Genomic DNA, 288358 nt, shown 5'->3' on the forward strand with positions numbered 1-288358 from the left:
TGTACCTTTCATTTGAGATCAAGTTTATAAAAATCGGTAAAGTTTCGCTGAGAAATAGGTATGGCATTAACGTAGGGACTTGGTAAGTTCCCCGGGGCATTAAGAACCATAATAGATGGCCAATGTTGTTAAAATGACTTCGGTGGGTCATCAATGATCTAGATACGCAAATCCTAGCAATGTTGCACACATTTTAATATATATTGTATTGTATATGTATCATTTGGACATCATGGTGGTACCAGTGTATATATGAATTTGCAGTGTTATCGTACTCTTCAATCTGTAATTCCGGAACCGGAAATCGGATCAATGAAAAAATCAATAGCGACCGATGGAAAGGTAGTACCTTTCATTTGAGACTAAGTTTGTACAAATCGGTCCAACCATCTCTGAGAAAAGCCGGTGAGATTGTTTGACACATTGTACATACATACATATACACACATACACACACATACAGTCATTTTACGATCTCGACGAACTTAGTTGAATGGTATAAGATATTCGGCCCTGCGGGTCTCGGTTGAAAAGTCGAAATACCGAGCGATTGCATAACCTTTCTCTATGAGAAAGGCAAAACTCTGAAAAACAAACTTATTCTATGTTTTACAAAAATACTCTATATTTTTATTTATTTATTTTATTTTTATTTAGATTCCATTGAACAAGCGCTCATTATTTTCGTAATTGATCATATTTCAATACCCACGAATAAAAAATATTTAATAAATCGTTCTTCTTTGAGTAATTTACCGTCAAATAAAAAAAATTCCAAAATTTTGCAAGAAATGGCAATTATTTTTTAATTAATTACTGAATAGAGATCTAATTGTAATAGCGATCGGAAATGTTCTAGGAATAATTAATAGGTCTTGCAATTGTCGATCAAATGATATTAAAATCATTAAAATCGGTAGAGTACAACTGGAGATATTTGTGATGAAGTGAAGGGACAATTTATTAAAATACAAAAACCGATTTTTTCGCAATATCTCAAAATCTGTTCCATACATAATTTTTTCAATCGCATTTTCGTTTTCAGCGGGCCATTTTACTATGGAAATGATAAAAATATTGTGAGGATACAAATCACTGTAAACTAGTGTAATAGCCAGGCTAGCCTAAAAATATTCACAAAAGCTATCCAACTTATTAAGAACGACATAATTAGCAGAGATAGCCATAAATTACTTCAAACGAGTATACCTCGAACGACGACAAAGACGTTTCCACCACCATCCGCCAAAAAATCGGCTTCATTTAACCAACTACTTCTCACTACACTCTGCAACATTTGGCGAGAGCGGAAATAGAAAATGCCAACGCACGTTTTCAATATCGCTCCGAAAGGTGCATAACCTGTTAACCGCTACCGGCTGCCAGCTGCTGGCTGCTACTGATTGGTAGTTGGTTGGAGCACAATTGTGATATACTGTGAACTGAAAAGAACTACCACCACCCGCGCCATCGTCGTCACACCGGATAACATGTGTGACGGTAGTGTAGCACGTCCCATCAAATCGAATCTCTGTCGATTCCGCCACCCGTTGCGCTGGTCTGGCTCGGCGACCACCATCAGGTACGGTGCGTGGAGCGTGAACTTCCGCACGACCGGCAAACTATTTGCGCATTCATAGGACGATGATGGAAGTCAAGATCCGATCGGGATGGCAATCCGTTCGCCATCCATCCATCCATCCAGCTGCTACGAGCGGCGGTGTAAATGGGTCCTAGCCAGCAGTTTCCTGGTGCTGGAATGGGGGGTGGGGTTTGGATTCTGCTCGAAATTTTTCAATTTGCATTTTACATTGACCGCGCCAGCCAGTCAACCGACCGCACAGAGCACATGTTGCACCTATATGTCATAACGGGAGAAGGCGCAACGATTAGAATAGCTGTCGCGTCCTATGTCTTGTGAAGGCAGAAATCGATTTCAGGGATGGGTGTTTTCTCGGCATCACGTATTGCGGAGATGGTTCGGTCGGAATACAGATGAAGTTTTACATCCGGTAAAATGCGTGTCAATGTGGTGTAGTATGTTGGAAAGGATATTAATCGAGCTTGATATCCTGATAGGTAGATAGAGGGGCGTTCTTTGGGGAATAGTCGATTTCAGTAATATCTGTGTTGACCAGTTATGGTGGTCAAAGTGGCAGAAATGGATTATTTAATTTTAGTAAATATATGATTTTGAGCACATATATAAATATAATCAGAAGTGAATTATTAAAATTTAGCGAGCGTATGCGGATTTTGTTGATAGGGCGGCGATAGGTTGAGTCATCGACGAACACATCGACCGATCTCACTAGCCCGTCTTCGCCTAGATTTTTTTTGTTAGGGGAAACTTTGCAACTGCGACCACTACTCAGGTTATCTCTTGTGGCTGCCCCTATTTGCTCTACATGTTACAAATTGTCCGAATCCAATGTAGTTGGAAGAGAGTTGTTTGTTTGTCCACATGTGTCGTCCCAACCGGGTAGTACATTATTAATGTAGCTAAGGATCCGTTTGGGACAGGTAATACCTCGTGAGGCGTCATAAGATGCCTTCCGAAGTATCGCTCCCTTCGAAGAAATAGTACACTGCACAATGGAGGAGAATATGTTCCGAGCTCTCGGGCTCGTAGTTACAGAATCGACAAATGTCATCTTGACTTTTGCCAATTTTTTTAGATGATACTTAGCAGGACAATGTTCCGTAAATAAATTTGTGATTATACGTAAATCTTAACGTTTAAGTTCCATTAGTTTTGTGGCTCTCGTTGTACCTGGCTGTATGAATTTCTTAGTTTGTCGAGCGCCTTCTACGTTACGCCAGTCGTTTAGTAGTTGGTCTCTTGCCCAAGCCGAAAGTTCTAGTTTGATAGCACAGCTAGATATACCTAGAAATGGTCCGACAAACATGTTTGATGAACAACGTCTGGCTAATTCGTCGGCCACTTCCTTACCCTCGGTTCTTTGGTAGCCAGGTACCCAGAATATCAGTCTGGCTCCAGGCATGGAATGGAGGGTAGACGAAGGCTATACCCATAGCGATCATTTAGCAATCCGCTTCAAGATCAACTATGGTGTGCAGCATCCGAGGGCGGGAGATCCCTGTCAGGTACGCGGGTGGAAGTCCAATCACTTCGACAGCGAAGCTTTCACCGCGGCCCTGGGACTGGAGGCCAACACCGACAGTCTAAGCGGGGATGCGCTGGTAGCCGTCCTGTCACGCGCGTGCGACGCCACTATGCCGAGAAAAACACTGCCAAGAAACGGTAGATGCCCGGTATACTGGTGGAGTGCCGAGATTGCAGCTCTACGGTCAGCCTGCCTCAGAGCTAGACGTAGGATGCAAAGAGCTCGCACCGAGGATGCAAGAGAGAACCGCCGTGAAGTGTTTAGAGCTGCGAAATTAGCCCTTAACAAGGCTATTAAAAGCAGCAAGAGAGCGTGTTTCGACAACCTGTGTGAGAGTGCCAACGCGAATCCGTGGGGTGACGCCTTCCGGATTGTGATGGCCAAGACCAAAGGGGGCTCCTCACCCCCAGAACGGTCTCCGGACCGGTTGGCAACGATTATCGAAGTACTCTTCCCGTCTCGAGCCACAAGCCCCTGGCCACCTGCACTACGAGACAGTGCAGGCACGGTCGAAATGGTGGCTCCAGTGACGAATGAAGAACTACTCGCAGTGGCTAAATCCCTAGCAATGAACAAAGCTCCAGGGCCGGATGGAGTTCCAAACAACGCTCTCAAGGCAGCGATCATAGCGAACCCGAACATGTTCAGGCTAGCTATGCAGAGATGCCTTGACGAGTGCCGTTTCCCCGACAGATGGAAAAGGCAGAAATTGGAGCTGTTGCCGAAGCCCGGGAAGCCGCCAGGCGACCCATCGGCGTACAGACCAATCTGTCTGATAGACACGACTGGCAAACTGCTTGAGAGGATCATCCTCAACAGGTTCACCCCGTACGCGGAAGGTACGGACGGTCTGTCAAGCAACCAGTTTGGCTTTCGGAAGGGTAAGTCCACAGTGGACGCTCTCAACTCAGTGATAAATACTGCCGAGATAACGATCCAACGAAAAAGGCGAGGTATTCGATACTGTGCGTTAGTGACACTTGACGTGAAGAACGCATTCAACAGCGCAAGCCATCGCGCTCTCGTTACACCGGCTTAGCCTACCGGTGGGTCTGTACCGGATCCTGGAAAGTTACTTCCAAAACCGCGTACTGCTATACGAGACCGATGCCGGTCAGAAAAGGGTTCCGATTACCGCCGGAGTCCCGCAGGGCTCGATCCTAGGCCCGGTGCTATGGAACCTCATGTATGACGGGGTTCTGAGACTGAAGTTCCCTCCTGGGGTCAAGATCGTCGGCTTTGCCGACGACGTAACCTTGGAGGTCTACGGGGAGTCAATTCCTGAGGTAGAACTAACCGCAGAACACGCGATTAGCACGGTGGAGGAATGGATGAGCGCGAGAGGCCTGGAGCTCGCTCATCATAAGACGGAGGTAGTTATCGTCAACAACCGCAAGTCGGCACAACATGCAGTTATCCATGTGGGAGAAGTCGCGATCACTTCACAGCGAAGTCTGAAGTCTCTCGGAGTCATTATAGACGACAAGCTGACCTTCGGCAGCCATGTCGACTATACGTGCAAGAGAGCGTCGACTGCTGTTGCGGCTCTATCGAGAATGATGTCCAACAGCTCAAAGGTGTGCGCCAGTAGACGTAGGTTACTGGCAAGCGTTGCCGTATCTATCCTCAGGTACGGCGGCCCGTCATGGTCAAGAGCACTGAGGGTAACCAGTTACCTACAGAAACTGGAGAGCACCTACCGCGTGATGTGCCTCAGAGTGATATCTGCCTACCGCACGGTATCACACGATGCATCCTGCGTGATAGCGAGCATGATGCCAGTCGGGTTGGTCATTCGGGAAGATGAGGAGTGCTTTGAGCTACGTGGAAATAGGGGAGCCCGCGAGCGCACCAGGGTGACCTCGGTCGCCAGATGGCAGCGTGAGTGGGACAACTCTTCGAAAGGTAGGTGGACCTACCGGCTGATACCTAGCATATCGAGCTGGGTGGGAAGACCCCATGGGGAAGTTCACTTCCACCTGACACAATTCCTGTCAGGCCATGGTTGTTTCCGTCAGTACCTCCACAGGTTCGGGCACGCGGAGGTCCCAGTCTGCCCGGACTGCCCAGGTGTAGATGAAACTGCCGAACACATACTGTTCGTATGTCATCGGTTCGACGTCGAAAGAAGAGCAATGCTTGACGTCTGTGGCTGGGACACAACCCCTGATACCCTTATTCAGCGGATGTGTCAAACGGTGGAGAAGTGGAACGCAGTCTCGGCTGCTACCATCCAGATTGCCAGTAGGCTACAGGTAATCTGGCGAACCGAGCAACAGACGATGGGCACGGCTAACTAGTGATTGGTTAGCTGGAGCAAAAAAAGGCCAAGCGCAAAAAAGGGAGTGACTGGTCTGTTCATGCCGAGGCAGGTTTGGTGCAGCGAATGGCAACCGCGTAAGGGGTAAACCCAGCCACCCCGAAGCAAGACAGAAGAGTGAGTGTATAGGCGTATAAGTGGACTGCCTCATGCCAAGACGGGAGGGTCGTAGCGTAGTATGTTGGAACTTAGCTATCGATGCCTCATGGCGTGGCAGAGGAGTGAAAGGGTGAGCATCCAAGTCAGTCTCACAGGTTGGTAGAGGCTAGCACAAAAGTCAGCCTAGCAAGGAATGAAAAAGGTGAGCACACAAGTCAGCCTCGCATGGTATGTCAGAAGTGGGGCCTACGAAAAATGTCCCACATGGGATGCCAGGGGAAGTGACAAAGGTACAATAGAGTGGCACGATTGAGAGTGAATCAGGTGATCTGGTGAGCACCCAAGTCAGCCTCACATGGTATGTGTGGAGCGAGCACAAAAGTAAGCCTAGCAAGGAACGAGTAAGGTGAGCACACAAGTCAGCCTCGCATGGAACGTAAAAGGTGAGCACAAAAGTCAGCCTCATGTGGGAGTGTTTGAGAGTGAATCAAAGTGCGATTGAGAGAGCACCCAAGTAAGCCTCATACAGGATGTATGAACGCGTGAGTGAGAGTGAATGAGTACATTTAGTACAGCCATCCCCCCAGAAGTAAAACCGAGAGGTAGTTCCTGGGAGGAACGATGGCGGAGCCAAATGGAGTTTAGTCGATATTAATGGCTGGTCACCATTCGTGTCCGACACGCCCCCAGTGCACCCCGTGTGGTAGATTGGACCCTACCAATAGCACGTGTACTGGGCTAGGACATAAAGGTCTTCTCCATTGTAAAAAACCTGTTTTAATCCACCTAGCGGTGCAATTGTGCCTTTCTCATTACTCTAAACTATGGCACGGAGGCTTTTTATGTTCAACATAATTGTGGAAATGTCCATTACATTCTTAGTACACTTTGCACTTATACACAATGGCATGCCAGCCACGAACTTGATGAGCTACGTGTCGACGGTGAAACACTTGAAACAAAAAAATATCATACTCCATTAGCCTAATCATCATTAGATCAATGTTATCTGCTTGCTAACTCATTTTGTCATGCGGGGCTGGGTATGTGAAGAGGGCGAAAGTCCCATGAACGAACGACTCCCCAGCTTAAATTGGTATGCTTTGTGATACAGTGGTGGTTTAAAGATGATGGGGTTGAAAGGGAGGGGTATGAGGGCTGGATGGGGTGGTGGTCTGAGGGGTGATTTAAGGAGATTTTTAAAGGAGGGGCGCGAACAGTATAGGGGGGCGGGGGTGTAACCCCTCTCCGTAAACCATCAACTACGCCCCTGTTAAAATCCAGAAACCCTAAACGAGTCGAAAAAAAAATTTGGCCGGGATTAGGTTGACGTTTTTCAGAGTGATTGCATAACCTTTCTATATGAGAAAGGCAAAAATGTACCAAAATCCAAAAAAGTGAATCGTAGTCAAATTTTTTTTTTCGAGTTTGCATCAAATCTCGACGTTTCATGCACCTTGAACACATTTAGCATCAAAAATAAAAATTCTATTTTTAATTTTTCCTATAGTTTATATGAGAAATTTCTGTGTGGCCGCACTCTGAAACCCGTAATTCCGGAACCAGAATTCCGATCGATCCAAAATTCAATAGCAGCCGATGGGAAGGTTGCACCTTTCATTTGAGACTAAGTTTGGGCAAATCGGTCCAGCCATCTCTGAGAAAAATGAGTGACATTATTTGACACATACGCACATACATACACACACACACATACACACACATACACACACATACACACACATACACACACACATACACACACACATACATACATACACACACACATACAGACTTTTTCCGATCTCGACGAACTGAGTCGAATGGGATATGACACTCGGCCCTCCGGGCCGGGATTAGGTTGACGTTTTTCAGAGTGATTGCATAACCTTTCTATATGAGAAAAGCAAAAATGGTAAAAAAAGTTTGGCCCTCATCAAAAGACAGTCTAGATCATTTTTGGAAAAAACAAAGTATGCAAAGTAGCTTTTTGTCACAAAGTCTTCATGAACAGAAAGTTTCATTAAAATCTGAGAGGGTGCTGCCAACATTTGTTCGAGTTGGCGCGAAATTCGCCAGTGAGGTTTAAAAAGCTTCAATAGCTTGGTATTTATAGTGTCTGCAATGTGTGGGACTTACTTTCGTGCCCATCTATTAAACACACTCCTTACTCCTCTTCCGCCTTTTCCCCCAAGGGAACTACATCAAAGTTTGCTTCGTGAGAGGGGGGGGGGGGAGATCTCTTTCATCGCACCTCTTTCGTTTGCTTACGAGTTTTCCGCAGTTAACTCGGAGCCTCGCTTGATCTATGAAATGAAATGAGCTACCACCTGACTTTCCACTTCCTTTCCGTTATTCTCTCCATTTATTACGCTATTTAGATCATACTGCATACTTTAGCAATTTAGCTCCGAATATCACTCGAATATTCCTCGGAGCTAAATTTGCTCCGGTTCCCGTGAGTCATTTGGCTCCCAGCTTATCGCGATCTACTCGAATAATCCCCGGCGGTGAATATATTCTACTCCGATTGTGAATTCCTCGGTGGTTGATTTCTCCCGATAATGCTTGATTTCATGAGCCGTTTAGCTCCCGGCTTCGTCAGTGCCGCCTCAGATCAGATCAGAAGAACAGATGTAAATATTAATAAAAAACCTGTTTTAATCCACCTAGCGGTGCAATTGTGCCTTTCTCATTTCTCTAAACTATGGCACGGAGGCTTTTTATGTTCAACATAATTGTGGAAATGTCCATTACATTCTTAGTACACTTTGCACTTATACACAATGGCATGCCAGCCACGAACTTGAGTTGACGGTGAAACACTTGAAATAAAAAAATATAATACTCCATTAGCCTAATCAGCATTAGATCAATGTTATCTGCTTGCTAACTCATTTTGTCATGCGGGGGTGGGTATGTGAGGAGGGCGAAAGTCCCATGAACGAACGACTCCCGAGCTTAAATTGGTATGCTTTGTGATATAGTGGTGGTTTAAAGATGACGGGGTTGAAAGGGAGGGGTATGAGGGCTGGATGGGGTGGTGGTCTGAGGGGTGATTTAAGGAGATTTTTAAAGGAGGGGCGCGAACAGTATAGGGGGGCGGGGGTGTAACCCCTCTCCGTAAACCATCAACTACGCCCCTGTTAAAATCCAGAAACCCTAAACGAGTCGAAAAAAAAATTTGGCCGGGATTAGGTTGACGTTTTTCAGAGTGATTGCATAACCTTTCTATATGAGAAAGGCAAAAATGTGCCAAAATCCAAAAAAGTGAATCGTGGTCAATTTTTTTTTCGAGTTTGCATCAAATCTCGACGTTTCATGCACCTTGAACACATTTAACATCAAAAATAAAAATTCTATTTTTAATTTTTCCTATAGTTTATATGAGAAATTTCTGTGTGGCCGCACTCTGAAACCCGTAATTCCGGAACCAGTATTCCGATCGATCCAAAATTCAATAGCAGCCGATGGGAAGGTTGCACCTTTCATTTGAGACTAAGTTTGGGCAAATCGGTCCAGCCATCTCTGAGAAAAATGAGTGACATTATTTGACACATACGCACATACATACACACACACACACATACACACACACATACACACACACATACACACACACACATACACACACACATACACACACACATACATACATACACACACACATACAGACTTTTTCCGATCTCGACGAACTGAGTCGAATGGGATATGACACTCGGCCCTCCGGGCCGGGATTAGGTTGACGTTTTTCAGAGTGATTGCATAACCTTTCTATATGAGAAAGGCAAAAATGTGCCAAAATCCAAAAAAGTGAATCGTGGTCAATTTTTTTTTCGAGTTTGCATCAAATCTCGACGTTTCATGCACCTTGAACACATTTAACATCAAAAATAAAAATTCTATTTTTAATTTTTCCTATAGTTTATATGAGAAATTTCTGTGTGGCCGCACTCTGAAACCCGTAATTCCGGAACCAGTATTCCGATCGATCCAAAATTCAATAGCAGCCGATGGGAAGGTTGCACCTTTCATTTGAGACTAAGTTTGGGCAAATCGGTCCAGCCATCTCTGAGAAAAATGAGTGACATTATTTGACACATACGCACATACATACACACACACACATACACACACACATACACACACACATACACACACACATACACACACATACACACACACATACATACATACACACACACATACAGACTTTTTCCGATCTCGACGAACTGAGTCGAATGGGATATGACACTCGGCCCTCCGGGCCGGGATTAGGTTGACGTTTTTCAGAGTGATTGCATAACCTTTCTATATGAGAAAGGCAAAAATGTGCCAAAATCCAAAAAAGTGAATCGTGGTCAATTTTTTTTTCGAGTTTGCATCAAATCTCGACGTTTCATGCACCTTGAACACATTTAACATCAAAAATAAAAATTCTATTTTTAATTTTTCCTATAGTTTATATGAGAAATTTCTGTGTGGCCGCACTCTGAAACCCGTAATTCCGGAACCAGTATTCCGATCGATCCAAAATTCAATAGCAGCCGATGGGAAGGTTGCACCTTTCATTTGAGACTAAGTTTGGGCAAATCGGTCCAGCCATCTCTGAGAAAAATGAGTGACATTATTTGACACATACGCACATACATACACACACACACATACACACACACACATACACACACACATACACACACACATACACACACACATACACACACACATACATACATACACACACACATACAGACTTTTTCCGATCTCGACGAACTGAGTCGAATGGGATATGACACTCGGCCCTCCGGGCCGGGATTAGGTTAACGTTTTTCAGAGTGATTGCATAACCTTTCTATATGAGAAAGGCAAAAAGAGAGAGCCAAGTCTCGCCTGCCTCATAACATGTTTGTGCAATGAAGGTAGATGAAGCATGGCTTCCATAGCTGTAGTGGGTGTTGATTTCATAGCGCCTGTGATAGAGAGGCAGACTAGCCTCTGAACTTTAGTTAGTTTAGTTTGGGCGGTCTTTTGCTTAACTTTGAGTCACCACACAATGGAGGAATAAGTTAGTCGTGGTCTGGCGATGGACGTGTAGGACCAGTAAGCCAACTTGATTTTAGTTCCACTGAGAGCTGGGGGAACACCTAGATAAACAGCTGTTATTTTCCCCAACTTCCAATGGGGTGGTGGCTGGATGCGATCATGAAGCAGAACTATCATGCCGATGCAGATATTTGGCATGGTTATTTTTCCGAGGCTGTAGCGTGTTAAGATGATCTCTTAACTTGAAATTGAGCTTGACGCTCCCTACGATACGTTTGAGGTGCGACTTGACTGCCGCTTCCCAAAGTCCGCCAAACTCGGGGGCATCCGGCGGGATAAAGTGCCACTCGATTTCTCGTGTGTGACAAAATTGCTCGATGCGTTGAACCTCTTTCCGATCACGAAACTGATTGTAGATCTCGCGCATATCGTGGTTTCCTCCCTTAAAATTTGTGGCGTTGTCGGAATGCAATTCTTGAATGCATCCTCTGCGACTGATGAACCTTCTCAAGGATTCCACAAAAGGCGTCGGTGCTGAGGTCGGATACTGCCATACCATACAGACATATACGGTTTATATGCCTTTACGAGAGCGGGGCGTCGCGATCCTAGTTTAACCCAGAATGGACCGGCCAAGTCAACGCCGGTGAATGCGAAGGACGGTGACAGAAAAACTCTCGCGGAGGGCCCAGTTGCCCATCAATTGAGTCGTGTCGGTTGGATTGCATCGAAAGCATCTCACACAACGCCACGTGATTTGCCTGATAGTGGATCGAGCCTTTAGTAGCCAGTATCGCTGCCGCGTGCCGTTCATCAACCCACTTTGACCGATGTGAAGTAGCTCAACGTGCATTTCATGGATCATCATATGCACCAGAGGGTCCTTGTCCGGCAGTATGATAGGATGTCGGCTTTCGAAAGGGAGTTGTGAGTGGTCTAAGCTAAGTAGTCCGTCTTGGAAGATAGGTCGGAGGTTGCCAACCAGTTTGCAGGGTTGTTTGTTTATAACTCGATGAATTTTATCCCCCAGGTGGATGATCTGGATCATTTTGATTGTAGCCTCCTTTGATTTGCGCATTTCACGAACGGTCAAATTTCGACGAGTTTCACGTTCGACAGACTTCTTACGGAAGTTGTCGACAAACCACAGGATGTAATCGATGACTCGTTGCAGTTTTCGAAAGCTATTGTATCGAGAAAAAATTGGAAGTGGTTCGATTTTCACGGTGGGTGCGGCTAGGACTACTTCCATTTCTTGCAAATCTGTATCTGGAACGTCTGCAGCCGGTTGAATCTGATAGACGACGTACGCGAGGATTCTTTCAACGGCACTTGGGGCTCACGTTCTTCGGGTGGCACGTTTTGGAGGAACTCTAAGGAATTGGAACACCATTTGTGAATGGGAAAGCCACCGCGTGCCAACAGCTGTTTCAGTTGCCGTTGTGCTTCGATAGCTTCCGACACCGATTCAGCACCTGATAGCATATCGTCCACGTAGATCTCGTTTTTCATTATTTCGGCTAGAATCGGGTAATCATCCTTCTCTTCCGCAGCCAATTGTGCCAGGCACCGCGTTGCTTGGTATGGCGCCGATGCTGTGCCATAAGTAACGGTGTCCAACGGTGTGCAACAGTTGCGACATTCGTTCACGCTAGAAGATTCGTCAATAGTGTTTATGTTCAGGTGCCATCGGAATCTGACGATACGTTTTGGAAATGCCTGCTGTGTAAGCTACTTTATGGGTGCGAAATCGAAGCATGATGGAGTACAGCTCGCTTTGCACTACCGGACCGCACAGTGGTCGCAATGGTACCAAAACGTGCGTTTAATTAATGGTGCTCTAGGAGTTGATTTTAGCGCTTTGGTGTGTTAGAAACACTTTTTCAGAATGGAAGCCCCCTTCTTTTGATGTAAACTGAATTGTGATTAATCCACCTAAAAGTGAGATAGAAAATTTATTTCCACTAACTTTTAAGATAGAGGCACGATGTCAATGACAAAGTTATAGTAAATTTTACTGCGAGAAAACTTGTTGAATATGCAAACTCTCCCAAATGTAATGGTGTTGAGATAAAGCACGTTGTTTGTGGGAGGCACCCAAAAAATCATTTTTTCATTATAACTTTTTTCTGAGATTTTTGCAATTCTTCAGATGTTCTATGAAGTTGTTAAAATTAAGAAATTGCAGATATTTGTCGAAGACATCAACATTTTTTATTTCAAAATTTAAGAGTTATTAAATAAAGTGGGTTAAAAATACCGCCATTTTGAATGACAATTACTAAGAGATGTGGAAATATGTGGAAGACATTTCGATTCTATGAGAAAGACAGTGACAAGTACTATAAGAAAAAATACTACTTACAACGGGCATCCACCGGCCTGTATACAAAAAATACTTTCCGGCAATGCATGTTTTTCATTTTGTAACAAAATAAGTATGATTTTTTCAGCATAAATTTTTTAGCGATTTTTTTCTATGTGTCGAATATTCTAAAAAATCATTGAGAGTAATAAATACACATATAAATCGTGAACTTTGAATTTCTGTTATCTGAAACTATTCATAAATTAACAGGATTTGGAAAGTGAACACTAGAGACGTCTAAAAAGGTTTACTGCATTTTTATGAGTATGAACCATAGCAAAGAGTATTAGATATCATTTTCACGAAACGACTGTGTAGTCAGAGTTGCTACTTAGGATTCTTATGAGGGGTCTCAGAAGCTCGGCTAGTTACAGTTCCCTAGTTTCAATGAATTTGTAATTCGAAATACAAATGATCGAGCGTTTTCGGGCTTTTGATTCTCTCACTGGTAAAACGACAAAAAAGAGGCTCTTGGTTTCATTGGGTCTTAGAAGCGATGCTTTATGAAGTCACAATTTTCGCTTGCCTTTTTGAGGTTTAATTTCAAATATTTAAGCATTCAATCGTGCTTGTAAAAGAATTATTGACAATTCCGGCCACGTAATCGTTTCATGAAAACGGCATATAGGGTAGACGAGCCCTTATCCATCTCATTAGTCGGGATGTCACAATATTTCGTTGATAACTCGACTTAGAGTGACTGGATTGCGCTTAAGTATCACCAACTTTCCTTCGTTCCTAAGAAGCAGTACAGTTAGACTTTTTGAGCTAATGCGTTGAATAGAGATAGCAAATACTTCTCTAACTAATGAGTTCCAATGTGTGGGATGAATAGAGGAGCTAAGATGAATTAGGGCGCAGTAACCCTAATACTGTTTGTAATGGTTTTTATTCTTGTAAAGACAGCCAAAAATTTTTGCGCATTTTTAGTTGATCACTTTTGTTGTTGTGCTAGTTTAGGAATAATTCGTAAGTTGGAGACTACAGAGCTGAGAGTTTTGGATTCATATGTGTACTTTGACATTTCCAAAGATTTTTTTAGAATATTCGTAGAATAAAATAATACATAGAATTAATTGCTATAAAAAGTTATGCTTAAAATGTCGTAATTATTTTGTTACAAAATGAAAAACATGCATTGCCGGAAAGTATTTTTTATATACAGGCCGGTGGATGCTCGTTGTGAGTAGTATTTTTGCTTATAGTACTTATCACTGTCTTTCTCATAGAATCGAAATGTCTTCCACATATTTCCACATCTCTTAGTAACTGTCATTCAAAATGGCGGTATTTTTAACCCACTTTATTTAATAACTCTTAAGTTTTGAAATAAAAAATGTTGACGTCTTCGACAAATATCTGCAATTTCTTAATTTCAACAACTTCATAGAACATTTGAAAAATTACAAAAATCTCAGAAAAAAGTTTTAATAAAAAAATGATTTTTTGGTGCCTCCCACAAACAACGTGCTTTATCTCAACACCATTACATTTTGGAGAGTTTGCATATTCAACAAGTTTTCTCGCAGTAGAATTTACTATAACTTTGTCATTGACATTGTGCCTCTATCTTAAAAGTTAGTGGAAATAAATTTTCTATCTCACTTTTAGGTGGATTAATCACAATTCAGTTTACATCAAAAGAAGGAGGCTTCCATTCTGAAAAAGTGTTTCTAACACACCAAATCGCTAAAATCAACTCCTAGAGCACCATTAATTAAACGCACGTTTTGGTACCATTGCGACCACTATGCCCTGCGCTGAAGCCTCAAAAGCAGAGATGGATTTTACGGCCCACTACAGTTTTCACGTGTGTCTGTGTTCCGAGCGAAGTCGCGCAGAACTACATGGTGCGATTAAGGCCTACTTCTCACTGGACAGCATTTCAGTAATGAACTCTCCCACTTCTGTCGAAAGACGATGAGCGAGTAAAGAAACTGCTAGGCTCTCTAACACACGTGAAGGAAATGGATTCGAATCAGGACTACTTTGACGGTACGACGATGCTCGACTGCCAGACATTAATTCAATGGACATGCGATGATTGATATTGTTGGAGAAGCGAATGAAGAGCGACCCGGATTTGGCTGAATTGTTGAACCAGAAAATACTAGACTATGAGAGAAACGGATATATTGACAAGCTAAATAAAAGCCAACTATCGGAAGAATTTCCACGAGTCTGTTATCTTCCCATATTACCCGTTGTGAACACTAACATGTCTAGAAAACTACGAATAGTAAGGGACGCACCTGCCAAGGTTACAGGAGCATCTCTGAATACCTTCCTGCTAACCGGTCCGGACCAGCTCAATTCTCTTTGCTCTGTCCTACATTATTTTCGAGAGTTTCGAATTGCCATTACAGGTGTTACTCGAAAAATATTCCACCAAGTCTTGGTGGACAGGAACGATCAACAATGTCAGAGGTTCCTGTGGCGTGATGGCGGTCGTAGTCCAGACGTCTACGTAATGAAGGTTATGACATTCAGGGCTAACTGTTAGCCGAGTTCCGCTAAGTATGTGAAGAATCACAATGCGCAACGATTCCAGAAACAAGGCGGCTGAGACAATTGTCAAAGAAGATTTGTCGACGAAATGCTGCCCAGTGAGGATTCTGAAGAAGAAGCGGTGAAGCTCGCGAAGAATGTTCGCTACGTTTATGCGGAGGCTAGGTTTGAAATACACAACAGGTTATCATACTCACAAAGAGTACCGGAAGAGCTTAAATCCAGACCGGATGAAAAGGGCTTAAACCCATCGGAAGAGATGGGACGACCAGATTAAATCCGAATAGTACGATAAGAGTTCTCCCACACGTGGAAAAGGTCAGGGTGCCGAGGTGTTATCGAATAAAGACCGGCGTAGAAGCGCAGGATGTGATGCAACTTCATGTGTTCGTGGGTGCCTCGAAGAACAGATTAGCTGCAGTTGCGTATCTGCGGTTTGACGAGAATAGTAAAGTGGAGTGTGCGCTTATCGGAGCGAAGACACGGGTAGACCTATTGCGTTTGTGTCGATTTCAACACTAGAACTTCAGCGATATTTGGAACCCGTTTGGCGAACGATGTCATGGAGACACACAAGCTCGAACCCACGCAAAGATTCTTCTCGTCGGACTCACGCGATATTCTCTGCTCGATTAACTTCGATCACCGTAAATGCAGCCAGTTCGTAGCAGTGCGAGTCAGTGATTTATTGGAGATGACTTAACCGAACGAGTGGAACTGGATTCCGTCAAAATCAAACGTATCGGATAACACCACGAAGTGGCCGAAGCTTCCAGATTTATCACCAGAAAGCCGATGGTTCCGTGATCTGGAATTTTTGTGGAAGTCAAGAGCGCAGTGGCCTGTCACAATATCGCCATTCGGTCAAACTGCGGAAGAGAAGCGTCTGCATGTGCTCCACCACTCTGCACAGTGTTCTCTGTTTCGGTGGGAAGATTTCTCGAAGTGGAAAAGGTTGAATCGTCTCGTAGCGTTCGTTAAAAGATATCCAGAAAATCTTCTAAGGAAACCGTTAGGAAAGCCCATTGCAAACGGTCCACTGACTCAAGTGGAGCTTAAGGAGGCAGAGCTGTTAATTCAGAAGCAAGTGCAAGATGCTGAGTTTGCTGTAGACATAGAGCGATTGAAGAAAGCGAACCCTGTGCCGTGGAAAAGAGTGCCTACCGAAGAATAACTCTCTATACGGTCTCAGTCCCACACTGGACGAAGATGGACTGCTGCAAATGAATGGTTGTATAGACACTTGCAAATTTGCAGAGGAGTGTATAAATCACCCGATACTGTTGCCGAAACGTCATTCAGTAAAAGATCTCATCTTCGCGACCATCCACCAGCATTACTGCCACATGAATCACCAGATCATGCTCAACGAAGTTCCCAGTAGTTTCTACGTGCCTCAGCTCCATTCTGCAATGCCAACTGCACCACAAATGTCTGCTCTTCTGCCTATGCGATTGAAAACATTCTGTCCTCCGTTCTCATATGTCGGCATCGATTATTTTGTGAATATGTATGTAGTTGTCGGGCGGGACCCCTTACCATCAGAAACTTCAATGCAAGAAGAGGTACCCCAGTAGAAATAATCAGCGATCGTGGAACCAGTTTTATCGGTGCTAGCAGAGAACTAAAAGAAGAGCTGACTAGTCAGCTAAGACTAAATCGCTGAATCTTCTTCAGATTTCTAAAGGCTTCACTGATAATATAAATTCGTAAATATAATGAAATCGATCATACACGAATTCATTCGTCGTTTTCTGCAACGAAGTATTTTCGTGCATTCTAAATAGTATGTTTCGTTCATTTCATGAACAAGAATGGCCGCTTAGTGAACGAAATCTTTCGTAAATTTTACACGTTTAATGTATACTGCACGAATATTATCGTTGATAACGACATCATTTTTCGTGAATGAAACGAAATGTTTTGTTTATTTTAATAAACGTGCGTGTATATTACGAACGATTTCGTTGGTCGCACGAATTCATTTCGTTTGTCTTAGAAAAGTGTTCGTATTTATTATCCTCTTATTGTTTTCAGTCGATCTTTTGGGATCGATGTTTGACAACATAGATTTTTTTATTTAAGAAAATCGATGTGGCCAAATCGATTTTATTGTGGTACGAAGAAATGGCCGCTTCATGAACGAAATTTTTCGTAAATTACTAAATTGCACGAATGTAATCGTTGATAACGACATTATTTTTCGTGAACGAAACGAAATGTTTCGTGTATTTTAATAAATGTTTATGTATATGATGAACGATTTCGTTGGTCGCACGATTTCGTTTCGTTCATCTTAGGAAAGTTTTCGTATTCATTAGCATATTATTTTTTCAATCGATATTTTAGGATCGATGTTTGATAGCAACGATTTTTTCAATTAAGTAAAAGGATCGATCTGGCAAAATCAATTTTAATTCAACCTGCTCCCTTCTATTGAGGACTAAAAAGATTGTGATATGAAGAAATGGTCGCTTGATGAACGAAAGTTTTCGTGAATTTTACTTATTTAGTGTACATTGCACGAATGCTGTCGTTGAAAACGACATTAATTTTCGTGAATGAAACGAAATGTTTTGTTTATTTTAATAAACGTCTATGTATATTACGAACAATCTCGTTGGTCGCACGAATTCATTTCGTTCATCTAAGAGAAGTTTTCGTATTTAATAGCATATTCCTTTACACTGCTCCGGCAGAGAAAAACTCAAAATTATTCATACAAAACCATCGAGCATCGAGTTTGCGATGGCTCAACTGAATCCGTACTGCCCCAGATTCTGGATCAACTAGAAGCGGAAGAGGTTTAGAAAATCTTCCTGAAACCGGCGGACACGGAGACGGCTACTAAATAGCCAGATCGAGACCGTCGTGAACATCAACAATTATCTGACGTATAGCAACAATGACTCCATATTCTACCTCTATTGAAGCTCTGTTGACGTTGATGGTTCGACGAATGGTGCTCGTAAATATTATAAAGATATTCATATATAGCAGCGAACAATTCGTTTCCCGAACGAAGCTGTGTCGTAATAAGCCAACGAAAGTCGTTTCGTGGTTTTCACGAAAAACTCGTAATAAAGAATAAATGTGTTTCAATAGAACTACGAACGATTCATTATATGTACGAAAAATTCGTATATTTTATGAAAATTATCTGTACGAAACTAATGCATAGCGATTTACAAATATATTCTATCAGTGTTGACGGAACGGTTCTCGGCTGTTACCGTAAGCTCGAAAGGTTCGCTCGGACAAGATAAGGGTTTTGCTAGCCAACTTAAAGCATGTAAACGATATTGCTTGCTGTGATAATGTTTATATTCCAGCGGTAAGGGTAGAGATGGAAGGCGTCGTCAACGATGAGAGTTTGACAAGTGATGATCTGCTGCAGTACGGGGTTGGCTGTTTTAGCTACCGCTTATTTCAACCGCCGAGAACGCACTCAGCAGTAGTTGCGGAGGATGGTTAAAAAATAAATCCTTAATCAAACTCTTATCGGGTCTAGAAAAGTTAAAAAATGAAAAAAAAATAATTAAATAAGTATTGACTATATGTATATAACAACATGCTCAATATCTCCTTAATTTGTTCGAATAATCTACAACCTTGTAAAATTTGCACTTTAATGTTAAGCTACTCCTACTACCAAAAATATTTGCAAGTTAATCCGTTTGGTTTCGAAATGTTTGACAATCAACTGCCAAGCGAAATCCTACCCGGAGGTCTGCCTGGAAAAAAAACACACAACCGCTTGGCTGTATGCAACGGGGCCGAAGCGTAACCCGGTAGCAAAACGGTGGTAGCCCGTGAACAATCCCACGATGAATTTTTTATCCCATTTCCATAATCTGATTCGCCTGTTATTGCCAATTCTTTTCGCTGACTTATTTGTGCCCAATCTCGACCGGAATACGATCAGAACCGACCAGCAAGCTGACCTGCACGTCAGTACAAACCCATTCAAGACCAGCGATATTTCCCTGGTGTACAGCGAAAGGTGTTTAAAATACGTTCAAACCAATCTGCTGTCAATGTTCCAACTCCCACCGTTAACAGGTTAAAATTCTGCTTGCTGCTGCCTTCCGAGAGCTACTGTGCATTTACATTTTCTTACACTTCTTAGTGCATTAATTTATATATTATTGACACCTTTCGCGATTCTGTTTACCCCCCGCCCCATTCGATCCCCCGCAGAACCGCTCCAATTTACGTCCACGGAATGACAACGCCTTCGGTGCCGGATTAAGTGCACCTCGGTGAGCAGCAAAACTTCGAATGCTTATGACATTCAGCGCTTTGCATTCTGCTTCGGATATTTCTTAATCCTGTTCTTATTAAATCGTTTGTGGTTCACTAGCGCAAGCTGCAGCACTGAGTGTGGCGAAAAAAACAAACCACAATGATGCAGCGTGAAAAACAGTAATAAGATCTTGTTGAGAGAAAAACAACAAAACGAAAATAAAAGCGACTGAAAAAAACTGCGAAATTAAGATTGAAACAATGAAGGACCCGATGCTGGTCCTATTGTTGTTGTTCTACGTTTTGCTCCCGAATGCGTTGACCGGAATCTGGACTGCAGCAGTCTGCTGAACTAATCTGCATTTTAATCAATATTTAAATCATTTTGCTTCGTTCACTTGCCTCGTTTCCGCTGTGGCTGCGCTTCCACTTATTAATTGACGTTTAAATTGGAATAAATTAAAAGTTATGTTTTCATTAGGAAAACGAAAAGCCAACTTGTCCGGTTTAACTTGCGCTCTAGTGCCGGCGTCTGTGATTTGTGTAGATTGGGTGGTTTATTGGACCAGGACTGGCTGTTTCTTTTCTATGGGCAATTGAATATGTCATGTTTTTGTATCGGTGATCATTTGAAACGAACCGTATCAATGAGATCTGTAGGAAGTAATTTGTGATGTAATTTTTTATAGGTACCGTTTCATTTAGTTCTTTTAACCCTCTGCTGCCCAACCCTGTCGTTTGGAGGGGTTAAGCAAAATCGTTGTAGAATATTTAATACACTCATTGATGTTGTCAATCTCACTAAAAGCACTCCACAACATTTGGTTTACAGTATTACGGCACTATAAATTAATATGAATTAACTTGAAATATATTTGTTTCAGATAAGCTAAAAATGGTTCTGGAAGACTTTGTCGAAGACCTATATCCACACAACGCCGCGCGACTTATCACACTTCACAGTTTCTTGTATAGTATACATGAGGATACTGAATCATTTTCCAGATTCTATGCCAAGCCGTCTTCGTGAATTTACGGGACATGCTGGGACCGATTACGGAGGACATTGCAGAGGAAACTCAATTACCTCAACTTTGTTATATAACCTTCGGTAATCGGTAGTTTTATGTCAGAAAGGGAGTGTATGCACACCAAAAAATTATGAATTTTATCATTGACGTAATTGTAAATATGACACAATTTAACAACCCGTAATTCTCGAAATGACGAAACATTACCGTGTTCCGTTTAATTTTACATGAAACATATGCTTTACATGCGCAATGACATAAAATTACACTTACTGCCATTGAAAACAAACGCCATATGTTGAGTAAAATTACACGATTTACAAAAATCAACGTCATGTAAAACTAAAACCAAACGTAAAACTAAGTCATTTTTGATGCTCGTATATGTCAGGGTCAGGAGACGTAAATTTACACGATTTTTTCTAGGTGTGTGAAACAAGCGGTCAACTATTTTCGTCCGCGTCCTTTATCACCTATTTTTATTAGATTAGATTAGATTAGATTTGCAGTCAAACATACAATAGTAGTAGTTTGGATAATAATAAAGTAAGGTTTTTAGTTCAGTTAATTTTGCACCGCTCATATACTTGTAGAGGAAATAATCGAATTCGCATGATTTTCAGATGAACTTCTTAAAAACCAGAGATGGTGTTTATGTGATGGACGAAAAAGATGTTCTTAATTGTCTCTTCGACACACACTTTCCAGGTTGTAACGATCCGGAGCTGAACAATGTTCACAGATCTCATTTGGATTGATGATTCGGACTCGTGGGCGTTAGCACGCATATTGGTTTCCTCTGAATCGGTCAAGTGGGCAGTTGACAGCTTGGCTCCGTACAAATCATCCGGAAAAGAAGGAATACTTCCCGTGCTACTGCAAAAGGAATTTGATATTCTTAAACATACCTTGAAAAAGTTTATGCTTTCCAGTCTTGCTACCGTATATATCCCGAAAGCATGGCGAGAAATAACTGTTAGATTTATTCCCAAAGGGGGGCGCTCAAGCTATGAAGAAGCCAAGAGTTTTAGGCCTATCAGCTTAAGTTCTTTTCTTCTGAAAGCTTTGGAACGGATAATCGATCGTCACATCAGGAACGTTAGTTTAGTTGAATATCCACTGCACAAAATGCAACGTGCATATCATTGTGGGAAATCCACGATCACTCTGCTTCACGATGTTGTTTACAACATACTAGCATACTAGCTTGGGTGTATTCCTAGATATTGAGGGTGCTTTTGACAATGTGTCCTTCCAGTCTATTCTGGCGGCGACGCGCGATCAAGGGATATCTGCATGTATCCCGGGTTGGATAAACGCAATGCTTAGTAACCGCATACTTTGCTCGTCACTGCGACAGGCTGAGATACGGAAGTTGAGTATTTGCAGTCGTCCTCAGGGCGGCATTCTATCACCTTTGTTATGGAACTTGGTAGCCGACGGCTTGTTGAAGAAACTCAATGAGCTTGGATTTCCAACCTACGGGCTTGCTGACGATTACCGAATACTAATTACTGGATTTTGCAACGGAACAATCTTTGACTTAATGCAACAGGCATTAAGAGCTGTCGAACAGTGGTGTCGACAAGTTAAATTATCAATTAACCCAAACAAAACTTCCATGGTTATTTTCACGAAGAAGCGAATAACAACCGGGGTTCGTCCCTTGCAGTTCTTTGATTCTGAGCTGCTGTGTGCAGATCAAGTCAAATACGTTGGAGTCATATTGGATTCCAAACTGAATTGGTCTGCTCACATTGAGTTCAGAGTCAAGAAAGCGTGCATGGCCTTCGGGCAGTGCAGACGAACTTTTGGAAAGACCTGGGGTCTCAAACCTAAATACATCTATTGGATTTACACGACGATTGTACGTCCAATACTGTCATACGGATGCCTTGTGTGGTGGCAGAGGGGAGAGGTGGTGACAGTCCAGTCAAAGCTAAACCATCTGCAAAGAATGGCGCTCATGGCGTTGACTGGTGCTTTCACCACAATTCCGACTGCTGCTCTTAAGGCACTTCTAAATATCAAACCATTACACATACACCTCAAATAAGAATCACCATCATGTGCATACAGACTGCAGGTTACTGGGATTTGGAACAGTAATCATGTTGATCTTGCTACCAGTCATACACAATTGTGGTCGCAAATGGTTACATGGGGTGAAGATATTGTTGCTTCCAGCGATATTACACTCACATGTAGTTTTCCTTAAAGGAAATTTCATGTGAAGATTCTCTCTCGAGAGGAGTGTTTGTTTGGCTATATGGAAAGACAACAACAAACGCAAGTGGTCTGTTACACTGACTGTTCCCTGATGGAGGGACGTGCTGATGCTGGTGTCTACTGTCGTGAAATGAGATTGGAACAATCTCACTCACTAGGTGGATACTGTACTGTATTCCAAGCAGAAATCTTTGCGATTATGTGCGGGGTACAATCAGCCCTTCAACTGAGTTTGTCCGGCAGTGTTATAAACTTCTGCTCCGATAGTCAGGTGGCAATCAAGGCCCTTAGCTCAGACAAATCACGGCCCAAGCTAGTGATCGCGTGCCGAACCCAAATCGAAGAACTAAGCATCGTCAACACTATCTACCTTGTCTGGGTACCCGGACATTCCGGTATTACTGGAAATGATTGGGCTGACGAATTGGCCAGGGTAGGTTCATCGATTGACTTCGTTGGTCCTGAGCCCGCGCTGCCAATTTCGACAAATTGGATAATGGAAAAAATACGGTCCTGGGTTTTGTCCGAGCACCGCAATTATTGGAAAAATCTACAAACGTGTCAAGGCGTTTCTAGAACAACCGTGCCCAGTGATTTCGAAAAATCTCCTACATTTTTCGTAGCTCCGGCATGCTGACCAGGGCTTTAACCGGCCACTGCAAACTCAATTATCACATGGCAACTATTCAGCGCGCTGAGTTCTTTTCATGTGATCTTTGTGAATCCGACTACGGAACCTCATATCGTCTGATATGCAACTGTCCAGCGGTAGCGCAGTTTTCGGCCGTCCTTATATAGACGAAACCATGTTTGGACGACTGAAACTCAGAGACATACTAAAGTTTCTTATCCAATGTGGTAAAGAGCTTTAGGCTTACTCGCAGGCAAGTTGAACTACTTGTGAGTTTAATTTACCTGTTGTTTATTTTTGTTTTTGTGCTGTTATTTATTCCACCCTTCCAATTCTACTTCCTCACACCTGTTTGTCCTTTCCTTTCGCTCAGGAACTGATGAAAATACACGGCAAGGCACAAATCCCCGACTACATACGGGAAACGTGCCATTTAAGCCAATATAGTCTGGTTCCTGATGTACATTTCATGCAAGTAATTAATTTGATACAATTTTATTTATTTTATATTTTTATAACTTTTTAAATATCGTTTATTTTTTATTTTAATGATTTAATTCTGTATATTTGCTTTATTCATTAAATTTATTTTGTTTATTTTATTCATTCTATTCAGTACATTGATTTTATTAACTTTATTCATATAATTAATTGTATTCGTTTCATTTTATTTATTTAGTTTTATTTATTTTCTTCATTTCTCGTTTCATATATTTTTTATTTCATTCAATTCTTTCATTTCATTTAATTTATTTATTTTATTGATTTTATAATTTTTTCCCAGTTCATTACTCAGTTTCTTCATTTTATTAGTTCTTTTAGTCATTCCTTTTATTTATTTCAACCCATTTGATAGTTTGAAACAATTTTTTCTATTGATTTTTTAACTTTTTTTTATTTTTGTAAAATTTTGCACTTAGTGAGTTGAATTAATTTGATTTATTTGTGTTTTAAATTTTATTTGAATTATTCATTTTACTTATTATATGAATTTGACAACTTTTTTCATTTTTTTGGCTTATAAATTTTTGCCTTTCTCATATAAAGAAAGGCCATGCAATCACTCCAAAAATCAATTTTCCAACCGAGGCCCGGAGGGCCGAGTGTCATATCCCATTCGATTCAGTTCGTAGAGATCACTAAATGTCTGTGTGTATGTATGTGTGTGTCAAATAATGTCACTCAATTTTCTCAGAGATGGCTGAACCGATTTGTACAAACTCAGTTTCAAATGAACGGTAGAACGCGCCCATAAGACGCTATTGAATTTTTAGTTGATCGGACTTCTGGTTCAGGAGTTACGGGTCACACAGCAAATTTCCATATAAACTGGTAACCCTATGATGTCCGAATGATGTAATACATATTCAAATAGTTCGACATTACTTGGATTTGTGGGTCTAGATAATTAGGGACCAATTAAAGTAGTTTTGACCACATTGGTCACCTATGAAGGATCTGGATGCCTCCTGGGAACTCGCCATGTTCCAGTGCTAATGTCACACCTATTTTCCAATAAACTCTTAACCGATGTTTACAAACTTGATTTCAAATGAAAGATATAATACTCCCATTGACTGCTATTGAATTTCATTCAGTTCTGACTTTTGGTTCCGGAGTTAAAGGTTGGTTATTGCGGTCACATAGGAATTTCTCATATAAAACGGGAACAATCATAATACCGCATAGATTTAAAATCTATTGAAATGAACATAAAATTACTTCGATTCGCAGGCCTAGATCACTGATCGCGAATCAAAAATTATTAGAATGTATTGTTCACTATCGATAATTCCGGAAGTCTCGGGGTTCCGGGAAAATTCCAGTTTTAAAGCCACTTCGGTGATGACTGAACCAAATTTCATTAACCTAGTCTCAAATTGAAGGTATAATATGAAGTTCTGTGTTGAACACTCCATCTACACCACCACCTCTTTCCTCTCAACCCCCGCCCCCTCTCTCATCCGCCACCCACTCAGACCGACCTTCATTCACCCGTATACCAAAATAAGTTAGATGATTCCCGACGCATCCTTCCCCTCCAACTAATTATATTTCTTCCCTTCTCCACCATGAAGTTAACATGAAGACAGCATGAAACTCATGCTGATTCAGCTAGGTATATAAATATTATATTTTTGTTTGTTTCAAGTGTGTCAGTATCGACATGTTGCTTTCAATAAAAAGTTTTCCTAACAACAACTTTTGACATTTTTTTATAATTCTTACTATTTGCAGTCAAAAATACAATTTTCTTTTTGAATATGATTCTAAACGCCATTTTAAATCGAAATGCTCTTAACAAAAATTTTCCAACATGTAGTAGTTCTCGAGATATTTTAACTTTTGTTTTAACAACGCCATTATTTTGTTTTATTACGACCTTTTCATAAGTTAGTCGCGTTTCTCCATCAACAATAATAGGTTTTACAAAAGGCCCGTAACCTTTCGTGCAACTTTCTCTTTGACATCAAGGCGATATTGTGAAACATTTTAAAGTTACATGAAAACAACCAACATATGATTCAGCTATATAGTTTAATCAACAGACCCTATGGTTGAAATATATTTTGGTTGCTTTCATGTAACTTTCAAATGGTTTACAATATCGCCTTGATGTCAAAGAGAAAGTTGCACGAAAGTTTACGGGCCTTTTGAAAAACCTATTATTGTTGATGGAGAAATGCGACTAACTTATGAAAAAGTCGTAATAAAACAAAATAATTGTGTTGTTAAAACAAAAGTTAAAATATCTCGAGAACTACTACATGTTGGAAAATTTTTGTTAAGAGCATTTCGATTTAAAATGGCGTTTAGAATCATATTCAAAAAGAAAATTGTATTTTTGACTGCAAATAGTAAGAATTATAAAAAAATGTCAAAAGTTGTTGTTAGCAAAACTTTTTTATTGAAAGCTTCTCCATGATCCAAATACACTAAAAAGGTTGCTTTTACGTCTTTAAAACGATAAACGTTAAATTTTTGACATTTTTCGATGGGGTAACGCGAATAACTTTTAAAAAGAGCATCATTACACGAATTAATTGTTTTTGAAGTAACAAAATTTCAAATATCTCGAAAACTATCGCATTTTGGAAGATTTTTGTTAAATGCATTTTGATTTTAAATGGTGCTTAGAATTATATTCTGTAATAAAATTACAATTTTGTATGTCAATTAGTATGAAATTTAAAAACATGTGCGAAGTTATTGTTAGAAAAACTTTTTTACCGATTTTTTCTCCATCATGCAATCACAATCAAAATGTTTCTTTTCTATTTCGGTTTTCGGTAACAAAATATAAAAAATTTAAAAAAATGGGTTTTTTCGCAATTTAAATTTTTATCATAAATTTTTGTTTTTTTGAAAAATGACACATTTTTTTCAGTGTATATTTTTTCAGACAGAAGTATTCATTCCCTGTAACTTGTTCTCAGATAGTTTTGCTGTATAAAATACAGTAATCGAACAAAATTTTTTTAAAGTTCTTACACGTAGAAACGTTTACGCCCTTTTGAAAAATTACTCGTGTATCAAAATATTCCAATTGCCAGAGAATATCATGGAGATTCATACAGCGAACACACCTGCAAAGTTTCGTTCGAATCGACGATGGTCATATTTTGCGGTCGGCCGGTTTCTCGTGGAATCCCTCCATATTATTCGTATTACAGGGTGTTTACTTTCTACCGAATTAAGTAGGCAGTTACTAAATTTTGAGTGAATACCTATCTAATTTCGTTAAAAGTGTAATAACCCATAGAATGAGTAACATGTAAGATAAAAGCTGGTTGAACATCACACGACTAAATGAACGACCGAAAATAACAGTCGCAAGAACACACGCTTCGTCAAACCTGTTTTAAATATATTAGAATGTAAAATTCGACTATAAATTTCAAGCGTAAAAATCGGACGGATCTCTTCGAAAAAAACCTTTAGTAAAAAATATATCCCTTTCTTTCAAAAAACTTTTTTTATTCGATTTTTAAACATGGATGTTGCGCTATACGCATTTTCCTGCGAGCGAATTATTGATACTGGAGGTTCATCCTTGCCGACTTTTTCGGGTGAGCCTTTTTCTAGCGATTCTTTTGCTGAATGATTTTGGTCCGATTTTTACGCTAGCTTTTTATATCCGCTTTTTACATCCTAAGATATAAAAAAGTGGATTTTACAAAGCATTATCTATCCATCCGACTTTTATTTCTGGCTGCTCAAATGAACCCAGTCAAAAAAGACAGACGAACATTGTATGGCGAGTTTAACATTTTGACGTTTGACTCTACTCGTCTGTGCTAATTGCCTCTAGTAATACACGCGATTTGCGAATGCGTTTTTGGGGCGATTTAAATACTTAAACAAATTTTCTGGCAGCCTCAATTCACTTGGTTATTTTTCGTTGCTCATGTTTGGTTCTAGCTTACGCCTTCTCGTGGATCAAAGCACAACACGGATTTAAACGAATGTAATATTACAACAACATTTACCTCCGTGCCACTAACTGTATGTGATATTTCAACCGAAGTGGTTGTGGGAATATCTACCGTTCTGGGCGAAGGATATGTGGCCAACATCCAGTCCCATTCTTCATCCTTTGGATTATTCGGTATAAGCGCCGTGAAGGCCACCTGACTTCTTATAAACACCACTCTAGTACAACAAGCCTCAGTAAAACATTGAGTCCTACCTGGAAAAATATAAACACGACTACATTATTAGAACCTGCCGTGCGTCCCGGAAGCGTCTTGAGGCCGTAATTGCGACAAGAATGGGATCTCGATCGATGATAAACGTAGTTTAAAATTTTAAGTAACATATTTCTTTTAAATACATGAAATAGAAATCCAAGCTGAAATTTTCTAGAATTTTTATTTTTGCATTGACAAATAGTTAATACTATACCTATACCAACATTCGTCTACATGAGTAAATCTTCTCTGATTTTTTTGTACACGTTTCTACCATGTTCCATCGTATATTCCGCTAATTTGCATTTCACTACATGATTTATGGTTATTGTTTTTATTTCCATTGGAAAGAAAAACTTTCCATTTAGCGGGCTGCAGTTTATTGAAAACTTGAGCTGGGTAGAGAACGGATTTCGAAATCAATTTTCATCCGCATGCCCTACGGATATCACCAATTACTGGCATCACGTGTAAATTTGCATCATCGCATCCGTCAACGGAGACCGTCCCGATCAGTGAAAAGTACTAAATTAACATACAGGGTGGTTCTAGGTTGTAACTGAAAAATCTCATAGCGAAATTCATTTTTCAATCATGATAGGAACGACTAGAACTATACTCATAATTATTCCCTCCACAATTGTTAAAGTGCTGACACAGCGTAGTTAGTAAATCGATTGTCTTGTACGCAGCTTACTTGGATTCGATTCTCAACCCCGCACATAGAGTTCGAGATTTATCGAAAGAGATTTTTCTAACCCAAAAAAGAAGCGAATGACTCTAAGTTTAAAACCTCTATAAGCTGTGTTTATTCGAGGTAACATTCCCACCTGTGGTTCACTATCAAAACTTACTAGCTCTCGGGTTCCAACTGCAACAGTTAAATCATCGCAAAAGCGTGCAATTGAAATCGGATACCGCCGAGAGTGAGTGCATGAAAACGTTGTTCTGCCTGACGATGATGGTGCAAGATAGCTTTAGGCAAAGTGTCTCGTGTGATCTGTCGTCGCTCAGGGTCGGCTGGAACCGCCTTTATCCCGTGCCCTTCCGCAATGTCGGCATTCCGACTCTGCAGTACCGGTATCTTTGTCGAACCCGGTTTCACCTCATCGGAACCGGAGGGATTTATGTAGCCAATTGTTATTCGGTGCCATAATGACAGCTGTGAGAGCGCTATTTTCTCATATCAACTGCCAGCCAGTCAGCATGCCGATACTTACGGGCCAGGTCATCATCGTTCGCGCGGGAGTAGGTACCGGTACCTAAGCAAAGGTGTTGGCGACTCCCGAATCGAAGAGTCAAATACAAGGCACGAATAACTTGAGTACTTTAGTGCTGCGGGATAAATTTCATTCAAGAACTGCCAGCTGACGGATCGTGATGATGGCTGTGCAGTTTCATTTTCGCTTTCGGCAATTTTCGGTGCAAACATTTCCTCACATCTCGTTACAGTTGGAGCGCTGGGATTTCAAGGGTTGAAATGCAATTGATTCTATGAAATTGTTAGTATCTCGCTATAAATTGCTCCAGGATTGTATCTTGCCGAACTGAACTTTCGAAACACGTAACGAATGTTTACCGGAAACTGTAAAATTTTCAGGGTTCAGATTTCAGGAATCCATTACACACCGACAGCGCTACTTCCCCTTCGACAAGCCGCATTCGACTGCCGTAAAAAGATTGAATCAATTTTCAGTCATCCTTACCGCGCCGGTTAATTTACCAAACCGTGTGCAATATGCAGCACAGTGAAACACCCAGCAAAACCGAAAACAACCCCTCGAGGGTCTCGAAATTACAAGCACAAATAACACACTTCTTCCCAGTACCACTGTGCTCTAGGGGTTAGAGCGCAACGAGAGGATGTTAATTTGGTGGCAACGTGGTTTTATTAGGCAATCATTTGTTTGGCATCGTCCGTCGTTTCGCAATCGTCTAGCTGGCTGGATAGCTCAGGGTCTTACGGAATGATAGTTTGCAGCGGCTTCGGCTGACTGGCTGACTGACTGCATCAACCGTAATGGTGCTAAGTCGTGAATCTCGTAGAACCAGTTGATTTGGCTTTCGGGGAAGATGATTACACGGCTCTCGACACGATTCACACCTTCTAATTATCCTTCGTCGGGGTCCGAAATAACACACGCACACCCCTCACTCGATGACTGTGCACTGTACGATGATTGATTTGATTTGGCAAACTGTCCCACTGACCTATAGTACGCCATTACTGTGCGGATTAAGGTTATTGCTATTCGTGGGATTAGGTTTCGGCTCCAATTACACAATCAATCGCGACCTCCGGATGAGTCCGCTTCCATTGTTAATTTGGCAAATATATGTAGTAATCATACCCAATTTTATTGTTTGTCTCATTTGCAGTGAATGGCGGCTGGAGTCAGTGGAGTGCTTGGTTGGAGTGTCGCTGCCCTGGGAAACCGGTGCAGGGACGGAAACGGACGAGAACGTGCAGCGATCCGATTCCACTGTATGGTGGAGCACCCTGCGATGGACCGAACCAACAGAAGACGGCGGACTGTGTCACGTGTCCCGGTATGTGTGATTGGTTGAACATAATTTCTCATTATCGATCAATTCCGCCTATTAGTTATGATCAATGGTTTCAATGAGGATTTTCTTTCTCTCCTGCAGAGGACACACAAATCATTACACCGAATGGGTTCGAGGATAACACCTTTGGTAAGTTGATATATGGTGCTATGATTATGCAATTAGTGGCGGTTCGCACCTAAATCTGGGCAAACAAATCGATTATGGACAAATAACTTCTTACAGATGGTTCCATGAGATCATGAGAAATTTATTTCAATTCCTATTATATTTCTTAACACAGATACGTTACCAATTTCCATCGCAGCAATAAACTACAGATCATTTGAGAGTTACAAGAAAGCAATAAAAATATGATTCATCTATACTGCTTTATTGAAGGAATGACCTTGGATATGCAGCTATTTATAAACAGAAAATCCACCGATTATTCCGAAATAATATTACCAAAAAGTTTGCCAGAACTGGGTTATTGCTCAAGACGCGCTCGCGGGCTCCTCTAGTTCCACGTAGCTCGAAGCAATCCTCGTCTTTCCGGATGACCAGCCCGACTGGCATCATGCTCGCTATCACGCAGGATGCATCGTGTGATACCGTGCGGTAAGCAGATATCACTCTGAGGCACATCACGCGGTAGGTGCTCTCCAGTTTCCGTAGGTAACTGGTTACCCTCAGTGCTCTTGACCATGACGGGCCGTCATACCTAAGGATAGATACTGCAACGCCTGCCAGTAGCCTACGTCTACTGGCGCACACCTTTGAGCTGTTGGACATCATCCTCGATAATGCCGCAACAGCAGTCGAAGCTCTCTTGCTCGTATAGTCGACATGGCTACCGAAGGTCAGCTTGTCGTCTATAATAACTCCGAGAGACATCAGACTCCGTTGTGAGGTGATCACGACTTCTCCCACATGGATAACTGTATATTGTGCCGACTTGCGGTTGTTGACGATAACTACCTCCGTCTAATGCTGAGCGAGCTCCAGGCCTCTCGCGCTCATCCATTCCTCCACCGTGTTGATCGCGTGTTCTGCAGTTAGTTCTACCTCAGGGATTGACTCCTCATAGACCTCCAAGGTACGTCATCGACAAAGCCGACGATCTTGACCCCAGGAGGGAACTTCAGCCTCAGAACCCCGTCATACATGAGGTTCCATAGCACCGGGCCTAAGATCGAGCCCTGCGGGGCTCCGGCGGTAATCGGAACCCTTTTCTGACCGGCATTAGTCTCGTATAGCAGTACGCGGTTCTGGAAGTAGCTTTCCAGGATCCGGTACAGACCCACCGGTAGGCTAAGCCAGTGTAACGAGAGCGCGATGGCATCCCAGCTTGCGCTGTTGAATGCGTTCTTCACGTCAAGTGTCACTAACGCAGAGTATCGAATGCCTCGCCTTTTTCGTTGGATCGCTATCTCGGCAGTTTTTATCACTGAGTTGATAGCGTCCACCGTGGACTTACCCTTCCAAAAGTCGAACTGGTTGCCGTCCGTATCTGATGCGTACGGGGTTAGCCTGTTGAGGATGATCCTCTCAAGCAATTTACCAGTCGTGTCGATCAGACAGATTGGTCTGTACGCCGATGGGTCGCCTGGCGGCTTCCCCGGCTTCGACAACAACACCTTTTCCATCTATCGGGGACGCTGCACTCGTCAAGGCATCTCGGCATAGCTAGCCTGAACATGTTCGGGTTCGTTATGATCACTGCCTTGAGAGCGCAGTTTGGAACTCCATCCGGCCCTGGAGCTTTGTTTGTTGCTAGGGAATTAGCCACTGCGAGTAGTTCTTCGTTCGTCACCGGAGCAACTGTCACGTAGTGCAGGTGGACGGGGGATTGTGGCTCGAGACGGGAAGAGTACTTCGATAATCTTCGCCAACCGGTCCGGAGACCGTTCTGGGGATGAAGAGCCCCCTTTGGTCTTGGCCATCACGATTCTGTAGGCGTCACCCCACGGATTCGCGTTGGCACTCTCACACAGGTTGTCGAAACACGTTCTCTTGCTGCTTTTAATGGTCTTGTTAAGGGCCGCAGCTCGAAACACTTCACGGCGGTTCTCTCTTGCATCCTCGGTGCGAGCTCTTTGCATCCTACGTCTAGCTCTGAGGCAGGCTGACCGTAGAGCTGCAATCTCGGCACTCCACCAGTATACCGGGCATCTGCCGTTTCTTGGCAGTGTTTTTCTCGGCATAGTGGCGTCGCACGCGCGTGATAGAACAGCTACCAGCGCATCCCCGCTTAGACTGTCGGTGTTGGCCTCCAGTCCCAGGGCCGCGGTGAAAGCTTCGCTGTCGAAGTGATTGGACTTCCACCCGCGTACCTGACAGGGATCTCCCGCCCTCGGATGCCGCACACCATAGTTGATCTTAAAGCGGATTGCTAAATGATCGCTATGGGTGTAGCTTTCGTCTACCCTCCATTCCATGCCTGGAGCCAGACTCGGGCTGGCAAATGTTACGCCGATCCACGCCTCCACCCCGTTTCTACGGAATGTACTAGCGGAGCCATTATTAGCTAGCACAGTATCGAGTTTCGCAAGCGCCTCCATTAGCGCTTGACCCCTGCTATTTGTACAGCGGCTGCCCCACTCCACTGCCCAAGCGTTAAAGTCTCCCGCTATGACAACCGGTTTCCGGCCCACTAGGTCTGACGAGAGCCTGAAGCGTAGCAGCTGCAATAGAACACCCCATTGATCTTGGCAATCGCCACACCCTCGGCGGAGGAGTGTATTACCTCTTGAACCGGGAACCGCCCCGTTGTACGGATTGCCACCATTCCAGACCCGTCCGACACCCAATTGCCGTTGCCGGCAGGGATGTTGTACGGGTCTGATAGAAGGGCGACATCTGTCCTCGACTCCGAGACCGACTGCCACAGCAGCGGTTGGGCTGCTGCACAATGGTTAAGATTTAGCTGTGTGACGTTCACGGCTTCTTCTTATTTGCCTCACCGAAGGGACACGAAAGTCCGCCCATAGCATGTTTATGGGCTTGCTTCTTAGTGGTGCAGATAAGGCACTTGTGCGCCTTAGTGCAACCCCGCTCCTTATGCCCCTCCTCGCCGCAGCGACGACATAGTTTGCTCCTGTCTAAGCCCTTGCACTCGTAGGATTTCTGACCGGACTCAAGGCACCGATAGCACCTATCCACTGAAGGCGGCTGGGGTATGCTAATAGGGCATACCGACCAGCCGATCTTCAGCTTACCTTTCTCGGTTACCTTTTTGGCATCCGCCTTTAATAGCCTGAGGTAGGCTACTTGGGTGCCAGAGGGTCCATCTCTAAATCGCACAGAGGCCCGCTCGATTGTGACGTCGCACTGCTACTGAACGGCTGCGACGACATCTTCTACGGTCGTGAACTCGTCCAGATGCTTGCACTGGAGAGTCATTTCCGCCTCTAGCGACCTAACCTGGGCGCCTTCACCAAGGACCTCTTGGGCCAAGGCCTTGTACACCGCACTAGATTGTGCGCCTCGCTTCAGCACCAGAAGCATTTCTCCCGTATTGGTGCGTCTCACGCTACGCACATCTTTCCCAAGGGCCGAAAGGCTTTCGGCCGCCTTCATCGACTTTAGGACGTCGGCGTATTTGTCATTGTCGGTTTTTAACCACAAGGCCTCGCCTCTGTCCTTGGCCTTCTTCGCGGGCCACGGTACCTCCGGTGTCGGTGCCGGCTTCTTCTTGGTGACCAGCGTCCAGGGGTTTGCACCCCCCCTGCCCCCCGGTCGCGCCGTGTTGCTGGTACCATCGCTCTGCCCAGCGAGGTCACTCTCGCCCTCGCTTACCTCGACCAAACGACGTCTGGCCTTAACGGTTGCACGCCGTGTGGTGTCGGTTTTAGCACCCTCGCCTGGCGACTTCCTAGGGCGCTTCGCGTTCGGCGCCGTCTTACGATTGCCCTTGCCTTTTCCCTTCGAGGGGAACTCGGCCGCCGCTCCGAGCGACATGGCTGCTCCATAGAAGGTGAAGGCCACTGTCTGAGTGCCTGTATCGACCTTCTCTCTTCCCTCCCTCTTGGAGGCCACTGTTTGGGTTTCTCTGTCGGACTTCTCCCGACATTCCACCCTCTTGGCATAAGCCTGCTGTTCCTGTCTTGCGACACGAATAGTTTTCCGGAGCACCAGGAGGCTCTGCTTCAACTCCTTACTTATGTTTTGCTTTGCGCTAGTGAACTCGATTATTGAATCGAGCTGCTCCACCACTTTGCGCATCGCGGATAGTGGCCCGTCCAGTGCGTTGGTTGGGCTATTTCCTACCACTACTGGGGGGTCACTGGTGCTATCAGATGCAGCACTCGCCGCTTCACTACTCTTCCCACGGGGGGGAGATCTCGCCAAACTACCTCTAGCAAAGGGGTTTGGCACCTCCGTTTGTTTATTGTTATTTTTATTTTTGTTCTCCATTTTAGTACCCACGAGTAGTGCGAGAATAAATGTCCGCCACGCCAGAGCTCCGCATTAACGTGGTAAGGGACGCTTACTGTGGGGGTTGTCCAGGTACCCCACAGGCTCCGTTAACGATCGAGCATCTTTTTCACCCCCTCGATCACTCATCCCTCGGCACGGGTCGCTTCACGCCTTGGAATTGGGCTTATGACCTATTTTGCTTTATGTGGTGACCGCGGCCCAGATCATCACAACCATCCTCCTTTACCAGGGCTTTGGACCTGTAGCTCTGGTTCTCAATAGTTCCATGTACGTATATTATTACAGACATGCTACTATTGAGATCCGTCATTCGCTAGCGGAGTTAGATCGTTGACGTATGGGTGAGCGGATGATCCTTATTGTATGTCCGCGTACTTGGCTAGATTCATATTGTCGTGAAAGGCACAAGCGTTCCTATGTTAACGTATTTGATTGCGTAGCTGTTTTTATGTCGTGTATGGTAGCATGTGTATTACTTCACGTGTTTGAATTCGTTTATATAACCGTTTGCAAATTCGCGTAAGTTTTTTAATGTTCGCGTAATTTTAATTTCGATGTTTTATTTTGAGTGTATGGTTCAGATTAAGCACCGGTATACTTGTTGTCTAGTGTACATAAACTCCGTATTTTAGAGTAGGAGATCTCGGAGGAGTATGATTCATTGTCGTGCAAGAGTGGGCATTTATTGTTAGCACATGAGACCGCGTTTATAAATTCATAAGGAAATACAGTGATAAAATTACCATACGATGACAAACAGATGGTGGTTACAAATATGACCATATTTAGTTATATGAATGTCTCATGATTTTTCAGAGCACATGATCATGAAATGATCACGAAAATTCTATTAAGTGATAAATTAAATAGCATTCAAAATTCATGAAAAAATCTTGCTTAACTAATAGAACCTGACAAACCTTCATGCTACGACATAAATTTACGAATAGCGGCACAATAAACAGATCGTGTAATACATCGACTGCAGTGGTGAAATTGACCGGCAGTACGATGAAATCTACTGTGCGATCGGTAAGAACTGAGTGAAAAAAATGGTTGAATGGGCTCATATACCGCGTTAATAACTCGAGTGTAATAACTATCGAGCCCAACGATCCTTAATGCCTGCGTTCTGTTTGCAGAGTGAGCTCGTGTGTTTTAATACTTTGTCGGCGAATACCAACGCTAATTTCGAGTGGAACGATCAATGACGGGCCACATGTTTGCTCTGGGACAAATCGTGGGTAAATTTCGGGAATATAACTAGTGGACTCACCATCTGATTATGGATTTCAAAGCGGCGTACAAATCTGTGAAACGAAACTAACTGTGGCAAATAATGTTTGAAAATAGAATTCCTGCATAACTAATTAAGCTCGTTTGTATGACACTGAAGGTGTTAAATCAAGCCTAAAAATAGCTGGAGTAGTAGCGTAGTAACGAGGAGGGGACTTGGGCACAAAACTCCGCCAGAAATATTTTAATGAAATTTAACGATGTTTATTAATTCTGGGGGTACGATAGGTCGCTATATTCGAGGTTAAATAAAACAATGTGCACGCCTAGAAAATCAGCAGTTAAACTTTAATTTGAAGAATATGAATACCGCAGATTATTTAAAAATTAATAACACAAATAATTCAATAATGTCATTCAGGTAGGAAAATGAGGAGGTTGCAAGTTATGTGAAAAATCACGAAACCCTGGAAATGTTGAAAAAACGTTTTTTCAGCGCCTGCGTCTGTCTTTGTACTTGTGAATGACTTCTTCGGTGTCCCTGTCGTCGCCAGAGTGTGGAATGGAAGTAGTGTATTCCGGCTCACCTCGTTTGCGCTTCGGAGCATTTTTTGGATTCCTTTAACTTGATTGAATGTACTGTACTGAGGACGAAAGACATTGCATACGCCGTAACTAATACAGCTGATCCACGGTAACAGAGAAGTGTCAATGCGATTAAAATTAAAGAAAGCCCCCGGTCCGAATGGAATACCAAACGTAGCGCTGAAAGCTGTGGTCCTGGCATATTCAAACATGTACAGGATAGAGATGCAGAAATGTTTAGATGATGGCAACTTCCCCGAAATGTGGAAGGTACAGAAGCTCGTATAGGCTTATATGTCCGCTAAACACACTGCGAAAACTCCTGGAATGAATCATCCTTAACAGGTTGACGAATTGCACGGAAAGTTTATGGACTGTCCAAGATGCAGGAGATCGATACTGCGCTGAAGTTACGATAAATGTGAAGAATCCGTCCAACAGCTTGCCAGCCATCGCTGCACCTATGCTAGATACTGAAGAGCTGCTGCCAGAGTAGAATGCTGCTGTACGAGATGAACGAAGGGCAGAAGTCAATGCGAGTCATAGCGGGCGTTCCTCAGAGCTTCATACTCGGTCCAATTCTTTGGATGGTGTCATGATACTGTGGCTGCCCAGAAAATCATAGGCTTCGCGGACGACGTGGCACTAACGGTGATGGGTGAGATACTAGAAGAAGTGAAGGTGTCGGTGATTGAAGCAATAGGCGCGATCGCGATCTAGATGAACAGGGTTAAGGTGCAGATAGCTCACCACAGGACGCAGATGTTGTTAGAAAATTGCAAAGCAGTTCAGCGGATGCAGATCACCGTTGGAGGGCGCGTGATCGCATCAAAGCGTGCACTAAAGCAATCGCGAGTGACCTGTTGAGCTTCAACAACCACGTTTGCTACCTGTCGGCCTACAAAAAGTCGGCGAATGCATCGCATGCATTAGCGAGGATCATGCCAAACGTTGGCGGCCCGAGAAGCAGCACGAGACATCTGCTGTCTAGTGTTTCGTCTTCGATACTGCGATATGGAGATCCTGCGGGATGCGGCTCTGAAAACCAACCGGAACCGCAAAAAGCTGAACAGTACGTTCCGGCTGTTGGCCGTACGAGTCGCGAGTGTGTACAAAACAATATTGTCGGAGGTAGTGTGCGTTATCGCCTGGATGATCCCCATCTGCATTCTTAAAAAACACCAAGAAAAGTGAGGAAGACGGTGAGTAATCGACTCGATGGCGATGTGGCAGCAGGAATGGGACAATACGGAGAAAGGAAGGTGGACCTGCCGGCTTATCCCGAACCTGTCGACGTAAGTCAGTAGAAAGCACGGAGAGTTGATCTTTCACCTGACACCGCTCCTGTCGGGCCACGGCTGCCACAGAAAGTATCTTAATCAGTTTGGACACGCAAAGTCACCATTGCGTCCGGAGTATGAGAGCCTCAAGGAGACATCGGAGCATGTGGTCTTTGAACGTCCCAGATTAGAAGCGACCTACAGGTAGCTACTTGAACAGTGTGGTAATGCAGATCATGCCCACCTTACAGCGGAAATGGCGTGATGAACAGCGAGCAACGGTTTCGGGAGAGCAAGCACCACCAGGAAACTCATCACAAGAGCAGGCTGGATCCACCGTCGAAGACTAGTCGAATAGACTTCGACAGAGCGCCGGGTAGTCGAATAGACTTCGACAGAGCGCCGGGTACAACTCCGCTAGCGAATGACGGATCCCAATAGTAGCATGTCTGTAATAACATACGTACATGGAACTATTGAGATCCAGAGCTACAGGTCCAAAGCCCTGGTAAAGGAGGATGGTTGTGATGATCCGGGCCGAGATCACCACGTAAAGCAAGGTAGAGCATAACCCCAATTCCAAGGCGTGACGCGACCCGTGCCGAGGGATGAGTGATCGAGGGGGTGAAAAAGATGCTCGATCGTTAACGGAGCCTGTGGGGTACCTGGGCAACCCCCACAGTAAGCGTCCCTTACCACGCTAATGCGGAGCTCTGGCGTGGCGGACATATATTTCTCGCGCTACTCGTGGGACTTTTCATGGAGTAAAATAAAAATAAAAATAAACAGACGGAGGTGCCAAACCCCTTCGCAAGAGGTGGTTTGGCGAGGTCTCCCCCCCGTGGGGAGAGTAGTGGAACGATGAGTGCTGCACTCGAAAGCACCAATGACCCCCCAGCAGCGGTAGGCAATACCCCTACCAATGCATCGGAGGGGCCAATAGCTGCGATGCGCAAAGTAGCGAAGCAACTCGATGCTATAATCGACTTCGCTAGCGCAAAGCAGAACATTGCCAAGGAGTTGAAGTTGAGCCTTCTGGAGCTCCGGAAAGCTGTTCGTGTCGCAAGACAGGAACAGCAGGCATATGTTGAGAGGGTGGAATGTCGGGAGAGGCCCGACAGAGAAACCCAGACAGTGGCCTCCAATAGGGAGGAAAGAGAGAAGGTCAATAGAGGTTCACAGACAGTGGCCTTTACCTTCTACGGAGCAGCCACGTCGATCGGAGCGGCGACCGAGTTCCCCTCGAAGGGAAAGGGAAAGGGCAATCGCAAGACGGCATCGAATGCGAAGCGCCCTAGGAAGTCGCCAGGAGAGGGTGCCAAAACCGACACCACTCGGCGTGCAACCGTCAAGGTCAAACGCCGCCTGGGTGAGGTAAGCGAGGGCGAGAGTGACCTCGCTGTGGAGAGCGACGGTACCAGTAACCCGGCACGACCGGGGCAGGGGGGCTCAAACCCCTGGACGCTGGTTACCAAGAAAAAGCCGGCACCGAAACCGGAGGTACCGCGGCCTGCGAGGAAGGCCAAGGACAGAGGCGAAGCCTTGTGGTTAAAAACCGACAAGGACAAATACGCCGATGTCCTTAAATCGATGAAGGCGGCCGAAAGCCTCTCGGCCCTTGGGCAGGATGTGCGTAGCGTAAGACGCACCAACACGGGAGAGATGCTCCTGGTGCTGAAGCGAGGCGCACAATCAAGTGCAATATACAAGGCCTTGGCCCAAGAGGTCCTTGGTGAGGGCGCCCAAATCAGGTCGCTAGGTGCGGAAACAACTCTCCAGTGCAAGCACTTGGACGAGTTCACGACCGCAGAAGACGTCGTCGCAGCCGTCAAGGAGCAATGCGACGTCACAATCGAGCGGGCCTCTGTGCGATTGAGAGACGGACCCTCTGGCACCCAAGTAGCCTACCTCAGGCTACTGAATGCGGATGCCAAAAAGGTAACCGAGAAAGGGAAGCTGAAGATCGGCTGGTCGGTATGCCCTATTAGTATACCCCAGCCGCCTTCAGTGGACAGGTGCTATCGGTGCCTAGAATCCGGCCATAAAGCTTACGAATGCAAAGGCTTAGACAGGAGCAAGCTATGTCGTCGATGCGGCGAGGAGGGGCATAAAGAGCGGGGGTGCACTAAGGCATATAAGTGCCTTATCTGCACCTCTAAGAAGCAAGCCCATAAACATGCTATGGGCGGACCTTCGTGTCCCTTCGGCGAGTTAAATAAGAAGAAGCCGTGAGAGTCACACAGCTAAATCTTAACCATTGTGCAGCAGCCCAACAGCTGCTGTGGCAGTCGGTCTCGGAGTCGAGGACAGATGTCGCCCTCTTATCAGACCCGTACAACATCCCTGCCGGCAACGGCAATTGGGTGTCGGATGGGTCTGGAATGGTGGCAATCTGTACAACGGGAAGGTTCCCGGTTCAAGAGGTAATACACCCCTCCGCCGAGGGTGTGGCGATTGCCAAGATCAATGGTGTGTTCTATTGCAGCTGCTACGCCCCACCAAGGTGGCCAATAGAACAGTTCTACCAGATGATCGACAGGCTCTCGTCGGACCTCGTGGGCCGGAAACCGGTAGTAATAGCGGGAGACTTCAACGCTTGGGCAGTGGAGTGGGGCAGCCGCTGTACAAATAGCATGGGTCAAGCGCTAATGGAAGCGTTTGCGAAACTCGATACTGTGCTAGCTAATGATGGCTCCGCTAGTACATTCCGTAGAAACGGAGTGGAGGCGTGGATTGATTTGACCTTTGCCAGCCCGAGTCTGGCTCCAGGCATGGAATGGAGGGTAGACGAAGGCTACACCCATAGTGATCATTTAGCAATCCGCTTTAAGATCAACTATGGTGTGCAGCATCCGAGGGCGGGAGATCCCTGTCAGGTACGCGAGTGGAAGTCCAGTCAATTCGACAGCGAAGCTTTCACCGCGGCCCTGGGACTGGAGGCCAACACCGACAGTCTAAGCGGGGATGCGCTGGTAGCTGTTCTATCACGCGCGTGCGACGCCACTATGCCGAGAAAAACACTGCCAAGAAACGGTAGATGCCCGGTATACTGGTGGAGTGCCGAGATTGCAGCTCTACGGTCAGCCTGTCTCAGAGCTAGACGTAGGATGCAAAGAGCTCGCACCGAGGATGCAAGAGAGAACCGCCGTGAAGTGTTTCGAGCTGCGAAATTAGCCCTTAACAAGGCTATTAAAAGCAGCAAGAGAGCGTGTTTCGACAACCTGTGTGAGAGTGCCAACGCGAATCCGTGGGGTGACGCCTACCGGATTGTGATGGCCAAGACCAAAGGGGGCTCCTCACCCCCAGAACGGTCTCCGGACCGGTTGGCAACGATTATCGAAGTACTCTTCCCGTCTCGAGCCACAAGCCCCTGGCCACCTGCACTACGAGACAGTGCGGGCACGGTCGAAATGGTGGTTCCAGTGACGAACGAAGAACTACTCGCAGTGGCTAAATCCCTAGCAATGAACAAAGCTCCAGGGCCGGATGGAGTTCCGAACAACGCTCTCAAGGCAGCGATCATAGCGAACCCGAACATGCAGTTATCCATGTGGGAGAAGTCGCGATCACTTCACAGCGAAGTCTGAAGTCTCTCGGAGTCATTATAGACGACAAGCTGACCTTCGGCAGCCATGTCGACTATACGTGCAAGAGAGCGTCGACTGCTGTTGCGGCACTATCGAGAATGATGTCCAACAGCTCAAAGGTGTGCGCCAGTAGACGTAGGTTACTGGCAGACGTTGCCGTATCTATCCTCAGGTACGGCGGCCCGTCATGGTCAAGAGCACTGAGGGTAACCAGTTACCTACGGAAACTGGAGAGCACCTACCGCGTGATGTGCCTCAGAGTGATATCTGCCTACCGCACGGTATCACACGATGCATCCTGCGTGATAGCGAGCATGATGCCAGTCGGGCTGGTCATTCGGGAAGATGAGGAGTGCTTTGAGCTACGTGGAAATAGGGGAGCCCGCGAGCGCACCAGGGTGACCTCGGTCGCCAGATGGCAGCGTGAGTGGGACAACTCCTCGAAAGGTAGGTGGACCCACCGGCTGATACCTAGCATATCGAGCTGGGTGGGAAGACCCCATGGGGAAGTTCACTTCCACTTGACACAATTCCTGTCAGGCCATGGCTGTTTCCGTCAGTACCTCCACAGGTTCGGACACGCGGAGGTCCCAGTCTGCCCGGACTGCCCAGGTGTAGATGAAACTGCCGAACACATACTGTTCGTATGTCATCGGTTCGACGTCGAAAGAAGAGCAATGCTTGACGTCTGTGGCTGGGACACAACCTCGGATACCCTTGTTCAGCGGATGTGTCAAACGGTGGAGAAGTGGAACGCAGTCTCGGCTGCTACCATCCAGATTGCCAGTAGGCTACAGGTAATCTGGCGAACCGAGCAACAGACGGCGGGCACGGCTAACTAGTGATTGGTTAGCTGGAGCGAAAAAGGCCAAGCGCAAAATAAGAGAGTGAATGGTCTGTTCATGCCGAGGTAGGTTGGCGCAGCGAATGGCAACCGCGTAAGGGGTAAACCCAGCCACCCCGAAGCAAGACAGAAGAGTGAGTGTATAGGCGTATAAGTGGACTGCCTCATGCCAAGACGGGAGGGTCGTAGCGTAGTATGTTGGAACTAAGCTATCGATGCCTCATGGCGTGGCAGAGGAGTGAAAGGATGAGCATCCAAGTCAGTCTCACATTGCATGTTAAGGGTGAGCATAAAAGTCAGCCTCACAGGTTGGTAGAGGCTAGCACAAAAGTCAGCCTAGCAAGGAATGAAAAAGGTGAGCACAAAAGTCAGCCTCGCATGGTATGTCAGAAGTGGGGCCTAAGAAAAATGTTCCACATGGGATGCCAGAGGGAGTGACAAAGGTACAATAGAGTGGCACGATTGAGAGTGAATCAGGTGATAGGGTGAGCACCCAAGTCAGCCTCACATGGATGGGTAGGGCGAGCACAAAAGTAAGCCTAGCAAGGAATGAGTAAGGTGAGCACACAAGTCAGCCTCGCATGGAACGTAAAAGGTGAGCACAAAAGTCAGCCTCATGTGGGAGTGTTTGAGAGTGAATCAAAGTGTGATTGAGAGAGCACCCAAGTAAGCCTCATACAGGATGTATGATCGCGCGAGTGAGAGTGAATGAGTACATTGAGTACAGCCATCCCCCCAGAAGTAATACCGAGAGGTAGTTCCTGGGAGGAATGATGGCGGAGCCCAATGGAGTTTAGTCGGTATTAATGGCTGGTCACCATTCGAGTCCGACACGCCCCCAGTGCACCCCGTGTGGTAGATTGGACCCTACCGTTAGCACGTGTAAAGGTCTTCCCCATTGTAAAAAAAAAAAAAAAAAAAAAAGAGCGCCGGGTACGGGTCGTGGGAGCGCCAGCGAACGGGACACCACACTCCATCCGGAATCGCCGGACCGACCACGGCACCCTACCGGCCAGGTATCTCTCCGTCAGCGTAAGCTAGATTCACCACCGGGAACTAGACTGAGTGAGAAAGTTTTACGCGACGGCGCCGGTGGTTGAGAGGTAAGCGTGACCCTCACGCACTCCAGTTGGTCTGGTCTCAATCTCAGCCGAGGTCGTTGAGAATTTGCTGAGGTGAAAAAGATGGTCACGTCTTGCTTCGGAAGGGAAGTAAAGCCGTTGGTCTCCGGTCTATGTGTTTGGTGGATCGATATCTAGTCCAGATAGTGACGTAACCTCTCTGGCGTAGGTAAAGAAGAATTAGATCCAACTTCAATACTTACTAATAAATATCCTCGCCTCTAGAAAAAGCAAGTATCGGACTAACATTCCTACCCTTTCCTTTCGCGATCTACGTTCGGGCCTGGCCTGGCATCGGTATTGATCCAATAAAAAACAGTTTAGGATCACCAGGAGCTGCACATTGAAAGATGTTTCGATACTCCAAGCATGATTATCTACTGATTCCCAGTTCAACTTCAGCTAATCCAGATCGATAACGGAGTAGCAATCAGGGGTGGTCGCACAAGCTCAAGCTCAATTTTCTCTTCTGCTTAGAGAGTTTTACGGTCACCGCTGTAGATTTCCTCGCAGATCATCAGCTTATCGGCAAACTTGTCCGCAAAAACTAATTTATATATCGTGAGAACATCATCGTGATCGCTGGTGACATAAAACTTCTGTTGCTTAAACCGTTTTAATTCGAATTTAACATACGGTTTTATCGTCCATAAGGATGCTTCTGTTGGATTTGTTCAATTCCTGGTCATATAACGTTCAGGCCTGCGTTTTGTAATGTTTTCCTTAATAGCCCGATAGCAACCTTTCCACATAAATTACAACCTCAGTTTTTGTTGGCCACATTTACGCCCTAAAGATGGTTTTGAAAGTTTTCATGAGGACCGGGTGTAGTTTCCGGACCACTGCAGCGCTTCAATGCCTTGGTGACACCTCACGGGAACAACCAAGCATTCCTGGAAACTTTTGCACACTACATATACAGTGATTTTGAAAATTGTTAGTTCCTCTGCGATCCTCATACACGCCTTTGCGAGGTTTTTATTACGTTTGTGTAGAATTAAAACCATCGCAAGGCTTTATTTACCGAAGTGAGAAAAGTTTCACAGTCGGGCAATCCCACAATCCTCAAAATAATCTCCAGTTTCTACCAAAAAGTACTTCTAACCATATGAATGTGTCTAGTTCACATCATCCACAGGACTTATGAGATAGGAATTACAACTAGCGGTAAAACTCTCGTAATCACTTTATAGAGAAAGGCGTCTAAATCAACCAGTTTGTGTACCAGCGCCATCTGAATGACATTATTGGACCTTGGGCACGTGCAGATTTCTGTAAAGCCAAATATGTATTTCAACAGGGTTGGGTACCGCCTGATGGAGCGAAAGAGACTTTGGAACTCTATAGCATACTTTTTCCGAGATATGAAGAGATATGGCTAAGGATGAATGCCCATCGAATTCTTTTGATTTTAATCAGATGGACTACTTCGTCTGGTTCATTTTTTGAGTCCATGATCTGAACTAAGCCAAATTATCTGAAGGTAAGCCGAAAAACAACTTGGCGTTCCTGGAAATGACGTCCATCGTTGACATTTCCCAAAACGGTTGAAGGCCTGTGTACAAGTCAATGGAGGACATTTCGAGACTTTAATATAAACATTCAAAAATATGTTACTTACAATCCTCATAAATATATTGATATTCCTTACACAAGCAATAAAGTTGTGACAAACATTAATAACAGATAATTTTTCCTCATCCTGTATTGTACCACATTGTTAAATTTCAACATAATGTGCTGGAGCAAATGGAAAAAATTTCACATCATTCCACCATATTAAAATCTCATTCCTGCCCATGAACTAGTTGAAATGTACTTCATTTCCATCAACTTGAATAATGACAGAGGTGACAAACCCATCATTATTTAGCTGAAGACGCATTTTGATAGATAAGACTCTTCACAATTTCGCTATTTACGCTTTTTTTTTCGCTACCCCCTCACGTACCATCTGCTCGTTCTGTCATGAAATCCTTATTCCACACGAACACGCTGCTAAATCTTCGCCAGTGTGGTGCATAAATTCTTCATCGTGATTCTTTCGCCCCGCAACACATTGTTGGAGAAAATCCACAACCCTTCGAGTACCAGCCGAAGCCCGATGCACAACGGTTAGCGGCAGCTGCTATTCGCCTACCGACAGAATCTTGAATACCAGAGTGAGTAGCACTGAAAACTTCAAGTATCCGAAGCCACTTGTCTAGCCACTTGTTGGTTACGTGCGGGTAAAGTGCAGCCTCATACCGCGCACAGTGGGAAAGTTGGTTTGTTAAGTGTTCAGAACTTGTTTCTCGTATCCTTCAGAGCTAACTTTGTCCATTCTTCGCCTACCGTAGTGCATTTTTAACCCCTGAAAAACTTCCTGTCGTGTCAAACGAACGAATTTCGTAGCAAATAGATAATCCTCTCCACACCCGCCCTCGCCAGACGTACCAAAGGAGTTCAAGTCAACCACATTCTTTGACGAATTCCGTCACGAAGCTCCAAAGCGGAGGGCAAGCAAAAATGTCTATTAGATTGCAAATCAGGTTAAGAATTGCATTCATATGCAAACTCTGGTTCCTAGTTTCCCGACCCAAACACTCGCACCCCATCCCGTAAGCCTACGTGGATAGTGCAAAATGGAAGCCCACTCAATCATCTTCCAGCGCGCTGACTATGTTGGGCGCCAAAAGATTTTCCTACTCAACTTCCCCGGAAAGTGATTTCTTTTTCACAACCTAGCAGTGCAGGTTAAATTTATTATACTTTTTCTTTTGTTGTTGCAGAACCGATTCTTCTCGCTTGTTAGCCGTTGAATCTCTAAATTGGATTTTGAAAAGACGAGAAGAATTGGTTTTTCCTTCTTTGTCAATGGAGTAGGAGGATATTGCTAGGCGTGAAAATGTGATGGAATTCAAGTTATTTTCATTAGTGAAAAGTCGTTTTTTGGAATGTGTTGTGACTATCAAATGAGGGGGCAACTTTAATCATCACTGTACAGTGACTCGCCAAAACCTAACCATTTTAAACGAGTGTAAGTAACTATAATTAATGTGTAGAAGAATAGAATTGAAAGATGTCTCCCAGACTGATTAAAATGGCAATCAATTGAAATTATCACGGTTGGTTACAAAAAAATATCCACATTCTGTAATTAAAACATAATGACAGGAAAAATCAGTGTCGCTCGATTGGATCAGTCAGCGGAACACCTGCCGCCATTAAATGCTAATAGTGTGATTACAGGCTTTACGAATAGGCATCTGCAGCCAAACCACGATTGTACCTTTCAGCATGAAAGACCTCCCATCAAATGGTTTTGTTTGGCCATGCATAAAAATTCGTGCTGCCCAGTTGGATTCTCCCTTTAAAGCGTATATCATTTTCTCTTTCCTGTAATTGACCAAATGTAGACAAAGGCCTCACCCCTTCACCACCCGCCTGGTGCATATTCACATTCACGATCGTTTAAATGGCTATGGTTTGAAAGCCCCTTCAAAAATGCCGATTCGAAACTCATTAATTAAACGCAAAGCATTCAAATTATCGTCCGATTTCGCTTCATTCGTTTAAATTTCTGTACGAATGAATAAATCATTCAGTGTAATATTCGTGGCGATGCGTGTGTGTGGTCTCGCTTTTTATGCCTTCAAGCGGTGTGCGACGTTTCTTCATATTATACTGAGACGCCCGAAACGGCGATGGGGCGGGTTTTCAGCTGTTTTCGATATTAGCAAATTTTGTAAAACCACTTATAAAAAATTTAGGATGGCGGCTGCAACAATTCGATTTCTGTGCTGATTCCGAACTAAAATTCTATTGACCGCTCGTGAGTTTCCCGTGATTGATCAAAGCCTGTTGAAATTACATATTGATCCAATTGTATGATATTTAGGAGTAGTACATCACACTCAACGTGCAACCTAAAGAGACTAAGATTATAGTATGACTAAGCTGACCAACTCTGATGAACAAATCCGTCCACTGTGGGTACTGTTTGCCAGAGCGTGGTGAACGATTTCGCTTCGTTGCGGTATGGTGTACGGATTTTTTCGCCAGAGTTGGTCAGCTTAAGTATAATCAATAACGTAGATGGCTACGCCCATTCAGGACAATTTTGGGATGGAAAGGAATGTTAGTTCAACACGTGTGACTATTATGACTGAGGAATTCTCTGCATCGTCCACAAGCGTTGCAGGATATGATTGGTGTTAGTAGATGGGGAAATGAATCAGGATATATCCTGGCAGATATTGTGATTTAGCTGAGTAGTCACGCGCTTTGTCTTTTCATTTTAGATCAACGTTTTCAGGTGTGCGACCTCCAGTAGAAATATGAATGCTGAGTAGGCATTTTAAGAATTATTATTCCGCGGGGCGTTACAAAACAGGATAAAGCCGCGGGGAATATAATAGAGGTCTAACCAAAAAACAAACAAAAAACTTTTTGTGCAATTCGACAGCTTCATCTTAGGCCAATTCAATAAATTTTCTACTTGAAAGTTTACTTTTTGTTAAATATGGTTTTTAAACGAAAGCTGTGAAAGTTATACCTTGGCGTGGAAGAGCCGGTATAATAATATATGCTGTTACTTAGTATAGAAATAGATTTCATCCTTTACGGCTATTGAACAACCGCCAGAAGAAACCTAGAACGTTGGTACACAATCGGGAATAGCAAATCAGAAAAGGTGACTATATGTCAGTGATTCACTAAATACAGAATGGATAAAGGCTATGGTGCAAAACCTTGAGGTCCGTCCAGGTTAAGTCTACTGTACTGAGCAATACCTTGACCTAAGAACTCCTAATATGTTGTTAGTCGCCTCTCACGACATGGGAGCAGGTTCCCAGTGGTTCTATTCTTGGCTGAAATAGTGATTGTAGCCCGTCGGACACCACACGCCTTTAGAAACTCAATATTATTTTGAAGGAAAAGACCCTGTTCAACAAAGAAAATGGAGAGTTTTCAGAGAATTTGATCTGGGATAATATTCGACCTCGTTTATCCGAATGTTTCAGGACATCCAACAATAATCACAGGCTCAGTGAAGTGGGGAGCCATCGAATGATTGGTACGCAATGCTGCTTGTAACATGTATACGTGTCATACAGAGTATAACACTCTCACCAGGGGCGGATAAAACAAATTCGGGGGGTGATTTTGAAATGAACATTGTATAATATATAATACGTAATATGGAACCTAAATTAATGCAAATCGGTTTTAATGATCAAATATAATGTTATAAGTTAAAAATTTCCGGGAACGTCCCCCTGGATCCGTCACTGACTCTCATGATTCAACATTCGTTGCCAACTAAACCCTCCACAAATCAAAGTTCATGTCTTGAACCGCTCAACTATTTTTTATAACCGGTTCGTTTATTTGATAGGCACGAATACGTTGGCTTCACGGTGCTAAATTTTGTTTTTTGCACTTTAAATATCTTAAAACTTGGAAATTAAAATTAGGAATATTTTTTTAATAGTAGTCAAAGAAGAAAAAACTAACAACTATCACAAAACTATGCACTTAAAAATATTTACATCTCGCAACATGCACATAAAAGGAGCGTCACAATTCACTTGAATTTAGATTCAAGACCTTGTCAAAATGCGCTTTGTTCACAAGTTTCCATCTCCATTGAATCGAGTTCTACATCAATAGAGACACACTATTTTTTTCACTTGTCAAAACATGTAAAATTCCATTATGATACAGCAAAATACGTCGCAATGTTGTTTACGTCAAATGTAACTTTAATTTTTCTAAGTGTGTAGGCATAGGGTCGACTACAAACACTTTATACACAGTCTTGCGGAGACAAAAACAGTAAAACTACCAACCATGAATGTAAACTGGCATCACGGCGGATCCCATAAGCCTTTCTATTCCCGTTAAACGGTGCCGAATTATTTCGTGAGTAAAGCAAAATATTTTGCACTGCAATAACCGGATAAGGTTAGGTATCTCGTAAGGCAAACAAACCAAAACCCTTTGGCGATACATTGCATCTGTGGTTGTAAATCAGCTGTCAGAAATCTTAACCTTCCGGCAGTCGTGCTAGTGCACTGAGTGCACGCTACTCGTTCAGTGGGCCAAGAGCGCGACTTCCGGAGGGTTAATATGCTTTGCATGGCGCAGTGGATCCACTCCATACAAAAGCTGGACAAAACCTCAAAAGTAGTTTAAAATGTTTGAAAATATCATCTAAGGTTAATTTTGGTGCGCTGAACTCGATTTTGATTTTGATTAAATTAGGACGCTAAAATCAAAATTAGACAGCCCAGGGTGGTTCTAATTTTTTTTAATTTCGCAAAAGTGAAACTTCTCAAAACAGATACTTCGTAAGTGAACAGAAACATTATGATTCCCTAGGGTAGGCCTTAGTAACGAGTTAGCTAGGGTGGTTCCAATTTATTGAAATCTTGAGAATAAAAAATGATGTAATTTTATACATTTTTTGTAGATCTTCAGTCCAATCTGAATACCATCGTAGAAAAAATCCTTCCTTCATAGCTCTTTAAGAGAAAATCCTCATGTACTAATTTAAGAACGTATGCGTTTAGAAAAGTTATAAAAGATAGCATATCTAAATGTGATTGATAGAATGCCTTACATTTTTGTTTATGGTTTTATTTATTTATAGTTATCGCCAAAACTATTAAAAGATGACAGGTTTATTTGATTTTGATCTCAAATGATATCCAACTATGCTCTATTCACAGTTGCTCATACGATGCATACTGCAGCTAAGCCGCTCAATACTTTTCCATTGATTTTCAATTCCAATGATGATATGAATAGCTCTCCTTGTGGGTACTGACTTGGTGTTTCGTTCGAAAATATCCTGAGCATACTTTGCACTGTATGTGTATGCTTTGAAATATAGGCGTGAACGTTTTTGCATGAGACTCTCGGAAATTTGGAAGTGAATTTTTGTGGGAGATTTTGAATTTGACTGTTAATTGTGATAGGTTCAATAGGGAGTTTGCACTTAAAAATAAATATTGCAATACTGGCCAATAACTAAAAATCGGGTAAAAAAGAATACTTCTCACACTCACGTTTTTACCGTACATCGGTCACCAGTAAAGCTAACGACCAATACCTACCAAAGAGATAGGATTCATGGAAAGATATAATAATAGTTGCAGTTAGTTTGCCTCGTTGGCTTCTATTTATTTGATTTTTTCTACACTGCAGATAACTGTGAAAATGTAGAAACACGAGTCATAGCTGCAAGACGGTTAAGGCATACTTATATTTGTATCAAAGAAATCGTCCCAAACCCTAAATTTACAAGCAGCGTTCAGAAAAAGAAATCCACTGGTGAATAATAATGCAAAACTTCATGAAATTAAAAAATACCATGCGTCTCCACGAAAAAACTAATTTTTCAAATGTTCAAATATCAACTTTTGGCGCAAAACGGCGCAAGATGACACTATAATTTTTGAAAACTTGATGAAATTCTACGTCAGTTGTACTAGATGAGATCATTCAACACGCTTTTACCGATAAAGGGATGACACTCTGAATGTAAATAAGTCCGCGTTAAACAACTTAGTTATATCGATTTTATTTGTAACTTTTTAAATACTCATTATTTCTCAAATCGAAATACACCATTGAATTTCTGAGATTATTTTCTATTAGAAACGCCTATACGTGTTGTTAAATTATCATTGTAGTGCCTATTAAAGCGAGATGAATTAGAATGAACGAACACTTTTTGTCTCTCAAATTCATGCAGATTTTCAAGACCTTGTACGGTTCAAAAAATGTAGCACTTATATTTTTCAATCGATTGACTCAAAAATTTGGCGAACATAGCTTTAGGTAATGTACATTCAGGAAAAAAATAAAAGGTATGAAATCGACAATAAATTTTGGAGGTTTTTACCGGCCCGGCCCCACTGTGAATGGGCTTGCTCCTATACTTCCCCTCACGAAACCATCATGCTTGCTTGGCTGCACTTTTTGACAGTCCGTTTAGCTGCAATTTTTGACACTTCGCTAGTCTGTGTATAAAGTGTCTGTAGGGTAGACGAAACGTATTCATCTCAATAGTTAGGATGTCACACTATTTCCTTGATAACTCTGCTAACTGTCACTAGATTATGCTTAACCCTTTCATGCCCAACTTTTTTCTAGTGCTTGTAGGGTTTCAAAAGTATTTTTTCGTGAAAGCGGTGGGGTCAAGAAACTCGTAAAAAAAATTTCATAAAGGAAGGTAGGCTTCCCTTGCAGTGCTAGAAGATACTCAATTTTTACCTTCCAATGCCCAATACAATTCTGCTTGAATATTTACAATAGTTCAATTGCGTGGAAAACGTACCCAAAAATAGTCTAAATTAATAAGTTTTATCAGTTTTCACTAATATTGAATCATAACGAAGTTATATGAAAAATTCATTTTCCGTCGTCAACTTAAACTGTCCCTGGCAGCACTGCTCCATCGAAATTCAATCAGACTAATTGCAATAACTTCAGTTCTAGAGCTGATACTTGTAACTGTTAATGCTCAAATGAAAGCCAATAATCACATTTAATAGCCTTACTTGTTTTTGTGAGAAAATCTTGTCTCAATCAAAAGTTATAACTGTTTAAATACGTTGTTGTCCACAAACAACATAAGCATGAATGGGTTAAATAGCTGCAACATCTTTGCTTCGTTCCTAAGAATCAACGAAAAACAATCAGCAATCTGACCCGGTAATGCAAAATACTCGTTTAAGGTAGATGAGAAACGAAGTCAAATACATCTTTATTCATACTACTAACCTAATGCGTTGACTAGAGATAGCAGACAGTGCTCTAACTAATGTATTTAAATGGGTGGGATGAATAGCTAAGATGAATGAAGGCAGAATTACCCTACAATTCGTTATACAAGAACAATAGTTCTTTATGAAAGATTTTCCAGTTAATTTAATACAGTTCGATATATACAAAGAGGACAATTGATTTTAACACACACAGAAAAAAAATATTGGTGAAAGTAAGAGTGTTCCGCTCTTAACAAAAAACAACCAACGCCAACTATTAAGTTGAAAGTAAAACTTTTAAATTAACCAAGAATAATAATCAAAGTAAAAGTTTTCTTTTTAAGCAAATGAAGAATAGTACTCAAAACAAAAGTTTTTTTTTTAAACTAAGAGTATGCAATGGTTGTTTTTGCTAAGAGTGAAAAACTCTTATTTTTACCAACATTTTTTTTTCTGTGTGCAAGAGGAGGGTCGTTTATAAAAGACATGATATTTAGGACCGGTACTTCAGGGTATAAATAAGAAATTGCGCAAATAGGTCTGGAAAAATATATACAAATTTGAGTATTGTGTCTGAGGACCATGCTTGAGCAAGATAATCAAAGGGTGGCTTATTTCCAGCCTTTGGGTAACATCAGCTTTATTAGAGACAGGGGTGTGAGGCGGTGATGACTACAGGGAAAGAATAACAAAACTTGCAACTTTCAGATAAACTGGAGATCAACGACATCAATTGGAGTCTCAGGCTACTAAAACTTCAAGAACCGGATTGACGGGTATTCGTTCTTTAAAGGTGGATAGGCCATCACGTTGCTCTAGCTTCATATTACAGTTTTGCAGGCGTAGTGGTAAGAGCGGTCATATAGTGGCACTCTGGTACTGGTTGGCTCCACAAGGCAACGCATGGTGCTTCTAAAAACGAGAAATAAATAAAGAGGGGGTTTAAGTGGGATATTTATCGCTTTTGCAAAAATGTACATGAAGGACATATGAGCGACCGAAAATAAAAGTAGCAAGGATAGAGCATGCTTCGCAAAACCCGTTTCAAACATATTAAAATATTCAAATCGGAAATAAACTTCAAGCAAAAAAATCGAAAAAAAATCCTTCAGCATTAGAATCGCTTAAAAAGTTCTCACCAATAAAACTCGGCAAGGATGAACCTGCAGTATAAAAATCGTTTAAAAATAAATAAATCGTTCGTAGGAGCATGCGTATATCTTGATGTTCAAGATTAAAAGTCGGCTATCAAGAACTACTTTGTATGAATCGGATATATTTTTTCCGGTTTTTTTGCTTAAGGTTTTTTTATCCGACTCTTACAAAGGAATGTCCCAGTCCGATTTTTATGCTTGAAGTTTATATCCGTTTTTTATGTTCTAATATATTTGAAATGGATTTTAAGAAGCATGTTCTGTTCTTGTGACTTTTATTTTCGGTCGCTCATATAGGAGAGATCACGATTTGCCAGGATACCCCGAACTGGGACATTGGGTGCTCAACTTAGGGCCCGAAAGGAATCCTTTAACTAAGACCTGGCGTCACAATACCAGGCGCATTCCCCGACAAAGTGCTCGATGTCGTGGTAGCCCTCTTCACAAGTGCACATACTACTCACTGCAAGCCCATGAGCTTTGCCGACAGTTGAGTGTTATCTGACGACAAATACTGAACAATTCATTGAAAAAACTTGGATTTTCGTAAAAGTCACCTTATAATGTGCCCACCTTTGCGAAGGGCCTTTTCATTACTGGAGTTGTAGCAATGAGAAGGGACCCAAACAAAAGTAGTATAATAAGATTTGCCAGATAATTTACGCATGAGCTCTCGCCGCTTCTCCAGTATATACGGTAATTGCTTTTTAGCTTCATCACATGAAAGACCTCGATAGAGCTGAGGCTGTCCGAAATGATGAAGTAGTGATCTATGGGCAAAGTATCAATAATCCCAAGGGAATATTGAATAGCAGCTAATTCTGAGACGCAAACTGAAGCAGGATCATTGAGCTTGAATGAAGTGGTGATGTTACCATTGAAGTACATACATATACAGACATTATTTCAACTGTTCTCAACTCCTATTCAACAGTTTGACAACGCCACCCGCGAGACGGCTTGTTAAGCTCTAACTGCTGTCCAAGTGGGTAAATTGTAGTTGTTTGTGGTATTCTTGATAGGAACATCATTAGCATTTCGACCAAAAGTCGGCAGACAATCGCAATTGATTATTAGAATTGAATATTCATATACAATGAGGAACTAGTCTCCCTTCACAACTCGAACTGAGCAGAAGCACTCTAAATCGCTCCTCTATAGGCACCAATAAAACAAGCAAACAATTTACCTATTGCTTGTTCTTTATTCAGTGCACAAACACGTTGCGTCTATCTATCGTTTGAAATAGTGACCCCACTGCGAACTAGCTGTGTTGCTACTGACTTCTCAAAATGTCCCGTAAAACCAGCAATTAGGGGAGTGGGTAAATTTTTGAAAGTGCAGATGGTGCTCAATCTGGCAGAAGTTAACACCCTTCAACTGCATCATATTCCACATCATGTGCTAGCTATGTTCAAGGACATTACCCAAGCAACGGCATATCCGTATATATTGACAATGACTCTATAGAAGTTCGTTTACATGACTTATCCCCGCGCACCCCTGACAATATGACCGGGAGCTCTAGTGATATGGGGAAACTCACTCTCTTCTGGCATCTGAATCATACTCAAAAATTAATGAGATTCACGACCCGTGCGCGATCATCCAAGAATACACGCGAATATGCGAATGGTTATAAAATATAAATTATACAGTCGAAGTTACATACACACTAGCTCACACGAAAAAAATGTTAACATACAAACGCTTCAATCTTTCGCAATCATCTACGCACACCTACATTCAATTGGACCAATTTGAAAAATAAAGCTCTCATATCCACCAGCTAACAAGTTCCACGGCTATATGACCGGGAACTCTAGTGATTTTTCTTTTCACCGAAAAGGAACTATCAGATTCACTGTCCGCACGCGATTATTCAAGAACACACGCGAATATACCAAAGATCCCACTGGTATAAATAAGAATTTATACATACGAAGTTTCTTACCATTTAGCATACGCTAACGTACAAACTCTCGAGCCTTAGCGATGATACACGCGAACGCGAAGTTCTTGCGCCAGCACATATCTGAACCGTACAATGGATATCACATTCAGAATCACGGATCGCTAAATTTGGCCTTAAGCAGTGTTCTAGTCGGTGACAGTTCATGTCTCATCTGCAATTGTAGTGAGTGATTCTGACGGGGAACCTTTACGAGAATGTAGGTCTACAGTTCCAGTAGTACAACTTTCGAAAAAAAGGAAAAAATGCGGCGCTTAACCGACAATTTCGCAAAGTAATTTCAATCGTCTATTCGTACTTAAGAGGGTCCTCTATTCTGGAAGCTCGAAATTGAACTGGTTTTTGGGAAATAAATTGCAAAGCATCCACTGATTTTAGATCAGATTTAGATTTAGATTTTAAATTTTTAGTTACATGATGCCAAGTAAGACTTTTTATAAATGTATTGAACCGATTTCTATAAAAAATATTGTTCAGTATTAACATACCGCTATGTTTTACCTTGCACGATTCGCAAAATAAAAAAATAACTGTCACAGAAAAACATTGCAATATGTTTACTTAAAATTTTGAAAAAATGTTGAAATTGGACCAATACTTGGGTTGCTATGATTAATAATAAATTCCATTTGTTTTGAAGTCATGTTGCATTTTTAGTTAATTACTTTTCTCAGCGAATTTTCATAAACTTTTAATGTTCCACGAATGTGTTCAGTAGAAGATTACCTTTAGAAATATATAGTGTTCTGATTAATTGATTGATAAGGTGATTTTTTAAGATTTTTTTTCAATGTTAACCGATTTTCCATACAAACTTCCATATAAACTTTGAAATTTTCAGAGGGTCCGTAGACACAACCAATCGGTACCAAAATTTGCACAATTACTAGGGACCATGAAAGGAATCAGAAAAGCCTGGTGGAGCTAAAAGTCAAAAATTGAACCAGTCTAAAAGATTGTTTCCATTCAAGAGCATTTTTTTAAAAGGGCGTAAAAGTTTCTACATGCAGCATTTTCGAAATAAAAAATTGCTTGGTTACCGTATTTTATACAACAAAAGTATCTGAGAACGAGATACAGGAAATGAATACTACTGAACGAAAAAAATATACACTTAAAAAATGCTCAATTTTCACACAAACAACAATTTATGTTAAAAAAATATTATTTCAAAAAACCTCTTTTTATTTTTTTTATTTCATGAACAAAAACCTAATGAGAAAAGAAATATTTTCAATGTGACTGCATGTTGGAGAACTTATCGTAAAAAGTTTTTTCTAACAATATATATCAATGTTTTTAAATTTCATGGTAATTGACATACAAAACTGTGTTTTTAAAGAGAATAATTCTAAGTGTAATTTTAAATCAAAATGCATTTATCAAAAAACTTCCAAAATGCGATAGTTGTCAAGATATTTGGAATTTAGCTCCAACAAAAACCATTAATTCGTGTAATTTCGCCCTTTTTTAAAATTATTCGCTTTACCCCGTCATAAAATGTCAACAATCTAATGTTGACATTTTAATGTTTTAAAGACGAAAAAGAAACTTTTTCTGTGTATTTGGATCATGGTGAACTTTTTTTTCTTAACAACAACTTTTGACGTAAATTCATGCTTTTTGCAGTCAAAAAATGCAATTTTCTTTTTGAGTATGGTTCTAAACGCGATTTTAGATAAAAACGCTCTTAACAAAAAATTTCTGAAATGTAGTAGTCGTCGAAATATTTTAATTTTTTTTCTAATCGTGTTTCATTTCACCCTTTTCATATGTTATTCGCGTTTCTCTAACAATAAAAAAAATGTTTTTCAAAAGGTCCATAAAATTTCCTGTAACTTTCTCTTTGGCATGAAGGCGAAATTGTAAACCATTGGAAAGCTACATAAAGCAATCAAAATAATATTCAACCATGGGGTCTCTTGATAAAACCATATAACTATAATCACAGAACATTTTTTCAGTGTATATTTGTTGTTTACAGAAATATTTATTCGCTGTAACTCGCTCTTGGATAGTTTTGTTGTATAAAATACAGCAATCGATTTTTTTTATCTTAACCGTTATGTATCCGACGCGGTACCCGGGACCTTTTTAGGTTTCAATTCATGAAACTTTGTGACATCTTAAAACTTCACTAAGTCAAGCTTTTGGGTTAATAATATTGTTGATATAGTAAGGGGGAGTTAGGAGGGGCTCCTGAATTTTTTTACTACGTAACAGGCCGACGTGGGTACCCGGGTACCCACAAAACTGAAATACCAATAACTAACTTCCAACCGATTTTTTTGGTTTTGGGTGTTTTGGATTCAGGAACTCATCCGCTTTGGGACTTGGTAAAAAATAATCGGGTTATTTCATTCGGTTTTCGGGAATCCGGATTTCCGGAAGCAGGTTCCAGTACTGAGATACTGTTTGTGAACTTCAATGGAATACTAGCAATATGGGTATCAAAATTCTTGGAATTGCACCGGTAGGCTGTATCTCGTGGTTTTGGAACCATTTGGTGATTTGACCCAGGAACGGACATTCCGGAGCAAGTTCCCGTGGGGCCGTGAGTGGCCACTCCATTCCAATTCAATTTTTTAAACTGCCATTGGGTCCCGTAACAATAAATAACAGACTTCCGAGACAATTTGAAGAGGTTTGATACTAATATTGCTAGGACATTATTAAAATTTACAAATCATACTCTAGTACTGGAACATTACCCCGGAAAATCCGGATTACCAAGCACCAGATCCATTCATCCGGTTCAATTTTATAAATCAAAAAGTGGACGAGTTCCTGAATGCAAAAAATCTAAAAGTGTCCAAATCGGATAAAGGAATCCATCGTTATGAGCATTTCAAGTTGTGGGTACCCGGGTACCCTCGTTGGCCTGATAAAGGTGTTTTTTTTGTTGGACACATAACAGTTAATGCTTGTAGAAACGTCTACGCCCTTTTGAAAAATTGCTCTTGTATCGAAATATTGCAATCGCCAGCGAAAATCATGGAGATTCATAAACTGAATACAACTGCAAATTTCGTTCGAATCGACGATGGTCATATTTTGCGGTCGGCCGGTTTCTCACGTTTCTTATATATAATCCCATGACAATTTTACTGATATTTTAGCGCTAGCATGAACCCAGTTCTGGTAAACGTTTTTCGAAAACTTTTACCAGAGTCTCGATATTTTCCCGCCCATATTTGAATCCACGATAGCATTCTAACCGTTTCCCCCGTCGAATGTTCCTTCCAGTGCGCCGCTGGTCGACGTGGTCTACCTGGAGCAGCTGTTCGGCCAAGTGCGTCCAGGTTCGGCGTCGCGTTTGCCGCACTCAGAGTTTAGACTACTACGACAAAGCCCTGGTGAAGCACCATCAACAGTTGGCCGCTCTGATGGACGACCAGGAGGAGCAGGGCAGTAGTACGTTCGGTTGCCACGGCAAGGACAGCCAATCGATCGTCTGCCGCGGTGGGGATTGCAGAATTGACGATACAGGTAGGTTCTCTTATTTTGCTGATTAACTTTTCCCGCACCCCCCTGAACAGGGTTGATTTTTTTATCCTAACAGTTTCGTTCGGTTTCTTATCATACTTAAATAACTCATTCCGATCGACAATGGTTGGAGGAACTGTTGATTCCGTTAATTTGACGGAACTTTTTACTGCAGGGATTTTCATTTTGCTCGCATGCATTGATGTCCCGCTGGCCGTTGTAAATTGATATTCATGAAGCGTAAAAATGTCAATATTCATCCATTGAGTAAGGTTTCAATGATATCTGTTTGAAATTATACTGCTCACCACCACCAGTTGTAATGATGTTGGTGCGTGAAAATGTCCGTTTGAGGTTTTACTGTTGTCCATTTCGCAATTTGGTTAGTCGTCTGGTAATTTGAATATAAAACATTTTTGTTCTACAAATTTCTCTATAAACGACACTACAATCTATTGCAATAGTGTATCGAAGTTATTGATACAAGGTCAAAAATTTTTTTCCATAACTGCATTACCGTTGGATTCAATACTTCAAAAAATGAGACATTACATTTGAACGCCATGCGCTCCTTCCGATGGTCTGCTAGGTGATCGATCACTTTATTAACGAATCAATTAATATTTCATACAATATCACGTAAATTAAATTGTATTCTACGCGTTTCTCCCCGCACCGGGTGAGGAAAAAAAAGGCACATCCGAAGCGAACCGTATCACGCTCTCGCGGCTAATTTGAATTGAATGAAATTGAAAAGGAATTGATTGTATCCGATCGCATTGGTGCGCGATGCATGTATACACATTAAACTAGCCAAAGTGCGCTGAAAGGTGCACTGCAAGAACCGAACCGAACCGAACGCATTTGCCACTACAGTTGCTGGTACCTGCATATAGGTACCTACCTACGTGTTTGCATCGATGCGGTGTGATGTTGGGCAAAAAATGCAAACCGTACTGGAATTGAATTTGATATGCGGTTGGGCGGAAAAAATATGAACTCGTGCGGCTTCGCAGTGTTTCATTCTGATTCTGTAGTCCCATCTCCGAGACTGAATAGATTCGCAATTGGAAAATGGATGCGTCTATAATAGTAATCAGAACATCAATTTTTAAAATTTTCTTTTTGCTTTGCTGTTGTCGACCCTGATGAGAAGGGTAATTCAATACAATTCGCAGTGTTGAAACAAAAATTTCAAGAAATCTGTATATATTTTTATATACTCAATAAACTACTGATTTCAATCGCAGACAGACTGCTCATCGCAAAATTTAATTAATATCTTATTTTATCTATCCTGGAGATGCTTTGCTTCGTGTGTACGAAGTATTGCTATAAACAGTGTGCACCGCGAAGCGTTTAACGTAACGTTTAGTAATTAAGTAGTTAAGTAAATTTTCTCATATCATTGAATATTGAAATACATGATAAATTTCGTTTTGATATCAGTAGATATTCTGTTGCAGCTCATTAACCTCGCGATTCATTAGCATTCTAGCATGTTCAAGTAAGTATTTGAATCTGCATGCAAATGGTCTAATTGAATGATTCAATGCATTTATGAAAAAATCAAAGAATAATCGTTAGCAACTTGACTTTTTCGTATGTTTATCTTTTGTGGTATCATTTAATTCACATGACCATTATTTGATACTTTCTTGTGCATTAATTTCATGATGTTTATTTATTCTATTATTTGGGCAGGGAGGGTGCATCAGGGCATCATACAAACTGTGTCACGGATTACACAAACCACCGGGCCGTGCCTTAACGAGTATTGCAAATGCTGCTTTTCAAACTTCTGGGTTTTATTATTGGAAGGAGATTCTTTGTCCATGTGGAGAGCGCATAAGAACTTCTGCATATGGATCCAACCCTTTTTGGCCCTTAATACAACGATAAATTGAAAGTCGTTTGATAGCAAATTTTGCGGTTAAAAGCAACTGTAGCCACTGGCGTAACCCTTGTACTGATGGTGGGTTCACTACATCATCATCATGACCATTATTTGATACTTTCTTCTATTAGTTTTTCAGGAAATTTCTTTAAGAGTTTTTGACTAACTAAAACTAGTTTGCAGTAGTGCGGAGAAATAACTTCTCTGACAAAATAAAGCATAACGATATACTAACAGTCTTTGTACATTGCACATTCTAATGTTATTGAATAGCATATCCTTTCGTCTATTTCGAGTAAGACTGGTGTAGCATGTAGCTCGAGCCATTTGTAACCGAAGTTTGAATCAATATTTATCGTATGGTCTCCGCGGCTCTCCCGAAGGAGACCACACGCTTTGTTTGGTTCGTCCATTTATTGAGATCTCCTCCACGAGTGAGTACAATTTGTTTTTAAGATGTGGCTTGAGAATGGTTCAATAGTACTCAGGTCCCTTGACATTTCGTCAGTGTTCTAGAATTTTCAAAATATTAGTTATTAAATATTAGAATATTGAAAATTAAATTCAGTTCAGAAAATGAACCTCAAATCGATTAAGTAGAATTTTATACACGGTACGCCAAATTAAATTTCTCAACCACTCGGTACTTCGTCACGATCGAGAAGGAAGTCGACGAGGGAAAGAGTATTCTGTGATTGCTATAATCTGATATGCGTAGAAACCGGATGCTTTATTTGTTGTGTAGCAGTGCCTATAGTTGTCGGATTTGATATGTTTTGACAGCGATTTGTTTAAAGTACACGCGTTTCAGTGGTGAAAGTTTTGTCTCGACACCGTGCTTCCAAGCAAAGGAATGGGAAGATGAAGCTGAATCTCGTTCTCAGAACATGCACCGGAAGTTCTACGACTGGGCTTGACGAAGTGCAAAGGATGTCTCGTATGGATGGCGAAACCTAAATCAAGATTGATTTCAGGCAGACTTTCGAGCAAAGGATTTATCTGGCAATCGCTCCGGATGTTATTCCCAGTAAGTTCAAATTTTTATTTCATATTAATTTGACCATAAACTGATGATCTGGCAAGGACTCTGCAACAGCGGACATGAAATCAAGCTTTTCAAAATCAAGAATATGATGGATGGGAAACTTCAATGCCAGCTTCCTTCTCCGAACAGCCTAGATAAGCCGTGTAGTGTCGGTAGTGGTTGTTTCAACCGGCTAAGAATTACACTAAGTGTATAATTATTCTCTGGAAAAACAGCCTATAGGCCGTGTGTCATCTGGCGGGTTTACGTATCTCAGCCAAGAATGGATCTACTGGGCTTCTGCTCCCAGGTCGTAAGAGGCGACTGAAAGTAGAAATCCCTAAGTCAAGATGTATCTCCGTGTCGAGGACTGAATGGCTGGCTGTGAAAAATATGCCAGTCGCGAACGGAGTATCATGGGCCTTGCCCCTACTGTGTTAAGCGAATCTCTGACACAGTGGACGTTTTGTTTCTTCACAAGTCGTGGGACTCAAATGATGAGTGACAAAACCAAAAAAAAATATCCGTGCATTATGCGAAAGGAGCAACTGGAATCCTTTGTCGCAGATTCACAAAAGAAAATATAGACGTGGCTTTAATCCAAGGTGAATATGCCACGTGCGGCGATTCTGGTAAGTGCAAATGTTAACTTTACACCAATAACCGAATTTATAAAAAGAGACATAGTGGCAATACAGTTAAATATACCAACAACGAGAGGGTGGACTGATATTATAGTCGCTTCTGCTTACTTCCCAGGGGAATCAGATGAAGCCCCTCCACAGGAAGTAACTGAGTTTGTTGGCTACTGTAGGAAAAGAAATAAGCAGTTCATTATTGGTTGCGATGCAAACGCCCATCATACAGTATGGGGAAGTAGTGATATCAACAAAAGGGGTAAGTGCCTTATAGAATATATATTATCCAACAATATTGATATATGTAATAGAGGCAACAAACCTACTTTCATAAATGCGATACGCGAGGAAGTGCTGGATCTGACAATGTCAAGTACAAAACTCTCTGAAAACATCATAAACTGGCATGTGTCTGATGAAATTTCTCTATCAGAACACACGCATATACTCTTCGAATATAAAGCAGGAGAAACACTAACAGAAGTTTACAGAAATCCCAAAAACACAAACTGGTATTCATTCTGCTCTCAACTGTTGAGCGCAAAAGCATGTTTTGAAGCGGAAATCCAAACCGACGAAGAATTGGAGATCTCCACAAATATTGTAACATCTAAACTGATGGATGCTTATAATAGAAGCTGTCCAGCTAAAACGCGTACATCTAATAAGGACGCACCATGGTAGAACAAAACCCTAGAAACGCTCAGGAAAGCTTCTAGGAAACTGTTCAAACGGGCTAAACGGACTGGACAGTGGGATGAGTATAAAAAGTCTCTTTCGGCATATAACCTAGAAATTAGGAAATTGCGAAGAAAGAGTTGAAGGTTGATGTGAGAGCGGGTTGAACAAACTCCCGTCGTTGCAAGACTACAAAAAACTCTCTCAAAAGATCATACAAACGGGTTAGGTAGTGTGAAGAAGGACGACGGAACCTTCACCATTGATTCCCAAGAAACACTTAGTATCATGATGGAGAAACATTTTCCCGGTTCGTTACCCATATATAATATACAAACACAGAATCAAATCATATGAAGCTAGTGCCGAAGCTCACGAAATAGTCAGTGCTATAATTGCAGACGCAAAGGTGGAATGGGTGATCGACTCCTGTGAACCATTCAAATCGCCAGGGATGGACGGAATACTGCCAATAATGCTACAGAAAAGCAAACAGCACATCATTCCATACCTGACGAAAATGTTTAGGGCAAGTCTAATACTAAACTATATACCTACAAGCTGGAGACAAATAAGGGTAATATTTATACCAAAATCGGGGAAGCGCGATACATCACTTCCAAAATCGTTTTAGGCCAATCAGCTAACCTCCATACTTCTGAAAATAATGAAGAAAATGATTGACTTACACATTAAAGCTGAGTACTTCAAAGACTCTCCACAGAGCGAATTTCGATTCGCATATCAAAGCAACAAATCAACAATAGATGCATTACACATGTTGGTTGGAAAACTGGAGAACTCTATTGTAACAAAAGAAATCTCACTTACTATAGGACTGAATTTTCCTAAAGGGGTTATTTATTTATCATTCGCATGTATGAAAAAAGCCTTATGTTTACATTTGTGAATATCGCCCTTTTCACAAAAAAAGCGTTGAAATGAAATCGCAGCTCCTGATATCACGTTATCTCTGAAGTGCCTGCGTGCATAGTTCCAAATTTTACTTCGACATCGACTATTTCTAAAGGTGACTTCCCAGTAGTATCCTTGATTTGAATTATTACCGCTAATCCTAATGTCAAAGAACAAATAAAAACCTCTCGAAAACGAACCGTTTGGGGAAATCATCATCATTACTGGAATTTTCATTTTCACGAAACTTTTCGATAGCCTTCCGTCACATGCGTTAATGCACTGGGTGCACAGTGCTCCGAAAATCTAGCGAAATCGTCTTAGGGCACCAGCGGGTCTAATTCAGAGCTATCTGCGCGGCGAGTTAAATCTGTAAAAAACACTAAAAATTATTTTCCATTCCATAATTTTCAGTTCAGCAATTCGAGAGATCGTACTCACCGCAAGCCATGAAAAATAGACTACGTTGTGAAGCGATGGTAACTCTTTATTAAAAAATCACGGTTAAATAAAAAATTAAACTATTAAAAAATTTCAAATAGTTTATAATTTTCACAAACTTATTAGGAAAAATTGTTTAATAAGCTTTCGTAATATTGTGTAGGACAAAAGCTGAAAATTTCAGTATTTTCTGTATCTGCAACATATAAACCCTTAAGTATACCAATTAATTGGTATACGAATTGGAATAGGTTCGCCAAATTTTGGAAGAAGTCTATAAAATAACCTCTTGAAAGCTACCTAAAAATTGTTGTAGTTCGATGCAATAAAAAAAATCATATTTGGCAATACATATTTGGCTGATACAATTGGGGTGTCAATGTATTATAATAGATATTCAGCATTCGAAGAAGTTTCTTGTGAACGAGTGTAGAACGACTTTGTTTCTACTTACTTGAAGTCAGCGGCGTAGCCAGAAATTCGGTTTGGCGGGGGTTTGGTGAAAATCGATCTTACTGTCTAAACGGCATAATTCCGAAACCATAATTTTTGAAGTTTTAAAATTATGCAGAATTATTTTCCAGAAAACAGTAACAAGGTTCGTGTCTTTAGCGAATTTGTTGCGACTTTATTGTAGTCCTGAATATTAACCTGAGAAAATTCACCATAAATACTTCTTGGACAATATACCGCCAAAATTGTTTTATCAAATGATGCGCTGTTTAACGTTTGTAAAACTCATCGAAGATACTAAACCTCCGGCGGCGTTTCAAAATGATGTTATCTTGACCTTAAATTACTGTTTTTAAACATTTGACCTATACATACAATTGGTCATACAACAAAAATCAAATGCTCATCAAAATCGATCAGAACCTGCTAGAGTCGAATGGAAATCGTCATTTTTCATAAATTTCTCTCTACATTCGGAAAGTGTTATCCTCGTTATTAATCATATTACGTTTTCGTCTCAACTCGACGCATTCCTAAAATAAAAACCTGTTTTAATCCATCTAGTGGTGCAATTGTGCTTGTCTCATTTGTCCAGACTACGATTCCATGGCTGGTTATGTTCAATACAATGGTGGGAATGAATATTACATGTTCAGTACGATTTGCACATACATACAATGGATCGACAGCCACAATCTTGAGATACTATGTGATACTGAAACATCGCTTGAAACCAGCGGCGGATCATGGAGAAAGATCCGAGAGGTCCAGGTCCAGCCGAAAATTTTCAACTTGTTAAGAAATTTTTAATTAGTTTTAATTTTAAAGTAGCAACCCCTCACTGCATACTCCCTCCGGGCCGGTATGATTGACGATTTTTAGAGTGATTGCATAACCTTTCTATATGAGAAAGGCAAAAATGTACCAAAGTCCAAAGAAGTCATTTTTTGTCAAACATCTCAATGTTTCATGCATTTTAAAGTCATTTGGCATCAAAAATACAAATTTGATGTTGAAAATTTTTCATTTCAGTTTATATGAGAATTTGCTGTGTGATTGCACTCTTCAACTCGTAACTCCGGAACCGGAAGTCGAATCAATAAAAAATTCAATAACAGCCGATGGGAAGGTTGTACCTTTCATTTGAGACTAACTTTGTGTAAATCGGTCCTGCCATCTCTGAGAAACTGAGGTCACATTTTTTTCCACATACACACATACATATACACACAGACATTTTCCGATCTCGACAAACTCAGTCGATTGGCATATGACACTCGGTCCTCCGGGTCGGGATTAGATTGACGAATTTTAGAGTGAATGAGAAAGACAAAAACATTTTTGGCAAATGTTGAAAGTTATGCATTTTTTTGGTGAGCAGTTCTATGTTTCATAGACATTAAATCAATTTTAATTTCGCTTCCTATTAAATAAAGAACCTTATTACAATACATTTCTACAAAAACGAGATCAATTTGAATATAAATCTGAGGATTATGATTGATTACAGAACTCTGGAATTTTCTATTGGAATGTTTTCAGGCAGGAATTTGATATTGATGCAATTAGACAACTGTGAAATCAAAACCAATAGATCAGTTACATATCAGGACCCCATTCCGACAATTTATCAAAAGTCCTAATGATGTTAACAACAACAGGTTATCAATCCACGGATCAGATAATTGTTATTGTAATATTGAATTAAATCAGTCTGCATCAATAAATTTTCAACTTCAATCCAATATTTTTTTTGGATGTTGTGGGGGGGAGGGGTGTTGTACGGTGTTAAACCCCAAAACCTTCTCTTGGCTACGCCGTTGCTTGGAGTTATTTTTTTCGCTTTTCATTTTCCGATATGTTTCAGATCGATCCGATGGTTATAAGTTTGAAAAATTGCAGTGAGAAGGTTCGCACAAATGAACATTTTTGTACTGATAAGGTATCAAGTTCCTTCCAGACAACTTGGAAGTGTTCGGTGATTATTTGTAGCGGTTGGAGATAGTAAAATGAAATACAAAAGTCGTTTTATCGAAATAATGTTTAGCTTATTTCAATGGATTATTACTATATTGAACAATAAATGGGCGACAAAGAGTAATCAACAAACAACAAGCCATAACTTTTAAAGTATTCAAAATAGATATTTAAAGTCTTTAGTAAAGTTATTCGCAAAAGTAAGAGCTACAAATTTGCCGAAGACATCATTTCGATATAATCACTTTCAAGAAAATTTGTGAAAATGTCTCACTCATAGGGGGATTAATCACCAAAAGCACAATTCCAGAAGAAAGGCCATATTACCTCCATTAAATTCTCCGAAGATACTATTGACCTAAAATAAGCCGTTTTGGCGTTAATAATAGATTATATGTTTTTGGTCATATTTCTGGCTATGGGAAATGATAAAAATCTTTCGTCCGCATTCAATGTTAAATATCTCTTTTGATAATAGTCCGATTTCTACAATCTATAGCTTGTTCGAAAGGTATTCGTTAAAGCTGTCCAAAAACATATAAATTGTTAATCTATATTGTCAATTTCGGCAGATAATTTCAAAAAACTGCAAAAAACGCCATTTTTACGCATTCAAACATTCATATCTTGGAAACTAAACATCAGAATCAAAAACAAATTAATAGCGTTCATACTGTTTTTAAGTTCTTTCATTTAAAATTGGTTTGGATAAGATCGGTTCAGCCATTGCTGAGAAACACGAATGAGAATTTGTCCGTTACATACACACACACAGACACACACACACAGACATTGTCCCAAATCGTCGAGCTAAGTCGATTGGTATATAAGACTCGGCCTTCCGGGCCTCGGAAAAAATCTTGAAAGTTTGAGCGAATTCTATACATTTCTTTTATAAGAAATGTAAAAAGTAATATTGATGAAGAAAATATGTATCCTATCTCTAAAAAATATCTAGATGATAAATTTCATGTTACATCACTAAGAATTCGTTCTTCCGGTTTCAGTTTATACTAAACTGAATTTCAGAGATTGAAATATCGATAAAAACACGATAGTGGGCGAAAATCACTGTATTAAAGAGCGCAAATATTGACAGTCGAGGTCATCCACTGATAAATTCAATTTCTAGGTAAACATTTTCCGTATTTAAAACAATCAACCTAACCTCAAAAATACAAAAATAATTCCGGATCTCAATAACTCGCAATAAAATATCGAATTTGACTGAATGTTTTGGCGTCAAACGAAAGAACGAGTCTTTTCTTATCACCTGTAATTAAACTTTTAGTGAAACTAAGCAATGTTGATCTTAAAACAATTAAAATCGAACAACCATCCTATATCATCAATGCAAGAAAATACTTCCGTCATCATTTGACTGATACCAATAATGAAACCTAGTTGGCGCGTCGAGCGGATAAGTTTCACGTTTGAGGGCCAATATGTCGCTCAAAACTAGTACGGGAGTGTATTCTTGCACTCCGAAAATTGGCAGTGAAAAATCATGTCAATTTATACTGGGTTCCAGGGCATTGGGGAGTTGCAGGGAATGAAAAAGCCGATGAGTTAGCAAGAAGAGGGTTTTCTACTAATTTTATCGGCCCAGAACCATTCTGTGGAGTCTCATCGAGTGCCCTCATAATGGAATTGAAAAAGTGGGAAATCACAGCTATAAAGAACAATTGGAGTACCACACCTGGACTGCGACAATCAAAGAAATTTATCTCACCCAACGAGAAAAAAAGCCTGGAGTTGATTAGACTAAACAAAAAAGAGCTAAGCATCATGACAGGACTACTTACCGGACACGGTCCGAGTAAATATCATCTTAAAAAATGGTAAGCTTACAAACGATACATGCCGCGTCTGCCGGATTTGAATTGAAACATCAGAGCATCTGCTCTGCGAATGCAGTGCATTGATACAACGCAGACTAAGAGTCGTCGATAAAGGAACATTGGAGCCTTTTGATATTTGGACTGCAAATCCCAAGCAGGTGTTTTTATAAACTTGCTATAAAATACATTTAGACTAAATTATATTTTCTTAAGTAAATTTACTTGGTTCGGGTTCTAAGTACAAAATGGAACTACAACTTTGAAAATACCGGGTAATTAGTTTCTCCGTGTATTTCCTGTTGCGAATTCTTCATATTCGTTTCATTGTTGACGACGGTAATTTTGGCTGGTATCATGAATTAGCTGTATTAGTGTCGCCGTCGTTTTTGTTTTCGTGTGTTGTTCTGCAAAATTTTATTTCATCCTTTGTACAGTACATTTATCTACAGTACATTTAATATATGTAAAAAAGGTCAAGTGAGTTTTTTCTTACGAAAAAATTAATGATGAAAACGAGTTTTGTGTTAGTTTATGGATATTTTTATTTAAAAAAAAACGGACATCAATATGAAACATATACTTGGGGGCACGATAGGTCAGTCGTTTGGAGGCACTATAGGTCATTACTATTTTGTAAATTTGAATTATTTTGACAGGAAAATTGTGCATAATTTCGAGCGAAAAACGCCAAAACGAAGTGAAGAGCATAGCTGGATAATGTCATGGCTATGACCAGTCATCTGGTGACTGGTCGCATGTTTGCTCGTGACATGTACAAGTTGCGGATTCTTGCGACATATTGACACAAGCGCGTGTACTATGACACGATACATTTTCCCCGTGACATGTCATAAAATTTGTACATGTTTCAAAACAAAACTGGTTTGTCAAGCGGCTGTACATTTACTGAACTGTGACATGTATGTTCGTTTGCGAACGGTCGCGACAATAGAAAAACAGGTTTGCTTGTTATGTGACATGTCGACAATGAACCGGTATTGAAAAGGGGTAAAATATTGGATACCGTACTTTGGCGGATAATTGGAAATATAGAAAATGAGATAATTGTATTTCTTTCAACATTTCACAAATAAATATTATTTGTTATTGCGGTTTAGAGGTGTTGAAAATCAATAGTTTTAGACATTTTAAACGCACACTGGGAAGTAAATGCGTCAAAATCGAAAAATTTTCAGCTTTTCACAGATAAACATTGCTTGTTATTGCGAGTTAAAAGGTGTTTAAAATCAATTGTTTTAGGCATTTTAAACGCACACTAGGAAGTAAATGCGTCAAAATCGAAAAAAAATCAACTTTTCACAGATAAACATTGTTTGTTATTGCGAGTTAAGAGGTGTTGAAAATCAATAGTTTTAGACATTTTAAACGCACATTAGGAAGTAAATGCGTCAAAATCGAAAAAAATCAACTTTTCACAGATAAACATTGTTTGTTATTGCGTTTGTTAAATGCGCCAAAATTGAAAAATTTTCGACTTTTCACAGATCAATATTTTTTTGTTATTGCAAGTTACGAGGTTTTGAAAATCAATAGTTTTAGACATTTTCAACGCACACTGGGAAGTAAATGCGTCAAAATCGAAAAAAAATCATCTTTTCACAGATAAACATTGTTTGTTATTGCGAGTTAAGAGGTGTTGAAAATCAATAGTTTTAGACATTTTAAACGCACACTGGGAAGTAAATGCGTCAAAATCTAAAATTTTTCAACTTTTCACAGATAAACATTGTTTGTTATTGCGAGTTAAGAGGTGTTGAAAATCAATAGTTTTAGACATTTTAAACGCACATTAGGAAGTAAATGTGCAAACTCGAAAAAAATCAACTTTTCACAGATAAACATTGTTTGTTATTGCGTTTGTTAAATGCGCCAAAATTGAAAAATTTTCGACTTTTCACAGATCAATATTTTTTTGTTATTGCAAGTTACGAGGTTTTGAAAATCAATAGTTTTAGACATTTTCAACGCACACTGGGAAGTAAATGCGTCAAAATCGAAAAAAAATCATCTTTTCACAGATAAACATTGTTTGTTATTGCGAGTTAAGAGTAGAGGTGTGCGCCGATGCATTTTTAATCGGCGGCGGCGTAAGGGACATTTTTGACCGGCGGCGGCGGCGTTGCCGGCGTCACGCCGTTGGACCCTATCGGCGGCGGCGCGCCGGCGTGACGAATATTGACGCCTATGTAACCACAAAAAATTCTTGGCAGTACAATTCCTTTCCAAATTTTCGGTTTCTCTTCTAACAGACTTCGCAGCACTTACAAACAGACGTTACAGCTTGAAGGAAATTCTTAAAAAAAAAAATCATTGCCTACGATGTACTACCGACATCTGTTGAACACATTGCACAAAATGTAATTCTTGCAACCAGATCAATTTTTTTTTTTTTTCAATTGAAGCTCCAATAGTGCTTACCCTGCATGCCAAAACAATATAATAAATGAAAGGTGGAACTATTTTACAGTTGTAAAATTTGAAGAACGAAATAGAATAATTTCCGATGTCGAATACTACGACTTCGCATGAAATAATGATTGCAATGGACAAATTTGAAGAATGCAGAGTTACGACTGTATTTCAATGACCCATTATAATTATTTATTGTTCTATATTTGGGAATTTAAGCAACGGTAAAACATTTTTTGTTTTGTTTGAGGAAATTAATTCTTGTTGTCGCTTCATTGTTTTTTTGTTTCTATTTAGTCTTTTTTGCCGTCGCTCTTTTAGAATCCCGCAGCTATCAGGTACCCTAACATGAGGCGTTATTAATGGCATTACTGCGCAGAAATGTCACATTTAATGATCGTGTAAGGACACCTTTCAAGGTAGACACATTACTTTATTTTCCAGGCTGACGTTTACTTTTATTTCTTGTAAGTATCAAATCGCCGCGATGATAAGGCATACGATTCCATGGCCTTACATTTTCTTTCAATGTAAGATTTGCTTCTATCTTGAGTGCAAAATATGCTCGATGTGATGGAATCATACAGATCTACACCCTAACGAACCCTAAATATACAGCTACTATCATTCATAATAATCCCACAACTTGATGTTTTAGCTCCTGTTGGGTTGAAACTGATCACTAAACAAGCCTGATTGAAAATGGTCTGAGCGTGTTTCTAGTTTTCGTAGCACCTGCACCCCGCCAATTTCTCCAGCAGTTCCGGGGACCAAAAAATTCTAATCCATTGCATACATTTAGTTAGATTCGATACACCGAATCAATTAAATTACTAACAACCTATTATGGGCTTAGTCACCGATCGGCATCTAACTTAAAAAATGATTGTGAACAACTCCCGCCTTGGGTACTTCGACAAGAATGAATTTCACATTTCCGGCCCATTTTGTTTGTTTTGAGATTAAAAAAAGGTAACGTTTTCGGGTGGGTGCGGAATTGTCTGTGTCGAATTCTCTTCGTGGCGGTACACGCTTGCTAATATGGGGGATTTTTATAATTCAAATCGACCGTTTTTTCTACGAGTGATGAAAATTCATTTCGTGTTATGTCTTATTTGTTTGTGATGCCGGGCTGATGCAACTGACACTGAAACTCTTTCCTGAGTGGGACTAGATCACACGATGAATAATTTATTGCCCGTTTCATCTGTAGGTAGACTTTCGTGCACATTTTTAAAGCAGCAAAATAAATATTCGCACGTTAAACTGCATGGGGGACAGCAAACAGGGATGCATGAAGCACAGCACGAGAGCCTAACACGAGCTGAGCGGCCGCTTTGAACGAACTAAAAGCAATAAGCACTGACACCGCTCGTGCTAGGTAACCTTCGTGCTCGAGCTATACGATTCGAAGAGCTAGCACAACGAGTTAGCACTATTAGCTAGCACCATGAGCCAGCTCGGTAAGCTGGCACGAGCAAGTTCGGTGAGCTAGCTCAGTGAGCTAGCACGAGTTAACGCAATGAGCTGGCACGGTAAGCTTGTTCGATGAGCTAGAACGGTGCAGTAGTGTAAGCTATGGAACGAAAGAATAGGACAAAACAAAAAATATGCGTTGGTGAAAGAGCGACAGGTTCTGAAAAAACGATGCGGGCATCATTACTCACACTAACGCGTTGTTTTTTTTATTCTGCTTTGCTATAGCTGAGCTATAGCTCCGTGCAGCGTGCTAGCTATCACCGTGCTAGCGAGGGCTCTCGCTCATCGGTGCTCGTGCTACTTGCTAACTCTAGCTCATCGGAAACCAGCGCAAGCACTAGCTCAATGAATTTAACGCTGACACATTACGAGTCAGTGCGCAGCAGTAGGACACGGAGCAGCACCGTTCTTGTGCATGCCTGACAGCAAATAAACATACCACATATCTTATGCACAATCCTAGAGAAGGCGTTAAATATAGTTTTTGTTAGCTACCGCAACAACCAAACTATGGTAGATGCGGTGTGAGCATATTTTCGTGTGACAAAATTATTTTGCTGTTAGTATTTGGGGGTAAACTTCTTACCCTCTTTTTTTTCTTTTTTTACAATGGAGCATACATTTACGTACTAGCCCAGTACACGTGCTATTAGTAGATGCCAAGCTACCACACGGGGTGTACTAGGGGTGTGTTGGGCTCGAATGGTGACGCTGCCATTAATACCGACTAAACTCCATTGGGCTCCGCTATCGTTCCCCCTAGGGACTACCTCTCGGTATTACTTCTGGGAGCATGGCTGTACTTGATGTACTCATTCACTCTCGCTCACGCGTTCATACGTCCTGTATGAGGCTTACTTGGGTGCTCTCTCTCTCTCTCTGTCGCACCTTGATTTACTCTCTAACATTCCACATGAGGCTCACTTTTGTGCTCACCTTTTTCGTTCCTTGCGAGGCTGACTTGTGTGCTCACCTTTTTTATTCCTTGCTAGGCTTACTTTTGTGCTAGCCTCTAACGTACCATGTAAGGCTGACTTGGATGCTTACCCTTTCACCTGGTTCACTCTCGATCGTACCACTCTATTATACCCCTGTCGCTCCCCCTGGCATCCCATGTGGCACATTTTTCTTAGGCCCCACTTCTGACATACCATGCGAGGCTTACTTGGGTGCTCACCGTTTTCATACCTTGTGAGGCTGACTTTTTTGCTCACCTCTACCATACCATGTGAGGCTGACTTTTGAGCTCACCCTTAACATACCGTGTGAGACTGCCACGAGGCATCGATAGCTAAGTCCCAACATACTACGCTACGACCCTCCCATCTTGGCATGAGGCAGTCCACATATACGCCAATACACTCGCTCTTCTGCCTTGCTGCAGGGTGGCTGGGTTTACCCCTTACACGGTTGCCAGTCGCTGCGCCAAACCTGCCTCAGCATGTGTTCACTTCATTCACTCACTTTTCTGCGCTTGGCCTTTTTCGCTCCAACTAACCAATCACTAGTTAGCCGTGCCCGTTGTCTGTTGCTCGGTTCGCCAGATTACCTGTAGCCTACAGGCAATCTGGATGGTAGCAGCCGAGACTGCGTTCCACATCTCCACCGATTGACACATCCGCTGAATAAGGGTATCAGGGGTTGTGTCCCGGCCACAGACGTCAAGCATTGCTCTTCTTTCGACGAACAGTATGTGCTCGGCAGTTTCGTCTACACCTGGGCAGTCAGGGCAGGCTGGGACCTCCGCGTGCCCGAACCTGTAGAGGTACTGTCGGAAGCAGCCATGGCCTGACAGGAATCTGTGTCTTCCCACCCAGCTCGATATGTTAGGTATCAACCGGTGGGTCCACCTACATTTCGAGGAGTTATCCCACTCACGCTGCCATCTGGCGACCGAGGTCACCCTGGTGCGCTCGCGGGTTCCTCTATTTCCACGTAGCTCGAAGCACTCCTCATCTTCCCGAATGACCAGCCCGACTGGCTTCATGCCAGGCATGCACAAGAACGGTGCAGCTCCGTGTCCTACTGCTGCGCACTGACTCGTAATGTGTCAGCGTTAAATTCATTGAGCTAGTGCTTGCGCTGGTTTCCGATGAGCTAGAGTTAGCAAGTAGCACGAGCACCGATGAGCGAGAGCCCTCGCTAGCACGGTGATAGCTAGCACGCTGCACGGAGCTATAGCTCAGCTATAGCAAAGCAGAATAAAAAAACAACGCGTTAGTGTGAGTAATGATGCCCGCATCGTTTTTTCAGAACCTGTCGCTCTTTCACCAACGCATATTTTTTGTTTTGTCCTATTCTTTCGTTCCATAGCTTACACTACTGCACCGTTCTAGCTCATCGAACAAGCTTACCGTGCCAGCTCATTGCGTTAACTCGTGCTAGCTCACTGAGCTAGCTCACCGAACTTGCTCGTGCCAGCTTACCGAGCTGGCTCATGGTGCTAGCTAATAGTGCTAACTCGTTGTGCTAGCTCTTCGAATCGTATAGCTCGAGCACGAAGGTTACCTAGCACGAGCGGTGTCAGTGCTTATTGCTTTTAGTTCGTTCAAAGCGGCCGCTCAGCTCGTGTTAGGCTCTCGTGCTGTGCTTCATGCATCCCTGCTTCATGCTCGCTATCACGCAGGATGTATAGTGTGATACCGTGCGGTAAGCAGATATCACTCTGAGGCACATCACGCGGTAGGTGCGCTCCAGTTTCTGTAGGTAACTGGTTACCCTCAGTGCTCTTGACCATGACGGGCCGCCGTACCTGGGGGTAGATACGGCAACGCCTGCCAGTAACCTACGTCTACTGGCGCACACCTTTGAGCTGTTGGACATCATCCTCGATAGTGCCGCAACAGCGGTCGACGCTCTCTTGCATGTACAGTCGACGTGGCTGCGCGAAGGTCAGCTTGTCGTCTATAATGACTACGAGAGACTGCAGACTCCGCTGTGAGGTGATCACGACTTCTCCCACATGGATAACAGCATGTTGTGCCGACTTGCGGTTGTTGACGATAACTACCTCCGTCTTATGCTGAGCGAGCTCCAGGTCTCTCGCGCTCATCCATTCCTCCACCGTGTTGATCGCGTATTCTGCAGTTAGTTCTACCTCAGGGATTGACTCCCCGTAGACCTCCAAGGTTACGTCGTCGGTAAAGCCGACGATCTTGATCCCAGGAGGGAACTTCAGTCTCAGAACCCCTTCATACATGGCATCCCAGCTTGCGCTGTTGAATGCGTTTTTCACGTCAAGTGTCACTAACGCACAGTATCGAATTCTTACCCTCTGCATCGCCACATCAGTACACTAGCATCGCGAAAAGTCAAGATCACTCTGCTCAACTATTCTTCGAGAAACATGATAAATGAACCTCATATTGAGAATAATTTTTGTGTTTTTACAAAACTAGTTCTCGCAAAAAAGATGACATTATTCTCAAATGTTTAGTAGGTGGTTATGTCTGAATATGTTTAATATTTTTATGATTCTAGTTCATAACTTGATGATACATCTATTTGTATTAACTTTATTGACTAAAAAAGTCAAGAATTGAACGATGTGCAACGATTTTCGTAAATTCTCCTCGTTATATTTTAGTCTTGAGCTTACCGTCGGATTTTTACTCAGAGTCTCGTGTCTTATAGTTTTCTTAGTTATTTCACGGACATGAATTTTGGCTAGGTAATGTATTTTTGGTGCTCAGCGCAATTTCATTTAATTCCGAACATTACACTGAATCTTAACAAAAGAATAGCATGGTTACAGGCCCTAGTAGTTTCCTTGTATCTAATGCTCGCGCCTTTGAGACTGGTTGCTAGCAGTTGTACACAATAGCTCACATAGAAATTTCAAAACCAAAGAGCAGAACGAATAATCCATGAATAATAGTTTGTGTTCCTTGTAATTGTTTACGTAAGTATATTAAGATTATGTGGAAAATTAATTACGTCATGAACAGTTTCACGAGCTCGACTAGTGAATCGTGTCTAGTATATTAGTAATCAAGAATCGGTTAAAAAATCGATGAATAATACACTACGTTCTAGCGAAATTGACTACGTGCAAAGATTAAGATCAGACACATAATCGTAAATTTCATTAACTATATCTTGAATGTGGAAGTGTTTTTTTTTTGAATTTGTGGACCATTCCACGCGCACGAATGGTGAATTGTAACTTATATGCTTGCAATCATGACCAGTTGACGAAGCAAGAATGGATCCATCAATTATATTCCGATTGTCGTGTAATGATTTTCGAGAAAATATCAAGACTTTGTTAATTTTGTGATCTAATTCACAACCACTAATACCAAATAAAGATCAATATGTGATAAATCATGAATCAGTTAATGTCGTATATTCGGACCATAGACAATGTTCCTAGATTTGTGGATAAAATTATGAGTCAAAGATTTTCGAGTTCGCGACTTATCGGCGTGAGAAAAAGGCGTCGGCGGCGCGCCGCTGGTCAACCTTTCGGCGTCGGCGCTCGTTAAAATTTACCGGCGGCGGCGGCGGCGTGGCGTGGCGGCGCACAGGTCTAGTTAAGAGGTGTTGAAAATCAATAGTTTTAGACATTTTCAACGCACACTGGGAAGTAAATGCGTCAAAATCGAAAAAAATTCATCTTTTCACAGATAAACATTGTTTGTTATTGCGAGTTAAGAGGTGTTGAAAATCAATAGCTTTAGACATTTTAAACGCACACTGGGAAGTAAATGCGTCAAAATCGAAAAATTTTCAACTTTTCACAGATAAACATTGCTTGTTATTGCGAGTTAAAAGGTGTTTAAAATCAATGGTTTTGGGCATTTTAAACGCACACTAGGAAGTAAATGCGTCAAAATCGAAAAAAAATCAACTTTTCACAGATAAACATTGTTTGTTATTGCGAGTTAAGAGGTGTTGAAAATCAATAGTTTTAGACATTTTAAACGCACATTAGGAAGTAAATGCGTCAAAATCGAAAAAAATTCAACTTTTCACAGATAAACATTGTTTTTTGTTGCGTTTGTTAAATGCGTCAAAATTGAAAAATTTTCAACTTTTCACAGATCAATATTTTTTTGTTATTGCGAGTTACGAGGTTTTGAAAATCAATAGTTTTAGACATTTTAAACGCACATTAGGAAGTAAATGCGTCAAAATCTAAAAAAAATTCAACTTTTCACAGATAAACATTGTTTGTTATTGCGAGTTAAGAGGTGTTGAAAATCAATAGTTTTAGACATTTTAAACGCACATTAGGAAGTAAATGCGTTAAAATCGAAAAAAAAATCAACTTTTCACAGATAAACATTGTTTGTTATTGCGAGTTAAGAGGTGTTGAAAATCAATAGTTTTAGACATTTTTTTTAAAAAAGTTCTTAAACTATCGTTTTTCAACTTCACGTAACTAGCAATAATAAAAAAAATTGTGTGAAAGTAGATTTTTTTCCATTATGACGCATTTACTTTCAAGTGTGCGTTTATAATGTCTAAAACTATTGATTTTCAAATCCTTGTAACTCGCAATAACAAACAATATTTATCCGTGAAAAGTTGAAATTTTTTCGATTTTGACGCATTTACTTTCAAGTGTACGTTTAAAATGTCTAAAACTATTGATTTTCTACTCCTCGTAACTCGCAATAACAAGCAATATTTATCTGTGAATAGTTGAAAAATTTTCGATTTTGACGCATTTATTTCCCAGTGTGCGTTTAAAATGTCTAAAACAATTGATTTTCAACTCCTCGTAGCTTGCACTAACGAACAATATTTATCTGTGAAAAGATGAAAAATTTTCAATTTTGACGCATTTACTTCCCCTTGTTCGTTTAAAATGTCTAAAACGACTGATTTTCAACACCTCACTCGCAATAACAAACAATATTTATCTGTGAAGAGATGAAAATTTTCAAATTTTGACGCATTTACTTCCCAGTGTGCGTTTAAAATGTCTAAAACTATTGATTTTCAAGACCTCTTAACTCGCAATAGCAAACCATGTTTATCTGTGAAAAGTTGAAAATTTTACGATTTTGACGCATTTACTTCCAAGTGTACGTTTAAAATGTCTAAAACTATTGATTTTCAACACCTCGTAACTCGCAATAACAAAAAATATTGACCTGTGAAAAGTTGAAAAATTTTCGATTTTGATGCATTTAATTCCCAGTGTGCGTTTAAAATGTCTAAAACAATTGATTTTCAACTCCTCGTAGCTTGCAATAACGAACAATATTTATCTGTGAAAAGATGAAAAATTTTCAATATTGACGCATTTACTTCCCCTTGTGCGTTGAAAATGTCTAAAACTATTGATTTTCAAAACCTCGTAACTCGCAATAACAAAAAAATATTGATCTGTGAAAAGTTGAATTTTTTTCAATTTTGACGCATTTACTTCCCAGTGTGCGTTTAAAATGTCTAAAACTATTGATTTTTAACTCCTCGTAACTCGCTACATTTACTATCAAAAAGTTGAAAAAGTTCAAAATAATTCAATTTATATAGCGTCTACCATTCCGTTTATCTGCCATTGCACGGTACTTAAACGATCAAGAATAAGACACAGGTCAAACAAGCAAACCATAACAAAATGTTCATCTTTGTACAGGTTCGTAAACTGTGTGACTGGTATCGCCTTACGCGCGACAGGTAAATTATCTCCATGACCAGTCTCAAGACCGATGACGCATTTAAATTCCATGACATGTCACGAGACCAACCATCGAGGCTTGGAAGCTAACCTGTTTGAGACATGAGACATTTTCAGCAGAGCGTGAATGTACGGGTGGCTTGACATGTCGCGAAAAATGTACACAGGTTCCAACTATGGTCATGAGGGACAATGTTACACTCAAGAAAGTTCAACAAGCGCCTTTTTGCAGTGTCAGGCAGATTCTCCAGCAAGTTGAATTTGATTCTGTGTAACCCTGGGGCGTTATTGTTGCATGACAAGAGAACAAGTGAGAATTCCACTATCGAAAACGGTGTTTTGTTCGCGGTATCGTGAGGAGACGCGGCGCGGTACGTTTTCTGTACCGGGACAGAGTCCGGACAGATCTTCTTGGCGAAAGCGAATATCCAACGGTTTGAATATTCCATGTTCTCGTTGGTACTGTTTCGGTTACGCATACGTCGAGCCGTACCCCAAAGAGTGCTCATCGCTGTTTCTCTCTTCTCCGCGTACAGCTCTGAGCACTCTTTGTCCCACCACAGTGTGGGAGACCGTCCTTGGGTGTTCGCGTTGGGTACTGTTTTAGTCTGAGTTTGATTCACGCTGTCGAGAATCAAACCAGCCAAAAACCGGTGCCGGTAAGAATTCCGTGATATTACAAAGCGTTTGGTGCCCTACCGAAACTTTAGGAAGAATGTAGATGGAAGCAATGCAAAGGTCTTTGCCTTTGACAAAAACTTGACAAGCGACAATTTCAATGCCTGGTGTCGAAAGGAGATTAATTTTAATCTCCAAAAGTACCCTTCCATTGGGGTTTTCTCGATCCAGACGAACTATATTAAAGTCGTGGAAGTTGAGATTTATATCGGAAGTTAACCAAGTTTCATATAATGCGAAAACATCACATTTGAAACTGTTTAGTAAAAATTTGAAGGAATCGATTTTCGGGAGGATACTTCAGTTGTTCCACTGCAGCGTAGTGGAAAATAATTTATTTATCCGGAGCAATAGGTAGCGGACTGATTTACTTTTATCAAGTATACTATACCCAAAATAAATATACTGTTTTCCTCTAAAAACAAACGAAAGCGTTTCAGAAAATAATGTAGAATTAGTTTCCTTAAGTAAGTATTTCTGTGGCAAACAATTTCGATAATTTATTACTTTATCAAAGCACTAATAAAGCCCACATTTTCTACCGAAACTACAGTTATAGACGGGTCCCCCTCTATTCCAATTTTCTAGAGATTGCACAGCATTTCCCATAAAACAGAATCAGAAGCACCGAAGAAAAAATTACACATCAAGAATCGAAAAACATTTACCACTTGCCGTATCATTTCGCGTGTACATCATGATGGTAATAAAAAGATGCCAGCAACGGATAGTGGCTATCTGGCGTGCAGGAAAAAAGAAACCTCCGATCGCAAAAGGAAAGGCGGAAAACTTTAGCCTGATCCTGAAACTGTATACGGCAATTATCCACCCTCACTCACCCCAGAAACCGTCCGGCCGACCGACCGACTGAATCCGGAAGACGCAGAACCCCCATTCATTCAATCCCATTCGAGCGTCGTTCTATTTGTTGCAATGTACCCGCACTGAGTGAAAGAAAATCTAGCTCTTTTTTCCTTCCTCCATCCTGCTGCTGGTTTTCCCGTCTTTGTGTTGATCGTAGCGGCACATCAAAATCAGCCATTGAATTGAATGCTCTGCCGCTGTTGAATTGATAGCTGCAATCGAATAATAGCGCAGTGGAAAGCAAGCCAATCGGACTGGAAGGAGCATGGGAAACAGCTAAGGAGTGTTTTCTTCGGCGACGGCGACGCCGTCCAAGAAACGCAGCGATGCTACACTAACCGAAGCGGATGGTAAATTAAGTCGTTCAAACGTAACGAAATGTGCAAAGATCAATGCCGCTAATGGCACTGTCGGTTGTGATGGATGAATCATCCGTCTGTCTCCTGGTCGGAGCCTGGAAGATGTCGGACGGTTGTCGGGAGCGTAAAACGGATTTGAACAGCCGTTAATCGAGCGGATCGTCTCAGGTTAATGCAATGGTTACGATTTAGTAGCTAATGTCGGATATGTTACTTACTTGTGTTGTGAAATGAGTTGTAATAATAATTTGAGTATGAACAAATTTTTAAACCTTTTCGGCGAAATAAATCGATTAATACAACATGAACCTTTGTTCAAAACCAATCTACAATCGTTACAAACCGATTCTAAAATAAGTCGATAAATCATCCTTCAACGTCCAATTTATCTCCAAAATTGGCCATTCAACAGCACAAAGGACACGCACTCGAATGTAATCCCCCTCAATTAAACACATCACTACAATACATCGTTTGTTGTTCGCTAAACGATCAAATTCAGCCGATTGACTTGAATTGATCCAAACACACACAAAAAAATTAGAAGCGGATAAAAATCAAAGTCCACTTCAGAGAGCGTAAATTGCCCAAATCGAGTGTGAAATTAATTTTAAAATGCCTATTAATCAACACTCGTGTCACGCTTCACCGTACCCTATATGGTTCGGCTTTGTACGATTGAACTTTTGTCCGATCTTTTCAGCGCAAACCGGCCAACACACGATTAGATACATGCTTGATGGTAATTTCGATTGGATGCAAAAAAAATGGCTCAGAAGCACACGGAACTGAACGGGGGGAAAATGGGAAAAACTCAATTGTACCAGTTCAATCTCTGCTTCACCGACCCAGCTGGCATCGTTTGGCGATGATGACGATGAGCTGGTACAATTTACACTGAACGAGATGCTTTTTTTCCCTTGAAAGGATCCACTTCCCTCTATTTATTGGTCCGTTCTGTATACGAAATGACTGAAAAAATTACAAGAGAAATTCCTTTCAATTGAACTAAGGACCTGCTTCTTCTTCTTCACTGGCATCTTGTTAGTGACTGCTGGCAGTGGACAATTTTAACCTTCCGGTTCCTGTATGTGATCGGTCTCGCTTTCGTTACGGATGTTGGGTGGATAGGGGGGGGGGGGGGCGCTTGCTTGCTTTTTTTTCGAAACAAACGTCACCATTGGAAGGAAATACTTCCTGCTGCCTGGCCGTCCGATGACTGCGCCAATTTTGGACTTTCTTTTTGTCCCTTTTCTCTGCTGTTGGCATGAATGGTTTTCCACGCCAAATGATGAACGGCTGCAAGCGAACAGAGCAAAAGGGGGTTCCATAGAAAAACGGTGGGTTGCCGTCAGAAGCGTATAGAACGGGCTATTTGTGCGCAGTGTGTTCGTTCGTTGATCGGTTGGTGGAAAATAATTATACGATTTCCTGCTGAATGAGAAAAGATGCTCAAACGAGCATTTTTTGAGAACCGTAGTCGGAAGTACGGAACGACGGGTAGGATGCTAACTTTTTTAGAGTTTTGTTACCGGAAGGTTTTGTATTTTTATTGAAAGCTGACCGAGTGAAACGGTTTTCTTTTTTTCGAAGTGGTTCAACTGGAAGGTCATAAGAAATCCGTTTAAAGCTAGCAATAGATATAAACTAGGGGTGAAACCCCAAATTACTCGTATTGTGATCATATTGGTCGGTTTGCACTGTGAGGTTTTTCTAATCCTGGAAAATCCTTTGGAGTACTTTGACTTGATTATGAGGGTGCTGGAGACGAAATCGTACAATGGCGTTCGCAGCGTCAATACCCGATCAGATGGCTATATAAATATAAACAAATACATGACAATAGCATTGAGGAATTAGATGTAGGAAAACAAATAAGAAAAATGGTGGTGTTCCATCAGCAGCCAGAGAGTGCCTATGTTCCTACACTTAACCTTTCGGTTCCTGTATGTGATCGGTACGGTCCTGTTAGTCCAGAATATACAACGAACAAGACAAAGTATTCAAATTTCAACAAAAATAGCGAAAATTATTGCAAACTTTTTTCGTTCGTTTTCTTAGTTTTACAGGAACAAGGGGAACGGAAATGTGGTCATGGACAGTAAAACAGGCCACCTTTATAAGACTGTAGCAAAGATTGTTGAGTAAGCTAGATCAATTATCATCGAGAAGATAAACCTATGCCGTACCATGAAAATTTAAGTCTCCCGTTATATCACAACGTTGCTAGCTCCCAACCTATTGGACCAATCCTGCAGTAAGTTGAATCTCTGGTTAAAATATCACATGAGATTTTTGGTGTTTCTGGAAGCGATGGAAACTCTTTGTTTCTTCTAAATTGTCACAAAATTGTCAAAAAATCAATAAAAATAACATCCTACCTACGTCACTGGAGAAATCAATTTTGAATATGCTGTGCAAATTCTAAAATGATCAAAAATTATTTATTCGAGTTACATTTCCAGCTAGCTCAAAAAACGAGCAAAACGCGGTTAAAGTTCGCGGTACGCTCATGGTATACATAAGAGGCGTTTCGGCTGAATTGAGGATTTGAGCATTTAGATTACAGTTGTCTTCCATTTTGGGCATATCATTTTCAATATCCTAAAACACATTTTAGATAAATAAAAAAGATCGATCTTTAAAAAACCCTTTTTAATCGCTTTTCATTTTCCTATTAGTCATAAAATGTCGTGTGTTATGGCCGGGTTACGGAAACAACGAATAATAAAATCGTCCACATTCCGTTTGATTCAATTAAATATAGGCAAAATTCCTGACGGTCGGCTGTCAGGCTGAATTTGCATTTTTTACAAACTCGGTTTTACCGAAATAATTCAACAAACGATGAATATATGATAAGTTACCGGCAGCCGGCTGCCCAGAGCAATATCCACATGAAAACACTTTTGAGAATTGCATAGATTGTATCACTTATCAAGGTGAATCCAGATTCGTGTAACTCTTCACCCCATCACAATAACAAAAGCTCCTTCCTGTGATAAACGTGGAGATGCAGAGGTATACACGCTCTCCATAACTTTCCTTTGACTGAGGACGCGGCGCTGTTATTGCAATTTCAAAGCATAGACTCTCGAAACGTGCACATTGAGAATGGATAGCTACTCCCTGGCTCCATTCGTTTAGAGAATCAACTGCAATTTCGCTTATTCAGGTCAATCACGGATTAGCAACTACGAATTGTACGGTCCTTTTTGTACTTTTACCATTTCTGTTTTTTTTTAATTGCTCCCCTTTTTTGTATTTGTTCCATTTGTTTCAATTCGTTTCATATTTTCATGATTTTTCATTTTATCTATCGTTTTATTTGTTTCTTTTCATCCGTTTACTCAGTTTGTTTGATTGAATTTGCTGTATTTATTTCACTGAACTTTTATTTTCTGTTATTTTTTTGCATTTTTTCATATTTTCTATTAAACTTATTTTAGTGCTTTCTCTATCTAGTTTTTTCCTAATTTTTCCATTTTAGGTATCGCACCTTCTTAAAATTATTTATTCTTTTTTTTCTTAATTTTTTATGTTGTGAATTTTACTGTTCTCCATATATGCAAAAAATGTATGGTTTGAAAATGTTTTTCCTTTGCACGAATTTTTTTCAATATTATTCAATTTTTCTTTAATGTTATTACCTTCAGCATTTGCTTAAATTATTTCACAAAACTTATTTTCTGTTCTTTTTTGTATTTTTCATATCTTCTAATTCTTCTTTTAACATTTCTCTATCTGCTCTTTTTCCTCAAGTTTCAATTTTAGGTATCCTACCTTTTTTTAAAATTTCTTCTTTTTTTCGTTTTAATTTTGTGTGTTGTGAGTTTTACTGTTCTCCATATATAGGTTTTGAAATGTTTTTTTCTTTTATATCGATTTTTCTCAATATTCTTCCATTTTTCTTTATTGTTATTTTCCATTCTCTTTAGCACTTTTATTCTGCCCATTTAAACAATTTCATGTTTTCTATTTTATTCATTGCATTTGAATATTTTTTCCATGATTTTTTTTATCTAGTTTAGTTTTGTGCATGTTTTCTGTTTTCCATTTCAAATTTTTTAAATTTTTTTCACTTTTACTTCATAGGGTGATGAGCCCATTATCGCTATGTTTCTAATATCACGCTACCCATTTGAAGCCGTTGGTTAGAGCAGTGTCTGCCATCTTTGTTTAACGCATTGAATCAAATGGTAGCGCAACGATAGGGGCACTCGGTTCGTGTTTTCGTTGCGCTCAAACACGAGAATTTCACTGTTTTCAACGCATGTATGTTATTATCTTGGTACTTAACAACAAAGCAAAGCTGTTGATGCCAATTTGTACGCATTCCATTGTTTGTAGGCCGAGTAATTAATGAATCAGTGCGGCGCCCTCCTTAGTATGGTGAAAATAGGCACTTCACCCTATGTACTTATTTATTATTTTTTAATTTTTTTGTTTGTGTTGTAAATTCCTGTTTTGCCATTCCTTCTAGTATTTTCATTATTGTCCGTTTTGATTTTACGTGTTTTCTGTAATTTGCGTTTTGTCCGTTTTTGAGCTATTTTTAAATTTCTATTTTTTTCCTCAATGCACAGTGATCCAGAAAGTGAATTTAGCAGGAATTTAAACTTTATGCTAAAATTAAATGACTTAGCCTTACAATATTTTTGGCAAAGTTGTTGTACTTTGCAAGACCCTTCTTTTTGTTTAAACAGATGCTAGGGTGGTTCTAACTAGCAATATTTAAAATTGAACTTTGAATGGTTCGAGATAGAGCTTTACTGTTTTCGATTAAGTTGTAAAACAATGCATTTTAGACAAATTTGCTGAAGACATACAAGCTCTAGCTTTTATACTTTCCATTACACGAGAAATCCAAATGTAAGCTTTAGGTTGTCTTTCAAAAAAAAACGGTTTTATTTCTATAACTTTTGCAGTTTTTATTTTTCCCTAAACTGCCCTTTAGAAAATTTGAAGGTTACTTTAGGGCGCATAATTTTCTTTAAAACACCAACTACTAAACTCTTTTCGTATCAAAGTTATGAGAACTTTTATATAAAATATATAACTTTTTTCAAATAGCATTATCTTCGATTAGGGAACTTAACATTAAATACCGTTGCTGCCATATGAAATAGCATGTTTTGTAGTTTAGATCACCAAAAAATGGAAAATACGATATTTTTTCATATCTTGTAATATTTACTCAATACAGTGGCGTAGCCAGAAATTTGGTTTGGAGGGGGTTTTGATGAAAATCGCAATTTAATATAATATAATAATCCTTGACTTTGAAGGTTTGACAACTTCGGGAAGTTATCAACATAAAACAGCGCCTGCTTTGATATAGAAATTTTAGTGATTAACTCTCATAGAGGTAATTATGGTGAATTAATTTTTCAAAAATATTAAGAGACGGCACCATGTCTCTTAATATTTTTGAAAAATTAATTCACCATCAGCAAAGTTTTTGATAATGTCATTTCAAACAATTTTGTTGAAAATATGAAGGCTACATGAATTCAACATATAGGGATTTAAATGGACTGGGCCTGCTATATTTCTTCTTAGTGAAGAAACATTTAGGTGAAAACTATTTTTTTCTGCGCTACGGATAAAATTGTTTGAAACAATCATTGCAAGTTGAGAACACAAAACCTATAACTAAATTATGAATGGATGGAACTGAAACTTGCGTTTCGACTTCATCTCATCAGAATCCGACACTAACTTGGTGGGCGGACTAAGCTGGCGCCGAATTGATGCTAGCTCCTGAAAATGGAATCACTCTTTGTGCTTTTGAGTCCTTTTAATATCTGGAAATTATTTGTTTTAAATCCAGTTCCCTTATTTTTCTTGTAAGCTTCAAAGGCATCTTGAACGCAATGTGAATTTATTATTTAATTACCGCAGAAGAGATTTATCAAATACAGTAATTTCAGAATAGCTTGTTGTAAAGGTTTTCTACTACTATATTTCGATACTCTGAATATGTGGGATATTTATGTCTTTGACAAAGTTGTTTGAAATAGCACTTTCGAAAACTTTGCTGGAGACATTAAGTCTCGACCCAAATTTGGTTGAAGAGTAATTCTTGTCTATAATTACTTCTAGGAGGATTAACCGTCAAAATTATTCTATCAGCAGATGAAAAGTTTTACGTTTTGAAATTCTTCAATGTTACTTAACATCGAAATTTGGCAGTTTCGAATGAATGTGATCGTGATCGTTAAAATTTATCGAGCATTAATTTTACTTTTCTTCAATAGTCAACCTCACAACTTGCAGTACTAGTACGTAGCACACAAAATTTTAGTACGCCATTCATTGCATCCTGCTAAGAGGCTATTCATATAGTTGATAATACAACAAAAATCCAATGCTCATAAAACCGATCCTGACCTGCTAGAGACAAAATTACATCAGCTTTCAACTAGTTTCTGAAATGTTATTCTTGTTGTTAACCATATTGAATTGTTATCTAAACTCTACACAATCTAAAAAAATACATTTTCAGCAAATGTTGAAATGTATGTAAGTTTTCGGTAAACAAGCTTATGTTTTATATGCAATCAACCTATTCAAATTTAGATACCCATTCGAAAAATTGTCTCTAATCCATACTTTGAAGCATCTTTCCAAAAATGAGCTCATAATAATTCAGACAGTTATTTTATTTTACATTGAAGTAATTTGACAACTATGGGATTTTGGCTAAGAGATAAGTTACAAGATCCCCTTCCCACAATTTTCCAAAAGTTCTCATGACGCTTTAAACATAGTTCTCAATGTAGTGATCAGAGAATATTTTTCCAAAAATATTTTGTGGAATTTTAAATTAAATTCGTCAGCATCAATTTTTTTTTTCAATCCAATTAATTTTGGATTGGTGGGGGTTTAACCCCCAAAACCCCCCTGGCTACGCCACTGACTCAATAAATAGTTTATTTTTAGTAAAAAGTAGGTATAACTTTCTAACGAGAGAAGCTAGAGGTTCGGTATATTAAGACAAATTTTTCTCCTTCAAAATATCTGAAAGTATTTCTAAAGTGATCTTAATGAAAAACCAAAACTGCAAAAGTTATACAAAGAAAACCATTTTTGAAGAAACATTATAATTTTTTTAGTAAAGTTGCTATAAAATGAAAAGTACACGACATCTCTATGTCTATCTCTATTTCGGGGTCTTCGACAAAGTTTTTAAAATTTAATTTTGATCATTTTTCTGGAAGACAGCGAAACTCTATCTTGAACCATTAAAGAGTTAATTTTCTGATTTTAATGAATTTTGAACCACCCTACCCGCTATTTAAAATAATAGAAAAGTATTGTAAAGTGCAATGTTTTATCATGAAAATTAAACTGAAAGTAATTTAAACATATTTCAAAGGGTCAATTCATGAAAAACCACTGTTTTAATATAACTTTTTTAGTTTTCATTTTTTTCCAACGTATCTTGTGATGTTTTTTTAAGTTTCTATGGTTCAAAAGATATAGGCACTTAATATATCAAAATTAGATTATGGTAACTAAATTTTATGAAATTTAAAAAACTAACGTTTTCGCCATTTTTTGCTAAATTATAACTCTAATTATGACCTTATTCATAGATGAAAAATAATTATATTTTGTTTGCCCCAATTAATTATGTTGTTGTTCCCAAAAAATCCAATTTTTTGCGAAAAAGTGCTCATAACTTTTCAACGATAATAGTTAGATATATGTTGTGCCACGAAACAAATTATTCGCCTTAAAACAATCTCAAAGTTGTCTGAAGACTACTTCTGTTTTAAATCAATACCGCAAAAGTTATTTGTATGAAACAGTTTTTCTAAGAAACACCCCAACCTTCGATTTTAAATTTGTTGTAAAATGAAAAGTATGACAGCTAGAGTATACATGTCTTCAGCAAACTTTTCCAAAATTTTTCGTTCTACAATTTCGCTGAAGGTCGGTTGGCTCTAGCTGGAATGATTAAAAAGTTAATTTTTGGATCTTGTTAAAATTAGAACCACCCTGACTGATGTTTCAACAAAAAGACATAAACACTTATTCACAGTTATTTTATTATTATCTTTTTATTCCATTCTTTTTCTTTTTCATTTCTTCTATTTCGAAATTTTTTTAACATTTTTCTCATTTTTCAAATTTTTTCTTTCCATTCTTGTATTTTGTTTCCAATTTTTATATGTCAAACATTATGTATTATTATTATTTCCACGTCAAACTCAGTGGATCCTTTTCGCCTTTCTCATATAGAAAAGTTATGCAATCACTCTGAAAAACGTCAACCTAATCCCGGCCCGGAGGGCCGAGTGTCATATCCCATTCGACTCAGTTCGTCGAGATCGGAAAAAGTCTGTATGTGTGTGTATGTGTGTATGTATGTGTGTGTATGTGTGTGTATGTGTGTGTGTATGTGTGTGTAAGTGTGTGTGTATGTATGTGCATATGTGTCAAATAATGTCACTCATTTTTCTCAGAGATGGCTGGACCGATTTCCCCAACCTTAGTCTCAAATGAAAGGTGCAACCTTCCCATCGGCTGCTATTGAATTTTGGATCGATCGGAATTCTGGTTCCGGAATTACGGGTTTCAGAGTGCGGCCACACAGAAATTTCTCATAAAAACTATAGGAAAAATTAAAAATAGAATTTTTATTTTTGATGCTAAATGTATTCAAGGTGCATAAAACGTCGAGATTTGATGCAAACACGAGAAAAATTTGACGAAGATTCACTTTTTTGGATTTTGCACATTTTTGCCTTTCTCATATAGAAAGGTTATGCAATCACTCTGAAAAACGTCAACCTAATCCTAATTTTGTTTTCGACTCGCATAAGGTTTCTGGATTCTAACAGGGGCGTAGTTGATGGTTTACGGAGAGGGGTTACACCCCCCCCCCTCTACTGTTCACTTCCCTCCTTTAAAAATCTCCTTAAATCACCCCTCAGACCACCACCTCATACCCCTCCCTTTCAACCCCATCATCTTTAAACCACCACTATATTACAAAGCATACCAATTTAAGCTGGGGAGTCGTTCGTTCATGGGACTTTCGCCCTCCTCACATACCCATCCCCGCATGACAAAATGAGTTAGCAAGCAGATAACATTGATCTAATGCTGATTAGGCTAATGGAGTATGATATTTTTTTGTTTCAAGTGTTTCACCGTCGACACGTAGCTCGTCAAGTTCGTGGCTGGCATGCCATTGTGTATAAGTGCAAAGTGTACTAAGAATGTAATAGACATTTCCACAATTATGTTGAACATAAAAAGCCTCCGTGCCATAGTTTAGAGAAATGAGAAAGGCACAATTGCACCGCTAGGTGGATTAAAACAGGTTTTTTATTTCTATTTTAGTTTACCTTTTTGCAGCTTTGTTTTTATATTTTTCGTTGCAATTTTTTCTTCCTGTTGTTAATTTTCCTGTTTTCCATGGTTATGATATTTGATTTTTAATTTTGCCGCAAATGCACATTTTGAATTCTATTTCTTCGATTTACGTCTAGTTTCCTTTTTCAGTTTCTTCATTTAATTAGAGTGTTTCAATTATTCAATCTGTTTCATTTTGCTATTTCTTTAAATTTTTCCACACTTTCAAATTTTAACTTTTCCGTTGTCCTAAATCTGTCATTTCCTTATTTCTTTGTTATTCTATTTGTATATTGTATTTGTAGGTTTTTGACTATTTGCGAGATATTTTTGTCCATTATTTTAAATGTATTTTTCAGGTTTCTTGTTTTGTTCTATTTTATGCATTTATTATTTTTCTTCGTTTGTTCCTATTTTATTTTTCTATCTTTCAATCATACATGCATTGAAAGCTTTTTTTGTTTTGCCTTTCTCATATAGAAAGGTTATGCAATCACTCTGAAAAACGTCAACCTAATCCCGGCCCGGAGGGCCGAGTGTCATATCCCATTCGACTCAGTTCGTCGAGATCGGAAAAAGTCTGTATGTGTGTGTGTATGTATGTATGTGTGTGTATGTGTGTGTGTGTATGTATGTGCGAATGTGTCAAATAATGTCACTCATTTTTCTCAGAGATGGCTAGACCGATTTGCCCAAACTTAGTCTCAAATGAAAGGTGCAACCTTCCCATCGGCTGCTATTGAATTTTGGATCGATCGGAATACTGGTTCCGGAATTACGGGTTTCAGAGTGCGGCCACACAGAAATTTCTCATATAAACTATAGGAAAAATTAAAAATAGAATTTTTATTTTTGATGTTAAATGTGCTCAAGGTGCATGAAACGTCGAGATTTGATGCAAACTCGAAAAAAAATTTGACGACGATTCACTTTTTTGGATTTTGGCACATTTTTGCCTTTCTCATATAGAAAGGTTATGCAATCACTCTGAAAAACGTCAACCTAATCCAAAATTTTTTTTCGACTCTCATAAGGTTTCTGGATTTTAACAGGGGCGTAGTTGATTGTTTACGGAGAGGGGTTACACCCCCCCCCCTCTACTGTTCACTTCCCTCCTTTAAAAATCTCCTTAAATCACCCCTCAGACCACCACCCCATCCAGCCCTCATACCCCTCCCTTTCAACCCCATCATCTTTAAACCACCACTATATCACAAAGCATACCAATTTAAGTATGCAAATTCCCAAATGGGAAAATTTTGAACGATACCAATTTTTTTGTGCATAAGGATTCATACCTTACATAACGTACGGTTTTTATTTTAGTGTTTCGGATTCTCCTCGTCAGTAACTAGCACCAACTGGGTGTCTAGTTAGACGATGTATCTAAGCTAGTACCCAAATAATTTGGGTACTAGCTTAGATACATCGTCTAACTAGACACCCGGTTGGTGCTAGTTACTGACGAGGAGAATCCGAAACACTAAAACAAAAACCGTACGTTATATAAGGTATGTGTCCTTATGCACAAAAAATTTGGTATCGTCCAAAATTTTCCCATTTGGGAATTTGCATAATTTCAGGCGTTTGGGTCTTCAAACCATAAGACAGTTTCGGTTCATATTCTTCGTCGGCAAACAGAACTTCTGTGCTTACTATCGAGACATCACTCGGTATAAGCCAGTTGTTTAGTGTTCACGCAAGACGTGTGACTTTTTGGATTTTAGTGTCTAACTAGTGCTAATTTGGGTACTAGCTTAGATACATCGTCTAACTAGACACCCAGTTGGTGCTAGTTACTGACGAGCAGAATCCGAAACACTAAAACAAAAACCGTACGATACCAATTTAAGCTCGGGAGTCGTTCGTTCATGGGACTTTCGCCCTCCTCACATACCCACCCCCGCATGACAAAATGAGTTAGCAAGCAGATAACATTGATCTAATGTTGATTAGGCTAATGGAGTATTATATTTTTTTTTTTAAGTGTTTCACCGTCAACTCAAGTTCGTGGCTGGCGTGCCATTGTGTATAAGTGCAAAGTGTACTAAGAATGTAATGGACATTTCCACAATTATGTTGAACATAAAAAGCCTCCGTGCCATAGTTTAGAGAAATGAGAAAGGCACAATTGCACCGCTAGGTGGATTAAAACAGGTTTTTTTTTTAATTTATTACACACTTAATCTGCTACTATTTTTATAATTTGAACAAGGTTTGAATAATGATATTTTCAATCACATTGTACCAAAAATAGTCCACGCAAAATTCACCTGCATCTGTTTCCCCAAAACTTAAGAATGTCAACTACACTATCGAATAAATGAGAGGTTGTGTTTTCATATGTCTTTTCTTTAACGAATTTTGGGTAAACTTAGACAAAGATCAGAAAAAATCCACGCAATACCGACAACTGGATAAACATTAATTATTATTGATAAGTCGGTTTCTTTCAAAGCCACTAAAAATTTCGAAGAGATATGTAAAAAGTTTTACAATCAAAATTTGATCGACTTTAAATGAACGCATTTCTATGCACGATATAGACAACACAGGAGTAACACAGCAAAATTTTCTTCACGTTTCGCCTGAATCCGAATTACTTGCACGCCGAGTTAGCGAAATCGTACAAAATGTTCAAATCAACTGACACCAGCGGGATGGCAAAAGAAAGGGAAAAGTGGCCGCATATGAAGTTCTTCCAGAAATATCTGGTTTGGCAAGCTTTCTGTGCCTGTGGTTAGAAAAGTGACATTTTCATTGCAACCGAGACCGTCAACCAGAAAATTTACGTAAGAGAGTGCATTAAAAAAACCATTACGGAAAAGAGGACATGTATTGACGAACCGATATCTGATTGCGGAGTCACCTCTCTGGCGTCAGTGATAGTCACTCAGTGCGGACAGATCGACGGAAAATGAAAGAAAACACGAATTGACCGTAACATGAAAAAAAACCATTTGAATTAACAGCACTCTCCACAAAAGTGTCTAAGCACAATATACAATACAGAAGAATTTTTTTCCAATAGATTTCGAGCTTAACCGTTTCTGTGTTCGAAATCCTACAATAATGAAGGGGGCCCTTATCCTGGACCACCGGGGTCTATTTTGATAATTCAAATCTTTTTCCGAAACATAACGAACATGTTGATATGATATTTAAAAAATTCTAAGAATGAATATTATTTAAAGGGATCAACAACTAGCAACAATATTGAAGATATTAAAGATAAAGATTTTGTGTCTTTAGCAAACTTGTTGTCAAAAGCTTGCTCTACATCTTTGCCGAAGATATAATTTTTTGTAGGTACTTGCAAGCAAATTTGTAAATATATCTCACTTTTAGGGAGATTAATTTCTAAAATCACCATATGAAGGGGGGGAAATGTCAACAAATTCCTCCGAAGACGTCGAATTTAACAATTTAGGCTAATTAATGTCTCGCACGATTTTGGCAAAAAAAACCACTGTGATCGGCGACAAGCTTCCATAGAAGTGGTGACAGCACACCACCTTGAGGACATCCGCAGACATTCGGTTTTCTTACCTCTACTTGTCGTAACAATGAGCACAGATGTCGATTGCTGAGCATTACGTGAATCCAGTTTGTGAAATATGAAGGTACTCTATGATCTCGTACTGCTTTCAAAATAGATTCGAAAGACACGTTAAAGCAGCTTCACTATCAAAATATACTCCTAAGCTTTATTGTTTTACGAAAAAGCTTTTTCGATGTTGTAAACAACATTTTGTAACAGAGTGGTAGTAGACTTCATCCACTGATATGTTGCATCGTATGCAGTGGGTGTTCGCCCAGATTAACATCCCGAATGCAGTGGTCGATGAATCGTTCCGCTTATTTGAGAAGGCAGAAAGTCAAACTGATTGGTCTAATGCTCATTGTCTTCTGATAAGTAACGCGACCATCTTTAGGAGAAATTTCACAATTTTTTCTCGCCATGCCAATGGCATAAATCGTGTCATATCCTCTTAGAAATAGAACCTCTTAGAAGTATAACTGGAATGACTGCATTTTTTCCCGGATACTTAAACGGAGCAAAACTTTCAAACACCCGTTTAATTGAATCAGTTTGCACAATTCTACGAGCTAATGTCACTTGGAGATTCAACCGTTGGAACATACTTATGAAACCTAGTCGTCAAGCTCTCTTCGTAGAAATTCCAGTTCGCCGATTCGAGATTACGATAAGTAACGGTATCTAGCGAGACGTTTAAATGATCAAAGACAATGTACTTACGATCAGATAATAACGGTTTGAGCTCGGTTTGAGCCCCAACTCATGCGAAATACCGTCAGAGCAAAGAGTTACGTCTAACACCTCTTCTCTGCCAGATCGTGCAGATGTTGGGTGATTTCCCACATTAAGTAAATGCGGATTTGTGCTACTTAAGTCTTCCATCAATTCGGTGCATCCCAAATTTATGTCTGAGCTGTCCCAAAATATGTGGTGGACATAGTTATTGTTCATTTATACTGAAAATTAATTTGTGCCACTCGATTATAGCACTCTATATTTCATCATTAGCACCTATTGTACAGTACCTGGAAGATACCAAACACTTAGACTTATAACCACCTATAGCGAACCCCGAAATGAATTTTAGTGACATGACCATTATTTGAATCTCACGACTTGTGAAGAAACAAACTCCACTGTATCAGATGAACGAGCAGCCGCTAGTGCGCTAAGACGATTTCGGTAGATTTTCAGAGCAACTTCAGTGCGACTTCTGAAAGGTTAACACAGGAAGACTCACGAAACTCCGTGTGCAAGAGGCATACTGCCATTCGGCTCTCGCCGCGAAGAAACACCTTAACTTGAGGACTGCTTTCAGTCGCCTCTTACGACATGGAACCAGGAACCCGGTCGATCCATTTTTGGCTGAGATACTTCAAACCCGCTGGACGTCGCACGGCCTCTAGGCTGCTTCTGTCTGGAGAAAGATAACTGTTATCGACCTCCTAGTGGACCATAGCCAAAGCTTACCGCGCAGTGAAATTTGCTGTGATATTTTACACGTGGCTTCTGTAATTCCCGCGTAACGACCTGAACCAATAGGTCAAAATACTGCGATGTGCCAACACTACAACAATAAATGGAGCATTAGATACCGAGTTTCCCAATAAAAAATATCATCTATCCAAATCATCAGGTCATTGCCCCCGTTTTGTCACCCACACATGTTCGGCCCTTCTCGAGGCTGTGCTAAACGCAAGAAGCGGACAATTAATTTCCCAAATCGTTCAATAAACCAAACTGTAGTCAATAAATAACGAAACTCAGCTTATCAAATCAGCACACAATCAGATTCCGCACCACCCCGACGCGACAGAAGAACCCTCAGAACAGCAACATTCGCGTCGATATGCCACGTGTCGCTATTAAAAGTCGGGATAAAAATCAATTCATTCAGCTATACACCATATATGCTCATCCTTCCGTTGTCCGCAAGCATAGATTTCCACCCTTCACGCTAACGAACGCTCTCTTCAGTCTCTATCGCCAAATTATACACGCAGTCACCCATGTTGGAACAGCGAATGTATGCATTGTAACGCTTGCCCTCGCCGCTGCACAGTTCAATTCATTGCGTACAAATAAACGTATCAAATTTCATTCACTAATGCATTGCCGGACTCGCCTCGCACAGTCCCGTGGAGGTGGACCCAGCCCTTGACTAAACAAGACATCATTGCGATTAGATATATGGAGACAGCCGGCAGCAGCAGCAGCATCGGTATGCTGCCTGTAACCCGGGTTGGCTGGGTTGGGGATAGGCTGTGTGCCTTGGGTGGCGCAGATTTTCACCCCTTCTTCCGCTTGTCGCTTGCAAGATGACGGAGGGTTCTGTTTTGTTTGACTGATGATGGCGAAGACCATGCTGACAGATATCGGAAGTCGTACACGACGACAGCTGGGGGATCTTTGGCAGAAGATGTCAATTTGTTATTATGATGAACGGAGTAGATGGATTACCGCAGGAGACAGAGACATCCTTGATCACAGGCTAATGGAAATAGATAATAGTGCTTGTGCTTTGCTTGTTTGCAGTTTTGAGATTCATATTTCATCGGATTCGAACATTTTTATAAAGCCTTGAAGTGTTTATGAAAATATGAATTAATTGATACAAATTGATGGCATAAATCTCGGAAAGTCAGCATTGCGAAAGCAGCTTAATTTTTGCCCTCGTTTTGGCGCTTTATTCTGTCACCCTTGTTATTTCTGGCCGAACACGGAGTGCTACCTTCTTCTCGACAATATGCATGCATTGTTTACAATGCGACGAGGGTTGTTTGTTGATGTAAATTGGATGAGCAAAATTTATGGGTAAATTAGAACAAAATAAATATTTATCTTTTCAATTTTACTAAATTGTCCGTTTCTGTTTGAAAAGGAGTGGATCTTTTAGATTCGTTTCTGCAAAGCAACCTTCACCTCGACTTCGGTTTATTTAGTACTTTTAACCAAATTAAATTCTGTTGTCAGAATATATTCCAGAATATTGAACAATTTATTATAGAATGGATCCATGGCCATGAGGTACAGTCCGTTGTGGTCGTAGCTTTATTTTGAATCCTTCTAGAATTCAAATTAAAAAAATTAGCTTCCGTCATACCTCTGTTAACTGTGCAACGGACCAGAAACCGACAGTCTTTATTAGCTGTCACCCACCGAAGTACGATGAGTAATGGGTTAAAATTTGACACCAGACGATAATAAAATTTCGGGCCTTGGTATCTAGCGGGGAAATTAAATAGATCAAATGTGTTAAATGACAGTCGCTAATGCGATAATAATTTGTTATTTCTAGCACGTCACCATATCCCAGGAATAGCATAAGGATTTGTGCATTGGGCCTGAGTCCCAAGGGTTGCAGGTTCGAGTCCTGTCCTGGGGACTTTTTTCACATAATGGCTTTCGTTTAACTCACTATTTCGATCTGTTTACTCTATTGGATACCACTAAAAAGTCTCAAAATCGGATTTTTTTCATTTTTTTTACTAATATGTGGTCACATTTCATATTTTACTTTTTAACGATATTCAATTAGCTAGTAATTACTAAGTATATACAGATCGGAAATTCAGATGTGACAAAGTCACTAGAAACAGGCATAAAAACTTACGGACTAATCTTTTGTCTTCTGCTGACACGAGTCGAACTTAGGTAGAGTTACTATGAATCGCTCAAGTCTACCAACATGTCTCACTGCAAAAACAGATTTGTACTACTCTACCATGAGAATCGAAAAAAGAGAAGTCACGTAAGATCTCTTGATTTTCATTAGAGATGAACAGCAAGATTCAAGAATTGGAATGGCACATTATCCTGACTTATTTAACGACTTACCCTCACTTAGTTTATGTAGCAGATCAAGGATACAGCGATCTCCTTATTTGCTTGGCGGAGCCAAGTCAACAGCATACTACGAGCATGTCAAGGAAAAATAAAATTCTCCAAACATACTGATGGAAAATTGAGAAGAATCAACACACCAGTCAGACTTTTTTTACCAAGTATTGTTAAATTTCGAAGTAGATATGTACAGGGCCGTCGAGAGCCGCGCCGGGCCCCGGGGTTTGAAGTACTGACGGGCCCTACCATATATGACTTCTTATTTCAATATCGATTAGAGAAACTATACGGATGCAACCGTTTCAATTAAACTATTTGTTATGAAAATTGTTTATCTGACACGATTCAACACGTTAGCTTAACAGAGTCGTCAGTATTTTAAACATGTAATAGATGGAAAAAATAAAAATTAATAAAGGAATATTTGTGTCTGGCCATTAGAATGACTTGCGTCCGATTTACCATTCCAATTGGAAACCTTTTTTGTGGCATTGCCATACAGTCCATATCGGCATTGTTCATGCTCCCTTGACGCACAATAATGCTGCCCAGAATCAGAGCTTAGAAAAATTGACATCCCTTCGTGAGCTTGAAAGAGAAACAAAATTCAATTCATGCCCGCCGCGATGAATCGAATGTTTGGTTTGTTTCCCTCGTCCTTTGCTTTTCGGTACAACGTATTCATGTTCGCATATGTTCGGTTTCAGGAGCAAACTGAATCTTGTTTCTAAGCTAGCTCGTCGCTGTTGTGCTATCTTATGATAAGCGCCATTTAGCACATTTCGAGAAAAACGATTTTTAAAGTTTGAGATTGAATATCTTGAAACTTAGAAATTGCACAAACAATTCAAAGAAGGCAATTGATGCTTCTATCTATTCTGTATTAATCTCTCAAATATTTCGAAGATCGGTTGACTATGTTGCGAGTTTTCACTATAAATGTGAACAAAAGTCACACTTACACGTGCCATAGGCGTGTATTGATGACAAAATTTGTAGGGTGTCATAATCGTGCATGGAAAATTTTCCATAGAGAAAAATCAGCAATTATTAACTTTTATTCATATCTTTGGCTTCTTTGGTCTATGAACAATCGATGAGATGCATTTTGAAGGAAATGAGTGAGGGAATTTAGAAAAAATAGTTATTTTTGGTTACAGTGTTGCCAAATATGCTACATTTCCAGTTTAAAACTTAACTTGAATTTTTCTCACAATTCGTGCATTTTTGTTTTGAAATGATCATAGTAGGCTATAGAAAATTTAACTTTTGAACCGAAAGGGATAGCGCTTGGCTGTCTTCGACAAAGTTGTAGAGGAGAGTATTTTTATAAATTTTGCAGAAGACATTTTGTCTCTGTCACTCATAGTAATCGAGTTATGAGAAGTTCTCTATGGTTAACTCCCTCATTTCCTATTTTTACTCATAACTTTTTTATTTCTAATTTTTCGCATTAACAATGTTCTAAGGTATTTTTTATCATCATAAAACACACAACTTTTCCGAAGAGATCAGATAGCTGTGAATGCTGTGTAAAGACTTATAACTGATTTTGATTTAATTTTGGCCTGTTTTTGAACCCGTGTGACTTCACTATCGGCAAAAATTGTAATTATACTATCAATTATTCTAATAGGACTAGGTTTCACCTACAAAACAAAGGTAAAATTGTTTGTCCATAAGCATCCGTTCAAAAGTTATACACTTTATATCTGGCCTTCCTTTATGTCTGGCCTTCCAGAAGTCGCGTGCATGGCTCACTGAACGAGTAAGCGCTGGTGTTCAAAGACGCTTTCGCTTGATTTCCTGAGTGACGCGCACTCTGTGTACTAGTGCGTCTACCGAAAGGTTAACACTGATATTGATTGATTTTCCAATGGGTGCATTAACCTGCTGGATATTTTCAAATATTTCAGACTGTGGTGAAGGCAGCAATTTTATGCATAATCTTTTTTGCCCTGAAGCTAACTTTCATACGATAATCTGGACTGAGATGAAATTGTATGTCACCCATTGGAAATCGGTTTTGGAATCAGTTGTTACATTTGCGCTGACATTCAGAGAGAAAACATTCCGAATGCGATGACTGGGATCCAACAGCGAAATCTGCTGTTAAAAGACTGAGACAGAGAGTTGTGAGAGAAAGAATTTCAACTTTTGGTGGAAACTAATGGGTAGAATAAGTATCTAATTAAATTCCCATATTTTCTGCATCAAATGTATACACTGCAACCTCCATTTACGAATCAAGCCAAGGGTTCGTAAATTAAATTAGTTCGTTTTTTGGGATTTAGATCGTAAAAAAAGTTCGCTTCACATTCTTATTAAAATTCGTTGGTTGAGCAATATTATCGATAACCCTAACAATATGGGTATTTCCGGAACGGGCTTGACAAGTACATGATGAAAATGGATATTTGGTACCTTTTTGAAATCGAGGATGGAGACTTCCGATTGAACAATAATCTCGATAACCCTAACAATTTGGGAATTTTTGAAAAGGGCTTGACGAGTAGATGATAGAAACGGTAGCTTGGAGCTATTTCGAACACTATCTGTATAAACTATGAGGGTATTTTTAAGCGGGTTTGATGAGTAGATGAGCGATGCCCGTTTGAAGGCCAATATAGCGTCTTCTGGTTGAGAAAAGTTTTCTATAATCATATCATTCGCATCACAAATCACTATACCTATATCGATTATATGATTATCTTATTTCGAAAACGTCAATATTTTAGGTTATAATGATGTCTTAACTGGAATTCGCCATCTTGATTTTCAAAATACATTGATTTTCGTCATCTACTCATCAATCCTATTCCGAGAATATCCAACTTTTATTAGTGACAGTTAGCTAGGAATATGATAAATTGTATACCACTTCATACTGCACACTTTGAAAAACACTTGCGATAAATGAAACCAGAATGGTTCAATTGCACTGTTAAATGAATCTGATTGGGTTACGTTCACCTACTTCAGAAAACCATTGGAACGTATTTGATTGTAATATATTTGCAGTGTCAACAGAAACAATAAACTTCAACAATTAAATTAAAATACATTTAATTCGGTTAAAAATGCGGGCCCCCACAACAGACCCGGGTCCCCGGGTTGTTGCCCCCCCTGACCCCCCCTCTCGACGGGCTTGGATATGTATCATTTTTATACAAAAAATCCGGAAACTAATTTTCAGAACATCTTTCGAACGCGACACAGAAAACCAAAGTGATTCATGTGCAAACAAACAAATCATTGTGAAACTTTTAAAATTAGTTCACCGGCGACGGACGGAGGATTTTTCCGGCAGACCGCACGCGCAGATCGGTTTCTGAGCAGGCGATTTATTAGGGAAATCTACCCGCCGCCTCTATCATACAACCAGCGTTGCCATTATTTATTTTGGGAAATCCGCAAATTTGATATCACTGGCTGACGTAAAAATCCGCAAAAAATCCGCAAGCAATAAAAGTCCTATTTTTTATTTTTTTCTACCATTAAGGGCTTTTCAAGCTTTTTTACAATCTATTATCATTATGTATGAATAACTTTTATTTTTCAATTTTCAAATGTTTGGCTGAAAACTTTTTCCACACTCGCCGCTGAATGTTGGAGAAAATCCACTTTCTCAATGAACTAAAGGAGCTGCGGAAATCCGATCAGACGTATATTTAGTTCTGCGCACCAGATATTTTCAAAAAGGTACATTTTAAAAAAATCATGAATTGGAAATATAAAAATTTAAAATTAAATGATGGAAAAATCACTTAGATTCAATTATCAATCTCGCACATAGAGTTAGAGAGTTTTCTAAAGTTATTTTTCTATCCTGAAAGAGGAGGCTAATGACCCTAAGGCTAAAACGTCAATAATCGAAATAAAAACAATCTAACTCAGAAACTCACGAATTTAAAAATTAAAATGCTTCAAAATTTCAAGTTAAGTGATTTAAAATTTTAGAATTTAAATACATTAAAAATCTAAAAACTATGAAATTAAAAAAAAAGTTATTTAAGATTTAAAAAAAATATTAAAAATTTAAAAGGTTCAAAATTTAGAACCCAAAAATTAAAAAAATTGGAGATTTAAAAATCTAATAAACAATTAATATAATAATTTTTTTTCTAGGTTCAATTGGAAGTTTGAAAATTTACAGGCCTAAACATTTAATTTGAAATTTTTGATTTTTTTATTTTAAAAATTTAAATGCATAAAAATTTAAAAATATAATTGTTAAAAAATTTAAAAATTCGAGAATTTAAAAATTTATAGATTTTAAAATTTGAAGATATGTTAATTGAAAATTTTGTGATATAAAAATTATATCAAAATTTGGGAATTAAAAAGTTTAAAAACATAAGGTTTAAAGAATTAAACATTCAAAACTTCAAAATCCAAAGATTTTAAAGTTCCATTTCTTCTCAAAATTTGAAAATTGGAAATATAAAAATTTGAGAATCCAAGAATTTTGAAATTTAGTTAATTGAAAATCAATAAGAAAAATATTCATAAATTCCAAACAAAAAAATTAAATATTCATAAACTTGATTTTAAAGCATTATACTTTCAAAATTATAGACTTTGAAATCTGTAAAGTTTTAAAACTTTAGCGTTTTTAAATTTTGCTGCTTAAAAATTTAAAGTAATACTTAGCGAATAGTTGAAACAACGAGAAAAGCGGGATCGAAGAAACAATCTCAGTTTATAGTATTATTTGTAGAGCTTTTACACTTGTATTGTATTGTCGTCGATTAAAAAAAGTTACATCACACACTAACTTAAACCTATTTTTAATTTGAACGATTCTGTACTAATATTAAAATCAAACAAATGATAGACACTGTTGAAGAGTTGACAGCAAACATCCAATGGATTATTCTGGCCGTACTGCGTGCAATGTGTTGAGCGTAGGAAAAAAAACAATTCTTCGGAAAGATCTTCCAGGAACGTTGAGGTCAAGTTTTGCTAGAAGCGCAGGAGAGTCTGCGTTGTCTGTCAGAAGGTCGAAAATGAAAAGTCGTTGCAGAAAGATCCGTCTGTTTCGCAACGCAGGAAGATTGATGAAGGTACAGCGATCTTCATATGGAGGAAGCTGGAAAAGATTTTGCCAGGGTAACCGACGAAGTTCAAACGTGATAAAGTTCTTCTGTACCCGTTCGATACGATTAATGTGTATGGTGTGATACGGAGCCCAAATAGTAACGCCATATTATAGAATACTGCGTACCAGTGTAATGCATAGTGTTGCGTTTGATGAGTCCAACTCGTGTAAAAGTGATTGTGCTGCATTTTTGAATATTCACACTCATTCCGTTTCTGTCACTTCATTCAATGATCCTATCTAAGTCATTTTGCAATGCACAACAGTCTACCATAGTTGTTATGACACGGTAAATTTTCAGATCATCAGCATACATGACTTTAGAAGACGATAATTCACTGCAGAGGTCGTTCATGAAGAGCACAAATATAAGAGGTCCGAGATGACTCCCTTGAGGAACGCCAGATGAAATGTGGAAAGGATCCGAGAGTGTAGTTCCAAGTTGCACCGAGGCGCTACGGTTCCCAAGATACGAGAAGATCCAATTAGTCAGCCAGCCCGGCAGTCCAGTCCGCCTTAGCTTTTCCACAGCAAGCTGATGAGGAACACGGTCGAAAATAATCAACACTTATTGTATTTTTATTGAGTTCTCAATGGTTGCTGAAACTATTTCGCTGAAATTCAGCAACCAAAATTTACTTTGCCGTTTCGAAATCAATTGTTTACTCGCTCCGGAAATTTCCTAGCGGAGTTAAGTGAGTAGGGGAACATGGGAGACTTGACCAAGCGCAGAATTCTATAATTGGCTATGAAGAATTCTATTAGGTTCCAAAAAAAAATTCATGCTTTGTAATTTTAAAAGTTTGGAATGAAAGGTAATTTTAAAAGTTTGGAATGAAAAATACCTTTCCTTATAGAAAATATTCCGTAATTAATAAATTTAAGTTAAATTATTTAAGTATTTCTTTTTTCAAACTTTGTATAGACATATCTACTCGACTAGGGTTGTGGTACCGGTAATACCGGTACCGAAAATCCCGGGAATACCGACCCATTTTTGGTACCGTAATACCGGTACTGGCCTTTGGTATTTTCGGTACTATGCAATTTTTTATGACAAATATGTTAACTCTGCAGGGGGATTTGCTTCAAAATATTGGTCTGCAAGATAGCGTTTAATTATATTAATTTGCCTTCTAAATAAATCGTTGAGATAACACCTTTGTGGGGGAATGAGGTGGGGCTATCATCATAGTAATTCTAGAAGTTAAAGTTTTATTAGCGATATTCTGATTGGTTTCCATTATTCACTGGGTGGCGCGTAATAAGACTATGGTCTAAGTCATGTCTGTATTTGGTTTGCTCTTAAACCTTTACCTATAATAGAACGAACAGAGATTTAGTAGCTAACAGTTTTAGACTTGGTGAACTGCTTCAAATGGGGCGATTGGTAATTATTGGTGATCGGAAAATTCAGCAAAACTCCATAATTTAACAGCAAAGCAAAGAGCCTGGATATGCGTTAGAGAATAGTAGGCAAACGACATAAAGTTCGAAACCAATTTTCAGATAAAGCAAGAGAGGAAATCCGATTAACCTGCTCGGATTTACTGCCATTCTCTCTTTGATTTACTGTTGTTAATATGGTTTCATACAGTTAGCAATTCTGTTCAAGTCGACGAAAGTCGCACCACTTAGCAGTTATTGATTACAAAGTGGCCTAGATTTCGAAATAAAAGAAGGTGCCCTATACGAAAAATATCTTCTGTGAAATGAGTCCATTCCGAAGCAATTAAAAACAATAAACATATTTTTTGATCAGCAAAAATCAGGGCCGCAGAGAGAAAATACGGGCCCGGGGGGTCCAACGTACGGGCCTCCACCACTGTGTATTGCGTGAGTACAAAAAAGTCAATGAAATCTATTGGAGTTCACTGATATTATATATAGTATACTGAAATTTTATATTTATGTACTATTTTGTTGCTCTAGTTATTTGTAGTGCCAATGAAGGAAAAAAACGCATAGTTTTTTATACTTTGGGAGTTTTTATTACCTCTTCGACAGTTTTGGTGACTTTGAAAAGCACCATTTTTGGAATAGTATTTATAAAAGTAGGAAAATGACAAGATTAAAAAAGATAAAAAAACAATAGGAAAACTAAATATTAAAAGAATGTACAAAAAAGCTAAAATCAACCACATAAACAAATGTCAATTGTCAAAAAATGTTTAATCGAGAAAAACCAAAACAAAACCTATAAAAACTTGGTAAAAGAAAACAGGAAACTAGAAAAACATATTGCGAAGATTAAAAAAGTCGAACATTATTGAATAGATGGTGAAAATAATGAAAAATCGATAGGAAATTAGGAAAAAAATTAGAATAAAAAAAAATGAAACAAAAAGAATACAAACATTAATATAAAAACTGCATAAAACTGAAAAACTCGATAAATCAAGAATAATAAAATTTATTTAACATTATAAACAAGAAATATTTCAAGCAATAGAAAAAATAAATAAAACATTAAAAATGCATAAAACTAGAGGAGTATATATAAAAGACAAGAATAAAATAACCATAGACATTTTAAAAAAATGGACGAGCCACAAAATTTTGAAAAAACTGGAAAAGTTTAAATGATGAAAAGACGAAAAAGTAAAGAAAATTGGAAGTATTGAACAAAAACGGAGCAAACAGACAAAATAGAAAAAATAGTAGAAAAAAGCCATACTAGAGAAACACAAAAATGAAGATATTAACACGAAAAAAAATAATAAAATGGATATTATTTAAAGAATAGAAAAAAGCACTAGAAATGAAATTTGAAATAAATTCAAACAACGAACTAAATGTAAAATTAAGAAAAAATGCGCATAGTGTCAAGAAAAGATAAATTAAATGTTTTTTAGGAAAATAAAAAATTAATGTTAACGTATAGGAAAAGTATTTTCAAAACAGGTTAAATGGAAAACATGAAGAAATAACAATAACAAATTAAATCTTAAGAAAAAGGTATAAAAAAAGTTTTATATTTAATGAACAATTGGAAAAAATAAAACTACGATAAACTAAAAACTAGAAAATGAGGAAGAAAATAGGAGAAAGGTAAAAAATTAAACAATAAGACAAATTGGAATGAATTTGAATAAGTAAAATGGCTTTTAGAAATGCACAGAAATATTAAAAAAAAAACAAATAGAAAAAAGTTATGACAAGTATAAATGTAGTAAATAAGCAAATTCTAAAAAATAGATGGAATGACAAAAGGAACAAATAAAAAAGCAGGGTATTAAAATAGAAACAATAAGAAAAAAAATAAAGAAAGCAAAATTTTCTCGAAAAATTGCGAATAAAATTAAATAACAGAGAAAAAACTATAAATTAAAGTAAGTGATAGTGATAGCAATAGAAAAAAGCAAAAGTAAGGAACGTAAAAAGATGGATAAAATAAAAGTATGCAAACTGATAAAAACGCAGAATCTTACAATTGTAGAATCCACAACTTGAAAAAATAGATCAATGGAATTTTAACAAAATAAAAAAAAAATCCACGTAGAAATAAAAAAATGGAAAAAATATGAGAAACATGGATCAAATTTCAAATAAGGCTTTTGGTTGGATTTTACGCTACGCTGGTTTCGAAAACATTCATAATCCTATAAAAACATGAATTATTCTTCTATTTGTGTTGGTGTGTTAGCACACCTGAAAATATTTTACAAGAATGTTGTAACTGATTTCTAGAAAATAGTTCAAAAATAAAAATAAAATCGTTACGTTCAGGAAGCGACTTTCAAAATCTCACGCTCACTCCTCCAAAACGAAAAGATTTTGTATGCGGATTTAACTTGCTACATTAGTTAACTAATCTTGCTAACTAGTTGGTTTAGTTTGGAAGCAGAGTTAAATTTTCTCTTCGAAATCAATCAAACACAATTTAGCAATTTAGTTTGATTCTTAGAATCATTGGCAGCAGCAGGATTGTGAACTGAGAGATCTTTTCTTCATTCTCCATGACATATAAAATTTAAAACAAAACTATTAACTCTATACTTGTCACGAAATAGGCTTGTTGTGTACGCAATTTGCTGTTATAATAAAAATGTTGACAAAAGGCCGTATTTGAAAGAATTGTAAAACGTATTTATTTTTTTCCATCCCTGGCCTCTTTGCTAGGGGGAATTGGTAGTCGAAAATCGCCGAAAAAGCTGCGTCATTTGAGTATGACCCCTTTACAAAAATGTTTCGGTATCATCTCGTATCTGAATATGAATTTTTGAATTTTTGGATTAATTTCTTTTTTGAATTTTTGGTATATCAAGAGTTTTTGATGACTCATTTGACCAATTGAGCTCTCAAATGGAAAAATGCTGGTCAAAGTACCGCCTCTAGTGGTACTTTGACCAGCAGAATTTTATTGAGCAGGGGATAGACTTCAAGAGACACATGGGTATGCGTTGGAATCAATTAGAATTTCGAATTAAAGTGATCACTTGGCAGAATTTTGGAGCGCTGCCATTGCTTTTTATTGTATGAAACGCTTAAAAACAAATAAATATGCACTGTTTTATTTCTTATGTAGCACTATGAGGAAAAATATCTTATTTTTTTCACATTCACCGTAGAGTGTAATGTTTTGGTAAAGCACTCCACCTTTCTGTGCCGTTGTATGTTTTTGTATTTGTTAACAGTTTTGTTGATTTAGGTGGATGTAGTGATTCACTTTCTCGGATATTCACAAAGAATCCAAAAGCACCAACCACTCTCGCTGTGAAGGATAACCCGAGCGAACTTTGCTCTGCTCCTCAGTAAACAAACACGGGGTGTGAAATCATACTTCAGTTTCTTTCGAGAATCTTTGTGAGGAACATTAATCCATTGAAGCGAAGGTTCAAAGGGGTAAAGTAAGCCCAAATGGCACTTTTAAAATAATATTTGTCAACGCCAAGAGGGACCTCCTTAACAATTAGGGCCTGCAACCCGAGGATGATGTTTATGAGGACTGGGTGCTGGGCGATTCCTGGTAAAGAAAAGGGCAACGCAAAATTGCAAAATAATCCAATGGATTCTTCCGGGTGAATTCGGATTTACCTGAACGACGACACGGAATTCGTCTCCAAAAACCGGTGTGGCAACCCTAAGCAAGGTTTTTTTCTTTCAATAATTACATTCGATACTAATCCAGCACTTTCGAAGATTGGAAATTCTATAAATCAAAAAAATCGATTTCAAATTGGCAAACTTTGAAGACAACCTCATGACTTCTAATCAAACCATTTAATTATTTAACCCTTACAAGTCTGATCATATTTTTGTTTCGATTATAGACATTTTAACCTTAAGGTCATTCGCTTCTTCATTCAGGTTAGGAATTTTCCTATAACAAATCTATTTTCCTTTGTGCGGGGTTGGGATTCGAACCCAGGTGAGCTGCGTACATGACATTCAATGTACAAATTCCTCCATGCCCGCTTGAGCCTGATCTTGTTTCGGTGCGAGAATTAGGTTGGTATAAACAAATACCAAATATGCAGTAGTTTAGAAATTTCGCTATTCTAGTTATCTGATACACAAGATATTGACTTTTTAATTGTATTCTAAAATAAATTTTTGTCGTAAAAGTATTTGTCAAAATTTTAGTTTCTGTTAAAAATCCGGGCCCCCTTCAAAACTCCGGGCCCGGGGGGGAAACACCCCAGTCCCCCCCCCCCCTCTCGGCGGCCCTGGCAAAAATCAATCATCTAAAAATAAGATCATCAGTTTGGGCATTCAATTTCAGTTTGAAGCTTTTTTCGAATTTTTTAAAAAAATATTCGAGTACCGGTACTTTACCGGTACTACCGGTACTGAGGGCTTCAGTACCGTAGTACCGGTTCTCGCCAAAAAGGGTCGGTACTGCGAACCCTATACTCGACTAATAATTACATTTTACATTCAAAGTACTTATATCACATCTTATTCCTTATAGTGAAACGATTTTACATTAATCGGAACATTGGAATTATTATTAAAATTTACACGACATTGAACGTAAGAACCAATGTTGGGGAGACTAGACTAAGTGACAATAATCTGAAGAAGGATACCAAATTTCTGATATTTACTACGCTGTGGTATCTACTGTTAATGTTAATTACGTCACACAAAAATCTCACCTAAAATACCAGTCTATATATTTTAGTATTAGTAGTCAAAGTTAGCAGTAATATGGATAATTTCGTAAGTGTGAACATGCAATGTAAGCAGTACAGATAATCCTTAAAAGGAAATACATTTAAAAATCGAAATTTTTGAAACCCCACCCTTTTTATATTTTTTACTGTTACCTAAGAATCTGGACAATATGGAAAAAGGATTACAGTATGTTTTATGTCTTTATTTCAATTTTTCTTGGACAAGTTTCCCCAGGCCTCGGTCAAGTCTCCCCGCAGTTGACCAGGGAAAACGTTCACAGAAAAACTTTTATATCTTTTGCAAAAATAATTTAAAAATTCTGCAAAAAATCATGAACACGTACATTATCTTTCTACGTCATATCTCAATGAGTTTTGAACGATTGAAAACTTTTTAGAGAGTTATGCAGGTTTAGCTGAAAAGTCTCCCCATGTTCCCCTATAAGTCAAAGTCGTTTACATCCTTGTACGTCAATTATTGCATAATTTAATTTATTAAAATGATATAATGTACGTATTGTGATTAAACATACAATTCAAAAATTCAAAAATTAGGGCCATTTGATTCATTCATGAAAAATCCGCAAAAAATCCGCAAATTCAGAAAATCCGCAGAAAAATCCGCCACTCTATTTCAAGTTGCGGAAAATCCGCAGGATTGCGGAAAAATCCGCAACTATGGCAACGCTGCATACAACAAACCAAAGAGTTTATTGGAATATTCTTCCTTCACCTTCACAAACCGCTATATTTTTTTCCAGTATTTTTGTAAAAAAAAATCAGAAAACTCGTCTATGTATTAATACTAGTATGCAGAAGAGAGATTTTTTCTACTTTTTTATTCGGAAATGATAAATAGAAAATATTTTTAAAAATTAATTTCCATAAAACCATCCTGGCCCCTAACCTTTTACTTAACTGTCAAAAATTCTAACCCGTGTGGCTAAAACAATTATCAAATATGACCGATAGTGTCAAACAAGAACATGTTTACATTTTCGTAGAAAATCAATTAAAAGGCATTTAAATTTTTAAATATTTGACATATACACTGCTGCATTCAGAAAGTTGTGCTTTGTCGATTTATAAATTTCATACTTCATTTGATGACCATATTTCTTATTAATCCAATTAATCAAGTTTTCACTTTCTGCTGTGCTCCAGACTCGTGCATAAATGAATTCTCCTGAAAAAGATCCAGCTGATGACAAAATGGATGTCGAAGAAGATTCGTCATCAAAAATTCCGACTTCCGGTATAAAATCATAACTTGATTTGACCATACCTTATCTTCTTTCGAATCAAAGATAATCGGCTTCGTACTCTAAAAGTTTCAAATGAACTGACAAATAAATATTCTGCCAGGACAGATATCTCCAATGTTCGCACAGATAAGCCTAGAGCTGTGACATACTGTCTAAAACAAGCAAATGACATACCAGTGACAAGTATTTTATGAAGGGTTACCGCGTCGATATGCCTGGTTATATAGTGGAGATCGACAGTGTGATCACTTATTCGAATTGATGAGGTGTGGATCTAGTGAATCAAGGAGGTGACTTTCGAGGACCCAGTAGAGTCAGTGAAGATTTTAAATATCAATCGCACAGGACGGGACAAAATTGTATGTCCTTTCCAACTCCAATCGGGTGTACTGTACTGCTTCGCTTAATTACGTCTTTTTTGAACCGGTTCGTCTGCTTGTTTGTACTATATTCTGCACGATAAAATGGACCATTGTAGCCATAAAGCCCGGTATGGCAAGTGTACAGAGAATCGTGAAGTGGACTCCTCCATTGGGAATGCTGAAAAGTGTATCTAATGTGGGAAGAATCCACGTGAGAAATAATCACAGCCCGCGTACAAAACAGCACTCAGATAATTTAAAGCGCCGCTTCAAAAGACGCTTTAAGCACTCATTTGCTGAAATACTAAAGAGCGCTTCATGTGGGGATATCTGTAAGTGCTCCTAAAACTATTACCAAATAAGATTCCTTGTAAAAGCTACATCTTTTTTTTTAAGAGGCCGCCAAATAAAACAGGTCGTACAAGTACTGACACCAAGCCGTAGATACCAGGGTTCCCAGTGCTTCCCAAAAATCTCAAGTGGCTCAACATTTCAGTTAGAGATTTAACTCTATGCAGGGTTGGTTGGACACCATAAAATTTATGATATTACGGAACTCCTCCCAATATTTTTCACGGTACGGCATGGGGCTGTCTTCTCGATGATAATCGACCTATCTTACTCCATGATCTTTATCCCTCCACTTTAGATTTGAGAATAAGGCAATTTATTGCGAATAAATCTGAATGGAAATGATGAGACCTGGCTCACTTATCCTGACTTATTTCATGCGTTTCGTTTCGTAAGCACAGTATACTTCGTAGATTGCAGACTGATGACTGGCCACGACCATCTTTACCGTAACTTGGGATATGAGAAAGGAAGTGTTGATATGGTACTTACTCCCATAAGTACCACGGATTGGGTAGTGGGTGGGTTGTTAGTCAGGATTCGCCTCAAGCAAGCGATGCGACTGAGAATATATTTTCGTGCAGTTTGAATACTTTATTGACTGTAGGATCCGTAAATGTTCTAGATGCGAAAGCGTTTAGCTCTGGATAACCGTTTATCGAGTTCATTAAAAACAACTTGAACTCCGGACAGCCGGCTGTCGGGAGTGTTGTCGGCTATATAAAATTGTCCATAAATAAAGAGTTTAAAGAGATGCGTTAATCTACATAAATTTCAGCAAATTGGAAAAGGGGTATTGTGGGCCATTCATAAATTTTGTCACGCAAAGATTGCCCAATACTAACTAACTCTCTTATATTACCGCGTTCTATATCCCCTTTGTCTAATACGAACCAAATGATGTTTTTTGGAGTACAATACTTTCGTTTTCATTTCATTTTCATTTTCCAGCCTTTGGTGGGACAATGAGAGCGCAAGTCAGGCCGATGATAGGAGAGGTAATGGCAGAATGGTCCATGCAGACCACAAAAACGCCATGGGAGAGGAACAGGGTGTGGGTTGGGGTAGGGTTAATGGATTGATGTATACTTGACGAATAATTGCGTTGCAGAATGTGATGAAAAGGTACATTGAACAGTACTACTGTTGACTGTTCAGAAATAAATATAATATATTTCTGCATAAGGTTTGATAGCTAATGTATGTATTTTGTGATTATGTGATGCCAATTTATAGGTGTTAAAAAGTTCATTTTATCCCGTGGTTTTATCAAGTTTGTGAGACCGCAACCGTAGATGTGCGTGGAAGATCGCGAAAAGCTCAAGCGTTTGTATGTTCACGTGTTTGTCGCGTATGCCAGAACGTATGTGATTTCGCGTGTATAAATTCGATTTTGTAACTGTGTGGCCATATGCATATTCGCGTGTGTTCTTGAATGATCGCGCGGACACAACTAAGGTCGCAATCAAACAGTGGACTTTTATTCAAAGCAATTGGATAGCCTAGCCGGCCGAAGTCTGCCTTAGCTTGTTCACTAAATTTCACATATTGCTCGTTTCAGGAAATGCAAATTTTCATTAATATTAAAAATATTTAAGTTAATCTAATGACACGGCTTCATATTCCATGTTAGAGTCAATATTTTTCATACTACTCCGGAACTTGGGCTTCCGGTCACCTACATCCAGTTTCATCATACAAGGAATACAGCACTGATATTCTTCAAGTGTTTAGTGAAGACAGAAGATAAGACTTCATCATGTGTATTTTAGTCACATCGCCGGGTATATTAACGACAAAGATCTCGGGTACAGAAATGGTGACAAATCTATCTCAATCTATTACTTTCAGCTAACCCCGCGTATCCAAGTCTAATTCCGTATTATTGCTTGAACCTAACCAAGCACGCATATGTGCTAGATTACCATGTACCAGTACTTACTTTAAAAGACGTCATATAGAAGAATATCCAGTCTTCGCTAAAAATCATCTAGTACTATAACTATCAACGTTGCCCACTCCCATGAGACAGCTCGATTTGCGGAAAAGTAAGCACCAAAGTCAGCAAATTCATTCTAATTCGCATGTGCAAAAATCAAACACAAATGTCTGACTGTTGGCTACCGTTTCAGTCTACCTTCTCATCTTGCTTAGAACAGAAACTGAAATAGCTCCATCGCTACCAGCAAGGCAAGCATAGGCTTAGTTTACTCTTCAAAAACAGAATATCGTTGCTGATATCCACTGTGCCGAACGTGTATGTGAACGTATACACTACATAGAATCCTTAGTGGATTCAGCATTCCCGTATATAAAGATGATGGCATAATCTAGGCACGACTATACGATCTGGCGCTGCGTGCCCTTGATAGCAATATAAGAAATGATTTAGTTATGGATTTTCCGTTCCTACTTCGTCTCATCAGAATCCGACACTAATTTAGTAGGACTCGAACCCAGGTGAGTTGCATACAAGGCAATCGATTTACCAACTACGCTATACCCACTTCCAACCTCAAGGGCAATTCACCTATTTTTTGAAAATGATGTACATTTCAAAGATACGACAAATTACAATTCATGAAAGATGGAAAAGTATAAATTCTGCTTTCCGCTCCTTGTGTTAATTATTTTTCTCGGTGGTGATTGATCAGGTTTAGCCTCTGCTGCTTGCTGATCGTTCTCTCTGCCTCTTTCCTCACTCGTGTTTGCGACCATGTCGTCGTCGCTAGAGCTTTGATTTTCGCTGTGAGAAGCTGGGTGCTTTTCGTGTTTCCCAATGACACTGTCATAACCGTCTTCTTCTATTTATTATTTCCCTAGCTGTGTTAGATTTTGGTTTGGGAATATATTGTAATATTGTTTGTCCGGTATTTTTTTAGTCTGGCTCACTGTGGCGTATCGGCAGATGTTTGTTTGTGTTGGTTGTAAGAGATGAATTTTCTTTAGTTGTTTCGGCGTATGACTTACCGTAGACGACACTCTGGTTAAAGAATTGAGACTTGGGTGTCCCGAATAACATACATAATTTGGGAACCTGAAGTTTCTGAAAAAATATAATGTTTTGCAAACCCCAAAAAGTTATATTAACCAACTCATAGACCTCAGTTTACTCTGAAATTCATTCATTCAAACCTACCATCATCTAGGTTGTAGCAAAGAGCACATGCAAAAAGTATCAGTAACAAAGTTGGTATATATTCATTACAAACTTGAATGAGGACAATGATAAGCCATTTAACATCATTGATATATTCGAGATTTAACTAAATACCACTTGACCTGTACGAATAAGTATCTTGTCTATGTACCCGCCCGGGAAGTAAAGATTAATGGTGTAGTCTTCAAAAGGGACATTAATGGCGAAGTATGAGGTTCGCTCCTTCAAGAACCCTTTGCTTCGGCCAGTGAAAATTCTGGTTCGCAATCAATTGCGTTCAGGAAAAATCAAGAAGTATATGAAAACAACTTATTTACATCAGCTTCATTTCGAACCTTTCACCGAATCTGCTCTTCCAAACTTGGGCCTACATCGACTTATTGTAGAAACAAGGCACGCTGTGGAAAATGCCAAGAGAATCATGAAAAGTTTTCCTACTGTGGAGAGACTTCGCATGATCTCTCGACCTATCCCGCATATATATTATATGGTGACAAAATGAAATAAGGAAGGAACGCTCCGATAAGAAATACAAAAAAACGCTGCGCCACCGACAACGACTAATTTCTACGTTTTTTTGTACACTAAAAAGCGAGAGTCTGACCATCCTATTGTGGGAACATCTTCTAATGTGCCTGTAAATTTCCGAAAGAAGATACTCAGTTTTCTCTCCTTAGCTTACTCTTAAAGATCTGAGAGTATCCCTTGAAGGGTGCTGTTACAAAACTGAAGTAAGTGGTTCCTGGTTTCGGGAATCTTAGAAACTAGTAGAAATTTCCACATGGGATATCAAAAACCCCAAGTGTCTCTATATTTCAGTTCCTAAATTTTCCCCCAGGTTTCACCCAATGCATTTGCACTACGATTAAAGGTCAGACGAAACGAGTACCCGACGCGAACAACCGTGAACAGTCTCCTACTTCGTGGTGGGTAGAGATTGCTTAGAATTGTACGCGAAAGGGACTTTTGAACGTCGGATCGCCCGAATTTTTGCCAATATACGCGATGCTACAAATGCAAATGAAAAACTTGATGAAAGCTGAAAAACGCGACTATTGGTACCAGTCCGTCGACTGATTAACGGACAGATCATCAGAAGAATAATTTCTCGTCTGGTGGCTAGGACCTACGTTGTGTATTCGATTCATCCTGTGATTGGAGTACACGGAACGTTCGTCATATGATGACAGCTATGCATCACTTTTATGCTAATTATTTTGACAGTAGTGGTGAGTGCAATCATAAAGGAGGCTGTGCTGCCAACATTCCCTCCACAAAACTGATGATTTTATACTAACCTATCAACATGCACATATCGGTACAGGCTCTCCGTTTGGCGGAGCATGGAAATCACTCTTTGTATTTCCTGGAGAAAACATGGGAGTTTTTGAGTACGTTATCTGAAAAATCATAGCAGATTACCACGGATACTTGGATTAGAATGATAATGAGAAGGTGAACATTTAGGCATTAGAAGGTGATGTTTATGAAAGATTGTGTAGCTTCATCAAGTTTTTAAATATTTCTTCTCAGACGACGCTCGAAAATTGGCAATTTCGTGGAGCGATGCAAGTTCAGGAATCGCAAAGGTATCAACAAACCTTGGTCCAAGAAAGTGGATAAGGGTTATGACTTCATTCGGGTGATATCTCGGGTCATGTACAATCATTATAAGTAGAATGCCTATCTCCGGCGTATTGGGGTCATGGAGAGCGGTCTCTGCGCTTGTGTGGGCGGTTATCGCGATATTAAACATGTTGTCTGGTCGTGCGCTAGATGTTCTAGTACCAGATCTCTGGTAAATCCCTTCGGTCTCGTTCCAGTTCAGTCCGAGATGCTATACAAAATTCGTTACTGATACTTTTTGCATGTATCAGGCAACTAACAGTTGGGAAGTTGGATTCTGAGATGATTATTACTTTCATTAGTTTAGTTTTCGATAAAAATACACTGAAAAAAATTCAGTTTGGATAAGGAAAAGTTTTTTTCAAATAACTTTTTTTCTTTGATAGTGCCTAACTTGAATTTTTGACGGTAGATAGAGAACATAATTACCTATCTTCCTATCTTGGAACAAAATTTCATCCACATGACAGAGGGGGGCGGGGGGGGGGGGGTTCGTAAATCGAATTTAAATTTTTAAATTGATTTCTTCAGTGTAGGAGTCAATGAAGATTTTTTTCAATATTTTTATTCAAAAATTTAACTTATTTTGTGAAAATCATTCCTATTATATATTTTTGTAGGATTTGTCATTTTTAGACTCTAGCTATTTGAAAAGAAAATGGTAAAAAAAAGTTTGACCCATTTCAAAAGACAATCTAGATCATTTTTGGAAAAACAAAATATGCAAAGTGGCCTTTTGTGACAAAGTTCTCATGTACAGAAAGTTTCATTAAAATTTGAGAGGGTGCTGCCAACATTTGTTCGAGTTGGAGCGAAATTCGTCTATTACTATATGCCTCGTATGAGGTAGATGTATATGTGACTCTTGTGTGCGCACATGTTCTATTTTAGCGTTCAGCAACTGTTCCACTTTGCGATGTGTGGGTCTAAGACGGCTTTGCGAAAAATCAATCACGATTCTATCCTCTCGTAATGAGCACAATTTATTTTGTAAATCACTCATTTTACTCGCAGTTTGGGACAACGGAAAATTGCAGTTTAGTTTACACGTACACGCTAGGGACCATTCATAAATTACATAGCGCAAAAATGCTCAAAATAACATACCCCCTCGGGCCTCCTGTAACAAATTCTCACAAAATAATTTATTCCGCTTCCCCCGGTATGTATCAAATTCACATTTCTTCAGTAAAACATGAGACGTAGCGCTCTGGCTTACTTCTCCTCCCCCATATGTCACAACACGTCACATTTTGTTAAATCACCTAAAAGTGTTACGTAGCGGCGCGAGTAGTATATTTTGTTTACTGTTCGCATGCTCTTTGGCATCTGATCGGTATGAAAATCTTTGCGCCGTTCCTATGAACCAGTAGGAACAAGAAAAATGCCTGGAAATGAAGAAATACTATTTTTTGAACGAACGTAGCCAAAACTCGACATGAGTGTCCCGTTTTTCGCCCTGTCATTTGAGGCAATACGTTGAACAAATACGACTTCAAATGAGTTGTATCATAATAGGAATATGGTGAAAATATACTCATAAACCTAAATGATTGTTGTTTTCGAACAAATCAATATTTCCTAGCGTAATTGGTTCCATTGCCAACTACACCGAAATCCACTTTTATTAAAGAGTCATCAGTTTAACAGTGCTGCTGGATCCCAATTAATTACACCGATCATAAAGCGTCCAACACCATTTCACGTCCCTGACCAAGTAGGTGTAAGTAACATCAATGATCGGTTTGAACTTGAGCCTTCAGCATCAGATTGGTATTTTATGCGAAACACGAATCCACTTTAATGTGCCATCATTTCATCAACCCATAGCATAACGATGCGATAATGAATAAAAACTTCATGAAGTCACTAAAACGAATCGCCTGCGTTAGTTTTATGACCGCTTGTAACCCAGGGAGACTACGAGGATGATCGAACACAATTGCAATGGTTCGATTGTATGACGTCGTAAAATTTGCGTTTGCTAGGGCGAGATAATTAAATTTGGAAGGAAAAAAATGTTCGCTTTCCTCTGATACACGAAAAAAACCAGTATCGTCGTCGATGCATAATGGATTTTGACTTTTTCTTGTTTCTAACGATCAAACTTTCTGCATAGAAAGACTTCATAATTAGATGGGAAACCACACCATTTCCAAAGTGTTGTAAATATCGAAAGAAAAAAAATGAACGCAATGCCATAAAAATAAAAACGAAAATAAACTCATAAAAAGTATCTGCTCCCTTCATCTCCCTACCCGAGAGTCCGGCGGGGGTGATTGGATTTTTCCGCCACGGAATGGCACAATTTTGGCCGGATAACAATACACACTTCAAACCGATCGGCTGTGATGGAATGAGAGAGGGAGTTTAGTGGTTTCTGGTTCGGGCAGGAAGCAGCGTACATCCATGAAATTATAAAACACAACTTTAATAGGTTGTATCGTTTAAGTTATGACGCTGAAAGATTTACTGATTAGGATTTTCAGCCGTTGGCTTTATAGTTGCTTGATTCGGGTCCGGATTAGATGAAGGGGAATGAAACCATTTAGAATGTGCTGCTAGGGTCCGGTATGCGAGCAGGGAACACAGCAAGGTTGATTGAGGTTTTGGTTTATCACTTCTCTCCGAAGATTAGTGCGGGAGTATGGGATTTCTGGTGGCCAGAAGGGGACTAAAGTCAACTCCATATCGACCAGTTGGGTTCATATTGATGGTGTGTTCGTGTTGGGATGGGTGATGAATCGGGTCAGAAATAGCTTTCCGTCAACTTTTCCAATTAAAATATAAACTTTTCCTTGTTTGGATTTCATCCAATTAAATAGTGAGAGGAAAACTGCTTGGATGAACGAGAAATCGTGTTGAATAGGTTGGGAGAAGTTTGAAAGCACACCATGTTTAGTTAAGTGATTAACTCTTATTTAAACGGTTTTTACTACCCTTTGTGGGACGATACTGATGATGATGATGATGATATAAAACCGGCCATCGGCGCAAGGACTGGGTAGCGGGGATGCTACATTCAAATCTGTGCTTCAATCAAATTCATCTTTTTACCATCTGTGATGCGTAGAACAAAAAAAAATGGGAAACATTGGAATATTTGCCTTATGCATTTCTACAAAAATAACAAAACGATCCATGAACAGAACTATTTATGCAGAATCCGACATAGGCAGGGAATGTCCTTCCAACTAAAAGTTTTAGCTATTTAAATAATGCAACTTCCAGTATCTTTTCCGTCAGGATTCCGTGATTAACTTATAGAGGCCCCTTTTCAAAATATGGGATAAAAAAGAAATATAAGATATTGAACGTTAATTACTGTTAATTCAGTAACGTATCCATTTTAAAAATCAACTGATTCTAGTGATTTTTTATGCGGTGCATCATCCTATGCATCGCCAAATATAGCAACCCTGTTATTTTTAGGGGGAAAAATTAACAGCATTGATTTGCAGCAGTCATGGCGAATACAGTGAAACAACTACGCTCGAAGGTTTGTTCGTACTGCCAGCAGGGATGCCATATTGAAATCTGTGTTTCGGTAAAAAATGACTAAATCAGAAAAAAATCTATGAAAATATCTTAAAACACTTTTATCGCTTTTTATTACATACTAGCTAATACCCATCGCCATTGCTGCGACTTTCAACGAAAACGAAAACACTTTTCCGAAGCGCCATCTGGCGGGCATACGATTCCCAACCAATAGCACACAAACATAACTCCATAACAAATGCCTACTATGTACATTTTTACGGCAATCGGTTAAGTCGTTTGGGAGTCTATAAATTATACACATACAAAGATTGGATACACAGTCTACTTTCTACTTCTGCCCAAGTCAGACGTACAATCGATCCAAGTGAACATCAACTAGCAACCTCTTGATCCAGTGTGCATTGTCTCCAGAATAAAGGAAACTTTTAATTTATTTTTGCCATCATGAGTAAAGTTGACGAAAAATCTCTTCTCCGACCCAATACAGCGGTCGTTGACTTTAAATTCTGTTCAATAAGATTGAGTTTTCGTGAAGTGGAATACCTGCTGAAGGTGAAGATGCAGCTTAAGCTCAAGGAGGTTATGTATCCACAGTATCATCATCTTCGCAATATGGTACTCATATAATTCAACACGTTGGCCCAAGCCGAACGTTTCGTTTTGCAGAACAACTTGAAGCACGTGGCTCAAAGTGATAAAGTTGAAATTAAGATTCCCGTGTATATTGAAAAAAGACTATGTAGCTGTAAAGTTACATGACCTATCACCACGTACCCCTCCTGATCTAATCACAAAATACATGTCGCAATACGGCGAAGTAGAATCAGTTACACGAGATACGTGGAGAAATTTCTTCCCGGGTACACCTAACGGTGTTCTTGTGGTGAGGATGCGGATCGAAAAACCTATCCCCTCCCACTTGACTATAAAACTCAAAACCCACGAAGCTACTATTAATCAAGCTACGTTATGCACTCATGAGGGGCAAACTCCCACGTGCAAGTATTGTAATCAAACAGCACACCACGGACAACCTTGCGCGGAAGATACAGAGGAGAATGCATCTCTACCGATTGCCAACGAATCCACGGTAAAACAACCCAAAAAAGAGTTTTCAATACCAATACCTGAACCACAAACGGTTGCCAAATTTGTGGCAGCTGTTCAGTCCATATTGACAACTGCCAAAGCAGCATCCAGCACCCCAAAAACCACTGTAAGCAATATCGGTGAAGAAGATAAAAACAATGACGACGGATTTACATTGGTCACCCGTAAGTGTAAGAACCAGGAGAGAACATCTGGTCGCGGGCATCAAGGCACTTTCAACGATGATGACCTTGATGTGGAGGACAGGAGAGAATTAAATGGTCCCCATGACGCAGTAGACGAGCCGCGAAAGAAGGTCTCTGCTCGCAATAAAAAGTTGCGCGCAAGAGATCCAACGGACATTCAATAATATTTGTTTATATTTTTATTCTTTACATATTGTAAACACATAAAAGATTATAGCACTGCAGAGTGATCCAGAATGCATATTTAGCATGAATTTTGAAATTTTGCTTAAATTAATCACCTTAGGATTAATATGTCTTTAAAAAAAATTTCGTAGCTTGCGTGACCCTTTTTTGTTAAAACAACCTTTTAACTTTTATATTAACGACTAAGAGTGAGCCTATTTTCCTTTTTTATGTTTTTAACGACATAATTGAATGTCACAAGTTACTTTACGCTCGTCCGGACATGCCGCCAACTCAGGTGGTTCGCATTTCTAATGCCAAAAGATCCTGACTCCTGCGGTAAACTCTAAACTTGCTCATATGACCCTTTCCCACGCTTTTTTAAACTTTCTTCCTTCAACTGCTTGCTCTCCCTTGAGTACCATGGCTCTTAATATTGAAAAATAAATTTCATTTTCACTTGCTAATTGAATGTAGTAAAAACAACTTTTTAACTTTTTAATCATTCCAGGTAGAACTAAACGACTTTGAGTGAAGTTCTAGAACAACTAGTTTTAGAAAAGTTTGCTGAAAACATGTATGTTCTATCGGTCATAATTTTAATTTTACAATAAATTTAAAATCAAAAGTTAGGGTGTTTATTAGTGTTTCTTAGAAAAATTGTTTTATTCGATTTTTTTCGATATTGGTTTAAAACTAAAGTAGTCTTCAGACAACTTTAAAATTGCTTTAAGGCGAATAATTTATTTCATGGCACCACATAGTTAACTATTATCGTTGCAAGGTTATGAGAACTTTTTCGCTAAACATGTGTTTTTGTAATATTAATATAACTCATAGGGGCAAACAAAAAATAATTTTTCTTCAACTATCTATGAGGTCATCATTCGAGGTATAATTGAGCAAAAGGCGCGAATGATATTTTTTTTTAATTTTACAAAATTTATTTCAAAAAATCTATTTTTGATATTATAAGTACTTATATCTTTTGAATAATAGATGCTAGAGTTTTGATGTAGTATAAGAATGTTTGTCTTCAAAAACTGTGAAAAACATCTAAAGGATGTGTTAGCAAAAAATGATAACTGAAGAAGTTATATTAAATATTTGGGTTTTCATGAATTGACCTTTTGTAGTATGTTTAAATTACTTTTACGATAATAATTTAAAATAATATAATATAAAAGATATAGCTTCGTTTTCACGATAAAATTTTGCAATTTACAAGACTTTTCTATTATTTTAAATATTTTGTAATGTGAATCTAAATTTATAAAAATCAAAAAATAACTTTCCAATAGCTCGAGATAGAGTTTCGCAGAGTTCCAGAAAATTGAAGAAAATTAAATTTGAAGTAATTTTGCCGAAGATACTGGAATTCTATGTCTTGTTATTTTTATTTTACAAGAAATTTACCGAACAAAAGAAACCATAAAAAAGATTTTGTTGCTTTAACTTTTGCCGTTTGGTTTTTCATTAAGATGACTTTAGAAATACTTTCAGATATCTTGAAGGAGAACAGTTTGTCTCAACATAATGAACCTCTAGCTTCTTTCGTTAGACAGTTATATATACTTTTATTGAAAATAAACAATTTTTAGAGTAAATGTTGCAACTTATAAAAAAATATTGTGCTCGCCTTTTTTGTGATCTCTACTATAAAGTATAACATTTCATATGACAGTAACGGTATTTAATGTTGAATATTTGAACAAGATTTTTTTTTGTATATGTGCTCATAACTTCGAAACGAAAAAAGTTAAGCAGTTGATGTAAAAAAAACAAATTATGTGCCTTACAATAATAATCTTCAAATTATCTAAAGCGTATTTTGGTGTAGAAAGGAATACTACAAAAGTTATAGAAATAAAACCGTTTCTTAAGAAACACTCTAAAGCCTATATTTGGATTTCACGTGCTAAGGAAGTGTAAAAGATAGAGCTTGCATGTTTTCAGCAAATTTATCTACATCTTCTTCGAAGACAGTCAAGCTCACTCTTGCACCTTTAAAAAGATCAATTTAAAATTTTGCTAAACTTAGAACCACCCTAGCTTCTGTTTAAACGAAAATAAGGGCCCAGCAAAATACAACAACAGTTCTAAACATATTGTAAGTCTAAGTTGTTGAGTTTTAGAAAAAAAAAAAAGATGAAATTCCTGCTAAATTTACATTCTGGACTACTGTGCACTGGTTGATTAGAAAATTACCAAAATTATCTCACAATCATCGTAGAGTGTTATGTCTACGCCGAGCTAGTGCTATGCACCGCTATTCCATGGCGTTAAACGAAAGCTATAAATTTTTCACATTTGAAAACGGTTTTGTCAGTTTTTTTAGGGGTAGTATTCCACTTCCCCAGCTAGGTGCCAAAAATACAAAAGCACCAGCTACTCTCGCTGTGGTGGATAAATCAAACGAGCATTGCTCTCCTCCACAACTAACAAGAAAAGGAGACCAAAGGAAGCAGGGCGGCGGCATCATATGGGAAGCACTGGCGTGACTAATATAGTAGGGATCATGCACTAGTTCACGAATACCTGAAAATTATTTCATAGTTTTGTGAACTATTTCACGAGCACGAATGCTGCATGCAGCAATCCCATGAACTGCTTAGTGCAACAAATGTTTCCAAATGTGAAATATTTTTAAATTGCAAACTGCCGCGTAAAAAGATTTACAAGTGCAATGACAAGTTGCGCGTAGGGGAACTGGTGGTAAAATGAACACGTTAAGCAAAGTCATTATTCATTATTCATTCTAACTAATAAGTGATTGAGATACTACAATCACCTTATACGTTTCTTGTTAGACATGTTTTGTACATATTTGGTGAAAATATTTCGATATAAACACAAGTTTTCAAACATTATTCTTGATTTCAAAACATGTCCAAAAAAGAGACATGTTTATAGCGTGTGGGTAAAATGAACATGTGCTGGTGGTAAAATGAACACCTTCTAGTGACCTGCAAAATGTTCTGTATGTATGCAATGCTTAGCGTTGAAAAGCAATTTCCGAGCAATGCTGATGTCCCAGCGGCTCATGAGCATTGCATACACACAGGGCATTTTGTAGGCAAAAAACTTGTCACGGAAAAATTAAATTTTCATGTAAAACTAACCAATTTACAATTCTGTGACATGCAAACACATTCACAAACTTGGGGTTATCCATAGGTGTTTAAACTTTAAGAATCTGTTGGAGAACAGTGAAGATATAGCAACTTGAACTTAGCGATTAATTTTGAGGCTTGGTACTTGGAGCAGCAAGATGGTTCATATTACCCCCACTACAACTTGTTCATTTTACCCCCTAAGACATTTTATTTTCAAACAGCCGTTCTGATTGAGCCGATTTGTCCTGATCCCTACTTATTGCTGTGAAATATCTGCAAGAGGTTCAACTACTGTCATGTAACACCATTTTCACATTAAAATTAAAATTTCACCACAAAAAACCTTATATTCTACATGCCGAATTTAACATCAGCGACAAACATGAATGCCGATTTTGGTTTTCATTATATTTATTTCACATTCTACAGCTTTTTATCAAAAGAAATTATTTCAATATCCTTTGAATGCTTGGCAAGTCACGTTTCTTTGAAATTTTTTCTAAATTTAACTAACATTGACTTAATTTGGCTACCTGTTCATTTAACCTCCAGCCCCCCGGTTCATTTTACCCACAAGTCCCCTACGTGATCTGACAGACAACAGCTAACATTTTTGTTTTTATTTTTGCATGTTTTAACTAAATAAAAGACCCACGGCTGGGGGTTAACCCACATTTTGAATTTTTAAAGGAAATGGAAATTTTTTTCGCATTTGCAAATTTGCATTGTTTTTATTGTAAAAATACACGTTTTTATTAACAGTTCATTGACTCATGTTGTTTAGAAAAAATAAGATCATTACATGTACTACTTTCCAATTCACGAGCATTTTCGTAGTTTTAGGGGGTAACCCCGGGGGTACCTAGCATCCAAAAGGGGTTAACCCACAATTCACCTTTCCTTATCTATCGTTTTGGAGTTATAGTGTCTTTGGCAAAGTTTTTGCATGGCATCTAGCACTTTTTGATCATTTCATATTAGAAGATATGTTTAAAATGATAGGACCTACAACTTTCTCGAAGACACTACATTTCTATCTAACTTTATTAAAAAGTTGATAACAACGCCGTCCTAGCGACTGAATTCCGAACTAGTATGATTCAACCAAATCAAGCGCTAAGTGTCATACAGCAATTTTTCCGAAGACACCATAATTATATAACGTTTCATTCCTTCCACGTTGTTTATTTAACTTTCCGACCACAATGTACCGTTTTTCTCTTAATTCCTTATTGCTCTATCAACTTTCAATATAGAGACATGACACTTTCACTAAAATTTTTGAAAAGATGCGCTCAATAATATACATTTGTGCATGAAATATATATAGATAGAAAATAGCCATACATATCAAGTGTATTGGCGGTCCTCATCTTCAGGATCGACTGTTTGGGCCGAAACGTCAACATATAATGCAATCCAACTAAAAACAGTATTACAGTAAAGCCCTGTTTTTATCAGCCTGTTGGTGAATTTTAGGCTGATAAAATGGAAGCATTCGTTAAATCGGGACATATATTTTTCTTTCTTTTTAAGAAACCAAAGCTCTTAAAATATTCTTCTTTAGTCCCTGGATATATCCTCATAACCTTTCATGATTATTTAGCTTAAACTTCCCTTAATGTAGTCTGACAGCGCAAAATTAAAAAAAAATAATAATTTTTTTGCATATTTATTTCCAAGATAAGAAAAATATGCTAAAGAAAGGATTTACTCGAATTCAATTTGGTTCGTCTGCTAGAGCCCATCAAACTACCAACTATCAATTTTCATATTTGGCTGATAAAATCGAGTAAAAATGCTGATAAAATCGGGGTAGATAAAATCGGGTGCTGATAAAATCGGGTCTTCACTGTCCAGTGACACAATCTCATTTTCGTACACCGCTATGCGGAATGCTTATATGCATTTTACAAGTAAAGCATTAGTTTACGAGACATTTTATTTATGTAGAAATAGTTTTCTAGATACCATAGGGAAGATGCAATAATTATCTTTGTACTACAAATGCAGATTTTTTCAAAATAATCATAATTCTAAAGAAAGTCAAATATACACGCAATTTCATGTTCGTACAGTACACATATTTTTCCAAAAATCAATTGAAATTTCTATAATAAATATTCAATGTGGTAGCTTTTGTTTGTAATTACAGTTTTCAATCGTATTGGAATGCTGACCACTAATTTTTGTGTGTATTCAACTTAAATTTTATCCCATTCTTCTAAATAGTAGTTTCTAAGATCATTCTCATTATAATACGGAGAGTTTTGCACTTTTTATCCAAATATTCCTAATTATTTTTCTAATCAGTTAATAAACGGGGTCCGCAGTGGACAATCCATAACATTTAAACAATTATAAGTTTACTCTGAACGTTTTTTGGGCTCCTTATGCTTTAAGTTCTTCTCCTGATCGAATTTCCAATATCCACCATTTATTAGTAACAATACCATTTTACGGAAGCTTTGCTTTAAAATTTATTTTAAGATTTTCATATTAAAATACGCATTCTGATCTATCATTCCATGAATGGAGACCAAATTTCTAGCACTTCTAGTGAACGTATAATACATAACTCCACTGTGCCTGCGCTTAGCTGCTGTTATAAGGCTTTTACGTCCAGGTCTGAGTTCGATTTTCTCCACTCGAAACAACAGCCATTTGAGTCAAAGATGTTGAATTTGGACTCGTAGACAAAGTTTACAATCTTTCCAATATTCCAATAAAATGTTTCAATGTTGTTTAGTAAATAAAAAATCCATTCTTTGTTTTTCTCATTGATGAACAGCTTTTTGCTCAGAACACAAGCATTGTAATTGTCCGTTCTCCATACATTTCGAGCCGTACCAGAGCAGACTTATACTTAAATGCTATGACTCAATTTATTTACCATGCATATAACCTTAATTACTCGATTTTCCCAAATTTTTCTAATTAAATATCGTTTATCCCTCATCGTAAATTTTTACGGTTCAAGTTTTTCGTAATATCTGCTCTACGTTTCGCCACATCAAAGTTTTTAACGACATGTTAAATAGTTGGACACAACCTTTGAACAATTTCAAAGATTTCATGAAGTGATTTAGCTTCATTTTGGTAAGTAATAGTTAGTTTCCCTCCCATAATGGCAGTTAGTTTACTTTTTTTGAACCATTACGTCAATTTGAGGGAATTTCTTAAACCAGTGTAGAGCAAACTGTGCAAATGAACTTTTTTTTTGTAGTCATAAAATCTATTTTTCTAAGTAAAACAAAAAAATAAAGAAATAACAGGTCTTAAATTACAAATTAATTGACTTTTCAAAAGTGTACGAATATGAAATTGTGCAATTTTTACACCAAGTAATGATTTTTTATGTGTAGTGTACGGAAACTTGCACATTTTTGATTACAAATGATAAGAAAATGACAGATGATGATTCTACTACCACATTTACAAAACAGTACCTATATTAAATAGCGCAAACATTTATGAAACAATATTAAACATATACACTAGAGGTGTACGAATATGAGATTGTGTCACTGTATATCGAGTTCACCGATATATGTGAGCTACAACATAGAATTTACTGATTGGGAATCGATAGACTACATTTTCTTAAAACCTCGAAAAACGAACGAGAAAACTTGAATTTCCATAAGACTCAATGTGAGGTTAGTCTCTTTTGGTCACCAGCTAGTACTGGGGTTACCTCCACGATCAACTTTTACTGCTAATAGCAAAAAATCTAAAAATTATTTTCAAATTTCTTGAATGGTAGTACACGTAGATTACTTAGAACAATCAAAAAATGCAAAAATGTCGATTTCGGAACGCCAGACATTTATTTGTTAGAAATGTAGTTTTAAAGTTATTCTTGAAACGTTGTTGATCTACATAGATGACTGAATACTAATATGTACAACTCAATTTTGTAATATTTCTACGTGCGATATTAAATTCTATGCACTGAAGTGAAACGTCGACATTCCATCCTTACGTTTTCAAACGAGATGTACAAACAGTAGGGTCCCTTACTACGCGGACTCGTACTACGCGGATTCCTACTGCATCGTAGTAAAAACCCGCGTAGTACGAGTCCCAATGGTGGGTGACCCAACTGAAGAATAATAAACAACAGTCAACAAATTAACATATGACGACATAAGAAAACATTCGTTCAGTGGTGGTCAAAAATTTTCGCGCCGGAATAAGTACGCACGTACACTGCACAGCAAAATTATGGAATCGCTTCAAAAGTATTGCAACACCCTACGGAAAGTTTAGCGTTTCGTAAAGCTGGATAAATTAATGCACAAATTACTCTAAGACTAACTGGGCACATGCGAAATCCGGCCAAAAAGTGCCGAAACTTCTTTTCTAGAACTCATGAAGTCACTTTTGGGCGCTTCCACGTAGATTTGTACATTGGCAGACCTAGATGTAATGAAGAAATGTATATTTTGTCATCATCGACAGATCGCTTGCCAAACGAGTTTTTCTGGTTAGTTGGCTAAGGTCTGGTGCCTTCCATACTTTGTATACGTGGTCTACTTGTATACGTGTTCTACCAAACGTTACATTTTGTTGATAAAAATGAATTAAATCTTGAATCGAAATGTTAGATTGACGTTTCGATCGGTTCAAAAGCCATACAGTTCCTCGTTTCCTGCCGCTCTGATGCTCTTTATTCATTTTGATCAGATTGGTTACGGTTCCTGTACCGATCTATTCTATCGCTAAAAAGTTATGACCAATTGCGTGCAACTATTTTTTGAAATAGTGAGTGATTTTATATTTATCCTAAGTTTGGGGCCTCCAAAATCCAGGGGTCGCTGGCCCAGTGAGCTCATGCGTAAAGACGGTACTGTGGGGCAGCTTCCCTTCATGCTGCTACTGCTCTGTTGCTTCCTGCAGCTGCTATCGGGAACGGGTAAACGAATGATGAAAAATTCAAGCAAGCCATGTCTTATCATCGTTACATGGTTAGACGTCATAAAAAGGCGGGGCTAACAAAGAAATGAAATGCAAGCTGCGACTAGTGCTGACCAATCATGCACAGAAAATAATTAATTCCTGAAAATTATTTTTGCTTCTTTTATGTAAGTTATACTGATATAGAAATCTAATAGAAGATTCGTGAACATTTTGCTGACTGATTAGTGCAAACATTGTGAAATTTCGTTTAGTACAATGAAAATTGCCAACTTTCAAAAGCACTACCTTCTGTTTCATCCGAAATTTTGAAAGAATTTTTTCCTATAGTGAAACGTTAGTAGTCGCGACGAAAAAGGGTCCAGCTGAAGACATGGTTGCTGGACCCATGAGTGGGGGTTCCAGAAGTGACAGATTCAGGGTCGTGCGGAATATGTGCTTGTATAATTGCACTGGAAACCGCTTTTATAAATTCGTAATTATTAAAACGAAGTGGTATTGTATTTTTCGATATCGTGAGCATAGGTTTGCGTGAATGATCGCAATTGCATGTTCGCGGTATTATCGCGCAGAGCTCGAACGATTGTATGTTGATGGGTTTGATTAATCGCGACGGCATGTGTGTGTGTATTGAGTGTATATAACTTCGCGTGTATAAAATCGTTTGTATAACCATGTAATCACTTGCACATTTGTATGGGCCTTTGCATTTCCACGTGAATCGCGGTTTTGACAGTACGGTTCAGATCTGGAAGGGAGTGATTTACCCCACATCATTTGAGTACCCGGCCATGGCTCGCTTACCCTCATAATTTATATGAGTTTGATTTTCTTTAGTGTTACTTTAAGATGCCTACCATACCGTCGATCTAAACAGCCGATTGAAGGGATTGTATTTTTTTTATTCAAAAAGATTGTAATTAAAAATGCGTTGCGTTTCGTTGTGACGATGATTTTGGCGGATTGCACACTGACTTCATGGTTCTTTTTAAACTCTGAGTAGCCGGCTACCGAGAGTATCCTGTATTTCCTGCAACAATTTGAACTCCACACAGCCGACCGTGGGAGTATTTCCTAGAAAAGCTAGTCATATCCGCGTAATTATCCGAATCATTATTCGTTACAGTACTACTTAGACAGATTTCGCTATCTCTTCTCTACGATATATTTAATGGATTGAAAACTACCGAGTAATAACACGTTATACAAACAGTCGAGAAGCTATAAATCAAGGAAAATTTGTTTGTAAAATACACGTATAGGAGCGATATTAATTTTTACGGTAGTTTTTTCTCGACCAGATCTGTTTGTACCCTCTCATTCTGCTACTATCGGCAAAACGCTGATAGCACCCAGTCATCGTCGGTCTAAGGACCAAATGTCATCAAAAGACTTAGACTGGCGTGGAGGCATGAGATAGGAGACTTGTTAGAACTATGTTATCTCACCGCATGACGACTTCAAAAAGAGTGTTATTCAAAAATAAAGAAAAGTTTAATTTCAAAGATATTAAAACCATACCTCGTTACTTTTTGTGACGAATATATATTGTGCAAAAACGCTGCAGGCACCCTGTATTATAGTTACTTTTATTTGCTGTCGAAGGAAATAAAGCGTTATTTTCCAAGCAGTTGATTCCCTTCAAATCACACGCTACCCAAGTTCCCTTGTTGAAGGACGGAGGTAAATATATTGATGAAAGACGCCGCAATTGGAGCTCCGCACCACTGATAATCGTCACGCGGCTTCGGTAGACATCCCATAACAACTTCCGCAACCTGTGCAATCCTCTATATTATACGTATACCCAGGCACGTAGCCAGAGGGGGGGCTAGGGGGCTAAAGCCCCTCCCGAAATTTTTCAAAAATAAATTTAAAAAATCGGCGGCTTTTAACACTATTTGTTGCTCATTTGGTTTGAACAAACTATTGAGAAAAAGTTGAAAAAGGCTATTTCTAACCACCAAAGGCAATGGTCACGAAATTCAGTGTACTTTATGCTTTTGCTCGAGCCAGTGCGAAGCTAACGACAAACATAATAACTTTTATATTGTGTGCCTTGTCTGAAGAATAAAATAAACTATTACTATAAGGGATCATCCATAAATGACGTAGCATTATATGGGGAAGGGGGGTGTTTTGTATTTTGATGATGTGTGACGACAGGGGGGTAGGGGGTCATGTCATACTACGTAGCTTTTTTAAAGGGGAATAGGGGTTGACCTGATGTCACGACAATCTTCCCCGTTTCATCTAACATCGTTTTTTTATTTTTTACGGGGACAAGAGGGGGGGGGGAGAGTTACCGTCAAGCTACGTAATTACCAGGGGGTATTTGGAGGTTTGTATCGAAATGCTACGATGGGGGAGCGGGGTGTAAAAAATCACTCAAAAAATGCTACGTCATTCATGGATGGTCCCTAATTGTAGTAATCTGTCGAGATCAGTGAGTAGCAGAAGTAAGAAGTGGTGCTCCAGCCAAATGCGGTGATTATAAAATTATTAATGATTCGCATAGGACCGAGAATTCATAATGTGGAGCATTTCCTGATGGTGTAAATGGAGGTTAGACTTTTGGAAGTCGCCTTTATCGAGTTCTACCATGTCAGGCATTTAGCGCTCACCAAATTAGCCCAGACGCAACCATTCATTTCGATCAACTTAAAACACATGATTGTGTTTGACAATGCTATAATTAAGATCCTCCTATATATGGACGATAAGAAAATCAATGTTCCGCTACAAGATCGGATACCGCTTACTCGGAGATTAATGTCCTATTTGGGAGAACTGTAATCCATTCGGAAGTGTAATTATTGAGTGCGAGAAGCAAGGAAGAAATCAGATATTCGCGAACATAAGGGCAGCAACTACGATGATGACACGGAAAATAGCGAGATATAAATGAACAACTCCCCCCCCCCCCACCAAGACATAGGTGAGGAAAAAAATATTTCCTCTCCTCGTAAACAGGTTTTCACGTGCAATGACTAAGCGCTTGAGCGAGTTCCTGCGGACAACTATTTAAACTCTTTATATTATTTTTATTGTTTACATAAGGAAATATATAAAAGACCCACGACCCCGTTTGTTACACACCTAGAAAAAATCGTGTAAATTTACGTCTCCCGATCCTGACATATACGAGCATCAAAAATGACTTACTTTTACGTTTGATTTTAATTTTACATGACGTTGAATTTCGTAAATCACGTAATTTTACTCCACATATAGCGTTTGTTATGAATGGCAGTAAGTGTAATTTTATGTCATTGAGGATGTAAAATATATGTTTCATGTAAAATTAAACGGAGCACGGCTATATTTCGTCGTTTCGTGAATTACAGTTTGTTAAATTATGTCATGCTTGCAATTACGACAACGATAAAATTCATATTTTTTTGGTGTGTATATTTAAACGATAAGTTTTTGAATTGCACACAATTTTGAATTTCTGTATTAGGTCAGTGCACACTGTGCACTCTATACTCTGTACTGTGCTACACAAAAAGTATTTTAATTTATCTGAGAACGATTTAGCCGAGAAGACAGTTTTTTTTCGCGCCATTTTAACGCAATGCTATTTTTTTAGACACTTCATTTCATTTTTACGAGGAATTCGTTCCGTACTATCTGCAACAAACGTGTAAAAGAAAATTCTTTTAAAAGTGAACGGGTCAAAAAGTGGTAAAACAATAGGCAATCACGAAGAGCGACTAAAATGTTGGGACTGATTGAATCTATAAGCCAAAAAGTTTGAAAAAATGTTTCGATTTCATGTCTTCAGTATGTGACAGTCTTTCGTTCTGTTTTTGATCGTTATGGAATAAAATGAGAAAGATAATCTTAAATAAGAGAGAAAAGAGAGGAAAAAAATCAACCAATCGAAATCGATTCAAGATCACTCTTCAATCTTTTACATACACTCAACACGAGTGCTTTCGGAATTGCGCTCTTATCTTCTCATTTCGTCTTCGTTATCCGTACAACTTCGATGCGTTAGGTGCAACAACTTTAATTGCACCTTTTTCCCAAATAGTGGTAAAACAAACCTGTAATCAGACAAACATTACAACTTTCTTCAAGAAGTCATACATCTCTTCCAATCTTGTTTATGATTGTAAAAAATCAAGAGATAATTATTTTTATTCAAAAACAAACCAATTACTGAGCAGATATGCGTCCAAATATTTGTTTAACGAATTGACAAAAAGTTTCGCTAAAGTTTCACAGGAAACGGATAATTTGCTTTAAAAGAAAGCCTTTTCGGCGAATTAGATGTAAGTGCGATGTGCTCTTTCATGTGTCGGAAGCAAGTAATGCTGGAATTATTAAGCTTATAAGTTTATAGTTTCTAGGTATTTTGGTCATCAATGTTATATTTACCAAATTTTACGTAAATTAGAAGCATTCACTAATCAGTGCTAACTAATTTTCTTTCGATTAGTGAACAAGTTCTGAACAGTTTCGCTCAGTAGATTAAATTCTGAGTAGTTTCCATTAGTAGATTAAATCATTGAAATATATATTTTACATTGTCCAAAAACCCTTGAATTCCGAAATAAAACCTTCAAATGTTCAATAATATTAACAATTAATATTTACTTAATCTAGGTAATCTTCACAAGTTCCAACGGTTTTGCAAGATCGCTGAAAATCAATAGAACTAAGGTTCTTATTCTTGCTTTGTAGTGAAATCAGTAGTTCTTTGGACTCACTTTACATTTTTACTAGTTTCAGGGACCTACGAAAATCAGTCTACGATATTTTTAATTCGTAAGTCCAATTATATAAAAAGTATCTAAAAAGAATCTATTTAAATAGATAACTAAAAAGATAGTTATTCTCACTTTCCTGAAAATATTGTCGAAGACAGTCTTTAACCCATTCCCCACGAGAGTAAAAGAAAAAAAACATGTGTTTTTCTCAGGATTGTTATGATTACGACATAATCAGTATCATTTAAATTAAAAATTTCATAAAGTTGAGTTAATGCAAACTTCGGATGATGTCACAGAACTAGTAATAGTAGCAAGACGCCTGATCTTGAAAATAGGAGTTAAACCTATTATCCAAATCCAGATCAGAAGGTTTGAAGCAAATTTCGACATTCACTTTGCTCGGACATTCTTTGCAACCGTAAACTTTGATTTCACACTGATATATTCCTATCCATGGAGACAACATTGACGTTGGTTTCGTTCTCCTGATTAGCAAATGCGTGTAAAGTTTCGTGAGACGGGTTTTTAAATATTTTTCTACTCATTCCAATTTAGCATCTTCTACACCTTGTACACGTGTAATTTAGAATGCGTAGCATTTTCAAGCAGCCCTAAATACTTTGAACTCTTGAATATTCATTTTGGTAACTAGAGAAATTTCTAAATTAATAATAATCAAATTTAATTCGTCGATGCACTATAGCCTGTCTTGTAACAGTCAACATACTTTTAGGGTTTTTTAGTGTCTATTGTCTTAGTTTTGGAATAGTTTTCACTAAGAACTTTTCATAATTACGTTCAGTTTTCATTCACTATCTCAAGTCATCAGAATTAATACATTTATGCAATAACTTTTAAGCCCCTCCCGAAACAAAATCCTGGCTACGGGCTTGCGTATACCCTTCCGTCACGCAGCGACCATTATTGTCCCATTGATTGCTGAGCCTTATAGGACAGTGCAGTAGGTACTCCATCAACTGCTGCGGCTTTGGAACTCTTGTACATCTGTCAGACAGCAGCGCAGCGTTGAGTGCATCCTATGGAGAACGGCGGCACAGTCTAATGCCGTATAATACTATCAGATATAAACCGTACGATTCGAAGTTAGGGTTATGACATTCAATGCTGCTAATGAAACCATACATAGTGAGTCATGGCGTCCCTTCATATGTATGGACATCATCACCATTCTCATCATCATCATCAACCACCGAGATTCCTAGTCCGACGGAGGAAGTAGGAAGCAACATACAAGGCAAAAGCGGATAGGAATCATACTCCAAGGACCATGCCACATAATAGCTAGATAAATATTCCCCTGGCGAGTAATCAGTTCGGTTATTATGATTTCTATTACAAAACTCACTCCACACCCCTCGGTGGGGCTGTCCTTATTCTCCCTGCATTTGAACCATCCAACTGTGATCGCGTTGCGGCTGCCTTCCTCCTGCTGTACTGCGAAAGATGAATGATTATGTTTATTGTTGATGTGCCACAACCTGGCACACGGAAGATGCCACCCGAGGGGAAGCCTTCTTCCCTTCTCCAAAAACCCAGCAGCAGACCGACGCGCGGCGTTGCTGTAAATTGCCGTTTGATAAAGCCTTTCCTCGTTCGGTCCATCGACGGATGGTGATACAGAGTCAATGACGGGAACGACATCTGTTTGGCGAAACTCCCCGGAGATAGCTTCATTTTTTATCTGTTCTTTATCCTGAATTGATAATGGAAGTAGAGAAAAACCGCACCGCTAGCTGCATTGCTGCAGTGTTCGGAATAAGTTGCAGGCTGATCTGCAGATTTATTAGCATCTCTATTGACTGACTGACTGAGTGACTGATGACCGGGTTGTTCGCTCGTCTGCTACACTGAGTATTGCTTGACTGATTGGGTCCTAGGGAGTAGTATTGCGGCAGGAGCACGATGAAATGGTTGTATTGATCGGTAAACACTAGATAACCAGCCGTAGTAGAACCGCGAGACATATGGTGATGATTTTAGTTCATTCAGAAGGTTCCTAGCAACTAGAAAAAAGGTAAACATTAAAGATTATATTAAATTATTTTAATTTTAGGAAAAACGTTTACCTTATATGTACATGATAACATTTCTGCACTGTTCTTACTACACCCAAAATTAGGGCTTCATAAATCAGCTGCAAGACGGTTAAGATTTTTTATTTCGATTATAGAGGTTTCAACTTTAGTATCATTCACCTCATTCTTGGATTAGAAAAATCTCTAACCTTATGTGCGGGGATGCGAATCGAACCCAGGTGAGTTGCGTACAAGGGCAATCGATTTACTAACTAATATTAAAAAGATGCACTAAGAAATAAATAAATCCTGGAATGATACTATCACTTCAAATTCTCACTGCATCTCAACAATGTAAAATATGAAACTTTTGATCGACAACTGAGCTAGGATTACATGCCATGTTGAGCTTAGACCACTTTTCTATCCCGGACCTTAAAAGCAAGGTATCGACTGCAGGATGTTCATGCAGTCTTGTCATGTACGGGAATCAGTACCTATGGATTCGGTCCACGCATCCAAATCGAGGTTCCGAATCTAAACGCGTGGGACTGGTTCAAACCTCGACCTGATTTGGATAAAATAAATATGGTTTGGATCCGGAGACAATAGGGAGTTTGAGTCAGATCAGAACCACAAATCTGAAATTTAAAGCGAGAGAGCTGTACAAGGTATTGTAATGAACCATACATTTCATTGGGTTTCGTGTACCTTTGTGCAGTGCAAAACCGTTGCATCATCAGACTGATTTTGTTACTTCATGCCTATCTACTCCAATTTTATTACGTCAAATACGATAAGTTGCACAGTATGGGTCCCGCATCTAATACTGTTTAGGATTTCGAAGTGGCCAATACTATCCAATAATTAGGACATTGGCTGCGCCATCTTGCTCGTTTTCAAAATTATCAGTTTTCCGATGCTATCGGCGTCAGCTTAGTTGTCACTCTCTGTTTCCCGATTGTTCCTTACGATCGTATTTATTGAATAAAGGGCGAACACGAAATTATTGTGACACATTCAACAGGGCATAACTTTTTTACCATTGGGTATAAATCAACCAAATTTTGCACACTTTCTCATTGATGTGTATTGTTTACATGCTGTCAAACTCGAAGTCGTGTTTTACGATTCAACGAAAATGGAGGTGAACCAACGCGAGTCGAGAGAACAAATTCTTTCCAAACACCTGGAATTTCCTGACCTGTCGCACCGGCAGTTGGGAAAAATGTTGAACATTCACCATTCAACCGTCTCCAGAGTGTTGAAGCGGTTCCAAGAGCGGTTGACGTTGGACCACGGCAAAGAAGCTGGAAGAAAACCGAGACCGGAGAACAAAAAGACGGAGGGAAAGGTGAAGCGGATGATTAAAGCAAATCCCAACGTCCCAAGCCGTGATTTGGCTAAAAAGATCGGCATGTCGCAGAGCTATGTCCAGAATGCAAAGAAGAGAGCTGAACTACATACATACAAGGTACAGAACTTCCAAAACCGCGATGAGCGGCAACAATCGACGGCTAAAACTCGGGCACGGAAGCTCTACGAGAAGATGCTGACAAAATATGGCTGCTGTGTGATGGACGACGAAACGTATATAACAGCCGATTTTAAGCAAATTCCGGGGTTGGAATTTTTCACCGAGCAAGGGCAAGTTCTATGTGGACGACCAATTTAAGAAGAAGAAAATGTCGAAGTTCGCCTCCAAATATCTCATATGGCAGGCCATCTGCTCTTGCGGACTGAGGAGTGAGCCTTTCGTGACAAAGGGTACAGTAAATGGCGATATATACAAATCTGAGTGCCTCGAGAAGCGTCTTTTGCCGTTCTTGCAGCAGCATCACGAAGCTCCGCTATTTTGGCCAGATTTGGCATCATGCCACTATTCTAAAAGTGTACTGGAGTGGTATGAGGCCAATTCTGTCCATTTTGTTCCAAAGGACATGAATCCGCCAAACTGTCCGGAGCTGCGCCTGGTGGAGCAATGATGAAGCGGGAACTTCGGAAGAGCAAGAAGACAGGCAAAGACGAGAAGGACATGTTAAGAAAATGGAAAAAAAAACTGAGAAACTGGTACCGGATTGCACTGTAAAGACTTTGATGGAGGGCATCAAGCGAAAACGAGTTCAATTTTACACTCAAGGCTCCATCGATTAACTTTTCTTTTGATTTTTGAAGTAAATATAGGTATACAACTACCCTAAAATTTTGGCTTGATTTTAAACATTATAAGAAAATTGGCATGACATTTTCGGTATCACAATAATTTCGTGTTCGCCCTTTAAATCGTCACATAGAACAAAATTATACGGCTCGGACAAAATTTTTAGCAAAACCTGCAAAAACATTTAATTGGAAATACGTTAAAATCACCATCGCACACTGATTCGCGTGCGTTAAACACCATTGTGTGCAAGTTTGCACGCAAGACCCGTATAGCGGTTGCTGGCAGATCGTAGCGCCGGCTAATGGCAAGTTGCTACTTACTGATGGCATTTCAAAACGACAGTTTTATTTCTTACGCACACACACGTGCAGTGCATTGAGATGGTTGCTTTAAAAATGTTGAAAGTTACCCGTTATTTTTTTACTCGTTCGACCAACAAATTGTGTGTCGATATGACCCAGTTAGTAGGTGTACTGAGTGAGTAAATGCCTGATAGCTCGAGCCTCGGTATTGGCGGCTGTAATTTTTTTTCCATTGACGCTAATAGTCATCTTATTTTCAAATCGCACGTAAAGTAAAAATATGATATACTGCTAGGATATGGACCTTGTTTGGGGTGAAAACCTATGATGGTTCTTGACACTGCGAGAACAGTTGCCCATCTTCTAAAATAATGTCATACCGATTTATGGAGAATTCATGAAAGATTTTCTTCAATGAGAGTTCAAATGAAACGCACATTACAAGGTTAAAGCAGACTGCCCATGAACATCGATAAGTTTGTACCTGTATATTAAATTTTGTGCACGCGTTCATCCTCTAACTTGCTTCGTCTCGATGTACAGGTTCGCCTCGAACATCGAATCCAAACGAACGATGCGTAAACTTTAGTTCAAAGATCCGCGTACGTACACCGGGTGTGTACATGAGAACGATTGACACAAGGCAAAAAGCGTCGCCACTGCTTAAGGGTGAGAGAGAGAGAGCAAACTGGTGCCATGAACCTATGTATAGGCACACCGTGTACGTGCATAGGGTTTGGTTGTGCAGGCGAACATGTACACGTGTTTTGGTACGAAATACCGTGGTCGAGCGCTTTTACCACATTAGCCACCTACGAAGGTAGAATTGCGAACTAAGGGAATTTTCCAAGCTCCTGACTTAATGTAACGATTTGTCATAGAATTGCTGAACGGTTTTCACAAACTTGATGCTAAATGAGAGTAACAACAGAACTATTGATTATTATTATATTGAATTACATTCAGATTTTCAATTTCGTTGTCACATATAATTTTTCCGTATAAACCGATTTCATTCCAATATCTAAAATGTTGGAATCCTTTCAAAAATTAAATTAAGTTTGATTTTTTGTGTTTTAAATTCATGTCAACTGCTTCCCGAAGCATCACTCAGGACAAGTCAGTTGTTTTAGACGCTTTGCTTTTTTGTGTCGAACTTGTGCCAATTTGGGTACTAGTTTAGATGCATCGTCTAAATAGATACTCAATTGGTTACTGACAAGATGAATTCGAAGCACAAAAAATCAAACCTAATTAAAGTAAGGCTTTGTGCTCCTAATGCGCAAATTGGTTTAATCCAATTTTCACTTTTGGGAATTCAAATTGCATAACTTATCGAAATAAACACGGAATGGTCAAGATTCACAGGCTTAGATCACTGATTGCCATAAAAATCGATTCGTTACTTTGTATACAATGTCAATCAGCAACAATTCCGGAAGGCATTAGGTATATTGGTATATTCTAGAATTAAAGTAAAATAAGTTCCTAGGAGGTAACTGAACCGGATTTCACAAATTTAGTCACTAATGAAAAATACGATACCTCCATTGACTATTGTTGAATATCTACCACATATGAAATTCACATATAAGCCGGATCTGAGCCAGCATTTTCCAAAACTATTACCTCAACAAAGTGACAAGTGTTTATTGATTTTCAGCGAAGTTTATTCCTATTCTCAGCTATCACTCACTTTTAGTGAGATATGAACAAAACAATTATTCGATGAGATTTGGCAAAAGATTCAAAGAAATGGTTAGATTTGGTGGAAAAAATGTGCATATTTCATGAATTATTAGGAATCGCCATTGGGATTTTTGATGCCAAATGCTATACTACCCATGTAACGATGAGCAGGAAATGTTAAATGATTATTTTTCTTTTAAACTGTTACTAATGAGTTTACACAATACATTTTTCTATTCTTTAATTTTTCATTTTCAAACCAAATTTTTCACTTTCATTAAATTTACTCATTAACCCTTTCATGCCCAACTTTTTTCTAGTGCATGTAGGGTTTCAAAACTATTTTTCCTTTAAAACGGCCGGGTCAAGAAACTCGAAAAACCTTTCCTTGCAGTGCCAGAAGCTGCTCAATTTTTACCTTCCTATGGTCACTACAATTCTCCTAGAATATTTACAATAGTCCAACTGCGTGGAAAACCTAGCCAAAAATAGTCTAAATTGATAAGTTTTATCAGTTTTCACTAATATCGCAACATAACGAAGTTCTATGAAAAATTCATTTTCCGTCGTCAACGTAAACGGTCTCTGGCAGCACTGCTCCATCGGAGTTCAATCAGACTAATTGCAATAACTTCAGTTCTAGAGCTGATCCTTGTAACTGTTAATACTCAAATGAATGCCAATAGTCACATTTATTAGCCTTACTGGTGGTTTTTGTGAGCAAATCTTGCCTCAATCAAAAGTTATACCTGTTTAAAAACGTTGTTGTCCACAAACAACATGGGCATGAATGGGTTAATTCTCACTAAATTCTGAACCGAATTTTTTTTCTGGATCCACCTCTGGCAAGCCAGCGCACAATATTGGCAAAACATTTGCACTAATGCTATATTGAAGCTCCATTATAGCTTTTACAATGCAATCAAGCTTTATATTGGCATTATAAATGCATACATGCGCAGCCGTACTATAACATTATCGCTTGCTTAATATATGTATAGTAAGCTGACTTAACGAATACATACTCCAAAGATCTTTAAAACAGCTTTAAATCATACTTAGTGCTATTATATAGCGAATATAAAGCCGGTATAATAATATTGTAATGGGTTTTTCGTTAAGCAACTTCTCTTGAAAATTTTATTCGGCATATTTTATTTCATAGCCCAGGCAGCAAAAGCAGCGCACTTGCCATGAAGACGCGAGGCTAGGCATCCCTGTTCGAGATTTACTGAAGGTATTTTTCGTGAAACATTATTCATGTCATGTGAGAACAAAATTCCGTTACGGATATTCATTCAATTCATTACAGTTCTATACAGTATTTTAATATTTTTTATCATACCGAAAGTGAAAGACAATAAAGCGCTGCAAAATTGTGGAAAATGATAGTCATTTGAAGCATTCTAATAGCATGAGTAGTGCCAATATCAGGCTTTTAAGTGCATCACTTATTCATTGATGCTATATAATAGCATTAGTAATGCAAAAAACAGGCTGTCAATCTCTGCACAATAATGGCACAATATATTGCCTTTTTGGCATAATGGTAGAATTTTATCAGAATATACGGCTTAACGGCTCTTTAAGGCTGCCCTATATGCAGGTTTAAAGCTGATATTAGGCTTCGTTATAATGTTTATTGGTTACTTGGGCAGGATAGAAGCACTATCCTTCACCCTCTCTCTAGTTTTCGCATCCCTAGTGGACCATTTGATAGTTATTTTTCATAGTTCATATAGTAAATTATGATCTCGCCGTTTTGGAAAGAACTAACTCACACAAAACGAAAAAAAGTATTGCACAATTTATCTATGATCAAAAATAAACTCATGCCTGTTTTTTTTAGTTTAGGGCAAACTATTTCAATGCCCAATCTTTTAGATAACCTCTGAAATCGTCTGTAATTATGCAGGTATACTGAAACATGCATTTACGTACTCTTTTTTACGTAATATTCGATTAACGTAGCTTTTTTACGAACTAAATTCGAAATAACGAACTCTTTTTTACGAACCAAGTTCGTAGTAAAAGTTTGTGTGCTATATGAGTATTGCCGGAATGGGAAAATTATGTGATAAATGTATAGATATAGATATATTTAAAATTGATTATAATCATTTCTTCTATAATTATAGAAAATATATGCGCCAATCAGAAATTGCTATCTTGATCTTAAAAATGACGTCACTTAACGATTCCCATCATCTACTTGTGAAGTTAATTTAAAAAATATCCTTATGGGTACATTATGTTAGTGGAAAACAATTTTGTTAATAACTATTTTTTCTTCATTAAGGAGAAAATTGTTTAAAACCATCTTTGCGCGCGAGGAGCACAAAACCTATAAATGCCCGCTATGAGCCGTGTCAAATAAACGAATCATAAAAAAAACCTATAAATAAATTAGTTATGGAATTTGCGTTTCGACTTCGTCTCATCAGAATACGAGTTAACGTAGTCTTGCGGGACATCACGCTTAATTAGGGGTTTGCTCAGGAACAGAAATTGTGTCTCTATTTTTGTAGCTAGCGTCAATTCGGCACTGACCTTTAACTAAGTTAGTGTCGGATTCTGATGAAACGAAGTCGAAACGCAAATTCCATAACTAATTTACGACTGGAATCTTGGTTTCGAAAATGGTGCCAAACTGCCGTTTCCGTCATCTACCCGTCAAGCCCGTTCCGAAAATGTCCATATTGTTTATAGGTTGATCGAGAATATTGCTTAACCACGTCGCCATTTTGGATTTCAAATTGGTGCCAAGCATCCATTTCCAGCATCTACCTGTCAAGTTCATTCCAAAATACCAATACATATAGTAAAAGATATCGAGAATGCTGTTGAAGCTGAGATTATCATATTTGATCTCAAAATTCATTTTCATTAAATGCTTATCAAGTCCGTTCCAAAAATACCCATATTGTTAAGTTATTTTCATTAAATTTTGTGAACTGCTTTGACGAAGCGAATACAAATAAGAATGCGAAGTGAACTTTTTTTATGAACTAAATTGCAAATATACGAACTAATTCAATCTATGAACTCCTGCTTTAGTTCGTAAATGGAGGTTCCAGTGTACCATGTCTTCGGAACGTTCTTATGCTCTTTGTAACGGGGTGAATTTGTAGAGCAAAAGGGAAGCGAAGATTATATTTAAGAGGATGAAATTTACAAAACACTTGGATTCAGAATAAACCAACTTTTGGTGAAAAAAGCATTTGAAACAACATAGGATCTTTGTCATTACAGATTGAAGGATGCTTTACTAAAATATGCAGGAACGTAGCGTGGTTTTCTGGATCGCTTGGCGAAGTCTCAGTTTTGCACCCCTTTGTTCTTTACTTTGACTTTCTTTTTCAATTAGACAAAATTTTGAATAATTATTTTATGTGTACACGGAAATTGCACTACTTCCGGATCAAAGATGAGTCACTATGTCAGTTCCTTCGAAATCTTTAGAATGATTTCGAAAAAACTGGAGCAGTAATATGCGGCCGTGAAAGAGATATCTCGAAAATTGGCCCAAATGAGTTCAGAATAATTACATTCTGTCTAAAGCAAGCAAACTGCATTGCTGGCGACAAGTTTTTTATGAAGGACTACTACGTCTACACGCCAGCTCATAAAGTTGAGAGCTACGGCGTCCAGTTTGTCATGCGTAGATCTAGCGAAGCAGGTAGTTGCGCAATGACCTTTTGCTGCAGTGAGGGAATACTTTGAATGGAAACAAACTGGACGTTTCTTGCTCCTGAAAACTATAGGTAGATGCAGGCTTGTTATTTTCTCACACAATGTGCCACAAACAGCGAAATACACTGATGAAAAAAAGCATCACAAAAATACTGCGATGTGCAGAACGACCGCACAAAGAGAAACTTGAAAACGAATAAGAGAAAGATCTGTGAACCAAGAGCTGCACAATTTCGCTCAAAGAGTCACCTTGAAGAGCGACTTTTTTAGTGCCTCCTCTCACTGGCAAGCAGATAAGAAGGCGAGTTAAACTACAATTCAGATAAAGTTAGATCGGAAGCACGTTTTAAAAATGTTTTTTGGTTGCTTTCTCTGCTTCCGTGCGCGTGGGACTAAGATTCACACTAAAGAGCCTCTTTATTTCCACTCTTAGAGGTGTGCAGCCATGGAGTAGAATACACCTATGGGAGCAACACACCGGAGTGAAGAGGTTTATTGTGAAAGAGAAGAGCGGTGTTTCGCATGAAGTGGAAAGAGCATTTTTTATTCTTCTCTTGATTTGCTCTGAGGTACATTACATCCCTGGGTAGATGAGATTTCTTATAAAGGATTAAATATTTCCATTGAGAGCTCGCCAAATATAACAGCTCAAGTAAAGTCTGACACAAAGCCGAAACAAGCTGCTTCTAGTCTTCGAAATTCGACATCAAACATGGAGTTTCCAGCTTTTCCAGAAACGCCGACAATATAATGTGACAACTTAGTGCAGGACTAGTGGTGGCTAGGTTTGGCAACCGTCATTTTGTGGTACAGGTCGCACTCGATTATCCGGGGATTTGAAAAAAATCTCACCCCGGATAATCGAATCACCCGGATAATCGAATCAAACTTTTTTTTGCGTTATTTCATGAATTTAAGCTTCATTCGTGGAGAAATTGGAAATAAAATAACCAGGGCAAATTTTCCTATTATAGTAAATGTACCTATTTTGGCCCTAGTCGATTTTTCAGACTTTCAGGGTGTGATTTGCATTTTCAGTTGGTTTTCATTTATTATTCATATTGGTAACGACTTAACGATATGTATCAGTTGTTTATAGCTATTTGTACAAGAATTCTAAGATAAATAAGGTGTGTCTTTTGCAATACAAGTCAAACTCGATTACCCAGGACTTAGATTTTCCGAGGTAACTGATTCGATTACTCGAATACCAGAAAAAATAAAGTCGAATACCAGAAAAAATAATAAACTGGGGGTCGACTGTTTCTTGGCTCCAGTTTAATTTACGTGGAGTGTCACATAGCACAGCTAACATGTCTAGTCATTCTAATTAGAAGAGTGCGTGTTTCGCACCCACAAAGAGATTCTTTTCCTTGTCCTTGTAGCATCATTTAGTTGACCAATACTGGATTGTCAAGTAATAACTACGCGTGTAGTCTTCGCAAACTGTCCCATTCATACTTGTCACTAGCGAACCAGGTTCCCGGGCGTCTCAGTGACAAGTACTGCTGGCGCCCTCTTTACAAAGCCTATCATCCATCTTTGCTTGAGCTACCCTAGAGTTGAAATCACCGGCCGGGTCTCTTTTCAGAATCTCGTTAACCGTTTCTTGACCAACTTGTTCTACCGCGTATAGGGTCCCCAAATTATTTTTCATTAAAACTGTTGGCGTCAAGAAACACGAAAAACCTGGTTTAAGAAAGATAGGTGCTTCTTTTGCAGCTGCTCAGTATTTACCTTCCGATCTAGTGCAATTGCATAAAAAAGATAATTGAGGGCAATCTAAATTAAAAAGTTTTAGCAGTTTTCAATAATATTCCCAGGCTAAGAAAATATTCCAAAATGTCATTTTAGCCATTAACAGAAACTATTCCTGGCAGCACTGCTTCAGCGGAACCCAATCAGATTAATTGTAATAACTTCTGTTCTAATGCTAATATTTATAACTTTTAGTGCTCAAATGAAAGATCTTAGTCGCAGTTATTAGCCTTACTTGACGTCGTGTAAACCAAAAGTTATAGTCATATAGAAACATGGTTGTTCATCAACCAGAAGGGCACGAACGGGTTAAAGATTTTATTGGAATTCTGAGCAGAAATCACTTATTGAAGGGGATAATGGGAGAAGAGCAATATTGTTTGTGTCAAAGTCCACTGGAACTCAAAGCAGGATATTCATCAGAACATTACACCGGATTCCAATGATAATAGGACCACGATTCTGTCAGTATCTGGAATAAAGCATAATCTTCAGCGGAATTCTATCTTGAGAAAGATTCCACTAGACATTTAAGAAGCTTTTCTCTAGAACCCTGCATCAAAATTTAGAGAAAAAATCGTAGAAATACGGATAAATATTGAATCGAAGTTCTGAAATAGATTCCATTGGGATGCTAAGAAAACTTCGATCAGAATCTTGAAAAGAATCCCAAACAGAATCCTGAGAAGCATGTCATCATTATCCCAAGAGATAGCCAGAAACCGACCGAGCAATGTAGGTATAATGACGTTTTATGTGGCCTACAGTAACCGATGTATTACGAGAAAAATGTACTTTTAGTGCAAAATTAAAAAGTTGCATATTTGGCAATATTGGCATTAATAACTTTTCATTTTTTTTGGAATCCCTAAACAAATCTTAAAAAAAATATCTCGCTGATTGATTCTAGTGCAAACAGTACCAGAGATATAATCCGAAGAAAAACATTTTTTTAAACAATTCGTTGAAATTAACCGTTATGTGTCCGACAAAAAAACACCTATAACAGGCCAACGAGGGTACCAGGGTATCCACAAATTAAAATGCTCATAACTATGGCTTCCTTTAACCGATTTTGACACTTTTAGATGTTTTAGATTCAGGAACTCCACTTTTGGATTCTGTAACATTGAACTCAATGAATGAATCTGGTTCTTGGTAATCCGGATTTTCCGGAGTAATGTTCCAGTACCTAGTACCTAGTATGATTTGTAAATTTAAATAATGCCCTAGCAAAATGAGTATCAACTCTTCAAATTGTCTCGGAAGTCTGTTATTTATTGTTGCGGGATCCTATGGTAGTTTGAAAAATGGAATTGGAATGGACATTGCTAGTATTCCATTGAAATTCACAAATAGTATCCAAGCACTGGAACATGCTTCCGGATATCCGGATTCCCGGGAACCGGTTGGAATAACCCGATTCATTTTTACGAAGTCTAAAAGTGGATGAGTTCTTGAATCCAAAACACCCAAAAGCATCAAAATCGGTTGGAAATTATCTTTGTTATTGGCATTTCAGTTTTGGGGGTATCCGGGTATCCACGTCGGCCTGTGACATAGTAAAAAATTCAGGAGCCCCTCCTCACTTCCTTCTTACTGTATCAAAAACATTATTATCCCCAAAAGCTTGACTTAGTGAAGTTCTAAGATGTCGCAAAGTTTCAATTTCCAGCTACGGATAAAACATCGGAATACCATTATTTGTAACCTAAAAAGGTATCCGGGTACCGCGTCGGACACATAACGGTTAAGAGTGTTTCCATGGACTGAGGAGCTGTTTAAATTTAGGTTATTATATATTATCTCTAAACGAACAATTTCTTCAAAACTGGTTTCAATCCATGATGGTCGATTCCAAGTTTTGTTTTTTTAGGTCACTTTGCGCGGAATAACTCATATATAAGCTATTTTTGAGGTAGGTTAAAGTTTGAGAGGAGGTTAACCCTAGACCCCCCAATTGCCCGAAAAAACGTTCTATTGACTGCAATGATCGAATTAGCACTATAATAAGACATAATAGTTGAAATTAGATTTTTTTCAAAACACCCGGATAATCGAACCATTTTCCCCGGATAATCGAATCACGGATAATCGAATCCCCGGATAATCGAATCCCCGGATAATCGAGTCCGACCTGTATTGCAAAAAGCTTTCCGGCACCGAAAAGGCTTCAATGCTCGTCACTGTATGGCAACGATAAGCTGTATATCTACCAGAATGAAAAAAAATCTCAGTTTTGCCAACAACGCTTAGCTTTTAAACCAGGTTTAACGCATCGGTAAACCTGGCTTTAAAAGTTTAGCAAGGGCATAAAAATCAGCTTAATGTTTCGAAAAACGTGTCGCAGAAATATTCAGGCGTGACTGCTATCTCGCAAAGTTTGACCAAATAAACTCAGAATTACGATATCTTGTCCAAAGCAAGCAATTGGCATTATTGGTGACAAGTCTTTTTTTGAAGGACTACTGCGTCTACATCCCCGTTTTTATAGTTGAAATCAACCGAGTGATAATTGTTCATCTACTGAAGTTTACTGTTTGCCTCGAAAAGGTTCCTCGGCCTGTTTGGCTGTTTGAACCGCGTGTTCCTTTACTAAAATTTTAATACTTCGATATTCATTTTGATTCTCGTGTGTAGATGTCATTAGTAAGAAGGATGAAATGAACTTTCCTAAAATTCAAGTTAACTAGTTTTTCAAAACTGAGTTACATGATCAAACAATACTCTTTTATTCGCCAAGAGGAATAAATTGACCTACCTTGATTTCCTTTTTTTTCTATTTTGCAAGAATACGCAAAAGTGAAAACTTTCCACCGCGAGTAATCACAAAAGACGCTGTTTCTAAACAAGTGAAGCGCCCATTTCAAAGACTCGAACTCGAAAAAAGACATCTTTTGTGAAAGATAATGAAAGTAAGCCTCTTTGCGATCGCCTTTTTTCTCCCTTTACCTCCTTACCCGAGTAGATCTCACACGAGCTTATGTACCGAGTGTAGTCCGCTACTGTACGTATAGAATGAATGGTTGTAATGCCGCTCCCCGGTTCAGTTCCTTCCACCTTGCTCGCATACACAATACAATATTTACCGCCCTGATCCTGACTTTATTCTTTCGGTAAACAAAAAGCAAACCAAGAGGCAACGCGAAACAATGACGGAAAAGCGGTGAAATCTTCGCTCATGCCACTATTTTCTTTCGAACGAGTGCGGTGGGTAAAATTATAACTTTTATTGGTATTCAGCGTGAAAGTGACAAGCACGTGTGGGAAGACGTTGAACGGAATGGAAAACAGGTGGGTGGCTTTTGCACCCACACGTTTACTAAGAGACTGGATCACGAAGACGATAAATATTAAATTGAATGCCTCATTGGTGTGCAACCTCCGGAATTCACCGCCGTAGCAGCAGCAGCAGCAGAAACACCGACAAAAGCAGAGTTGTTTAGAAATGCGAATTTAATGCGCAGCGAAACAAAAGGAGAATCTCGGGGAAAACCCTCCACCGACTTCGCATCTGCCTGCGGGGTAAAAAAAATGAGCAGCTCCACGGCTCGGTTGCGCCGGATTTTCCACCAGCAGCGGCAACGGCGAGCGGTGAGGAGAAAGTGAGTCATTACAATTCGGCTTAAAATTTATGACAAAATTACACATTCCGATGGCCGACCAACCGCAACGAAAGCATAGAAAGGCAGCCCAGGTTCTGCTGCGTAGAAATGGGGGGCGGACTTGCATAGAAATGGTACTTCAATGAGCGAGAGCGGATCAGGAAGGTACTTCTAGGGGATGCTATTGAGCGAAAACCGGTGAATTCTGCTGGTGGCAGGCACGAGGTGGGTAAAGGTATCCGCATACAATGGCATCCATTGTGTGAAGGAGCCACTCGAGCGGGTAAGTGCCGTGTGGAGCTTTGTGGCTGGTTATGGATTTGAAATGGTAAATAAAATGGATGGTGACGACCGACGGTACAAGAAGTAGATCTGTGGAAAGTTTTTTTCTTGTTCAGTGTAGATACTGTGGAAGGGTCGAATTTTGACGTCGATGTTCACCAACCTAAATGTGAGCGTAGAATATACTCTTTGATATCAATCTTGTAAATTCCAAATATTACATACAAAACAAAAACTCTTACATTAATTGCAAAAGCATTTTCTCTTACTACAGGCAACTTCTTCGTGAATCAGGCGACAGATTTACAGAGAAATTTACTTTCTGTTCATCAGCATGAAGGTTTTCGACGAACCTCGTACTGTATCGCATCCCATTGTAGCCTATGGCAATATAATTTTTCTGAGTAGTGCTATATCATCGCATCTTCTTTCTTAAAGGCAATAAAGCTCTTCCATTGATCTACGGTCAACGCAATGCACAGTTTTTTTATTGCCAAAAACGTGTGATAAACCATTCTTTTGGAAGGATGTCGACTGTACTAACTTTAAGGTTATGTGTTAGGCGGTTTTGTCTTCATCCGACGTTTCGGTCCGTTTGGGAACTTTGTCAAGGCCTATAAAAATAGGTTTATTGTGCTTTTCAAGTGGCTGCTATATTGATTTTTAACGTTTTTACCGAAAATATGTTCTGTTGTCTGGTTTCTTATATTGCACCAAGCTATTGTCATTTGTCTATCCAGCTGTTAAAATCAAAACTACCCTGTAAGAAAATTATTTTTCACAGAACACCTCTTTCCGTGTACTTAAATATTGTTTTCGTGAATTTATTTACTGAAAAACAATATTTTTGAAAATACCTGATTAAATGTGCCGTTATGAAAGTTGCGCATTTTGACCATTGGAACAAATTCATTAAACTTATCAAACTCACAGGAATGATACTGGAAAAGATCAAACTTCTAAGAAAGCATATGTTTTTGAAAATAGGTCGACAAACTTCGACGTTATAGCTCATCACTCCCTTTTTTGGTTCGATTTTCACCAGCTTCTACTCTATATTTATTTATTTATCATAAAATTTCACATATTTTACAATAGAAAATTAGATGATACATAAATAGGTTTTTTTTGTATTCTCTACAATAAAGATCAATATATATGATATGCATGGTCCAAATGGAACATGGGGTAATTCGGACTATTGTTGTACTTTTGCGCGGAAGCTAGAACCAAGATGCGCCATTCTCGAAATTTTCAGGATTTTTTGAACAACGAAGCAAGACTCCAATTTACATTGTTATTCAGAATGAATTCAGATAAGTATATAGAACTCATTGAAAATGCCCTGATGGATTTTGGAAATGGTAGAATCATATTCAAAAAGAAAATTGTATTCTTGACTGCAAATAGTAGGTATGAATTTTAAAAATACGTTTAAAGTTGTTAGGAAAACTTTTTTTTGTTGAAAGCTTCTCCATGATCCATATACGCTAAAAAAGCTGTTTAAAATGATAAGCATTAGAATGTTGACATTTTTTTATTTCGATTATAGAGTTTTTAACCTCAAGGACATTCGCCTCTTCGTATTTGAAAAATAAGGACATAATTACACAAATTAATTGTTTTTGTTGGAGCGAAATTCCCAACATTTAGACAACTATCGCATTTTGGAAAATTTTTGTTAAATGCATTTTGATTTAAAATGATACTTAGAATCATATTTTGTAATAAAATTACAGTTTTGTATGCAAATTAATAAGAAATTGAAAAACATGTATAAAGTTATCGTTAGAAAAAACTTTTTACTGATAACCGATTCTAAATCGTGATAAACATATGATTACGGCTTAAAAGCCAACTGTCAAAATTCTTTTTGAAAGGAAATTCCGGACAAACCGTTACTGGTTAAACACAGTTCATAACAGTTAATGAAAGAGAAAACTTTTCTATTTCGTTTACTTTTTTAAGCCGTAATCACATGTTTATCGAGAAATGTATTATTCTTAGGTTTTTGTTGACAAAATATAAAAAATCAAAAAATGGGTTTTTTACAATTTAAATTTTTAACATAAATTTTTATTTTTGTGTCACTACAGTTTTTCAGTGTATATGTTTTTCGTGCTGAAGTATTCATTCCGTGTAACTCGTTTTCAGATAGTTTTGTTGTATAAAATATGATAATCGCGCTCTTTTAAAAAATTGGTCTTGAGTTAAAATTATCCTATTCGTTGCAACTAAAACGTATACACGCAGAAAAATTTAGCATATTTAAACCAAAAATATGTGTTATTGAATTCAATCAATTATTGTTTATCACTTTAACCAACAAAATTATTAATTTCACAATATTTTTTTATTAGAAAAACAATGTATTTTTGCTTTTAATAAAAACATTTTTAATTTCAATAATTTTCTTTCATTTTCAATAAAAAAAATTATTGGAAAGCAAAACAATAAACTTTTTTATTGAAACAATAAATAAATTTTATTGAATTCAATAAATAAATTTATTGTCTCCCGACCAATAATTTTATTTATTGAATTTAATCCATATTTTTATTGAACCTACAAATCTTTTTTCTGCTTGTACGTATATGTTACTTTATACGGACGCAAAATCTATTTTCGGATAAAACAAATGATTTTTTTAAAAATATTGTGCCAGGTGCACATTAAGGAGCTTTTTTCTTAATAAACCTTTTTTTCAATGCTATAATTTTCCGTCAATGGAGAAAAATTTCATGAAATGATAAACAAAAATTGATTGAATTCAATAACACATATTTTTGGTTTAAATATGCTAAAGTTTTCTGCGTGAAAGACAATTTTTTCTCCACTGTTTTTTATAACCGCAAAACCTATAACTAAATAAGTTATGGAGTTTGCGCATCGACTCATCGGAACACGGCACTAACAGAGTGACAGGACTATGCTAGCGTCGGATTGACGCTGGCTACAAAAACGGTAACACTATTTGTATTTCTGAGCAAACCCCTAGTCCTGTGTGATGTTCCGCAAGATATAAATAACTTTGATAGAGCCGTTTTTGTCTGCATACAAATCTTACTTAAACATTATACTCGTTTTTTCGAAACCATATCTTCGAAGTCGGTATCATGAATATCTTTTGTGTTTATTGAGCTCTTCACGTTTTTCGTTTGAAAATAGCTTTTTTCCAAGGTCAACAATTATTGAACGGACTAAAACGGGTAAACTATTCGGTAACGGATGTAATCGCGATATTCATCATTCCCTTCTAAATATAAATCGTACAATCAAAATCGCGGTTCGCGTGAACATTCAAAAGTCCACGCGAATATGCAAGCGGTAACACTACTATACAAACTAATTTATACAAGCGACACATTTACGTCCACGCTATCAAACCCGTTAGCATACCAACATTCAAGGCCTGCGCGATAATACAGCCCTGGTCACAAATACGAATATGTAATTGCGATCATCTACGTAAAGCTAGGCCTGCGAACTCACAAACATAAAAACTCTTCTGTGATTACGTGATTACTTTTAACTTGAAAAAAGTCCTATCAGTAGTAGATTAGACAGCGAAAACAACAATAGAGAGCGATTTTGCAAACACGCGTTCCCATGCGATAATAAATCGGTCAGGTCCAAAAAGTCCTACCCTGAATCCTGAAAAACTAGCCTTCAGTTTTACCATTCTCAAAAAAATTACACTTATTTACAGTAGAGCTGTGATTCTCAACCTGGGGGTCCGAGAAGAAAAATATATTTTCCTAGTCATGTTTACTAACTAACCGAAAATAACATATTGATAGCATACAAAATCGATGTTTATCCGCGGGGGTCCGCAGCAACCCAGGGTGATTTCTAAGTGGTCCGTGGAACGAAAAAGGTTAAGAACCGCTGCACTAGACAAAAAGTTTCAGGTGACACTACCTGGAATGGGTGAACTCACTTTCTTCTAGCATCCGAACTGCATGTTCAACATAAAATATAAGATTCGTGCCCTGCTCACGCGAATATTCAAATAACCACATGGTCTTAACGAACGATCTTTAACACGCCAACGCGATCGAATACGTTAACATAACAATGCTTTCGTAAACATGAAAATATCTCGGTAATTAAGTGAACATTTTATAAACGCGATCTTAAGCGCGACCATATAAACGTTCATTGCCGCGCGATCATGAAATCCATGTTCGTACATCTGGACCTTCCAGTTATCTATTTTTTGCAGTCGCAACTTCCAGGAGCTGACGGGAAGCGATAAAAGAATTTTCGCATGTCGCTAAAATATGTTATTTCCAGACTAAAGTACTGTGTATTGCAATATGTAAGAAATTTCAACATATTTGGGGTTCCTGATAACGATCAAAAATATATTCGAAAAAGAGTCGAAAAATTATGCTACTATCCTTCCCTAGCTAGCGCTACGCCCTTTAAATGATAAAAACGAATAAAATGAACAAAATGAATAAAACTATTAGGATAAAAAGTGCATGAAATCAATACAAAACAATAAAATAAATAAAATCAATGCAATAAACAAAATGGACGAAATTACAAAATAAATAAATAAATGAATAAAATAAATTCAATATTGTTAAGGAGGTTCCGAAATATGGTAAGTTATTTTTCTAAAGAAATGTTTCTAATTCGAAAGAGGAGGTTATTGAACTTACAAGTTTAACTATAAAAGAAAGAAACATAAATAACATACAAAAAATGAATCATATTAATTAAATGAATAAAATTCATAAAATGCATAAAACAAATGAAATCGAATAAAAAATTAAAATATGGATATAATAGAATTAATGATTCAATTAAAGTAACAAATAAAAGTAAGAAAATACCAGGTGAGTATTTTGAAAAGCCTCAGGCTCCTATTTTATGGAATGATTTTTGTTCGGGTAAAACCACAGATATTTTCAGGACGATCACCATTTTCGTGAGAAATGAGCGTAGAAGGGCTACTCCGACCAACTATTCCATCAACCACCGTTCAGCGGCTTGCGTCAGCGCACACGATTGCACACGCCACAGCCAAGAATATACAAGATGCGCCAATTGACAGCTGTGACTACCCGGATTAATTTTTGTTAAACCCATTTTTTTTGCTTCTTAAGGAGTTTGTCCATTGCAAAAAAAAATATAAAAAAAATTGACTGTCTCCGTAATACCCCTACATTGTTAAAGGATGTAAAAAAGTAGAGTTTAGCAAATCGTCGCCTAGTGGAAAATGTTTAGTCCTCCATGCCGGAGAAACGTGTAATGTTTCATCGGAATCTAAAATGGTCGGTCGCGATTTTCGGACGAAATTTTGTGGAATTCCTCACCATTTTGATTTTTCTACTATTTTTTGTTTTCCATTTTGTTCGTCTGCTTTTTGTAATTTTTTTGTCTTTTCATTCTTCCTATTTGCCATTCTTATTCTATAATTTTCCACAATTTTCCAGTTTTTTTTATTTTCCATGTTAATTTTTTTTAATTTTTCATATTAATTTTATTTTTATTGTTTATATCTATTTCTCTTATTTTATGCAATTCTTCATTCGTTCACTCACTTTTTCTAATGTTTTGAACATTTCTTGGTTTTAATGTTAATGTTTCTTGTTTTCGATTCATTAAAGTTTTCAGTTTTATGTAACTTTTCATTAAAAATAGCGAAGATTGTTGCAAACTTTTTCCGCTTGACTTCTCAGTTTCATAGAAGCGAGGGGAACGGAAATGTGGCCGATGTACTGTCCATGGCAAGTCACCTGTTTAAAGCTGTAGCAAAGATCTTAGAGTAAGCTAGATTAATTATCATCGACAGAATAACCTCATGGCGTACCCTGAAAATTGAAGTTTTCTCGATGCCGGGAGGAATTCCGTAATATCATAAAGCTGCCGTTTCCCAACCTATGTCCAATCAATCCTGCACTCTCTGTTGGGAATATTACATGAAATTTCCGATGTTCCTGGAGACGTTAGACACTTCTTCTTCTTCTCAAAGGTCTAAGGCCAGGTGCTCTTTGCTTCGGATTTGTGGCAGAGTTTCCTCTTCCTGGTATATTGACGGCCTCCCAAGAAAGAAAAAAAGTTATTGCAACAAAGACCCATTTACTTGCGATTAGTTCAATACTGCACACTGATAAAATAAAGTACCCACTAATGCGTAGAAAACTACGCATTTTCAATAAAAGTTGAATAACCCAATCAATGGGTAAAGAGTTTGCACCCATAAATGAATACAGACCATGTACGTCAACCTGGGTATGTTTTACCCATTATTTCTCGCAGAACTGTTACAACAAAATGCGTAAATATACCCATTCACGAAAATCGCGCCAGAATGAAAATACTGGGAATAGAATTATTTCTGAATCAAAAAAAAAAAATAAAATAACATTCATTTCACATTATTGTCTCCTTATAAAAGTATAGGAATCTAGATAGAGATCCTATTCCAAAACTCCTTAACAAAATAAAACCGCCAACTGGTATTTTCGATGGCTGGATCTTTTGCCTGCTCTAAAAATGCCGAACTGGTGCATATTTGCAACATCCTCAGTACTCTAAACAGCAGTTGTTGTCGGAGCATTGCCGAAATGTTCCGTTTCCGCTACGGACTCCGACGCAGGCCGATAACTTTCAGGTTCCGCTACGATCCTTAGTTTGCAGGTTAACTCGCTTGAAATAATTCTTAAGGATTTTTCACCCATTGTTAAGATCAACATACCCATTGAAATTACCTTATCGAGTAGTTGTGAAATGGATAAAAATTACTCATTGTTAGAAACAACAAAATACCCATTTTTTTGACTGCTCGAATAACTTCCGAAAATGGGCAATTTGAATACATAAAATGGGTAAAGTTTTTTTACCGTACATGCATGATGCGCGGCACACACAACAGATCATGCAGACGATACTTGTCGAAGAAGACGCAAAGCAGTCTCACCAAAGGTCACTCGACACTAATTTGAAGGTACACACAATTTTGTCGCGACCGGTGGCATTGTCGTTTAAAATCTTCGTTCACTGGAGCAAGAGGTATTTGAAACAGCGAATCAGAGGTGGGAAAATACCGGTTGAGTACCGGTACGGTAAACCAAATTTTCACAAGTGTTTATGTTTCCTTTACATTGTGTGCGGTCTTATCGCTGGTTGTGTCTATACGAGACACGAAAACCAAACCGAGTTTCGTTTACACAGCACCGCGGTTTGGTTTTGATTTTCATTTACCAGTGCATGAGTATGGGAAGGAAACATGAGAATAACGAAACCAAACTTCGGTTGTGTATTCGGGTTGATGTTTATCGGCTGTGCTAGTGCTGCTAGTATTTTTATTAAGAATTTTAAACAAATTTCTTTATAATATAAGGTATATTTTCAGTAACTGAAAAAATGTCTTCAGACATATTTCTGTTCATTTAAAATCTGAAATGGCGAGCTATATTCAATACTACTGGTATTCAATAACGTTTTAATGGTAAAAAATATCATGAAACAAGGGTATTTTTGATATCGAAAAGTTGTGTAGAGATTAAAAATTGTTATTCGTCGTCATTTTGCATCCCAATATGGTGTTATTTTCACGACGATTTAGCATTTAAAAGCATGCACATTTAAATAGGCAGATATTTCCAAGGAAACGAAACTTGAATTGCGTCGTAAATTAGAAATTCAAAATGGCGGCCTATTCATGATGATTTAACAACTAGCATGGTTACATTGTGGACCAATATCCACATTAATGATTGAAGGTCGTTTCACATGTTTTGTTGTAATGAGACAGACAACTTCGTGATTGGACACAATGTGAACAATTTTTTTTTATTCAAATTATTGCGCAACATTTTTTAAAAATTTAATTGTTCTGCAGTAGATTTACATACACACATCGACTGGTATCGCCGGAAATATTATATTCCAACTTTGCCAAATCAACCATATCTACATTTCATGGTTCAGCTTTGAAACAAACATCAATTGTTGAACTTTTAACAACTGCTCAGATCCAGCCATTTTGATATTATCCCATTGACTCTCAACAACTAATTGAACTCAATTCAATGGTCTATTCGGCAGCACTGCAGACGAATTTACTGCTTCTTCTTTCAACCGAAGCACCGTGTACAGAAAAAACCAGGCTCGGTTTTCTAAAGCCAAACCGAAACCGCTGCTGAGAATACATCAACACAAGTTGAAATTCGTACACACATGTAAACGGTGCTGCGTGGCTCAGTTTGGTTTAATAAACTGAGACTCGGTGGAGGTTTTTCTTTCGTTTACCGTGTGAACGAAATCCAAACCGAATAGGATGTGCATCACTCGTTTACACGTGTTGAGATTTTGGGAACAATACCAGTGTATGTACGTACCGTTTGGTTTTCTTACCCACCTCTGCAGCGAATCCTGTCCTTCAGTAGATCCACGCATCGATAACTACACCATCGATCTCAACTTTGTGAGTGGGTATGTAAACGCGAGTATGTTTGTTATTCATAAAATTCTTGTCGTCAGTAACGTCATTTGTTTGCTTTAGACAAAATAGCCTATTTTGACCTTACGTAAGCGAACTTTCGCGATATCTGACCCAGCTGAATATGTCAGCGTCTCGCGGAATATCAGAATAGTTAGTGGACTACCTTTGATTCAAAAGAAGATCAGATACGGTCGAACCCAGTTCAATGTGTTTGATTTTAATTGGAAACTCGGAGTCTTAGAAGAAAAATCTTGTTCGACATCCATTTTAGAATAATTTGGGTCATTCCAGGTGAATTCATTTATGCACGGGCCTAGAGCCAGACGCAAACTGAAAACTGTAGAATATGAAGGAAGAAAAAGGAATCATGGGGGATATAATTTGAAAGAGATGTCTAAATACAAGAATAATGCGGTCATCTGTCTTCACTCGTTACATGACTTATATTCTCAGAAATTGGATCAAAGAATATGTGAATAACTTAACCAGAAATAGATCATAAAGGCATTTTTGGTACACTTGCTTGTGGATGGGTGCTGTCTGGAATATAACCGGAATGCCGTGACGGCCCCTTGCCTAGTAATTCAATTCTAATGATATGCACCCTAATCAACAAGTCATCAAACAGTCCAAATATCCTAAAATTATCTCCTCAGTATACTTGATATACGGTAGTGTGCCAATATTTATTTTCATCTTGAATTTTCACTTCTCAAAAGTATTGAACTTCGAAAAAAATCCTCATGCAAAATTTGAGCACAATCGAAAAACAATGTCATAAAGCGTCGAGATCTGGTGTTATGTTGAAAAAAATGCCTTTATGACACAAGGAAAATTTTTGAATTGGTATGGAACCTGAATTTGGAAAAGCAGTTTATTTGCTTTCATGTCAATGTTGTAAAAATCCAAGAAATGTCGAATGGCACCCTAATATACAGTCTTCCGAACAGATGCTCCCTCTGTCGTCTTCAAACACCGACGGTAATGATTTCATAAATATACAGTAAATGAAGTAGGGGGTAGGTGTGCTATTTACATGGACACAAATTATTGTTTGAAGGTCGAACTGAAAAAGAAAGCCAAAGTAAACACCAAAGAGGGCGCAAAACTGTGACTCCGCCAAGGGCACCAGAAGACCACGCTACGGCTCTGCGTATACGTTACTTTGATTTTCATGTTTTAAAAGGCCATTTGCACTAGATCAGCGGTTCTCAACCTTTTTTGTCCCGCAGACCCCTTCGTAATCACCCAGGGTTGTTGCGACCCTTACGACTTAACATCCATTGTACTATCCAATTATTTTGTTATCAGTCTGTTACAAAAAGTGAAATAAATAATCTTCTTCGTGGGCCCCTGGTAACTACTTCAAGGGGCCCCTAGGGGTCCGTGGAGCCCAGGTTGACAATCGCTGCAGTATGTGATGCGGATTGTTGAAGCGAACGTATAAATAGGAAGAAATGAAGTCCGACCGAAGTTTTTTTAATTCGTTTATTTGGCACGGCTCAAGGTGTTAGCTTCACGGAGCCGTGGGTTTTTTATATATTTATTTTTGTTTACATCAGTAAACAATAAAAATAAACAATTAATGCTAAGATCGATCCCGTGCGCGCGACTTGCCATTTCGCGCGGAGATCCGTTTTCGTGTCGGGGAAATCCTTGCATTCACGTCAACTATATCATGAGGGTCATTTGTATCTTTGTCGTCTTCGCACATGTCCGGGTCATCATCGGGGTTACTGCCTTGATGTTCGCGATCAGGTGTTGTTCCTAACTTCTTTCCCTTTCGGGTCACGACCGTGAACCCTCCGTCATTGCTAGTAGCTCCCTCGTTGCTAGAATTAGCTGTTGAGGTTGTGGTACTTGACGCGGCTTTCGCAGTTGTCATTATTGCTTGAACAGCAGCCACAAATTTGACAACCGTTTGTGGCTCAGGGAATGATATTGGAGACTGAGTGTTGGTATTTGTTTCTGTAGATGAGCTTTTCTTAGCGGTTTCTGGGCAGGGTTGTCCGTAATGTGCCGTTTGTTCACAGAACTCGCACGTGTTAGTTTGTCCTTGATATGTACATAGAGTTCGCTGTATAATGGTATCACCCCCTTCTGTTGTGTACTGCAGGGTAAGGTAGGAGGGAATGGGTTGGTCTACCCACATTCTCACCACAAAAACACCATTAGAAATACCTGGAAAGTGGTTCCTCCACGTATCCTCAGTGATTGATTCCACTTTTCCGAAATACGACATTAATCTTTTAATGGCCACTTTGCAAGTACATGGTGCCAAATCATGTAATTTAACTTCCACGTTTCCGTTATCCATATACACAGGGATCTTGATTTTTGCGGTGTCACAATCCGGAACGTGTTTCAAGTTGTTTTGCGTAATGAATCTTTTTGCCTGAGCGAATTTGTTGAACGTTATCAGCACCGCGTGTCTGACGTGCTCCAACTGAATGAAACTGAAGTCTGAAAACCGAAGCTGCATTTTCTCCTTCAGCAAATGTTCCACATCACCAATACTCGGTCTTATGCGGAAAGACCGGAAGTCAATGGCAACCGTGTTGGCCCGAAGAATCACATTTTGTTGTCGAGACTCAGTCATCTTGATTGAATAATAGTAACGGTTCCCTTTGTTCTTCAGACTAGGGTTCGTCGCGGTGCGGATGTGGGCGGTAAATGGATAGTCCGCACCGCAACCGCAAAAAAAAATAATAAAGCCGCACCGCTTACCGCAACCGCATTGCATTTACCGCTCCGCACCGCGCGGTAATGCGGTAAATGCGGTAAAAATCATGTATTTTAAAAATTGTGCTGAAAAATTAGTCATTTGTTTTGTATAGCCATATATAGTAAAATATTATTCTTATTTACACGAAAATTATCTTTGACGGACTCCTCAGAATGTAACATTTACGAAAATATTCAACTTTGCAAGTTTAATTAAGATGGGTAAGGGGTTTGGCGCGAAAAAAAAACGCTTTTTCACGATTTTTTTTAAAACCTTGCGTGAAGCGAACTGATCAAAACTTTTGTACATTATAGCGTATCATTTCAATAACATGCTGTAATTTTTCCATGCAAAAATATCCACAAACGACTCTCTGGAAAAATATGATTTGCTGTGTTACCTGCCATTCAAAAACTACTTAACCAATTTCTTTCAAACTTTGTATACAGATTCTATGTAAAAATACCTAACCCCTACGTTGAAGTTTCGAGATAAATTTTCAATTAAGGCAAAAACTGTCCAAACTATGCAAAATTTGGCATCTGGGCTAACTTTGACACTTGTCACAATATGAAGGAAGACCTTAAGGGAGACTTTAAGAAACACAAAAAAACGCAATGCCCTACACTAACTTCGAAAGTTTTACTTTCAAAAAGTTACAAAATTCTCCTAACTGAAAAATATTATTTGTTAATTTGATAGAAAATTCCCAGTTGGACGAACAATAGACGCACGCGAAAAGAAATTCTTCCAAATTCGTTTGGTTTGATTGATTAATTACATTCTTTGGATTGTTTTTAAGTCGTATCATTAGTTCATCTCTAAGTTCTCCAAATTAATCAAAATTCACAGTTGAGAATGTCATCGAAAACGATTCATAATTCCTCGATTGCCAAGACGAATCAGGAGAAATGAAACATTTTGTAATTGGATTTGACAGTAAAATTCAATTGTTTTTCAATGATTCAAATTAAATTTTTTCCTTCGATGTATAAAATGAATAGTTTTTAAAATATGTCGTAAAATAATGGTGCTAAATTATATTGGACACAGCTTATAGATTTTATTTCTTAGTACATTTTCAAATCATTGTAAGTCTATGGAAATTAGAGCAATTAAATGTTTATCATGTTTCTCTATTGTAGAGTAATAAATAAAACTCGAACGTTCTGACAGAGAGATGTTCCTAATAATGACATTGCTAAGCATTCGTTCAGAAAATAAATCTAGTTGCGTCCTACTCAAATGGTAAAAGTCATAGTTTTAATTCACTTTTTAATGCAGACTGCACACTTTATCAATTATTTTTTGAAGTGCGGTTGCGGTAATACCGCGCGGTAAAAGCTCATTTCCCGCACCGCATCCGCGAGAAAAAGTACCCCACAGCACCACAGCTTTGCGGTGCGGGTGCGGCAAAAAACCGCGCGGTTGCGGTAATTACCGCAACCGCGACGAACCCTACTTCAGACAAAGCACACCAGAAAAAAGCAACTGCTTGCGCTGGCTTGGGTAGCAGCAGAGAGCACACTAGTATTGTGACTGATGCTTTAGGTGGTTGAGAATAGACTGACCGAAGTTGTTGTTGTTTATTAACGACACTTTACACCAAGAAGAGAAGCATCGCTTTGGAAGGAAAATATTTTTGGTTAACAATGCAGTTATCGTTACAAATCGAAATTTCAAATAATATCATTTTAAACAGGTTAGTTTCGAGGAATTTTGTCATACTCTACTCATTTTTCCTGCCGTTGCGCAGAGCCGCTCGCAGACTAGTCGTTTCGATATCGTGCTTCCTTCAAACGTCGTCGTATTTTCTGCAGTGGACGATCACATAGTGGACATCTACAATGATCCCACAGCAGTCACACACTGGTGGTGAAGTTTTCTTCAGCAGAAAGTCGTGGGTTAACTGGATATTCGAAGAAGCACTCGCTGTTGGGTCGAATTCTCGCGGTCATTCTGCTTCCTTGTGTCGACTTTAACTTTGCGATGCTTTACTTCAGTAGTGTTTACGTCACTTGGCAGCTGATTGACTACTGAGTATAATTCGATAGCGTAAGAATAGCAATCTTCTCGCCACTACCGTTGAATTCCCATCAATTTCTTTTTATTTTTTCCATACCATGTCATAATTAGGAAAACAGGAGCTCTGTTTCTTAGCATTGTAATACATATGACCCGATAATGCAGAAGATCGTAACTGCGCAACTGGATTATAGTATTGACGGTTTGCTTTATTTTACATATCATACCAATGTAGTAAGAAAATCCTTTATACGCACTTTCTCACGGTTTACAATTCTAAATTCTACCCTAAGCAAATCACGAACCTCTGCAGCAGCCAATTCAATGCAGACAATGTCCCCACTAAAATCTCACATCTCTCGCTTTTATTGTTCATATCTGGTTTCTCAGCAACTTTCAGATGGAAGCATTCTGAACGACAATCCAAAGTTATTATAATAACTCAATTACACACAAAAAGTGCAGAATTAATCAAAATCATGCTGGTATCTGCATACTAAGCCTATACACTTGAGCAGCCCTTTTTCAAATCTGTACCGAGAACAATGTGGATCTTTTTTCTTGACATCCGAGTCGAGTTGATCAATTTAGTACCAACTACCGCCAAATGACGAATAATGATGTAAACAATAATAATTTCATCAATTTACAACAAACATATCAAGCGGGCGCGTCGGTCGTCGCGGTCGGTAGCAGCTGGTTGATCAACCTCGGAAATTGGATCGTGTCGCATCGCAAGCCCATTTTGGGTCACTTGGGAAAGGGTCGTTCCGATTCTTTTCTTCCATCTCTCTTTAGCCTAGAACGCCAAAAGGGTTCAATGCTTTGTTTAATTTTCGTTATTGCTGGGAAAAAGGAGCAACGAAGCCAAAAATTGTGCCTCGATTCAATATTACGTAATTTGATACCTTCTTGTGAATGGTACATGTTGAGAACAAGCACGAGAACGATGACGACTCCCCCATGATTCTAGCGTTATAGCTTATAGCGTTTGTCTTGCGAAGCGTTGATGCTAGGATGCTGGTAGCACTCACACGTGTGGTTTGCTGGTTGAACCCACTCCCAAAGCGGTCCTAGAATGGAAAATGTAAGAAGTTTGGTTTTGGGATAGCGAAGAGTAAAAAACTACGGGATAATGATGCCCATTATTACCACTAGCGTTATTACCAGTGAGGGAAGTAGGAAAACGACCTAAGGGGCGATGCCGGGTGGAAAACCGTCTGTTTATTTTTAATTGGTGTGTACCTCGATTATGTTACACTTTATAGTGCGCTTAATTGCTGTTACTTTATGCGTCATTTCAACATTTCGGATTTTTTTTTGTCTGGCTCGACAAGGGACTGGCTAAGAATTGTTCGGTGTGTTTGGCTGTGGGAATTCAGAGGCAAATTGAGCTAAGTCTAAATGTGTTGCGTTATGCAGTTCGCAGACACTATAATTGCATTTACCTTTCGGAGACTGCGAAAAAATATTAGCTTTGAACGTAATTCACAAAGTGAGTTGACTATGTTCTCTGAAGCAATCGATTATTTATCAGTTTCTGTCAGAATAAATCATTCGGAAAAAATATAATAATTTTGTCTCCAACCGTAAAACTTTCCGTCAATCGCATTATGACTCTATACCAAATCCTGCTGCGGAATTCAGAAAAACATGCAAATGCATACACTACCGGCTCCCTGCAACAATGATCGGCATTATTAAAGTGACTCTCGAAGGATGAATAAAAATTCACATATCAGAAGTCATTCTTTTGGCTGGAACGGTACAATGGGGGATTCCAATGGAGGGCCTTGCATCGGCGGTGGTGACGACGGCAGTGTCAGCATCTACAACTTGTCAGCCTGACAAGCCCGTGTTATGTATCTGGTTGAGCGGGAAACGTTTATGTTTTCCCCCCGGAGATGCACCTAGGCTAGGCATTCTGTAAGAGGGAGCCGTTGGGTGATATATTCAGAACAGCCCCCGACCGACGTGACGCTCTCAAGGGTGGACACATGCACGCAATCCTGTGGGGAACTGAAGCAGTTTCTACCCTGCGTTTTATGGAAATTTGTAGTCAGTGAGAGAGAGGGGTATTCATCAAGGCCTCTTTATGGATTTTTGTGAAGGAATCCTGTTGAGAGGGAGAGAGTGAGTACTTCGCAGCGGAGGGGACTTTTAAATTATGCTGTATTTATGCAAAGAGACCTATTGAAGTGAACAGCCAGTTTAGATGAAAGAGTGATTCGTTCCAGTGTTGAGAGATTGCCAAAGGGGATGCAGTACAGCAAGTAAGGTTGGGGAATGTGCTGCGAATGGTGATGGTGATGATGATGAAAATGCCTTTGGTTTTTTTTTCTACTTGATTTCAAACACATGCGTTTATATCACTTCGCCCACTTTGTCTAGTGGATGACTTGTTTGAAGGTTCTCCAGCCACGTGGATGCCACTGAATTAATATCTTCTCGAATCTCTTTTACTGCGAAAGTCGCAGCTGTGAAGCGATTCTATTTCGGCTTTATGCAAATTTTCCGAAACAATCGTTCATCTTCACGGTTAAGTTGAAAGTAATGAACGAAAAGTGTGAAAACAATTTTAACGATCTGTAATAATATTTTAATTAGAACTGCTTTGAAAATCATAAAACTTGCGCCCCTTATCAACGTGGAATAATTCATAATCGAGCGGCTGAAATTCGGAAAGACAGATCATGTTTTATAAGACCCCTTTGATCCGTAAGAGTGTAAAAGTCCGCTAGTAAAGTTCGGGTTGACAATCTTGGGCATAGGAATTGCAAAAAATTGCTTCCAAAGATATAGCCGAAATATATTATAAGGGTAAAACGGAATAAATATGACTGACTTTTGCTAACATACGTCTGTTACACTCCACAGTAACAATATGTTAAATTTCTTTAGAAAAACGCGTTGGTGATATGGGAGATGTCAAACCAAAGGATCAACAATTTTTTCAATTTCATTTTTTTAAATTGTAACTCATGTGTTATGTTCAAACTAGGCAAGATATTTTTGACGGTTAGGGCAGTTTTGCTTTCCAATATAGGGTGCCTAAGAGGCCCAATCGAAGACAGCGAGGTTTTAAATATAGGACCCGCGTGTTCGTTTTCTACCATTCGTTGCATGGGTTTTGAACGAGCAACATATAGATTGGAATGCTCCCGTTTGCTAACTGTGTGCAAAGTTTATTGAGTTCTCTTCACTCTGCTGTGTGTGGTTAAACTTTACACACACGAACGAGTGGGGAAGTACAGCGAGTTAAGGGAATATATAGAAGTTCCTCATGTTCGTTTTCTACTATTCGTTGCTTTGGTAACATATAGGGGAACTGTGTCTAAGACAAATAGTTAAATAGCAAATTCGACTCATCCATTGATGCATTGCTCATAAATTACACGCAAATCATGATTTGAGATCATATTTCATCAATTTAGTAACTTACGCTAATTAAAGTTTTGGGTTGTGAAAAAGAGGCACAAAATCATTTCAAAAGTGGCAACAATAGGGGCAATCGATTCGTGTTTTCGTTGCGCTCACACACGAGAATTTCACTGTTTTCAGCGCATGAATGTTCTTATCTTGGTACTTAACAATGAAGCAAAGCTGTTGATGCCAATTTGTACGCATTCCATTGTTTGTAGGCCGATTAATTAATGAATCACTGAGGCGCCCTCCTTAGTATGGTCAAAATAGTCACTTCACCCTAGAACAATGACAGAGTGAGAAGCTTCTGGACCAATAAATGTTAACCAATGTTAAACGGAATTCTTTCCATACCCTAGAGTGTCCGTCATACCCAACATTGAATCATTAAAGAGTTTGAAGAACTTATACGAAATGAGCACCCAACTAGAGCTAGGATGAATACTGTTTCCACTCCTACACTAATAAAACCTCGAACAAACTGAATAAATTATAGAAAATCTTTAAAGCAAAGAGAATTAAAGCATTAACACAAATGCAAAAAAAAAGTTATCAGCAGAAATATTAATTATTAGCAGAAATATTAATAGAAAACAAATTATGAAAATAATTTCATTATATAAGTTCAGCTCACTAAACGTTAAATTGGCTAATATTATAAAAGCTATAAAGTGAATAGAATAAATTGAGTTTAGGGAAATTAACAAATTGGATGGAATGAATGAAAAGAAGGATAAATAAAATAAAGAAATTGAATAAAAATATGAACTGGAAGAAATCAACAAATGGAACAAAATAACATAATACATTAGATGATTAAAACGAAAAAAATGAATATTATGAATAAAATTAATTAAACGAATGAAATGAATAAACTAAACAAAATTAATTAAACGAATATAATGAATAATGTCTACAAAATTTATAAAATAAGCGACGTGAATAATATCAATAAAACAAGTGAACCAATTCAAACGAAAAAAAAATGCATAAGATGAGTGGGTTGAAAGAGAAATAAAATGAAGAAACTGAATAAAAGTATGAACTGGAAGAAATTATTGGAATGAACAAAATGAACAAAATCCATTGAATGAATGAAACGAATAAAAAGAATATTATTATAAAAACGAATCAAACTAAAATGAATAAAATAAAGGAAATGAACAAGTGAATAAAACAAATGAAATAAATATAATTAAGGAAATGAAAAATATAAAAAATAATAAAAAAAAGGAATAAATAAAACGAAAAAAACCGAAACAAACGGAAAAAAGCATAGGATGAGCGAATTAAAAAAAAATAATAAAACGAATAATACGAATAAAATAATATTATCTCGCAATAGTTGAACACCTCACGTGAGTGAGTAAAAATTACAATGCCTGAAACATGAAAGACTACGATGAATAAAATGCATAAAACGAATAAAAAACTAAAATGAAAAAAGAATGAAATTTATAAAATGCATAAAATAAACAAAAAATAGAATGAATAAAATGAAAAAAATAATAAAATCAATAAAAGAAATGTAACGAATATAATGAAAATAAATAATACAATGAATATAATTAATAAAGTTAAAAAAATGAATAAAATGATTGAAATGAATAAAATTAATGAAATCAATAAAATAATTAAATTAATAAAGTTAATTAAATTGATAATATTAATAAAATTATTAAAATGAACAAAAAAATAAAATTAATGATATTAAAAAAAAATAAAATAAACGAAATTAATAAAATTAATGAAACAAATAGAATTAAGAAAATTAATAGAATTATTAAAATAAAAAAAACAATGAAGCCAATAAAATCAATAAAATTAAAAATTACTAAAGCAAATAAAATTTAAAAATTTAATAAAATTAATTAAAATAAATAAACGTAATAAAATGAATGAAATCAATAAAATCAATGAAATCATTAATGTCAATAAAATCAAAGAAATTAATAGAATCTATAAAATCAATTAATTCAATAGAATCAATAAATTCAATAAAATCAATGAAAAAACCCGTTTTAAACCACCTGGTGGTGCAATTGTGCCTTTCTCATTTATCCAAACTACGATTCCATGGCTGTGTATGTTTAATATAATGGTGGAAATGTCAATTACATATTCAGTGCGATTTACACATACGTACGATGAATCGACAGGTTCGAACTTGAGTTGCTATGTGTCGATGCTGAAATGCTTGAAATCAGCGGCGGATCCAGGAGGAGGGTTCGGGAGTTTGGACCCACCAAAAATTTGAAAAATTCGGTGCATCCATTCCTGAGTAACCGATGTGCTTATTTTTGGCCACATACATACATACACACGCACACACACAAGTACGCATGCACGCACAGACATTCGACGAACTGAGTCGAACGGTATATGAAAGACGGCCCACAGTGGCGGGTCTTCAAACAAAAGTCGGACAAAACCTCAAATGTTACCTAATTTGACTAAAAATCACAATTTAAGCTAATTTTGAGGTGCTAAGCTCATTTTTGATGTCAAAAGTCGTAAAATATTAAATTCATTTTTCCATACAGTGTCATTGAACCTTTCTTATAACTATGATCCCGTTTTCATGATAGATTTTCCGTTACTGTTCACCAATGTCAGCAATATCATAAAAAATGAAGAACACTACTTTAAATCAATTGTATAACGTGTTGGTTTACTGTAAATTGTCTAACTATTTTACACAAAACACCATGCGCCTCCATATCAGCAACAAAGCTTTAAAATCTCCTTAAACCTTTTTGCGCACCTAGGCGCAGAACGGGACCATGATATTCGAAAAGTAGAAATTATTTCCCATAGAATGTATACTATGTGACCGTTCCGAAATGATTCCGAAATTTGTACAGAATACATTAGTGAGAAACGTATTTTTGATCTGACCACCTCAATCATATTTAAACTAAAAAGTCATAGTTCCAAGCAAATTTACCAAATGTATTTTATTCACTAACCAAGTTCTTTCGTTCCTCTACACAACGAAACTAGTTGTGTTAAAATCGGACCAAAATCAAAAGACCAACATGCATTTGAAGTGAACAGAGCAATGGTGGTTTCGGAAATGAAAATCATCAAAAAGTCCAGACTTTGCTTTAACTTATGTTAAAAATCGTGTTCTTATCCAATAATCATAAAATTTTGAATATACATCATTTAATACATGAGAAATTCAGGAAAAATATAAAATATCAATATTTCAAAAATAAATTTTTGAGGTTTTGGCCAGCCTCCAGCCACTGTGCGGCCCTCCGGGCCGGGATTAGGTTGACGATGGTCGGAGTGATTGCATAACCTTTCTATAGGAGAAAGACAAAAGAAATCAAAATCAATAAAATCGTTAAAATCAAAAGAATCAAAGAAATAAAAAATCAATAAAATCAATGCAATCAATAAAACGAAGAAAACAAAGTAAAATGAAGAAAACAAAGAACACAAAGGAAACAAAGGAAACAAAGAAAACAAAGAAAACAAAGAAAACAAATGAAACAAAGTAAACAAAGAAAATGAAGAAAACAAAGAAAACAAAGAAAACAAAGAAAACAAAGAAAACAAAGAAAACAAAGAAAACAAAGAAAACAAAGAAAACAAAGAAAACAAAGAAAACAAAGAAAACAAAGAAAACAAAGAAAACAAAGAAAACAAAGAAAACAAAGAAAACAAAGAAAACAAAGAAAACAAAGAAAACAAAGAAAACAAAGAAAACAAAGAAAACAAAGAAAACAAAGAAAACAAAGAAAACAAAGAAAACAAAGAAAACAAAGAAAACAAAGAATACAAAGAAAACAACGAAAACAACGAAAACAAAGAAAACAAAGAAAACAAAGAAAACAAAGAAAACAACGAAAACAACGAAAACAAAGAAAACAAAGAAAACAAAGAAAACAAAGAAAACAAAGAAAACAAAGAAAACAAAGAAAACAAAGAAAACAAAGAAAACAAAGAAAACAAAGAAAACAAAGAAAACAAAGAAAACAAAGAAAACAAAGAAAACAAATAAAGCAAAGAAAACAAAGAAAACAAAGAAAACAGAAAACAAATAAAACGAAAAAAAAACAAAGAAAACAGAAAACAAATAAAACGAAGAAGACGAAGAAAACAAAGAGAGCGAAGAAAAATCAAAGAAAACGACGAAAACTTAAATAACGAAGGAAACAAAGAAATCGAAGAAAATAAAAAATACGAAGAAAAAGAAGAAGATGAATAAAACAAAGACATTGTAAATAAAAAAATGAAATAAAACGAATAAAATGAAAAGGACGAATAAACCGAATGACACGAATAAAACAAATGTTACGAATAAAACAAATAAAATGAATGAAGCGAATGAAACGAATTAAATGAGTAAAATTTATACAATGAGTAAAACGAACAGAACGAATAAAATCAGAAAAACGCATAAAGCGAATAAAACGATCAAAATGTATGAAAGTTGAATCAATCAATAAAATGACTAAAATAAATTGAATAAACAAAATGAATAAACGAATAAAGGAATGAAATGTAGAAAACTATTACAACGAATAAAACATATAAAATAAATTAATGAAACAAAACTGAACAAATGAATAAACGGATAACACGTAGAAAACGAAAACGACGAATAAAACGAATGAAATGAATGAAATTAATTAAATGGATTCGATGAACAAAATAAATATAATCAATAAAATGAATAAAATAAGTGAAGTGAATAAAATTGATGAAATGGATAAAATAAATAAAATGAATAGAATTGACAAAATGAATAAAAAGAAGAAGAAAATATGCAGAATAAAATTAATAAAAAATTAAAATGAAAAAAAAACAAGTTGAGGGAAGCTCTAAAATAATACAATAAATAAAATTTTGGCAGTTGTTCAAAATGAGTGACTGAAAATAGTAAGATTGTTAGAATGAAGAAACTGAATAAATTGTATGAACTAGAAAAAACAAATAGAAGTCATAAAATGAGAACAGTGAATAAATCAAGTTAAATGAACGATATGAATGAAACGTATGAAATAAACAAACCGATCAGAATGAAACTAAAAAATGGATCGAACAAAATATGTAAAATGCAAGTGATTTGATTTCAAGTGAATAAAATAAATAGAAGAAATACTGAATGTAACGATCATACATTTAAAACCAGTCAAATATTCAAAATGAACAAAATGACCAAAACAATTAAATTTATTGACCTACGAAAATAAGAATAAAGAATGAAATTGAAACAAAATGATGCAAATAAAGTAAATGAGTAAAACGAATTGTACGAATTTGAGAACCATTGATTGAATGATTAATTGATATGCAGTCCACTTTCTAGTGCTTCCATTCTTTTCTATTTCCACATTTTTGTTGTAATTCTTGACGGAGTCGTTTTACCCTCAAACGCTATAACCCCAAAACTGTTGCCGCTATAATGGATCATTTTCGACTCGGCGTAAAATTCAATGTCAAATATCTCTAGTTTAAATTAATCAATTTTAATAAAACAATTTTACATTGTAGTTCAATGTTGGACTCAAACAAACATATATTCATTTAGCATTTTTATTTAAAAAACCAAAATCTGCGAAATATAAAACTTTTTTTTGTTGAAAAACACTTTTTTATTAACATCGATATTATACACTTATTTAGAACAAATCATCAGCACTAGTACAAAAATGTTAGTTCAAGGATTGTTCTTCAAGATTCCAATGGTGGTTTTTGATGCATTGAAAAAAGTATATTTTCTCAGCAGATCGATAGTTGGAAAAAATAGACATTTTCAGAAGATTATGACAAATATAATTTTTGATGTTTATAAACCGTATTGACAGGAATAAAAACTAAGAACATGTTTTTACGAAATTGACATTTAATATTGTCATTGAAAGTACAAATCAGTAGTAGTTCACTTTGCTCGCTGTCTGTAGCAATATTAGAATCAACTTCGGATTCATTTTATTCGTAGTCGGTAGCCGTTTCTACTCCCTTTTCTGCTTCGACGAGCTCCGTTGCCTGGCGGACTAAAGACATAGCCTTGAAAACAAAAGGAAAATAAAGATTACTCCTAAAAATACTTATCCACCTTAATATAGTTAAAAATTAATGCGATTATGGGCAGTATACAAAATTAGTACCATGAAAAGGAGTTCTTGGCGTAGATTCGCTAGCTCAAAACAAAATTTTCGCTTTCGCTATCTCACAATCAAACAAGAGCTTCTACACTTCCCGGGTCATCAGTTGTTTAGTCCCAATATTTTACTTTGTCTTTTGGAACTGTTCGGAAAGATGGCTTATAGTGTATGATACATGAAAATCATTACAGTTTTCGGAAGTAAACGCCTTATCTCCCCAAGGTACTTAAATGTGACTTTCCTTGAAAGGCTCAAAGTAGACGCATGGCAGTTTGTAATTCAACAAGATTTCGCATTGTGTTTTCTTGATAGTTCACCATTCTCTATAATGTCTATAATTCACACTAGCGTATACATCACCTAAATGAAAACCTGTTTTAATCCACCTAGCGGTGCAATTGTGCCTTTCTCATTTCTCTAAACTATGGCACGGAGGCTTTTTATGTTCAACATAATTGTGGAAATGTCCATTACATTCTTAGTACACTTTGCACTTATACACAACGGCATGCCAGCCACGAACTTGATGAGCTACGTGTCGACGGTGAAACACTTGAAACAAAAAAATATCATACTTCATTAGCCTAATCAGCATTAGATCAATGTTATCTGCTTGCTAACTCATTTTGTCATGCGGGGTGGGTATGTGAGGAGGGCGAAAGTCCCATGAACGAACGACTCCCCAGCTTAAATTGGTATGCTTTGTGATATAGTGGTGGTTTAAAGATGATGGGGTTGAAAGGGAGGGGTATGAGGGCTGGATGGGGTGGTGGTCTGAGGGGTGATTTAAGGAGATTTTTAAAGGAGGGGCGCGAACAGTAGAGGGGGGGTGTAACCCCTCTCCGTAAAGCATCAACTACGCCACTGTTAAAATCCAGAAAACTTATGCGAGTTGAAAATTAGGTTGACGTTTTTCAGAGTGATTGCATAACCTTTCTATATGAGAAAGGCAAAAACGAAATATTTATACTCATATATGAATATTTGTTATTATTATACACCTTTTTTTATTCACTGTCAGGATTGTCGTCTCTCTCATCTCTGGTATCGAATTTAGCGTTACTATCACTATCGTCTTCGGAAATCAATTATTGTTTAACCTCTTCTGGCCAACCTTTCGATTTTTCATGTCTGAAACAAGTGGTAATCAGATCGCATACCACCAGCAACCCGCAAAATACATCACGTAGCGTCCTTTCTCGCAGTCCTTTCCATACCAACCCTCCCCCTTCTGAATAACGCATTGCTATATCCTAAAAGCCAATTTTCTTATTCAAATCCATGATCAGCTGAATTCAGAAAATCTATCTAGTCCATGCTCATAACAGTACATAATAAATGAAAATCACTATTACTGGTAAAACTTTTTTTTTCATTATCATTTTACACACCGTTCCCCGTTTTCTGTTGTTCATGCAAACCATCCTGATTATGATGGATTAAAAAGCATCCATCGTTCGCTCGCTGGGGATAGATATTTATCATACATTCCCAGACTGATCAATAATTTTCAATCGGCCTGATTTGCTTTTCCTGATGCTGAGCAATCATAATAATCATCATAATGGTGCATCCACACAATGTACAGCGCACAAACTGGTCGGGGCCTCGGGATTTCCACCGGATATGGCAGACCCCTAAGTGCTACCCCAAATCATCGAGCAACTAGGCTTCAATGCAAAACTAGTAAGTTGGAATCGTTTGGGGAAAAAAGTACGAACAGTGGTTCAATATCGAAATTGAACATCAGGCTGTCATGTATTTTTTTTCTCGTGGCCATGGGAGTTTACTGTACCTTTGCTGTGTCAGATGACAAGAGGCATATTTTTTGCTGACGATGACACAGACAGTTTTGTGTAGCACCACCACTCGGCTGACAAGCGAGCGTGCATAGTTTTGTGGTTTGAGGTGCTTCATAATAGGAAAAAAAGCGACTGATGAATTATAGGAAACCATAACTGTTTCCTACCCTGATTTGATGTTTCGTCTGTACCACCGATTTATTATGGCGATGTCCAGCAAAAACAAATATCATTTGCCTATTTTGACTTTAAGACTAAAAATTTCAAAATTATTTAAAGAGTTCTTTTATTTATTTATTTTCTTTTAAGCTTCGGACTGGATATTCTACTTAGGTCTCGGGTTCATCGTAACGCTGTGCATCACATTCTTCGTTTTCCTGATCCACATTCGCCGGCATCGTCAGAAGATTCCTGCATACAGCATCACCAGAACGGCACCGGATCAGCATACCTTCACGCACGAGTTTCAAAAGAAGCTTACCTACAATTCCAACACTCCGGACATAAACATTCGAGTCAACAACTTTGAGTACTCCAACGGGAGTACTATGGAAGCACCTAAAATCCCCGGCCAAACTGTACCCCTGCTGTTGCCCCGATCGATCTCCACCGAGCATCACTACGACGAACCGCAATTTGCTTCGAGGTAAGTTTATCTGTCAATAACCAATCAAGCCACACTGATTGACCGAGTCCGAAATGACCCACCTTAAATTTTCACCGCTGTAACGCAATTAACTACACCTCCCCCCCATTACTTTATCATTAATCCGGCAATTGGCAATCCGGCCTCGCTTCCACCCGACAGGAACGTAACTAATCAAGATAAATTGATCGCTCTCATCTCTTGCAGTTATTCAACGCCCATCGACAGCAAAAGCCGCGAGAACACTAATCACTATCACCAGCAGAAGCAGCAGCAGCAACAACAGCACTACCATCAGCATTTGTATCACCAGAATCACCCACAAACGCCCCCACTGATCAGCCTGAAGGGACAACAGCAGCTTCTGTTGCCGCTGCAGCCGCAACAACAACAACAACAACTACAGCAACAGCAGACGCAAACGCTTCAGAGTCAACCATCGCAAAAGGGTGGCCAGTACATGAGCAAGGAGTCCTTGGCGACCAATAGTGATACCAACACTTGTGAGTGATTTGGATTTGTAAAATTTATTGCCTGTGTTTGTCTCGTTTGGGGGAGTCGGAGTTTCTGAGTGATGATGGTGGGATTGAAATGTGTGCTAATTCATTTTAGTACCAGCGTAGCAAATCAGTTTCATTGCCAGAGGTGGGCTGGAAATTGATTGTTTCTACGCCTACATAAAATGATGAGCAATTCCAAAAGGTTTTGCCGTAGAAACTAATTTGTGTAAAACTTTTTTCAAATGTATTGGCTACTTTTCTTGGTTACATTTTTCATAAAATCACGTTTTTCAAAACTAAGCTCTTACTCGCGTCTAGGAACGTCCTTTTAGCCTTTCTCATATAGAGAGGCTTTGTCGTCACTTTAAAAACGGCAACGCAATCCCGACCAATTTTTGAATAAGAATACCTCCAACGTTTCAAAAATTTCGGCCGAGCTTTAACCCGATTTTTTAAACGTGAATATCTGCCGTTGCAATTAATGAAAAAATGCGCTATCTAATTGGAAATATGCACAACAATTTAGTAACTAATTCCGAAGAATGTACAACTCGTACAAAAAACGAAAACAATGAATTTTGTGAAAGCACGAATTATCGGCACTACCATTGGTCCGTACCGTAAAATGGGGTATCTTTGATCACCGGGGTAAGTTTGATCAAATGAGACTTTTTTCGGTAACGTGCGATGATTCCCTCTAACACAACCATTGAAACAAAAAAACAAACCATATTCTAAACATGTCCAACAACACCTTTTATGAACATAAATTCAAATTGAAAATGACACAACTCTCCTGCGTCGTTTCAATCTGTTCAAATAATCCCTTGTATATTAATGAAATCAATCAACTTCAACTGAACTGATCACTTTTTTAAAAACCGCAAATATTTTTGTCCAATAATTCATTTTAAAAATCCGAGATTTTTATTGTTAACTATTTGATTTCGACTATTTTCCTGATAAAGTTCACTGAAAGTCAGTTGTTTCCTTCTAGGCAATTTTGTTCTCGTTCGAGACGTCACTATATCAGGCCATGAAATTGCCTGCAGATATGCAATTTACACAACATTTCAAGCATTATCTCTCATTTCGATACACATATTTTACTTATCAAAGTTACGAATGAAAATCAACCAATGAAAATTTACAACAAATTTATTTTATGGTAAAACAAAATAAAATACCAAACAATTTCAACATTTTCAATCTATGGGTAAGAGTACTTGTTTTAAAAATGCAAACAGTTACATCTATTTGAATTGAAGATTGTTATGATCAATGTTCTCCCTAATTTACGGTACTATTCAACCAACCTTTTGTTGTCAAATGAACTGCGACACACGTCTAAGGCACGGTCTAGAAGAAAAAATCATCCGTTTGCTCTTTGACGCCGTAGTGGATGCAGCATGATTTTAGTTGTTCATCTAACGCACATCGGTCGTTGGTTAGCCACAGTCGTCAACATGGGGGAGGGGACACCCGAGAGACTCAACCAAATAGGGGAAGATAGGGTAAAACCACTAAGGAAATATGATCATACCTTAGCTATAGAACATCAGTTGAGAGAATTTAATTAATGATGTCGTTTAGCCAACAATTTCCTCTGTGATCACAATCATAACACTTTGCAAAATATTCAAAAACATGAAAAATGTTCAAATTTTCAAAATCATTGAAAATCACTCTTTGAAAAATAAGCGGGGCAAAATGCACCTGTGCGGGGGTAAAATGCACCACAACCACGGGGCAGAATGCTCGACGAACAAGCAAGTAGTTTTGTTTTCTGACGGGATTTCACAAAAGTGTGCCATTCAATGGCCTTAGGTTATGCAATTAGTAGGTTTCCAGAACTATTTTTTTGTTTCGAATTAAAAAACCAGCAAAATCAAAGAAGAGGGCATTTTACCCCCGATGGATCAGAGATATAAATTTAGCAAAAAGTGAAATATTTAATAGATTTTTCATATGTAATACGACAGAATAATGAACAACGGTATAAATAGAACTGGAATCCTCTAATACAATAATAAAACAGCTGATAATCCTTGTTGCACGAGCCACAATAGTCACATGAGAAGAGTACGTTATTGTTTTGTCGTGACTAACGACTTACCTTTCAATATAGGGGCCCCTTTTCAAAATTTCGGAAGAAAAATGATGTAAGATTTTGAACGCTTATATCTTTTGTTGTGCTGAATGGATTTAATCAATTTCTTCGGCATTTTATCGAAAATATTTGTACCAATGTTGTATTAAATTTTGAAATATGTAGAACATTCATTATCAACGGAAAAATAGTGTTTTGAAAAATCTTTCGAAATTGATTCGGAAAAGTGAAAATTTTCAGCCCATCCCGCACAGAGCCGTCAATATGGTGCACCAACCGAACAATAAAATGATGAAAAGTTTAAAATATAGGTGCACTACATGTTTGTTCCTATGATTATTCGGATTGGGTTGCTTGACGAGAGTAGTTGGTGGGGGAAAGCCGGCACATTCGTTTTGGTTATGCAATTAGAAGCCGGACGGAAAGAAAAGGCTCATGCACGGCACGAGAACGAGCGAGAAAGCGATAGTAGTGCATATTAGCGAAAGCGTTACGTACATTTTGAACCTTAATAACAGGTTTTTGCAAATCCTTCCAAGAAAATCAGTGAATGTGGCAACCACTAAGCGAAAGCTACACCAAAACGAATGATGAAAATATTTTCATTTATCGCACAAAAGGAGGGCCTTTCATCTGCACCGAAAAGGTTATAAATAGGAATGCCTTGATGCAAAGCGTGCTCATTCGGTGTGAGCTGTGAAAAGGGAATGATGATATGTGTGAACGCAGTAAAACAATCATCGGCAAGGTTTGAATCGTTTGAAAAGATTCTCGTCTTGTATCAACATAGTTATCTACAAACCGTCCTTATTAGGACGAAATCTTGCTAATTCTGTATTTTTATCAGTGAATCATAAAAAAGATGGGTTGGTAATGTATATGGCATAACAGGGGTGTCGTGACCACACTTCGAAGTTATTTCAAATCTTGCAAAGCATAAATTGACATAATTTCAATGATTGTTCCTATATGAATGAAATAACAAATTTGCAGGTTAACACGGCAATAACTTTGCAATTTATAGAACAATTTTATATTTTTAGTTATCATATAATAACTGTCACCTCTTCCAAACAACTTAACCCTGCTGCAACCCCGTGGTTTTGCAGGGTTAAGGAAAATCATTGTAAAATGTCCAATACACGATTTTATGTTGTTACCTCCACTAAAACCACTTCAAAACACTCCCACCTGTCATACAAGTACATTGTCTGCTTGTTGAAATCATTATATGAAATTATTGACCTGTATTCAATGCGGAGAACTCGGCAATAAAATTGTTTTACTGAACAGATTAACGAACGGGAAAATTTCGCTGAGCCCGGTGAATCGAACTTAATGCGTAAAATTTAGCCATTTGAAAGAGATACAAGCAGAATTTTAACCCATTATTGCCCAACCTACTATATATAGTAGGTGCTAAGAAGAACTCCTATTACTAAAAAAATAACGCAGACCAGGCATTATCAATGAGTTAATATTGTTCATATACTCTTGCAGAATACGTTTAGAGAAGTTAGAGTGATTAAACTGGCGTTTATGTTTTGTTTTCAATCAATTTTTCCTTAAGGGGTTACACATTTTTGTCAGGATGAAAAAAATCGAATTTTTGCAAATTAGATATTCTGAAACTACATACGCTGAGGAAAATTTTCTCAAAATTTCATTAAGATCGGAATACTACATCTTGAGTTACAGCTATTCAAAGGCCGCTACCCATCGACCACTAGTAGGCGGCGCGTAGTGTTTGATACGCTAGACCGTTGACTCGCTGCACCGACAGTAAAACTCGATTATCTCGGAGTTGTTGAAGTTTGTTGTTGAGTTTGTTGAAAAGTTTATTCGCGGCGATCACGATATCTCAAGAACCAATTTATCGATCAATCTGAAATTTTCACAGGTTGTTCCTTATTATATTAGCTACTTTAAGTACAGAAATAATTATACTGGAATGACCACATCATTTTTTCCGATCGGAAAACTTAATTTGTGATGCGCGTGAAAAATAAGTTGGGCAATAATGGGTTAAGAATATGATCATCGCGGTTATGTTCCGGACATTACCCGCACCTTGTTTTTCGCTAAGCGTGATTCATTTCTGTACGATAGGAAGAAGACTCCGATGGTTGTTTCGAGAGATTTTAACATTGATATTTCAAAGCAAAAAAATATGAAATTTGTTCATTTCATGAATGAATGTCTCAACGAATCCAGCGCATCCCCTATCAACGCAGACGCCAACAACAAAGGTTATTTTCAGAACCATCATAATTATTATAAAGAATAACTTGAAACATACCCACATATTTCATTGAGTATCATTCGATTTGAATTACAAGTCAAACGAGTAGTCACGACACTCCGGTAATGTCCTAGACATTACCCACCCATCTTTTGACGTAGGACTACGTCTTTGTTTTCGATATAGGGGTGCACGTCTACAAAAATGTAACGAAAAGTTGTCCAATTTTAAACGCATATAATTCAGCCATCTCACGATAATTTTTCAATTTTTTTGCGCATGTCACCCCGAAATATTTCTAAGAATAGATTCCGATAGATAAACCCAAAGATTTTTGATATCATGGCATTAAAAATTTAAATAATGAGCAACCTAGTCAAAATATCGCGCATTTACACACAGAAGATAGCGCTTCCCTAGTCCTGCACGACAGATTTGTGTACCTAGTGCGCTACGCTTCTATGAATGACGTCATCATCGACTATTTAACGGGAAAATGTACTTTTGCATATAAAATATTTAAAATAATCCATAAAGAATTGTAAAACGATCCATAAAAAAGTTGTCCATGTTCCATAAAACAAAACTGAAAATCCATAAAACAGTGTGAATGATCCATAAAAAAGGGTGATTTGATCCATAGATTATGTAAAATTGAACCATAAAATGGTCGCAAAAGAGCACTAAAATAGTATTAAAAGAGCAATTAAAATCAACCAATGCCCCATAGAAATATTGGAAATGTTCCATAAAATGATAAATTTTGCGCCATAATTTAACTGACATTGATCCATAGAATATTAACAATGTACATTAAAACACATCGATATGTTCCATAATAACGACAAAAATGTTCCACGGTATTACAAAATGGAGCAATAAAATGTCAGAAAAAGTTCCATAAATTTGATGAAAATGTTTGCTAAATAATTTTTCTTGGTCCATAGAAGATTGATTAACCCGTAGCTGGAATTGCAAGCAAACCTGTGGTCCTCTCGTTTGCCCGGTTTACTTAAACATAGGGGCTATAGTTAGTTAAAAGCCGACTGAGCGGCAGCGAAGTCGGACAGTGCACTAGAAAGCGATGTGGCGTAGCCACATTAGTCATTGTTGAGGGGGCAGGCGTAGCGTATTGGTAAATCGATTGCCTTGTACGCAGCGCACCTGGGTTCGAGTCCCGACCCCGCACATAGGGTTAGAAATTTTTCCTAAGAAATTTTTCTAACCCGAAGAGGTGAATGACCTTAAGGTTAAAACCTCTATAATTGAAATAAAAAAAAATAGTCATTGTTCGTGTATAAAGTGTCCGTTTTCACTTCAGATAGTTATTCAGATAGTATTTGCGACTCATGCCAGCCTGTATCAGTGGTCTAACAACCAGAGTTAAAAATATTCAAATTCATTGAATGAAAATTGATGATATTTAGCCGCATTCATTTCCAATATTCAGTGACGCAGCTGAATACGTCAAACGAACAAACCGCCCATTCATCCATGCAGATTTTCATTCGTCTCCGATTATTACACGAAGTCGCCGTGCAGCAACGAATCAAACGCATCAAAGTCGGCCCTGGCACAATGTAAGCGATGATGATTATTGTTTCATATGCTTTACCGGCATTTGAAAACATTTTCCTATATAATTAGTGAAATGAATATATTGTACGATAGTCAACTGAATGAATAGCATGGATATTTGAATGAATATTTTTTCTATTCACTGCGAGTCGCAGCAGGGTCACTTTCAGCCGTCAAAAAAGAGCTTCGATTATTTTTAACTCTGCTAACAACTCTCAGCACTCTAATATCATAAATACCCTGACGTTTAAAGAGTTGCCATAATGATTTCAGGTTAGCTAAGGTCAGTTAGCTGACTAGTGGGATACGGAAGCTGAAGTTTAACTATAATGTATGCATTGTTTGTTGTAGTTTGACATTACAACCAAATGTAATAAACTTTATTATTAGTTCGAATAGCAAAAATTTCGCATGAATTCATTAAATTTAATTTTTGTAAATATCCATGAACCATAATTTAACGTTCGATATATGCATCATTTCTAATGTTCATTTTTACATCTTCTATAGACCAAGAAAAAATATTTAGCAAACATTTTCATCAAATTTATGGAACTTTTTCTGACATTTTATTGCTCCATGGAATAATACCGTGGAACATTTTTGTCGATATTATGGAACATATCAACGTGTTTTAATGTACATTGTTAATATTCTATGGATCAATGTCAGTTAATTTATGGCGCAAAATGCATCATTTTATGGAACATTTCCAATATTTTTATGGGGCATTGGTTGATTTTAATTGCTCTTTTATTACTATTTTAGTGCTCTTTTGCGACCATTTTATGGTTCAATTTTACATAATCTATGGATCAAATCACCCTTTTTTATGGATCATTCACACTGTTTTATGGATTTTCAGTTTTGTTTTATGGAACATGGACAACTTTATTATGGATCGTTATACAATTTTTTATGGATCATTTTTGTTGTTTTAGCGGTGCAAACTTAGGGCTGCCCTATTTAACCTTTATAGTACCAAGTTAAAATTTTTCTGAAAATTTTGTTTAAACTTTGCTCTCATTTCGTCAATTTTTGACCGAATTGGATGGAACCGGCTTTAAAAGATCAGGAATTTAGTCCAGTTTCTATATACCGAGTAGCGTTCAAATCCGTGGACCGGTTCCGGAATTAATCCGAATTCCCTTGGGGTATATCCGGCATCCCAGTGGGGTGAAGGACGAGTTTTGAAGAAACATCCCATAATTTTAAGTAATTGTATTTTGAAATGTGCTACATATGACTATTTCCCATTGATCCTTCACCATAGATATGAATTGGACCAATCTTGGCCACTGGAGAACTGTTCCGGGAGAACCTAAGAAAATATATATATTTTTCTATCATTCCAGCGATTTGGGTTCATAGCTTTATACGAAATGCGAAGTTCTTCTAATCATACGGTTCTACAGCTCCCTCAAGGCCATTCCTGCACCGGTTCCGTACGGATGGACATTTGACGTCATTTTGAAAACCAAGATGGCGGCTTCCGGTTACCACAAAACAGTGAAAAGCATCATCAATATGGGTGTCATTCGAAAGGGAGTGGTCAATAGAAGACAGAAATTGATTTTTGGCGCCATTTTCAATACCAAGATGGCGGTTTCCGGTTATCACAGTGCAGTGCAAACCACCACGTCATTGTAAAGCGCTAGCAAGCAGCAAAAGCCGGAAATTGGTTTTTGACGCCAATTCGAAAACCAAAATGGCGGGTTCATGTTCCAAAGAAACAGTGAAAACCGTCATCAATATGGGTGTCATTTGAAAGGGGTGTGTCAGCAGGAGACGGAAATTGATGATTGACGCCATTTTGAAAACCAAGATGGCAGCTGCCGGTTTCCAAAAAAACAGTGAAAACTTCCATCAATATAGGTGTCATTTGAAAGGGATTGGTGAGAAGAAGTACGAATTTGATTATTTATGCAGTTTTGAAAACAAAGTTTGCGGTTTCCTGTTACTGCAAAACGGCGAAAACTATCATCAGTATAGGTATCAGAAAGGGGTAGTCATAAAGTGATTTTTGACGCCATTTTCGAAAACCAACATGGTGGCTTCCGGTTACTACAAACAACAGTGAAAACCATACTAAATATGGGTGTCATTTGAAAGGGGGTGGTCAGTAGATGTAGTGGTGGCGGTGGTACTACCTTTGTAGCAGGAACACTCTTCATAGCACTGAGCAATCTTTACACGACAAGCATGACGTGTTCAAGCATTACTCTCTGACCATACTCAGCATGCTACTGTACGAAGGGCCAAAAAGGAATTGCCTGGTCGGAAAATGACTTCGCTTACATGTACGACGGAAGCTTGCTTCCAATAACAAGACCATATAAGCCAATTACAATGCATTGTTATAAAAAGTAGCCTCAATAGGTGGGGAGAAAATCCTGCGCCATGTTCACGAAATGTTAGCAACAAGAATCTGGCTACTCCACTCGTCCTGTTCAAATCGTTTTAATCAGATGGCTTGATGGTCCCTCTCAATTCCCATGTATTCTATGTAAGGGTCATTCCACGCGCAGTGATCAAGGCACATGTAATCGACCTTCACGGATTTGAATCAAATTTGGAGGAATTGTTCATCTAGAGCCAATATATAAAAACCCAAATTTTCTATTCAATCACCGCTCGGGCCATGGGAGCCCCCCCCCCCGTTTTGGCAAATTGTCAAAATACTTGATTTCCTTTTGAACATATTTCCGCTTCTGTTTACTCTAGAACCAAACCGTAAGATGGGTTTTGAAGAAAATTGTTCAAGGAGTTTAGAAAAAATATTAGTTATTGGCGGCAGTGCTGCCAACTATCCGATTTTTTCAGCAAAATAGCAAACTTGAACCTTGAACCTATCAAAAACTAAATATATGCTGTTTCGTTCATCTAGAAGAGCTATAGGCGTGCATCCAGACCCAAGAATGGGACAGTCTGTAATTCAGGAAACTAACTGCTTCAAATATTTAGGACTTCACTTAGACCCCACACTCTCCTGGATTGAGCATATAACATCTATAGAGAGAAAAGTTGCCTCGTTATGTGGGGCTATGCGTAAAGTATGCTCTTTTGTTCCCCAGCATGTACTTCTAAAATTTTATTATGCGCACATCCACTCATTGCTGAACTACCTTGTATCTGTGTGGGGCCGTGCCAGTATCTCGAATCTGAAAAAGCTACAAACGCTTCAAAACAGATGTCTTAAAATTATTTATAAAAAACCATTTATGTACCCTACTATTTTGTTATACAATAATAATGCCCATAACATTTTACCTTTGCTTGGGTTGACTAACTACCAAACAATAATATACATCCACAATGCTTTGCATAACACTATTGCTCATAATAATCTAGAATTTACAACAGGCATTCGAGCTCACAGCACTAGACAAGCCAATCATTTATTATACTCCAGAGTATCCACGAACCTTGTTAAAAGACGCATTTCTTTCATCGGACCTAAGTTATTCAACCAGCTTCCTACTGATTTAAAGCAAATAACATGTCGCACTCGTTTCCAAGCAAAATTGAAACTAATTTTAAAAAATAAAATAGGAGAATTTTTAATATAAACTTCGTTCACCACCAATCGAGCTTATTCCTTTAGCTATAATTGGTTAACATTTTTACATTTCTTATAAAAGAAATGTATAGAATTCGCTCAAACTTTCAAAATTTTTTCCGAGGCCCGGAGGGCCGAGTCTTATATACCAATCGACTCAGCTCGACGATTTGGGACAATGTCTGTGTGTGTGTGTGTCTGTGTGTGTGTGTGTATGTAACGGACAAATTCTCATTCGTGTTTCTCAGCAATGGCTGAACCGATCTTATCCAAACCAATTTTAAATGAAAGAACTAAAAAACAGTATGAACGCTATTAATTTGTTTTTGATTCTGATGTTTAGTTTTCAAGATATGAATATTTGAATGCGTAAAAATGGCGTTTTTTGCAGTTTTTTTAAATTATCTGCCGAAATTGACTATATAGAATAACAATTTATATGTTTTTAGACAGCTTTAACGAATACCTTTCGAACAAGCTATAGATTGTTGAAATCGGACTATTATCAAAAGAGATATTTAACATTAAATGCGGACGAAAGATTTTTATAATTTCCCATAGCCAGAAATACGACCAAAAACATGTAATCTATTATTAACGCCAAAACGGCTTATGTTAGGTCAATAGTATCTTCGGAGAATTTAATGGAGGCAATATGCCCTTTCTTTTGGTATTGTGCTTTTGCTGATTAATCCCCCTATGAGTGAGATATTTTCACAAATTTTTTTGGAAGTGATTATATCGAAATGATGCCTTCAGCAAATTTGTAGCTCTTACTTTTGCGAATAACGTTACTGAAGACTTCAAATATCTATTTTGAATACTTTAAAAATTATGGCTTGTTGTTTGTTGATTACTCTTCGTCGCCTATTTATTGTTCAATATAGTAATAATCCATTGAAATAAGCCAAACATTATTTCGATAAAACGAATTTTGTATTTCATTTTACTATCTACAACCGCTAGAAATAATCACCGAACACTTCCAAGTTATCTGGAAGGAACTTGATAACTTATCAGTACAAAAATGTTCATTTGTGCGAACTTTCTGGCTGCAATTTTGCTAACTTATAACCATAGGATCGATCTGAAACATATCGGAAAATGAAAAGCGAAATAAATAACTCCAAGGAACGGCGTAGCCAAGAGAAGGTTTTGGGGTTTAACACCATACAACCCCCCCCCCCCCACAACACCCAAAAAAAAAATTGGATTGAAGTTGAAAATTTATTGATGCAGACTGATTTAATTCAATATTACAATAACAATTATCTGATCCGTAGATTGATAACCTGTTGTTGTAAACATCATGAGGACTTTTGACAAATTGTCGGAATGGGGTCCTGATATGTAACTGATCTCTTGGTCTTGATTTCACAGTTGTCTAATAGCATCAATATCAAATTCCTGTCTGAAAACATTCCAATAGAAAATTCCAGAGTTCTGTAATCAATCATAATCCTCAGATTTATTTTCAAATTGATCTCGTTTTTGTAGAGATGTACTGTAATAAGGGTCTTTATTTAATAGGAAGCGAAGTTAAAATTGATTTAATTCTATGAAACATAGAACTGCTCAACGAAAAATGCATAAATTTCAACAATTGCTTAAAATGTTTTTGCCTTTCTCATTCACTCTAAAATTCGTCGATCTAATCCCGACCGGGAGGACCGAGTGTCATATGCTAATCGACTCAGTTCGTCGAGATCGGAAAATGTCTGTGTGTGTATGTATGTCTGTATGTATGTGTGTGTATGTGTGTATGTGGAAAAAATGTGACCTCTGTTAATCAAAGATGGCTGGATCGATTTGCACAAAGTTAGTCTCAAATGAAAGGTACAATCTTCCCATCGGCTGCTATTGAATTTTTTATTGATTGGACTTCCGGTTCCGGAGTTACGAGTTGAAGAGTGCAATCACACAACAAATTCCCATATAAACTGAAATGAAAAATTTTCAAAATCAAATTTGTATTTTTGATGCCAAATGACATTATAATGCATGAAACATTGAGATTTGATGTAAACTCGAAAAAATAACGTTTGACAAAAATTGATTTTTTTGGACTTTGGTACTTATTTGCTCTGTTACTATTTTCTGAAAAATTAATTCTGCATAATTTTAAAACTTCAAAAATTACGGTTTCGGAATTATGCCGTTTAGACATTAAGATCGATTTTCACCAAACCCCCACCAATTGTAAAATTGGTATTGTAAAAAAACGTAAGGGCGATACTTCAATGCTGATAGGTGGGACCGAAAAAGTAAACAATCGCCAAAGGGACTATATACTATATAAAAAATCATTTTGTCAATTTCAATAGCAAACACAAATTTTAATTTAATAATTTCAAATACTTCATGAAGTTTTGGGTTTCGATCACTGAATCATGCAATCTAGGATGTAAAAAACACAATAGTTCTAAATTGGAAATAAAACCAACGACGACGATGCTGATGATGTTGATGATTGTGATTATAATAATTATGAGGATGACGATGATAATAAAGTAGTTACGTAGAATAGTAAAATAAATATCTGTCTGAGCCTAACGTTTTCAATATTTGTGTACATATATTTGACAAGCTCAAAAAATCATTTAACAACTCGACTTTTTGATCTAGTAAAGCAGGTTCTAAATGGCAATGACCAGACCCTTAAAACAGCCGTATGCTGATGTCATTTAATCATAATGTTGATGTCAACATTTTTCGCTGAATGACAAAAAAGCAAAAGTTGATTTTGAGATATTTTACAGTATTTTTGATGCACTTTCGAAAGAGTACAAATTTAGCTGCTAGTTTTTGCAACCTTCTGAGTTAGAGGTCATTGAAAACTATCATTTTTATTTAAAAAAATGATCGTAATTCGATAACGAAAAATGATATCGATTCACATTCTTCAGCAGAAATATGCGCAATGAAAAGTACTAAAATTGCTTCATAGAGAGTATGAAGATAGACTAACTATTTAAAAAGTTATAGTTAAAAAACTGACTTTTTCAGAAACACTAAAATGACAGCCTAAGATAAAGAAGAAAAATAATTATAACATGAAAACCGATAATGCTATAATGCTATAACTTTGATGCATTTGAAAATGTTACTTGAAAAACATTTTTCTACAACTTTGCTGAAGTAAGTACCTTGCTACACCATTTAGTTCTAAACATAATTTTTCGAAAACAATGTTTGAGAGGACAACCATAGCTACATTTTGCTTTAAAAGTAAGAAAATTTAATTTCCAAAAATATTCTCTCAGACATAATTTCTCTAAAATGAACGGTTTGGAAGTTATTGATTTTTGTACCGAAAAACCGCCCTTGTGACCATTGGGTAAGGGTGGGTTTTTTCAAGAAAAATCGTTGATTTCTTAATTCTCAGTCGCGTTGGAAATTTGAGTAAAGTATAAACTTCAAATCGATTGAAAAAAAAAAATCTATTTTTTTTGGCTCAGTACAATATACATAACCCCTTTAGAAAAATCAGTTTTCCCACCACAATGCATTGATTGAGGAATTTAGATATTTTATTAACAGAGCATTAGCAATAATTCGTTTGTATGTCTATTTTATGGGCCATTTTTTCGCCTTCCCATTGATTTGGTTTGAGATTTCTAGCACTGATGTTGTCCTATGCTGATTTGAGTGATTCTCTGAGTCCTGCCACTATCCCATGTAGTATGTGTTATCAAAAACATCGCGAAGCATCAAGTTCTAAATGTTCTCAAACGATATAATATCCGAAGAGAGTGATAAGAGTTATAAGAAATGTCTCATCACACTGTTAGGTGGATTAAAAGCGTTTTTTTAATTAAAAACAATTGATACATGCATTTTTTCTAGCAATAAGTAATAAATAAATTTAAATTATCATGAGCTTTCTGCAAAGCTACGATGGGACCCTTAAAAGGATTCTTTTCCGCTGGGTACTCGCCGTAGCTTCTTGTCAAATTTTGTGTTTTGTCGGTCTCGTATTGTTTTTTTTTGTTCTCAGCGTTTCCGCGATTCGTAACTTTGTTTTGTTGTGCTGACCTTTTTTTTTGTACGCTGAGAACTGATGTGTCCACTACCAGGGGGCTCCGTTTGTGAGCTTTTTGGTGTGGGGGTAAGAGGCGGGCCATTAAAAAAAAAGAAGTTTAGTCCAACGTAACTCAAATACTCCTACAGCTTCATAAGCACTCTCCTTAGACTCTGTAATAATAAGCAGGTCGTCAGCAAATGCCAGTATAATTGGCAAACTGAAAACGCCTTCCTGGTTAAGCCTCAGTTCAGGAATTTCCGTGGGGTCCGGACTCTGCCGAAAATTTTCAACTTGTTGAGAAATTTTAAACTAGTTTTAATTTTAAAGCTGCAATCCCACACTGCATACTCCTACCTAAGCCTATATAAGTCAAAATTTTTTTTGGCCGACCGGGATTAAATTGACGCTTTTTAGAGTGATTGCATACAAAAATAAAAAAAATACAAACATATACTTTTGAAACATCCGAAAATACTATTGTCTATAACGATAAACATAGTGAACCGGCTACCGAATTTTCAACGAACCAGTTTAGTTTAAGACATCTATTACAACTTTTATCATTTTGTGAATTGTAAAAGTTTTCCAATCTTTCTTAGTCACATAGCTCTTAGAAACCCGTATCTCTGTATATAGCTGTACAGCTATATTAAAGATAGATCAATGCAATTTTTTCATCAATATTAGCTAACAATCAATTACCTTTTTTCTCACCACCAGCCAACTCAACATACGCCATTGCCACCACCGAGTCACTGGACACGTCCAGCTCCAACGAAACCGTGTACAAATCCAACAGCATGCGCCAGGTCGTCACAGCGGACGGCGGTTGGCTCGAGCTGGAGCATCTGCAGACGTCTCTCTCCATTCCGGAGGGAGCACTACCGGAAACGTTGAAAATCAACGTGTTCCTGGCCGTCATGTACGACTCGAAGGACACGATTCTAGTCGACAACCAAATCACCCACATCAGTCCGACCATTGTGTGCGGGCCGGCGAAAAGCAACTTTGCGAAACCATTGATTCTGAAGGTACCGCACTGTGCCGAGGACATTGGCAACTGGAAGATCTCACTTTTCTACAAGGAAGAAGTGACGAACTGTTGGAAGAAGATCGCTTCCTCGGAGAATGATGTGCCCAGTCCACAGGCGTACATTCAGTTGGATCTGAAGAACGCTTACATTATGACGAGAAAGTTGGGAAAGTACATCCTCGGCGGGGAGAATCTGTCCCCGGAGGTGTCCGTGATGAAACGGTTGAAGATCTACATGTTCGGCCCAAACCGTAAGCCAGAGACTGATTTCAACATTCGAGTGTACATTTTAGAGGACTATCCGAGTGCGCTGGAACACTGCTCAATCATCGAAAGTCGAATGGGGTACTTTCTGATCGGCCAAAGCTCGCCGTTCCATTTCGAGAACAATAAGCAGAATATGATCCTTCGAATAAATTGTTCTGGCGGGTGGACATCGAAGGCGGATACAGCCGTACAGAAAATTCCCTTCAATCACATCTGGAAGAACATGTCAATTTTGCACTGCGAGTTCATGTTGCAAAAATTAGTCAACGAGCTGCCCTGTCTGAGGGTTGAACTTGCTGCTGAACAGGAGAACGGGACGAAGGTTCTGATTACTTCGGTGGCTTTCTCGTGATAGTACATCCGGAAGGCGTTGGAGAAGCTGATGACGATTTAGTGCGGGGCTGAGTCAAAGGATATGGTTTTCATGGTTGCCATTCTGATATAGTGATATTACAACCAAGTAAGCAAAGTAAACAGTTGATTGTATGTAAGTATGTATGGTAACGAAACAATATTTATTACCACTGGAATTATTAGTAGTTTAGTGATATGAACCCAATGTCGAGTAAATAGCAGGCTTATATGCACGCTCTGCGCAAGGACACGAAACCGAAACAAAATTGTTTGTAGGCAGTTGTAGGACTTTGTTAAAACCTAACACTCACACAATGAAGATAGTTTGTAGAAACCGGGAGCCAAAACGTTAGTTACGAGCGGAAAATCTTAGAAAACGTTCCACCGTTGATGCAAGAAATTATGTAGAACGAAATTGTAGCTATTCACTAAGACTGATTGTGAGGAACAATAAATAAATTGATTGGTTGGACGAGATGTTGATAGTTTCCATATTTGAAATTGATGACGTACTTTATATTATTTCTTTTTATAACGGCTTACAAAACCAGTTCTTCCTTTTTAAATATAAGTTGCTAGGATTAGAGACATAGCCATAATGCAGTAGAATCTACAATTAGGACTTAAATATATCTCTTATAACTTGTCCCGTTAATTGCTATCGGAATATTCAAAAGTAATGCTTTAAAATTTGAGCTATAGTTATTTTCTAGGTGAGAAAAGTGAAGGTTTTTCTAATCCAGAAAATAATTAAGTAAATGTTTATTACGTACTGTATTGGTCAACCCTAAAGGGGCCAAAATGTTGATCAGTGTTGGTGGTTCGAAAAACAGCAGAAATCTTGTAGAACTGCAGTACTTCTTAACGGCTTTGGGACACTTCAGTCGAGAATAAAACAAACTGCGAAATTTTGTTCACTATTAGTATGTTTTGTTGCTACATAATATGGAATTAAAAACATTTCTAACAGATAATTTCTGTAACGAGTAACCAACATTCATAGCATGTTTTACTTCTGTGAAAATATCACCCAGAGTACTGTAGTGTACACAGGGCCTTCCAGAGCCGCATCGGACTCCACTTTCATTCTTCATAATATTGACAGTTTGCTGTTAAATGTTTGTAATTCGGGTCGAGAATCCTACGAAACGATTCGTACCTTGTCGGCACGACTCATACGCACGGTATAAACCAGCAATCAACCATATCGCTTCTGTTGGGTCATCATCGCTTGAATCTTACGAAATGTACGCACAGACGAACGTTCTCCATTTGAAGCTCTTGTCAAATGAGGACGTTTGAAACATGGCAACCTATTTAACCAACTTTGCAATGCAGATGGAGGCCCACATTTTGTACAACTAACGAAAATATTTTCATCGTACTTTTTGTTGTGGTTTTCGCTTATCACTAAGCTACATTCACAGATTTTCTTGTAGGTTTTCGAAAATTTCGGGTTTGTAGATTACCTACTAATAACAAAATGCTACAAAATAAAAATAATTGAATGTTCTTTTAAAGTGATATAGTAAAGGTTGTAGGTCTGGTCAAATACAACACAAAACCACGTTTGATCAATTTAATATACCCTCAAAATCTTCATTTGTAATAAAAAAAATATTTTTCGGAACTTTCGGCAATAAAAAAAATTCTACGCGGTCATTTTTAAAACTTTTTAAATCTTTTTGAGTGTTTTGGAAAGAAGAAGAAATGACCATTCCAACGATATGCTATTTTATGTTCTTTTGTTAAAAGTACTATGCGGTTTTGGGACAACAATATGAAAATTACCATTATATTGCTATTTTTTCATTAAAGTTATGAAAATTGCTCAACATTTTTGTTTTAATAAAAATTTAAGGAGAACATTTAGTTCCGTATCCAACGACCTATTTAAGATCAAAATCGGTTGAAATGACAAATTTTTCCAAATTAGAAACTTGATCGTTCATACTTTTAAGTGGACGGTCTCATATAAAATTTTCAAAAAAACGATTTTTTTACTCGATTCGGTATACATTCAAAAGTATGTGTCTGAACTTTGAACATGAAATTGGAAATTGGAACAAAAACGTTTTCTAATAAAAATGTTGAGCAATTTTCATATTTTTAATGAAAAAATAGCAAAATAATAGTAACTTTCATATTGTTGTCCTAAAACCGCATAGTATTTTTAACAAAAGAACATAACACAGCATACCGTTGGAAAGGTCATTTCTTATTTTTTCTAAAACACTCAAAAAGTTTAAAACTGATTGCAAAAGAATCACGCAAAAAAAAATTAGTACAGAAAGTTTCGGAAAATCGTTTTTTATATAAATCAAGATTTTGAGGGCATTCGATATTTTTCATACATTGTTTTGTGTTGCATTTAATGAGATCTACACCCTATACTAGTTCTCTTGAAAAGTATAAAACCACTGTAGTACCGTGTAATTTAATAAACGAATTATTCACTGGTAAAGGTACATAATTGCTCATAACCAAGTGCAAAGGTATAAATGTTAATAGAAGGATTTTTCTACTTTTTACCATTGTATATTCGTCCTAATAAGGATGGTTTTCTGGTGACTAGGCCTTGTTTTCGAGTATCCTACACTCTTAGAAAAATTCGCGTAAATTTAAATCTACTTGGATGCACATATGGGGAGCGACCCAATTCACATAAGTTTACGTCTGTCCAAAAATTTACATGACAATGAAAACTCAAAATGATACTTTACATGACATGACGTAAAAAATACACTTCGAGATGGTGTCATTGTAGATGTAATTTTAAATAATTTTCGTTGTATTCTTTCATTGGAAATTTATATTAAACTACTTACATTTCAATGAATTGTGCGGACTTCAAACCAGAGCCTCTCACTGAATGCCGTTTATTTCGCTCGTAAGTTTAACTTCTTACAGCTACTGTTTGAACACAACCCAGTAAATTGATATATGCACAACAAACTAGAAGATTTCGGAAACATAATGACAAAACTTCGACTATTAATTTTTGTTTTTATATTTCAAATAAATTCATTTGAAACTATTGCTGGCTTATTAACAATGATACTGATCAGACATTCTAATTCGGAATCATCTCCAGTCGGTACATGGCCTCGATGACGCTGACAAGACGTTGCTGTTTGATTTGTCTTGTTGTTAGCGATTTCGATCCTGTGGTAGGAATAATTTGGAAAAAGTATGTCTGAACAATCTCCACAAATTCCGAAATGTCTTTCATATACATTAAGTTATATATGTAGTGCACCGCCAACAAATCAGTTACAGCCATGACAGTGTAGTGGAATCCCTCAGTGATTTGAGTTTGCTCCGCGAAAACGTAAAACACACGAATATCATGTCCAAGATCTGAGTAAACGACACATGAGCAATCTTTTTTCTGTTCTTTGATTTTCATTTTATTTCGTACAGAAATTCACAAATTTCGCACTGATACCATATTGCACCTTTTTCAAATAAATATTAGCAGGACGAACAGCTCCAGAGAAGATTGAAATAAAACTAAATGCGGTTTACTTGATGCAGCCACCCAAGTCAAAGAGCATGTAAATTTATGGCTAACAAATCAAAGAATTCAGTTTTAGGTAGTGTTTTTTACAGTTTTATTCACCTAGATTTAGAGTCATGGAACATACTTCAGATTTTGGTGTAAGAGTGGGTTATGAGACATAATTTTCAATGGAGTATTATGTATTTTTAAATGCTGCCTACTGTGGATTCAAGATACATGAAAAGAAACATAAAATTATGTCATATTTCGGTTTAAGTCCCAAAATATTTGAGTGAAATAAGAGTTACGTCACATGTAAAATTCATCTTTTTTAAGAGTGTATGCATCGAATGGAACCTTGCTGGCACGACTCATACGCACGGTATAAACCAGCGATTTGCCATCTCGCCTCTGTTGCGCCATCAACACATGGACCTACGAACTGTAAAATCCGCTCAGTAGGCACAGGCGAACGTTCCCGTTCCATGGCTCATATCAAATGAGAGATGGATCAACAAGTCTCATAATTGTAGTACTCATTTTTTACGCTGTTTTCCTGTGCTCGTGAATATTTCCTTTTATCATTCTCAATATTCGCCTCGGTATCCTGCAAAGCCGTTCACACTTACTAGCCACCCACCGTGCTCGTGGTGATAATTATCTACTATTACGTATAGTGCAATTACATAAAAACTTTTGTGGAGAACTATAGGGGAATACCTTTAGTGTAGTTAATTCAAACGAGTTTTTTTTTTCATTTCACGTAACACGGTAAATTTTTATGTTTTTCCTTTGTTATTTCGACTAATATGTAGTCACATTTTCTTTTTTACTTTTCAACAACATTCAATTAGAGATTACTGAGAAGGGAAAGTAATATAAATTTAGAGCCATAGTACTCTAGTGAGAGCAAGAATGTCAAATATACAGATCGGAAAATTAGAAGTGGCAGGGTCATTAGAAAGATGAAGCTTAAAATCTTACGGACTAATCTTTTGTCTTCTGTTGGCATGAGTCGAACTTAGGCAGCATTACTACGAATCGCTCAAGTCTACCAACGTGTCTCACCGCAAAGACAGACTTGTCCCTCATTACCGTGGTCGGCTCTCATGGTAAAGAGGGACAAGTCTGTCTTTGCCGTGAGCCATGTTGGTAGACTTGAGTGAGTCGTAGTAATGCTACCTAAACTCGACTCATGCCAGCAGAAGACATCTTTCTGTACGCAGGAAAATGAGGGTTTTTTTTGATTTGTTAAATATCGTGCGAAGAAATGCGACAAGTTTAATTAGACCAAATTTTGATCGCAATACTTTTTAAATATCTCTACGAAATTTTTGGTGGTTTGGAAAGAAGCCGATTTTTCAATATTTTCTCAGTGTTGCATGGATTCGTTCGAATCTTTGTATGGTTTCTCCTAGAATTAAGACAATTGAAAAGTTTGAACTTGAAAATATGTCAACAATTTGAGAAAATAGCAAAACAAAACAGGTTGAGTAATATCAACATTTAAATTAAACGAAAGAAATGAAATAGGAAATTAAACAAACATTGAAAAAATAGAAAAATAGTGAAGAAATAGCGAAAACTGGGTAAACAACAAAATAAAAATAAAGCATCATGGACATGGCTAATCAATACAAAAAATGTATAAAAACAAGACTACAATTAAGTGAACAAAAAATAGAAATATGCGAAATGGATCCACTGAGATAAGCGTAAAAATAAGAATAACAGAAAATTTTTGAAATATAAAAATTAGAACCAGATAAAAAATTGAAAGCAAGAAAATGGGAAAATGTCAAAAATGTTTCAAAATAAAAGTACAAGAACGGAATAAAAAGATAAAAATAAAATAACCATGAAAAACCAAAAAATGGACAAGTTTTGTTTTAAAGAATTAATAGAAATAAAAATGGGAACAATTGGACGGAATAAATTAAAAATGAGAAAACTAGTACAAGTGAAAATGGCCCAAAAACGGATAAAAGTGAAATCATAGCAAACATGTAAAATCAAAATGGATTAAATGGGTAAAAATAAAAATCCTAGATGAAGTAGGAAAAAATAGGAATACTACTGTAAAAAGAAAAATAAGAGAACATTTAAAAAATACGTGGGTGTAAGAACAAATAGATCTATAAACAGTAAAAGTGGAAAATGATTCAAATTTGATGAAATACAAAACCGAAAACATTCACAAAACGCAAAAAGATCAAAATAAAATAATTTTTTTTTTGAGAGTTGTCCTCCTGGAGCTGTAGAGCTAGGTTCTCGGAAGGGCTCTCCGTCAGAATCACATACTACAATTTGCAGACGAAACAGGCAATTGCAGCGGGCCGTGATTATGAATGTGATATTCATTGTACGGTTCAGGTATGTGCGGGCGTAGGGACTCGCGATCGCGTGTATCATCGCGAAGAGCTCGAGCATTTGTACGTTAACGTGTTCGATCGCGTGTGCCTTTGTATGTCGCGTGTGCTAACGTGTATGTAACTTCGCGTGCATAAATTCTATATAAATGCCGTTTGCTTTCGCATATTCGCGTGTATTCTAGAATGATCGCGCGTGGACCGTGATACTGATACTTAATTTTTCGTGTGCGGTTCAGATTCTAGAAAAAAGTGGCTTGTTACATATCACTAGAGTTCTCAGTCATGTCACCAAGGAACGTGTTACCTTGTGGATATGAGCTTTATTTTTCGATTGGTATAACTGTATGTGTGGACCTAAGTTACTAGAATGGAGGATAAAGATTTCCGGACGTGACCGATTCATGATAGCGCGCGTTTGCGGGTTCGTGTATGAGACAGCGTTTGTAACTTCATAGGTACTAAAACATTCACGTTTTTACCGAATTGTTGCGATCGCGAATGTAGGTGTGCGTAGATGATCGCGAAGAACTGACTGTAGGTTCACGCTTGAGACTGCGTTTGAGTGATTACAAGTGCTGAGACGTTCATATTATCACCGGAATGTTATAATGTCTGGAAGAGCGCGGGTATAGGTTGCGTGGATGGTCGCGAAGGGCTCAAGCATTTTTATATTTGTTTGTCGCGTGTATGTGACTTTGTGTGTATACATTCGATTTTCATGTAGTTTAGTGGATATGAGCATTATATTTTTGATTGGTCCACCTGAAGGCCTTGGACTTATGCTACTAGGGCCGAGAATAGGGGATTCCGGATGAAACCGATTCATGGTCGCGCGAACACGGGCATTTGGAGGTCCACTCTCGAGACCGGGATTGTTAATTTATAAGTGCTAAACCATTCACTTAGTCACCGGGGTGTTATACTTTTTACGAGATCGTGGGTGTGGTCGTGCGTGGATGATCGCGAAGGACTCGAGCGTTTGTATGTGGACGTTTTTGTCGCGTGTGCTAGTATGTATGTAACTTCGCGTGGACACATTATTTTTATAAGCGTGTGGCTATTCGCATGTTCGTGTATTCTTCAATGATCGCGCGTGGACGTCTAGTCTAGTTTTTATTTCTATTGGTCCAACTAAAGGCTTGAATTTGGGCTGCTAGGATCAAGGGCGGAGACTCCCGGACGTGGCAGATTCATGATTGCGCGAGCTTAGGTTGCAACGTTCACCTAATCAATCGAGGTGTTTGAATATTGGCGAGATCGCGAGCGTTCGTATTTGTGACCAAGTTTGTGTTATCGCGTAGGCCACGTTTGTATGTTTGGAATGAGAGATTGTTAGTGTATATGAGAGAATAAGCAATTTGTGTTAGTGAGTGTTAGCATGGATCTAATTGAAAATATAGCAACAAAAGAAGGGTGGCTGCAGAGAAAATTGGGCCCTTAACCCACATTGTATAGGAGCATGGCAGTGGATAATAAAGATCGCCAAGTTAAGTATTAAAATTGATCACAATGTAGCTTAACTAAAAAGAAAATAATCGTATCCCGAGTTTCTGTGATATAATCACTGTAATACTGCTTTGGTAGAAAAGCCCCCGAACCACATCAAGGTACAGTATCATGCCGAGGGAAAAAGATCAAAATAAAATAATTGGAAAAATATTCAAATGAAAAAGAAACAAAATAGAAAACATGGGATTCAAAACTGTTTAAATGGGTAAAAATGGAAAATACTAAAGGTAATGGCATATTGATAAAAAACCATGCAAAGGAAAAGCATAAATATTAAAACTGGTAAATGGAGAACAGAAAAAATCACACCCCGCAAAAAATTAAAACAAAAGAAACAGAAAAAAAGGTTTTGAAACAAATGAAAGAAATCTAAATTCAAAAATGTGAAAAAAGGGTGGATAGAGAAATACTAAAATAAGTTTATTGGAAAATATGGAAAAATAATAAAAAATTAAAGCATAGCTACAAAAATTAAAAATTTAACGATATCAATTGAACAAATGGATAAAAACAAATCAAACGATAGATAAAATAAAAAATTAAAAAAGCATGAAAAGATGAAAGGAATTGAACAATGGGACAAATACAAAAAAGGGGACAAATTTTAAAAAAGGAGCAAAAATGGTAAAAATAGAATAAAGAATATAGCTTATTAATAAGAAATATATAGTTTTAACAGGTGTCTATACGGTATATACCGAATTATTCATGATTCCGGGAGCTTGGGCACGATTTTCGCAAATTTGGTTTCAATTTAACCGTACCTCACTCGTACTGATGCACTGAATGTACGCCATTCTGAAAATGTAGCGAAATCGTTTTAGGGCACCAGCGTCTGCTCGTTCAGTGAGCCATTTGCTCGATATTCGGAAGGTTAAGAAATCATGTGTTTATAAATTTGTGATGTTGAATTTTATTTGCAAGAACAAAACAATTCATCATTCGTGCTCTTTTAAGGTGCAAATCTGCTATCAAAATATGAGAACCTATTAATGATGTTCAAATTTATTTTGCATTCATTTTCTCAGACCAGGTATATTTTAATAGCACTTCTTCAGAACGAGCTGTTACTTTGGATTCTAAAACGTGACATACACAAAGTTGAACGGTTACGAACTAACTGGAAAGTGACCATCACCAGCAGAAGGTGTGTACACTTAGTTGAACCGAACTCTATCAATACCAGTCCAAAAGATGGCCAATTTGGCTCTTCTAAACGGTAGAAGCAGGTTGATTGCTTGTCGTAAGAAACATCTGGTGTCACCTTTATCAAATTCCTTAAATTGACTTGCATGTGTGTATCTTGTGCTCTTGTTGGAACGGAACGAGCATCCCGAATTACGACACTCGACTGTTGGGAACCATCGAAGTTTCCGACTCCTGAGAATGGAATCAAAAGATTTAACCTCCACGGGTGGTTCAATAATAACAAAAATGCCATAAAATAAAACACCAAGAAGTAAATTTCAACACACGCGTTAAGGATGATTATAAATTTACTTTAATGCTACCAGAGTGGCACTCGTTCATCCCCTACCTCCCATTAGTTGCGGGTAAATGGGGAAAGGGACTCGCTTGGAGCGATTGAAGCTGGAACCATGGGTAAGGTTCCGTCCTTTTCGATGTTCTTAACCCCTCTTCAAGTGAAGAAAACTTTTCCCAAAACGTAGTAAACACTTTCACCAGTCGATTCGGCAGTAACAATGGCTCTAACGTCGTCAAAACTCACGGCAGGAGGGCACCCATCAGATAAACGCTTGTTTCCATGGGTGTTATCCTTTCCGAAAAAATAACAACACGTTAGAGCCGGAGAGGAAAATCCGATCTGCAAACAAGAAGGTGACAAAAGATTCAGTGCGAAGAAAAATAATATGTTCCTGTGGGAAGGAGGGACTTGAGAGGTGATGACTCAAAGTGCCAGCAACACTCGTTTTCTTACCTTTATTATGGAAATGGAATGTGTAGAAGTATTATGGAAATCATTGAGAGAATGGAACTTTTTTGGTCTGGCTTTGCTTACGATCAATCCAAATAAAAGGAAGCTGCAGGAAAGTGGTGCGAAACATTTACGAGTCGTTTGTTTAGTTCCACATTGGAAGTGAAGGTCGGATAGGTTGGCAACGACATCTGTTCCAATCACACATAGTGTAGTTCCAGGGAGTAACGTCATCTGGATCTAATGGTCCCACCGGAGAAATGGATGATTCAATCAATATAAATGCTCATGATCTTGATAAACCGAAGCGAGATTTTCTGTGCAGAATATTCAGATTTATAATTTCGTTTAAAACACAAGGGCTTGGAAAACCGATACTCTCTGATTTCGAAATCAAACAGGTTGTGATCAATCTAGGAATATTAAATCCATAGTAAGACCATCGCAAATTTAAAATAAATTGTCGCCTTTTCCCGCCTGCCCGTCAAAATTTCTAAAAACATGAGGAGCCAAATAGTATTTTTTTCAGGTATTCAAAATTAAAAAATCGGTCTCGTTGTACATTTCTTAGAAAAGAAATGTACACTGAAGTCTTTTTATGCGACTTTTTTATGCGGATTTTCAAAGTTATGCGTTTTTTTATGTGGATTTTCAAAGTTATGCGGTTTTTTTATGCGGTACGTATCCCCCGCATAAAAAAAACTTCAGTGTAGCGCCAAAACAATATCTGGAGCTCAAAAATTCCTCAGTTTTGTGCTTATTCCTGATGGCAAAGTAGAGACGAATCAGAAGATGAACTAAAAATATTTTCCTTGTATAGAAATAATACAAAATAGCATGCATGAAGATAGTTTTAAGACAAATGTAATATATAAAAATAAATCAATAATTATGTTAAATACAATACATAATGCTGTGGTGGTTATATCTTTCTCTAATTTTTCCTCAGCACTAAACAAGAAAATTAAAAAGTAATAATGGAATATTTGTTTAACGGCATAAACCCTTTTAAATGGGATTCTTGATTAAGGGGTTACTTGCCTTTTAGTGATAAAAATGTCAAGAAAGTTTGAATTTACGTAAAGAAATATTTCATTACATCAAACTTATAATATTTTGGTAGTACATTTTTCAGTAAAATAAACAAGCATAAGTTTATAAAAATAAATTGATAATTGGCGGAGTTATGGCTTTTTCCCCGAAAACATTTTTTGTTTAAGAGGTTTGCGGCGATCACGATTGGAGACCAATAGATCATCTAAAAACCCAAAACTCAAAATGTTTTATTAGTATATGAGTATTCTTCGTACCTTAACGATTAGTTGAATAAATAATAATTTTTTCCTGCATTCGAGAACGTTTTTAGTAAAAAATCGCTGTTTTAAGCTCTAAAAATTGTATTTAAAAATTCTTATCCATGAAACAACAATTTATGAATAAAAAAGGAATTAATTACGATCAATTGAAAAATATTAAGAAGATTGATTGAGTAGTTTTTCGGCAATCGTGATAACAGAAAAATTATTTTTAGTAAAACGACATTTCGAGGAAATCGAGTTTAAAATTTCAAATTACCACTGCTCTTGGTAGACGAAGCGCGCTTGGGAGCGATGTAACTTTCGATCTATTTCTTGGATCTTTATAAAAATTTGGGAAACCATTCGCAGGGAATTGTACTTTCAGATAAAGTAATAAAAAAAATCGATTTCACGAAAAAATAAAATAATAAAAATATGCTTAGTTGCTATATTAGACAATATATTTTCACAAACTGAGTTTTATTGGATTCTGAGATGATTATGACTTTCATTGGTTTAGTTTTCGATAAAAATACACTGAAGAAAAAAAATTCAGTTTGGGCAAGGAAAAGTTTTTTTCAAATAACTTTTTTTTTCAAAAGTGCCTTACTTGAATTTTTGACGGTAGGTAGGGAACATAATTATCTATCTTGTAACAAAATTTCATCCAAACCAAAAATGGTTTTTTTTTGTAAATCGACTTTAAATTTTTAAAATCGACTTTTTTCAGTGTAGGAATCAATAAAGAATTTTTTCAATATTTTTAAATTTGACTAATTTTGTAAAAACCACTCCTACAACATTTTTTTGTAGGATTTGTCATTTTTGGGCTGTAGGCATTTGAAAAAATTGGGAAAAAATGTTTGGCCCTTTTCAAAAGACAGTCTAGATCTTTTTTGGAAAAACAAAATATGCAAAGTGGCTTTTTGTGACAAATTCTTCATGTACAGAAACGTTTCATTAGAATCTGAGAGGGTTCTGCCAACTCTGAATACGATTTGGCGCGAAATTCGTCTTTTGCAAGTTCAATTTATACAGAATAAATAAAATTTTTACTCAAGCTTGCTTTTTAGCGATTGCGAATTGCCGTGTTTTTCGTTTGACTCTTTCTATCAAGTTTTGCAGTCTCCTTGGTCACTTTCCTGCCACAGAACTGCAATCTTGCTGACTACCGCCTTTTGTGTTTTTCTATTGGGCGGAGATCTGGCATGTTGGTGCGGTACATGTCCTTGGGCACCATCTGGATGTTGTTCGCAGCAATTACAAAATGCCAAATCCGGCCAAAACAGAACGGAATAATTGTGTTACTTGAGGAAAGGCAAAATATTGTTATTCACTTCTGTACATAAATTTCATGGATGATGATCCCGGTAGCGATGTAAATTTCGCTCTTAAAGCCACTGGAACAGGTGGCCTGTCACACGAAATATTTCTTTGCGAACTTCGACAGCCTAATTTGTTTTTGAAATCTCCGCCATTTTTCCGCTTACAGTCGACGTATAGTATTCCTGTCCAGGTCCAGTTGTTTGAAGCCTGCCTTGATCATTCTGTACCACGTAATCAAACTTCGTCAGCTACTTCACGTACCGTTTTCGCGATCGTTCTCTGATCGACTTGTTTGGCTTGTCGTTACGATTCGGAGTCATCACCTGCTAGTAAGACGACAGTCTGGCTCGTTTTTTAATTCGTTGAACGGTTTTAGATTGTCACTCTTAGCTTGCTTGCTACATCTCGGACGGGGAAAGAACTGGTCACTCTTTTTGTCATTTTTGCGGCCTTCGGCTTTCGATTTTCCCCTATCCAGGCTCCCTGACTGTCGAAGAACGTTCTTCGAGCATTTCACTTACTTTGGTGACAGTGGATTTGGCCACAATCAATAATTTGACCAACTTGGGGTGCGAGTAATTCGAATTATCGCGATGCATGAGTAAAATTTTGCTACGTTGCTCCTCCTATATGAAACTACTTAATGCAGTGAAAATTATATATCATGACCATGATTAAAAGGACTTATAGCAAAACAATTAACATGCCAATAAAACGTTTACTCTTAGTACTGAAATTGTTGAGAAACAACGAGCATTGCCATTCAGTATACAAGTATAGAAGCCTCTTTTTATCTTCTTCATCATAAACTGGCACCACTGCAAAGCAATAGCTTAGCGCGCGTGAGGAGCTATTTTGTATTACCTATCGTCACTGGCGGCTTCAGGGATTCGACCAGAAACTATTTTGGTAAAAATATACAAGGTGATCAATTTGTTTTGTTCCTTGTAACACTTTTTTTAACCAAGTAAAAGACAATTAAGTTTGGAAGCGTAAAGCGGGGTGACTATGATCATCGGGGCGACTTTGATCACTCGAAACTTTTTTCGTAGATCGCTTATTAAACCAGAATAGTCTACCGAATCATTTTAGTTTGAAATGATTTATACTCTAAACTTATGAAATACTGGTTTGTTATACTTTTTGAGTATTTTGGTCAATTTTTGGGTACAAAAACTACAAAAAACTGAAATTTAACTTTACCTTATTTTTATGAAGCTTCATAAAGTGTCTATTTTTTATAAAACAAATAAATCTCAGATTTGAGCAAGAGTAATAAATTACAAGCGAGAATTTATTTTCCTTTAGAGTGGGATGTACCAAATTTACTTTTAAGAGTTTGTTTATTTTAAATACAATTTTTTGTGAAACTAGTTAGCAATTATTTCAAATTTTTTTAAGCTAAAACTCGCAACTTTTTTATTGTTCAATATTCCAACGTGTTAAAATGGATGAAACATTTTGTACTGAAATAAAACACTGAAATAAAACAATTTTAGCAGTTTTAAAGGTTTTCAGAATCTTTTATTCTAGTTGGACACAAATTATACGAATTTTGATTACTCGAATTTTACAGTACATTGAATAGTTTGTGTAATACCAATTAACATCTATTTAACAATGAGTATCTTTCCAGAATTAGTTTAAACAAACATTTGAATGAAAAACATTGACATCAATAACTTAATGTGGGTGAACATGCAGGTTATCAAAGTCACCCCGGAATACGAAAACGGACATCAACTTGAAATCATTTTTGGAAAAATAGCTGTAAGCGGACAATTTTAGGTAAAACCATCCAATCTTGTTCTCCTTACATCAGTACATGGTTTAAAGATATTAAACTTGAGAAAAATGTGTAGCGTCTAAAAATATGCAATTACTTCGAGAAGTGATCAATGTCTCCCCGGTTTACGGTAACAAACGTAATTTCGAATTTTTGCTAGTAACAAGAAAATTTTAGTTCTACTAGGGTTGTGGTACCAATAATACCGGTAACGAAAATACGGGAATCCCGACGGGCTCGTTGTTGTCCTGTTTCGTGCACGTCGCGTTTCTATAGAATATTACTAACGTAGAGTTAAAACTTGACGAAAATCAAAATGCCATTGCCTCCAAAAACTGATGCCGGAAAAAGAAGTGTAACCGAAATAGCGGGCGTTCTACAGGGTCCAAAACTCGGCCTGACTCTTTGGAATGCTATGTACGACGGAATGCTGATGCTGAGCCTCCCCACGGCCGTAAAGATTGTCGGTTTTGCGGACGACGTGGTGTTCCAAGTGATCGGCGAGTCACTCGAGGATGTAGAAGTTCGAACTCGCAACGGTGGCGATAGAAGTTGTGGAAGATTGGGTGCACGAGAAGAAGCTGACGTTTGCTCACCTACTAGGGTTCGTAGTACCGATCCATTTTGACGAGAAACGGTACTGCGGTACTGAAGCCCCCAGTACCGGTAATACCAGTAAAGTACCGGTACTCGAATATTTTTTTCAAAAGATTCGAGAAACGCTTCTAAGTGAATTTCAATGGTCAAACTGATGTCTCATTGCAGCAGAAGGTATTTTTCGAATGCGACACCTTCTTTTATTTCGAGATCTAGGTCACTTTGAAGTGAATAACAATTCGTCGACTTCAACAGATGGTAAATGTACGAAACCCTATTATCAACAGTAAATCAAAGCGTGAATGTAAATCTGTGTACGTTGGTCGCATTTTCTCTCGGCATTGTCGCTTTACTTTAAATTGGTTTCGACTTTTACACAGACCAAGGCTCCTAATTTCATGGAAACTATGGAGCTTTTCTGACTTTTCCGATCACCAAAAAATACGAATCGCTCCATTCGAAGCAGTTCGCCAACTCTAAAATTGTAAGCTACTAAAACAATGTTCGTTCTTTTACAAATAAAGATTTGCGCGCAAACGCAAACGCGCGAGCCAATCAGAATATCGCTAGCTGTGAATGCTTTGAAATTTGGTGAAAGATTCAAATTTTATTTCGACCAAATTTTCACTATTTTCAGTTAGTAATATTTTCTAGAATTATTATGATGATGGCCCCACCCCAATTCCCCACAAGGCATAAGCTGAGCGATTTATTTAGAAGATAATTAAATATAAAAATATTGTATGGTGTAGAAAATACCGGTACTGGCTTTTGTTCAGTACCGGTATTACGGTACCGCTAATGGGTCGGTGTTCCCGAGATTTTCGGTACCGGTATTACCGGTACCACAACCCTACCCATCACAAAACTGAGATGATGTTGATAAGCAACCGCAAGGCAGTGCAGCAGGGTTCGGTCGAAAAGTCAGACAACTGAGAGTAATGATAGACGACCGGCTAAGCTTCAATAGCCGCATTGATCACGTATGCGGAAGGGCCGTAAAAGTAATCTCGGCACTATCTCGGGTCATGCTCAACAATTGGGCGGTGTGCAGCAGTAAAAAGTGACTACCTGTATTGGTGACGGCACTGCAGACGAAGAGGAACACATCTCGACTGAACAGCACGTTCAGGCTCATGGCTATACGGGTGTCTAGCGCGTATCGAACTATCTCGTCATAGGCAGCCTAAGTTATAGCTGGAACGATTCCCATAAACCTTCTATTCGAAGAAAATAGCGAGTGTTATAGGGATCAAGGCACGAGAGGAGTCCGTAAACAAGCTCGAGCTGATACCTTAAGCAGATGGCAACTTCAGTGGGATATCGCAGTAAATGGTAGATGGACACATTGACTAAGTCCTGTTGGTGTTTATGAACAGAACGCATGGTGAAGTAAACTTCCACATGACACAGTTCTTGTCTGGGCATGGTTGTTTCAAGAAATAGGTTCTGCCACGCGAGATCGCCGTACTGCATCGCGTGCGGTGATGCAGAGGAAACGCCTGAGCACGTGGTCTTCAAATGCCCGCGATTCAAGCACGAGCAAAACGAAATGGGAACCACTGTCGGAGAGGTCGTTAACACGAACAATATTGTCCAAAGAATGTGCGCGTACAAAGAAAAATGGGAACGGTGAACAGAACAGGTCGTGTCAGCGTTGCAATGAAGCTGTCGAGAGGAACAACGTCATCAAGGCACCGATGAACCGAAAGTTACACTTCACCGGAATCGCCGGACCGACCTTGACACTGGACAAGTCAGTCTGCTGAAGGGAAAGAAGGTAGACCAGCGGGTGCGACCAGAGTACGCTAGATCCACCGCCGGGGCCTAGACTGAGCGCACGCATCGTCGACGATAGATCGTCGGGGCACAAGAGAACCGGAAGTCATCCTCCCCCGGAATTGCAGGACTGACCTTGGCACCCGACCGACCTGCATCGAGATAACGGTTTCGAACGGACTATCGACGTCGGAAAATTTCTACGTCTGAGTAGGCTGGGCCCATCGCCGGGTTTAGCTCGAGTAGATCATAAAGTAGCACCGGCAAAAGGTCGTCGATGTGCATGTGAACTGGAAATACACCATACACCCAGAATCGCAAGACCGACCTTGGCATATGACCGGGTAACATCGGTTTCGGAAGATCATCCGCTGCCGGGGAATTCTTCGTCGGAGTAGGAAAGATCCACCTTCGGGGACTATTCCGAGTAATCCGTAGCGAATCACCGGCTTGAATCGTCGAGGCACCAATCTCGGTCAATCTCTGGAACTGGACGCAATCCTCCACCCAGAATCGCCGGACAGACATCGGCATTCTGTCGGACTGCCTCGAAGCAACAATAACGCGTCCGTCAACGGTTGCGGGAGTCATTCTTTCGTCTGGAAACTCTCCGTCGAGGCTAGCTCCACCACCAAACACGACAAAACACCAGTATAGGGTCGTCGGTGTACCAGTGAATCGGAAGCCACGCTCCAACCGGAATCTCTGGATAGACCATGACATTCAATTGATCAACGCAGAGAAGAGCGCATGAATAATATGATCCCGTGCAGGACTGATATGGCAGTTATGAGACCAGCGAATTAGTACGACCAACTAGACCTGGAATCCATTGAAGTGCATGAGCACAGCCTGCCCCCGAAGTAGTTCTTTCAAATGGAATCCGGGGGATCAGGCAAATGTCAGACTCCTTGGTGGAGGTTTGAGGAGTAGGGTTCAGAGTTATTTTTTCCGTTCAGAGTCCCTGGCACACAATGGACGAAATCGATAGTATGGTCTAACTATTGAACCTGTACTGGGTCGGCGTAAGAGCTTTACCACGAAGTAAGATAAACCAACACACACAACTGGACCCTATTGTCGATCATTGAAGCAAGTCCTTGCTGTTATGACAGCTGGCTAGATTTCACCATTAAGTAATTGGGCCATCATCATCACTGCTGATGCTGATTTTCTTGCGATACAAACAGTTCCCTTGTAAAACCATTTGCTTCGAGAACAAATTTTTATCTACTAGAAACAGTGACCGGCCTTGTAAAATTAGAGCACTGGATTTATTTGAAATGGGTTTTCGCATAAATTTCATCGTCGATCAAGACACATCCATCAAAATTTCGTCAGCAACTGGCTGTACAACTAACGGGACCGGGTTCCGGCCAGTTCCTGTTGTTTGCGGCTACTGTTAGGTCGTTTATTTGCTCGGTGACATTTGTAGCCTCCTCGAAGATGGATTCGCCATAATTGTATGGACTTTTAACGAATAAACCAAAAATAAATTGTCCTAAGTGACTTCCTTGTGTGAAACCAATAGGTATTTCAACTGAGATTGACCGAGTTACTCTAACCCTTCAAAGGCTGCATTAAGATATTGGAAATTAATCAATTATGGTCACCGAGTGAGAAACGACGCTTCTAAACAGACTTTATCGACTGTGGTTGAATCGACATTTGTACTTGTGCAAGTTGGTCTCTAATTTCGTTTTCTGCGGTTTTTGTGAAAATACTAGCTCTAATGCTGAGACGATGTTGGTCAGAAAAATTGCCCGATGAAATCAAACAGAATTTCTGATTGTGCAATCTGTAAAGGTAAATTGAAAATTCATTGAGATGTTGAAATTCCTTATTTATAACAAAGCAAGTATTCAATTTTATGTTTTGCCGAGGAAAAATAAATAAACAAAAGGGGACGGACATAGCGTAGTTGGTAAAACGATTGCTTTGTACGCAGCTCGCCTTGGTTCGAGTCCCAACCCCGCACATAGGGTTAAAGATTTTTCCAAAAGAGTTTTTTCTAACCCGAAAAGAGACGAATGACCCTAAAGTTAAAACCTCGAAAATAAAAAAAATAAAAAAATCAAGCGCAACAAAACTTAAATTTGGAGCTGATATTAAAATATTATTTAGAGTTTCTTAAATGCTTTCTGAGTTTGTGTTGCTAACAGGCCTGCTATAGTAAAATCCTTCATATCACCTGTTACGCACGCTGCAGCGACAAGAAATAATCCAATTTTATCAATCCTCAATAAATGTTTATTTAGATTATAAAATTCCTAGGAAATAAGTAAGTAGATGTAAGTTGTAGATTTAAGATTGTAAACGAATTGTGCTTACGCTTAGTATTTCCTTTTGTCGTACAACGCTCCGTATAACCTTTACATATAATCACGCGTTGCAACTGTTAAAGTTCGCGGAATCTAGTAGTAAATATGCTTAGGTGAGATGGCTATGGCTACAGTTATAATAACTCACCTAATAGTTGCTCTCGCAAGTATTCTTACACAGCGCAATACGGAGTTTCAAGCTATATTGATTCTGAACAAGTAAATATTTCGTTTAGAATATAAATACTAGTAAATTTTCTGAGTTCTTACCCTAAATTATGCACGAGCTGCCTATATGCAGCAACCAGCCACCTGTCCGTACTATTGTTCTTCAGTACTTAGCTATTATTTCAATTTAGGTTAAGATTTAGTTTTAATTAGTATTACAATAAATTTAAGTTAAGTTTAAGATTCTTCAAGTATTTTCTCACCTAGATATTTTAATTAGATTTAAGTTTCAATATATTCAATAGGAAACCTTAGATTTCAATTACTTAACAGAATATACGATGGGACGCCTAGCTATCACTGCGCACGTTATCAATCTGTTCTCTTTTTCCTCTCTGTCACTTGCGCTCGATCGATATAAGCTAGGTAGGTCACCTTCACCATCGCTGACGATCCCTCGGCTGGTGCACCCTCAGTACACTATCGGTGTCACTCAATGAACGGGGCAAATGGGGCTCGTTGGTCGATGTGGCGTAATCAACACTCCCCCCCCGTAATTCGTTGTAGATTCTTCCGCGACGCATTACTACGAACGCCTACATCAAGTACTGCGAGCTTCACTGTTGGTCTCTCGTAAATTCCGCCGCTAACAGTTTGCACCGTTGCAGATCGTACCTGTCCATCCGAGGCAACCTTTGTTGCTATGACTCTTCCCTTTGGCCAATAGTTTCGTGGGAACTTTGGATCGGCTACGATTACAATATCGTTAACTTCGATGGGCTTCATCGCCACGAACCATTTGGATCTTCTCGTGATGGTCGGAAGGTAATCTCGGAGCCACTGTTTCCAGAAACTGTTGGCAAGGATTTGAGAAGTTTCGTAGTTGTTTTTCAAGGCCCGAGAGCTGTCGTCGAAAGTGATTAGTGGTTTCAACCCGTTGGAGGATTGCAGGAGAAAATGGTTAGGGGTTAGTACCGGAGAGAGGTCGCCATCAACGGGAATATTGGTCAACGGTCGAGAGTTGACTATGTTCTCCACCTCATTCAGTGCGTTCTCGAGTACCTCGGCGGTTACTACCCTTGACGCTATAACCTTACTCAAGTTCTGCTTCACGGTCCTGATCAAGCGCTCCCACGCCCCACCCATGTGTGGTGCCGAAGGTGGATTGAATCTCCACTCGGTGTGCCTTGATGTGAACTCGGTCACTAATTTGTCCTGATCTATGTTCCGAATCGCCTCTTCGAGAACCTTTTCAGCGCCTTTAAAGTTGGTGCCTCTGTCACTATATATTACCGAAGGTGTTCCCCTTCGGCTGAAGATATTTCTCAAAGCCATAATGCACGAGTCCGTCGATAGTGAGTATGCGACCTGCAGATGGATGGCTCTAGTAGTGAGACAGGTAGCTAGAACACCCCATCGCTTCTCAGTGCGACGACCGATTGATACCGTCATCGGCCCAAAATAATCCAAACCTGTGTGAGTAAATGGACGAGTATAGGCAGCCAGCCGTGCTTCTGGTAAGTCAGCCATCATTGGAGGACAGGGTGTTGCGCTGTCGTTATTGCACTGCTGACATTCCCTACGTACTCTCCTGTAGACAACTTTCAATCGTGGGATATAGAAGTGCTGACGTAGTTCATTTACCACGGTTTCGTGATTTTGGTGATGGAACTGCCGATGAAAGTGCGCCACAACGAGTTTTGTTATGGTGTGTTCGTGGGGAAGAATTACTGGGTTGGAGGCATCTACATCGATGTACTTGCATCCCCCTGTCCGGCCTTGAACTCGAAGCAGATTCTGATTGTCCAGTGTAGGACAGACACGGTAGATTGAGCTGCTCTTCGGTATTCGCTTCTTCTCTGCGGAGAAGGCATTAATCTTCAGGATTGCCACCTCGTCCGCGAACACGTCGCCTTGGGCTATGCGATACAGATAATTTTCGGCTTTGACCAGTTCTTCGTGGGTGAGTGGTCCACTAAGTGGTCGCTCCTTTTTCGCCAATCGTCTCCAGTTGGAAGCTTGCCGAGCGAACACTGCAGTTCGGCGTAATAGCGTCGTCCAGCTTGAGAATTTCTCCAGCGCGATCAACGGTTCTGGTGCAACAATGTGTGTAAGTAGATGAGGACGAAGTTCTTCGTCAGTTGTTCCATACCGCCGCGAAGTTATAGGCCACTCTTCTACTGGTGTCGATAGGAACGAGGATCCCCGAAACCACGGACTTTGCGAGCTGAGATCCGGGAAACCTTTCCATTTAGTACCCAAGTCAGCTACGTTCTGTTTGGTCGATATCCAATGCCATTCATATACTTCCGTGCTCTCCAGAATTTCACTGACTCGAACGGCAACATATTGGCTGTATCTTCTATGGTCAGAGATCAGCCAGCAGCACACGTCCTTGGCGTCAGTGTGGAAGAACCGCTGATTCACCTTAAAGCTCAGGGCAGTTTGGACGGCATTCGTTAGTCGCACTCCGAGGACAGCTGCTTGAAGTTCGGCTCGAGGAATGGACAAGAAGCGAAGTGGAGCCACTCTCGTCTTGGCGGCCACAAGCGCACTTTCTATATTAGCTCCTTGTCGGAATCGCAGATAAACCGCGGCTGCAAACCCATTCTCACTTGCGTCGACGAATGTGTGTATTTGTACCTCGGCGTTAACTGAGATCTGGATCCGAAAGCATCTTGGAATTTCAACTTCTTCTACCTTGAAAAGGACTTTCAGCCATAGCAGCCACTTTTCGAACTCATTCTCTTCGATTTTATCGTTCCAGCCAATTCCAGAGCGCCATATATCCTGCAGCAAGACCTTGAGGTACATCAGGAAATGTGCGATAAATCCGCATGGATCGTACATCAGAATCAGCATTCGAAGAGCTTCTCTCTTGGTTGGTCGCCGTTGACCAGATAGGAGATCTTCCTGGCACTTCGAGGAGAGCTTAAAGGTAATGCAGTCATTCTCTGTGTCCCACCACATTCCAAGAATTTTCTCCGTGGGAAGGCCATCATTGACGTTTAAGTTTTTATTGGTCACTAGTTTTTCATTCAGCGATAGCAGCACCGTCGATGAATTCGACAGCCAATTTCTCATTTCGAAGCCGCCTTCCTGGTGAATCATCTTGATGTCGTGTACGAGCGAAATCGCTTCCTCTTCCGTCTCGACGCTGATGAGCATATCGTCGACGTAATGCTGCTTGACTATCGCATGAACTGCGGCCGGAAACTCGTTTTCGTACAGTTTGGCATGCTTGTTTTTTACATACTGGGCCGTGCTTGGTGAGCAGCAGGCCCCGAACGTCATCACCTGCATGATGTAGACATTAGGTCCGCCTGTGCTCTCCTCGCGTCCCCAGAAAAACCGTTGACAATGCTGGTCCTCTTCTCGCATCAGTACTTGATGGTACATCTCCCTCAGGTCTCCGCAAACTGCTATCCGGTGTTCTCTAAATTTTATTAGCACGCTTAGCAGAGACGCTAGGAAATCGGGTCCCTTAAGAAGGACGGAGTTGAGCGAAACATCGTAAGCTTTCGCGGCGGCGTCCCATACCAACCTCGTCTTTGCAGGTTTGTTCGGGTTAACAACGGGGAATACCGGAAGATACCAGACCCTGGGATGCTGGATCGTGAGCTCGGCATCGGTAAGCTTCCGTATGTATCCTTTGCAGATGTAATCCGCGATCTTCGTGTTCAAAACTTCTGCCAGATGCGGATCATTCTGCAGCCGATGTTCCAGGCACTCCCAGCGCTTTAGTGCCATTGCTTTATTGTTCGGAAGGCGTACACCGTCGTATTTCCAAAGAAGGCCTGATTCATATTTATCCCCTTTCCGATGCGTTAGTGTGTCCAGCATTTGTAGTGCCCGTTCATCTTCTGTGGACATGAGCACCTTTCCCGATTTGACCACGCCCATACTGTCAAGGGAAAAATATTCCTTCATGGCCTTATGTAGATAATCTCCGTTTTCTTGGTTACATGAGCAAATATCTAGCATATGATTGTTGACGACACCGGTGCTGGACGAAATATGTGCGACATATCCGTAAACGCACCATCCTAAGCAAGTCTTGACCGCAACTGGTTCCTTTGTTTTACCTTCACGACTCTTCGTTACGTGGCCAAGCTTGGCGTGGTCGACACCGATTAGTATGCGTGGAGCAGTGTCACTATACGACTCGATGGGAAGTCCTTCGAGGTGCCGGAACCGTTTCTGCAATTCCGAAATAATCATCGTTTGTGGTCGCAGTTCTAGCTTGTTCACGGTACGCGCATCCGACAATGCATGTCTCATCGATTTGTTCGATGTGCCAGAAATCTGCAGACTGACCTTTTGGGACTTGCACTCCACTCTTTTCGTGCCACCAGTCCATTTTAGACACAAAGGTGCTATCTGTCCAGAAACTCCTAATTCATCTGCCAGTCCTTGCTCCAGAAGGGTCAGCTCAGAACCATCGTCGATAAATGCGTATGTATGTAATTCTTTCGACGGCCCGTATAGAACAACAGGAACAAACCGGAGAAGTACGCCACTGGTTTTAGTTTGATGGACATTGACACTGCTCTCGAGTTTCCCGCCGGGGATTAAAGAAGTGGATGGACCAGAAGTTATTGTTTCCGACTCGGACTTTTTGCTACCGTGAAGAAGGGGATGATGAAGGTATGTACATCCGTTGATTCCGCATGTCCTTTTCAGTTTACATGGACTATTATGCCGTTGAAGGCATTTTCGGCAGAGTTTGAGTTCCTTGATCGTAGCCCATCTAGAGTCGTAGCTGAATTCTGAAAACCGTTCACACTTGGCTACCGAAGAGCAGGTTCCCTTACATACTCTGCACGATTGCGAGAAATCCTTTTTGTCCCTGGTTGGGTTATACGGTTGCTTCTTATCCGACTCGATATGCACGTTAAGCACGTTCTCCCTTCTGCTGCGGACCTTTGATTCGTCTTTCGGTCCGTTGTTCTGCGTTCCCATCACTGCGCTGGCATCTTCCGCCATCACGTACAACCAAGTGCTAAACTCTAGCAATGTCGGTACCGGATTTCCCCTAGTCGATCTTGCCCATTCCAACTTAAGTCCGGGCGGTAGACGTTCTACCAGCTCGTATCGCAGAGAAGAGCTGTACATGTAGTCACTTATCTCGCACGCTTGTATTGTGGCGCAGAGATTCTTCACCGAAAGTGCGAAATCGACAAGAGTTTCTAACTTTTCGACCCTAGGAGCTGGCAAATCTCTCACCTTCTGGATGACCGCTTGAATGATCGCTTCAGGCTTGCCATATAACATTTTGAGCGTTGACATCACGCTCGCCACATTGCACGGGTGCAGCAATTCGCACCTTACCCTATTCAGCGCCTCACCTTTCAAACATTTCCGCAATCGAAGCATATTTTCTTCGTTTGAAAAACCGCACATTTGCGTTGAAGAGTTGAACATGGCCAGAAACAATGGCCACTCTTCGGCTCGTCCGCTGAACTCTGGCAAATCCTTGGGAACGGCGTGACGTGCAGCCAATTGACTTCTATTCAGAAGATACATGGTATCGTCGCCATTATTTTCCGTGGGTTCAAGTCGATAACGTGGAGGATTTGGCGTTGAACCCTGCTCAGGAACAAAGTTGTCGACGCCACTCACCCTTCGGGTTAGAATACTAGGTTGTGTCCATTGCAAGTTGTGAGGAACTGGGCGAGGGGGATGCACCCCAATTTGTTGTATTGGACGTCCTCCAGGGTTTGACAGTGGAACGTGGAGGGGAACTTGTGACGTTCTTTCTCGATTGTAACCGATTGGTGGTTGCCCTTGACCGTAAGCGATGTGCTCTACAGGCTGCGAACTTATCGGCTGCTGTTCATTAGTCAATGTGGGCTGAAAATGGGCCTCACCTCTATCACCAATACGGTCCGTACCCTGTATCCACTCCTCTATTTGCGATACTTTGTCGACTATTGACCCAACTTCATCCTCCTCACTATCGCTTCTGTATTTGTCGAGTATGGCGAATTTCATGTCCAGAAACCTCTGCTCCAAGGCTTTAGTCTCTTCCAGTTTGCGTAGCTGCAACTTCATCTCACGCCTTGATCGACTTCTGCTGGTACAGGTGCTCGACCTTGTTAGGGTATTGTTAGATCGCACAGATATTATATCCTCAGATGGTTCAGGTTCGTGTGTCGATTGTTGCTGTGAAGAACAGATATTGTCCGGATGGAGAGGATTGGTACTGTTACTAGTTCCACAAGACGGGCAACTCCAGTCTGTCTCTGAGACTGCTTCAGTAACATTTGCGCACGTGAAATGGTACCAGTTGTCGCATGAGTCACATTGGACCATTCTGCTATTATCCCGTTCATCGCACAGGGAGCAGTGATTATTTCGTGTGGACCGGCGAACTTTGTTTATCAAGTTGGCACCCGCGGCGCCTTGCTGGCTTCCTGATCCCGTGTTAAGTACAGGAACATTCATAGTAGTGTTGAAAGAGAGTCCAAGTACTCGTTCAGGTTGCGTGTTGATGGCTGCTGCATCGGTGTTAACAGCAACGGCATTAGCAATGGCGGCGGTACCCTTTGTCTGAATCGTCAGCTTAGCGGTTTTTACTTTTTTATTGGATTTTGTATTGGACTGTTTGCCCGGCATCTTCTCAGTTCCAATAAGCGAATTTTATAATGTTACGCACGCTGCAGCGACAAGAAATAATCCAATTTTATCAATCCTCAATAAATGTTTATTTAGATTATAAAATTCCTAGGAAATAAGTAAGTAGATGTAAGTTGTAGATTTAAGATTGTAAACGAATTGTGCTTACGCTTAGTATTTCCTTTTGTCGTACAACGCTCCGTATAACCTTTACATATAATCACGCGTTGCAACTGTTAAAGTTCGCGGAATCTAGTAGTAAATATGCTTAGGTGAGATGGCTATGGCTACAGTTATAATAACTCACCTAATAGTTGCTCTCGCAAGTGTTCTTACACAGCGCAATACGGAGTTTCAAGCTATATTGATTCTGAACAAGTAAATATTTCGTTTAGAATATAAATACTAGTAAATTTTCTGAGTTCTTACCCTAAATTATGCACGAGCTGCCTATATGCAGCAACCAGCCACCTGTCCGTACTATTGTTCTTCAGTACTTAGCTATTATTTCAATTTAGGTTAAGATTTAGTTTTAATTAGTATTACAATAAATTTAAGTTAAGTTTAAGATTCTTCAAGTATTTTCTCACCTAGATATTTTAATTAGATTTAAGTTTCAATATATTCAATAGGAAACCTTAGATTTCAATTACTTAACAGAATATACGATGGGACGCCTAGCTATCACTGCGCACGTTATCAATCTGTTCTCTTTTTCCTCTCTGTCACTTGCGCTCGATCGATATAAGCTAGGTAGGTCACCTTCACCATCGCTGACGATCCCTCGGCTGGTGCACCCTCAGTACACTATCGGTGTCACTCAATGAACGGGGCAAATGGGGCTCGTTGGTCGATGTGGCGTAATCAACATCACCCATTGTATCCTGATCGATTGCATAAAATTAGGCTTGACTATCAGGAAAACAAAAACATTCACCACGTGTTGTTTATGTTAACAAAAAAGGTGAATGTGAAAGGTGTAACCCCCCCCCCCCCCTTTGCCAGCCGCCTGGAGCCGCCTATACCTATCGTTAGCTTGAACTCGTTGAGAGCGGTTGTGTTTTATTCTTAAACTTCAATATATTTAGTTTTAACTAAATCTTGGACTTTCATTTCACCGAAACTCTCTGCAAAGAGAAATGATAAAAGGAAATTGGTAACTGATTTTCGAATGTTCCTGCGAATTGTCATGATTGAAGTCATCATTCCACTCAGACAAGACTATGCGTATTCCCCATACACATTAAATGCCCTGTGTATTTTTTCTCTAGTTGGTCAAATAAACACTAAACAAGCAGAAATTGGTTTGCTCATTCGAAATAAATGTCAACTCGATGGGCATCATACGACGGATACGTGTTCCCTTACAATGACGAACATTTAAAATTACTCGCGACAATTCAATTTTCAAAATAATAAAATGAAGACTACTTGCATATTTGCAATAAAATAAAAACACAAAAAAATCAGTCAATTCGAACACGACTTTTACTCATGTTAACTTTTCCCCCTGCGAGATGTATTCTTATTCCCATCGAGTAGATTTGTCAACTTATTTTTTGCGATAAAATTAATTGGATGATTGACGTAAACGCTTGCACCATGTGAACTACATCCTCTCGCATGAATACATTCATAATTCATGTTTGATTGGTGACATAAGCATTTCATATCACGTGTCCTGCAACCACTCTATTGTGACACACGAAAAGATATGATACGGAAAGGATCAAAGAGTTATAACACTAAACGTCAAATCTGATGTTAGAAGAAATTTCAATCATATATGTATGCCAATATACCCCCTTCCCCAAAGAAAATGCTCATTGTGAACAGTAATCAAAACCAATGCCATAGCCAGATATATGCAAGCGGATACACGTGCAGTCCACACAAAAGTAAACATAAAGTGCAATCCGACTCATTTGCCTCCGTAGCATTTGATTTGCTTCAGTCGGACGAGAAACAATCGACCGGATTCGTGACGATTCGCTTCAGTCTGTTCCTGCATTCGAGCACGATCCGATAATCCGATGAGTTATGATTTTGATTACACAACGGAACAACATTTGTTTTGCTTATTGTCACTCATCTCGATTGCATCCATATGTGACATTAGTGAGTGTTGCCATAACAATTGTTGATCAATTGAACCTTAAAAGCAATCCAACCTGAACCTCAACCGGATGAAGGACCCAGACAAGAGCAAATATTTAAAACCGAATTTATTTCATTTGAAATGTTTTATTTATAATCTCATTATTTCAGCATTCTGATTTTCCTAGAAAGCGCTTTCCGGTTCTCAACCCGAGCAAGGCAGTTAGGGGCAGCTCTTTGCTAAAACTAAGCTTGTGTCTTTGCCATAGTACTTCTGAGGAACCCTACAATCAACAAACTTTCTGCTCTACACAGACGCTACGGTCAACTGCCCTATCTCGATTTCGTAACGACATTTATGATTATTTCTGGCGATTCGTTATGACAAAGTCTTTAGCCCTGCATGCAACGTCTGGCTGGACCTGTCACAATATGAAGATATCAGGTATATGATGCGGGCTCCAATTTCCCGAAGCTCCCCGCATCGCTCAACTTTTGCTGATGCTTTCACTTGCCGTCGAGAGGTTCTCTCACCATCAAGCCGAAGCACAGTGCACAAGTCGAATGCCGAATCAGCTTGGTATAAAATTTATCCTAGTAACTTTAGGGGGGAAGGTGTAACATGCGCCTTCGGGTTAGATTATATGTTTAGCAAAGTCTTGGAAAAAAATTCCATTTTAATCTATCGTTTTCGACGTACGTCGAAACCGATTTTACAGAAAGGGCATACTGACACTAAAAATTTCAAGTTCAGTCTCAGGATCGAACATATGATTTGGTGGTTCAGTGAGCTCAGCGTCTTACCTCGGTGACATTAACCACATCATTACATATCAACCAAGGCAACTCTTGGCGTAATTCAAATTTCACACTTCTGATAATTGAAACTTTTCGACATTTAAAGCCTGGTCGCTCTATTTCGTGACGCTTTTTATACCATTTCCTTGAACCCACAAACACACACACACATGGAAGACAACAATCTGATTATCATTTTGTTGCCTCCATTTCGTTCGGCTTATCCTGCTTCAATTCAATTCGGTTTCTCTTATCAAACTCGGATGTTAGTGGTAGGATAGATTTCAATGACTGACGGTCACGTTGTGATTGACTGTGCGTCAGGATACCGAATCAGGATATGTGCTTTTCCTTTTTCCGTCGCTTTGTTTGGAACGGTCTCAGCTGAATGCAGGTGGAAAAATTGAATTTTGAAAGCAGCAAGGATAAAAACGGTTTATTAGAAAATAATTGGAAATGTTCTTATGCGGAAATAAACCGTTTCGACAGTCATAATTTGTCGTTATGAGTGCTATGTAGAACTGACTGATGAAATCTGGAATCAATATCGCCTATTTTCTTTTTATGTATTTCTCGAAAAAATTTGAATGTGAAGAATGTCATCAATTTCAATTCCCTCTCGGATCCCGCTTAATTTATTACAATTTCAATGAGTGTTGTTCCCAGCGCTTGATTTTTTTCGAATGCTCTGTGGAATGTCATACTCATATAACTTTAAATTTAATCCCATTTTTTTTTCTCTTGTTGGGGATTAAGCGTTAAGCCAAACCCAGACAGAATAGTGCCCGCTTCTGGCAGCTAGCCACATAATGAAACTACTTATCAGAATTTCACCGATTGAGGGACCCCGTACTACCACCGCTAACCACACCCATATTCCACATCAATTAATTTAATTTATATTTAATTTCATCTCATTTCGTCTTCATCATCGTCAGCATCAAACGAAACTCGAGCAGATTTTCAACCGAACCGGGTCTCCGGCAGTGCCGACCGCCCGCCATCCACTATTGGTGTGGGGGTTTTATGTGTCCCAATGCCGCCCGACACGGTGATGTCCAATTGGTTCGACCGAGGACAACTTGTCAAATAGTGAACGTGATATAATTAGAGACAAGTGGTCGTTCGCAGATTAGTGTTTACCGACCAGAATAGAGGTTGTTTTTTTTTTGGTGTTTGAACAGTGCTCGTGATGTGTTTTCGACATGGAGATGAATTGATTAAATGTGTCATCAATTATCCAATTTGTCACAGGAACGTCTTTATGTCGATACGACTTGGACAGAATGGATGAAAGAAAAGTTTAATTAATATCCGGCCGGATTGGCGATGCAGAAGGCACATGACGTTGTTTACAGCATTGAAGTCAATTTATTATGGTGAGATTTTCAGCTACAGGCTCTTTATAGAGACTTCTAATCGTTTGAACCAGTGGCGTAGCCAAACATTTCGTTTGGAAGGGGTTTCGGTGAAAATAATACATTTTTCAAATATGCTAGCTCGTCTATTAATGACATTTAATCTGTTGGACATTGACTGGATACTAGTGCCTTCTGCAGTAGTAGCGAAATGTGAAGCTGCTATAACCTTACCATCGGCAGAACTTATTACCTGTCGCTGGTGTCTGTTATGCGGGGTGGTGGACTACGAGACAGGAGGTTTGGTCAAGCCCACAAGTGGCCCAGAAAACGTCAGATTTCGAACAATCAGGAAGCAAAGAACGAAGTGAAAATTCGTAACTTCGAAGCCGTAACAATGTAGGAACTTTGCTTGGCGAGACAGAAGGCAAGAAAAAGCGGAGAACGAGCGATGGCACAAGAAACAAGCTGGGCAGCGCATGATCAAGTGACACGCGATCAACGAAAAGATGTCTGTAGTGTGGATCAAAGGCCCTTTCTTCAACTTGTAAGAAGGGGTTTTCCCACTACTCGGGTTCTGATTGCCCGGCGAACCCTTCTTTTCAGGGCGGCCTAGGTGCTTCTAACAGAATTTCGGATTTTCGTAACAACAAAAAAAGTAAACAAATAAACTTGTTATCAATTTGGTTGATTTAACAACCAACATAACAAAAATGATAATAAAGTTTTGTACCTTGGATATAAATATAATAACAAAGTAATTTATCATTGATGCCATATTGATAACAAATTGTGTTATGCATTTTATGTTATCGAATAATTGATCCAGTTATCATTTTAATAAAAGTGGTAACTGGTTGCTTAACATGTTTGCGTTAGTTGTTGATAACTTGGTATCCTGTATTCACAATTATCACTTATTAGTTTGGGGAACCCGAGGCTATTCGAACCTACCTAACAAAATCTCGCGTTCAGGTGGATAGATGTGAAAGAATTTTTCGGTTAAAGGTCCTAATTGTTAGTTTGAAACCTTAGCTAGATTTTGTAGCCATAAAAATTCTGAACTGAAGTTTGGTTTTCCTCAAAGTTTCTTGCTGTAAATGCACGGTGCTTTTTCTAAGGAATATCTCTGAGTATCATTAGAACATCAAACTTTTCTGTAAGACAGTCAGTGTACGGTTTTTCATCCCGTTCACCTGACCCATAAGGTACAAAAACTTGTGTACACTTTTGACGGACGTTATATTTACATTTCGAATAATATTTTTCCACCACAGCAAAACTAATGCCAGGAACAATAATAACGTTTGTTAGTTTGCTTCCACCAATGCCACTCACGCATAATTTTTTTCCTGGATGCGGTTAAATGTATGTCAATTTAATGGGGGTTTTAGATTAAAATTATTTTAAATAGATTGGAATGTTTATCGCGATGAGGTTTCAAAAAACCCAAAATAAAATTTTGATGTTTTGGCCAGCTAGACGATACTGTGCGGCTATACAAGCTCTACAATTACAAATATCGAGCATGTTACTCAAACTCATCCCAAAATTTGACCGACATTATTTAACCCATTCATGCCCATGTTGTTTGTGGACAACAACGTTTTTAAACAGCTATAACTTTTGATTGAGGCGAGACTTGCTCACAAAAACAAGTAAGGCTCATTAATGTGATTATTGCCTTTAATTTGAGTATTAACAGTTACAAGGATCAGCTCTAGAACTGAAGTTATTGCAATTAGTCTGATTGGATTCCGATGGAGCAGTGCTGCCAGGGACAGTTTGCTTTGACGACGGAAAATGATTTTTTCATATATCTTCGTTATTGTGAAATATTATCGAAAACTGATAAAACTTGCTAATTTAGACTGTTCTATGTTTTCCACGTAATTGGACTATTGTAATTATTCTAGGAGCATTGTATTGAGCATTACAAGGTAAAAATTGACTAGCTTCTAGCACTGCCATGGAGGCACCTATCTTTTCGTGTTTCTTGACCCCATCGTTTTCAAGGAAAATCAGTTTTGAAATCCAACATGCACTAGAAAAAAGTTGGGCATGAAAGGGTTAACTCTTACGTTCCCAACCCCCATTTCATTGAAAATGTTAAATTTCATAATAATGGTTCTCAGCCGCGTTCCAACCAAATTTGATGCGGTTTTTTTGGAAACGATCACAAAATTTGTCCAGTTTTAGAAACCGAGGCCATCTTTCCGGAACTGACCGAAGTTCCGGATATGTTGTTGGAAGTACCGGGGTTACCCCCTTTCCGAAAAGCAAAAAACAAAGACAAAACGCCATCAGAACATTCTTTCGTGCACTTGTTTTGTAAATTCATTGAGTTTGACGTGCCGCAAGACAGGTTTTGTAACCAGTCGAAAATTGTCATCTTTGCCGGAGGGACCAAGTTTCCGGAATACTCCGGAGTGTGGCCAATTAGACCAAAAACCCTTAAAATTTATGTTAGCGTACTTGTTTGGCAAATTCATGTAGTTTGGCATGCCGCAAGACAAGGTTGCACAAGGGTCCAAAAGTGTCCACTTTGCCGGAGGAACCCGGTTCCCGAAAAACCAGGGACTGCGGCCATTTCGTCCGAATGCTCTCAAAATGTCTTTAAGTGTGCTTGTTTTGTAAAATCATAAAGTTTGAAGTGCCGCAAGACAGATTTTACAACTACTCGAAAATTGTCCTATTTTACCGGAGGAACTAGGTTCCCAGTAGATCCCGGGTGTGTCCAATTGGACGAAAAACCCTGCAAATGGTCTCCAGTTCACTTGTTTTGCAAAATTATAAAGTTTGTCACACCGCAAGACGGGTTTTAAATTCAGTTGAAAAGTGTCCTCTTTGCCGGAGAAACCAGGTTCCCGGAATAACCCTGGTTGTGGCCAATTCGACCAAAAACCCTCAGAAATGCGTTTGTTTTACAAAATCATAGCGTTTTGTGCGTCGCAAGACTGATTTGAAGACCGCTATGAAAGTTTTTTGCTTTTCGGAAAGAGCGGTAACCCAAGTACTCCTAGCAACATATCCGGAACTACAGTCAGTTCCAGAAAGGTGGTCTCGGTTTCTAAAACTGGACAAATTGTGTGATCGTTTCCAAAAAAAAACCGCATCAAATTTGATTGGAACACGGCTGAAAACAATTATTTTAAAATTTAACATTTTCAATGAGATGGGGTTTGAGGACGTAAGAGTTAACCCTCTAGTGCCCAAATTTTTTTTTGTCTTGAAAAAACTTTTGGAAGTGGGCTTCGTGATGAGAAAAAAGAAAATAATGTTAATAATTCTTGTAAGTAATGGATTTTTCATTAAAACCTTAAAATAAGTAGGTCGCCTAGAGGCGGTGTTGGGCACCTGGGCGAATAAAAAACAAAAAAACTTTTTTTCTTCTAGTTACTTCAACAAAAGCAAATACAGATGATTGCTTATATTTTGGACTCCATCCGAACGAAAAGTACCTAAACTGTAAGAAGTATTTCTCTAGTGCTTTGGTTGTTTAATTCGTGACTTTTAATTTATAGTAGGGGAGTCCAGGATCTGCTGGAAATGTTTTCACTTATCATGTTTTATCTTTTTTATTTAAGAAGAACGTGAAAAAGAGAATGCGTTTCATAAAATAGCAGACTGTTGGCTGCACCACAGAATTTTAAATATGTGACGTGGAAATCTCGCCAACTTATGACTATATGCACAATGGCCACTTTTGATGATAAAGTATGAATCGTGTGAGATATCTTTTCAATAAAACTGCAAAACAATCGATACTTGTTATTATTTTTCAGCCTCAATGTTCCGGTATTTTAAATTCGATGAACACTTTGTATTCAAAATCGAATTTTCGGAATTCTTCAGATGAAATTTTGAAGTAGGGGAGAGAGGGTAACAATGAAGCACATTTTTTCTACAATTTAATTTTGATGATAATACTTGTTATTTGTGTAACCAAAAGTGATACATAGTGCCACTCTGTTGTTAACTAATACATATATTTTTTCCAGCTGGTAAAATTTACGGGAAATAACATTTTTTGGATAATGAACAGTCGATGGTAAAATGTATCAGTGTGCCCCATGGGTAGGAACTATGAAACACGATGTCGTCTATAGTGAAATATTCTACTTATAAATTTTATTCTTTTGTTTTGACGAAGAATGATCCTAACGCTTTGAATTAAATTAAATTAAAAATCGTTTGTTTACGAAAGAATCCACTATTACATCGCGTAACATCGAACCACCATATATGCATATTAGCTGCAATCCTGAAATAAGAGACAATTTCTACAAAATTTGCCCAAATTTACTAAGTTTGCACTATATGAGTAGTATTTACTGTGGAAAATCGGAACCCATTCACATTTTGAGACAGACCACAAAAACAAAAAAAAATCACTGTTCCCCATACGCCATCGTTCCACAGTTACCCAATGGGTCTATTCATGAAAATTGTGAAATTACACAGAACCATGAGAAGTTACCAAAAAACTTTGTTGGCGGCAAATGTTGAGCATAAAATTTGCTATAAATAGCAATAGACTAAACATTTATTCAATGAATGGTAACTCATAAAGGTGGAATAATGTTTTTCATTGCAAATGTTTTTTGGCTATCACAAAACAAACAAATATCCATTAAAAGAGACACAGTTATCAGATCTCTTCCAAAATATAGCAACACGTGTAAATAATTAGAAATCGTGAAATATGATGGAATGAGACGATTCTGATCATGCATTATGATTTTATTGCGAATGTTTCATAGTTCCTGCTGATCCACTGTTACCCTCTCTCCCCTAAGCAAACAAAAAAAAACAAATTTTGTATGTGATTACGCATATTACATATACGGCCACGGAAAGTTCTTTTCGCACGCTATCGAAAAATCAAGTCATTCGTGGAAAAGCTTTGAACTCGCCCTAAATAACAAAATGCTGAAATTTAAAAACTTCACCTAGGGTAATGAGCCTATTTTCGCCCTAACCATGTAAAGCCGTTGGTTAGAGCGGCGTTAGTCCTCTGTTCAACGGATTGGTTCAAATGGCTAGGCAATTTTTGTTATCATAATGGTTCATGAGAAGAAAGCAAAGATATTGGTGTTCACTCTAATACACTCGAAAAATCAATATCGCTTACAACGTGTTCGAAACAGAATGTATTGCAACATAAACACATTGGAGAATTATTACACAGTACTTGAGGTGCAGAACTAGAGACAACGCCATATGTCTAATACAACAGGAGAAAAAAAGATTCCGCCAACTAACCCCAAGCTCCCCTAAATATTGTTAAATGATAAGGACATCCATATTCTAACAGCAGCATTCACCCACACTTTTTGAAACATACTTCTTTTCAGCTAAAATTGCACATAATGCTAGTTTCGGTACGAGAAGTAATCACTAAAGACTGAAAATTCTTTTCGCTCAGGTGCCCAACACCACCTCTAGGCGGGCAAAATATTTTACCAAAAAACCTAAAATTCCTAAAAATTATTCCACTAAACCAATTTACATCTACGGTGATGACGGCACCGGTGGTTGAGTGGTAAGCGTGATCGCCACTCATTCCAATTTGCCTGGGTTCAATTCCAGCCGAGGTCGTTGAGATTTTTCTGAGGTGAAAAAATCTGTGGTCACGTCTTCCTTCGGAAGGGAAGTAAAGCCGTTGGTCCCCGGTCTATGAGTTCGGTGGATCGATATCTAGTCCAGATAGTGAAATCACCTCTCTGGCGTCGGTAAAAAAGAAGTGGTCCAACTTCTATACTCTTACTAACAAAAATATCCTCCACCTGATATAATTATGGAGTGCGCAGTAGTATATACGGCCTCTAGTAAAAGCAAGTATCGGACTAACCATTCCTTCCCTTTCCTTCCGCGATCTACGTTCGGGCCTGGCCGGTGCCGGTATTGATCAATACTTTAGAATCACCAGGAGTTGCGCATTGCAAGATGTTTCGCTATTCCCAAGCATAATTATCCACTTATTCTCTGTGCAACTTCAGCTAGTCCAGATCAATAACGGAGTAGCAGCCAGGGGTGGTCGCACAAACTCAAACTCAAACTCAACCAATTCACATCTACAGCGAAATGCTAGTAACAGGTTACTCCAAAATATTTTTTAGTCATTGAATTTTCCAAAAATAGTTAAAATTTGTTTAATGAAGATTACCATTGAACACAAAATAGTTTTTTTCCACGTTTTCCTCGAATTTTCAACTTTGAGCTTCAATTGCCTTTGACAGAAAGCTACGAATATTCAAATAATGTGTGTGTATGAAAGGTGTGAGCGTTGGGAAGAAATTTTTATAGAGACCGCCTAGAGGCGGTGGTGGGAACTAGAGGGTTTAAATACATATACTGAATTACTATAATACTTTACTTTTATCACGATAACTACCCTTATAACAATTAAGGTTTTATGGTACTGATGAGGCCTTGCTTAAAACTTAGATTTCACTTGTAGTTTGCTTTAAAACTAGAAATGCTACTTGGGTATAACAAATTCACCTATCAATCTAAAATGTCATCATAATTTTTGACTCACTCTGTTTGTTACTATATTGCCTTCGACTTATAAGCTGAAGTAAAACCGTGGAACTGTAGAAATTCCTTTGCAGCGATAATAAATTCTGTTATGATCAAGTTATTCGCAAATTGTGAAGATGATAACATAATATCAAAATAATAACAATGATAACAAAACATGATATCAATATGAAATCAATATGTTATCCGCCTTTTCTCGGGTTGTCTCTCGTTGTCTGCAGTAAAGTTACAGATGATGTGAAAAAAAACTATTGTTTTTCAAAAAATGTCCAATAGCTCCGAAAATGCTCGAGATACGAAAAATTATGCGATAGCAAAATCTGTGTATTTTGACGAAGGGAATAACTTAGTAGAATATATGAAACCCGTAGGAATGATAATTGAAAAGATATTTAAAAAAAATGGTTAGGGGCATCCAAATATAACGAGCTATAACTTCGCAAGCATTTCAAGAAGATACTTGTGTATTTAGCAACAATATTCGTGAAAGTAAACTTCACAACTTTTTTTTCTTTTACCAAATAAAAAATTGTTAAAAAATCTCACTTATAGGATAATTAATAAAATCATAGCAGCAAATGTCAAATCTTGCTATTTTTATTGAGTTGTCTGAAAACATTATTAACGTATTACTTGGGTGCGTTTCGACTCCGTCTCATCAGAAACCGACACTAACTTTTTGTCGGAATAGATTAGCGCTGGCTTGACGCAAATCCCTAAAACTAAAACACACTTTGTGTTTCAATCATTGACGTAAGCTCAGTCGTTTCCACGTTAATAAACAATCACCATTTGAAACACTTTATTTTAAAAAAATCCAAATTACTTTGAAAATACACGAGATAAGTCATTGTTGTAATATGTAAAGTAGTTCATTTTGATAATCTAAACTTTTTTACGGAACATACCGAACTTGTCAGAAAGATATTTAAAAAGTTATATTAATGAATTGGCTTCAAAGGGCTCATCTACAATCAAGTAGCAATAATGCTGAAGATATTAAAGGTAAAGACTTTGTGTCTGTAGTGAAGTTGTTGACAAAAGCCTGCTCTACAACTTTGCTGAAGACATTATTTAAATATATGCACTTGCAAGAAAGTTGGTAAATATTTTTAGGGAGATTAATTATTAAAATTCTGATCTCATATGAAAGGCCTTGTAATGTCCACAAATTTCTCCGAAGGCGTCATTGCCCTGAATTTAATGATATAGACGTAACCAATAGATCGCCCGATTTTGGCAAAAAAAATCACTGTGAAATGATTTGAAGTTTGGCGTCTGAGCTTACTTTGACATTTGTCACAATATAAAAGACTTTAACTTTGAGAATTGTGATGCCCTAGTACCCACAAGGGCATATGCAGGTCACCTGATCAATAAACTGGGAACCAAATTTACCAATCAACCGAAGTTTCTTCTCCGACATCACAAATGTTCGCACCTACCGAATATAGTTAGTTCGCACCTGCGAATGTAGATTCTTCGCACCACTACCTTTTAGCGAGCTCCATGCGCTCAACACTGTCGACGCTGTACAATACTCGTCGAGCACGGATGCCGAGGCACACCAGTGAGCAGTAATGATACTACTGTGAAGCAAGGTAGTATTCGCAGCCGCTAAAGACAGCGCTACAAACAGAAGAGCGGCCAGGCGCGACTACTCTTGGAAATACGAACCGCCATAGCACAGTGGTCGGAATCGCCAAAAACGTGAACTTAATTCACTAGAGGCCAAACCATCGAATATATTCACAGGGTGTCTTTGGAAGAATTGTTCGTATGAATATTCCCCACAATCTGATAACAATTGAAATTAGACATGGCTTACTATGATCGAACTAAAACAATTAACTTTTTATACTGATGAGATAGAAAGTTGGTGTCTTTGACAAAGTTTTAGAAATACTCATAGTGAAGAATTTTGTTGAAGAACTTGAGCTTGTAGGACTAAAGACTATCGATTTATAGGGCGTTTTCTATGGCAACCCCCTTAAACCTAGTTTTTTTTAATAAAACTTTTTTCATTGTGACTTTTCGTGCAAACTGTGTTCAAGACAAATATGTAGGTATCAAAACTGCATCATATTGTCGAAGACTGTGTGTAAAAATACTCATTCATTTCAAAGTTATTGAAGATTTTTACATTTTTTTACACCAACTTCAACTACGTATAAGAAAGAAAGGTGCGAACCAAACTGCACGAACAGGCACTTTTTTAACTGTCTAAACTATGCACAATAAAGCTAAGAAGGTTTGGTGCGGGGCACTCTAAAACCCTATGAATAGGGTAAGCTTACTTTATCATGTTTTTTCGAGTAAAAAAAGTTGTTTTTTTTAGTTCGATCATAGTAAGCCATGCCTAATTTCAATTGTTACCAGATTGTGGGGAATATTCATACGAACAATTCCTCCAAAGATACCCTGTGAATATATTGGATGGTTTGGACTCTAGTGAATTAAGTTCACGTTTTTTTGGCGTTGTCCGACCAAAGATAAACTCAAGATAGAATTGTCATGACTATTCCATGTACCACTCAAATGTGACCCCTCGATGTTTCTGGTTCACTGTCAAATTGACAGCGCGATATTTGAAAATAATCAGCGTCTTTTGAAGCGTCGTAGACATGATAACTGCCAATTGTTAGCATATAAATATTACACAAAATGTATCTCGATTCACAATAATTATCTATACGTGAAAATTTTCATGTATAGAATTACTGCCTAGAATTTCATCCAGGTGCTGAATCGGTCGTCTACGTAATATAGAAAACCGAAAAACTATTTGAATCAGCGTCGTTAATAAACGGTTGAATCATTTGATGAGCTACTGTCTCCATTTTGCGATTCAATTTACGAGATCTTATATCGAATTGAGTACTTACGTTTGTAAAACAACATTACGGATATGTTTCCTTACACAATAGATTTGTCCAGATATTTAACCACAGTTGAGTAAACTTTCAAACGCGTACACGTTCTGAAAGAAATCAGTTTTGAGAACATAAATATTCGGTCGAACACCGGGAATGTTTATTGTTTTTGCATGGTTTGCTAGTATCCATGGCGTTTCTATGTAGGCGTAGAGGCGTTCGAATACAAGGGGCAAGCAAAAGCACACTATTAATTGGTTCACCGGTTCACAGTGCATGAACCCTACATCATAGCTGTTTTATAAGGGACATAGTAATCTTGAGTTTATCTTTGGTCCGACCACTTTGCATAGGTATCACTGCATAGGCAGTACTATGTACGAGAGCTTCGAATAAAGGAAATGACTGGTTTGATGGCGAGTCCCAGTTGAGGAGAAGAATGAAGCACGGGCGAGGATGCACCGTACGAAAACGAACGAGAAACGATACAGAAAAGCACTGAATAGACAAAACTCGTTATTCCGGCGAAAAAATCGACTATCGGAAGATTGGGATAACGAGGCGATGGAGTATCTATACCGAGTTACGAAAATTCTTCAACAAGATGAATCGCTCGTGCAAGAACTATGTGCTACAAGCTGACATGTGCAAAAACGCTAACGGAGACCTGCCTACGAGCGATTGTGAGATGATCGATAAGTGTGCAATGACGAACATATAAATAGCGCAGTAGTAGATGACAAGAGTATTGCAAGAATCTGCCTGGAAACGCACGTAGGTGACGACAGATTCCCAACACCGGCCCTACCTAAGAATCATGAGGAGCTCGGACGGTTAAGGAATTATAAAGCCGCTGGCAATGATCAACGGCCTTGTGATATGCTCAAATACTGAGGTATTTGCTAGAGCATTCCACTGGGTAATTTTGAAGATCTGGAAGGAGGAGATTTGACAAGAGGATTGGATGAAGGGAGTAGTAGTCCCATCTATAAAAAGGGTGTTAAGCAGAATTGCTGCAACTAGTTACCGAGCAATCACATTACCGAACGTCACCTACAAGGTATTCTCCCAAATTTGTTGCTTCCTTTCACCGTTAGTAAGGTAATTCGTAGGGCACAAATACGGGTTCCTGATAAACTGACACACAGTGATCACCTTCCATACAAAAATCGGGCAAAACCTCCAAAGTTGCCCGAATTGGATGGAAACTTCACATTGGGGTAATTTTGTGGCGCTAAATTCATATTTGATGTTAATTTTTTAATTTTTTTTTACCTCAAGATTTTGGCACTTAGGGTGGTTCGAAAATTCAACATTTACGAATATAAAGTGCACTCAAAATTTGGAAGCTTTGGTGCGTTTTGTTCGGAAGAAATTTTTTCACTTAAGCTGCCGTAACAAACAAACAAAACGCATCAAAGCTTCCAAATTTTGAGGAAAATCGCAAATTAGGCTTTAAAATAAACTTAGAAAATTTGGTGCAGTACTTTTGACTGAAAATAAGTTAATCTGAGAAAATAGGATGAAAGAATAAATAAGGGACACATTTTTCACTTAAATTGCCATAACAAACAAACAAGATGCACCAGTGTTTCCAAACTTCGAGAAAAATCGTTGATTAAACTTTGAAATAAACGCTGAAAATCTGAAGCAGTTTGTGTGAATAGAGAAAAAGTCATCCAAAAAATAGTAGGATGAACGTATAAATGTGGGACTTTTTTTTCACTTAAACTACCATACCAAACCAACGAAACGCACCAGGGCTTCGAAATTTTGAGAAACATCTTTTTTTTTTATTCGTTTATTTGACACGGCTCATAGCGGTAGCTTAACGGAGCCGTGGATCTTTTATACGTTTACAATACATGTAAAAATAAAAAATACGAACAAGAATTAATTAATTGGATCTCGTGCGCGCAACTTTTTATTGCGAGCGGAGACCTTCTTTCGCGAGGTCTGTTGACAAACAGCGTCAGGGGGGTCATTTAATTCTCTCTTGTTTTTCACGTCCCGATCGAAGCTGGCTTGGTGTCCGGGATCAGATGTTCTCCCTTGCTTCTTGCACTTATTGTTGATCAGTGTAAATCCGTCGTCATTGTTACTGCATTCGTTGCTGATGTTGCTTACAGTTGCTTTTGGGGTACTGGATGCTTCTTTTGTGGTTGTCATTATGGTCTATGCAACTGCTGCTACAAATTTGGCCACCGTTTGTTAGATGAGTTGGCAATCGGTTGAGATGCGTCTTCCTCTGCATTTTCCGCACAAGGTTGTCCATGATGAGCTGTCTGATTACAATACTTGCACGTAGGAGTTTGCCCCTCATGGGTGCATAGTGTAGTTTGCATAATTGTAGTTCCGTGAGTATTGAGTTTTATTTCCAAGTAGGAGGGTATAGGCCTTTCAACCCGCATCCTCACTACAAAAACGCCGTTAGGTGTACCCGGGAAGAAGTTTCTCCAAGTATCAGGTGTAACGGATTCTACTTCTCCGTATTGCGACATGCATTTTGCAATTGGCTCAGGAGGGGTACGAGGTGATAGGTCATATAACCTTACATCTATATAATCAGTCTCAATATATACGGGAATCTTAATTCCAACGTTGTCACTTTCAACCACGTGTTTTAAGTTGTTCCTCAAAACGAAACGCTCGGCTTGTGCGAACGTGTTGAATGATATTAACACTGCACAGCGAAGATGATGATACTGCAGGTACAACACTCCCGTAAGTCTAAGTTGCATTTTTACCTTCAGAAGGTATTCCACTTCACTAAAACTCGGTCGTTTTAAACAAAATTTAAAGTCAACGACCGCAGCGTTGGGTCGGAGTAGAGCTTTTTCGTCAACTTTACTCATGATGACAAGAATAATCCGATATTTCCTTTGTTCTCGAGACAATGCACACTAGATCGAGAGGCCTGTTGTTTACTTGGCTCGATTGTACGTCTGACTGCGGCAGAAGTAGAAAATAGACTGAGAAAGAGAAACATCTTTGATTAAGTTTTAAAACAAAGGCTAGAAAATTGGTGCAGCTTGTTCGAACGAAAAAAATATTTATAATTGCGTCACTTTTTCCAAAACCTTCATTTTTGTAGAGACTTGCGCAGATTGCGGAATTAAATGCAATTATTCTCTACTTATATCAGTTTAATTTTATAAGGTTGATAAAACAGCACCAGTGTAATTATTTTTATTGGTAGCATGTACTAGGTCAAATCGATTCATACTTTAACTTAGCCATTATAATCTTTCAAACAGACCAATATAAATTCACACCCAATTTATTGATAATGTGATGATACGTAATACGATAAATCAGGAAAGCCTGCCGTTGATTCTGACAGAAGTTTTCTATTCGGAAAATGTGCTTGCCATTGCAAGCATTACTACACATCAACCGAAAGAAGTAGATTGACATCAATAACTTAAAGTGGGTGAACTTGCAGGTTATCAAAGTCACGCCGGAATACGAAAACTGGCTTCAACTTGAAATGATTTTTGCAAAAATAGCTGTAAGCGGACAATTTTAAGTAAAACCATCCAATCTTGTTCTCTATACATCAGTACAAGGTTTAAATATATTAAACTTGAAAAAAATGTGTTGCGTCTAAAAATATGTAATGATTACTTCAAGAAGTAATCAATCTCACCCCGGTTAATAATTGAGAAGCTTTCATTGAGACGTTATTTTACAGTATCTTTAGGTGTTTTCTTTTTTGTTTTGTAATTTTCGTAGAAGAAATGATATATGATTCTGGAACTGATTTAAAATAACAAACTCAAGACGATAGCTTTTCGCAATATCCGTTTTGGGGATATTTTTATTATTGCGTATTATTTATAACAGCAATTCAGAATATGCTTTAAATGGTTTAACAAATATTTTATTCATTCTAGGTAGCCTTTAGTTTGCTTCGAATCAAACAAGCACTCTTATACTTCAGCTAGTATTTCTTGGGAGTATTTCGGATAATCATTTCCCCAGCTCTCAATCACACAACGTTGGTTTTCACAGCATTAGCTTAGATTCATCATCATCATAGGTTTAAAATGGAAACAATATCCTGAAATTTCACAATTAGGTGCCTGGGCTTTCCCCATTAATCAGGATAGCGTTGGCACCCTGTTGGACAAGTGAAAACAGCTCAACGTCATTATCACCGCTGCACAGACGGTAGCTTGTCCTATCATAAACAAAAAAAACATCGAAATCAGTCTGTCGCTAACAGCCATTTGACTACTCCTGTAAGCAACCGAGTGTTGAAAATAGGCTAGAAGGACCGACAGTTTTCGCGGAAAACACATTTATCAATTTCACCGCTACGAAACATATTCGCTACCATTCAGTCCAAGGTGCTTTTGTACGCAATGCGTGCTAGCGGTGACTGTGAAAACGCCCGTTGAACAACGATAGAACGTACTGCTGCGGTTGGAATTTCGAATATTTAGGAAAACACGATGAGAATATAATCATTACTGGTATCAAAATCCTTCCAGGATCCAATATTTCCAGCAAAGCGGTAGCTTTTTTCCGGCGGCTTTCTGTGAATGTGTGAGGTTGACACATCCGTTCTGCCCACCTGCAACAACCAGTGGGACACACGGGATTCGCTTGATTCAATTGCATCGTGGCTGGTACACCAAGAGAGCTGATCACCACATCGAAGCATAAATGTTATCAATTCTTCTGCTATTGAGGAGTACGGTGTATGCAGTGTGATTTTTGGCTTTTGGCGTTTTGTGTTGTGCACGGTGTGCAGATATGAGATCTTCCACAGAATTAGTTTTTTTTCCCAACATCGGACAGAACAGATTTACAATATTGTCAAAAGCATTGTAAAGGATCATCATCGCATCATCCTGAAATTTTTGCCAATTCAATGCAAACATATAGAAAATCAAAAGTAAGTAGTATCTGTTGATCTGGATAGATGCACCAACGCAAAGAATCAACTTTGATATATGTCAAAACAAAAGCTTAGGTTTTATAGTAGAATAGAGTACCAAATGTTCCCATTGTTTTTAAATATAATTTACAGCGTGCTCATTGAAATACTTTGTGAAAGTATAATAAGGACTGGAACGGCCACTTTGTTGTATAGATTTAAAGATACCAAAAAGCCTTATTTAAATCTTTGTGAAAGTATTTTCAAAATGACAAACAACGATTTTGTTTCGGATGTGCATAGGAGCGCATGGTACTTCGATATCATTAAAGTACCACACATCCCCACTAAAACTTGGATTACATTTCAAAAAATCTGCAAAAAAATTCTTTTGTCAGAATGATTTCGATCCGTAGGAACCAGATCCTAAAACATCTGCTGTTTTCCTCACCGCGATAAGAATTACTATCGGCTGGATGCGACCGGAGAGCCCTTTATTTGTTGCGTGACTGCTATCCACCAGATGATAATTCTTCGGTTGCGAAGGAGCAGGGGGCAGCCAGTGCGAGTGAATGGAAATGTTTTATTATTGAATATATTTACAAAATAGATCATGCTACGTTGTGGATTCGGTTTCCCATGCAACCCTCTCTAGACAGGTTGCGATGGGTTTGCGCGGGGGCCCGAAATCAATTTGGTGGCGATGATTTCCTATTGGCAAAGGGTTCTGCAACACAACGAAGCCCGGATGGGACTGGGAATGATGGCAAAGATGGGAACAGTTTCCCTGTACAAAAGTTCTGCCCCGGAATGTGTGCGCCTGATGCCTATTGTGAACATTGCGGAAATTGAATTCTATTCTTGAGCATGCACTAGTGTGGATCGGAAATGGGTTTTCGTCGTTTGTAAATAATGGCCATAAGCGGGTGGAAATGATTTACACAGGTAACCGAAAATCTACTTCTTTCGGTTGGTATGTAGTAATGCTTACAATGGCAAGCACATTTTCCGAATAGAAAACTTCTGTCAGAATCAACGGCAGGCTTTCTTGATTTATCGTATTACGTATCATCACATTATCAATAAATTGGGTGTGGATTTATATTGGTCTGTTTGAAAGATTATAATGGCTAAGTTAAAGTATGAATCGATTTGACCTAGTACATGCTACCAGTAATAATAATTACACGGGTGCTGTTTCATCAACCTTATGAAATTAAACTGATATAAGAAGAGAACAATTGCATTCAATTCCGCAATCCGCGCAAGTCTCTACAAAAATGAACATATTTTTTTCAAGTTTAATATATTTAAACCTTGTACTGATGTATAGAGAACAAGGTTGGAAGGTTTTACTTAAAATTGTCCGCTTACAGCTATTTTTGCAAAAATCATTTCAAGTTGAAGCCAGTTTTCGTATTCCGGGGTGACTTTGATAACCTGCATGTTCACCCACTTTAAGTTATTGATGTCAATGTTTTTCATTCAAATGTTTGTTTGAATTAATTCTGGAAAGATACAAATTGTTAAATAGATGTCAATATGTATTATACAAAATATTTCAATGCACTGTAAAATTCGAGTTGCCAAAATTCGTATAATTTGTTTCCAACTCGAATAAAAGATTCTGAAAATCTTTAAAATTGCTAAAATTGTTTTATTTTAGTGCTTTATCAATGTACGAAAAGTTTCATTTATTTTTAAACGTCGGAACATTGAACAATAAAAAATGTTGCGAATTTTAGCTTAAAATAATTTGAAATAATTGCCAACTAGTTTCACAAAAAATTGTATTTAAAATAAACAAACTCTTAAAAGTAAATTTGGCACATCCCACTCCAAAGGATAATAAAAGCTCGCTTGTAATTTATTACTCTTGCTCAAATCTGAGATTTGTTTGTTTTATAAAAAATAGATGCTTTACGAAGCTTCGTAAAAATAAGGTAAAGTAAAATTTCGGTTTTTTGTAGTTTTTATACCCAAAAACCGAACAATATACTCAAAAAGTATAACAAATCAGTATTTTATAGTTTGGAGTAAAAATCATTTCAAATTAAAATGATTCGGTAGACCATTCTGGTTTAATAAGCGATCTACGAAAAGTTTCGAGTGATCAAAGTCATTCCGGTTTACGGTAGTTAATTTTAATTTCTTAAAAAGTATATAAATGCTTAATAATCGGAGAATGATGGGAGTCAACTGCCTATACATGGTACGTCGGGAGAGTTATTTTGTTATATGGTGTCAGATCAAAATCAGATCAAGGTGTATAGAGATCTAATCTATCTATCTATCTATCTATATATATATATATATATATATATATATATATATATATATATATATATATATATATATATATATATATATATATATATATATATATATATATATATATATATATATATATATATATATATATATATATATATATATATATATATATATATATATATATATATATATATATATATATATATATATATATATATATATATATATATATATATATATATATATATATATATAAGTCAAAGTTTGTATGTATATGATTTAAAGACTCCCAAACGGCTTAACCGATTTCCGTAAAAATTTATACACAATAGGTATTTGTCATGGGGCGTGCTTGTGTGCTATTAGTTGGAGATTATCTGCCCGACAGATGGCGCTTCGGAATAAATTCTGTTTTTCTCCTATTTCGTTGAAAGTCGCAGCAACGCGCGATGGGTATTGGCTAGTAATCTATATAGTTACTGTCAAATGACACTGCCAAACAAAATAAAAAAAATTGAAAAAAGATGGAGCGGGACCTAACAGCTTAAAGCCAAAGTTTGCATGAAATTTAAAAAATCTCTTGTTGGGAAATAAACATTTTTGACCATCAAATTTTTCTAACGAACTAGACTGGAGAGCAGAGCAGGCTTATGGTTCCTACTAAATCTTTGTGAAGAAATTTTTAAAACATGTTGAACGGAGCTTCACAGTTTAAAACCAGTTTGTATGAAATTCAATAAAGGCACCCAACTAGAGGTGGGATGAAAACAGTTTCTAGTCCTACACCAATAAAATCTCGAAGAAACTGAATAAAGTATAGAAAATCATTAAAGCGAACGAAATAAAAAAATAAAATAAAAAGGTGTTCAAATTCATAAAACGAGCATACATGAATCAAATTAGATTAGCTCATCAAATGTAAATAAATCAAATGAATCAAATCAATCAAATGCATCAAATGAATCAAATGAAGCAAATGAACCAAATGAATCAAATTATTGAAATTAATCAATTTAATGAATGCCTTAAATACAATGAATCAAATGAATGAAATGGATCAAATGAATAAAATGATTGGAATGTACAAAATGAATAAAATAAATAATAAATTTGACGAATAAATAATCAAATAAACAAAATGAGCAAAATTAATAACATGAATAAAAGGAAGAAAATGAGCAGAATAAAATGCATTAATGGAAATGAAAAATTAAGCGATGATAAAAGGTTAAATTAATAGAAAATTAATAGAAAAAAGTAAATTGTTCAAATGAATTATTTGAACGAAATGAATAAAACTGAAAAAATAGAGTATTATCATGAAAAAACTGAACAAAATATATGACTTGAAAAAATGAATAGAATGCATAGAATGAAAAAAGGTGAATAAAACAAGTTAAATAAATGATATGAGAAAACTGCACGAAAAGAATAAACTGATCAAAGTGGATCCAAAGAATAAAACGAATAAAATAGATAAAAAGGCAGATGAACAAATTGAATAAAAAGATGCTGAATGAAATAAATAATTAAAATGCAATTTTTTTTATAAAATTCGTTTATTTGACACGGCTCATAGCGGTAGCTTAACGGAGCCGTGGATCTTTTATATGTTTACAAATGTAAAAATAAAAATATAAACAAATATTATTATAATATTGGATCTCGTGCGCGCACCTTTTTATTGCGAGCAGAGACCTTCTTTCGCGGGGTTTGCTGGTAATCTGCATCTGGGGGGTCATTTAATTCTTTTTTGGTTTTCACGTCCAGGTCGAAGCCGGCTTGGTGTCCGCGATCAGGTGTTTTTCCCTGTTTCTTGCATTTATTGTTGACCAGCGTAAATCCGTCACTGTTATTGTTATCCTTGCCAATGTTGCTTACAGTTGAATTTGCGGTACTGGATGCTTCTTTTGTGGTTGTCATTATGGTCTATGCAACTGCTGCTACAAATTTGGCCACCGTTTGTTAGATGAGTTGGCAATCGGTTGAGATGCGTCTTCCTCTGCATTTTCCGCACAAGGTTGTTCATGATGAGCTGTCTGATTACAATACTTGCACGTAGGAGTTTGCCCCTCATGGGTGCATAGCGTAGTTTGCATAATTGTAGTTCCGTGAGTTTTGAGTTTTATTGTCAAGTAGGAGGGTATAGGCCTTTCAACCCGCATCCTCACTACAAAAACGCCGTTAGGTGTACCCGGGAAGAAGTTTCTCCAAGTATCAGGTGTAACGGATTCTACTTCTCCGTATTGCGACATGCATTTTGCAATTGGCTCAGGAGGGGTACGAGGTGATAGGTCATATAACCTTACATCTATATAATCAGTCTCAATATATACGGGAATCTTAATTCCAACGTTGTCACTTTCAACCACGTGTTTTAAGTTGTTCCTCAAAACGAAACGCTCGGCTTGTGCGAACGTGTTGAATGATATTAACACTGCACAGCGAAGATGATGATACTGCAGGTACAACACTCCCGTAAGTCTAAGTTGCATTTTTACCTTCAGAAGGTATTCCACTTCACTAAAACTCGGTCGTTTTAAACAAAATTTAAAGTCAACGGCCGCAGCGTTGGGTCGGAGTAGAGCTTTTTCGTCAACTTTACTCATGATGACAAGAATAATCCGATGTTTCCTTTGTTCTGGACACAATGCACACTAGATCGAGAGGCCTGTTGTTCACTTGGCTCGATTGTACGTCTGACTGCGGCAGAAGTAGAAAGTAGACTGATCAAAATGCAATTATCGTATATTTAAAGGTAAAAAATATTTTTGAATAAAGAAAATGAATAAACCGGATTGTATGAATTTGAGAACCATTGCATCAGAAAGTTATGAAATGTCCAATCTTCTGATAAATGGCTAATCAATATACAATGGACTTTCTGGGGCTTCCATCCTTTTTTGTTTAAGTCTTTTCGTTTTCATGGTTCTTTACTCGACGGCGTCGTTTAAAGATTATCTAGTGTTTCTGCTTTATTGATGGACCATAATTAGTTATCAGGAACCTAGAGCGTTCAATTTGCGTTGGAATTCAAAGTTTATTTTTGGTCACATATTCCTGAAAAAAATTTTTTTGGACAGAATAGAATATGCAGGTCTAGTATTTTAACATGCAATTGAATATAGAAAAGTGAGACAAGGTCACATGTGCTTTCCCTGAACAGAGAGCGACAGAGAGAGAGAATGCGATTCGTGAATGAGATAAGTAGATATTTCAAAGTTTTCATTTGCCAACAGTTTTTTCGGCATTTAATTAGCAAGGGACTGGAAGGTGAAGTATATTTTTCAATATTTAGAGCCATAGTACTCAAGGGAGAGCAAGGTGTTGAAAGGAGAAATAAATTCATTTGCTTTGAAATAAATAGTGTGAAGTGTCTACGGTATGTCGTTAGTATAAAAGGTGTGCATTCAGTTGATTATAATGCAATCTCTTTCCAGTCATTCATATAACTTGCATATTGTTTCGTTCGGAATTCTCGTTCAGGTAATATAGATAAATCAGTCGTATACAAACCAATACTATGAAAGAGAAATGGTTCAAACTATCAGGATGGCAAAAATGTAGTCAGATCAACTATTTATCCAATGAATAAACTCTGATTGTAATCCTCGCTAATTTACTTGTACAATATGGAAAACTCGAACGAAACGTGTGCTGAATTCCCCAATGCCTCTCTACTAATTGTAGGATATGGACGATGATAAGTTAGAAGACACATTGTACTTGCATCCCCCATCGAGAGTGGGGACTTTGTGAGACTTCTTCTCCCGGATCCAATTCGTGGACATTTTTGGTGATTAATCCGTTATTTTTCATGAAAGTTCATACCAATACAACGAATGTGCATTTCCAATAATATCGTCACATAAAAGGTGTTCTTAGTTTTCACATGACATATTTGAGCATATGTTTCATTCAAAATTCAATAGATATACTAAGAGTTTAAATATCGCACGTGGAATGTCTCTTTTGAAAATTGTCATCGTCAAACATTTATATTACCCAGTTAGGCCAAATGTTTTTTTTTTGAAATAGCCATAATTTTTTTTTAATTATAGTGTATATGTAGTTTTCGATGGTCACCTGTCTACCCATAGTGCAACGTTTCGCAGGGATACATCTTTCATCTTGAGGATGTGAACAATTACAAATAGTTATAGTTTTCCCATAATGCAAATATTTTGCACATTTCCTCAGGACTACAAATATAGTATTTGCCATGTTGGATGTATTATTAAACTTGTTTCCGCGAGTAGTTCTCTCCTACACCAAAATGCAAAAAAAAACTATTTATAGGGTAACAGCAGACAAAAAATAGTTTTGTTTTCTCAAACCTTCACAATTACATCGCACATATGATGGGACAATTATAAATATTTCAGATTATCAGAAGATTTGATCACACAACTTAGAAATGGATAAAGAAATAGCAAGATTGATGTGAATCGTGACAGTTGCCACAAACACGAAGGGAGAGCGAGAGAGAGTGAGTGAGAATGAGATAGATACCCGATCAGAAATTAACACCAAAATTATATCAAAATAAGATATTATATCATGGAACAATATATATCTCTGTTTGATATAAAATTATCCAGCTATATTTTATATCAAACAGAGATATATTGTTAAATTATCAAGCTTTTATACCATGAAAATGTATCGGTTATATCTTATTATATCTCAGTCTATTTTGATATAAAATATTTTTGTTGAGTCTTGGTTTGATATATTAATTATATCACTCAGACGGATATTTAAGATAGTTTATATCTAATTGAGGGCAGTAAATATATCTGAAAATATCAGAATTGTATAACATAAATCCAAATATTTTTTTCTTTCCTATTTTTAATAAATGAATCAAATAATTTCTTGTGAAAGATAATTCTCATTAGCACAATTTGCATTTAATTTCGCTGTGTTACTAATTTTATTATTGTTATTACCGTCGCAGCTACTTGTTAGAAGTTGTTCTAACTTAGAACTCGCAGTTAGTTCAGCGTACTTTTATAATTTGTTCATTTTTTTCTGAGGCGTTCCTGTTTTGCGCTTTACATCCTTAGTATATTTAAAATGCTTATTCCTATTCTTTCGCATGTTGTTCTCTCTTATGCTCTTCTTTAATAGTTTGCCTGCAATTTATATACGTTTTGCTTCCATTCCTCTTCAGGGTTTACAGAGTGTTGCTCTTTTGGCTTGTCGTATGCCGAAACCGGTCTAATCAAATCTCTAAAGCTACTTGCTGCTTCGTGGGCCTGCAGCGGAACATTTTCTCTGCTGTTGTGTTCTGTAATTATCGAGTAACTTTACAAAACGTACATTCTCTTATGTATTTACATTCCAACCTGACAAAACAAGACTACCAGTATTGCGATTTGGAGCCAGTACTTGAGAGGATTCATCTCTAATGGCATCATTATAGCTTCGTTTTACGTCTCGGAAAGATCTTATTTTGTTGTTCTTACTATGTTGAAAAGACAATATGGTTGATATAAATATGATATATTATATGATATCATTATTGACAAATCAAAACGTGATATAATTTAAATTTATTCATAATTTGTTCCAAGCGAAATATATCAAAATTATATAATCATATGATATAAATATCAAATCGAGCAATAATTTTGATATATTTTTATATGGTTTTCTGATCGGGTATGGGGGGGCGTGCGAGGAATGGAAAATGATGGTTAATGACGTGACCTTATTTTTATAGTTATATTATACGATATATTGATTCCTTACATCCTTATTATAAATAATGTAAGTAGTAATTTTTGCGCCATAACCAGTATAAATAACCTAAATCTTGCAAAAGAGCTAAATTTTCGCTAGAGTTTTGGAATTCAAAAATACAGTTACTTTCGGTGATGCCACAAGTTTTATCTCACTACTAGGTGAGTTACTTCATGATGTATGTATTAATATACCATCAACATTTACCTCACGGTTGAACGCAACGCCTAATCCAAGGGATAAATAAATGAACTCTAGAAAAAAAAATCACTATGAGCACATTGTTTTGTCTTTGAAATGAACTTACATATTAATTTTTAATAAATAGGTCATTTATTATAGAGATAATTCTCAATTTTTATTCAACATCGAATTCCTTGAATCACGTAGATGTGTTTTCATACCCCGATATTCAAAATCGGTTTGGTATTGCCTCTAAAATACCAGTAAAGCAATACTGTGGATAAAAAGATCTCCTTTTTAATTAGTGAAAATTGGTTAGCGAGGAATAAAAATACAAAATATTTGCTATCTCTGCCGCTCATTAACGGATTTTGTCAATCTATAGCTCGTTAGAAAGGTATTTTTACAAGCTTTCTAATTATGTGCAGTTTGTGGCTTTTTTCGAATGTTGTTTTATAAAACCAGCTGTGTTTTGACAAAATCACCCATATCTCAGAAAGTAAACAACATATCGAAAAACAAAAACGATAGTGTCATATGGTAAAGTTAAGCCTTTTTTGGAAACTAGTTTCGTTAAGATCGGTTCAGCCATTTCTGAGATAATTACATGACGTTTTGTACATACATACATACACACATACACACAGACACACAGACATTGTCTCAATTTGTCGAGCTGAATCGATTGGTATATGAGACTTGGCCCTCCGGGCCTCGGAAATAGTTTTCAAAGTTTGAGCCAATCCTATACATTTCTTTTGTAAGAAATGTAAAACATCACAATGGTGAATATGAACATTTTTAACAAACATTGGTTTAACCCTCCGGAAGTCGCGCGAATGGCCCACTGAACGAACAGCCGCTGGTGCGTTAAGACGATTTCGCTAGATTTTCAGAACAGTGTACACTCTATGCACTAGCGCGACTTTCGGAAGGTTAAACTGCGAAGCTTTATTCCAATTTCATTTTTCAAAAATTGCTTCAAAACTGTTGGTACTGTTTGGATTTGTTTTGCTTCCCAATCTACTTTGTTAGAAAAATTCGATGGTTAAAAATTTCTCAAAGTCTGCCCTATTTTATGTATTTGTAATCTGTTAACATGCAAAGTATATTACACTATTGTTCCCTAGTCCCATCTCGTTTCATGCCTCATCCTTTTCAATTTTAGCGCTATTCAGGAACATATCTGCTCTAATGACACGTTTCCCATGTGCAGTCGAAGGACTTGCCGAGTCTTCTCATCATTTCTTGAGAGAAAGGAAAGGAGAAGAGAGAAAGTAGTTGGAAGGGTGGGAAAAATGACAGCACGAAAACAAACGGCTGGTAAGTTGAACCCGTAAATAGTTAAAACCGCCTGCAGTTAAGCCTAAAGCTCTTTATCACATTGAATAAGAAACTTTAGTATATCTCTGAGTTTCAGTCGTCAAAATATGTCTATGTAAGGACGACCGAAACTCGAAATCGTGATGGCGCTACTGCTGGGTAGTAGCATATCAGCTGATATGAGGTTTCGTAGTCGGATTCACAAAGATCACATGAAAATGAGTTACCATGGGATTATTGAGTTTGTCCCGGTCACCCCGCATAAGTCAAAGTCCTGGTCAGCCTAAGTACCTAAGTCAAGGTGTCTTCCGAACCATGCCGAGGATTGAATGGTTTGAGGGCTTACAATTACAAACCGCTAACGAAGCTTGTTGGACTTCGGCCCAAATGGAATCTGACACTAAGAATTCTTCCTACCAGGAAGGAGCTCGGACATATCGGTTTAGGTGAGCAGTGTCTGGTATCATGTAGAGTAGAATGGGGTGAAATAGCTATGGGGATACAATAGTTACAATATTGTCTTTGATAAGTTAATACAGAGGTCGCTCGTGTTGCGTGAATTAGATACACAGTAGAGAACGTCGTTTATGATTGTCATTTCGGCTGTTACCGCAGATCAGGTGTATTAGTTACGGCATCGTTTATGTTTCGACGTGTTGTTCGATAACAACGCATTATCTTTCGTCCTTAGTACAGTACATTTAATCAATGTAAAAAAAGTCAAGTGAGTTTTTTCTTACGTAAACATTAATGCTCAACGGAGGGGTGAGGGTTTCAGCGTAAAAAAACCTTTTTTGCGATTTTTTCAGAGCGATTTTTTTAGAGCTTTGCGTAAAGCGAATTGATCAAATCTTTGGTACATTAGAGTGTATCATTTCAAAAACATTCTGTAATTTTTCTATGCAACAATATTTACAAACGACGCGGTGCCGAAGATTTTTGTAGAACGTCTCTGGAACACACATGATTTGCGGTGTTACTTAACCGATTTCTCTCAAACTTTGCATACACATTCTACGTATAAAATACCAAACCCCAAAGTTAAGTTTTCATGACGAACTAACCCCTACGTTGAGTTTTTCAGATAATTTTTGAATTAAGTGGGTCTTTACTCCTTTTAAATAACAATTTCTATTTTTCACAAAAAATTCCGCCTCTTTATGAGAAAGAATTATCTCAAAAAATCAACGTAGGGGTTAGGTCAAAGTTTGAAAGAAAACGGTTAAGTAGTTTTTGAATGGCAGGTAGCACCGCAAATCATGTTTTATCCAGAGACGTTCTACAAAAAACTTCGTCGCGGAGTCCTTTTGAAAATAGTTTTGCATAGTTATTGAAATGATACACTATAATGTACAAAATTTTTGATCAATTCGCTTCAGGTAAAGTTCTTTAAAAAATCGCAAAAAGCTCTAAAAAAATCGCCCACTTAACACGAGTTTCGATATTTTAGTTTTTGAAAAAAATACGGACATCAACATGAAACATACGCTTGGGGCATGATCAAGGAAGCAAAATGCCTACCTTTTCAGTGGCTGTAATTTTCCTGCCTACATTCTCATTTCTCTTTCGATGCTGCTGTCGTTCGCTAGTGCAGGACGCCCAGCGCTGTACGGCAGTCTGTAAGCCAAGCAGTAACATGACAAAAAAATGCTGCCCCCAGTACAGCCACTAGACGCGAGCGATACAGCTTCTCTTTCTTTATTTTACACTTTTTAATATTTTTAATCACAAACGACGACAATGAATGCGGTTCGTTTACGCCACGGCCGGCATCAACGCTTTCGTGTGCGGGCCTCTTCCTTTGACTATGCAGAGAAAAGTGTACAAAGCGAGAGAACAAACTTTACTACGCCACACTCTCACCAAGCAGTCGGAGTACAGCAGCAAAACAAAAATGTATTTTACTGCTGTACGGGAAAATGTACTCGGTTTGGCTACCGTTCTGGCAAGGGCTGTAGTGATGCGTCATTGTAGCGGACTGTACGGCTTGTGCAAATGTAAACATACTGAAAAAATGTAGTTTACCGGTACCATTGGCATCCCTGGGCATGATAGGTCAGCCGTTTGGTGGCACAATATGTCATTACTATAATGTCAATTTATTATTTCAACAGTAAAATTGTCCGTAATTTCATGCACAAAACGCCAAAACGAAGTCAAGAGGACATAAAGAATGCAATTGCATCTGTTCAAGAAACCTGATTGAGCTAAGCAACCACCTGAGCCGGAATGCACAACTTCAGTTCCATACTCTGGCGATGACGAGGATACCGAAGAAGTCATTTGCAAGTAGAAATCCAGACGAAACTGTTGAAAAGTCTTTTTTTAACATTTCCTTCCGCGGTTTCATGATTTATCACATCATATGCCACTTCCTCATCTTCTCACCTGAATGATGTCAATATACTGCATTTATTATTTGTGTTATTATTTTTGAAATAAATTGCAGTATTCATACTCTTCAAATAAATGTTGAATCATTGATTTTCTAGGCGTGCACATTGCTTTTTTGACCTCGAATACAATGACCTATCGTACCGCCAAATTATAGAAACATGAAAAAAGTATCTTCAGGCATAAAATTATTATTGGATTGCCCAAACGTTGCCAGATGTATAACCTTTCCAACGAGTGCTTGTTTGTCAAAATCAGTGCAGAAAAACCATCGCTCACCAAAGAAATCTGACATACTTGACCCCACTTTGCTCTACAGTCAGACATTTAAAATATTTTGATCATGTTTTAAATTACATATTTGGATAGAGAGCTCGAAGCAACAATCAACATAACTGTGCTGAATAATATACCTGGTCATTTACCAACATTGCTCTAATTATTCATACATAATTTAGCCTCAAAGTCAGCTATTAGAAGGACAATGTTTACTAGCAGCATAATTGGAAGTACATTCTTTTGCTAAATGATAGAAAAAAGTCATAACTTTTTAACGGTGAGAACCGCTGCATGTGTACAATAATACTATAGTTGGGTTTTTCATTCAATGCTAAAATTATAGCAACAACAGCCACTTCCAAATTATTTCAAACATACACACGTACATTAGGGTGACACAAAGATTTATGAAACAAAATTGCGCAGAGTTTAAAAATTTGCAATTTGTCGACGGCTTCTTACGCGAAGATGTTTTTCAAAAATTTGAACGAAAATGTTTTCCTTTTCAAAAATTACAATTTTTAGAGAAGATTTTCCCAAATTTGAAGTTGTACATTATTCTTGTGTCTATTCGAGTTAACATTGCTCATATTTTTAGAATTTATAGGAACGGGTTCACAAGAATTTGAATTCTAGATCGGTTGCACTAAATTCTACAATTTAAACCACCCTAATAAAACATACCTCCAACAGAACTTTGCATTGCATATCAGATTACAGTACTTTTTTAATAATTGATTCATAAAAAAACATCTGCTTTAGTATATAATTATGATATTACGATAGAGTAGTTTTTTTAGTAATATTGCTTTCACCGCAATTTAAATTTATTTTCACCTAATTTGCAACCATAAAACACCAACCGTTTCCATCGACCACTGGAACATATAATTCCAACAAAACCAGGCTTCAATCATCCTGCTTCCTACCAGTTACACAAACTCAATACATTAGCCAATGACGCGGTTTGCCTGCCTCATGACCAGCGACTGGCGGGCGCGCGGTGCCACTTGCAATTGGGATGCGCTTGTATTGATTTTTCCCATTCAGTAGCTCCGGTGAAATGCAATATCCATTGATGGATCGTACAGGTTGACTTGACGTTGACATGGCATGGTTTCGGATATCCGGCATCGGTTATGTCAGTTGTCTCCGTATGTATGTGTATGTGTGTTTGTGCGTGGCCCATTGCCAGTTATTCATGTGCGGGGCAGTGTGTATCCAAATAATTGGATCTGCTCGAACTAGTTGTAAACCACTTCGAAATGCGGGCAGTGCACGTACCGGTTATGGCTTCCACCGTGGCTCACCGGAACCGGTATCAGACCTATCTGGCCTGATGCGGGTTCCAACAGAGATCACCGTATGACATACGACTATCGGCTTCATTTATCTTGATGCAGTTACTGCTGCCATTCATTCGGACAGTCGGTTTTAGTGGGGATGTGTGCATGTATCTAATAATAACTTTAAACTTCAGACATTTGCTAAATTATAATTTGATTTTGTGCCATCAAACTGACAATTTTAGTTAGATATAATAACCGTAGGTCAACGAGTCATGACCAGATTTTAAATAATTGAACATCTCGCCTCCCAAATGACATCAAAACTGATTGATAAATGTGCTTATCTGCCACAATTCAGGTTATTCGATTAGGCGTCTGGCGTGCATTGACTCACTTTTTTTCAACCAATCCTCGGCACTGGAATGATTTTACTCCGCACCACACCTCCCCGATGGAAAATTGTTTGGTTAACAGGATTGAGTAGTTGATTATTCATGACCGGTGGAAATATCAATTGTCTGAGCTTTCCATTCTGACGCATCTCGAATTATATAGTGGTGGTAAGTTTATAATTATTTGATGTAGTATATGAACAGAACAATTACGAGTCATAATTGTGTTGGTTTTGTGTAGAAAGATTCGTTTTAATTGGTTTATAGACTCACTGTTTACCACGGAAAATCTCATCAGCAACTTCAAAATTGTGTAAAAAAGTTTGGCTTTAGGAGGATCTTCTACCGCCGAGCGTATCTTTTACAATGGATTGCGAAAAACTATTGTTTTGGGGTCGTTCGGACACGCAGAAGCTCCTTGAAGCAACCTGAATTTTAGTGCAGTAGCTCAAAGCTGAAAATAATTTATTCTTTAATCGTATGTATAAGGGGTATAAAGGCTTCGTGTTTACTCACGTTAAGTCTTCCCTTCGTATCAAAATGTCCGAAAACTATCCGTCTATCTTTTTATAAATTGTGATGAATTGACAGCGAAACAGTTTCGTTCTAGAAGTAAGTTTTTCACAGGTAAATTTCAATGATCTTAGAGTGCGGATTAAGGTTGAAAGGATGTGCTACGAAACGGGTAACATTTGTTTTTCCTACCTTCTAGCTTTCAGCCAATGTAGTTCAATTGAGGTTTTGTACTTCCACGACTTCTTCTAGGACGATCTTCAAACTCCTATTGGCTGAAGATGAGCCCTCTAATCGTTATCGTAGGCACTCTACTAATTCGTCTGAACCTGACTATAAAATGTGCGTTTAATTATTCCTAACTTAAGATTGTGAAATTAAAGTGCTCACCAATCGTGCTCACCAAATATATGCGGATTACTCAAAATCTTGCACTATTCTCGTGAACGGTGAAATGCGGTATACCCAGTGGGTGAAAATTTATAATATTAATAATATATGAACTTCGATCAAAATTTCAATAATTAATTTAAACAAACTTCCTCCTCTGCTCAAACTACGATGATATCGATACTTCTTTTTCTGACGGTTCTCGATCATTCGGTCCAGGGGGTGACCGTTCGCTTTGTCTCGACCGTAGAGTCCAGGGGGTGCTCACCTGTTTCATTTGTAGTGAGTGCTGCAGCGATGCCAGAACATCCCCCGCCCCGTGGATCCTGATGAGGACTATTGGGCTTCTCGCAGAATCCACCAGCTGCCACCTCCATAACCGCTAACTTGACTACCGGTCGTTTCAGCTCTCTGCCACTCGACGTTCGCACTACTGCCTGACGGATTCTGCCATCGCTTCCTACAATAACTTGCTGCACCTTTCCACGTATCCATGTTCGTCTACTCCCCTCTGCTACGTAAACCAAATCTCCAACCTGTACTGGCTTGCTCTCTTCGAACCACTTCGGTCGTTTGTTCAGTGTTGGGAAATACTCCTTCAGCCAACGGTTCCAGACTGCTCCTGACAGATATTGTGACCGTTGATAGCTACTCCTCAGCACCGTAGCCCAGTCGACTGGAGTCCGAAGCGGGTCGTAAGCTGCCGACGAGCTTCCGAGAATAAAGTGGTTCGGTGTGATCGCTTCCTCACCCGCCGACTCTTGCGGCATGTACGTTAGCGGCCGCGAGTTTATGAAACATTCCGCCTCAGTCAGCACCGTGAGCAATATTTCATCGTTCAGCTTTCTCCCGTCGTCGAGAGCGCGCAAAGCTTCTTTGACACTCCTCACCATTCGTTCCCACACGCCGCCCATGTGGGGCGCAGACGGTGGGTTGAACGTCCATTTAGTGCGCGCATCAGTAAACGTGTCTGCGCATCCGTTGTTGATATTCTTGATCTGCTTGATCAGCTCATTGCTTGATCCGACGAAGTTGGTACCATTGTCCGAACATAAGCAGCACGTTCCACTTTGAAAACCGTCCAATGTCTATCAGACTTTCGGGTACCGCAACATGGTACAATAGAAGGTGAGCCCTCAGCTCCTCGGGAGTTTCCGCTATCTGCTTTTGTTTCGGCCAGTTTTCCATGTCCTGGTAGAGGAACGAATTCTTGCCATTAAGCCACCTTCCGTTCGATTCGGGCACCGTATCTTTGCCCCACTTTGTCAAGCAGTCCGCTAAATTTGAAGGCACGTGTCGCCAGTTCTCCGGCTCTGTTAACGACAGAATTTCGCCGACTCGGTACGCGACAAACTGTTTGTAGTTTCGGTGTTGCGAGCGAATCCAGGCAAGTACAACTTCTGAGTCTGTATGCACGTACTTTTCTCTGATTGGCAGTGTGTGGTTGTTGCTTACAGTGTGCATCATTCTCGCTCCCAAGAGCGCCGCCTGTAGTTCCATCCGCGGAATGGATTGGTACTTAAGCGGGGCCACTTTGCTTCTAGCCATAACTAGGGCTACTCGTACTTCTCGGTTTATCAAGATGCGGAAGTACGCGGCACAACCGTATCCCAATTCGCTAGCGTCGGTGAAAACGTGTAGCTGTAGCGACTCGTAGAGGTTGGACTGCTGCTGATCCAGTTCCGCATGTTCAATCCGCCTCGTGAATGGATCAGTTTCACTTGCTGTGCTCGGTTCGATGCTTCTTCTGGCGTGTCTGCACTGTCGAAGTAGTCATCCATATACGTTTTCTCTTTAATGGCTGCAACCGCTTCGGGAAATTCCTCTATGCTTTCGTGCGCCTTTCTATGCATCACGTGCTGCGCCGAACATGGCGAGCAAGAGGCACCGAATGTTGCAACGTCCATAATATAGACATCTGGTATTTGACTCTCATCGAAGCGGAACAGGAATCGTTGAAAATGAGTATCTTCGGGCTTAATTCGGATTTGATGAAACATCTTTTCGATGTCGCCTTCAAACCCGATACGCCTTTCGCGAAATTTGCAGATTACTCCCGGTAGCAACACAAGTAGATCTGGCCCTTTCAACAGTTGAGAATTCAGCGACACGCCGTCTACTTTCGCAGCCGCATCCCATACGAGCCTCGTTTTGTGTGGTTTTCTAGGGTGCGCCACCACGTTTAGCGGCAGATACCATACACGGTTGGGATTGGCTGTACCCAGCTCCTCTTGCGTCGCTTTGTGTGCGTAGTTGTGCTCAATATACTCGCGAATTTGTTTGTGTACGTTTTGTCTTAGTTCGGGATCCTTGGCCAGTTTACGCTCAAGATTCTTTAGTCTTTTTGTCGCCATCGGTAGACTGTCTGGGAAGCATATCTCGTCATTCTTCCATAATAGTCCGGTTACAAATCTTCCATTCTCTCGAATCGTGGTTTTTTCTAAGATTCGTCTCGCTCGTGCATTTTCCGCCGACTCCGGTAGTGTAATAGGTGCGATCCCGGTGTCTTCTAGGATAAATTGTTGCCGGATCATCTCGTTCAGCTCTTGTTCTGCGTTGGATATATGTCCGTGGAATCCTATAAATGAGTCCTGGTCCTTATTGCATCCGCATGGTCCATAAATTGTCCAGCCGAGGGTACTCTTCACTGGAATTGGTTGCCCTGGTCGACCTACTCGGCTCTCGATCGGGGCAAATAGATCAAGGTTCCGTAAACCGATAAGCACTTTTGGTTCAGCGTTCTCAAATGTCACCACGGGGACGTCCTTGAGGTGCTTGAACTGCTTGGTCAGTTCATTTAACCGCAAGCTTTGTTTCGGTAGGTTCAGTGCGCCAACTGTGCGCGCCGCCACGAGTTTGTACCGTTCCAGTCCCCCTCTAGCTGAAATTACCAAGTCTACCCGCTCCGACGAACACTCTTTGCGGACCACGTTCGAAGTCCACGTCAACTCCAGTGGCTCTGAGACCCCCACGACTCCGAGGCTGCGCGTTACATTCGCATCGATCAAAGTGTGAGAGGAACCTTCATCAAGGAAGGCAAAGGTGTCAATACTCTTCCAACCATTGAACAACGTGATCGGTACAACACGGAATAAAATAATCGCCGTTGATAGCTGGTGAGCCTTGCAGTCAGCTTTCATCACAGTCACTGTCTCCTGCGCTGCAGGTCCAGTTACCGTGGTCGAAAAGGCACACTGTGCAAAGCCTGTTTTCGTCTATTGCTCTCCAACGTGCATCAAGACTCGTTTGTTTGAAGTCAGCGCAGTTCCGTACTCGATGATCTAGTTTAGCACAGATCGGACACGGTTTCCGGGGCGGAGCGTTATCGGCTGTGGCAATAATGTCGTTGTGTGTGTAAATATGAGTCCTTTGGTTCTGTCTGGATCGTTCTGTTTGGACACTTTCGTTCTTCGGATGCACGAGAATGGTCACCTCACTAGCATCTACCACCAGCCTGTCCATAAACTCACCAAACTGCTTTAGCGACGGATCTTTGAACGCTCACTTGTGCCGAAGCCAATCGAGCTTAATCGCTGCCGGCAACTTATCCACGAGTTCTTCTAGCAAGGTCGGATTTGTCAGATGGCTCCGAAGGTTCGCGGCTTCGAGATGGTCGCACAGCTGTTGAACTGCCATGCCGAAATTGATAAGACTGTCTAGTCGTTCCGGCTTCGGTGTTTCCAAGCGCCGGACTTTTCCCAGAAGATTCTTCACGAGCAACTCCGGCCGTCCGTACAACCTTCGATGAGTTTCTATTATCGACGTAACTGCATGTGGGAACATCAGTTTCGTCACCACCGCATCGCGTGCCGGACCCTTGAGACATTCTCTCAGTCGAATGACGTTTTCTACCGGTGTGAATCCACATGCAGTGTTTGAATCCAAGTAGCTGCTGTAGAATATGGGCCTCTCTTCGGGATCTCCTGAAAACGTTGGCAACTTTTTCGGCCATAGCTGTCTCGCGGCAATCTGGTTTGCACTCAGTTGCATAATGGGCGTTTCATTGTAGTTAAAACCCGATGCCGCGCCGTCACGACTTCCATCACCTGGGGGGGTTTTCCCAATCGCAACACTTTCCGTCAGCGCTTCAGGCTTGCGTCTTAAAAGTTTAGCCGCTAGAGCTCGTTTTCGTTCTTCCGATTCGTGCGCGGACCCTGATGGCACCGTGGCAAGGTATTCTTCATTCTCCACTGTTTCATTTATCGCCTCTTGCTGTTTAGATCCGTTACGCGACTGTTGGTCTTTCAACCATCTCCGTGTCAATGATGTAACGCTGTTGGAACTGCGCTGGGAAGATACTTCATCGATCGCAAGTTGTTCCTCCAAATCGTGCTTCTCTTCCATGAACTTCTCCAGCATCTCTAACCGCTCCTTGGTTATCGCATTTTCCTCTTCTTCCAGCTCCTTTTCCATTCGCAGGCGCTCCCGTGCTTTCTCCAACTCGCGCTGTTGGTTTTCTAGCTTTCGCTCTTCCAACTCCTGTTTCTCTTTTAGACGCAGCAGTGCACAGTGGCGGATTTGGCTAAAAACCTGGCCAAAAGTCGAAAATTGCATGGTAGTACTTTGGGGTCTAGTACATATATTGTCCTTCAGATGGTGCTGCCGCATGCTATTTTAAGTGAAACACTCCAAAGTTTTCATATTTGAGGTGTTGACACATCCAAACAGTTTAAACCATCGCGCTTTGCTCATATTTTTCATCGAGCGCCCGAAATATCAGTATTATTCAAGTGTAGCTAGATTTTGATAAAAGTGTCAGTTTCAAATGTGTAATAATGGAAAGTTATGCTGACGGTATGTACTTTAATTATATGTACTGATGTCAAAACATATTATTTTGTTTGTCTATAGAAAATGTCAATAACTTTCACGCTTTTGTAGCAGACGGTTTCAACAGACATTTTTGCTAAATTATTGAAATACTTTTTTTGTCCACGTATGTCCACTATGTTTTCAGGCTATTTGTGTTCCTTGAACGATTCTCTATTTGGAACATAATAGAATTCTTGCCCGGATTTGCCCTTTTATGAGAAATCTTTGATTAAGTGGAGACGGAGATGGATTATAAGATTTTTAGATTAAAATTTGGACTCGTACTTTTAATTACTACTGCACCTCCGGTTGTCATAGCGAGTCGCACAATACTGCATTTTGATCAGAAAGAATTGTGTATTTAGTGGTGAAAATTTCATCGAGATTCATAAACATGTTCAAAAGTTATCAAAAGTGGAACGCAAAAGACGTAAATAATTTTGGTCGTTCATATTGAAATCCAACGAGGTCAACAGAAGTAATCGCCAAAGGTTCCAAATATCAAAAATCGATTATGGATGACATGATTAAACGTTATCGGGGAACTATGACCTTTGATCATGCAAAACAAAACAAATCTAAAGGTGGAATATATGACTGGATACTACAAGCGAAAAGAGTAGAGTAGTGCAAAAGAATACTGGGATCTCCGGCCGTTATTTGTCCAAAGAGCTCACTTTGGCGTACACTCCAGTTTGTCGAATTTGTTTGTGAGAAGGTTAACAGTCGTAGCATGTCAGCAAGCATGACAATAAAACGTGGTTGCTCAAAGCTATAACAGGAAGAAGTACTAGCATATAACGCAAGAATTTAAATGTTTCATCGTACTTTGGTCAAATCCTCGGTCAAATTTAATTTAAATAAAACTATCAATCTTAGTGAATTTCACTTATTTTCGTATTTTTCTCATATTTATTTTTAGTTACTGCAATTTGCATGCAAACTTGTTGTCAATTTTCACTCCATGCATTTCGTCGCAGAATCGGCTTATTTTCTGTATATTAGAAAAATAGTATTTTTCGTTCTTTGAGAAATATATGCATCAGCAATTGAACAATAATCGTACAGAGAGTTTCAAAGTTTTGTAGCTATGTTGCATAATATTTCAAAATGCATAGTTTGAAATGACTAATAACATCAATTCTCATAATAGCTATATTATCTAGACACCCAATCCTCTTAATGCATGCAAATCAACAAATTCTATCATTTAGCTACACACTATTTAAAATACGATACATTATAAACGTTATTGGCATACACTGGAGCCATTAAATCTTCATTCGTGAAAATTTACTTGTTTTTAGATTAACACGTCGGCCATTTTGTATGCGCCATTTTGAATTTTGAAAATCTGACATCAAAATCGTAATCTGCGCCCCCAAAAACCTTTTCAGATCAATCAAAACCATTTTCGACTTTTGGCCAGGTTTTTAGGGAAATCCGCCACTGTGCAGCGCTTTCTGCGCTTGGTCCTGGCCCAGGGTTCCCCATGCGTAAAGACGGTACTGGTGAAGGGTGGTTCTAGTGTTACTAAAATCTGAAAATTTACTTTTTAATGCTATTGATTTCTCGTTAAGATGGATTTTAAAATACTTTCAGATATTTTGAAGGAGAACAGTTTGTCTCAAAATGCGTAACCTTTAGCTTCGTTAGAAAGTTACAGGAGCTTTCTTACAAAAATAGGCTTTTTTTTAATAAATATTGCATACAAATATCATCATTGCCAATTTTTGGTGCTATTGAGTTAAAATGGTTTGTTTGATTCACGTCTGAACCGAAAATTGTTGGTTCGATCTTGTTGGAATTGCTCTAGAGCTAAAATATTTGTTTCATGCATCCATGTTATGATTTCACCCAAAACTAAGATTCACGACGATTTAATTGCATGTTGAAAAATAAATCGTTTAGATGGGTAACAGCAAACGAACTTTCTGATGCCGAATTGTGCATTGACTCTCTGCAGTAAACATTTTTATGTTTTCAGGATGCAAATATTTTCCAATTCCAAAACGATTACAACGCTGCAGACATTGGACTTCTAGTGAATTGTAATCCCTCTGAAAACGTGTAAACCCTACCCAGGATCTATAACCAACAACTTCATCCATTCTGACCGCACTCTTCCGCCCAAATAGAGCCGTCCGGGGCAACCGTCGGGTAGTCGAAGTAGTATGAAACAATTATTCGTTGCTATCCCCATGCCACAAACGGGTACAGACCGAAAAACGATCCAACCCACCCGAACAGAAAGGCTACTCCAGCGAAGCCATAAATTTTGCCCACATTTATTAAAACGGAATTATTCCCATTATATTGTTTATTATTGCGTCGATGTCCTGGCCAGGAAGTTCTCGAGTATCTCCCGCCGAATGCGGACGTGAAAAACTTGCTCGTTCCCGAAACATACCGACACCGGGTCAGAGAAGTAAAGAGAAAGGAGCGGGATGAGGGAAAGCTTCTAAAATGCGTTTTCAACACGCGAATGAGGAATGGGATCATAGTGCAGCCCGGGTTGTGCAGCTGAAGAGGTATTTGTACATACATATATAATCCTAGTTGTACTGACTGCTACTAGAAACAGATCCACCCAGAAACATGCATTCGAGGTACGGAGCAGGCTTCGATGTCCGCTCTGGACAGTCCAGTACGGAGTAGTGGCAAACGGTCATGTGTACAATTTCAATTCGAATTGTTCCGCCGCGATAGCATCTTTCACTATTGACAAAACGGTCTGCAGGTGACGTGCACTGTTACAATGACTTTTAAAAGTTAATAAAAGAATATCTAATTTCTGACTAATTTTGCACAAATTCTGACTGCTTAAGATTCACTGTTTAAAATTAAAATACAAAATTATTCTTTAATTTTTACAGTGCACGAAACTACTCCCCATTGGTTCGACCACTGAATAGTCTGCAATTGAATACCACCCGGCCGTTGAGGGAAGAGGATCAGTCAAAATTTACATTCAACCCCTCGGGGGACGGTTTGCAGGAAAGCTCACGCCAATAGAATGTCATCTCTCTGTTTTTGGCACGGTATGCAAATTGAGTGAGTGAGCAAGTTGACGCCAGCCAGAAATTTGTGGCATCATCAATTATGAACAGTCGTAAACTATCCGAAGCGATGATGTTCGTACCGTAAGCTCCATTCCATTCTGGCGGGGCTTTAAATTACATGCATTGGTTTTAAAGGGTATCCAATATGTGGAATATGTGTTGATTATTTCACATGTTGTACATTGAATAGGACGAAAATCTGTTCATTCTCAAAGTTTCAGGTTTGCCTCAGCAGTCCTGCCAGTTAGAGAGGGGCAAACTGATTCAGGTTCGAAAGCGAATCGTGTCCGATACGATCACAAGAAATAATCGACTGTGACTCATTTAAGAATTTATCAAAGAAATATCTGTTTGATGTTGATTCGAAGGTGATTTTTTATTCCGAATTTACAAAGAAGTATTCATATGTTTATAGCGCTTATTTATTTTTATGTGATTCACGATAACAGTAGCTGCATATTGTTTAGATCATAATATTCAGTCAAACCGTCAGTAAATTGCAATTACAACTTTTAGAAAAAGTATTCTGTTCTAAAAGATCCCACAGAAAATTTTGCTTTATTGAATGAAAAATATGCATTTTTGAATCCAATGATATATTGTTTATTGTTTCAAATTACAAATTTATTGGTCTGAAAATATTTCCAATACCAAAAAAAAAATGCTTTAATCGTCTTAACCCTAGAACGTTGCACTTGCGTTTTCTACCCTATAACGTTGCAATGGGGTACAAACGTACTCCACGCGTTTGATCCCAATTTTCGCAGGTAAAAATGCAAACAAAAGAAATGTATAGTACATCATTTTCTCAGTTTTTCAATTGCGAAAACAGTTGTGTAAGTGAAAGTACGGAATTTATTGAATCAATGATACATAAAGTGGTTTGTGAAAAAATGAAGTGAAAAAATCGAGGATTTTACTTTTTTCACAAAAATTACTATAACTGCGAATTTTCAACCAATTTCAAAAAAAAATCAAATGATTCTAAAAGATGAAAGAGTGGTGTAGAAACCGTAATTAAAATGGAAATTTGCTATTTTTGAAAAAGTGCAATTATTTGTAAGAGTGAAAGTTTAAAAATCGGGTTTTAGAAAATACCACGAAATGAGGTGGAAATCGAAAAAAAAATTTCTGATCAATAACACATTGGTAACATCCAATGTTACTATTACAGCAGTTACTATATGCAAATTATACTTGCGAGTCATTGTTTTGAAAAACTATAAAAAAATAAACAGGAAAACAATAAAGATCAACAAAAAATGTGAACGATTTTGTTTCTAATTCAAAATTGAATTAAATTAATTGAATAAATGATTTTTTTTATTTCAAAAATAGAGGTTTTAACCTTAAGGTCATTCGCCTCTTCGGGTTAGAAAAATCTCTTATGAAAAATTTCTAACCCTATGTGCGGGGTCGGGACTCGAACCCAGGTGCGCTGCGTACAAGGCAATCGATTTACCAATACGCTACGCCCACCCCCAATAAATGATTAAAAACCATTATATAATACTAATTGTTACTTACATAGTAAAACAACCAGTATTTAAACTGGTATTGTCACGAGTCACATTTGCACTGACAGCATGACGAAACGCTAACGGCAACCGTACACTGGGGTACAAATGTACCCCACGCCAACTTTGACACCTGCTTCCACGAAAGCTATAAGCAAACTGGCTATACCACCTTTTCCGACTCTTACTAAATTGAATTATGGTTAGGGTTCCAGGTTGATAAATGCCGAATTCTCGTCTTCACATGGCTCCAAAGAAGGCGTGGGGTACATTTGTACCCCAGTGCAACGTTCTGGGGTTCAAACAACATTACACAAATTAACAGTTATTTTGTATTTCTCACATAAAAAGGATAAGAAATCACTCTGAAAAACGATAACCTAATCCCGGCCCGGAAGGTCGAGTGTCATATACCAACCGACATACTCAGCTCGTCGAGATCGGCAAATGTCTGTGTGTATGTATCTATGCATGTGTGTATGCCTTTTTCTTATAGAAAGGTTATGCAATCACTCTGAACATGGCCAACCTAATCCCGGTATTTTTTTTGAGTGATATAAGTTTTCTGTATTTAAACAGAGGCGTAGCTAGGGGTATGCAGTGATAGGTTGCTACCCCTACCCATCTAACATTAAACGTTACCCCTTACCTAAACGCCCTCTCCCCTCAATGTAGAATGTAGGAAAAAATGATGTTGTCAAACATCGATTCTGAAGGATCGGATGAAAAATATACGAAAATTTTGTTCGATGAACGAAATGAGAACGTGAGACTGACGAAATATTTGCGTTATACACAAACATGTAGCAAAATAACGAAACTTTTCGTTTCATTCACGAAAAATTTTATGCAATTTACTCTTAATATGTAAATTAACGAAAATTTTCGTTCATGAAGTCGACATCGTTCTAGGTCGTGAAAAAATGTTTGTATCCGCGGTTGAACCTTTCGTAGCAGATTTATGAATAAATTCGTTCAGCGATATTAGTTATTGTATATAACTATTTTGATGACTTTTCGGAAAAAAATCGTTTATATTACGAAAGCAGCTGGTAAATATTAGAAAGACTTTGGTATATTTTATCAAGAAACTCGTTTGATTAATGAAACAGATTCGTGATAAGCCTACGAAAGTCGCTAAAAATTGAAAACGTTTCCATAGAACTACGAATGATTCATCATATATACGAAAAAATCGTATATTTTACGAAAGTTTTCTATATAAGATAATCTCAGTGCACCTTGATGAAAAATGTTTCTGAAACGATTGTACGTATTTTGAACTGCAAGAAATCATCATCATATCTTTCCTCGTAAAAGAAATGTTTCACATAGAATAAGGAATATGTTCACCATTAAGGAAACTCTTGCCGTTATAATCGATTCTACGGAAGACTTCACGCCACCACGTGTTTATGACCACGTAGCTAAACCTAATGGAAACAGAATAGGACAATTTATATGCCTTAGCGCCACAGAGAAAGAATTTTGAATAAAACGATTCTCCATTGGAAGTCCTTGATTTTATAGTATATTTTGGTGAAGACTCTTTTCCGTAAAGTGTTTTCACTCAACAGATATGACCCAGTATCAAATGTATAAGAAATTCTCAGGCACTGTAGCGCAACCCCGTGGAAGAATTCTAAATTAAAGTATACTCCGTCGGAAAATCATTGCACCCCGCCAAATATTTCCAATCATGACAATTGACCCAATACATAAGTTAACTATAGGTTATTTGCATACTCCCTAGCGCCATCTGGTGGAGCATTTCTGCATTAGCCTCAACTTTGCGCGCTTATGACTTTGTTAGCATCTATTAGATTGACTCACAGTATTCACGAGCCGATTGATCAATTACAGCGCAACCTATGCCTGACAATGTGAAACTGATGCGTTTCTCCATACGTTTGGTCAATTTTTCCCACACAAACTTTAAGCCATTTGCGGAACCACTTCCAGTGTACCAAATGAACTGTAAACTTTCAATAAAGCTTTTAAGCCCAAACCATCATTTTCAGGTGTAAGGCTCGAAATTCCGCACTTTGCACTTTTTTTATGCGTTGAGCTTGAGCTTGTGCGACCACCACCGCTGGCTGCTACTCCGTCGTCGATCTGGACTAGCTGAAGTTGCACACGGAATAAGTAGAAAATTATGCTTGAGAGTAGCGAAACATCTTTCAGTGTGCAACTCCTGATAATTCTAAAGTGTTTATTGATCAATACCGGCACCGGTCAGGCCCGAACGTAGAACGCGGAAGGAAAGGGAAGGAATGATTAGTCCGATACTTGCTTTTGCTAGAGGCCATATATATTACTGCGCACTCCACAAGTATCACGGGAGAAGGATATTTGTTAGTAAGTATAGAAGTTTGATTCTACTTCTTCTTTACCGACGCCAGAGGTGACGCCACTATCTGAACTAGATATTGATCCATCAACTCATGGACCGGAGAGATCAACGGGAAAACGTGACCACAGATTTTTTTTCACCTCAGAAAAATCTCAACGACCTCGGCTGGAATTGAGCCCTGACCAACTGGAATGAGTAGCGGTCACACTTACCACTCAACCACCAGCGCCGTCTCCACTCTGATGGACACCTTGCGTTTCGCACAAAGTGGAAAAAATGAAGCTTATTGCTATTATGTAATGCGAGCATTATCCGATATTCAAACGAAACTTTTTTTTTCTAAAGACGCTAAACCAGGGCAGTAGCCAGGATTTTGTTTCGGGAGGGGCTAAAAACTATAATATGTAATTTTGATAGTGCTTACGATTTGAGATGACCGAGCACATAGTCCCAAGAAACCTAGTGATATTTAGAAATTTCTCTAAATGGAAACAATACCAGACCAAAATGAGGTGCAGGAGACAACAAACCGAATTTTCATCGCAAAAGTTCGTGTTCAGAAATACAGTTACTCTCCAATTCGATTTATATGGTCTTCGATGACAACATTTGCGTAAAAATTAACTTCAGTTTACTTCGTGAACAAGAATATTACAACGGTCTAATATGAGTTGGGCATTACAGAGTATGTTCAAAAGAATAAAATTTAAATCTTATCTGGCAATCGATTTATAGGTTTGGTAAAACTGGCATTGAATTCTACTTGTCACAACTATTGCAGCAGAACTATTTGCATTACCAATATGAGAATAATTCTTGTATTTTTTTGTAATTTTGCTTCAATTGAAACAAGTAAATGTTTGAATTATCGCATGGACCGGAAGACTATTTAACTCAATGCATTCGTTAATATTTGGGGGTGGGAAATTCTAAAACATAAATGAAACTAATTTGCTCAGTAAACTCAGTAAACTATTCGATAACTCTTGATCCTGTTTGTGATTTTTTTATTATTGCAATACTAGCAATTCGTAACCGCAATTAAAAATGATAGATTTATTTCTAAATAGTACACACACTAAAAAAATCTGAATTTTATCGTTGACGTAATTGCAAACATGACACAATTCAACAAACCGTAATTTACGAAATGACAGAACATTACCGTGTTCCGTTTAATTTTACATGAAACATATACTTTACATGCGCAATGACTTAAAATTACACTTCCTACCATTCAGAACAAACGCTGTATGTGGAGTAAAATTACACGATTTACGAAATTAAACGTCATGTAAAATTAAAATCAAACGTAAAACTAAGTCATTTTTGATGCTCGTATATGTCATGGTTAGGAGATGTAAATTTACACTATTTTTTCTAGGTGTGCATACACTAAATTGTTGATAGTATTTTTGCAAGATGACTAAACATGTAACGATGATGCATAACGGGTAAAATCACAATCTATCGACAACTTACAAATTTTAATGACTCATCGCCCCTGATAGTAATTTTAGGCATCTTTAAAACCAAGTAACGATGTTTCGCTAAGTGTTCAATCTTCGAAAAGTATCGTCGCCGTCTAAGCCTATGTATTTGCGAGTAACTTAAATACTTCACCACTCGCAACACGGCTCGATGCGCTAGCTTAACGAAGCCAATGATCTTACATATATTTACAATGTGTAAAAATTTAAGTGGGTGTCCGACTGATCACGCAAACGCAACCTTCTATTCGGCGTGGATATCTTCTTTCATCTAGGAGAAACAAAGGCTTCTTCGCCTACTGTATCTTGAAGGTTATCCAAATCACTCTCGATGCCGTCATCGTTAATGCTGTGATGGTGTTCGCGTTCAGATGTTTTTCCATGTTTCAACTTGCGGATCACAAGCCATCTTTGGTATTAGCATACTGCTGGCTATTTATTTGGGGGTACCAGACGCAGCTTTTGACTAATATGTTTGCCTTGGATATAAACGCCGCTGATTTTGGATTGATTACGTTTTAGTCTCCGCTGTTTCATCGTACATTGCACCTGTGTGGATATTTAAAGCAACGAAAATGTTGCTACTGATAACAACCTTAAGATCCTCATGATAAAATTACCAAAGAGCGAATGATGGAAGCAAAAATTGATGTGACTAATAAACCTATATCGTCGCTGTTGTGCTATCTTATGACAAGCGCCATTTTGCACATTTCTAGAAAAACGATTTTTAAAGTTTGAGATTGAATATCATGAAACTTATACATGGTAGAAAAAATTCAGAGAAGACAATTGATGCTTCTACCTATTCTGTAATAATCTCTCAAATATTACGAAGATCGGTTGACTATGTTGCGAGTTTTCACTAAAAATATAAACAAAAGTCGCACTCACACTTGTCATAGGTGTGTATTGATGAAAAAATTTGTATGACTTGTCATAATCGTGTATGGAAAATTTTCCAAAGAAAAAAATCAACAAATATGAACTTTTATTCATATCTTTAGCTTCATTTGGTCTATAAACAATTGGTTAGATGCATTTTGAAGGAAATGGGTCAGGGAACGTAGAAAAAAATAGTTATTTTTAGTTACAGTGTTGCCAAATAGGCAATATTTCCAGTTTAAAGCTAAAACTACGTTTTTCTCCCAATACATGTATTTTTCTTTTGAAAATGATTATGCCATTGTGTTCCTACGACATTTTTACACATAAAAGCAACCAAAAAATTGCAACAATTTCCAAATTCTGAAAACGCCATCTTGTAGAGATTCGTTAGACGAGTAATGTGGCATATCTAACTCAGTTTACCCCAAAATGGCGTTTGTCATAAGATAGCACAACAGCGACGATATGTGATCGGCATCCGACCAAAAGAGACGACTGAATCACGTAGCTTACTTTAAGGGGAGGTTTCGATTCAACTGACCAAAAATTAAGCAAAAATGTATAATTTTTTGTGAGTTAATGCAAATACATAGAAGATAACAGTTTTAAGATTCAAAAAGCTGATATATTTCTGTCTTCATTTACAAACTTTTTCAAGACGAAAAAACAAAATGGCGCCCATGGTAACGTTCTATCTAAGGCAAAGTGCGCGTGGAATTCCAAAACTGCGTACAGCCTGCTGCCTCAGGATCGATCTGAAACGCAAAACTAATGATAAAGCTCTGAAGTAAACTAAATTTATGGGAGGAACGGGTAAAAAACTTCAAATTTGACGAAATGGTGCGATCTCAAATCGATTTTTTAGCCCTTTTTCACTTTAAGGCTTTATTAAAAATAGTGAATACAGAGAATTTGTAGTTTTTAGGGATATTTCCTCCAATGAAAAAGGTTTTCTTTCGAGAGATCAATAGATGAAGTTTTTAAAAGTTTTGAAAAATCATGTTTTGAGATAAACGCGTTTCAAGTTTTGAGAACACTTTCTATGAACTATTCATGGTAGAATGTCAATATTACATAGAATTATGGGCGTTGGACATCGCTGATTAGGAATCTGAAGTCTGTTTTTTTAATTCAAAATGGCTGATCTAATTTGACGGACCCCCACTAAAAATAAATGGTAATTCAACCAAAATTGAGAAAAAAGGTTTTGTGATTTATTAACAAGAATTTGAGTTAATATGCATCAAAATTTAAAAAAAATCAAGACTTCGATTCCAATCTGGCGGACTAAAATGTTACTTTAACAATTTTGACCATAATTTTTCGTATTTCACCCTTTTCTGTGGTAGTTTTTATAACTCACGATTAGTCTGCGATGCCTCTGTAGATCAAGCCGTGAAATACATTCTGGAGACCTGTACATTTTGGGAACGTGCATAATGCCATGAAAAAGTTTCTACCAGAAGAGCGCGTCTCGAGCATCGCATGGCGGCCAGGACACCGTTTCGAACTGTAGAAACTTTTTTGATGCTCGAATCGAAAAACTCGTTTAATACAATGTAGTAGTCACGTTACCTTTCAGAAAATGCAAAGAAAAAAATAAAGTCGGTTGTCACGGTAAAGATGGACTTGTCTCCCTATACCAGGAGACATGCTAGTGAACTCGGGTGATTCGTAGTTATGCTGCCTAAGCTCGACCCTCGTTAGCAGAAGACAAAAATTAAGCCCGTACGATATTAAAAACCTGTTCTAATGACCCTGTCACTTCTAGATTTCCGATCTGCTTACTTCACATCCTTGCTCTCACATGAGTACTATGGCTCTAAATTTTCATAACTTTCCCTACCCAGTAATCTCTAGCTAATTGAATGTCGTTAAAATGTGAAAAAATTATTTTTTTTGAACATTTTGAATGAGAGCCACCCCTTAAACATTTTATCCTATAGTACTATAATCGTACTCAATTCTTACTAACATGAAAATACCATAGGATCTCATAATTAGATTCGCAAACAGTTTAACTTTTATCGAATACTTGAATAAGTAATTACTGGTTGTTTATGATCGTAGCAATTAATAGCGAGCTAGACTTACTTTTAGAAATTCTGTATAATATCTACTGTCTACTTCTAGAACGTTTTCACGTTAAGATGTTTGAACAAGTTCTTGAGTATCCACTAGACGAAAGTGATTTACAAGTTATTTAGAATTAGTCGAAATTTTGTAAAAAAAAATATTTTTATCAGAAAAGTTTCGGGAGGGGCTTTAGCCCCCTAGTCCCCCCTCTGGCTACGTGCCTGACGCTAAAATGGATATAATTGTTTGACGCTAGAAAATAACAAATTACACCTCAAAGCCGTTGATCTTGAGAAATATCTTGGCATGATGTACTGGTTATTTAGTACTTGACTGGTGAAAAAACAAAAATGTTAATTAGTCGTTCATAATTTGGGGACATTTTTCAAATTTAGGATCATGTTGGGTATGACGGAGACAGTAGGGTAGGGACAGATGGACATATTTCGTATGCAAATACAAAGCATAATATCGTTAAATAGCATACCCTCGTGAAATTTTTTTTTATTGTCGCATCATTTTGATGTACCGACAGAAAACAAAATTGGCGATGGCTATCACGATATCGAACACATTGTTTGGGCGTGCACCGTGCATAATTCCGCCAGGTCTCAGCTAAGGGATACCTTTGTAATATATTTAGTTACACCTCCCCCCATTTAGTCATAGTAATTAATTACCTATCTACATTGAACCTTACTCCTAGTTCAGATAGTCTTAAAATTATTCTTTACTCTTTAAATGTAGTTTAAAAAAGTCATACTATAATATTCTAGTTTCAGGAAATTTTAAACGTAAAATGCAAAAATTTGCACGTTTAATCTGTAATCGTTAAAACTACCTGCAGCACAGATCTTATAAACGCGGTAAACATTCAGTGAGGCTCAGAGAGTTAAAATCAATAATAAAGTATTGAGTTCTACTGATCTGTTGGGTCTTTTAAATACTCGCCCTCGCTTAAGATTGGACAAATTGAACTGGGTTTGAAATCGGTAATTATTGTGTTAGTATGTGTTGGCTTCACAATTACGGGTTTTTGTTATTTAGACTAATTTATTATAATTACAATTTATTCACTGGAATCACCCACGTTATTGTTAACCGATGTGTGTCCAACAAAAAAAACACCTTGAATAGGCCATCGAGGGTACCCGGGTACCCACAAATTGAACTGCTCATAACTGTGGCTTTCTTCAACCGATTTAGATACTTTTTATTTTGGATTCTGGAATTCATCTACTTTTTGATTCTGTGAAATTGATCCGAATGAATGTATCTATTCCGGATTTTCCGGAGTAATGTTTAAGTACTAGGGTATGATTTGAAAATTTTAGTATTAGTATTATATAGTATTATTAGAGTATTAAAACTCTTCCAATTGTCTCGAAAGTCTGTGATTTATTGTTACGGGACCATATAGCAATTTGATCACGGAATGGCAACTCACGGCCCTACGGGAACCTACTCTGGAATGTCCTTTCCGGAGTCAAATCATCAAATGGTTCCAAAACAACAAGATATAGCTTTCTGATACAATTCCAAGAATTTTGATACCCATATTGCCAGTATCACATAGAAATTCACAAATAGTATCCCAGCACTTGAACATGCTTCCGGAAATCCGGATTCCCGGAAACCGAGTAAATAACCCGATTCATTTTTACCAAGTCTAAAAGTTGACGAGTTTATGAACCCAAAACACCCAAAAGTGTCGAAATCGGTTGGAAATTGCCAGAGTTGTGGCATTTCAGTTGTGTGGGTACCCGGGTACCCTCGTTGGCCTGATACGTAGTAAAAAAAAATCAGGAGCCCCTCCTCACTCCCTCTCTCACTATATCAACAATATTATTAACCCATAAGCATGACTTAGTAAGATTCTAAGATATCACAAAGTTTCAATTTCCAGCTATGGATAATACATTGGAATTTCATAAATTGAAACCTAAAAAGGTACCCGGGTACCCCGCCGGACACGTAACGGTTAATGAGTTTCGACCGGCTACTCGTGAAGTCGTTTTGAGATGTGTACTGCCGCTATACACATAACAGTCCCATGTGCTATGGGATTCCCCATACACATGGGACAATTATGCGTATAGTGGCAGTGTATGGATCATTCCACGTCATATTTACAACCAAAATTTTAACACGTTCCAAATTTTTTTTTTGCATTGTTTAGCTAAATATAGTTGACACGTGTTTTTTTGTTTTGGTTGAATAAGATATTTTTTTAAGTTATTAGTTTTTGAACTTTTGAAGTTTACGAAATTGAATATTTTACAATCACTGATAACTCGGAACTATTCGATATATGGAAAAAATATTAAATTAAAAAGGTTAAGTTTCCAAAAGAAAAAAAATACGAAATAAAATTTTGTTATATAACTTACGACATTTTAAATTATTAGAAACAAATTGAATTTTTTAAAGTTGGACCAAATATTTTTGTCTTATTTTTTTCTTTAAATATTAAAAATCATGTTAGTAAGATTGTGTAAAAATTTGGGAGTGGATATCAAAATACTTTGCAAGATATTACAATTATTAACTTGCAACAAGACAATTTTACATTAAACGCACAGTGAATTCGCGCCAATAATTTTTAACTAAAAAATGCAAACAAAAATTGAGCGAACTAAATTTTAGTTGTGACGTAAAATGACACGCATTCTGCAAATTTTTTTTGATAACATAAATATATTAAGAAAATTGTCTGAAAATTTCAGAATGGAATTCGAAGTTTTTACGAGATATTTCAATTATAACAGGCCTAGGCGTTTAGTGTAAAATCGCCTTGTTTTAAGTTTATAATTGTAATATGTATCTCGCAAAATATTTTGATATCCATTTCCAAATTTTTACACAAGCTTTTTACATGGTTCTCAATATTTAAAGAAAAAAAATAAGAAAAATCAACTATGGTCCAACTTAAACAAAATCAATTTGTTTCCATTAATTGCAGATTTCATAAGTTATATATCAACAACAAAAAAATTAAAATTTTCTCGGTAAGCTCATTTAAAAATGCAACTTTTTTTATTTAATTTTTTTCATATATCGAGTCGTTTCCGAGTTATCAGTGGTTGAAAAATGTTCTATTTTTTAATCTACAAAAGTTCAAAATCTAATAACATGAAATAAATATCATATTCAGCCAAAACAAAAAATACGTTATTTTTAGCTAAACAATACAGGAAAACATTTTGGTTGGAATCAAAATTTTGGTTGTAGATCAGACTTGGAATGACCCGTATACATTATTCAAAAAGGAACAGACCGATTTGAAGAAAGTTAGCCTTGATGAGCATTCAATTGTCGACCAGAGGAATAAGTTTGATCTGTTTATTATTTTGTTGGAATAACTGTAAAGTTCGCAACATTTTGACTTTCTTCACTTTATAAATCGTCGGAACTTCCTATGCAAATCACGCACATAAAGTTGTTGCTAGATTTGACGGATTAAGATTAAGTTTGGACTGAACTTCTCATAAAACTGTTAAATTTTTCAGTGCTGTACGATAGTATAGATTGTTGTGTTTTTGGAGAATTACTGTTAACCGGGGAAGCGTTTGTCATCCGGCCGGACACATGTCTTCCAGACTCAGCGAGATTCGTTAGGGCGGTGCGCAATCGAATCACCGATGCGTGCCGTTATATCGCGCGCATGAAGCAACAAAGCATGCAGCTAATAAAAATTTCAACCAAAACCAGAATTCACCAGAAATGCATTCATGCAGGACCGGTACCACATGCGAATCACCATAAATAATAATACCGAGTTGCAGCGAGATTCTTTTATTCTGACGGGTGTACAAAATGCAAAGTAATTCTTTGGACTGTTAAATTTTGTTTTTCGTTTTCCAGCTAGAGAGCTGCGAAAGTTGAAATAATTGCCAATGGTAGTGCCCATAAATAAAACTAATTATAATTGCTCATACCGGTCGGCAGCAGCGCCACATATGGCACAGGATGACATTTTCACTAAGCGAAGTTCCTCGCAGCACGGCGGTGACAGCAGGCGATAGGAGAATTGCCTTTCCTGAGAAATGCGGTCTGCGGAACGCTCGCTGGGATGCAGATGCGAAAGAAAAGTGCCAACCAACAAACGTTGTAGAACTAAAAAGATGGATATTCGAAAATTGCAGACAAAATATTTAACCGCCCTGTCCGTGTGTCGCGTTGCTTGCGCCATGCAAACGTATGCATGGAACATTCACGAGTGACACTTATGAATTACGTGTCAGCTTGATGTCGGGAGGATGGAGTTTGATGAGTGAGGACGTATTTATGGTGTCGCACTGAATCATGGTCTGGGAATTGGCGGTCCTATGAATAAAGACCTTTTTTTAATTTCCCCTTGTGATCTATGCGCATTGACCAATTAATGGATATATAGAAACTCGATATTGTTTGTTTTCGCATATTTTTTTAAATGTTTAACAATAGATCAAAGGAATGTTTTGAAACGATATTTCATTATGGGTCATGGCTTTATATTCCGACAGGCTGCAAAACAGGCTAGTGCAATGATTCTACTGCCTCTAAGAATGAGTTCGCCAGACCACAGTTAATTTTTCAAGTATTGAACAAGTTGTTGGATACTATGCTGAGTTACTATTTTTCCAACTACAATTTGGTGACATACTTGGCACACACCTTAACTAAAATGAAATGGTTTCCTCCCATAATTGAATTCAATATGTGTCAGTTTCATTATTGCGAATATTTAATTGGAAAAATATTAATTCGCAAAACCACAAAACCGGAAGCCCGCGCTCGATGACTGCGGTATGAGGTTTTGAAATTGATACAGCACTTCACCGCACATCATCGATAGGTATGAGTGCTGGATGAGTGGACGGTGCTCCACCATAGGGTTTGATGAAGTGCTGAAAGACTCTTCATCGAGCTCATCAAACTTGGCTTCGTTCACATCATCATCGTCCTGAATGACCGGTTGAGTGGGAACTATGTGAAATTGTGTAATGGATGGGGATGCTCTGTTGAAGTGGTCTGCCAATGGATGTTCTGGTCAGTGACAACATGGACTGAGCCCATGTATGGCAGGGTTACCAAAAGTAGATATACTGAAAAGTTTGGAATTCAAAGTCATTTTCGAACCGATAATCACTTGAAATTACCAGCTCCCTGCTTTTGTTTTACTTTGTAGGGATACTTTTTCCAAACAAAATCACCTATAGTTTAAAAGTCATATCTTTCAGTTCAGTCTGAAACTTCATTCGGTCCAGTCGTAAAACTTGATAGCTCTACATTTACCAAGTGATTTTCAACTGCAACATTCTTTCTCAAGACTACCATATTTTTTCATCGATCAGTCTTTCTCAAGGCTATCTAACTTCTCTACTCAATCAGTCATTTTCAAGACTCAATCTTTGTTTCGAAAATAATTCTGCCTAGCGAAATCCAATTGATTGTAGCAACTTATGCAATGTTTTATCAGAATCTGTAGCTGAAAAAATAAAATAAAGGAAATGTAAACTGAAGAGAAACCCCAGTCTCCTCCGACGATAACTGTGATGATCTCCGACTTCAAAGCCTTTCGAACCGAGCTTTCAACGTTCCTTTCGGGCGTGAAAGCCTCCTTTCAGATTGCATGTAGAGGAGAATATCGAGTTACAGCCAATGGATTAAATGGCCATAAACGTCTTCTTCTATTATATCTCATGGAGAAATTTTGATAAATTTTATTCATGTGATTTCAAGACAGACAAACCATTCAAGGCGGTTTTGAAAGGGTTATCGTAAGGTCAAAGTTTGGTCTAAATATCCAATGAATTGAAATATTTAGTTAGTTTTACTCCTTCACAAGTTGTTCTTATGAGAAAAAAAGGTTAACGGAACTAACATGCCACTCTGCTATAGAATTATCCAAGAGCTTTATTTAATTTATTTCAACCGTAATGAGGTTAATAATCTAAAGGTAATAGAAAAGGCACGGGGGTAAAGTATTAATATTGTAGTCGACATGAGAGAAGGACTCAAAATTTGACCCAGTGACGTAGCCGTCAAGACTTTGGACACGGAACTAAAATTTGTCATTTTTATGATTTATGGTGATAATTCGTACACAAATGATGTTTGTCCGGTGAATGTAACAATTGCACAAATTTTCGCGGTAAACACGCCAAGGATCTTTTATATCCACACAATCCTACAATGGTGTGGCATTTTACGTTTCAGTGGCAGGTAACGCAGAAAAAAGAACCACGTCTCCAATTTCAAATCCACAAATGTTAGCAGTAATCAATGTTGCAATGGAGGCTTTGCTATGCAAAAATATGCGTCCATATTTGAAACTTACCAAACTAGGTGTGAATTGGCAAACAGAAAAATCAATTAGTGTAAAGTTCAACAATAGCTTTAAATAATTATTTAAATTTATTTAATTGGAATGCTCATTCACTGAAAACGTTCCAAAACTAAATCTTTAGGGTTCATAATGCGTATATAGCCGTTGTTACCGAAACTTTCTTTAAACCAAAGATTAAATTGAAGAGTAATCCCATTTTTGATATTCATCGAAGTGTTGGATTCGGCGGAGGAATCGTAAAAGCGGTGAATCGCTAATCAAACATCGCATTTTGCCGTCTTTTGGCACCAAGGTGATCGAGTGTTTGGAAATTGAAGCTGAGACCGATTTTGATATAATTTTTATTGTCACAGTGTATTTGCCTTTTCAATGCAGTGGTAAGCAAACTAATTTCTTGGAAGGAGTCTTACAAAGACTTTTTATTATAATCGGTCGAAATTTTTCATAATCGGTTATTATAACCTTAACTACCGATCTTGCAATAATTCTGAAAACAATTCTAGCAACCTGATGTTACTAAATAGGGAAAGTTAAGAAAAGAGCTGTAAGACTCAAGTAAGAGCAAGGATGTGAAATATACAGATCGCAATAAGTCATTAGAGTCATTTGAAAAAGGCTTAAAATCTTAAGGACTAATCTTTTCTCATCTGCTGGTAGAAGTCGAGCTTAGGCAGTGTTACTACGAATCGCTGAAGTCTACCAACGTATCTCACAGCAAGTACAGACTTGTCTCACTTTACCGGTTCTAACATTACTCACATCGTGTGTGATCTCGCTTTGGAGGCAAAGCACGATCACTATCGCCGATGCGATTATCATATTTCTTTCTGGGACGGAGTCTCAAAGGTTGCTGGCTCGAATCCTGCTTCCGGGGGATTTTTTTTACACGCTTGCGACGCCACTATAACAAGGAAAACCCTGCCAAGAAACGGCAGACACCCGGTATACTGGTGGAGCGCCGAGATTGCAGCCCTACGATCAGCCTGCCTCAGAGCTAGACGTAGGACGCAAGGTGCCCGCACCGAGGATGCAAGAGAGAATCGCCGTGAAGTGTTTCGAGCTGCGAAATTGGCCCTTAACAAGGCCATTAGAATGTGACGCCTACAGAATCGTGATGGTTAAAACCAAAGGGGGCTCTCCACCCCCCGAACGATCGCAGGACCGGTTGGTGAGGATTATCGAAGTACTCTTCCCGCTCGAGCCACAAGCCCCTGGCCACCTGCACCGCAAGACATTGTGGGCGCGGCCGAAATGGCTCTAGTGACGAATGAAGAACTACTCGCAGTGGCTAATTCCCTAGCAACGAACAAAACTCCAGGGCCGGATAGAGTTCCAAACAGTGCTCTCAAGGCAGCGATCATAGCGAACCCGAACATGTGCAGGCTAGCTATGCAGAGATGCCTTGACGAGTACCGCTCCCCCGATAGATGGAAAAGGCAGAAATTGGAGCTGTTGCCGAAGCCCGGGAAGCCGCCAGGCAACCCATTGACGTGAAGACCGCATTCAACAGCGCAAGCTGGGATACCATCGCGCTCGCGTATCACCGGCTTAGCCTACCAGTGGGTCTGTACCGGATCCTGTAAAGTTACTTCCAGAACCGTGTACTGCTATACGAGACCGATGCCGGTCAGAAAAGGGTTCCTATAACCGCCGGAATCCCGCTGGGCTCGATCCTAGGCCCAGTGCTATGGAACCTCATGTATGACGGGGTTCTGAAACTAAAGTTCCCTCGTGGGGTCAAGATCGTCGGCTTTGCCGATGACGTAACCTTGGAGGTCTACAGGGAGTCAATCCCCGAGGTAGAACTGACTCGCTCAGCATAAGACGGAGGTGGTTATCGTCAACAACCGCAAGTCGGCACAACATGCAGTTATCCAGGTGGGAGAAGTCGCGATCACTTCACAGTGGAGTTTGAAGTCTCTCGGAGTCATCATAGACGACAAGCTGACCTTCGGCAGCCATGTCGACTATACGTGCAAGAGAGCTTTGACTGCTGTTGCGGCATTATCGAGGATGATGTCCAACAACTCAAAGGTGTGCGCCAGTAGACGTAGGCTACTGGCAGGCATTGCCGTATCTATCCTCAGGTACGGCGGCCCGTCCTGGTCAAGAGCAATGAGGGTAACCAGTTACCTGCAGAAACTGGAGAGCACCTACCGCGTGATGTGCCTCAGAGTGATATCTGCCTACCGCACGGTATCACACGATGCATCCTGCGTGATAGCGAGCATGATGCCAGTCGGGCTGGTCATCCGGGAAGATGAGGAGTGCTTTGAGCTGCGTGGCATTATAGGAGTCCTCGAGCGCACCAGGGTGGTTTCAGTCGCCAGATGGCAGCGTGAGTGGGATAACTCGTCGAGAGGTAGGTAGACCCACCGGCTGATACCTAACATATCGAGCTGGGTGGATAGACCCCATAGGAAAGTTCACTTCCATCTGACACAATTCCTGTCAGGCCATGGCTGCTTCCGACAGTACCTCCATAGGTTCGGGCAGGCGGAGGTCCCCGTCTGCTCTGACTGACCAGGTGTTGGCGAAACTGCCGAGCACATATGTGTGAGTACTTCTGTTTGTATGTCCTCGCTTCGACGTAGAACTGAGAGCAATGCTTAACGTCTGTGCTGGGACGCAACCCCTAATACCCTTATTTAGCGGATGCGTCAAGCGGTGGAGAAATGCAACGCAGTCTCGACTGCAACCACCCAGATTGCCTGCAGGCTACAGGGAATCTGGCGCACCGAGCAACAGACGACGGGAACGACTAACTAGTGATTGGTTAGTTGGAGCGGAAAGGGCCGAGCGCGAAAAAGTGAGTGAATGGTCTGTTCATGCTAAGGCAGTGTTGGCGCAGCGACTGGCAACCGCGTAAGGGGTAAACCCAGCCACCCCGAAGCAAGGCAGAAGAGTGAGTAAATAGGCGTATATATGGACTGCATCATGCCAAGATGGTCGTAGCGTAGTATGTTGGGACTTCTCTATTGATACCTCGTGGCGTGGCAGAGGAGTGAAGGGTGAGCATCCAAGTCAGCCTCACATAGTATGTCAGAAGTGGGGCCTAAGAAAAATGTCCACATGGGATGCCAGGGGGAGCGACAGGGTGTAATGGAGTGGTATGATCGAGAGTGAATCAGGTGATAGGGTGAGCATCCAAGTCAGCCTCACGTGGTATGTTAGAGGTGAGCACAAAAGTAAGCCTCACAAGGTACGAAAAAGGGAAGCACACAAGTAAGCCTCACATGGCGTGGTAGGGGTGAGCCTCACATAGAGTGTTAGAGAATAAATCAGGGTGTGACAGAGCGAGCATTGAAGTAAGCCTCATACAGGATGTATGAACGCGCGAGCGAGAGTGAGTGAGTACATCAAGTACAGCCATCCCCCAGAAGTAATACCGAGAGGTAGTTCCTGGGGAGAACAATGGCAGAGCCAATGGAGTTTAGTCGGTATTACCTTGTTCATGGTGGAGCCCAACACTCCAGTACACTCCGTGTGGTAGCTTGGCATCTACTAAGCACGTGTACTGGGTAAGTGCGTAAATTGCATTCTCCATTGTAAAAAAGGGCGTCCGATGCGCTGGTGCCCCGAGAACCCACGACTGGTGGCGTCTTGTCGCAGTCTACTCAGCCTTGTCCCCGGCGGTAAATCTAGCTTACGCTGACGAAGAGTCCCGATGCCGATTCTTTTATGGTTTTCACCGGTAGGGTGCCATGGTTGGTGCTGCGATGTCAGAAGAAGCGTGGTTTTCGGTTCACTGACGCCCAGACGACACATACGCGGTGCTCTATCGCAGTCTACTCGACTAGTCCCCGGTTGTGGATCTAGCCTACTCCAGCAGAGAGTTTCCCTGTGGTGATTGCTCTCCCGAAACCGTTTCTCGGTGTTCATCGCACTATTTCCACTGTAAGGCGATCATGATCTGTATCACCGCTCTGTTGAACGCGTTCCACGTATTTCCGTCGATTGTCATTTCTTAGACGACATTATCCGAGTTGATGTGCGGTCCTCCCGTTTCAAGCATCTCCCTACGTATCGCTTCGAACCTCGGACATTCGAAGACCCTCTCACACTCAGGCAAAACGATGACGTTGCATGTCCGAACCGATGTAGATGCTTCCTGAAGTAGGTGTAGTCTGCCAGGAATTGTGTCAGATGGAAGTTCACCTTTCCGTGCTTTCTTTCTGCGCATTGTCCCACTGCTCTGCCACCTCGCCATCGAATCGATTTTCTCCACCTTCCTCACGTTTCTATTGTTTCTGCGATTGTTGCACTCGATACCCTCCGCTAGGGTGGTGCAGAGGAAGATCATCCCGGTGATAACGCATACTGCATCCGACGATATTGTTCTGTACGCGCTCGCAACTGGTACGACCGTCAGCCAGTCAGCAATTTCGCTTAGTTTCCAGCGCCGCACCCGACAGGATCGCCATATCGCAGTATCAATGACGAAACAGTAGATAGCAGACATCTCGTGCTACTTTTCTAACCACCGCCCTTTGACATGATCCTTGCTATTGCGTTCGTTGCCTTCGCCGACTTTTCGCAGATGTAGTCGACGTGGTTGGTGAAGCTCAACCGCTCGTCGATTTTCACTCCCAACTGCTTCAGAGCACGCTTCGATGCAATTACGCAACCTCCGACGTTGGTACGTAGACCGCTCTGAAGGGCTTTGCAGTTGCTGATCAATAACACCTCCGTTCTTGTGGTCAGCTATTTGCTGCTTGACTCCATTCATCCGGTTCTCCATCGCGTCTATTGTTTCCATCTCCGACACCTCCGCTTCTTCAGGAGTCTCACCCATCAGCGTTAGTGACACGTCGTCTGATTTTCTGAACCCACGATTTTCGCTTATCTAGGCAGCCCCAGTGTTAAGACCCCATCGTACATCCCGTTCCAAAGAGTTGGATCGAGAATGGAACCCTGAGGAACAACCGCGATCACTCGCATTGACTTCTGCCCGTCGTTTGCTTTGGAAGTAGCTCTTCAGGATTTGGCATATATAGTCTGGGACCCTCATTCTGTGCAGCGCTGCTGCGATGGCTCCCCAGCTGGCGCTGTTAAATGCATTCTTTACATCCATCGTAACCACAGCGCAGTATCGTTCTCCTCTTCGTTTCTGTTTAGATACCTTCTCGACCCTCTCGAGCACTGTCGATTCTCCTTCGCGAAATCTGAACTGCATGCTGGACAGTCCTCGCTCACCCTTCGTGTATTTCGTCAGGCTGTTAAGGATGATTGTTTCCAGGTGTTTTCCGACTTTATCCAGCAGACATATTGGCCTATACGACGCCGGATCGCCCAGTCGCTTCCCTGGCTTTGACAGCAACACCAGCTTCTGTAGCTTCCACATTTCGGGGATGGGGTAGTTGCCTTCATCTAGACACTTTTACACCAAAAACCTAATGTCTGGGTATGCCAGGATCGCAGCTTTCAGCACCGCGTTTGGTATTCCATCCAGACCGGGGGATTTCTTTGATTAAGGGCACTTCGAAGCTTCTGCGAGCTCATCATTGGCCATTGGATCGTCTGTGATTGCTCCTTCTTCTTCGCCGTGCGATGTTGCTGGCCAGGTAGTAGATTCGTGCTTCGAGAACAGACCCTCAACAATTATCTACAGTTTACCCGGGAATATTTCGGCTAGTGTCGGCGGGCCCTTCATTTGTTGCCATAACAACTCCATACGCGACCCCCCAGGGATTGTCGTCTATTTCTCGGCACAGCTGCTTATGGCAATCTGATCTGCTAAGCTTGTTCTCCCGTTTTCAAACGGCCCTAGCTTCTCGAAACGCTGTCTGGCGCTCCTCTCTATCTGGCTCCGACATTGCTCTCTGAACCCGCCTACTGGCTCTGAGACAAGCAGCGCGTAGCGTACCACAGTGTTTTAATACGTCGTTTTCGTGCTCAAAATTAATAGCGGCTTAACCATTGACTTTAGAGGTATAGTTTGTTCAGAGAAGTTGTTGTTCTTATGATTGCGCATCCACAGAAGTATACCGTTCAGTGATTAATTCACCTATAAGTGATATACGAAATTTATTTTCCGAACTAATTAAGATAGAGACTTTGTTTTTTAAGCAAAGTTGTAGCAAATGTTACTACAAAAGAAATTGCTTAAGACACCATATATCTAGCTTCAGTAGTTTACGAGTTATAGAACATATTGTATGGAAGACCCCTTAAAATTAGTTTTTTTCATGATAATTTTTTCAGACATTCTTCTTGGAATCTTCGACAAAGTTATTTACGGTATCGAAACACATATTTTTGCCGAACATAGTTACTTCCTATCTGTTGAATTTAAAAAGATATTCCAAATTTTACGATTTTTTTGGGGTAACTTCCACCTTAAATAATTCGTTAAGGAGCAAAAAGGAGCAAACAACATCATAACATACTGAAAGTACTAGCTTTCTACTTTCATATAGTGGCCCGATTGTTAGTCGACGCGATTCTCCCCGAGTTTTATGTTCAATACAATATGCCATCGCAGTGGTATAAAATGAAATATTCAAGCGCACTCGATAAGCAGCTTCATCTTTTCATGGTAAATTGCATAAAACATATTAAGTCCAAAAAAGGAAAAGGAAACTTTGACCACTATCAGGATCAAAGTATGAAACGTAGCATATCGTGCATTCGAGAAGTGTGTCAAGTGAAATTTAAACAATCAGTGGATACTGGTAAGCAGTGATGTCCCTATCCTCTGTGCAGTAAAGAGAAATTGGAATTACTCCCCACACTCTGGCAAGCAAAACGAGAGCGCTTCTCTTTCGTTCATATACACCACCGTATTTGATGTGTGAAAGCGCATGTTGATGGCAGAGATAAATTTTCATACACCCAAGACTGGAACGATCAAGAGTGTGGAGAAGAGCTCTTGAAATTCTCTGTGGCGCGCTCAGATAAATTCGCCACCGCGCGCGCCCCAGAGTCGCTGTGGTGTATTCACTGGCGTGTATTCACTGGCGTGTGATCTATGGTTTGTTTTCGTCTTAGAAGCGGCAGTGCGGGCGAGATTGATTTAATTTGCACAGGTTGTTGCGTTGTGTCGTGTGAATGGTTGTGGCTTATTTCAAACTTATATGATTTTCTACTGAAGATTTCATATAAGTTGCTTGGTAAAGCTTACGAGTTTATGGCGTGTTGTTACACTACCGTGGGAAACCTGAAGTATTCGAACCTAGGGGCAAACAAGGAAAACATTTTACGTATCAAGGTATCGGCTGGTATAAACAAATTATTATAATGATCTGTAGTATCAGAATAATCGTATAACAGATGTAAGACGGGATTTGTACATCCACATTAGGACCGGCATATTTTTTGTTCGACTGAATAACTCAATGGTAAGTTAACTTATTTTGATTGCGAATTTGGCGACGCCAAAAAGTAAAGTGATCCATTACAAGTAATGTGGTATTACACACGTTTTCGATTATTATCATATTGTAATTCTTTCTCACTCACGCGAGAAGAGGCTTATCCGATGTCCAACTTTTCCGAGATAAAGTCCACATAAAACAAGATAAATTTCACGAGAATTCACATTGTTACTTGTTTTTTTTCTGTAGCGAGTTATTAAAAATAATGACGGCCCAATTTAAAAGCGCTTCTATTTGACCGGTACAGTGCTTTCAAGGGGTTACAGCACTGTAGATTTTTTAAAACATTTAATTTTTATTTATTGGTTGAATTTTGTTTACTGGTGCTTTAGGATATTGAAAATGATATTCCAAAAAATGAATCGCGAAAACAATAAATAAATATTAAAATTTTTGGCAACGCCTCTTATGTATACCCTGAGTATTCTAAAAACGTTAACCGTGTTTTTCTCGAAATATTTTTTTTTGATCTGGCCGGAAATGTAACTCGAATAAATGATTTATGATCAGCCTAAAATTTTTACAGCATGTTCAAGATTACTTTCTCCAGCGATGTACGTGGGATTTAATTTTTTCATTGCATAATTTTTAATAAGCAATTTTGTGTCAATTTTTAACACATTTTCAGCGACTAAAAAATGTGCCATTTCGCGAAAAATCAAGACATAGAAAAAAATCTTACGTACGCCGCTTGCTGTCGTTCTAAGAAGTTTAAAAAGCTTTGGTTTTTGGGTCTGGATCAAAAATTACGGGACGTAGAGCTCCGGCCGTGGACCCCTTCCAAAAAAAAACTCCCCGACGGGAAAGTGCTGCACAGCCGCCATCTTGTGATGAAATTACTCGAATAAATCTTTTTTTTTTTGCAATTCATTACTTATGTTATATATCTCATTAATCTTACGGAAGTCGTGCTTATGACCCACTGAACGAGCAGCCGCTGATGCTTTAAGACGATTTCGCTAGATTTTCAGAGCAACGTGCACTGCCGGAAAGTTGAACAAGATCTCGATTAATCTCATTATTGCGTCAAGATAAATTCCCGAAATATGCCTATTTTTCGTGCTCTATAGTGGTGTAACCCCTCAATAATTAGTTCTGGAAACTTTTGACGGCATTGTTCTTCTTTGCCATCATTTAAATAATTTACAGTAGGATTCCGTTTTTGGCAACAATATATTTTTTTTCAGTTGCCAAAACAGAAACCGTGCCAAAAATGGAACTTTACTTTAAAAGCTTTTATTTTCAATTTGTTACATCATAAATGCTACAACAACAGTAATTATATAAGAATATGTGATATGAAATGAAATGATAGTAGAAAATCAGCAAATATAATTTTATTTGATATGTGGTAAATATGATTCCCATGTCTGGAAAAAAAGTCAAAAGTGATATCAATTATTAAAACTAAATGTGTATGAGGATTTTGTAAAAGATTTACTATGTACAACAACAATGTTGCCAAAAACGGAACCCATTTGTTGCCAAAAATGGGGCATTGGTGTACGCTCAATTGTGATGTTGTATGTAAATTAATTATCGCCACAAGCGTATACCTAATTTCACTAAATATGTCAAGCCTGTGGACGAAATCTAAGATTTCGTTTTAAACTTGTAGGATTAAGTTATAATAAAACTATTAATACTTATAACACGAGTTTGCATATCAGGTGCCTCCGGTCATTATAAAAATCTCTATACGATGATACGTAAAAAGTTTTCCCAATTTGCTCCGAGGATCGAGTGCTTTTAGTTTTGCAGTGTAACAATACTTTATAAACTCGTTCGCTTTACCAAGCAACTTGTATGAAATCTTCAATAGAAAATCATATAAGCTTGAAATAAGCCACCACCATCCACACAACACAACGCAACAACCTGTGCAAATCAAATCAATCTCACCCGCGCTTGTAAGACGAAAACAAACCAAAGATCGCACGCCAGTGAATACACCACAGCGACACTGGGGCGCGCGCGGTGGTGACTTTATCTGAGCGCGCCACAGAGAATTTAAAGAGCAAGAGAGCACGGTTATCTCGCACCCAACTACCTCAACACCAGCGCACACTTGAAATCGGTGTATACAGCTCCGAAAGAAAGAGCGTTCTGCTTTTTTCTGTGGTGTGTGATCATTGTATCCTCTGTGTAGGCATCACACTTACGCGGCAGTGCATCACTAGGGTGAAATGCCATCACTGCTGGTAAGCTTGAAAAAACGATGGAAATCCCACCAGAAGCGTTATTAATGTCTTTCGTGACATTTATAATGGAGCTTGATTAACGTCACCTGTTCACAATGTTGATCCTGTCGTGACTGAATCTCGGGGATGGCTAAAAAGGTATAAAACGATTTTTAGAAGACGCCAAAGCTCTTCTAGCGGAAGAAGAAAGCTTTGAAGATGACGGAGAAAACGATTATTAAAAATAAATTTATTTATCTATTTTATAATGAAAATATCGACATTATTAAACACATCCAAAACTACACTATGATTTTTGAAAGGCAAACCATATGCATTGCATGTTATAGGCGAACGTGTTCTATGCAATTTACCATAAAAACATGAAGCTGTTTGTCGCAGTACGCTTGAATATTTCATTTTATACCACTGCGATGGCATATTGTATTGAACATAACACTCGGGGAGAATCGCGTCGACTAACAATCGGGCCACTATATGAAAGTAGAAAGCTAGTACTTTCAGTATGTTATGATGTTGTTTGCTCCTTTTTGCTTCTTAACGAATTATTTAAGGTGGAAGTTACTCCAAAAAAATCGTAAAGTTTGGAATATCTTTTTAAATTCAACAGATAGAAAGTAACTATGTTCAGATAAAATATGTGTTTCGATACCGTAAATAACTTTGTGGAAGATTCCAAGAAGATAAGAGAATGTCTAAAAAAGTTATCATGAAAAAACTAATTTTAAGGGGTCTTCCATATAATATGTTCCATAACTCGTAAACTACTGAAACTAGATATATAGTGCCTTCAGCAATTTATTTTGTAGTAACATTTGCTACAACTTTGCCGAAGACACAAAGTCTCTATCTTAATTAGTTCGGAAAATAAATTTTGTATATCACTTATAGGTGAATTAATCACTAAACGATATACTCTTATGGATGCGCAATCATAAGAACAACAACTTCTCAGAACAAACTATACCTCTAAAGTCAACGGTTTGAACGCTATTAATTTTGAGCACGAAAACGACGTTTTAAAACACTGTGCGTACTAAGCGACTAGTTCCACCAGTGAACTGGACGCCGTCTATTGCGTGGCTCTAGTTTTTGCGGCATTGTTGCGTCACAGTGCTTCTTGTTACATCAGCCGCATCCACGTTCTCGGTCCCGACGTTCGGCCGAAGAGGTCTTTGATGAAGGCTTTCGTCTTCCACACTTCGTTCGCCGTTCAATCTTCTCCATGCTGTTGCAGTGGCTAGATTATTCTGTGGTCCAAACTTTGTTCACAATTGAAAACGCTCGCTCAGATACAGGATTACTTAGTCCCTGACAGGCACAACGCAAAAAGTTTATATTACTTTTCTTCGGAATATTTCCAAAATTCAGCCCATACATCGTCGGTTGGAATGTAGTTTTCGTTTTATCCAATCTTTATTTACGTATTTTTCACTTAGACTTTTTTGTTGGAGTCAGCATGAAACATGTTAGAATAGCCTTGCAATAAACGCTAGTTTTAAAATTCACCCACTTGAAACAATCGACTTGGTAAGATTGAATAACTCGATCTTCAATAGATTTCGATAATACTTTTCCAACTAAACAAAGGATTTAAATCGACCAATTTTACGATCTTAAACCAATGCAGGACATTTTATGGGACACATTTTAACTTGGGACATATTGAAAAACTCCGGCGGATTGTGGGCCGTCTGGACACTTTAAATCTCTATTTTACATCGTTCTCAACGTTATTTATTGATTTTGTTTTTCTTTACTTTTGAAAACAAAATTATCGAAAAAGATTATTTTTACCGACTTACACTTATTAGCTACCCTATTCCGTCAGATTGCAAACCCTATCCAAATCTCCAGCGGACCCTACACGGGACAAGAATATTGTCAATAAAAATATTGACAAGACTGCTTCAATCCGTCAATCCCATTTGATTTCTACATGATCAATATTTTTAAGATACCCTTACACAATCAATATATTGTTCAATAATCGATTTATTGTCAATATTTCTGCACGTGTAGGGTCCACTTCCGAACTGAAACCCTCGAAAAAAATCCATCGCAGCAACCTGCGACCACGATCGCCAAAAAATTTTCCTCATTCACAGTTCTGTCCTCAAGCCAACAAGATGGAAAAAGTTTACTTCTGCAAGATCGGAGTTCTCGTTCTGCTGTTTTTGGCCATGGCCGTGGCCGCAAACCCTCTTCAGGAAGCCGAAGATGCTATCACCGTTCCAGCAGTCCAGTTCCAGAGCAAATCAAACGACGAACTTTGCACCGGTTACCAGATTCGGGGACAGTTGTATGCAACGTTGGCCCGTTGCCTAGGAACGGAACGAAGGTAAGAATTTTTTTTCACAGCTCTGTGAAAAAAATTTTCTATTTGCCCAAATTTGTAACCGACTCCACTTTTGGTGGAGTTAAAACGAATTTCAATTAAAACTAATTCTAGTTCTCCGTTTCACAGTGAAATCAACAAGCTACGAGAGTTGGACCTTATTGGCCAGGGAGTCCAAAAGGTGCAAGCGTTTGCCCTGCAAGCCGAGAATGCTGAATCCATCGGTGATATCGCTGTGCTGATGTACGCCGGCCCAGGCGGCAAGCAACTCGAACAGGACGTTGATGGCAGCGATCTGTTCGGGAAGTTTGGACTGGTCCCAAAAGCACGCGTCGAACGACAAGAACCAGGTGGAGCTAGCCTAGCCGAAATCAATCTCCGTGTTCTTGGTGCTGCACTTGCTTTGGTGGGATCGGCGCTGTTGAAATGAAACCTCAAGGAATATCATAACTAGTATATCAGTGGTAGATTATTTGTTTTCAATAAACAGAATTATTTAATCAGTTGTGAATTTAGTTTAATTTGTATTGCGCGTTGAGCTTGAAGTGTTTTTTATTGGATCTAGGTTTATAGGTTCTACGAGTCCGTTTACAAGCAATGATAACACGGTAAGTTTAAAAACACGAAAACTAAATTTAATGCAATCGGCTGTTCTCAAAAGTGTAGCTGCAATGGAGTGGCTTGCCATGCAATTTTTACGGTTTCTTATTAATTTCGGCTTTACTGCAAAAGATGCTGTTTCAGGATTGTTACCTTGAAAATGCATGGCAACGAAGGGGTTAAGAGTGCCATTAGTTTTTACACCAACCGACATAACCCCAGAAAATGAGCCGGATGAACTTCGTTTGACAAGTCTCGGTGGTTTGTTTACATAGAAGTTACGTGAGTTTGAATGTGACAGATGAGCACCCGTTGCACTCGCACTCACGCAACTGACAAAGTAAACAAACCACCGAGAATTGTCAAACATGAACTTCATTCATCATGAGTTCATTCGTGTCGTCATCTTGTGGAACTCAATTGTATTTCGAATATCATGTTCTTTTTGGCAACATTTTCCCCGCATTCACATTCATAACATTCTAGTACCAACCGATTCGGAAAAGAATCCTCACAAAACCGTTCAACATGGTCATGAGAAAATTCGAACGTAAATACCTTTCACCGCGTACGCGTTGTAAATCGAAAATTGTATTTTAATCTCTTCACATGAATAATTAAGCTGAGAGGTTTTTACTTGACACGCTTTGCTCCTTTCCATTCATGAGTGCATTGTCATGCTGCCGCTCCGAACACGACTTCCACTGCTTTAAAATGAAAATTCGCGAACTCCCTTGCACACTGTGTACAGTAGGGGCAGACCAGTACTTAGGTATACCGGATGGGAAACAGCAGCCGCAGTGTTCCAAAATGAAAAATTCAGTTTCCAATAAAAGTGTGCTCAAGTACTTGCTTATTCTGATTTTTTGTCCCTCTCATGCGCCTTCACTCGCCCGGTATTTAAATGAGATGAGGGACTACGGGCTGGTTGGTGCGGTCCGCCGCGTCGTCGATACAATAAAGAAACCGTTGTTGTTGGGTCGAGATCCGGAAGCGGGGGGCCAGATTTATGCGAAGCTCGGCGCGAAAAGCTTCCTCACGGACGACGTAACGTCTAATGGAATTACAAAAGACTTTGCAGATGCTGCCGGGTGGCCCCCGGATTGGATTATTTCAGCTGTAAAATTCTCAAGTAGGGTCAAGTGGTTTCCGCCTGGAGACACATTTTCCTGCACAGTACTGTTGTATGCCAACGACGACGGTGACCTTGGTGTTCCAGGTTAACTGACAGAAGGCCTGCCACTGCAACCGTTGCGTCGTCGGTCGTTGACTAAAATTAGGCGCTGGCTTTCCCATTTTTGGCGAGGATGTTTATCAAAGCTGCGCTCATTATGAGTTCTACAAGAGTAATCCTTTGGGGGTGCAGTAAGGTATCCGGATGCTCTTTTGACCTAGAAATTTATTTATGTATGGCTTGTTTTGCAACCCATCTAGAAGGTAAAATACACCTACAGACACCGTAAGCATATTACCTCTTTCCCACAGCACGTACTCTAGGTTAGTAGAAAGGTATCCTCCATGAATTCCATTTGTCCTCCTCGTTCTCTGAGCTACTATCAACTTCATGCATTATTCAGACCGTAAACAAATTGCATTGTTTTACTGGAAGTCATTGTGTTTTGACAAGATATTGTTACAAGGTCAAACTGTAGAAATTTCGTCATTAAAGGCAGAATAAAATTCTTTAGCACATACATCGGTGGCCCACAACTTATGCGTATTGATTAGGTTTAGGGTAAGTAATATCTCTCCTGCAGGTGATTACAGTGAACAGTGGTCCGAATACACAATTTAGAAAGACAAAAATGTTTGTGGCTAAACTTTATGTTTTAGAGCTATGATGTCTTCAGGACAAATAATCAATATTGATTGGGCCATCTCCAGATGTAGATGGTATTAGGGTGGCTCTTATTGTTAAAGTGCTTCAAAAATTATTTTCTGATTGTGAGGAGATAGAATACTGCAGTCTTCAGCAATATTGTACAGGAACTTACACCAAGCATCTTTGCCGAAGACGTCATAGTTGTATCTCCAAAGGTTTTTATTTTATAGCTATTTTAATTGAGCAACTTAGGGTGTTCCTAACAAACACAGTTTTTTCGCTCTAACGTTTTTATTTTTCATAAACGGTGTCTTTAGACAACTTATAAAGCTTATCGAGACAAATTTTTTCATAATAGAAGAATTCAGATTACACCTTTAGAACCGAAGTTATGAGTAATATTCTATAAAAAATAGGTCCTTTTAAAATATTTATATCTAAAAGTGGGGCAAATAAAAATAATTTCTTCTTCTTGCATTTCAAAGAGAATACTTTCAGGCATGTTTAGAAAAAAAATTGCGAAGGTGATATTTCTGAAAAAAATTTAAATGGAGTTTGAAAATTGTGCTTTTACTACCGAAAATTCCTCATATAGAGTCAAAATTTCTCGAATGGGCCACCCAAACTGTCACATTTTCGATGGAAGATCCAATTTTTTGGTAGTATGTGGCATTGCAAAATCAAATCAAGATGGGCACCTAAAAAAAATTATTTTACCATAATATCATAGGTTAACAGACATAACACTTTGAGGAAATTCGTTCAAAAAATATCGATCCGCGAATTTTACTAGAACACTAGCTCCACCTTTCATACACGGTCCCAACCATTAATTTACAAAAGGGTTATCCCTCAGGCTCAGGCATAATTTTTCACTAGTGGTCTATCCCCCGTATACTTGCGCATATCGTCGCTGTTGTCCTACCTTACAAGACAAGAACCACTAGACCTCTCCACATTTTAAAAAAGTTTTGAAATATACATGAGTCAGCCCAGATTTTTGTTCTACGTGTGAATTTAAGAAGTTTCGCTAAAAATGACTTAATTTGGACATGATTTAGAGGTGTCTCCAATCAAAAATCGTGTTTTTGCTATGTTTCCATAGTAAGATCACTTACACTCTGATTCAACAGGCCCTATATGCCCACATATCATCAAATGTTGTTCCTTAGACATATCTTAACATGTTTTAACAGGTGAACATAGCTCTAATCGCAATAGAAAATTTGTTAACTGAATTTTTATATTGAAAAGAATTTCAAAACCAAGAAAAAATGCTACTAATTTTTCTTGATTTTGATATTCTTTTCTATATAAAAATCCGGTTAACAAGTTTTCTATTGCGATTAGAGCTATGTTCACCTGTTAAAACATGTTAAGATATGACTAAGGAACAATATTTGATGATATGTGGGCATGTAGGGCCTATTGAATCAGAGTGTAAGTGATCTTACTATGGAAACATAGCAAAAACACGATTTTTGATTGGAGACACCTCTAAATCATGTACAAATTAAGTCATTTTTGGCGAAACTTCTTAAATTCACACGTAGAACAAAAATCTAAGCTGACCCATGTATATTTTAAAACTTTTTCAAAATGTGGAAAGGTCTATTAATCACATTTCGAGAAAAATGATTTTTAATGTTTGAGATTGAATATCTTGAAACTTATAAATGGTAAAAACAATTTAAAGAAGACAATTGATGCATCTATCTACTCTGTATTAATATCTCAAATATTACGAAGACCGGTTGACTATGTTGCGAGTTTCCACTATAAATGTAAACAAAAGTCTCACTCACACGTGTCGTAGGTGTGTATTGATGACACAATTTGTGTCATAATCGTGCATGGAAAATTTTCAATAGAAAAAAATTATTAATTTATTAACTTTTATTCATATCTTTGACTATATTTGGTCTTTAAACTATCGGTGAGGTACATTTTGAAGGAAATTGGCCAGGGAATCTAGAAAAAAATACTTATTTTTAGTTGCAGTGCTACATTTCTTAAACTGCATTTTTCTCAGAAATTGTGTATTTTTGTTTCGAAAATGATTGTGCCATTGTGTTTCTCAGATAGTTTTACACATAAAAATATCTTATACATCAAGATAACTGGAGCCAATGCACAGAAACAGTCATTTGAAGCAAAAAATTAAAAAATTCTCAGCACCTTTCTCACTATATCTCAGTAACCAAGCAGAATGTTAACATACTGAAAACGCGACTTTGTAGATATTTTTTAGACAAGTGATGTGGCATATCTAACTAAGTTTACCCCAAAATGGCGTTTGTTATAAGATAACACAACATATCAGTGGCGCCATAATCTCAAATGCGACCACAGTCCCAACTAAAAATGACCAGTAAAGCGAGCGAAGAATTGTTTTCGAGTTCTATGTGTGTTAGTCTGCGATAATATTGACATTTGAAATTTTTAGCCCGCTTATTTTTAAAATT

General features: G+C 38.5%; 3 protein-coding genes across 3 annotated transcripts; 2 read left to right on the plus strand and 1 right to left on the minus strand.

Moving 5' to 3' along the window:
* Nucleotides 1–14925: 14925 nt before the first annotated feature.
* On the plus strand, nt 14926–191074 carry LOC131679706 (netrin receptor unc-5-like). Its single transcript, XM_058960441.1, has 7 exons — nt 14926–14953; nt 30673–30843; nt 30943–30990; nt 59068–59310; nt 174470–174806; nt 175014–175309; nt 189540–191074. The coding sequence occupies exons 1-7, from the start codon at nt 14926–14928 to the stop codon at nt 190469–190471; spliced, it is 2055 nt and encodes a 684-aa protein (XP_058816424.1). The 3' UTR covers nt 190472–191074.
* An 18530-nt stretch (nt 191075–209604) lies between these two features.
* Nucleotides 209605–215685, minus strand: LOC131679707 (uncharacterized). The gene has a single exon (XM_058960442.1). The coding sequence runs from the start codon at nt 215683–215685 to the stop codon at nt 209605–209607; it is 6081 nt and encodes a 2026-aa protein (XP_058816425.1).
* Nucleotides 215686–283251: 67566 nt separating this feature from the next.
* LOC131686186 (uncharacterized) lies at nt 283252–283977 on the plus strand. The gene is made up of 2 exons (XM_058970413.1): nt 283252–283474; nt 283601–283977. The coding sequence occupies exons 1-2, from the start codon at nt 283263–283265 to the stop codon at nt 283899–283901; spliced, it is 513 nt and encodes a 170-aa protein (XP_058826396.1). The 5' UTR covers nt 283252–283262; the 3' UTR covers nt 283902–283977.
* The last annotated feature ends 4381 nt before the right edge of the window (nt 283978–288358 follow it).

The sequence above is a fragment of the Topomyia yanbarensis genome, chromosome 2, assembly GCF_030247195.1.
Source record: "Topomyia yanbarensis strain Yona2022 chromosome 2, ASM3024719v1, whole genome shotgun sequence".
In the NCBI taxonomy this organism is placed as follows: Eukaryota; Metazoa; Arthropoda; class Insecta; order Diptera; family Culicidae; genus Topomyia; species Topomyia yanbarensis.

Coding starts and splice junctions, on each gene's coding strand:
- LOC131679706 (XM_058960441.1), top strand. CDS start 14,926: ATGGATTCGAATCAGGACTACTTTGACG. Junction 30,844..30,942: donor GGACTGTGTCACGTGTCCCG/GTATGTGTGATT, acceptor TCTCTCCTGCAG/AGGACACACAAATCATTACA. Junction 30,991..59,067: donor GTTCGAGGATAACACCTTTG/GTAAGTTGATAT, acceptor TGTTCCTTCCAG/TGCGCCGCTGGTCGACGTGG.
- LOC131679707 (XM_058960442.1), bottom strand. CDS start 215,685: ATGCCGGGCAAACAGTCCAATACAAAATCCAATAAAAAAGTAAAAACC.
- LOC131686186 (XM_058970413.1), top strand. CDS start 283,263: ATGGAAAAAGTTTACTTCTGCAAGATCGGAGTTCTCGTTCTGCTGTTT. Junction 283,475..283,600: donor TGCCTAGGAACGGAACGAAG/GTAAGAATTTTT, acceptor TCCGTTTCACAG/TGAAATCAACAAGCTACGAG.